This window comes from Dromaius novaehollandiae, chromosome 4 (assembly GCF_036370855.1).
Source record: "Dromaius novaehollandiae isolate bDroNov1 chromosome 4, bDroNov1.hap1, whole genome shotgun sequence".
NCBI classification, from domain to species: domain Eukaryota; kingdom Metazoa; phylum Chordata; class Aves; order Casuariiformes; family Dromaiidae; genus Dromaius; species Dromaius novaehollandiae.
The window spans coordinates 81,084,047-81,348,277 of NC_088101.1; the positions used below are offsets into that span (position 1 = coordinate 81,084,047).

Below are 264,231 nucleotides of genomic sequence, written 5' to 3' on the forward strand. Positions count from 1 at the left end.
CTGGCCAGGCAAAATGTCATGTGGGATTAAAAGCTAGAGACTTTTTCTTAAATTTAAGGGCTAGATCAGGTCTTCTGCTGTAAGCATTAAGAGTTTTTGCACATCTGCTAGGAGAAGGGATGGAGCTTTCTGGAGGTGGGTTGTGTACAGAGAGGGGAGCAGACTTTCTGCACTAGGCAGTGAGATAGGCACTTCAGCTCTGACTTGCTTTTCCCATCTTTAGCTGGAAGAAAACCTGAAACCAAGTTCAGAGTTGGGGGAGACAGCTTTACATGGTGAGCCACTGAACTCGCACACAATGAAGCCTGTTTTGGATGGAAAAGCTTCAGTTCCAGCCTTAGACACATGCTAGCGTCAAGGGACTGACCAAGTTATAATTGAATCTCTTTGTGTTATTGGTCCCTTGGCCTTACTAAACTGAAGCAAGCTACATTTGATTTCTTTGGCATCATCTAGCATATGTACTGCCAATGAGTTGCCCTCACTGCCTTGTGTAAGCTGAACTGGCCACTTCAGTGACCTCTTGTTCCTTCTATACATGGAACATATTTCAATGATTTTATAACGCCTCAAATAAGGTTCCTTTTATTCTAATCTGAATGCCCTGTTAACTTGGTTTTGGATCCTATCCCAGTCTCCAGAATACCTGATGCTTTATAATTTGGATATACTGGGCTGTCTGTTGCTCCAAGCTGGTGACAGAGGGTGTATTTGCCCTTTATATGTCAATTTTTTTTTCCAGTCTCCCTGCCTCAAAAAAAAAGGGATAAAAAGAGCATAAACAGCTTCCTTCTAAATTCTCTCTGCAAAAGCTGTCCGTTAGCTCACTTGTGATTTCTCATCAGCTAGCATAAATAAAAAGTCCCTCTTGATGTTCGTTTTACCTTGTCCAGCCTGCATATATTGCCAGTTTTTGAAACAAGAAAGCTTAGCATGGATTGTTTCAGCATAAGTCTGAGGGCAGTGTCTGAGGTACAGGACTACAGAGATGAGGATCTCCCAAGCAATGCATGAAACTGGCAGTAGAAAAAACATATTTTCTGGAAAACAATTTCTCCAAAGCCAACCTGCTTTGGGGGAGTGAAGAATCTCTAACTAAATATTTGAAAAATACACTTTTTAACTTGTCATATTGTGCTCTCTCACGGTCTCTCTCTCTCTTTTTAATGACAAGTTTCTTTTGATTTTAAAGTACTTTTGGTTTGAAATTGCTATATACTAAATGATTCAAAAGTTTTTCATTAACTTTAGATATCAAAATTGAAGCAAACTGTTCCCACATGCTTCAGATTAAAAATTTCGGTGGAACCAATCTGAAATTGGAGGGGGAGAGTTTGGCTGGCAGAGTTTTGCTTGTTTCATTACAGGAGGGGAAAAAAAGAAGGTTCTGAAAACTCTCAAAAGATGGAGAATAAGTTTCCCACTCACTTGTGGAGGCCAAATTCTCTAGGCAGAGCTGCTTCCACAGAAAACCTGCTCCGGTGAAGGCTCCTTTCCATGAATAGATGGAGAAAAATACTCCCCTCTCAAATATACACTGGTTATGGAGGGTATTGTCACAAATGGAGGTAGATTAGACTAGGTTCTTGAAGACGTCAACCTTTCCCCTCACTTTCAATACAGCTTCCTCCTCTTCTCCCAAATTAACTTGTTTTATACTATGTCTCCTGCTTAGTATTAAGCCTACAAGGTACAGATCCTGCAGTGGTAGGAGACCAGAGTGTATTTTTATTAAATTGTAACAATTGACCCCAAACTTCTCATGCTTTCTACACTCTTGTAGTTGCTTTTGACTCTCTCCCTCTCTATCTGGTCTTGTACATTTGTTCCTTGAACTTCACCCTCAAATGCCTCGCAAATCCTGAAAGTGCCTCATGTGTCTCCCTCATCTGCAGACTTTCTGGCTGAAGCATCCCAGATTATGCCAAACTGAATATCTTTTAGAAAAACCTCCCTGAAAGAAGCTTCAAGTGTTTCCCCCTGCTCTCCCCTCCTTCTCCTCACACCTTTTTTTTACAGTTTGGACTCTGGGTCGTATCATCTCTGCAGCCAGTAAATTATCCAGGAATTTAGTGTAAGTATGTTTGGCAGCATGTGTGTTCCTATCAGTTTTTTCCCTGTACTGTACTGCCTTGCTCCTCAGCAGCAGCACTGCAAAAAACAGTGGTTTCAACAGGAAAAAGCAAGATGAGCAGCTGCAAGCTCCTCACTGGTCCTCTCTTTCCGTGACTTTGGGAAGCGTTGGTAGGAACCCCCTGTTACAACACGAGCCACACTGCTGACACTCCTAGGCACAAGTGAACCCCACAGCTGCGTGGGGCAGAATACGTTAATTCGCCTCAAATCACTAAATGCAGAGACTACATGCACTGAAGTATGGGGAAACTGGAGGTTTCTCCTTTGTGGGAGATTCTTGTCCGGGCAAAAGTTGCAGACTTGGAATGCAAAGGAACAGATATAAAACCTTACCCTAATTTCCCAGATAAGAATGGACAGGACCTGTCCATTCAGAAATAAGAAAAACAGAGAACGATCATCAATCTAGCCACACACCGCACTGAAGCTGAATATAGTAACCTGAAGTCACAAGTGAGGAAACTATTACTAATTACAAACGCAATGCAGAAAATATGTTAAAAAAAAAAATCCCACTTTCTCTTTTCTCACAAATCATTTCCCCGAATTTTGTAAACCTGTTCGCTATTCAGAAGCAGTCATCAAACACTTTGAGCAACAAGTTTCAGGAAGCGGGCTGCCGGCGAATTGCTCTCTTAGATTAGACTATATTATTTTTCAGTAATAGATAGCCACGTTATCGTATGCATTGTCTGAGTAGCCAGCTAACACGTTCTGGTAATATTTCTTTTCTTGCCTGGGTGACCAAATCCTCTTAAGCTATTGAACTGTACTGCAGCATGAGGTGTGCCGCCATCCGAATGAGAAGTTATTCTTGTCAGAAATGAGTGGCTGAGGAAATGCAAACACTCTAAGAAATCCCCAGTGGCTCTAGGAAGTTGCCCTATGTATTTGCGAACTTGTTGTTTAATTATTTGATGGGCTTTGGGTTGCTATGGCAACTTGAGGTACTTGGAGAGCCCTTCCAGTTGTAACCGCAATGTGTTTGGTCCCAGGCACCTCACGATGTACTGTAATTATTTAAATGCTAGCAGAGCAGTGATATCATGCAAAGACATGACAGATCACACTTTTCTCATATTAGGAGAGAGGTCTGGAACATGTGAATATGTGTACAGGAGTCTGGTTGCAATGAAACTGCTGTTATGGGGCCCTTGTATGCTTTGCAGTCTCATTTCATCAAGTTCAGAGTAGTCACTTTTCTTAATGCTTGCTTAATGTGTTTACTTAAATATATTTAATAGCCTAAGGAGTCCATTTCCTTTTGCTGTTGGATATTTTTTAGAGTGTCATATTGGCAATACTGCATAAGATACCAATGAAAAACATTAGTGATGATAGCATATTGAAAGGAGTGCATCTTCAGGGTGCAAGGGGGAAACCTTTAACAAGTGTGCTTCAGTTCTGTGAAGAAAACAAGTAAATGAGGAAAACGGTGGGGATACATTAAAATAGAGGACCAAGCCAGGAGAGTAACAAATTTATGCATCAACAGAGAAAGAGTCAAGAAGGGCAGTTGCTTTTTCAGATGTTTATTGTAGAAGTAATAGATGCCCAGTTTGGAAAAATATTGTAATAATAAGAAAAGATACTGCTCTCTCTTCTCCATCTGACCTCATGACTATTGCATTGCTGGCTGAAAAACAGCTCAGCTTCAAGAAAAAGATTGGAGAGGACTCGAGGTGCCCTGTTGAGCTGGTAGCTGGGGCACTCCTTTAGACTAAAGGAAAGGAAGGTTTGGTGCCCCTTGGACTCATCTGGAGCCTCCTTCTTCATAGATGAACGCAGTAGCATGCTAACAGCCACGACTACCAACAGCTGATAGCGACTGAAGGTAGCCACTGTGCTGACCACGCTCCGGGACCTCCTCTGGGAGGTGGCTGACTGGTTGAAATGGTGGTGGAGTGCTAAGTGGGAGACCATTACCTGTTTTTACCAGAATAGGTTCCTCTTCGCATGTCTGGGGACTAAAGTCAGCATTTAGGGAAATTTTGGGCTGCGATGCTGCAAGTCCTTACACCTCCTTAGGGTTAAGAGCTCCATTCTCTCCCTACTGTCACCCCACTGGGAGTTATGAGCAGTCCTGCCCTACAGTTATTCTCATTTCTAGGTCAGCACACAAGAAACTCCCTGCCTGACGGCATGGGGGAAGGGGTGCAACGGAAGAGGCTGAAAGCCTTGAAGCATCAGCACCGAGTAATTGAGAATCCACCCTTAAATTGTAGGAATGACAAGGAGATTTTGCACTCAACCCTTCTGTGTTTCAATACTGCAAGTCCTGCTGTTTGTGCTAGAGACGTCTATACGTTAGGAAAGCAGGTTCGGGTGGAAATGGACACAATGATCTCTTCAGAAAGGTCCCAGCTGCCTTTTCCTGTTCAGTGTCACTCATACTGCCAGGCCAAGGGAGCCAGTGCTCATGCATGTAAAATCACTCTTTTTAATTTTGTGTTTCTGTAACATGACCTATGTACTATACTACATCTTCATGCGGCAGAGCTGTCTGGAGAACATCTGTTGCAATCCCAGCTGTTCCAGTACTTCCTCCGTCTGATGTTTCATCCCTGATATGTGCAAATCACTGATGGTATTACACCCCCCAGTTCCTCCTACAAATCCTATTTTCTCTGTTCTCACAGGGAGAGAGAGAGAGAGAGAGAGAAAGATGATTGGGATGGGATAAATATGGGCAAAATGCTTTATTCTCACCAAATCGGCACCAGCAGTGTCATTGTGGACTGAGTCATACTAGACAGACAGTAAAAACCATCCCAGTGCTCATTCCCTTTGGAGCCTATATAATTAAAGCTGCCCACCTGCTCCTGAATTTTGCTGTCATTTTTTGATGCTATGGGCAATGCGATACTCAGTTATTATCATAAACTATGTTAAGCTCTACCCACTGTGGGGTTTACGACAACAGTCCTTGAGAAAACTGTAATCCTCTCTGCTCAACTATATCTCCTTGTTATAATGCTTATGATTCTTGGCTAATGATGATGGCAGATGATGGGTCATGAAAGTGCTCCAAATACAGGTCCTGGTAACGTCCTCTCTTCTTTCCATGCCTGCATTAGACGAGGCCATTTTCAGTCCATCTCTTCCATGCAGACAAATGGACTTGGAATGCTTTCAGTGCCCTTGGAGAAATGGGAATTATTGGCTAGCCCTCCTTATATACGGCATAGGCATGTCCAGAAACAAAGACCAAAAAGTGTGTGTAATGCTTAACATTTAAGATGCTGCATTTTTAATAAAATTCTAGCCTCTGAGCGCGAAATACTGTGGAATAACCTGACAACACAAACACATAATATCATAGATACAACCATGTGACAACTCAAATATTAGTCTTGGAAACAGTAAAGCTTGTTTTCCATATCATCCACTATTAGTGACATGTATATTAGAGCAACTGTCATAAATGGCTCACAGTAGCTTTGTGATTGAAAAGAGCGATAATATATATTATCTCTGTCAACATTCTTCAGTGGTATCTGTAAAATTAAAAAGCATCAAGAATAGATCTTTATAATAAAATTTAAAAATAATGCAAGCACTGGAGGCTTTGGAAATGGAACTTTTTTTGGTGACCTTAAATTTCATTCTGAATATCCAAACAACCAGAATTTAATATAAAATGGTTACAAAAAAATACACATCTGATAGAGTTTTTCCTGGTACTAGTGCCTCCAGCTACAATCTCGACAATGAAAAACTATCGAGATTAACAATCCAAACTTATTTCCTGGACATTCTGGTCATCCAATTGTTGGAAGCAGCCACTTGACTTCACTGCCAAAATATTGTCTATCATCTATTGCTTGATACTCCTGGAAGGACTTACCAGTGTTTATTAAACAATTTTAACATGCTTGTAACATTTCCATTTAATGATACCTGAAATGTGAATTATTTATCATGAGCTTTTCCCAGCATTGTAAAGGCTAATCCATGCTCTTTGATGAAAGCTTTCAAATGCTGGAAGTACATGAGCTGGAATCCAGGCACAACTAACTTTCCGTAGTAGCTGTAGGACAAATGTTTGATGTTGACATGACTTGCACACATCCTCCAGACTGGTGCAAAGCAGTTTCCCCTTGTATTTCTCTTGCACATGCTTATCCAGGAGAGAAAAAAGAAAGAAAGAAAAAAGCCATTTTTCACTGCTGATGACAACAGTTGTCAGAAAGCTGCTAACTTCTTAAGACAAATGAGTTATTCTCCAAAGAAGTTCAGCATAAAATTCCCACTGACTTCCATGAGGCCAAGTTCAACCCAAAACCACTCTGACAGCCTCATCCAGAGCCTGGGGAAACAATTCCACCTTCAGCAATGGCTTTTAGACCACCTCTGGGGAGGAACAAGGCTAAATGAAGACCCTGAATAGAATAACAAACTAGCTGTGCTTGCCGTTGAACAAGAATCCGAGCTCAGCACTGGGATACAGCTGGCCCAGTGCAGCCTCCAGTATATTGGCTCTACTGCCAGTTCAGCTTTGGGAAATGCTTGGTCTTGGTCTTGGTCTACCCTCGATGCTCTGGAAGACAGCAGATGCCCTTTGATATCCCAGTGTCAAAGTGCTACTGGTCCAACAAGCAAGACGATGGCTTCAGCCAGCTGCTGCCTTACTGTAGGAGCGCTCCCGGCATCCAGGTTGGAGCTTGTTTCGTCCCTGTGATTTTCTGTCTTTTGGTTTGTGCCTGTTCTGGGTTCAAATACAGCAAAGCCGGTTAGATAACGAAGGGCCTGGCACTTTAAACGCCGGCCGCGTTGCCGTGTTTGCGCAGAGGCCCCTGCCGCACTGTCAAGGAACCAAAAAAGCAAGTGCAAACATAGCTGTGCTGACTTTACGGCCCCTTGGAAATCTCTTCTGGCAGATGGGAGTATTAAACCTTAATGCACCAAAACGGCGGAGCAGTGGTTTAGCGTTTCGCTCTGCTATCAAGTCGTACCTGTTCTTGCAAGTAGCCTCTATTGAGCAAAGAGATTCAGAAGAGGGTTTCAGAGAAACACCACAATGTGTCCCTTCGATGTCAGGCAGAAGTCTTTGCTCTCGTTGGACCTCGCAGAGTGGAGCTGTACCCGTGAGCCATCCCACCGCGCACAGCTTGCCACTCTGATTCCTCGGTTTTGTCTCCCGTTCGGCGGGCAGGAGGATTTGGGGAGAGCAGCAGCCTCGCCGGCGTGGAGGGATGCTGCTCCATGGAGCAGTGCTGCGGCAGTCCCAGGCGTTTGCCCCGATCTCAGCTGGATTTGCCCCAAAGAGGCAGCACAAGACATACGCTGCCTATCCTTAAGTATTAAACCCTAAAGTTACTTGTGAGAAGGAACCCTAACAGGCTTTGTTTAGGTGGAAATTTTGGATGGAGCTGTGAATACTGTTTGTGCTCGGGTCAGTCCCTTACCGTGCGTTTGAGTCATGTTTGCTCTCTTTGAATGGTTCCTCCTTACCAGTTGCGACCCCACTTTTCACATTCACCTCCTGTCTTACGCAGCATTAATGAAGACGTTAATACTGAAATGATGCTGCAAAATGTGACATAAGCACTTACGCTGGTCCTCAGTGCCACTGAGGACCCCAGCTCCCCCTGGTTTCCTCCATCCTTATCCCCTCGATTAAATCCCTAGCTTTAAAAACCTCCACCACTTCCCACCAGATAATGAAACACAGGCAAACGTGGCTGTAAGTTGCACAGATACTTATTTTTTCAACAGCGAAGGAGCACGTTTACCTAACAGCTTTGCTAACTGATTGTCTGCAGAGCGAGGACGTTAGGGCCGTGTTAGTGCAAGCAGCAGTAGTTTATTGTTTTAGGAGACGCTTCTTTTTCCTTCCTTTTGAATAAACACACCGCAGGGGCTGGGAGGCCGTCTGCCAAGAGCATTGCGGAGCGAGGCAACAGCCGAACCCAGCGCGGCAAAAGCACAACTCTAATCATAACAGAGCGAGCAAGTATTGTTACAAATGTTCTCTTTAGTATGGAAATGAGCCAGCGGTAATAAAAACACCATAAAAATGTCAAAATGACTGATCACCATGAAGCACTGGCCTTTTTATAACCAAAACTTGTAATGAACTTTTTTTTTTTAAAAAAAAAGCCCTGCATTAAGAGAAATGCCATTTTTACTTAACTTTATTGTGCGACTTATCCTCACTTCACTGCGCATTTAAATGATTGCAAAAGAGAGTGACTGCAGAAGGGCATCGGGAAAGCTCTGATTGATATTCAGTGGCATTCAAGCATGATGGTGGACTCGGGATGGAAACAGACTGCTAACCACGGCATTAACATTAACACTGCTCCTGCCTCTTGATGAGAATATGGGGCATATTTAGGTACTAATTGTTTGAACAGCAGCAATAAAACATAATGCTTAATGACATACAAATGAAGAACCATGTTAACTCGTGTAATTCCATCAGAAAGTGCTCAGGAACAGCAGCTTGACTCTTTAATTACTCAGATCAAAGAAAAAAAGGCATTTTGAAGCCTGCTCTAGAGTGTTATTTATTACTCCTCTCCTTAAAGCCAAGATCAGCTCAGATGATAGAAATTGTGCTTCAGACTGGACCTGGTTAGCAAAAATGGTGAAACAGCATTTATTCCTTTGCTGGTGTTCTTGTATATTGTGGGATATGTTAAATCCTAATTGTAATTGAGACTGGAAAAAGGGGCAAGGGAAAAAAAAAAAGTAAAAGCTAAAATAAGCAAATAAAGGTGGTTGCACCATATATTGCGCTCACAGAAGTGAAGCAGATAAACAGACATGAGGACACCTGGGCTAAGCACAAAATGCTGAATGGGCATCCTCTTTCCTCCAGACACTGCTGTGTAAAGAAAATACGTACATGCCACTTAATAATCAGTGCAACACTAGCACTTCAAATATGCTTTTTATCAGATAATACTTCCTATTTTCAGCTACACCTTTTTTTTTTAAATTGGCATTAGTAACAAACTTCTAAAAACTGAGACTCGTAGCCCATAAAATGCTTTGCTGGTTAAAAACAGGTTGAGGCGAAGTCTGAAATACCTACAGCCTCGTAATTGCTGGCGGCTTCTGCCAGGTCTGCAGCGTGGTGCCCATGTGGCAAGCAACCTGGGGGCATCTTTGCACATCTGGAGGGCAGTGGGGCTGGCGTGGCCCACAAAGGACTCCTCCTAGGCTCTGCTCTAAACTGTCCTGGTCAGGCCTTACAGACTTGGGGAAAAGGCAGATTGCAGCCTTTCACGCAGCTCACAAGTTTGAGCAACTGAGCAGCCCATGTGTTTATGTTTGAATTCATACATAAATCCTTTACAGCCCTACAGCTCCCGTACAGACTTGTGACACTAACTGCTGCAACTCCAGCAAGACTTTCCAAAATGAGAATGTGAATGGGATGGATATACACACATGGCTACACGGCTGTTTATATGATGAGTTATTTGCAGACCCAGTAAATGTCGATTTACAGCTCCAGCTTATATAAATAATACCATTGCTTTAGTAATAATCTAGAAAGTGCTGAGATTGTGTACTGACAGCCTGGAAGCAGGCAGAGCTGAAATCAGGAGAGCTGGGTGCGCAGCCTAAACGAGGCCTGCGATGTGCCAAATATTGCTGTGAAGTATGTCATGTACATGCGTGGTTTGAGAGCTAGCTGGAGGCAGCAGTGCCTTGTGCCGTGGGACCCACGCTCTCCCTGCTGCATCATCTTTTCTCTGCAGCTTAATTAGATTTCTTTAGGGCCCAAAGGGACCATCAGCTGAGCCTATTTGGCTTAGATGTACTCCTTTATCCCAGCAACTTTCTCAACATCTTGCATCTGACCAAAGCAGCCTGTCCACAAAGCACCCAGCCTTGATTTGAAGACTGGAGGGATGCGACATCTACACCTTCATTTGAGAGTTCCATCCCAAATGAGTGTTTTTCCCATTTAAATGTGTCTGGCTTCATATCCAGAGAATCACAGAATGGTTGAGGTTGGAAGGGACGTCTGGGGAGCATCTAGTCCAGCCCCCCGCTCAAGCAGGGTCACCTAGAGCACGTTGCCCAGGACCCTGTCCAGGAGGCTTTTGAATAACTCCAAGAATGGAGACTTCACAGCTTCTCTGGGCAACCTGTTCCACTGCTGTCCATCAGTTCCTGTCACATCTTTTTGTGCCCATTGGCCAACCAGAGCAAAGATTTAAAGTGTCTGCAGTGACTCCATGTGTCCAATTGATTTCCCAATGGACGTAGTTGAGATTCTTTCTGCCGACATCTCCAAGAGTTGGAACGGATTGGAAATTATATGGCATAGCCATTGACTTCGGGGCATTTGGAGGCTCAGGCACACACAAAGTCCCCTCATGCAGGCAGAGGTGATGCCCAGACAGAAGGCAGCAAAGCCAAGAGAAGTTCCCCGTCAACCTCTGACCACCTCCCAGATTTCACCCACTGCTACGTCTCCGCGGGGGCTCCAAGATGATGCTGTGGGTGAGGGCCAGCGTTTCTGAACTTAGAAGTGTCCCAGCTTGAAAGTTTGGAGAAGTTGTGAGATACCCGCTGGCTTGTAGCCCTGCAGGGCTGGAGGTGCTGGGCTCCACACCAAAATCTCTGCTCTGCTTCGGGCAGCGGGTTTTTGCCGCTGACTTCATCCAAATCTGCGCCACTGCGCTTGTGGTGCAACGCTGGCATTTGCCTCTATAGGTGAAGGGAGCAAAAATAGTCCCAATTCACTAAAAAACAGAAAACTTTTCCAAGCCACTAAAAAAATAATGCCTCTTCTAGATTCAGAGCGCTTGCACAAGGCAGAGCACGATGTGGTGCAAAAGGTGCTTTTGCAGTACTTTGCTTTGGGATGCCAGCAGGTGTTCCTAATGCGCGTGCGTGCACACACACACACACCCCCACAGTGCTATCCTTTCTTTTAAAGTATACTAAGTTTACATAACTCTACCCTCTACTAACCTAATCCCAGGCTTTTATTCCTAATTTTTACCCTGACACAGACAAACACACTGAGCCCAACTGTCTTTTTGATGTGTTTAGTCACCGTAGTTACCACTGATTGAAAACGACATGACACTTTTTATTTGTAAATGGCTGATAAAAGTTTTCAGTTTAAAAGGGCTGACAGTACAAAGATTGTCCATACAAAGTTTAAAAATGCCACACACAAATCGACATATAAGGCCATGTTTGATCTGCAACGCAAATAAAATAAACAAAGATGGTGAGTTTTAAGCCTAAATTTCCTTTGATCCTTGAAGCCACATGTCTTTAAAAGTACAACTGCCTTCTGTAACAGAGTCTGACATATACATATATATGTATATCTGTATATACATATATATATACACATATAAGAAAAAAACCCTTCTGTGTTCAAAATAGGGTCAGTAGTTAATAGCAAGACTATGGTTTTCTTTAAACACCCGGTATTCATGAACAACGATGAGTCCACATCTTGTCCTGCTGAAGAAAAACAGATTGAGACACGGACAGGATCTGGCTGCATTTACTTAGACCAAGGCAGATTCTGCAGGACACACCAGGCACAATCGCCCCTGACATAAATGGCATGCAGTAGGCATGGAGCAGAGGGACCCTTGCGCGAGCACTCAGAAGTGCCCTATGGAGGCAAAATAATTCCTCGAAAGGCAAAACCCACCCATGCACAGCAAGCCAGCACGAGGCCCAGACAATATTCACAGCCCTGTTTAAATAGGCCGTAAGACAGTGCTTTCCTAGGGCTGAATTTCTCCCAAGAATACACCCACTGCTCTGCCTCTAGGACTTCGTCAGCAGTGACAAGGCTGGCTGAGGGTCATCGCTGCCCTTCTCCCACCCCACCTGAGCACACGGGACTGCTAGGAGGGGCCACCACTCCACAGCCCCTGCCCTCAGCCGATCCCAGCCTTGACCAAGAGTTCACAAAGCGACCACCAGTTTGGGTGTCCAGCAAGCGATGCCGAAGAGGCAGCTTCTGCTCCAGGCAGAATGAGCAGCCAGGGCTTTCTGAAAAACAAGACCCTTGTGGCATCTCACACGCAGTGTCCCAGACCCCAGCTGAGTGCTCGATACCTGGGCTGAGACTTGCAGCAGCCCTTAGCCCTAGCACGGTCCATGTGGGGTGACTTACTGGAGAGTTCCCACTTGTATATCTCTTTATTAGCATCACAAAAGATTTGTACTTAAAAACAGGAGCTTCAAAGGGCAGGAAGAAGCCATTTGTTGCACAGGAGCCATCTGGCAATATGTACGAGTTTTTGATTTCCTGACACCACACTAGAGAGCTCCTGGACTAGTGGACAGAAGGCACTGCTGGAGAGCATCACTCTTGGCATGGAAGGCTGCACTATATGGGACAGACAGGATCACTTCTCTTAACGACCCCTTTCATGGAGGGTCAGAGAAATAGCTGCCACCTAAAAAAAGTGCCATAAGACAGTCTTGTATGGTTTGCTTAGAGCTGAACCACACAAAAATGGTGTGCACACCCTCCTTTGAAACTGGTGTCAGCACCGCAGCCCCCTGCTACATGTGCAGCGTCCTCTCGGGATAGCCCCCGGGCATGGGGGGGCCGAGAGGGGCCGTCGGCCTCCCCCAGAGATGAAGCTTGCCCCCTGCCATGCCCCCCACGGCGCTGCAATGTGCCATAGCAAGAATAGCACGATTCCCATAGACAGGAGCTATGAGAAGTAGCTGCAGCTCTCATGGAAACACCAGCTTACTGGCTCCTTAAAATAGAGGTGGTGAACTTAGTGTAGAAAGGCATTTTCTTTTTTTTCATGAAATGACTCGATAAGTTACAGCCATTAAGAACTCCTGCCTAAATCATGCCCTATCTCCAAACAGAGCCTTCAGTGCTCATGTTTAAGCCTCCCTGAAAATGTAGGGATGTGTACAGATACCCATGAGCTGAATTCAGCTTTTACGGACTTGACAAATTTGTGTTAACAAAACCTAACTGAACCCTCTCCTCTCCAAAAAAAACATGAGCAATGATTTGCTGTGTTATAACCTCTGCAGGAAGACCACTGTGAGGGCTATATGGGTTTCCCATTATAGTATCCGGTCAGCAAACTCCACGCAAGAGCAAAGATCTCCTACCTCCTCCTCCTTCCATGCCCAGGTGCCACTGGAGCGCCCCGGCCACTGCCGGCATGGCACGCGGGGACATGGGGAGATGCTGGCGACGGACGGCTCCCTGATGCCGGTGGCCAAGGCAATAAGGGGATTTTGGAGCCAGGCAGGAGGTGGCAAAAGAAAACGGGAGCTTACGTGCTTTGCTGGACCGGGGCTCCATCTCAGCGCTATGGCACAGCAAACAGGGAGCTGCTCGGTTTGCTGGTGATGCACACAAACAAGCCAAAAAATCACCTCCAGGTCAACCGAAAGCAAACACCCTGGGAAACCTTCAGCAAGCTGAAAAAGCCGTTTCAGGTCAAATGAAATGTTTCACTTCAAATCTGAGCAGCTAGTTTGTTTGTGACCTCCCTTTCGCAGAGCAGCATTGAGGAGGAAGCACTTTCAAATTGAAAAACTGGCATGGTTGAAATTTTTCAGCTTTTTTTTTTTTCCTTCCTTCTTCTTCTTCCTCCCCTGAAATGATTCACCTACACGTTACGTTTGGCCCTCCCAAGCCCCCTGAGGCTGCAGCTTGCTTTACAGGCTCACAAATTCTAATGTTTTGAGTTAAGAAACTTTCTTTTTTGCAAGAAAGCCCAACACAGGTTTGTGGTTAGGACCCAAACCCAACCTCTTTTTCCCCCCTCAACGCACAGTGAAACAGATTTCGCTGTGAGCGGAGACCTTTGCTACCGGAGAGGGACAACACGGGATCCGTGAGCCGGGATCCGGCCAGCACAAACCCTCACAACCTGAATATAACCAGCGGAAAAGGCCAGTTTCTAATGGAAAGGGTGGCACCGGCGGGAGCTGCGCTGATGTCAGGGGATTGCACGTGGCTAGCGTGAAAAGGCATACCGATAGCTGACTCCTAGGTTAAGCTAAACAGCTACATGCTACATGGAGCGTATGCTGAGCACGGCATCTATAGAACCTGAAAAAAAAAGAAATCTTTATTTTCTTTGATCAAAAATACGTATAGAAATGCCTGTTTTGAGGAAAATATCATACATTTTTTTCTTGTTTAACAAAATAAATTAAATATACATGACTTCTGTTTAAACTCTATATAGAATTACAAAGGTTTTATATTTGCAATTGGATTCATTTCCAGTCCATTTAGGTATTTAATATGGTCCTTTTTTTAATCTTCTCTTTTTGTTTTTATTGGTGTTTGAACTGAAATGAAATGGTATCATTTTCAAATGTTATCTGAAGGGAGGGGAGGAACCACACACAAGCTTGGTGCATATTTATCAAATTCATTTTTTCCTACAAGATTATTATTTTACTTTCTCATTTTCTCTTTTTCTGTTATCTAACGTTTTCACGTATTTTGCATTGACACAAAAAAAGATCCAGTAGCTTGTCACCATAAGCCATCAGAGAAGGACAGCGTGTTTCACTTTCTTGACCATCAGCAGTTCAATTATTATTATTAATTATTATTATTTCTTAAATATAAATATAAAGGTGTTCTGTACAATGTTCTTCTTCCCATCCTTCCTTTCTCCTGGCAGTGGCACTGAGTCTCAGGCCTGGGGGGGCACAGCACTTGCATTTTGATCTTCAGACCCCTCCATGCCGAAAACACGACACCTTCGACTTGCAGAAATTGGACGAACCGGCTCGGTTATCATTTCAGACGCAACGAACTGCTCTTGCGAAGCACTTGCCATTTCACGTCTTGAATGGAAATTACTTTTTCCAGAACCTCTTGTGCTACTTTTTTTCCCCCGAAGAGGTGAATTGATGGCGTCTCCTGGTGCTTCGGCACTAAACCTCAGGTACTTTAAGGCTTGAGTCACTCTGAAGGAAAAGGCTCCCCTGCGTGCTCCCGAGGGCGAGAGGGCTGGTGACCTCCCACCAAAACGAGTGATGTTCTGGGGGGCTCCTGATGTTCAGCAGGCGCAGGAACTGCAGTGCCCACCTGGAAAAGCGCTCTGCTCTCCTCTTATCTTTCCTATTGCTCTTAGCAACACAAGGAAGGAGGTGATGGCTCACGTCACTGCGTCCTGTCTTACTTGCTGCCACCTGGATTAGAAAATGCAAGAAGGCTGCGCCGTTTGCGGTGGCCGCCTCTCTGCTGAGATTTGGAGCTCCTTCATTATTCGTCGGCTACATCCTGATTGCGATAATTAAAAAAAAAATCTCTTTTCTCTCTCTGTCTCTATTATATATATATTTATATAGATAGATATAGATATATACACATATATATATACACACATACACACACGCATATACAATTATATATATATGTATATATATTTTTAAAATTATATATATATAATCTTTTCTGGCTGCTTTGCCTATTGCTGGCAGTGTGAGCTGACTCGGAGCAGTCTCTTCTGAGGTACCATGAGGAAAAGCCCAAAGCGAGCTACCGTCCGCGGGCGCGCTCTTAACATTGGTACTGAATGTGCTGGTGCTGATGGACTTTGCCTTCCACGTGCGAGTGGGTGTGGGTATGGATGTCCGTGTAAATCTTTGGGTACATTTTGGACGCCATGGCCGGGGCGAGGGCAGGCCCCTGGGACAGCAGATGCTGCTGCTGGGCGACGTACTCCTCGTAGTTGATGGAGGAGATGCAGTCCTTGTCGGGCACCTGGGAGACGCAGATCCGGTCTCGCGGCTGCGGCCGGTGCACGGGGGCAGCGGCCGGCGGGGAGCAGGGCTTCTTCTTGGTCTGGCAAAGCCACAGGAGGATCGTCCCGAAGATGAAGACGGCTCCGGCCGGGATGCCAATGATCACGGGCCAGGGCAGGCTGCTGGCCGAAGACGGGGGCACAGGTGCGCTCGGCGGCTTGGGATCTGCACAGCGAGAGGAGGGGCAGGGGCGAGACAGAAAGAGTCAATTAAACGCAGGCAAAGCGAATGCAAAACAGATGTCACGCTTCGGCTGGCGTTGGTACGGGCTGTCTCACAAGCCCGCCAGACCAAGTGAAAGGGAGAAACCCAGCCAGCGGGTGATGTTTGGTAACTGTGTAGCTTCTCGACGCTCCTGAAAGGGCAAACGACTCATTTTCTCTGGTTTAGGGGCCGGCAGTGAAAATGAAAAGGAGTCTTTGGGGCTTTTTTAAACGTTATTATCTGATTTTTAATGGATGGACTAGAGCCAGCCCAAGAGATGGTTTGCTAAGAGCCTCACTCCACAACGGAGCAGGCTTTGCTGCCCAGGCTGGGGGACACAGAGCAACGGCTTGTCCCGTTTGCCTCCACCAGACATCTCTGTCCACGTGGTGTTTAGACAATCTTCAATATCCCTGTCTAGCGGTACGGCATTTTTCTGGAGCTACTCAGCAGTGCTCAGCTGGGGGGCCACGGCAGGCAGCACGGATGCAGTGCTTTGGAGGGGCTCTCTTGAGTTTCTTGTGCGGTTGGGAGGATGAGGAAGGAAAGGAAGGACGGGAAAGTGCCGGTGACCTGGTATCCCCTCCTCAGTGCTCAAGCACCAGAGAACTGGAATTTCACACAGCACTAACATGTGCAGCAACCTCCCTGTGCCAAATGAGCTACATCCAAATGAGCTACCTCCACCTGCCCCCGCAGAGCTGCCGCTGGCTTTCCAAGGGCAGCGGGCTCCGTTACTGGAGGAGATAAGCTGCTTCCGACCGCGTCTTTCACACCCATCTCCCACCGGCGCTCTGTGCCGTTGGCAGCTTGTACGTCCCCACGCAGCCACTGAGGTTTCTCTGCTGGCCCATCTAGCACAGGGGCTCCCGAAAGGAGGGAAATCAGCGTGCGTCCCCCTGCTTGCAGCCCTGCATCCTTATGCAGGAGTGGCTTTCTCACATCATGTAACACGGTTATGGGCTACAGCTGCTCACAGCCTGCTCTGTCAAGTTATGTACCCCAAAAGAGTCCTGGGGTAGTATCTAGCTATCAAAGCCCCACCTAGACAGCTACCAGCTGTGATTTTCAAATGCCCTGAAAAATACCCAGGTGCATAGCTCGGCTTGCAGGTGGATACTCAGAAATTTGGAAAACCACACGCTATCCAAATGGCACAGTATGTTATTTTCAGACGTATATCACTCAACTTCTAAGCTAGACTTCTTTAAGACACTACTGTCTTTCTCTCTCCTTGACAACTACAGCTAGTTTGAAATATTAAATATGTACCATGTGGTCCTTTTGAAGTCAGAAAGAGTTATGTTGTTGACCTCAATAGACAAAACTTTGATCCACAAAGACTGGAAATCAAGGAAATAATTTAGGCTGGAAGGGGACTCTGGAGGTCATCTGGTCCAGCCCCCTTCTGAAGGGAAGACAGGATGAGGGAACTGACCCATCAGCTGACCATGAAAACAACAGTCTTCATGTTGGTTGGCAGAAATCCTCTGCTGGGCTGAAATGAAAGCCTGACATTTTGATATTCATCCGTGCTGTTTTTCTGAGCTGCCTATGTCAAATCTGGTATACTTACAAGCAAAACCATGTTTTTCTAACTCATGGCCCTGCAACCACATCTTTGCTTCTGAGGGCAAGCTGGGTTCTCCGTCTCCATTACTGCCAATGACAACAGACCTGCAGGCTCTGGTTTTGGTATGAGGCCTCATTATACTCCCATTTAAACCAATGGAAAGTCTCCCACTGATTTCAGTGGGAGCTGGATCAGACTCCTCCACTTTGGAAACTCCCAGTGGCTTTAAATTACATACCACCCATGCAGCCTTATCCTTGGGAGTGACAGGCTTTCTAGCTGGAGTTTAGTCCTGAAATCTAAGTGATGCAGAAGAAGGAACCAAGGCAGCATTCAGATTTTCTTCTCACTTGGGAACCTGCTGATGTTGTCGAAATTCAAGGTAATGGCTCCCAATGACTACTGAGATGCAGAGCTTGGCAGTCAGTGAACAGAAGTAGTAATGCTGCCTTAGTTACAGGAATCAGGAGGATTCTCTGTCTCTCTGACAGAGAACCTGTCCTAAAAGTCTGGGAGAGTTAATGGTCTCTGTCTCTCTTTGGTGTCTGGACTGGAGATACCCCATTAGACCTGACAGCTAAAGTGTTAAGATCCTGGCTCCAGCTCCTGCACTCTCTTGGCTGTGTTGGCCTTGCAGTGGTAAAAGGAAGAAAAAGTGGTAAGATTGATTTTCTTCATAAAGCTGGTGGATCTAATGCTAGATTCACATGGCAAAATGAGGCAGAAGGAGATGCCATTTTTAATAAAAAATATTTATCGGAGCAGAAGTACACTCTCAGGAAGCAAAGGAGTAAATGACAAAGCGAGGATGGCATGCCTGGAGCACACACGATACGGCCTCAGTCGGTCACAGCCACCATCTCTAAGGCCCAGGGGGTGGGAAGCAGCTGTGAATTTGGCACAATGGCTCCCAGTGCATCACTGGGTAAGAATTTAACTAATCAGTCTTTCTCTCTTTTATACCAGTCCTTTTCCTTCCCTTGTGACTAGGACAGTTTTCATTCTTCTTTCATTTTATGGGCCTGTATCATTGTTTTCTTTTACCAGTAAAGCAATACAAATAAAAGCAAGAGAAGGGAGAAATTTAAGGCAAGGGGGCTGCAAACTCTGCGGCTATTCAGTTCCTCTCTCACCTCCTGCACCCTATCACTGAGGCGATGTAGAGCCTGCAATTGCAGTATGATCTCCCAGCTCTTCTTTCCCACAGGAGCAGATCATGCATTTTCAAGCCGATTTTATTTCACCTTGCTGGAATCACTGTTCTCCAGGGAGGAGGAAGAAGAACTACCAGCAAGAGCAAATCAGGAGTAGTGTATGGTCCCTCACTCATTCTTATTAGAACTGGGCTAGCCTAAATCAGCATGGCATCACAGAGGCCCGTGGAGCCCAACAAGGTGAGGACGGGCAACAGCAGTTGCATCAATGCATACCGTGATGCAGACTACTGGTTCCTTGGGGAAAAAGGAACAACTCACCTGGCAGGACTGTGAGAAAAGCACTGCGAAAGCTGTAGCCCATGGTGTTCGCACCCAGGCAAATGTACATTCCTGCGTCCTCTTCCTTGGCTCGAGTAATCATCAGTTTGTTCAGGTAAGAACCATCAGGACGGGACCAGACCTCCCCCGTGGGCAGCACAACAAACTTCTGTCCCCCGACGTCAATGGTGGAGTTGTACTTGCTCTCCGTGCCATACTCTACCCTCTTCAGCCACTGGATGACAGGTTTGACATCGCTGCGGACTTTGCACTGGAAGGACGTGGTCCCGCCGTAGTCTACCGTTGTGTTGACAGGGTGCGTTCCTGTCAGGATGGGCTTGGACCTCGTCCTCTCTGCACAAAAACACAGGGAGCTCAGTGGAAAAAGGTGTTTGCCAGTCTAATTAACTCGTGATTGCAGAAACATAGGAACAAAGCATAGGAGGGATGTGGAAAAACATCTAACCCAGCTCCCTGCCCCAAGGCAGGCTGAGATCTCTCCAAACCATTTCTGATAAAAATTTGCCCAGCCTCTGCCACAGCCTCTAAAGGTAGAGGCTCTACAGTCTCTCCCGACAACTCCTCCACTGGCTTGAGTCTTAGCAAGTCTTTTCTCATGTCTAACCTGAATCTTCCTATCTGTAATACGAACCAATTACCAATTACAGGTTATTTACAAGTGTGTATCTACTGAAAGTTGACATTGGCTGTGGCTACTCATAGTTTGAGGACAGTGAGGGGGAGTAAAAGATGTTCCTTCTCCTTTTGGTCTTCCCAAATGCCCCTAACGACAGACTAAATCAGATGGGGAAAGGCTCCTTCCTTCACGTGCTGTCTGACGGCAGTGAGGGCAGGCTGTGGATGTTGTCTCACCTGTGCTCTGGGAGTCCCTCAGGAGGTATCTGTCACCTTGGCTGCCAGGCCTGGCCGACGCCCATAGGGACCAAATGCTATAGGAGGCCATCCCATGCCATTCACCACTGAGGCGAGCCGAGACCTCAGGCACTACAGATGAGCAAGATGTCCACTTCATCCTCACCTCCCTGCATTTAGTATTCCTTTCCTCATTCTAATGGTCCACACACTAAGTATGGAGCATCCTCTTTGTGGAGGAGGAGCTCAGAAGCCTTTTGCTTCTCTAGCTAATAAGAAAACCCTCACTTTCTCATGAAAATCTTGCTTCAGTTCTCAGCTGGTGAAGGAAACAAGATGGTAGGAGAGGAAACCAAACACAAAGGGTTCTGCAGGTTCACAAGACCATCCTTCCCAGCATGATGGTAAGCCTTAGGTTGTGTCAACACCACGTAAAGTCAAAGGAAAAATAGAAGAATATACCTCTAGGATCTTTCTGAGCATGAGCATCAGAAAAATTAGTGATATGGGAGGTACTGCAAGTAGTATACTACCCTAGGTAGAGAGTGAAATTACGGTATAACAGTGGGTGGCAACTGCTGGCAATCATCAACCTCTTCTGACGGCAAACACTGTAGGACTGAGCACGTAACAACACAGCTGCCACCACCACCGGCTTTGAGGTGAGAGGAAGGAACAAGGGACCTTCTTTCAAACAGTCGGGATGCTATCGATAACGAGGGTTTTTAAGATGTGCTCGGGAAACACTGCTGGAGCAGCAAAAATACCACATTGTTCTCTGCAAACTGTGCCTAAAGACCATGAGCAAGAATCACAGCTGGGGAGACTAAGACTCAGATAAGCAGGTCAGACTTAAGAGTGGAGGCTCAGGGGAAAAAAATGGAAGGGGAGGAAATTGAATAAAACCTGAAATGCTCCACAGAACGATGTTAAAAATAGAAACGCGTCTGAAAACTGCTTAATGCTCTTATCTACTTGATTCTGGTTCCAGCTTTGGTTACTGTTTTCACTCCTAGCCAGCAAAAGCTAATGAAAACAAAGGTTACACACATCTTTAAGTTGATAAAAACCAAGATAAACAGGGACATAGTAAAGGGTTTGTTCCTGGTGCTGTCTGGTTTTGATGAAGTGAAAATGCCACAGCTGCCATTAGGATGGGGCTTGATTCATTTCCCTGTCTCTGCTCCTGGTTTTAGTGTAAACACATGTTTTTACTGTCTCCACACAGCTGCATCTTTATCAATCCCAGATGTCCAGCAGGTTTGTGCATTCAGAGCCCAACAGAGCTCCCCACATGTGCTTTTAATTCCTGTTATTCTAGAGAAAGGACTTATCAGAGAACAGATCTTTACCTTTAAGAACAGTCTTTCACACTGGGATAAACTTTCTCATGCTAAAATGTATGCACAGAGAGAGCAACAACACGCTTTCCATGCGGCTGGTAGCAGCCCTTCATGCCCCTGCTCCTCATTAATGAAGGATATTTGATCTTCCCCCAACTCAGCCCATCTTTTCCTCTTTCTGGAGTTGGCTGCTTCACAGTCATTTCCATGACAACTTACAATGATGTCATAGAGAAAACATTATGATTTAAGAGTAGGCGCTCTTCTCCGGTAGGCTTAGGTAGCTTTCTGAGCATAATTATCTTCAGTAATAATAGAGGAAGCAGGAGATTAGAGTCCCAGAATCAGGAGAGCTAGACACTAAGAAGAGCAATTTATTTCACCCCACCACAAAGCAGGGTAATCCTCCACAGCTCATGTTCTAAGGGCTGGATTTTTAAAGTTATGTAGGCATCTAAAGATACAGACAGGAGTTGAGTGGGATTTTTGTAGTAGCCCATTGGTACCCACCTGAACCTTCAGATGTCTAAATGCCTTTTAAAATCTGGCCCTAAAGCCTTGTCTGGCTAATGACTCCAGTCATTAGATTTCTACTAAGTCCCTTGGGAGACTTCTCTAATGAAGTGGGCCTCTTATGCCTAAATTTTTCATTGATTGGTTTCATCCTATTACTGCTCTGATAGAGTAATCTGGGCCACTCTAAATATTTCCACCACCTTAGAGGATTTCGCAGCTGGTTCTCAGTTTGTCCTTAAAGTGACTCCAACAGGGACAAGAGATTGAACTGGGCAATCATGAATATTTGCCGTGGGTGTGCCCTTACAGATGACCATTTCCCAAGTATCCCTCTTCATTTCAGACTACTAAATTGTATTATTCAGGATGCTATTCTGTCCAGCCCAGGTTTAGCCTAGACCCTCAATAATGTTTTTGCTGTCCTCACTGATGTCTGCAACACTCCCCCACATCTGTGTCCAGCTATTGGTGCTGCACACTCGCTATCATGCTCTCTTTACTCATTTAGCTCCCTTGTCACAGCCCCCTCCCCACCTTCCCACCCCAGAGGCTGCACTTACGGATTACTTCAACTTTGTATGTTGCATTGATTTCTCCGACTCTGTTAAACACTCGGCAAGTGTATTTGCCACTATCCTCCGGCTTTAGGTTCTTCAGGTTCAGCGTCCACTTCTTCTTCTTGTTCTCCCCAATCTCTTGGGGCGTGAGGGGCTTATTGTCCTTTAGCCACGTGATGTCAGGCCGGGGGTTCCCACTGGCCACACACTTCAGGCGGATGGAGCTCCCGACGGGACGGGCGATCACTCTTCGTCTCATCTTGGCAGGCTGCGTGAACCTGGGCCGGGCTGCAGAAGGCGTGAAATATCGAGTGTGGTGAGCAACAGGCACGCAAATGGGAACACTGCTGTCAAGAGTTACGGCCAGATTTGCTTGTGAGGCACCCAGCAGTGCCAGACATGCCAATGTATCACTGTATCTCATACACTGGGCTCACACTGATTTCCTTAGAAAGGAAGAACAATCCAGCCTTACACATTTGAACGTCTGAGTGGACTACTATGACCTGCAACCACCACCTTAGCCTTCTGCAAAATACAAACTTGGAATCCCTCAGTGTTCTTAAGGCAACCAAGTCATATCATCTCACAAAATAATACCAAAATTACACTGCTGCAGCTGAAGGCAAAATGTGGCCCCATAATCACGTTCTAATTATTACCATATTCCATGCCATAAATACAAGCCCTTATCCAAGACCTAAGGAGAAACCTCAGATTCCCACAGGGCTGACTATTTTCTCATTTTTTTTCGGTCACCTGAAGCATCATTTTCTGACGTGTTTTGCTCCCTTAATTCTCATTGGCTTTAATGAGCATTGAAAAGGTCGATAGCTGCTGGTGGTCAGAGTCAGGAATTCTGATTGCACCTTGTCTTACCAAGGAAATCACACATATTTCTGACAGCAGTGACAGGGAACACTAGAAAAATGCAAGTCAGCACCTGGCAAAACCTAGGATTTATACCCTCGACTGCACCTAACTTTAATTCATCCCTGATTATGTCGGAATTCCAGAGGGAGAAGAAGCGGCACGTCTGTACACTGGCAGCTCTACTAACACTGCAGAATACCTTCCTGTAAAATCATGACTAGATCTAATTAATCAATATAGAGAAAAAATTTTGTGAAAGCTTTTAAGACAGTTAAAAGAATAGAACATGATCTGTTGCAAAGCGAAAGCTAGCTTGTCTAATACTATCCTGTAATGAACAACTCAAAAGAAATTACAAATTTCCCACAGTTACTTTAACTATGCAATGCCAGTCCAGGGGCACTTCTGACGGCAGACTCCCGTTGAGATTAATGACATTTCTGACTCCCACTTGGCACTCTCCCACTGCATCCAGCATACTCCTGCCAAATTCACCTCCCTTCTTTTTTATTTTGGCAAAGCCAGTTTCCTCTCGAGTCCATTTAGTGGCTTCACAACACGTTTCTCTCTCTGTTTTTGAATCTTGTTTCTTACCATAATCTTATTCTTTAGCCCCAAAGGCCAGTCACTCTGCATTTTCTCACTCCCTGGTAAACCCTCTCTGCTCGTTTTCTTTGGAAATAAGAGAAATAGGTGAAGAGTGGACTACTCTGTGGCACGTTGGGTTGAGTTAGGCCCACCAGCCACTGGTCTTCATCAATGGGGAGTGGAAAGCCACAGCAGCAGCAGCACACAACACCCCAAAGCAAGCTGAGCAGCTTGTGCTTCAGGACCTGGAAGAGTTTGCTACAGGATTGCATAGCGGGCCCCCCACTACGCAGCCAGCCAGCCCTCTGCCCAGGGCACCAGCTCTGCCAGAGACTGATTCACTACTCGTTCCTTCACTCCTGTTCTTTCATCTACCACGCAGAGATGGAAGAGGCTAGCCTGCAGCTTCCTCTCTCCAAGCACTGGGGAATAGTGGCCATCCCCTCCGAGGTCTGGGAGCATGCCCCTTGCCACTCTCCCCTCATGGCCTTGTCCAACAACCCTCTGTCTCAGAAGAAGACTCTCTATGGCATACCCCTTTCTTTGGAGTCCTTTTCTGCAGGAGAAACTACCTGCCTCTGCAGCCTTCCCTTGCCCCTTTGACATTTTGGGTCCCAGCCATGTCATGTTATTTCAGACTCTTTCTCAGAAGAAATACCCAGCTCTCCATACAGAGGCTTTCATGTGCAATCTAACGAACTGGCGCAACTCTGGCACTGAAAGTACTCGCAGCAACAGCTGAGCAGCAAATGTGACATCCTAACCCACTCCACAGGTCATGGTGAGAAAATGGCTGGGTAGTCCCTTGATGATCTCCTGCAACAGGCCTCCTTCCCAATAAAACAAACATGAATGCTACACGTTCAGAGCACCAAAGAGCCAAAATTTAAGTCTAAGTTGAGAGACACATGTTGATACAGGGCTGTCATTGTGGAAATGGAGTGTGGCATGGCATAAAAAAGAGGTTAAGAACCAACCATGAAATGGGTCTAAACTACCATTCTCTAATACGGCAATAATTTAGTCAGAGACGAGGAACTGCAGCCCCATGTAGGGGTGGATTCTTGCTGGATGGGATTCCTGAGCTAGGATTAACATCCTGGAGCAGGTTGGGAATAGGAAGGTCACTTACATTGCCCATGTGGAGCAAAGAGTCAAGTCACTGAATGACTCTAACCTCAGGCCCTCCCTTACCTCTTCCCTGGTTCCACAGCAATATTTCAGAAGGATCTGGTCTCCCTGCTCAGTAACGGTATTGTGAGACAGAAACTACCTTTCCTCCCAAGAAGCCTGTCTTTAACAGCTCTGCTTTTCCTCCCACTGCGGCTCCCACAAATCCATCTGGGGTTTTGCATTCATCCCTCCTGCGATGTTGCCCAGATACACAACAAGCTGCAGGTAAAGCTAAACTTCTTTGGCTCTTTCTATCTTTCTTTCTTCTGTTTAAAGAAGGTTAAGCAATTATGTGGGCTCAAAAGCTACTCCAGGCTGTGTGCAATACACTGCAACCAGATCCCTTCTAGACAGGCCTGAATGTTTCCTTGACAAAAGCCTGAATTGGACAAGTTTAGAAAGGCCAGTTAACAAAAATGGAGAAACACCCACAAGAGAGAGAAAGAGATCCAGCAAGCACAAAGCAGAAAGAGACAGAAGCAGCACTGTGAGGGAGAGGCAGAAAAAGCCGCTTTTGAATTGGCACTTGTAAATGTCTGTCCCCAAAACTGTACCATTTACAGAAGTTTTGCTTGTTGAAATGCCAGAGAAGCCCATTACAAAGTGCCTCTGTGTTATTTATACCTCCCATGCTTGTTCTCCTCCACATCACTTGGCATTTGCTTTATAAACATGAACCGCACATTTGTACAGTATAAATTATGCCACATACAAGAGCAATGGAAAACACAAGTGGATGGGGACAAAGAGACAGTATGTGTACGAGTTTCTTGCTGAAATGCTGTTTACCATGACAGTTTATTCAGACTAATGAATAAGAAATGAAACAATTCCTGGCTGTTGGCAGGAACACCTGAGAAGGGAGTTCAGCGTCTCCTCTACTGGGGAATAACCTCAAGGTGCATAGATTACTCCCAGAGGCTCCCATCAGATGTTGCCCATAAAATGACTGATAATTTTAGTACTACACACATCTACTATTGCAGTACTATTGTGATATCGATTAATCACCCACCAGCTCTCTGTGAAGCACATCTGCCATGGCATTCAATGTCTGTTCCTATCTCCACTAGGGTAAGGATGGGGAGAAGTCAGCTTTTTTGCTAGCTGCTGAATCCACATTGGGGGACTCCTGACATGGAGCTTATCCAAGCCGCTTTTTCTTTTGCTCTAAAATGTTTTCATCCTTTTCCAGAATGAGTGGAGCTTACTGTCCTCTCCCAGAGCAAGCTCAAGTTCAAATGAATCTGTAATTCAAGGTTACCGTGGCACTGCCTCGCCTTGGTGTGGACTGGACTATGCCACATCACATCAGATTCCCTGTTTGCCAGCTCCTGGACAAAAGTGGTCTCAGCTCAAGTGGTGGGGACTTATCAGGTGAAGCTTAACAAGTTCCACTCTTACGTCTGCTATGAGGCGAATGTAGGAGAAAGCCATCTCTGTATTATAAAATTAAAAGGAGGGATGTACTATGAGAGCAAAATGGAAATGCTATGCCTCATCCCTCAGGGTCATAAACTCACATCGCACTCCTGTCAGTAATGGCCAAAAGCTGTTTGGCATCAACCTGACAACTTATTGTCCTTACAGGAGTGCTTTGGCCAAACTTGGATCTGCAAGTCTTGCAGTGAGTCAGAACCTGTTCCAAAAGAGATTTTAGCAGTTCCCTGAAGCTCTGCAACTGCATCAGAATCCAATGCTTGAACAGCCTGGGGCTTAGAGAAGTTCATGCAGGTGTCTAAAAGAGAGAGTACTTTTCAAAAATACTCAGCTTTGGCCTAATGCTAATTCTCCTGAAGTGAAGTCAGACCTCCCATTTGCCCTCAGTGGGAACAGTGTTATGCTGGCACTGGAGGCTTTTGGAAATATTGCTGTAAAAGTCAATATCCCTTTTACAGAGAGTCTATGAAAGCCATAATAGCTGCACAGGCAAAGGAAAGGGACTGCCCAGAAAAACAAATGCAAGGGAGAACCATGCTGGGATATATGGCAGGGGGCCCCAGAGCCGATCACTAGCTGCATTTCGCAGAAGGACCCTTGGACAGGATCCATTCACACCGACACTTTCAGCTCAGGCTCTGTTTATCATTTGACCATCTGCAGTGAGAACTCACTCCTGCCGCTCTGCCTTTTCCTTCCCTTCAACAACAGAGAAATGTGCCAGATGAACAGCACTGAACCAGGAATTGAGGAAAACTGAAAAACATATGCTGCCCCTTACCCCACTGCTTCCCAGAGTGATCTTCATATTCTCCATTGGCACCTTCAGGTACCTGGCTGTCCTTTCCTGAGCTGGCATCATCTGCAAAGGAGAGGAAAGGGAAGATGTTAGGAAGGTCTCCTACAGTGCAGTGGTACGATGACAGGAGTTTGCATTACCTCTTGGAAGCACCATGCCGCTGAAAGGCACTCAATGTATATTTGGCATCCACATCCTGGCACTTACAGCTTGGCCAGTTTAATGAACAATTTAGTTTGCTGCTTTATGAGCTTTTCAGCAGGCTACCAACGCAATGGGAGATTAATCAATGTTTCCATTAATAGCTGACAAAAGCCTCTTTGTTTATGTTTACATGTTGCTGTTCCCTAGGAGGAGCTGATCGGTTGTACCTTCTATGCAAATAATGGTGTAAATCAAAATTACAGCTAATTAAACCTGGGAGGTGGGGAAGACTTACATGGTCAGTCACACAGAGAACGAGCAGTGGAATTAGGGCAACTAATTTACCTTTCAGCTTCCATACAAGATCAGGGAAGCAAACAGACTTATTGGGGTCAAATTAGCCCTCCAAGAGATGCTGAATGCAAAGCTAGGGGTGGAGAAAGACAGCAATATTGAATAGAAAAGCAATGTTTTTTTTTTTAACTAAGAACAGCCATTCACTAGTACCAATGACACACTTTGTCCCTTGTCACTGTAGTTGTCTATTACTGCTATCACTGAGCAGCCTCAAGGTCTCCACTATGTGCCCCATACTGCTAGTGGAAACAACTGAAAGGTGAGAACCCTGCCCCTCCAGCAGCCCCACCTCAAATTGCTATTGCGATAAGGCAATCTCCAGGGACTCGACAAGGGACAAGGGAGCAGAGGAGCACACTGAGCCTCCTCCCACAGCTAGGGAAGCAGTGGTGACTGTAGTCTCATCTCTTTGTAGCACCAGGGATAGAACGAGAAGACTCTCCTCGCCCAGTAACAGCCCCACATTTATTGTACAAGTGTTCATCTCAGAACATCCTCTTACAGCAAGGTGTTGCACATCACAAGGGGGTCCAACCGAAGGATGGCTGACAGCTAGGTGTGGTGGCCCAGCTAAGAGCATGGCTCTTCCATGCCTTCCTCTGTGGGCTATGGACAGACGTAGACAGCCTCATAAGACAGCTGGATTTGAGATGATCAAGATCTTGATCAAGAGCTACTCAGCTCCTTCCTAAGTGCATTAGTGTCCGAAGTTTGTGAGATGAAGCTCTGAATTGTTATTTCAGTCTTGCAAGAGCAATTTGTCTTTCCAAGATAGGTCAGATGAAGGCAGGGAGATGTCCCACTACAATAACGAAGTGCCTCTCCCATAGCATAAAACACCCCTCAAGAGAAGGCCAGATACACAACCCAAAGAATGAATCCCCCCATACACCCAGTTCCTAAAACCCACACGAAAAAGATCTCAAGAGCAAAAGAGACGAAATCCCTTGATTTAATCTCTGCAACAGAGTGGAAAAACTCACCTCGGCCCATACTTGAGTATGCCCCCCCTCCAAAAATAATGTACAAGTAGTAGAGCTGCTCTTTACAGTGGTTTTTGAAGATGGATGGTGCTTACACAGTGTTTGGTGAGGAACCTGTGTGCAGGCTTCGTGAGAGAAGAATGTGTATCTAGCCCCATCCTCCTCCCAGTTCCTGCTCTTTTGGAAAAACTGTGTCGGCTCTTCAGCATGGGGCACTTTATGCCGACACGTGCTCTGCTCTTGTTTGTTGCTGTCTCTTAAACAGAGAGGCTGAAATGCCATATGGGTCTGTCCCCCCTCGCCCCGACACATTTTTTTCTTCTCCTCGTGGTTGCTTCAGCGAAGTTCCCCCCGGAGGTATGTGCAGCTGTCACTTCGGAGGGAAAAGAAAACTTTCAAGGCAGCAGCCCGCTGTGCTGCTGCTCGAGCCTGCCCCCCCTCCCTTCCCACCTCCCTCTCGCCCTTCTCCGTCCCGGGAAACGCCGAGGCTTTCCCGGGGGCCAAGGCTCGCGGGGAGCCGCGGGGAGCGGAGTCGCGCTCGGGAAACATGGGCTCTCGCTCAGCGCCGCGAGCGCAAACATATCGCTGTACCGGCTCCTCCGAGGCTCGCGGGCGAGTAACCCAGGCGCTGTGTTTTGCAAATATAACTTTACAACCTTGGCAAACTGAATGCAGCGAATACGAATATACGCATTACAGATGATGGCTTGCACATGACAAATTGTTTCCCTGAGGTCAAAATACTGACTTGATTATCTTCTGGCATTTGTACAAGTTTTCACACAAATATCAGTAGTGCTACAGTGAAAATCTTAAACGTTTTCTGACAGAGGCCTTACTAAATTCCTCAGCCCAATTAAAAAAATCATTGAGCAATAGAGAGAAAAAAAGAAAGCCTGTGGTCAAAGATGTAGGATTCCTGCCCATTGTTAAGCTGCTGAATATTTTAAAAGTGGCTAAGACGTTTAAGTGGCGATGTTCTGTCAATTATATCTTAATCCTACTCAGCTTGATGTACAAAGAGCGGTATATCCTCCTTGCCTCCTGCCTCGTGTTACAGTATGTCAGCCCATGTGTGCCCCTCCTGCTTACACACAGCGCCTGCCTGGCATTCCCAACACCTCTTGACACGCTGCCAAGCTTTTGATGTAAGGAAAATTGCTCCGAATCTGTTTGCCTCTTTGAAGATGCCTGTTTGGTTGTTATCCTGCCAAATCCCAAACCTGCGGAGTAACCTAACAAGCCCAGAAAAAAATCATTTTTGGAGCAGAGATCAGCATAACTAATGCCACCGTACTGAGCCTATGGAATAAATATTTTGGCAGGGGAGCAAGTTCTAAATAAATAACTGCATGTATTTATGCAAGTTATTTTAGATCCACTGGAACCAGTTTCATGTTTGTTGGGAATGTAGCAACTTTATTGATAAAACATAGCAGAAGTCTCTGGGGAAAAAAATGTCATGGACATGGAAACTCAACTCACATAGAGCCAGGCTACCCCTTCCCCAAGCCGGAGCTGAACGCTGGCTGCAGGGGTGATACGGCAGCCTCCGCTCCAACTGCAATACGCAGTGACCTGGGTTCCTAGCTTGTATGCTGACTGCGACGGTATCTGGACTAACTTGTATTTGGGAACTCTGTGAAAAAAGCTGATTCATGAAATGCAGCAACTGGATGAAACTCAGCAAAGCTCATCTGGGGAGATTCCCTGAAATCCAGAAATCTCCGGTCAAGTTTAAAAGTGTGAGTAAGCCAGCAGAACAGCCAGTAATATAACAATAAAGCTTTCACCTGGGATGTGAGTGACCCAGGGTCAAGGCCCTCTTCTGCTGCATTCAGAGAAGGGATTTGAACCTCCTCTCTTGTACCTTGGGTGAGTGTCTTAAGTTCAACCGCAGTATCACACAGGCAATAAAGAGCTTATTATTATATAAAGTGGAACCAGCCCAGCAGGAGACAACTATCTCAGGAACACCCATTAGGATGGAAGACCCTAAGGGTGATCCAGGTATCACCTGCCACATCCAAAGATAGGACTGTGCTCACATGGGAAGCATCTGTCTCTCCCTATTTTGAAGAACTTGCTTATTTTTTATATTTTAACATCAGGTGGTTTCCGATGGCAGGGAAACAGGTTTGCACTTTGTTCTGTTCCCTGTGCTAGGAATTCTTTGTTTATGGGTGGATATCTCTCTATATCAAAAAGACTCTGGTCAGCTTGCTCACTTATAGAGAGGGATCCAAGCTGTGACGCTGAAAGCAAAACCAAATTTCCTGTATGTTCAGAGGGGTTCAGCCCAAACTTGAAGGCTGAAGCAAGCTCCGAATTATATCAACGAGCAAAAGCAGCTAGAGCTATAACAACTAGTTAATACTGCCAGGTCAGGAGACTGCTGTTTGCATTTCAACCCCATGCTCTACAAATGGTCTGGTTTCACAGTATTATTAGACAGACAGTGGGCCTAAAGAAATGATCCACATTCAGATAAGTATGACCAGCGTATAAAATGGTGAGTTAGGAGCAAAAGTCACATGAGTCTTAGCTATATTCAAAAATGACCTAATAAGCTGATTGCTCATTCATACTCTTGTCACCTCCCAGAGAGGCAAGCAGGTCAGCGTGATAAGTACAGACAAAAAAAATCAGCCTGCAGCCAAAGGGCAGCGGGGACTAGATACGCAGCATTGCCAGCTTTGCTGCCAGGAGATTACTGCAAGAGGCAGTGCTAAGAAGGATGAGCCGCTGAAGTTTCCTACAAGCTCCCTTTTCTGTGACCTCTGTTGGAAGGTCATCCTGTACTGGACTTCTTGGACAGTATCACAGGCTTAGGAGAGCAGCCAGTTGGAAGACGAAGTGGAAAACCTGCCTTGAAAAATAATCACTGACTAATTTTATGTCACGAGTATCCGGGGCTAGAAAAACACCCACTGTGTACATGATTTAGGTGCCCTCACTGCACAATTTGGTTTCACAGTGCTACAGAGCATGCTGACCTGTCAAAAAACCTGAAGTGGAAGAGTCCCCCATCAAGAAGTGACAGACTTGGGGACAAGTGACAAACACATGTAACCCCTTCCCCTCCAAAGACCACATCTGGCCGTACAAGGTCTGAGACGCCAAATGTCTGTCTGGCAAACAGCTGAGAAGCTGGTGCTCTGCAGGGAAGTGTGAGGTGGGGCTGAAAGGAGGAGTCACAGGCTTTTTTTTCCATGAGACTTGACACATCTGAGTGTATGAGGCTCTTAATTATCAGTGTTGAGCTCACGGCCAAAATTGCCCTTTCACATCCTGGAAAGCATCGTGCTTTATGCGTCTTGCCTGCCATGTATCTTGTTGCTCTCCTTGCTGTCCCAGAGCAGGCTAGATGGCTGGAGCAAAGGGATTTTTGCCCGTAACTCCATCAATTGACAAAGTGCTTTGGGGATCCTATGGGACAAAGAGTGTCATATAAGCAGGCTATAGTTACCATTTATTACCAGAGCAGAATTGTTCCATACCCTCTTAAAAGTTAAAACTCATGGAAAATTCAGTCCTGCTCTGAGAGAAACTGAAGGGAAATACTCACAGACTGTTACTGAGCCAGGATTGAATTTTATTTACCCACAGACTTTCTGTGCAGGCTTCGTATTTTAGCTGAATGGACACGACTTGTCTTCAGGCCAGCCGTAGGTTCTGAGCATCCATTCCCAAGTCCAAACACCGGCCCAATTTATGAAGCAAAAATGGAGCCCTAATGTTACTCTATGATTCACAAAGTTGCTTTAATTTGTTATAATGCAAGGCCAGTCCCTGCTCTGACTTGATGGGGCCGGCTTTGGCGCCTTTGATGTCGGAGGCCTTGAAAGCCCCATTTCACCGATGAGCCAGCTTTGCATAAATAAACAAAGTGACCTCTGAACTGGAGCCGGAGACCTGAGCACACTTCAAAGCAACGGGGGAGGCCATGGGGGGCCATGGGGAATGAAGCGATCAGCATGCATCATTAAGGCAGCGCCCGCTCAACGCTGCCGACGAACAAGGGGTGTAAATAAAAGGAGGGAGGCAAGCGGGGAGGGAGTGAAATGAGGGGGAAAGTGATGTAATCCAGTCAGGCTTGAACAAGTATAATGAGGCCTTCTCCCATGGATGAATGAAGGAGATCTCTCTGAACCTCAGTGCTAAGATCCAACTCCCGTATTTGCCCAGATGCATCTTGTTTGCACATCATATTTGCACCCCAGCATCCCGTGCTGCAGCAGAGGTCCAGTGAGCAACAATCCAGGAGCTGCTCGTGGCAGATGGGTCTTGGGCCTTGCTAGGAGTTAAATTGGAATCTGCTCTCCTGAGCGTAACCAGTAAATGGGTGGGAAACCGCCATAAGCTTGGACCAATTGCTATTTGGACTTACTTTTCGATAGTTCCAATGCTGCAGTAGACAAGATGAACAGGAAAATATGGAGAAGTATGATCTGAAAAAGTAGGTCCCTACAATTTATCTCAGAGAAATTCAGGATCCTCCCAGAATCCTCCTAAGATCTGGAGGGGAACACAGGGAAATGAGACCAATCTGGACAGGCATCTTGTGCTAGCTTGACTGATACACATGATGACCCGAGGAAAGGTCCATGGTATACATAGCCAGGCAGTCACAACTTTATTATTAGGTTTGCAGGGATTGAGGCACTTGCTTTCCCCAGATATCTTTAATGTGGGTTAATGCTCCAGGTTTCACTATGAATTTCAGTTGATATGAACCCCCAGTAGTCAGGGAAATGCATCCCTACCTACTAGCTAATGCATGATTTCCATCTGTAAGCTACCACCACCAGCTGCCATGATTTTGTTGCTAGTCCTGTGATATTTGGGGGTTTTCTGAAGGACCTTCATCTTGACGTGTGGCTATTTGAGAATTTCAATTTTTTGTTATTGAATAACAATTCCTAGGATTTGTGATTGTAAAGAAGAACTCTACGTAAGAATGCTCTAAAGGCTTGGAGAAAGAGGAACAAAACTCATTTATGAGCATCTTGTGATTTTCCTGCCCATTTCATCGTTTTTCAGGGGTCTGAGTTAAATGGCTTAGGACTCTTGGGACGGGCAATCCCTGTATCAAGGGATCCAAACCAAAGCTGGTTTGAAATCAAGAAAAAGATTAAAATGCAAAGTCTGGATTTTGACTAATTCTGAATTTCCTTCCATCACTGAGCTCTAATTTAGCTTTTATCTGCTTTTATCAAGCTTTTTATCTGAACCCTCCTTTCTGTCAGAGGCAGACAGACAGGACAAAACTCCGATGAATTTAGCCCACTAATACAAACCTGGTTTAAATTTTAGATGTCATTTTGAATGTTTTTCATAGTTCCTTCATCAGCCCTTCATCTCATGCTTGCCATTCCTTAACCTGCCTACTGTATTAACAGTGCCGTCTACTGTATTAACAGTGCTGATGTTATGGAAAGGCAGGAAATGTGTTTAGAATTTATTTGGAAGCGCACAGGGAAAGCAAAACGATTAGAAATATTTGAAGGGAAGAAAAAAAATCTCCTGGAGGAAACCCCTTTCCTTGGTCTCAGCCAAACAAAACCCCTCAAGATGAAAAAGAAGAAACCCACTCAGAGGAGGACATAGCCAAGGAACACTCTGCTTTTCTTAAAGAAACAAACTAAAAGGTCCTGGCAAAGAATTTGCCTCTGTAACGGGCACTGAAGACTTCACTGCCTACTGGCTTTGGTTCCAGTTGTGCCAAAAATAACCAGAGGTATTGATACTAGAATTCCCTGAAAATAAAAAAAATGGTGTGTGTTAGTGGCTTTTTTGGTGTTTTCAGTGCTGGCCATTTTCATGAGAATTTCCATGTAAAAAATTTCCACGGATTTCACTTCATCCACAGCACTGGGAGTCTCTCTGTAAGCAAGATGTTTCGCAAAAGAAAACTTTGCAGCCCACCTGTCCCCTAGCACTGCAGGCTGCAGACCAGAGTCCTGGTTGAGGAGTGAGGACTTGTCTTTTGTCCCTAGCTAGATCAGTAACTCACACTTTTAAGGAAGAATAATGAGGTACAGGCCCATCCCATCACCTTTAGATGACAAAACTCTTAACTGGTGGTTACTGCTGCATTCCACATTTCAATGCACAGGTGAACGTGTATCAGGCAGCGAGCGCTTTATGACCAGAGAAGATTTCAGCACCCATCCACAAAATGAAAGAAGAAAGGAATATGGTGTAGCACAGACGTCCCCAAGCCAGCTTACTTTACGGACTGGTAGCAATCTAGCTTGCGAGTGCAATGTAGACATATCCCTGGTCTGTACTCTTTTGCAGACCACTAAAAAATGTTGTGGTTCATCGTTTGGGCTTGATTAAAAAACTTTGGTTTGGACAGGGATTATATGTTTCCTTAGAGAAGTAAATGTATAAAGTGGAGAGATGGAACATCTGAAGAGTGGGCTATTTGAGGCATATAAAGAGATTGAGACACAAACATTGAGATGGAATTTAAGAATATTTAAATTGAGCATATCTGAAAGCATCCCAAGGGACACATCTATTAAACTATGGAACAGAAAGAAGTAGGAGAAGTTGTATTCCCTCAGTCTTTGGAACATTTAAGAAGGATAATGGTCTACCTATGTCTGAACTAGGGATTTCACAAATCAGTTTGCCAAAGGTGGCTCATCCAGTTCTCACAGACAGCAGTAGTGACTCCTCCACTGTTATTATGAGTAGGGCCTAACTGTATGATCAGTAAGAATGAAAAAGTCCAATAGAAAAGGATGCTGATGAAATTGAAGTCCAAAAAATCCTTTCATTTAGTCTATATCTACACAGAGGAATTTTTGATCTCTTCCAAGGATAAGAATCTGGATGAGACCTGAGTGACACCTGGTTATACCATGCTTATTTCTCTCTTCTCCCCTTCCCTCTCCCCCATGACTCCTCTCCGTTTACCTGGTTTGGCTCTGTGCCTACTTTACAACTTTTTCTCTCTCCCCCACCCTTGCCAATCACATTCCATAATGCTGGGAGGAGAAGCCTTCCTGAAATTTGGGGTCTTTCCTTGCTCTCTGTGGTAGTTCCACTGTCGAGAGAAGTGCTCCATGGCTAACCACAGGGCTCACAAAATCATCTGAGATACATTCTCAGTCACGGCACATCTGCATGTAGGGATGCTCCATCTCCTGCAGTAACCACATGAAGAACCACAAGGAGAAATGGCTGCAGCTAATCACTGAACCGCTGCAATTCCCTGAGCTACCATTATAACAATTACATTACAAAGGCAATCACAGGCTTTCCTCCTTCCCCAAGCCATGCTGACTTCTCCAGACACCAAGACCTCCTGCCTGCCTTCAGGTCTCCATTCCACAGGGGCAAGAAAACAATTCTTCTTTCTTTCTGGTTGCTGTTGAGGTTACTTTTTTTATCAGCATGCTGCATCCCACACAGACAGCAGTCCCGAGAGCTCTGTGCCACAGGCACCAGTCTGCGGTTATATTCTTGATCTACTACTGAAGCAGATGAAAGGGAGAAGAAAACAGAATGAGACCAGTGGGTAGGCTTCTGCCCTCTTACCAGCACTGTCTGTGCATGAAATGGTAGCACCAACAAGACAGCCGTTACCGATCAGCTGTCCCAGCCCTCTATCAAAATGAGAGTATTTCCCAGTATTTTTTAATCATTATTTGTATCATGATAGTATCGAGGATTCTTAGATACAGGTTCCCATTATGTTAGACATTGTTCATGCACAGCACAAAAGACGGTCTCTGTATAAATAGTTTATTGCTTGGATAACACAGGCACGGAGCGGATGCCATGTTTATTGAGGTTCCTCAGGAATCACATTTCTTATTGTCCACACATTTCTGCCTGCTTGGGGAATGAGGGGGTCTCTCATCCTTTTACGGAGCTGAGAAGTGACTTTATAACAAGAAATCAGCTGCATATCTGAATTTATAATTTTATTGCATTTATTATTTATAATAATATGTCATTGAGTATTGTTAGCAAGTTTACAAATGTTAGGAAGTCTCACGGGATTGTTACTGTTATCTGGCAAATAAAGACGTTGAGATAGTCCCTGCTTTAGAAACCTCACTCTAGTGCCCAAGTTAGGAGTGAGACTGAAAAGAACGTCAGGTTGACATGTACCTCCCTTCCCTGACTATAAAGGGATGATGGAAGGGGCCTCAGCCGTGGACAGCGAGTGCCAAAAGGGAGGTGGCATGAACACTCCACCCAAGAACATGAGCCAAAATTCCATTTTCAACAATCCTAAATTGCTAGGGTTGGGGGAGGGAGGAATGCCACTGGAAGGACTAATGCAAGGTTAATGATAAGAAGAAGATTACAGCAGAGCCGAGGATAAACTGATAAGACCTGGCTCTCAGCCTTCTATTTTAACTGCTACGTAGCTGCTGTTTCCCACATAATGTTATAACTCTACCACTCCCCTTCCTAGTAGCACTGATCAGTGTTGATTATTTCCTTCACCAAGATGTGTAGGAACACCAATGACACATGTTCAACCTCCCTGAACTTTCACCTAGCCAAAACAGCCAGCACAAAGAAATTTCCAGGAGGACCTGAGGGAGAGAGAGGTCATATATGTTAGTGACTTAGGACAAAAATAATTCTTGGATGGCATTTATAATCAAACAAAAATAATCAATTGTACAATCCTGAGCCTTCCAAACACTGAGAGTTAGTTCCTCAGTGTGGAATTACCCAGTCCATCAGGATGAACTAGGAATTGCAATACTGGACTTTACAGACAGGAATGTGGATCCAGCTGTTTCTTCAACACCACTATGAAAATTATTCAAACATTCTTTATGGACTTACAAATTTCATAGTCTTCTTCTGGTAGGAAGGAAAGGGAAAAAAAATCCTACAAAAGAAAATTAAACATCCTATGCAGTATGCCAATTATCAGATGAAGCTAACTCTCAGAAAGGACTGCTGCTTAACACCTTAAATGGGAATATTGAACCCCACGCGCATTTGCTTGAGGGAAAAATTCACACCTCATCAAAATCCACCAATAGACTACTATGTTTATCTTTGATTTCAAGAATTAACAGCACCTAAAAGTGGTTAAAAATGCTAAGAAATCAATGGAAGATGACAGTTTTCAATTGGGTTTTACAGAATATATAAAAATCAAACTATCCAAGATTTTAATTGCATTCAGTGAGGTACAAAATATTACTAAAGAATCCTTCCTCTCAGATTTCAGATGCAGATGGAACTCCTATTTAAGAAAACAAACCCATGTTTTTAATAAATATGGATTTCAAAAATGATGTCATTTGTAACCACCAGCCGCCCAACAATCAGCAACCTATGACCATATACATAAATAACTTTGGCTAAATGGTCTTCTGAAGGACAGTAAACCACTAAAATAGAAGGCACAGAAAAGGCATTTGAAAGGGTAGAGAGGAAATACAAATTTAGTTTATATTTTTTTTAACTGAGATTTTTCTTTTATTAATGAAGTGATATGCAGTCACGTACTAGTAATATGGCAGTGAGGCAACCTCTGCTTTTCACACAGACTTTTTGACCACTATGCTATATAGCATGACAAGAAGCTAAAGTTAAAGGAATTGGTGTTTTGGGGGTCCAGTCCTGAAAAACACAAAGAAGCCTCAGTGTCTGGTGACGCCAAACAGACAGCCATTCAACATTGCTGCCTGTATGATGTCAAAGATGTAATTTTATTAGTGAAGTGCCACGGACCTTGTATATAATGTTCAATGAACAGTACACATATCTCTGAGTCATTGTCAGACTAATAATAAACTGTTTTAAGTAGTGAAATGTTACCACTTTCACAATTCTGTCCAAGAACAACTCTGGACAAGTGGCAATTTTGTTGGCTCCCAAAACAAACGGAATACTTGGCACCCTACCTAACGTGAGGATTACAGTATGTTACACCGGATAATATGGGTCTCTGTCTCGCCAAAATTAAACCTAACCTAATTACATGGAGTAAATTATAGCTTTCCATGTGGGGTAAAACACAAATTGTAAAAATGGTTGCTCCACAATTAACTATATATTCCCACTGCTGTCATTACAAATTTCTACAACATACTTCAAAACAACGACTAGCGTAGTTCAGTCATGCCTGTGGGACGGAATTAAATTCCCTTGTTTTGTTTTGCTTTTTAAAAAAATCCCTGTCCTCGCACATGACCGCCGGTGTAGGAGAACAACAACCAGAGTAGGACCAGAAGAGCAGAAAGCATCAGAGACAGGAGCAACCTCACAACATATTGAAATCCGACATTTCTTAGATGGGATTGAGAGGCTTGTGCGTGCTCAGTCGCCAAGTGTGTTGCCTTGGAAGGGCTCCTTGGTCGGAGATGAGCGTGCAGCTCTCTCCAGCAGTCAGAGCTCTCTACGGTCTGGGACACGAGGACCCCGGTTTGCACCCTACTCACCTTAACTCACTGTTAAGGGCTTCACTGGGATGAAGACAGAGGAGCGGAGCATCTGCATTAGCGACACTTGTGCAGACAGGGAACAAAGGCGCGAATGCGAACGCGTGGAGGAGGCAGACTAAAATCGCAGCCCGAACTCGGTGCTTCTCAACGACCCAGAGTTTGCTAGCACCCACGGCATTGCTAACACCCATGACACTGAATCCTAGATGATTCATAAGCAACAACAACTTTTCTCCTAGAAGCATTTCACTTTATTTGAAATTTAGATGATAAAGTAGGTGCAGTTTATTACCTTTCCATGGGAGTTGCCCTGTACGGACTGCTCTTGGTGGAAGGGCGGCCACAGCGTGCACTGAGGTGTAAATGAGAACTTTTAGGCCATCTACTCAAAATACAAAGAATATATCTCAGTATTACCTGTGTATGTGGCAGGGGGGGAATATTTTTTCACTATTAAAGACTGCTTTCTCCAAAACCTCTAAATAACGACTCTGATGAGCACTACAGCTACACACCTGATTTTTACTATGCTAATGTACGCTATTACTAATACAATCATATGAACATGACATACTGAATGCATCCCACATGCTGTTGGCTATTTTAAACAACAGATGTGAGAGGGATTTAAATGCCAATTTTAAAACTGTACAGTTGATTGAAATCCTGTGAGCCATTCATAGATTGCCAGATACTCTATTTACATGTATTCCTCCAATGTAAAATACTTCAGGGAATACTCTAGACCCTGGCATATGGTTTAGAATGATGATAACTGATGTCGGAGATGCCACACAGACAACAGGACATATTATCCGGTTACATCTGTGTGTAAAATGCTTTGAGATCTTTTTTTGATGGAAGGAGTTATGAACGTGTAAAGCTGAGATGCTACGTTTATGTCCCCCTTTAAATCATGTGCAGAGATAACAAGCAGCTAAAGCCCCATCAATGAAAAAACTAGCACTCTGACCAATGCATTTCATTGCGTCCATGTGCTGTTACTCCCCAGGGTAATTATGACTTGTGGGTGAACCTTGAAAGATTGCGAAGGATCAGTTTAAAAGGAGCGCTCTGATGCCAAAATGCATCCAAACCTTGAAAAATGGAAATCTTATGAGAATAGGCTGCGTAAAGTCAGATTGTAATTTACTTAGGGCTTATTCTTCACTTCTTCTAACACCGGGGAAACCCCTGTCCATGCCACAAATCTGACTGACTTCAACTTCTGCATCTGCAGCCTCACAAATCCCATGGGCCTGAAACTCCCACGCTCTATAGCACAGGCTCTGCCTGACAGATTACATGCAAATGTTACAAATACATCATAGATTATAGTAAAAGAATGTTCACAGTGCTACGGATACGTCCAGGAAAAAAAAGATTCAGCAAAATCCCTTGGTAAAGCCCCCACGGTAATATGTTCTGAATGAGGAGCTCTAGCATGTGAAAACATTCCTAATAATTCCTTCTGTTTTCATTAATAATATTAAATTTCCTGCTTCTGGGGTATCTTTTTGTTTTAACAAGCATAGCTCCTTGTCTCGTCTTCTGAAAGGCTGCACCACTGCAGTCTATTATTACTATTTACGCTGAAGTCGTTTAAATGGGCCAGGCATCCATATCCAAAATCAGCAATTTGCAAGGCATACTCTCATACCAAGCAGATTAATGTGACACCTGAGATGTGTTTTCTTTCAAGATGTAGGAGTCTGAATGGCTGAAAGTGTCAGAAACGCATGAAAAAAATAGTCCTTTCTGCTTCAGAAACTTATACGCAGTTGATTTTGTAGCACTTACAAGTGACCTTCGGTGACTGTTTCCTTGATAAACAGCCAACTAAATTTGAATCAAATTGTAATAGGCCAATGGTTTGAAATAATTAAAAGAAAAAAAATGAGAGAGTTGTTTTCTTACTATTTGAAATACTTCATTCTGGCTCAGAAATAATTAGGGGTGGATAAATTATCTGGTCCATGATTTTCTCTGGCATATTCTTTTACTCAAGTCTTTCTTCTTCCTCTGCAGGGGTGCTTGTGGTCATATTGTTCTTTTATTTACGACCCGCAGTCTTTTCAGTGGCAGCACGCACACCAAAGCACAGTCACAGCGCGGGAATGCAAATTCCTCGCGAGGTAACCAAGAAAAGAAAAATGTCCCAGCTCATGCCAAATCTTTACAAGAACAGCAGTTAAACACAAAACTATACCCTTAAAAAACAAAACCTGGGAAACAACAGTGCTTAGTTAGAATGTCATGATTCGTATATTTATGAGCTTTAAATATAAGACCCGGTTCCCTATTGAGGCCTAATTGGTTCTTTTGAAACTCCCTTATAAAACGGCACTCATATTATCCAGCTGATGCATTCCCCTGTTTATTTTGCCTGATGGTAACTTGCTTCCACTTTGAATTGGTTGCTCCCAGGACCGTTCTCTGGCTCAGCTTTCAAGCTGATTTCTCTGACAAGCTGGCAGCAATAAAATAATCCATTCCAGAGGCTGAGCGAAGCACCCACAGCCTATACTGCATGTATCGGCTGGCAGCAGTACAGAGGCCGACGCAGTGGGAAGCCTGGGGTAAACCCGGCGCTGGGACACATGAATGCTGCGGGGAGGAGGAAAGGCTTCAGCAATTCGACCACGAATAAAGGCACCGTAATGGCAGCGGGGTGGGAGGAATGCTGGAGAGGGCTTGCTCCAAAGGAGACTCGCTCCAAGCAAGAAGAAGGGACTCAGGGAAGGAATGTTTTGAATAAAACCTTATTTTCCAAGGGAAGAAGCAAGCCCTGCTAACGAACCTTGTGACGGTGGAGGCACCAGGGTGTAGGCTTTCAACCTCTGGCTTGCAGATCCCTGACTGCTTCTGAAGGTGCCCGAGAAGGACAAGCCAGACGGCCCTAGCCACACTTCTGCAATGCTTGTGATACAGGTTTGTCTGTATTGCTGCTGGAAATGCCAGGAGGCCACCACATGGGAAAAGGCAGAAAATCCTCAGGCAAAACAATAGCATGTAGGAAGTCTTACAACTGTGAAACTCTGAAAAAGACACTACAGCAGATCTGTCCCTGCTCAGGAAGAAAGACAAACTCCTCACAGCCTAATGGGAACAAGGGTTTGGGGATCACATCTGTGGCTGGCCTTCTGTAAGAGAAAAAGGATCGAGTTACTACTGAAGTCACCCAGTCTCTGAGTGCTTAAGGCAATCAGGATTTTCCCCAATACCACTATGACTTGTAACAAGCTGCTCCCATATCTCACTGAATAATCACCAGCCTGTTGCAAGGAAGCCTGATTGCATATCCCCGTGTACTTCCAAACCAACCACATCTGGGTAGAGATTAGTCACTGTTTTTACAGCAAGCTCCTGGACTCAGATCTGCTGTCTGATGCACTCTCTAGAGACAGAGACCCTGCTAGTCATCCTGAAAGCGGTATTAGTGACGGCCCAAGCGTGCTCCCTTGGAGTCCCATGTAGAGGGAGGCAAGTCAGGATGATTTAGCAAGTCCCCTTTGAGATAACACAGCAGGGGCATGGGGAACACAAGCGCAGCAAAGTTTAACTGTGCCATCTTTACTCTTAAAGCGCTCAAAAATTACACTGTTTGAAAATGATATCAGCCTCCACATGAATCATCTTTAATCTGACTTCCAGCTTGCGTGACCACAAGTCATCAGAAGTCATGAAAGATATCCACAAGTCATGCGAGGCGCCTCTTCTGCGAGACCTTCTTACGTGTAGAGAAACCTGCCCCTCCTGCACAGAGCACAACCCAGTCTGTCCAGCCACGTGCTCAGTGCGGAGATTTTCATTGCCACCATTCGTACTTGTCCACATTTGTCCCGGCCCAGTATGCAGCGAGGTCACTGATCCCTGAGGACAGCCCAGCCAAGGCCAGAAGCCCGACCTGCAGCCAGGACCGCTCTCCGGAGGAGGCGGTGAGAAGGCGGTGTAACGGCTTGCCCCTTTGCGAGTGAGAACTAAGGTGACCAGCATGCCAGAGACGCAAAACACGCTCCCCACCATGACACAGCCATATCCTACATTCAGTCAAAAGCTCCATGCTGAAAACTTCCTATTGCATTGACAGGCTCAAGCTGGCAGAATTTAGGATTCTGTTTTAAATGAAGCAGAAAATTGCTCCTATTTTATTTCTAAACTACATGTTACTCGAGGGACCAGATATCCCAAATGAAGACTGCATTGGAAACCTCCCAGAGACTGAGGGCAGGCACTAATTCTGCATAAAGCAGAGCAGAAGGCAGCTCTCTCCCTTCTATAACGTGGGCGGTCAGCTGGTGGCCAGCATAGTTTTAAGCCGATTGAATACCACCTTAATTTCAGAAGCTTTCTGTTCTGGCAATAAAAATGCTACAACTACAACAACAATACAACTGATTGTAAAACTTGCATGTTTGGCTTGGACTAATACCACGGCTACTTTATTCCATGGGGAGAGTAGTGCAGTGGGTCTTATATGTTATCTTCTCCAACCCAGAAGGGTTAACTACCCACTATTCATTACAGTACTTGTGTTTTTGCCTGTTCAATGGAAAAAAAACACGAATAGTTTACTGCCTTATAAACAATAGGTTAATCTTATCAAAAGAAAAAAAATTCTCTGAGAGCAGATCATTTCTTTCCATTAGCCTTTTTCTAAAATAGGAAAAGCAAAAAAAGTGTAAAAGCATTCTTTAGCTACTGATCTAAAACAAAAAAATGTTAAAAATCTGATTTGGAAACAGTAAAGCCAGGAAGCACATACACCTCCCCGAGCGGCATACGCCGTATGATTACGGCGACTGTTGCGCTGGAGATGTCTCTCAGAAGAGACTTCCACGGAGCCGTTAGCTCCAAGCCATCAAAGCCCTTTCCCTCTCCTTGCCCTCAAGGAGGACAAGTGGTGCAGACGGCATGGTACAGCCAGACTCCCGGCTCTCCGCTGGCGTGGAGGAGGAGGTGACCTCTCGCTGCCGGTGGCCTGGGACCTCCTCTCTGAGACACGGAGCAACAGGTTCCCACCAACGGGGAGTAACATGAGGATAAATACAACCAAGCTGAGTCTCTCCAGCACAAGCGTAGGCGCAGCCAGACAGGCGTGTTGTTTTAGTCGGTGTGTATAACTCACCTCAATTCACCATGCAGTTTCAGCTTGCAATCCCGTGTTTCCTGCCCTAATCTCATACACAACGTGGGGCTTGTGCTGCTACACGCTTCCTCTGCGGTGGCTCCACAGCGGTGGGCAAATCCATTCCTCTGTGGAAGGCCACCCTCTGCTACAAAATGCATCCCCTGGCCCCACCGGCCTGACACGGGGGCTGCTGGCGGGTTCGAGAAGAACAACAGGGCTAAGGCAAAGGGGAGCTGATCTTTCCTGAGCTCTGTGTCAAAATAAGCAAGTCAGTTAATCCTCTTTCTGCCTCAGTTCTCTGCCCGTGACAGTGTTAATTCTGCCTTATCTGCCAGTATTACGATTACATATTCTTTGCGCAGGGGTTGCTTGACTATCTACAACCAGCTGCACCACAGGCCCCCATTACAAGCAGGTAGTAATAACCAAATCCCAATTTTGGGATCCTTTTAGAGGAAAGGCCAAATACAAGCTCCTTGTAACAACCTATACAGCATGACAGCAACCTTATACAACTATCACAAGCCTGATCAAAGCGCCCTAAAGCCACTTAAAACATTTCATGGGCTTCAAAGTGTAATGGATGAAGGACATTAATGTTTCAGGGATAGATGTGAAAGACATTGAAAGTCCCAAAAACTGTTCTCTAATGGCATCTCTGTAAAAGAATGGAGTGTTTTCCATCATATAATATGGGATTACATGGACAGGACTGAAGCAATGCCACAGAAAGAAAAGAGGCAATGGAAAGCACAAGCTGTAGAAGGCCCTAGTAAAAGGAACAATACAAATTACACAGGAAAAAAGCCTGGATAAAATTACCACCTTCGCCCTTCAAAGCTTCTGCCTGAAACCAAATCTGAATCACACCTCAACTGCGCAGGTCTTACTGGCAGTGAGGCGGCAGTAGTTAGCAGCAACGCACAGAGATGCAGCGAAAGATGCAAAACCATCTGTTTAGTAACACATTGCCTGAGGACAACATATGTTATGTAGGTTATTTGTGTGAGTTCTTTGATAATTGATTTGATCAACACCTTCTTGCTTTGTTTTTGAGCCCAGAAAGTAATAGCCCTCATGCCAAGCCCTGATCTGTATACATAGTCAGTGGCTCCACTGGCAATTTATACCAGCAAGATCTTATTTTTAAGGAACACAGTTATTACAACTTTTGCTTTAAAGTATTAATTCAAAATGTATTTTTGCTTGTCTGCACACAGTAGAGAAGCAGACACTGGTTTCTGCTTGGTGTCATCTAACCAAAGGACAAGCTTCTAACACCATCCATCAAATCAGGCAGGGCACAAGTGAATTCCCATGCACCACCAGCAAACGGTGCAGTACACGAAAAGGGGACTGGATAACCAATGTCAGATTTTCCACAGTAGCCATTTCCCTAGGGCAAAGGATGATTCCAAGGGTTGCTTTTTCCAGCAAAATCGTATTTCACTGTGGGGCTTGGCTCCTGTTTTTTTTTTTTTTTTTCTTTTTAATCATGCATCTTCAAGAGCTGAGAGCAGGAACTGGTTATTAAAACGGCAGCAGCCACGAGTGAACGGATTTGACAAGTGTAGCCTGGGCGGAAGGGGAGAACTGGCTTTTATGTTGTATGTTACTGCTTCTGAACAAGGAGAACATAACTGGCAATCAATTACAATGAGGAGAAACAAGCCAATCAGATACTCAACGCCGAAAAAAATGGTTAAGAGGAAAGTGATTTAACCAGCCACAGTGTGATGCGTAATAACATATTTGAGCTTTGCTCTAAAAGGAAAGAAGATGCTCTTGGAAAATGATCTAAATGCCTCAAAACTTACAGATCATAAAAGCAGACATCACTAGCATAAAGTCATGGTTGAGAACCCATCCAGAAGCAAAACCAGGCTTGCTAACAGCACAGCAGAAAAGAGATGTATTTTTCTTACGTCTGAAGTGCTACACATTCAACGTGAGATGTAGGAACCTCCCTCCTTCCCTCCGGTCCATCCCCGTATTGCAGCGGGACAGCCGGGGTGCTCGGAGAGCAGCGTCACTGCCTGACCTGGGACCTGCACCCCGCTCTGCCCCGTGGCACCGAGGGAGAGCTACTCGGAGTTGCTTTCTGCAGTGTGCAATTGCATCTTCAACGTGGCCTTCAGTAAGGGACATCGGTGGGAAACCAGCTACGTATCGAGTAGCCCATGGGCTTGTCTTAAAGTTGCAGGGAAAATCTAGCAGATTTAAATATCCTGCTCCATGTTTTAAGCAAGGTAAGAGCAGAGTAGTTCCACTGAAGCCGAAAAATAGCAGAAGAAAGCAGAAGAAACCCAAAGCAATTACAGCTGCTCTGGAGGAAAGACTCTTGCACCGGCTGACTGCAGAAGCAGTCCCTTTCTCCAGAAATTGTCTGCAGACAGCTCTAATACCATAGCCAGTATCGGCAACGTGAAGCGCAAGACAACCCCTTCCCCAAGGACTCCTGTCCTCCACTATTACTACTTTATTATCTTTCAAGAAGTTCTGCTCGTATCCACATAAACCTGGAGTCCGGGAAAATTCAAATCTACCTCCAAAGGGGACAAGCAAGACCCAGCCGGCAGACTGCACGGGGCAACCTGTAAACGTCTGTGCCCGCACACCTTCAGCACGCCCAAGGACCTCGCCGCCCTGGCGATTTTTCTTGCCGGCGCGATGCACGCCGCGGCGCTCTCCCGCGCGAGCGCCTATTAGCGCGGCAGGACAAGAGCGCCCGGATTGCTGCACGAAGAGCGCGGCGGCCCTCGAAAGCCTTTGCTGTGCTAACAGCTGGCCAAGTGGCATTTCGGACCACCAGCGGCACCTGGTCCAGCTGCTCGCAGCTCCGCTCCCCGAAGCCTCTGGCTGCTCGGCTCCCAGCCCGGCGCGCCGAGGTGCGGAGGGCTCCTGCCTGCCTACGCAGCCCTCCCATTGATCGCTTAGGCGAGAGGAGAAAGGACACGGGAGTCTCCTTCAGCTTCTTAGGCACATTCTCCTCTACAGCTGCTGAACGTAACTTTAGCAAACATCAAGGAGAACAGGAGGCTTTACCGAATTAAAATATTTAACATACTGGCTACTCATCGTTCCCTTTGAAACCAATACCCAGCTGGGATTTGACTTCATGAAGACTGCTACAGTCTTTCCATACCACGTCCCAAAAAAGTTCAGAAGGGAAGCACATTGTTGTGCACTTCACGCGGGCCCACAGAAAGGCTGGGTTGGAGTGCACATGCACACAAAAGCTTTTTATCTCCGGAGCCCTAACCTTTGATAACTGTCATTGCAAGCATTTTATTTTGCTCACTTAAGTAGCACTATCGCTAACTGCCTTTTGCTTTAGAGACAAACGTGGTCTGCTTTTCCAGGCAAAGGAAAACAAATTAAAGACTTAAAACACCCATCAGTTGTTCACTTTAGCAATTTGATCACTATCTTCTTTTTTTTTTTTTTTTGCGAGAAGACCCTTCAGGCCAGATAATAGTCACTCGCTGCCTGTAACACTGCACTTCAGTCCGCAGCATGTGTATTTTTTGAGAGCTTCAGTGAAATATGAGCGAGAGGCACAGATTAGAATCTGGCCTGGAATTAGGGTCTGAACTCCACAAAAATGGATACAGGAGTTCAAATGCTACTCTCAGTTACACCAGAGTAACATTCCAATGAGGAACAGAAAATCCATGTTTTTAGCTCTCATTTTTTAAGGTTATTTATATAATACAGAATAATGGGGGGGGGGTTAGAAGGATTAAAATCATTTGCAAGAGATCCGTGGCAAGATCCATGTATACAGCTCACTTGCGCATCAGTTGAACACCCAACGGTGGAATAAAAAAGTATGTGGCCCAGTCTCATCTAGGAGAAGGTAGATGGTCTTGGTGTCTTGTAAGTCCTGGTCTGGTTGAGTCTAGAGGAAGCAAGTTAAAGTAACTCTCTCGGTGTCAGAAATTCAGCTGCAGCAACACAGCTCCGTGGGGATGACTTTAGTCAAATACTCTGGATTCCTGAGTTTTTCCGATTTACCGAGCCTAACGGACTATGTTAAGACACGCAGACCTTCACGCTGCCATGGCTAGACAGATGCTGCTACCCATGACATGTAGTTTAATCACATCTGTCATCACCCCATTACACCAAAGACAGTGGTGGAGGCAGACACCAGGACCAGAGGGAGGAACTGGACAGCCAGCTTTAAATGGGCAGCAATTTTGCTGATATCAACATGGTGGCAAAGAACAACAGCCAAAAGGACAAAGGTATCCTGTGCAATGCAGTGGAGGGAGCGCTAGCACGGGAGCAATGCAGGACCTTTCTGATGTGCATGAAATAAAAGCAGTATATGGAGCCTCAAACATGCATGCACATGTGTGGGTGCAAATGTGAGCACACACGCACGTGTGTGTGAGAAGGGGAACGGCTCCCATGCATCTCTGGTGTCATTTCACCAGAGTTATACGAGAAAAACCTTGGCCCTTGTCCTCCGCTTGCTTACAGTGGAGACACATCAGGGATAAATTTCACTCTGCGAGTCTAAGCAGCTGGCCAAAACAATAAAACTGCAATGTGTAAACGTGCTCGGATTTTTTTTTTTCCAAAGGTAATAACTTCCCCTTACACACACACACATGCACATTGTTCAGAAATATTAGCCATTTCTCCTCTACTCCGGCTCTGGTAAGTCAGGTAATTGAAGCTTCAAAGGAGAATCATGGTTTAATGGAGCTCTGCTTGCCAAAGAAGACAAAGGACTTTCATTAGATTTCTTCCAGCTTATTTACATGACTTATCTTTTTATAAATTCGACTTCCTTCCAAAGTTGATAATGAGGTGCCTTAAAAAAAAGAAAGAAATGGAATGGTTTATTTTGTCGCGAGACAAGTGATTATTTTTGTGATAGAGTATGTCTGGTGTAAAGTTCAAAAACAATGGAAGTAATAGTCTTTAGGCAAAACACAAAATTGTTCCTGATAACAGTCTACCAGGAAAAATGGCATTTTCAGAATCCTGCATAATAGCACTGACAAATACCTTCCAGGAGCAGCTGTCATGGCTAATTTCTGCTCTAAAATCTAAAACCAGGGATGGCTTTTCAATTAGACATTATTCATAACTTTTTTTGCATTTTATTTCTTCTGCCTGAGTAGAGAACGGGCATTTCTGAGACAGGAAAAGTACCATTAACATACTAGATTAAAATGTTTCCATGCTTTTCTGCCCTTGTCATTCTCACTTGGACACAAATATATCCAATTTCTCCACTATGGAGCACTCATAAAATCACAGACATGTTGATATTTTCCTAAACTGGCCTCTAAAGCGTGGCATTGAGCCTGGTGGATTGCCAGATTCGAGGGAAGGAAAAACAGAAACGGAGCAATAGGATAGTTCAGAATAATGATGGAAGTTACTTCCGACGCGAGAAGTGATCCAAAAGTAGGCAAGGTGATCTGCACCGGTTTGATATTCAGCAGCACTGATTTGGTATTCAGTGGCTGGGATGCAGCAGGAGATTTCCCCAAAATAGCAGAAGGGCCGAGATGGTGGGAAACTGGACGGAGCACAGCATCTCCCTCCGCAGCGAGCTGGGTTCAACACTGCCTCTGCCACCTGCCTGCAACTCCGACAAGTAAGAATGAACCTCGGGGTCCGTCTACATGGATTTACTCCCAAATAACTGCCACAATTAAATCATGCTTTAGCCTAACCTAAATTCACTTGACAAGCACTCAATTTTGGCCCCAAGTTCTCCTTTCTGAACTCTTTAAGTATATAAACATCAGACAAACAAGCTGCTCAATAGCTCTGAGTACAGTCAACCCCCCCCAACCCCATGCCATGAAATAAAAACATTTAAGCAAAACTACGTGTGCAGTAATTAAAAAAAAAATTAACAAGTGCTAGCATACTTGGGTAGACAACCTAAAAATAGTTTCCAAGGAGAGCTCAACATCTCTAAAATTAAAAGCTGTCATAATAAGAGCATGTAGCAATAGCAAATCTTGCTGTAAAAAGTGCTCAGCCCTTATGTGTGTGAACTAAAAAAAAAAAAAAAAAGCTAAAGCAAGAATTTTTACAAGTCGCTTGACTCAATAATATGGTACATTAACCTTGATTTTTATTACCACCCAGTGTTTTGGCTTTTGGACCAGACCAAAACCCCCTAAACCCAGAAATACTGGCAAACACACAGATAGGGGAGGGAATGGAAGGGTTTTATAATCAACGAAAAAACGCAGTGGGGTTGTGTGCTAAAACCTGAGCAGGTTGTCATTTTATCTAACTGATCCGCTCCGCCCGTACTTCAAAATCAGCTTTTCTCCCTCCAGGCACTGAATCGAAACAGCGGCCCGGGAGCGGCCGGGGACGGGAGGTGGGCTCCGGTCCAGGGCACGGCTCGGCACGCGGCTCCGGGAGCAAAGCAGCTTGCCAGACCATCCGTTTAACTGAACACCTCCAAGTCACCGTGCGCTGTGAGCCACGTGTTTGCAAAAAAAGCTGCTAAAAACACAAGCGGGACCTGCTCTGCCTTTGCGCTGATGGGAAAGGCAGGCGCTGCCCGTGGCTCTGCCACCGCCACCGTTTTCTTCTCGATTTTTGCATCGCCTGGCAATCAGAGACTGGAAATCAGAGCTGGTGATAGCCGGTGTGACCCCTGGGCGGATGTTTTTAGTGTCTTGTACAGGCAGCCTTTGCCGGATGAAGCGGAAAACAGTTTGGAAATGATGGAGAAACATCCTCCAGTCATTCCGGTGGGAACCTATGAGAGCTGTGAATGCGCCGCGGTCAAAAAAAGAAGTGAAAGAGGAAATAAAAAGGGTAAAGAGCCGCATTTCAGGAGAGCGAGCAGCTGCAGGGAGGCCGGGGGACTCCCCTTCATGCGATGTGCCCACTGCAGAGAAGAGAAAAAAAAAAGGGAGGGAAAAAAGTTCTTAGGGAGACGCCGGCCCCCTCCCCTTTTGCAAAGCGCAGCCCTCGACACGGCTAATCCCTCGGCCGCTTAATGAGCTACAAGCTCGCCTTTCAGCCACACAAAAGCATCTTTCCTTTCGCGGGCAAACGCTCCCCCCCAGCGCGATGCCTGGCTAAAACCCCCCTTTTTTCAGAGGTCGAAGCAATGCCAGCGGCACACCGAGGCCCCCGGCGCCAAGCTTCTCCGGCCCCTCCGCGGGAGACAACCCCAGTGGTGAGGACGGAAAAAACACTACTCGCCGGGCGACATCTGTTCTTTCGGGGGATGCAGCCCTGGTTTTGGTGCCGAACGCTCCTGGTGCATCTGTCGGCATCTCTTCCGTGTACGATTGGGAGGAACGCCGCAGCCTGCCCCGCGTTTCACCCCGGCAGCACCTCTTTGCGATCAACACCCATTGCTTGGCCTCCAAAAGGAGGTAACTGCCACGATAGTTGGGATTCCTGCGCTACGCAATGCACGGATGGAGCCTGAACACGGCTGTTTTGACACGGGAAAAGGAGGGAATGTTACCACGTTTCACATAGCCAGATCGAGCATCCAAACTTTTGTCTGGATACATACATAATCGTCCTTATTTCAGCATAAGAAAGAGGCAAAGCACTTGCTGCTTTCCTTCTGCTCAACGGCAGTGAAAATAGGCCAGATATTTTAGTGGACTTCGAAGTACAAGTTGAATATTTTGTCTGAGATGACTTTTTAGATGACCATTCTGAGCTGCTTTTCCCAAGTTCGCTAAAAACACGAATATCAGAGCTGGGAATGCACCAAATCTGCTGAGCCTCCATCCAGCGCTATGTCCTCTGTCTCACACCCACGTTTGACAAGAAGATGTATAGCCTTTAAAGCAAGAAGGGACCATTTAATCATCTAATCTGAACTCCCATCTAGTCCGTGCTGCTGTATTTGGCGAAAACATTTTCCAGGAAAGCTTCCAGAAATAAGTTGAAGACATCAAAAGATGGAAAATCCATCCTTTCCCTTGGCAGTTTGTCCCAGGGGTTTGTCACCTCCACTGCCTGGCTGGTTTCTAACTTGCTTTTGTCGAGATTCACCTTTCAGTTCTCATCTCTGCTTATGCCTTTCTTCGGCTAAGTTAAAGAGCTGTTTAATATCCTGTATTTTCCTCCCATGAAGTACTTGCACTCGGCAATTAAGGCACCTCTCAATCTTCTTCTTGATAAGGTTTACAGCTGGAGTTCTTTAAATCTCCTTCTCTAAGGCCCTGCCTTTGTCCTGCAAATCTTTTTGTGGCTCTTTGATACAGTCCTAGCTCCTGCTCTGACCCTCCACCACTGTATTCCTGCCTGTTGCTCTGGATAGAGCCAACAGATGCGGAGGCAACCCAGGAAACGCCAAAGAGCAGCAATAACTGCTGGAGCTGGGCAACACGACCGAACCGGCAGGCAGGGGAGAGGGAAGCGGGAGCCCACTGGTGCTAATAGCAGCACCGTGGCTTTGGGCCCACCTTGAACCACCACAGTTATCTGGAACAAGGGTGATGACACACGCTTGGACCAATGCGGCTTTAAACAATCACAGCGATGCAGATTCAGGAAAATGCGTTTCTGACAGAAGAGGTCTCTTCTGAGGCCGCTTGCCACCACTCCACCATGGAATTGCTGTCAGGAGAGGCTTTCTCTCCCCGAAGTGGCACAACGCCGATATCAGGGTTGCTGCAGGCTTTCACAAAAGCAGCACGGCGCCTATCATCACCGACTTGCGACAGAGTTCACACCACGGTCTAGGCAAATCTTTGCCAATGTCTGCAAAGCACCTAGGACGTGAGAAGTGACAAGTAATAGTACTTTCAGCTGAGCCTCGCTGACTCGCCAGAGCAGGTTTAGTTTCAAAGGGTCGGATTCAGTTGTTATTTCTCTCAAACTTGTCCACCCATCATTGCTTGCAGGGTCAGGCATGGGAGGAGGGGACTTCTACCCAGCAAATCAAGCAGCTACAAAACAAAAGGAATCCCGTTCAATTATTCCCGGCAAGCGGATTAAGCAATGAAAGCGACATACGAGTCCTTTGTGTGGTATTTTTGCAATTATGTTCATTTTTCCTACATTACTAATACGCTACTAGAAACCAGACACTGTGCCCAATAATGCAAAAACAAGACAAAAGAATGGAGCCAAGAAGGGGAAGAGACAGAGTGGAAAATGCTAAACAGTAAACTATTCCTCTTAGCAAGTGTTTAGCACCAGCAAATGCACATTATGGCCGGGTCCTAGCCTCACTCAGCAGTGAGCTGGGAGCAAAGCAGCAGATGGTGGTGCAGCCGATAAGCAATTGCTACCAACTGCCTGTCTGGAGGGCTTTGCTTGGGATTAATGACTTGAGAGTAGAGCAAAAACCTGCAGCAAGAGACATCAAAATGCAAGGATCCTTGAAACAGGCCCAGGCTTCATGGAGATTTAATCTGCCCGTATAGACTCATGGTTGCTCCCCCGCTAAAAGCCAGTGTCGGAGAAAGCGGAGAGAAAGGGTTTGTGAATGTGTTACTAGAAAAAGTAACTAGATCGTGTTACTGTTGTGAATCGGTGCAGCTGTGCTGGCACCAGCAGCTCTAAGTCAAAATGTGTTAGCTGAGACTCTGACTTCAGAAACCAGGCAAAGACCATAACTATAATCACCTGGCGGTGGTTTTACAAAGGAGCAGGAGTGAGCAAGCAAACGAAAAACACATCATGGTCCCTGTATCTCCTCGAAGGTAACACTAGAAACGGGTGGGTAGGTTGGTTGTTTTTTAAGAGACCAGTACCATAATTTGACTAAGGTAGACTGGAGCAGCTCTGACAGGTCTCACAGTCTCTGCCTGTCCCCTCCCAGAGCCCGGTGTGCAGCACGCTGAACTACCTGCGTCCTTCTCTACTTGGTCCACAAGGATTCAATGTGTTGTCTGAGACGTCTATCGCAGAAACACCCCTGTGGTGGGAGAGTTTCACGTGTACCAGAGTGCTCATACGTTGCCCTTTCTGCAGAGATCACCCACTAATTCACCTTTACCCACCTATCCCCACTGCTGTCCATAGGTATTTGTAGGGTGAGGCACCATCAGCATTTCCCACTAACGTCCCATCACAGAGCAACAGTGTTTTCCTAAAGTGCCAGATCAAAAGTGATCTACAGCATTTGAGGGATCTTTATTGTCAACTGCCTGGAATAGTGACTGCAGGACAGCTACTGAGAGTGGAGTGCACTACACCACTCTTAAGGGTGGAATAAGTGTGTCTACCAGACCATTTCCTTCAGAATAGCTTTTGTGCCATACTTCCCCATCCTTCTACCATTTTGCAGCAGAACCCACTCTCAGTGAAGTCCCACATGCCATCAAAACCTACGTTAACTGAGAACAATTACAGTTTGTTTGTATGTGATTAAGATCACCTTGAAGAAAGGATGGTCTCGGTATGAGGAATGCAGTTGGACAGTGTGTAGGGGGGTTATTTGCTACGTTCATGCTGTTATTAACAAGCCGAGGAATTTGGAAAAGCCAACTCAACACTCAGCCAGAGAGCTTGGTTTAAGCAAGTTTAATGTCCTCGTGACTCACAAGGTCATCCTCATGTGAAACGGTTCTCAATCAAATTCCCTTAACTGGCAGCAGCTACTGATATCTCAGTGCGTCTCCAACTATGAGATGATTAACGGTGCACCTAAGCACAAACTAAAGAGGGCAAATGAACTGACTTTAGGCTTTACTGGGTATAGTCTTTCCCCTCTCTGTGCAGAGATATTTTCCAGAGCAAAAGCTAGATGAAAGCTTGGGAGGAGAGTGACTGTATCGGGATGGGCAAATGTGCATATATTTATCACTGCAGCCCTCCCAAGGACTCAAAGTGCCTTCTGCAAAGGGATACAATTTCCTTACTGGGTGATGTCCAAGCATCAACTTCTGTCGTTGGCCTTAACTAATGAAGCATTCAGACAATAAACGGCATAGAGCCGCATGCCGCATCCATCGTGCTGAACCAGTGTGTGTCTGCACACGCATTTTTGTATGCACACTTTCCTGGATGAGCCTGTAATCTGACTCAGTGGGTTAGCGCAATGTGCACTAAATGGGATGGGAGAGTCCTTCACGGTATCATTCACATGGCCGAAGATCTGAAGCAAAATCTACTAAACACATTATTGTTATTCCAGGTATTTAGCTGTGGAAACAAGATCAGGATCTGGCTCACGATCACAAGAAAAATGTCCCTTTTGACCTTTGTCTTTCAAGAGTGAGGGGGAAAATCTGCCACTTGAACGTATATAAGGTTTACAGATATAGATTTCAACCTGAACAAAAGAGGACCTAGCCAGCAGGCCAAGCGTTAAGTCAGTGTAAATAAGTATTTTACAGCAGTTTGGATTTTGGGCCCCAGTTGTCAGTCCTACCAAACGTTGACCTCATTTTATTCCAGCTTCTTCCAAGCAAAGCAATGCAGTTCTCCTGTTCTCTCTGGGGAGTGCAACGCTCCAAGTAGCCTTGGAGTTTTACTAAAAAATATCTACATATGTATGCTTTACAATTGCACCTATGCCTCAGCATGACTCTAATTAGTTGAAGAAAAAGTGTCCTCATCATAATTTTTTTTAAAAAAGGAGGGAGAAAGGGAGCCTCGGAGGTCTCCCCCACATATCGCCCCTGCACTCAGAAGGAAGCCCGGTCCCTGCTGCAGTAGTTGCCCCGGCACAGAGGCAAGTTGGTACAAACACCAGCCTCGTTCAGCCCTAACTCTCTAAAGCCAGGTCTGACATGTAGTAATACATTTCTCCTTAACACAGGTGCTCAGAAAGCTGGCACTTTCACATGGCATTTCCTGGCCAAATAAGAATTGGCTGGGAAATAAATAAAGCCCACCAGCTGCCCCGCCAAGACATTTCCCAGGAGCAGCGACATAAGCGGCAAGACTTGTCCCCACTCTCTGCTAAGAGCGATGGTCAGGGGCCAGATCCTGTCATCGATGGCACACAGCACACCCACCGAGACACCCAGGGAGCTCTGGGAAGGTTCTGAAAATGCACCGCGACGCCGACCAACTCTGCCCCATAAATCCTGTCTACATGGGACCGCCAACCCCGGGGGTGCGAGAGCACCAGACGCCGGAGAAAACACAGCTGAGCGGCTGTATCCAAAATGTCTCGGCCGAGCTGGCACGTCGCCCACGCTCAGGACCGGCCTCCGGTCTAACCCCCGGGCAGGAGGAAGGGCCACCCCACCGCGCACGCCTCTGCTCCGAGGACGCGGAGGCTTTGCACTCATCGGGCTCATCGAGGCTCATTCCCACTGCGGGAGGAATAAACCCTGCGCGGACCGAGCACCGCAAACGCTGGCCCGTCCCGCTGCCTGCTTCGACGGTCAGCGCCGGCGCGGTGGAGCCGAGAGCTGGCTGTCGCCGCTGAATCCCCGCCAGGCCCGAGCGCAGCCGAGGCTCCGCTCTTCCAGCCCGGAGCCGCATCCATGCCTGGCACGAGCTCGCCACCGGCGATGCCAGGACTTTCGCCTCGCCTGCTCCCATTTGGATGGGAATCCTTCCCAGAGGCAGACAGTCCGACGCCGGACACGGGCTGCCCTGCCGGCTGGATACGACCCCTTGGGCAGTGACCAAAGCCTCCCTTTTTTCTTGCCTCAACGTTGAGGCCGGTCCAGCCCCGAGGCGGAAGAGAGACCAGCCCTCGGCGCTCTGGGGCGCTGCGTCTGCTCCTCGCTGCTCGGCAGGCGGAGGCCAAAAATGAGGTTGCTCCATCAGCCGCGGCGAACTTCAGTCTATAAAATATCAGAGCTGGCAAAGTTTCTTTTAAAGCCAGCGCTCTTTGTGAGGAAGGCAAAAGAAATCTGTTAAACTAAAACCCCAGTTATAATGGTCTTCTTACATCAAAAGGGAATTTAGTAGCTTTGTTGCTTTCACAGCAGTAAAAAAAAAAAAAAATCACTTCTCGGGAGACACAAATTAAATATTTGTCTTCTTTGCTGGCAAAAAAAGGGTGAGGTTTTCTCTCATCTGCTGCACAAGTAATTCGCATGCGCTCCCCTCTTGTAACACTATCCTCCGCCACCATCAAAGCGCTGTGGGTAGAGTGCAATCGCTGCCCCTACTTGCTCTGCTTCCCAGCCTTGCCTTAGAGGACAGGTCCTCCTTCGGAGATGGATTTTACCCTCAAATCCCTCTTTTCAATGCCACACCCACCGCCCAAGATCACAAAGAAAAGGGATTGTTCAGACACAAAACCACAACTGTTTGATCACAGCAGCGTTATCACGTATAAATACTGCAGATTCTTTCAAACCTCCAGGTATTTATATAAGAAATAGTTAATCTCTGCTCCACTTCTTAAAGACACATTATTCCCTCTCCACCACCGAGAGCTGCATTAGACTTGGAAAAGGAGAATGGCATTTATATACGCAACGTATATAAGGAAATTAGACTCCCATTTATATGCATTAGAGCACTACTCAAAGAGTAGCCCAAGCCAAGAAAAGCCCAGGATCTAAACAACCTCGGGCTGTGAAAACACGTGGATCCAGCAGAATTAAGGCCAATCTGTAACAACATTTCAAGAGGACAGAGAAACCAAGGCCCCCTTCCCCATCTGAACTAGACACAAAGCCTAGCAGGGCCATTCCTCCAGGCTAAATGGCTTTCTAGAGCACCAGTGTCCTTTCTGTGCTACTGCTGGTGCAAGCCCTGTGCAAATCTCAAAGTTTATCAAACTAAAAAAAGGAAGATTGGACAATTTAGGAGCATAATATGTAAAGTAACTTGAAATAAATAATTGCATGGGTGCAGCCCAATGACCTCTCAAAGACATATGTTAAAAGTATACAAAAGTGACTAGCACAGAACTGCTGGGGCGAAAAGGCAGAATTTCTGTTCTGTGGAAAATGTGGACATTTCAACATTTGTTTTATATCCTGAATGTGTCTAAAATTTTGAAAACTTACAATATTTTTCTAGTGGCCCAACATGTCAAACAGTTTCATTTTCACATTGTCGATCAAAATGAAACAAGGTAATACTCCCCAAAAATACATACTTTACTCTGATTTATTGAAATAGCCAGAAATGCTTCACTTTCCACTATTTTGACATAGAACTGCATTCTTGGCTCTTGCACATTGCCTTATGGGAGCTGTAGTTCCTGGCTGTATTTCATCTTCTGTTTTGTACGCACAATGACTGATTCTCGGGATGGATCAAACAAGTTTGGACAAGAGACACGTGTATTATATTGCAAAAATAGCTCATGGGAAAGAATGTAAGAATAAGGTATAACTGCTAGAAGGTGATTCCTGCGTTAATAAAAGCAACTTAATACCTTACTGAATTCACTCAGAGTGAGTCGAATCAATTCAATAAAACAAAATATTTTAATTTGAATCATACCTATCCAAACAAAAATATTTCTTCAAGCTTCCTCCCAATAGCAGGACTAATATTTTTGGCATCATCAAAAGTTTTCTCCATTAATGTTTTTTTAATTTTATGGAAACTCCGTTTTCCATTAGAAAATGTCTCAGGGAAAAAGTCCCCAAATAGCTCTCATAAGCGGCAGTAAACATCTCTCTGTTCCCTGCCCACGGGCTAGTACAACAGGGCCCCCATGTGAGGCTCTTAGATGCTACCTTGTTCCCAATATCATTAAATACGAGAAGAAATACACTCTGATTCTTGTTTTTCATAGAATTTTTGGCTTGCTGTGATATGGTTCCTCCAGCTCCAGGCCGTAAGTCAGTCTGACACTCATGAACTCTCTTGCATTGCCATATAAAGAATTCATCCTTGGCTCATGAAAGACGCTGGCAAGGCTTGCTGCCCTTAGCAGAATTTTTCTGAGCATGGCCCAAATGCCATATTTGCCACGCCAGCTCTCAGAAGAGACACTGCACCTCCATTTCTTGCACTTCACTGAGACACCAGCGGACAGGTCTTCTCCGGCGGGGAGCGATCCCTATGTTTCACATTGCACTTCATCCTCCTGGCACACACCTACCTCCCTAGGCAAGATGAGTTATTTTCTGGGCCCGGGGGAAAGTATCTGGCAGTGAGTGATGAGGATGAAGGGTTGCCATGGGCCTCTCCCAGGCGCTGCAACATGGTCTCACGCCACCCCGAATTTCTACTCCCGCAACTTAACATACATGAGGAGACCAGTCCGATGGATAAAACCTCAATGAATGCACGATTGCAGGAGTGGAAACAGCGCATGTGCCACTCGAGCGGCTGTTTGATGTGAAATCGTGTGGAACGGCTTGTCTGGAGAGCGGCCCGGGCGGCCCCCCTGAAACCGAGCCCCCTCGCGCCGCCCTAGCCAACGCCGGAGCGTGAAATCCAGCCGTGCATCTGCGCTGCTGCAAGCGCGTTTTCTGCCCGTTACGTGTCAGCATCTGTTTTTATTTTCTGGCACCTTGAGCAAGTTGTTAGTGACTCTAAATAATAAGTGACATAGAGGCGCTTTGCTGGGAACAAGCACCTGGGCTGGAGCACGGCATCCATTAAACCCCTACACATTCGCCCTCTGCACTCTTTAAAGTACCTTTATTTCTCTCTTTTTAGCACACGATTATTCATGTGCCTACTGGCAACATGAGAAATGGAAAAAATAGCATGCCCCAATGGCCTAACAACTGGACCATGATTCCAGCAAAGCTCTCCTCCTTTACGCTCCCTTTCATCCTTTCTGCCCGGCACATTTAATAAAACCACAGGCACACCTTGGTCAGCTTCCTCATTAGAGAAGATTAGGCATTTATTTTTCTTCACCGCATTAAAACCGGGGATGCCGTACACAGGTGCAGGCAAGCTGAAAGGGTATGTATGTTTTGCTTTAAGTGAGAATTTCAGAGTAAGCTAACTGTACCTCCACAACTTTAAAACATGAGAAAACCCTGAGGTTTTGATGCACATCTTCCATGAAACTGAACTTCACAGAAAATGAAGATTACTGTGTGCACCATGATGGTTTTGAGACCTGTTAGTGTTCTCTTATCCTGCATAAAAACTATCCGCTTACCACCACAGCATGACTAAAGAAGGAAAAGAGAAGAAAAGCGTACTGTTCAAAAAGGCTTATTTTACAAACTTGAGGAGGTACAATTAACTTTGAGATTTGTTTTCTTGTATAAAGCAAAACAAATATACGTGGTCAGCTTGACCGCGTTAGCATATGGCAACCTCAGGTTTTAGTGAAGCACAGAAAAACAAAGGGCTTACTCTTCCTAAATGAAGAACTTCAAGTGGCTTTTACATTCACCTTCAGACCCTGATTTCTACACCCATCTGGGGAGTCAACAAAAGCAACAGAAGAAGATACATGTTGAGGGACTCGTGGGTGAGCGGGAAGGTCCCAGCAGTCATCCTCCCCTGGGGCCTTATTGAACTAAACATTGAACATCCTCAAAAGAGAAAGGGTGATGCAGAATTACCTACATATCCAGACCACGTGAAGGAGGAGGAGGGTTTTATAACTGTTACTTGCAGCAAGCTCATCCCAATGAGCTCAGTTTGGAACAATCATGAGGATCTTACACAGAGCATCCGCCTACATTAGGGGACTATCTGCTTTCATTAGCAAAGCCAAGGATTGCTCCTTAAGCATCTAGTCATAACATGTAAAAAGAAAATCTTTCTAGAGATCATTTGGAGTATTTACCTGGGCATCCCATGCAGACAGTAAGTTTCCCAGAGGTCAAAAAACTGTCTTGACTAAAGTGATCTGTGAAAGTAATACTAAAACATTAGGAAAAGGCAATATACATATATTCCCTGACAAACGGTGAAAAGAGAAGCTTGATGGCAAAGAATGTCCATTAGCCTTTAAAAAAACACAGCCTGTAAAAACCCCCTAAAGCTAATGAGGTAAAACACCAGTGATTCACAGAGCCAAACCCAATAAAGCAGCATTTAAAAATCCATCACCAGATTAGGATAAGCCTGTTGCTGGATGGAGAAGGAAAAACCATCAGTGGTAGCACAGAAAAGACAGAAGAAAAAGAAGACCACAGAGACTGTAAATAGTGCAGAAGAAAGATGACTATTAAAGCATAAACTGCATTATCCGCTTAATTAGTAACAACTCAGCAAATTTTAGATAGATGCAGCATGCAAACCTTAGGACAAGCAATTCAACTTGAACTCTCAGAAAAGTCTGCTGAAAAGGGCTAATGCACGTCTTGGGCTTAAGGAGAGTACTGTATAGAAGTGGGTAGGTCATTTGACCATATACATAATAATATCTGAGCCAGCATTCTTGCTCCAGACCTGATGTCACACCACAAAAATTAAATGGAAATATTGGGGGAAAAAACTTCAAAAGTGGGCCAAAAATCATTTAGAGATCAGGAAAAAACACTTGTGAGTATTCAGGTATTCAACACATCCTATTAGTTAAAAAGTAGGCAGAGAGGGGAGTTGAACACTACTTAAAAGATACTACCATATGAGCAACACATAAACTGGGGCTGCTGCAATCCTGGTGAACAAGACTAAACAGAAGCCAGGGCTGGTGCTGCGAGATATCAAATGGCCACGAATTTGCCACAGTGCAGTTCTCTGTGCTTCACTCAGCAGCATCTCAAGCCCTTGAGTAAGCCCTTTCCTTGGGATATTCCCTACTTCTGCTACGGCTGTTAAGCCACATTTCCCTATATTTAGCCTAAATTTCTCCTTTCTCCACCATTTTCAAAGCTGTGTGTTCTTGCGCTGCTTTAATTAGCTCTTCCTCTTCACTGCTTTCAGCCCTAAAACCCATGAAAGTTACAGGTGTCTTTGCCTAAAGCATACTGCAGGTCGGCATTGCTATCTATGGAATAAGTCTGCTTTCAGCTTTGAGAAAAGCATCCTCACTGTGTACGTTCACCCCAAGCTCACCGCTACCAGCAAACAGGTGGCCCTCGCTGCAGGGCTTCACAACTCCCGGTGACAGTCTAAGCGCTCTGGCTATTTTCTACGCAAAGCAGTCATCAAGTTGACTGCCAGCTGTTTTAAACCCCTATTATAAACACCTACGTCGTAACATTTGCCGTGTGCCAACACACAAACACCTGAATCCCAATAACCACATCGTATGGAGGTGGCCCAATATTAATTTACAGCCTCCTCAGGACTTTTCTTCACTTCAGCACGTTGCCAGCACTTGACTTACAGGCTTGCACTTGCTGTCCTCCACACCAACAGTTTTTCTCCTTTCTCCAGAGGTCTTCTCCTGATGCCTCTCCCTTGCCAAAAGACTTGACTGAACCTGAGTCACAGCCATTTCTTCAAATAGAGGTCTCTCCAGCTTCTGAGTACTTCACATGGTTTTGGGGTCTAAACCATGCTGAGCAACAGCTAAAATATGAACTAAGCAAATGAATTTGCTGACCTCTAACTCTGCACATGCGCTGCACACTTGCTTGGACACATAAAGTCATCCATACGTAGACGTAGAGTTGTAATACGGGACTGAAGAAGACAACTGTTATTTGACAGCAAATCTTTTGTAGATGCCTAAACCTGTCATTTTTCAGCAACTTTAATCCTGTGATTAAACAAGATTACTTTCTTAAAAAAACAACAAAACTCACTGAAATATTTCACCATTTTCCCAAACACAAGCAGCTAGCATAGCATAAGTAGCAATTGTGTGATATTTGAGATTATTTCATAATCCATTTTCAATCTTCCAGCTGGAGAGCAGAGATTGAATAGTCTGAAATCCACAGAGCTATTTGATTTTACAGGCTTAACAGGCAAATAAAAGGCAGCACAGGCCAATGACACCAGGTTTCCTGTATAATTGTATTGTAGTACACTGGATCCAGATTTTATACGTGTCCTCTCTGTTCTTATTCCGATACAAACAGTTGCAGCAAAACAGAAATATGTGCTGTCCGTGCAAGATGGACTGGAATTCTGTCCTTGCTCACATCTGATCTGTTCACACAGAAGTCAGCAGGATCAGCCAAAGAAAGAGAAGTTTTCAGGACAAAAGGTTTTCAGCAACAAAAACAACAACAACAAAAACCCTAAAAAATTTGATCATGAAGGAAGGAAGGTCATGAGGAGCAGAGTGTACATCTTTATATTCTATGCATTGTATTGTAGTGTGTGACTAGCTCTTGTCCTCTAACTTAATCAGGAAGACATATTTTAGAGAGTGACAAGTAAGAATGAACACAGTCAGTCTTGTTTTCACCGCAGGACACAGAGATGGGGTTTGGATGTCTCTGCAACATTCATTTGCCAGGCAGAATGGGAGCCTGAGGGCAGAAGGCTTCAAAAAAGAAAAAAAATATGTATCCCCAAAGTCGTCTGAAATATAGGGCTACACTGTCAGCTAGTGCAAATGAACATAACTCCACTAATGAGAAGGAGCGTCTAGGGTATAAACTAGATGAGGATCTGTCCATGACAAACTGAAATTGTGACCTTGGTCACATCTGATCTATTCACAAAAATATGCGTGCCTTCTGGGGCAGATTTTCCTATCTGCTCAAGTCTGTTTGGGGAGCCCGTGCAGCGATGTCTTATGGGAGAACCAGGAGGGGCAGAGGGAGTGCTCTGGTATAAAAGGGTAGTATAAATGAAGTATAAATGACTACATCATTACGCATCTCGAGGAGCGAATTCCACCCGCGGTGACACAGGGGACAATTAACGCCTGCCGGAGCTCTGCTCCAGACAGTCAATCCAATGCCCAGCTCTTAACCCTGTTGTAGACAATCTCCTGGTAGAGTTTGCTCTCTCTGAGCATAAAATAGGTGCAGTTTTGCTGAAATCACCATGTTAGCCACTCTACCTTACCGCAGAGCTGCTCGGGAGGGGAATGCTCTTAGTATGAAGAGAGAATTTATCTGTCATGAGTGGCAGCATGCTCCAGGTCAGAGCAAATTCCTTGTCATTTACGCATGCAGCTCTATGTAGTTTTAACCTTAGTGCAGTCACTGGTAAGTCAATAGTAACAGAAGGGGGTGGGGGGGATGATTTATTTTTCCTTCTTGCTCCCGCGGAGCAACTGCATATTTTCCTTGTCAACAGCTGTGGTTCATATACACTACAGAGATAGGCAGAAAGAAGAAAAAAAAACCCCAATAAACAAGATGTAGGACTCTAAGGAATTGTTATTACATGCTGAGCATGCCAATATAATGCTATTCACGGTCTCCTCTCTAGGTCACTAGAGATTCCAGCGTCCTTTGTCCAAAACAGTTGCTCTTCCCCAGGAGTCTGTACAAACCCTCGTCTTTCGGCTGTACTGCTAAATCCCAATGAAGGTTTTAACCAAGGAAGGGTTAACAAGTCCCACTTGTGCACCTAGCTGAAACTCCTCTGCTCTTCACACCAAATCACCACATGCCTGTCTAGACTCTTTCTTTGCATCCTTCTTCCATGCTTGTTTCATGCCAGCTTCCACGTGACCACTTGTGTCCATAATCTCTCGCCTGTCCCAGGCCTCTAATGTCTACGATGCTCCCGCTGGGACATTTGCAAACGTTGGTGTCCTCAGTGTCAAGTAACCACTGCACTGACAGGCAGTGACACTTTTATGTGCTTTTCACCTTTTCCATACGTGGCATTTTCCCTATGGCTTAACACACTGGAAGCTCCAAGAAGACGACTCTAGCTATGCTCTCTTTTAGCATAAAGGTTCACAATCAGACAAAGTGGAGCTGCTGTGTCTAAAACCAGCCACCTCTCTGCTATAGAAAATAATAATGTGTAGCCTCAGCAGCAAAGTAAACATGGAAATCTAAACTGCTGTGAGTGTGACGGTATAAGAATGCCCACTTTTGGTTACCATGGCTCAGCTGATGAGCAGTAGTAGCTCATTAAATGGTGATCGCTCCATCACTGTTCATGAAAAGCCTGGAATTTTAGGTCACTTTAATTTAGCTGTAATTTCACTAGCACCTTACTGGCATGAAAATGTAAACAGTAAGTTCAGGCTCAGGCCTCTGCCTCAGCTTTCTTCGGAACAGGAGAACATTTATCAGCAGCTGTCTGCAAACACAAAACACAAGTATTGACCTGAACCTTCACCCATCACCTGAGCCAAACTTAAATTGTATTCACTGTACTTAAAATGTTTACAAAGTGGTAGGAAGTCCTTACCTTACCGTAAAACTGTCTTTAAGGATTTGGGCACTTTCCAAGAGAGCCAATGTCCCAGTTTCATGACATTTCATGTTGAAACATTGATTAAAATTTGTACTGCAATAGTGCCTCAAAGCTGCAGAGAGACCCTAACAGTGATATTTGGGCCACAAAAGTCACCATCCGAATGGCCATTCAGTTCTCCTAAGGCCAAATCCACCTACTGCAATACAAATAGGCCCACCCGCATTCAACAAGGATTTGTTCAGCGTGGCTGAAGTTGGGAAGGGTAGAAGTCAAGACTGAATATTTAGAGCTCCAGTGAAATCCAAGTGAACCTACTTATCCACACATATTGAGTGAATTTTGCCCTTTGAGGAGCTCGGCAGAAATTGAGGTCAGCAGAAAGAACAACACTTGGTTTCCCACTGTCTTGTTTTCACCAGAGGGAACATTTTTAGGGGAAAAATAACACAATATTGAGCTTCTCACAGCAATCACACTGCCCAAGTTTTTCAGTTGGCCATCTGCTTTCATGCATGCAATACTGGCCCCATAAATGGCTATCAGAGAAATCATGTTACAAATACAAATGTGCCAGGAATAGATACAAATGTGCATGCAGTCCTGTGGAAAACGAGTTTTTCTCAGTAGCAAAGGAAGCACACAGAGCACCCAAAACAACTCTAATGTACATCTTCATAAATTAATAATTGAAAAAAGTGATAGTCACAGATGTCCTGCTGCTAGGCTGAAATCTGGTGTCAAGCTAAACACTGTGGAAAAGCGAGTAACACTGCTTGTGTTTCCGCAAAGCAGGTTGGAAGCATGCTCTAACCACTGACTGACACTTGACTCCTTTCAAGTAACCTCCAGGAGTTGCACAAAACCAACATCAATCTGCACCCACTTGCCTTCCACTCCCGCTCCCCAGAGAAGCACATTGGATCCTCCTGGGTGGAATGAAGTTTGATCCTGGCAGCCCCACCAAGGAGAACAAACCAAAAAATCTTGCTCTCCTGGGCTAGGCCTACCTAGCCGTGCCTACGTGTCTGGAGCCAGCCACTTCCCCGCCTGGCTTTCACAATGCCAGCTTCTTCTTTGTTATGCAGCACGTCTCAAACAAGGAACCTGGATCTGCTTTCACTCGCAAAGCAAGATCACCCACGCAGTGAGCCATCCCTGCGCTTGGAAGGCAACCTTTTGCTTTCACTCAGCGGGTTTTAGGAGGGCAATCTTCCAGCTTGCGCAACGAGCGCATAGCCTGATGCAAGGAGCATTCAAGTCTAGAAGGGCTCCTCCTGACCTCTGCGGGCTTCGGCTCTTGCTCCGCTGGTGCGCGAGGACCTGCAGCCTTCACAGTAAGACCCTGTGCCTAAAACAGGGTTGAGCACATGACATGACTCTCACCCCAGCGCTGTTCTCATCCCCCACCTGCTTCTACAGGTCACGGCTTTGTAGCCACAGGAAGATGTTTACACCACGGTCCTATTGACACAGGTCAGAGTTCAAGGAAGCCCAGTAAATCATGAGTCTAAATAGGGTAGGGCCAGAGCCGGGCGGAGGAGAGAGGGGCGGTGGCCTCGCCATCAGGGCACCACCATCTCTTTGAAGAGGAACAAATGGGAATGTTTACAGGCCCCCCCTTGCTGAAAACGTGTTCAGACGCTGGTTGGCTAACCTGCTTTCTGAGAAGCTGTGCTGAATGGCAAGAAGCCCTGTTCACTCACGGAGATCTTGAGCTAAGCTTCAGTTTACCCTGCAAAAATCCCAGTGGCACGGAAGGGAGCCAACACATTAGTCCTGCTTTTTCATATGCACTGGACCAAACAGCCTTGACTATCAGTTGTGTATTCCCAAAAGGCTGGTGAAATCAGACTCAGTCCCAGCATTGACTATCAGTTGTGTATTCCCAAAAGGCTGGTGAAATCAGACTCAGTCCCAGCATTGACTATCAGTTGTGTATTCCCAAAAGGCTGGTGAAATCAGACTCAGTCCCAGCACTCGGTGGGATTCTGCTCAAAAGGGAGAAAGAAAAAAAAATCCAGTGAGCAAACAAGACAGGGCATGGTTCTGCACTAAACCAGAGTAAACAGTCTAACAACCTTCCGGAAATCTTCATTTATCATTAATCTGAAGTGGACTTCTTTCTCCCCAGGTGAGTACATAAGATTCAGCTCCGTTATACTACAACATTTTTGGGTTTCCTGCACCGCTCAGAGGATCTCAAAGATATTCGCACTGCCTATAATTACTGCAAAGGGCATTAGCACTTTGCTCTGTCACTCACTGATTTCCTCTGCCTCGCTGAGGCTCCAGGGTTGTCTGATGACATCATTTAATTAAAAGTGAGTAAAAGTGAGATTATGAGGCCTCACAGTTCTGATCATTTGTCTGTTGATCCAAACTCAAGGGACTGAAGGGGGAAAATCCAGGACAAAACTTGGGTAGAGCAATAGTAAGAAGGGAAGTTAATGTCCAGGTGTGGGACATAAACTCAGCAAAATCAAATCCATGCTGAGATCCATGTGGCAAGGGTGAGTGTTGCATTAGAAATGCTTGACCCTTCTTCCTTTGGAAAAAAGTTCACGTTTGAAAGATGTCTGAGAAGCATTTGCAAGACCGTATGACCCTGTATGCAGGGACAAGCTTCTAAAGAGCAGTGTGATCTGCTCCCTGCGCTCCATCCACGCAGCAAATATAATCCAGAGTGTCTCGGACCAGCCTCTTTACTGATGCCTCATCTACGCTGGAAACACTATACTTGCAGAGCTTTATTGCCAAGCCCCTGCCTGCTTAAGCAGATGCAGCAAATGGACAAAATCCCACTATTGCTAGTAAAATCGATTTACTCCAGCAGAGCGGCTGGTCCTAGGTTTCACTTTCTCTGAAAGAAAGCCCTGGTGGAAATTCACGCACAGGAAGGAGACCGCAAGTAAAAGCAAGCATTCATTTGGCTTCCCAGCCATAGCCTTGGCTGATAGCGCTTTTATCAGATGGCTGTTTCAGTGAAGAACAGAATATTAACCACGTGGGCAGACAGCCTTCATTCTGAATAGCTTTCAGTGAAACCTCCAACTTGATTTCAGCCCTTCTAAGCCACAAATACTGCTCCTGATCAAGCCAAGAAGTTCCTTCATAAATTGCAAAGGCAGCTATTGCAATAGCCAGTGCTGGCCTAACTTTGCAGCTCCACAACCATGCGACTCCTCACCCACAGAAGTGGGCTGGATCATCTCTTGAGGCAACCACAGTAAAGTATGTGGGATCAGATTGGCCTTTCCTCTGTAACCTGGACACTTTGATTTTGTACTTGAAGGTCAAAAGAGATCACCAGAGCATCTATTCTGACTGCCGATGTATCATATAACATGAGATATTGCCTATATTCTTTATTAGAGGCCCAAAGTGTTTAGCTGCACAAAGCATTTCCAATTTTCAAACAACTACGCTGAGCAAAGCAGTGAAGGTCCAAACCCTGACTCATTCCCCAGGCGCAGGTGCAGAAGAGGGTTGCTTGCTTGAGGTAAGCTACAGCAATAGCAATGTCCCTGGCTGTGAACAAAAGCAAAAAATATCTTGAGAGCTCCCTACCAACCCCTCCTGAAGAAAAAATTACTATCTCCTGGTCTGGCAATGAGTGTGGTTCTGGCCACATGAGAGAGAGAGATGTATTATTTTTTATTTATTCTCCATTCGCTGCTCGGGGACTCCACTCAGGTCCAGCGTCGGGCCGCGTTGCACTCCCCAGAAAAGGCAGACGCAAGAGGTGGGTGAGATGCAGAGGCCGGGAGCACAACTCACAAGGTGACATGGACATGCAAACTAGCCTTGTGCCAGGTTTGTAGGCTTTGAGCCACTATTATTATTTTCCTTTTAGGTTACCAAACAGAAGCTGTCAACACTATCAGTCATCTTTCCCAGGCCCTGCCTAGCCACATGAGTGATAAGCGACACAGCCCACGGTGTTGCTCTTAGTATGGGAACATGCCCAGTTCCCACCTCCAGCTACCTGGAACAATATCCTTCAGTCTTATCTGCACTGGAGAAAAGCATCGTGTTAGCAAACATATTTGTTAGCACAATGTTCAACAGCATTTTGCCCTTGTGAACAATCATTATCACATTTAAAAACATATTAAGTGATCTCAGATATTTCACAGAAACCTAAGCTGGTGACCTGCTAATATGTTTAACTCTGTCTTGGCTTTGCCTACACATAAAATCCAGGCTCTCTGCAAAGACGAAGTCAAGGGCAAGCTTATCTCCCTACCTGCAAAGGATTTTATCTTTATTTTAAAAAGCACTGGTTTTAATATCTGATTGCAGACTTCTCTGCTGCTTTGCATTCTGCTTACTCTTGGGCAGGTATTTACGACTCTCCTCAGGGAGAGACGCTCAAGCACAGGTCCGGATAAGCCAGTCTGGCATACGGTCTTCCCCGCTCGTAGGAGATGGAGTCCACCAACATTTCAGCTGCAGCTGTTCAGACAACTTTCCTAACACCATCCCATGATGCAACGTCTCCTGCTCAGAAATTACTCAGAAATCCCCACTTACAAAAACAGGACACAGGAAGAGGGTTTTTAGGACACCCAGGACAGGCTGGCATAACTGCAGCTCTGTCAAAATGTGCATCCCTCTGTGGACATAGTAACGCTCTTGCACGGTTAAGTGATGCAACCTGCCATGTGCACCAGCTGCAATTTTCTCCATATTTTGCAAATCGCATGTGGCTCTCAAGATCCTGGCAAATTGTCAGCCCAGTGCCTGGTGCAATTTAAGTGTCCTCAATCCAAATGGCATAAAAGGAAACAGTTACAGAAAGTCAGAAAATAAAGGATGATGTTGGGTTGACAGGCTTGCTAAATATTTCTTCAAATCGTGGGGGTGCTTTCCAGGCTAAACTTTGAAAGCCTGGGCTGCCATCACTTTCCAGAGGGGCTACCTTAAAGGCTATATTTAGAAGATCTTGTCAAAAATGTTTCCTTTAAATCAGGCTGCCTAGTCCTCCCTAGAAAAGGATGTCGTTTTATACTCATTTGCGTAACTTTTAGCCATTTCCGTACATACGCACACACACTTTTTATAGGAGAGAGACGACTGGGCTACCTCCTGAACTTAAACGAAACCGCCATAAAACTCTTGCAGAGAAAATGCCACCTTTGTCAACAGGGCTTGGGGCTAATTTTTCAATGTTCCTAGTAAAAATTAACGTAGTATTTTCCTGGCACTGTGTAAATGACTGAGCCAGTGGTTGTTATCTTTGCAAAATACTCTAACCAAGAAATTCTTCATTGGCTGGCAATTACTGAAAAATTTTGGGCAGGATCTGGCTTACGTGATTTGGGTGCTACTTAGCGTCTCTCATGAGAAAGACGTAGGAAGAGTTTTCGTCTTTAGAGGGAATGCAATGGGAGGAAAATCTGAAGGTATGAGGAAAAAAACAAGTGAACAGAAGAGCTAAGTTACTACTACTAAAGTGTTCTTCAAGTGTCTTTAACTATCAAACATTAATGGAATCCTGCTTTCTTGCAGATGGATTAGATAATCTGTTTCTGTAAGTCTTTTCCAGCTCTTACATCTATGAGTCATCCCTCTTCTGGGCAAAACATAAAATCAGTGTCCTGATATTCATCATTAAAAATTTCATTGCATTTTTTACGAAAGCAGTGATGTTTGCTCTAGCCAAAATTCCGATTTGCGTAATTACTGTGCATTCTGCCTACCTAAAAATCTCCCTTTGGTTTTAATCATAGAGGCATTACTCTATAACGTCTTCCAGGCAGACGCAACAGCCCTCATTCTTCACTTTCTCAAAGACTGTGCAATCATATACAGTTATCTAAAGTGGATATAAAATGCTGTTTACACACACAGCACTTGAGTCTTACTGGGGTAAATCATCACACAAAATGACATGCAGGGGAGAAATAAGCATTATACGTGAAGCAAGCAATGGGAGTCTAGCCACAAGGATAGAAAAACATCTGACATGCTTTCAGTCTTAACTTTTTTCTCACTGCAAGCTGAAAACCTCCCCTGTAAGTGCAGGGCACAGTCCTCCCAGGACATGTCTCCTTAGATGGTCCCTCACAGACCTCAACTTTTCTGCCCCTGCTTTGAGTTGGTTCTGGTCAGAAAGGCCTGCAGCAATGTTCACTTTGCCCAACACGACATTCTCCACTGAGGTATTTCTGCTACCATTTTTCTTATGAAAATATGAATGCTTTTTAGCACATAATCAATTTTCTCACAGAAAATTCTGATTTCACCAAACTCCTGAAAATTTTTCATACAGAAAATTTCAGGCCTGCTCTCAGAATGACCATAGCTCTAAACTTCACCACAAGCTGAAACACCAAGAGCAACCTCCTCCAAAGTGCAGCAAATCTGAATAAACGATTGCATATTATTTGGAAAGAAATAAAGGTGATGGAAAGACTAGGTTCCAGCACCACCACCTCTGTTTTGGGGGCCATTTCCAGGATTCCCTGCATGGTACCTCTCTCGCTACCATCATGAGTCCATGCATGCCACCGCTGAGGCAAATTTGGAAGCGGGCTGTAAAGGAAAATAAGGAGATGGCACAGAGAGCTGCAAGAGATGCTGAGGGCCCTGAGGAGCAGCCCCAATCTTGCTTGCAGCTCCAGAAAGGAGCAGCCAGCCACTACAGCAATGTCCACCAGGAGAGCAAAGCACTTTGCTGCTCTCAGAGCCAGTGGGTTGCACAACGCAAAATCCACCTACTTCTCCCAAACACTAAATAGGACTGTTTACTCAGTTTTTTATTACGATGGTATTTCCTCAGTCTTGCTGAGAATGAGCCAGCCCAGGTGGGGTCCAGTGCTTTGCACGCTGTATAAAGACATCACTTCTGTTTCAGGGAATTCCCAAGAGCAAATTGTCGGAGTCCGGGCATGTATATCAGGGGAATACCACTCTGTTCCCCCTGTTTTTTAACTTTTCCTTGGGTGTCACTGTTGTTACTTGCAGAATATTGTGCTGGATGTGTCTCTGCTTTGGTCTGACCTGGGCATGTCTATGTGCTGATGTCCCGTTCGTAAGGCTTGCATGCAAAACCCTATTTGAGGAAATGAACTCAGTGACAGTACAGCAGTAACACTGAGACCAGTGATAGTAATTTCATAATTACATAGCGCAGTGTCCAACATAGATTCTAAGCTCAAAGACTACTCAAGAAGGCAAATCCTTAGGGAAGAGAAGTCATACTTCATTATTGTAACAAAGCCCTAAATGCTGTAAAATTCTACGAGCAAACTGCTGCTGCCACGTGCTCAAAAACAAGATTTATGTCACCTCAAATACATTGAGGCACTCTTAACAGACCCTTCTGGGCCATTCATTTAACACTTAATATATGGAAACCCCACTGCATCTAAAATAAATTTGGACAAAGCACCAAAATACACATTAAAGGGGAAAAAATCCACCACAGCCAGGATTTAGGCTGGACAGCACAACCTTCTGGATTGTTAAAAGACTCAATCCTCCACATTTGGGTCAGATACATAAGTGTACTTTCACCCCTGTCTCATGTCTTCTGCCCTTCCTACTAGAACATTACGGCATGCTTTAGTTCCTTTCAAAGGCACGTCTGCCTGGCAAGTTTTGACGTGCAATACCTACCATATGTGTTAGAGAAGTTTCCTGATGCACCAACAAATCTTAAATCTGGAAGCAGGAGCTAACCCAACAGTCATCGTTCTCTACGACACATGAGTTGGCCACAGGAGAATGCCAAAGCCAAGGGAGATCCAATTCTCTGCAGTGTGCCTAGCTCGAACCAACAGGATGAAATTCAAAAAGAAAACATTTAGGTTCCATTTCAGGAATTAAGAAAAAAAACTTCCTGGCAGAGAAATAATATCTATTAATAAGTTCTAGAGAGGAAGGACAGACTTCTGATTATGGCACTGGGACTCATGACATGAGAGCTCGGTTTCCAGTTCCTACACAAACTTCCTTCGTGACTTCAGGCAAGTTCCCTCAGTCGATAAAATGGGAAGAAGCCTGTCAGTCACCGTCTGTCTGGGGAGCTGACTTAGACTGTAAAATCACAGGGGTGAGATTTATTTCTTACTACATGCTAGAAAAATGCCCAGTGCAACCTGGCCTTGCTTTCCACTTGAGCCTCTGAGCACTCTCATATAAACAAGAATCTACATTTAAACATCAAAACTCCAATGCCTTTAAAACTGCTTTGGACAAAGAACTAAAAAATAGGCTGAGGGGAACAAAATTCACCATGGCTGGGGTGCAGGTTAGACAGTCCTTGCATCCAGCTATGTCTTTTCTCTCCATGACTCCATATTCTGTCAGCATAGTGGTTGTATAAAAACATTTTAGAATGCTAATAGCTTGTAACTTTTCAGTTCAAAAGCTTTTTTCCTGCATGCAGTTTAGATGGCAGTGCAGAAGTCCACAAGCCTGAACTTTAAATTGGAACAGGTTATGCTTTTCCGAGAAACTCTAGGCTTTTCCTCCTGACTCCGTGTTTTCCTCACCTCAGCAGTGCAAATGCAACCTGCTTCTTCCACCAAATCTGGCTGTTTCTCTCTCCCTTTCCCTCCAGAACCCACTGGAAGAATAACCTTGCCCAGACACGCGCAGGCCCACTCTTTGCCTTCGGTCTGACCAGGTGAGTTCGTCATCTCCCCTTGTCCTCCATAGCGGCCACCCACGTCCCTCCACCTCTGGAGATGGGTTTATCTTGCCATACAAGCACAGACAAATCTTCTGTACCTGCTCCACTCTCTTGGAAATGGGGTGCCGGCAGTGGGGAGCAGAGACACAGCCTCCACCACGATGGAAGAGAGGAAGGCTGTGCCACAGGCAACCCTGATCCTGACATGAATCCACAAAATGCTATTCGGATATCATGGGTGGTGCAGCAAAGACAACTACGAAAATAAGCCAATGTTTGTGGCGTGGGGCAGCTGCAGAACATTAGCTCTGTCTAATTTATTACCTAACAATAAAAAAACACATTTCTTCCAAAGAACTGGTGTAAACCAGGAAGGTGAACGGCTCTGTCAGAGAAGAAAGGAGAAGCTCTGTGGTGGAACAAGGTGGAGTCCACAGCTGGGAATGGGCACTTGGCTCCCAGGATCTGGCAAATGGACATTGCTGCCTTGACATCGAGGACAGTGGATGGGAGCATCCAGCAGCTCTTTGCCATGCTGTGCATCCTGTTTCCCTGCCTCTCATAGCTACTGCTTTAGCTGAGAGTGCACGGGTTGACCTAGCATCCACCTAATTTTAGTTCAAGTAATTTCCATCCTGCTTCTCTGAGTTCCTGCTGGGTTGTTACTCTTTTCCCATTTCTGCCTTAAGCCGCCCTGAGATGCTGCTGGGGGCTCTGACACCAACTCCCGCTCTGCGCACTAGGATACGGCATCTCGACTGACTCTCATGTAGCAACCACATCTTCTAGCCTTGCTGCTATGCTTTCTTCAACCCTTTGCCAAGGGCCTGTCATACCCCCCGTCCTTTCTCCTGGTGACCACAAAGACGATTATCTGCTGGCAATGCCGCTAGCCACTGCACAAGAGTTAAGAAAAGACATGGAGAAGATAATGCCATGAGCCTTGTTCTCCAGTAGCGTAAATCTGGGATGCTGAAAAATATGTGCAGGATTGTCTCTCACACAGAAAACAGAATCATTGCAAAACTGGAGACTCAAATTCAGTCTTGGCATGTCGTTCTCAAGAAAACAGACAATTCAGCCTAGACTGAAGCCCAAGGAACTGCAAGATGGTATCCTGCTTTTTAAGCAATGCACTGACTTTTGACCGTCACAGAATCACATTGCAAAAAAAGGCCTGTAAAAGCCTCCAATTCATAAATGTCTATCAAGTGTTTCCATGTCATACAAAACTGTGAGTGACAGAGAGGGGGTAAGCAGAGAGGGAAGGAGGAGAACTAATCCATTAAGGAAATCAAATGCTGTATGCACAGCTGACATAAGCACTAAATATTTACCTCTGTTTGAAAACTTGAGGTATATTCCTTTTCAGTCCTATCAAATCACCTTCCTAATCATATGCACTTATTATTTTTCCCCAAGGACAACACAGTAAGGATAATATCGACCTGAGGAAAGGCAAAGAGTTCCCGGTGTGACACGAATTGCTGAAGAACTGAGGGTCTGACTCGAATGAAAGCTTGAGCCCTGGCTTTCCAATGATAATGAAAACAGGAGTCTGAAGATCACCCCTCTCTCTCTTTGCTTCTTCTGATTCCCCCACCCCTTCAGCATTATCAGCACCACATTTCACTTCAGTCCCTAAGCTAGGCTAACTACAACAAAAAACTGAGCTCAGCTGCTTCTGCCTGAGCCTGAGATCTGCCACTTGAAATAAGGGGATACTTTCTCAAATTCCATTAAGTGGTTTTGCAAAGGAAATGGTTTTTGCAGAAGCTACGCAAACTCCGAATCTTTCTGCAAGCTGGGAAGATCCGCAGAAACGGAAGAGCTTTTCTCCCATGGCTCCTGCATTGCTTTACACGAGGAAGGAAGAACAGGAGGTCAAAAGCAAGGCAGACACAGGAGCCTTTGGCCACTCTGCGTGCTGAGGTCTAGGAAGTCCCACCAGGAATTTGCTCTGCGTTATACAGAACAACATGGTCTGCCTTTGCAGTGTCCAAAAAGCCTGCCCCTCCTCCTCAACAGGGGCACAGAGAACCTACAGCGGGCAAAAACGGCTTTATAACAGTTCATCCAGCACCCTGGCTGGCTAAAGCGTTTCACCAGGCCTCCTTCCACCCCTAAAGCTCATCGGAAAAATAGCCCAAACTATTGTAAGGCATTGCGTAATTCCAGATAACCAGAATTCCAGTAACCATAAACAGCCCCTTGAGTGCTCTCATACCCAGAACAGATAGAAGCAGAAACAATTTACGGTGTTCCAAAGCTTGCACATAGGAATTAAAAGAAAAATACTCTAGAATTAGTCTTGTGTAAGTGTGACTCTCCACTAATGATGTTCTGAGGCCTCATTTGAAAACTGCTTAAAGAACTGCAAAGTCTCATTGTTATAGCGCTATTAAATAACAGTGTGAAATGGTTCCAGATGTAATGAGGATGGAAAGAAACCGGGAGCCTCAGACTCCTTCACAATTATATCTTCAGTGGATTCTTTTGCTCGAGCTAAAATTTCCCCCCGTGTGTCACAGCAGCAGAGGTCTGCACTGCCTTACGCACTGGAACTGCTAAGGTAAAGCTCAGGATAAAAAATAGTGATTTTGTTTCAAATGAGCTCCAATTCCCTTGCTTTCTTTTGAGACTTCTCTCCCCCTTCATGGATTCTATATTTTGCTGACTTTTCCTTATATTTAAGCATGAGCCAGCAAAGAATTGGCAACAACTGTGGGACAATTGCCTCTTCACATCTCCCTCTTAAAGGAAAAAAAAAAGGGAATTTAAAGAGACAGCCTGTATGAAGCAGAGAAGCTTAAATTGTAAGCTGTGAATTCTCAGAGAGCACAAAGCTGTAAAGTGGACGGCTCAGGGAGCTGGAGATACTCAGCACACCTCAATATCTAGGTTCTTCATCATGCTGCTTGAAGTGGGATTTAAGAGCAATTGACCCGTATCGTGGAGCTCTCAGCAACTCACACAACCAGACACCACGTGCAGAAGTTCATGCTGTTCCTCCAAGCGCGTGTGCAGAAAGGGCTGGTAGATGAAAGACAGTCAAGGTAGAAGAGCACTGGCTTGGCAACTAGGAGACCTAGAGGCAGCAGTGGAGTGGGACTGCTCTGCTAGCCACCCCCACCAGAGCTTGCATCCTTGATGTCAAACCACTAAACATGGAGAAAACAGTGAGCTGAACAAGGAGCCCTGTTTTCTTCCTGCCATCCTATGCAAGGGGAGGAATGACCCCCTGCTTTTCCACTGGCTTTCTGTGTAGTCCTAGCCTAGTTGCCATAGACACAAGCATCCAGTGAAGGACAGGTAAATTATTTTTAATAAACAGAAGGTGGTCTGAGCCACGTGTCTCCTGCTGACCCTTCAGGAACTTCCAGGAATTTAGTTTTGCTCTGGGTGAACTCAAACAGCAAACAGTTTTTCTTAGTTCAGGAAAACTGATGTTCTCTCTTCTGGCCTGTCCTACAGCGTGCACAAGTTGCTGAACTCAGCTAAACTCCCCAAGGCAAGGTATCTGGGATCTCTAATGCTTCTAGTGCAGGCCTGGGCGCCACAAAATTGCACCTCTTCCTACTCAGGCCAAGCCTTCCCTGCACTCCCTGCGGGCACCTGGAGCTCCCAGCTGGAGCAGAAGAGCGGTTCTGCTCTGGATGGAGGCCACCCTGGTTAGGTGTCCCTCCTGTCTCTGAATAGCTCTGAGGTGAGGCTTTATCCTCCTCCACCGCACAAGGGAATCAGGACTGGGACAACACAGAGCAAGGAGACAGGAGCAGGACGAGTGGACCCAACCCTGTGAGCTCGACTGGCTGGATGCACGGAGATGCACACGAGGCAGGGGAAAAGCTAGCGTAGGAACCCTAGACCATAGACTGTATCGATGTCACTTAGGCCCTCTCTAATCCTTCACACAAGCATCCCTGGGACACACTGCCTGGCTTATTCCCCCTCCCATCTTATTCTCTTCCAACTTCCCCTGCAATCCAAGTGCCGTCAGACCCACTGAAACCTCGAAGCTCCCAAGAAACAGCTTTGCCATTGCTCTGGCACGTATACACTGGCTGCACGCAGGAGCGAGAGCTTAGCCCTTAGACATAAACCCGAGCATACAGCCGTGCACGGTATGCTGGAAACTAACCCAGCACAGAGAGCTGCTTTTATGGGCAGGATTTGTTTTTCCAAATGGGATTTATTCAAAAGAAAATTGAATGGTTATAAAGAGCTCACTCTAACAATAACACAGAAAATGAATCCAGTGCTCGCTGCCTGCTTTGCTGCACAGTACGAGCCACACAGCGCAATCCTGTTTGCAGGGGCCTGGCAGCAAACAGCCTGCCCTGCAGAGCAGCCCGTTGCTCAGGGGGAAACGGCTGCCTGAAAGCAGCTATTCTGCAAACGGCTGAAGTTGAGGCAAGAATTTCACTGGGGGAAGGTGTCGCAGTGCCAGCGTGAGGAAGCAAGGTAACAGCCCTGCTTCAGTATCAGCAGTGCGGCAAAGCTCTGGGGAACGAACGGGACTTCCCTCTCCAGGAAATGGTCAGCGCTCCCCATTCCCCATTTCACCAGTGCCTGGACCCCTTCGGGCCAAAGACTGCTTACGTCCCCTCGAGGCTCCTGTCAGCTGTATAAAGCTGCCTCTGTGCAACCTTGCCTCAAATTTGCAGGCCGTAGGTACCAGCCTAGGGGTACCGCAGAGGAATGCATCAATAGCAATTAGCCCGCTGCAGACAGGACACCTATAGGACCTGTTGTCAAGCTGCTATAGGAGAAGTAGTATCAGTCTGGCTTAGTGAATCTGCGCAAGAGCTTCTCCCAGTCCGAAAGGTCCTTCTCTTCCTGCGTACAGTGTCCTCATACCGTGGCCACACAAGCCTTTCCACATTATTAGCCCATTTACTCCTTTTTAGGTAATTAAACTACAGCTGAAGAGGAGGAAAGTCTCTTGGTAGAAGAGAAGGAGGCCAGGGAGGAAGGAAAGGGATTTCTTTCCTCTCCTCCTGGCCAGTTACCGTCAGCCTCCTACCACTCAGCGTAGGCAGCCCCCGTATTCACTCACCCAGTTATCCCAACGCGGAGTCTGGACATTTGGTAGCCCTCCATATAGGAAGTGCCCAATTACATCTGCATTGACACCAAAAGCTACAGCAGAGCTTCTGCATCAAGCGTCCATAACCTGCCCCACTGAGTTCCTTCAAACAAGGCCTGGGCACTCGGAGCTCTTGAGCGTCACCCTCTACAAAAACTCCTGCCTTTCTGCTTTTTCCAGCGGAGTACAACGAACTGCTGTTTCCTTTGTCCCATTTGTTTCCTTCAGTTTGTGTCCCAACAGGCCAATACGCCCAGTCGCCTAATTGCAGTTTATCTGACTATCTGAACAACAGCAGAATAAAAATAATTAGCCGCTACCATTAATGTTCCCGATACAATTTACTTCAGATACTCCAGATCTACTTTACTGACTAGTTGCAGAGTCTGCTAGATTTCTTTCATCTGAGACACACACACATCAAAGATCTTCCCTCCCAATTAGGCAACGGGCTCCACGGCAGCCCGGGACAGCACGCAACGCACTGCTGCGCAGATGTTTTAAAGCCACGAAGCGGTGTGCGGGAACAGCTTTTCCAGCTCTTACTGGAAACCTATTAAGGACATGGTGTTGAGAAAGAGCACAGTATGGCCTTCATATTTTAAGCTGTGGAAATATCAACCCCAGATTTGTAAGATTATTTATCCTGGAAGCTGGCTGCTAGGCACCAGCCAGGGCAGAGCTAATCAAGGGACTGGCTGGCCTACGAATCCTGATCTTCCGCCTGCCAGAGCCCGGCCGCAGTCTTGCACGGCCGCTCCCCCATGAGCAGGCAGGCCATCACACCCCGGCGAGCTGAGGAAACCTCAGACACGACTGGTTTTGTAAGGCAGACTTGGGCCACACGCACCCGGTGTGCAAACAAGCAGGTTGCCTCTTCAGACGCTTTGCATCAACATGTGAGCCGTGCAGCGGGGAAGAAGCTGGCAGCGAGGCGTGCGTTTTGCTTCTGGGACCTCAGCCACCACGGCCTGTCCAGGACTTCCCACTGAAATCAATGGAAACATGGGACCTACAAAGACCAGGCACAACCTGACTGCTAACACGCTAAGGCCTAGTTCAAAAGAGAGCTGCACAACGTGTGAAAAATGTGGCAGAAAGCAAAAATGCTCCAAATCGACCAGACCCCACTCTGCTTTATCCTAAAAGAATTCAAATTGTTACAGTTCCAAAGGTATATGCCTGCCCCAAGTAGACCTGTCCTGGAAAAATCAGCTGTGAGGATATCTTGAGCTCCGTCTTACCATCAAAAATATGCATCCTTGCTTCCCTCTTGGGTTATTTGAGGATTAATTCACTCAAAATTGTATAGCACCTTACAGAGATGACAGACTTGCGCGAGTGCTAAGTTTTAGTAGGGCACATCAAGGAATAGTGAAAATTAGATAATGTGCATGAATTATGCAACATAAGCAGTATTCTAGGACCTCTTAGATAACTTGCATTTAAATGTTTCTTTTTCCTTTACATTAGTGCATTTACTGAGAAATTCAACGTTACCCAGCACTAAGGAAAACCTGCCAAAACACCACTAGTGTTTATAAAAAGGAATTTCCCTTACTTAACCTTTTGAGGAACAAGAGGTTAACAGAAAAGGTAAATTGTAAATCCTTCCAATTTAGAAAGTGGGACCTTTTCAACAACATTTCCAAGAAAATCTACTCCCCGAGTGTTCCCAGAATTAAAATGGAAAACCTGACACCTTTAACAATTTCCTGCCACTGTATAACTGTCAGTATTGCATGGGTTTTATCAAACGCAAATGTTAAGTTTCAAGGTTAGGCAACCTTTGCCTGAGTATGCTTTTGGGTTGTTTTCACGCAGTTTTCTTCCTTCTGCAACCCCAAGATATCCAGCTGAAGAAGGAAAGGCGGCAACGTGTTTTTTGGAGCTTCCCCCTTCCCTTGTGCGGCACCGTGCAATAAGGATCTGAACGGCAGAGCCTTGGACCGTCCCGCACACTCGAGTCGAAGGGACCCACTTGCATTTTCGTGCATCCCTAACGCTCTTCGCTAAGCCGGGGCGAGGAGCCACCTGCGGAAGAAGCAGCCGATGTCTCAGGTGGGGCTATTGCTCGCGATGCAGCCAAATCCAGGCGCTGTGATGGGAAGCAGAGCCGTGGGGCACGTGCAGGACACAGGTGGGAAAGCAATCCCCAGCGGCACCCGGTAGCTACATGCCAAAACCGGGAATAAAATCCAGGCGTCCTATCGCCTTGCCTAGTGGCACCTCTCTTGGGGTAAAGTGGGAATTTGGCTTATTGGCCTGGGCTGAATGTAATTTGGGGTGGGGGGGGATTGAGGTTAAATTTCGCCCTTGCTGGGTTCATAGCACACACGGATGCACACAACTCTTCCCATCTTTTCAACCTATAAAAACGTTTAAAAATCACACGGACAGTTTTTCTCTCCCTCACATGCACTTCCCAGTCAAATTGGCATCCCCAAAAATCAGAATAAACATATAGAATTAGTAGTGCGGAAAAAGGTCCGGCTATTTTACTGCTCCGTCCTGTTTATTACAGAAAAAGTGCTGACTTTCTTCTTCCAGGGTATCCTGGAGTCTACCCGCTGCTTTAATCACTAGACAGACACTCACGAGCCCGTGGCTCAGCCGGAGGAGCCCACGGTGCTGAGAGAGGTCCACGCTATGACTTGATCAGTTGTAATAATTAAAGAAAGAAAACATTATAAACACAACCCAAAAAGCATCCCCCCCGCCAATGCATAGCACTGCAAGGAGAAAGGCAGAAGGACTAGCGGGGAGGGAGCTCAAGTGGGAGAAGGAGAATATAGCGGTTGCAGAAAAGGTTTCCACGGTGCTATTCATTATTTTAAAGCCGTCATCACCATCTCTCCACAAGACTCTCTTTTTTCTGATTTTTGGGGGTTTTTTTTCACAACAGAAAGAGCATTTGAGACAGGAGAAGTCATTCGGTTCAGCTGTCCACCCTCGGTCCTGAGAAACCACAAGACTCTCTCCGTATTTCCACCTCCGCCGTGCCGGGAATGACATCAGCTCGGCTCGAGGGGGCCGGCGGGCCAACACAAATAACTGTTACTGACCAAGAGCGCTATTGCAAGGAATATTTTTGGAACCGTCCACTGCATTCCTCCGAGTCCCCTGCTTCCTAGTGCAAACATATCCCGGCCTAAAAATTCCTCACATTTTCTATGCAGTGTTTCCTTTGGGCTCGCACAATGGGGCAGTTCTTCGGCTCCGCAGCGCTAGCGTGCTGGAAAGGGAAGGGGGAGAAAAAGCCTTGCTGCGCTAAATAACCCTAAAGGCAACCGCAGGGGCCTCAGTGTTATTTTTAGGTGAGAAAAATGATGAAGAAGGCAATGGAGTCACCTCGGATTTACCTTGCGCTGGCCTTTGCCAAACAAAAGGCTAAAGATCTCGGTCTGCAAGGTGGCAAGGGGGGTTCATCTGTGTTCGTGGCAAGGAGCCGTGCTGGTCCGGGGGGTTTTCCCTGTGGAAGGAAGTGGCCACATCGCGCCGGTCCCTTCGGCTCCCGTGTCTGACACGAGGCCATCCTAGAGGCTTTCTCAAATGAAGATTTTTGGCAAAATGTGTATCCCTAAAAAATATTCCAGGCTAAAGCAAGCAGTGAAAAAAGCTCTTATTCCTTCTTTGCCATGCATTTCTCCCACTGTTTTTCTCTCCTTCATAAAGAGAAAGTAGCTTTCCTTAACACCAATTTAAAAATAATGGCTTGATCTTGCAGGGAGAAGTTGTATGTACCTAAATAGCAACTCCACACTAACTCTGCTCTGTCCCAAGCAGAACTAGCTACCCTTTCTCAGTATGAATTTTTATTTGCATTTCTGGAACAACAGAAGCTACTCAACAACACGTGTTTTACTGGCAAATCCTTTGTTTCTTTGCTCAGCTGCCCAGGTAAGAAAAAGTAATAGAGAGGAGAAATGAATAGCGGGCATAAACTAAGAGGCCACTTGTGCCCCTGATGTTCTGCAGAAGCTTTAAAACTCCCTTTACCTTTCTATCTCTGTTACTCCTCCAACCCTTTATCAACTCCACCGGTTGAGATTGCAAAGTCTGGGACTTGCTTTCTGCACAGTGCCCAGCGCAATGACTTCCCAGCCCTCGCCGGGCCGCAAGCAGATCCTTGTTAGAAATTATTATTCTTTAAAGGCATCTACTCTAGATTCGCTGCACGTTCACAAACCAGCCGGTCGCCGCAAAACTGTTTTCGAACACAGGCAGAGCTAACCAAATTCACCCTTTGGGGTGTTAAAATGGAGGGACGAGGAACAGGCTGGGGAAATCGGTGTTTAGGTGGAACTAATTAGCAACGACTAAAAGCTAAATGACTATGTAACCCCCAGCCCCCTTGTGGGATATTCAAAAATGGCCGTACGTATCTGAAGTGTTTCAAAGACTTCCACTATCTGCTGGGTCTAGTGCTTTCACAGCTCAGATAAATCAGCATTTTCAACCACGGCATTCAGCCTATTGCCCCGTGGAATAATTCCCCAGCTCCTGATGTCCAGAGATACAGAGGCACACAGAATATGATATCTTTTACTAGGCTAATAAAAATCAGAAAGTACGCTGCATAAATTTTATAGACCTCGAGGTCTATCTTCCGTAGGAGGAAATTGGTACTTCAGACTACTGTCGGTAGCACAACAGGGAGAAAGATATTTATCGGCTGCTTTGGAGAACCTGCTAGATAGGAGTCTAGCAAAGCAAAATAACGTCTTTGCAAACATACCTGAATCTTTCGTCTCTGTGGAGCTCCTTCACGTTAGGGTTTCGACTTGCAGCTTAACGCTTGTACAGTCACGAGGGCCAAACGACAGGAAAACAGCTCTACCCGCGCAGGCAACCGCACGCTCTCCGGCTGTGAAACGCACCGGCCGTACGGATATCGCGCGCAGCTCCTCTGCACCGCCGCGCTGCCTGCTCTGCACCCGTCTGCGAGCTCCCTCCAGCTAAGCCGGCCCAGGGGCGTCTGGAGGAGAGAAGGCGCGTGCGCTTTGCGGACGGCCCTGCTGGTTCAGCGGGAGGATCTGGGCAATGCACTGGCCCTTGGGACGCTACTGTGTCACCGAGCGCCCCGATGGGCATCAAGCACAAGGTGTTGCTCGTGCTGAAGCAGGGACGAGAGATCGGTTACCCCAACACCTCCCAAATGCCTTTCGGGAGCAACAGCCAGAGCCAAGAATATCCACACGGATTCAGCTTTCCCACAGACTGGGGGAGGCAGGATGCAAAGGCAGGAGAGGGGGACTGAGGGAGGGAAGGAAAGGAAAAGATTCATGGAGTTTTCCCCAAAGAAACTGGGGCGATAAGCTAATTCTTTACAAAGCTGAATGATCTGCGAAGATGTGGGAAAAAAATGATGTGTTTTGGTGGGGAATGAGGACCTTTCTGACTGCCTGATTGGTGAAAGCAGGAAGAAGCTGAATACCGGAGTCGCAAAGGAGAGACAGCCCGTGGCTTCCAGCAGAAGCCAGGAGCTACAGAAGAGCACCCAACAGAGGTGACCTGGAGGTCCAAAGGGACACCAGCAAGGGTTTCAGATCACCTCCAAGTTGGGAAGATCCTTGCACCAGGAGTCAGTTTAATTCTCTCAGTACAGCTCCTGTGCAGTACCGAGCAGAATGGCTGCTTCAAAGCGCTTTCTGCAAAATCTGTGCCTGTCTGCATCGACCATTCTGCAGTTCACAGAGTTAAACTGCAAACCAGCCCTCTCCCAGGTGCAACTCAGGGAAAAGCCATGCTTGAATTTGTAGGGCCCTTCTCATGAGAAGGACCTTTCTCCTCTGGGACTGTGTGCATCTCGGGTGCCTGCCCACATGGGGACATGTCTCCTCACCTTCATTTGAATGATCCAGTACTGAGCAGCTCCAGATGTGGGGCACAACGGGTGCCTAAATAAAACCACCCAGGGGCCACCCTGTGTCTCAGAGGCCAAGTGGCACAGCACAGCTCATATCCATATCCTTAATCTCTTGCCACCCTTGAAAACAGTCCAAAATGCCTCCTAGGAACAGTACCTGACCCAAGCTATCGCCCAAATCATGCTCAGGCACTATCTGGGAGAGTATTAGCTGGCAGGGGCCAAAACTGTGCCACAGATCATGCTAGCAAGTTTATTTACCTAAGGCCATGACAACAGCCTGCCCATCATTCACAAAATCCTGAGCAAAACAAAATGAACCCATTCATCCAGCTGCGAAAGGAGCTGCTGTCTGTCTTTTGAGATAAGGACCTTCTACAAATCAAAGCAAGAATGGGGAGCTATCAGTCCTGGCTGTATTTCTAATATTATGGAGAAGGTGGCCTGAAAAGTCACTCAGGAGACCAAAACCTACCATCACATCCTTTGCTCCTACAGTGACCAAGGAGGTCAGAGACATAAGGGTAACAGGAGCACTAGTGAAGGCTGAAAGGTGTTTTTCCTTCAGCTATGAGGACAGGTAGGTTGTACTTCACAAAAATCGGACTCTTGACAGGGTAAGCAAGCCATCCTTGACCCTTAGAAGAACCGTTCTCCAGTGCTTTCCATTTCACCCGCTGTGGAGAGCACTGACTACTCTCCACTTCAGTCAAGCCTCCGGGGAGAGATCTGTTGCAACAGAAGACAGACGGATATTTGTTGCAACTGGCTTCCACTTACGTAACTTCGGACTTAGTCCCAATTTCATTAGCTGATTTTCACTGTTTCTAGCAAATGAGCAAACAAAAACCCTCACTGGATTTGGAGAATGGAGTGAGACTGCAGTAACCTTGAAAAGCTTGGGGGAAATAGGGAGAGGAAGAGAGAAACTGTAGGCCAAGTTCCCCAATAGTATGGCAAGGACCTGCATCCTTTGAAGGCTGTGTATAGACAGGACTTTTTTTTTTTTCCCTGGAGACCCCAAGTTGTCTGCCTCAAGGACAGATGCTTCCAGGCTTTACAAATGTTCACAATCCTAAAAAAATAGTAATTCAGTCTTATTCATTCAAAACCTTCTCTGAAGGGCGCAGGTAACTGGAAGCAATTACATGCATACAAAAACAACAGTCATGCGGTATAGTCGGTGCTCTGCTCCTCTTAACCTTTCTAAATTCTTCTTTCTAACTCCCTTACCCTAAAGCAAGCCCAGGCAGACCACCTGTGAAAAAAAGCCTTTCTTCCCACGTCCATTTCTGATAGTTCATTTCAGTGTTTGCTACTTCCAAGGACAATTTCATGAACCTCAGCAATGAGAGGCCTCCTAAACCTCAAAAACACCTACCAGCACAATAACCGAGCACCGAGTGACAGCGAACCTCCACAACTGCTGTTTGCCACCTCATCTCCCACTGGAGTCAATAGAACTTTACCACCGAACACAATTAAGTCTCCTTTGAAAGCACTTTCAAGTGGGGCGATAGCCTGAGGCACACTGTCTACGATAGCTACCATTCCTTTAGTGAGAGTTAAGCACTAAACTGCTGTTTATGCCTTGAAAAGCTGCCCTTTGCTGACAAAGATGAGTCACAGCAACATTTCAGAGGTACAGCTAACTGATCGCCAGAGGCTCCTTAATTTCTGTCTGTAAGTTCACACCCAAGAGGATCAACGTGAAGCAGCTCACTGGGGAGGAACCCTGTGCCTAGGTTTCAGCTCCCTGACAGTCATATTTCCACAGTTGCAGGTGCTTTTGGTACAGTTTGAGCCTCTTATATCAAACCTGTAGCAGTTTTTGGACTGTTAACCCAAAATAAGTGAGAGTGTTCAACTCATGAAAAACTGCTGTATTGTCTAGGAGGGCTTTGCTGGAGGTATCCATGAACACTGACTAGTCTCTCCTAGATCCGCATGGATGGATGGCCATACAACTGATATCTGAATAAAGGCCACAGACTCAAACACCAGTTTTAATGCATTAACATGGAAGACGAGTTTACAACACCATGAAATCTGTGGTACAGCTATAGCTGCAAAGCCTGACCTGTCCAGAAACAAAGGTAATACATGATGGAAGAAATGGGTATATACACATATGGGTATATACACATATACAAAAACAGAGATATACATGGGTATATCAGCAAATATCTTCTTGCTTTCTTGTTGCAAGGGACTCTGGGAGCTAAAACGGTGCCATAAGAGAGAGACGTAGGGTTGAGGGCAGACCAGTAAATATTTTATGCAAAAAAGCAAATATTCTAACACTGTTCAAGTCAAGGGTTTAATTTTCTGGCATTGTGAGACTACCCTCACCTAACTAATCTGAAGTATTCAGGCTAAGGTCTATCTTCCTTCTTTAGTCCAGGGGAGCCCTTCAGACAACAAATTCACCGGGACCAAAGATGAGGTCCTGGTATCAGCCCAATAAATCATCCTTCTTGCTCTCCACAGAAGCGAGAGGCAGCCACGGGACCAGTGTAGCCCGCGTTAGTGAGATGAGAATCCCATCACGACTGTCCAGTGGAAAAAACAGAGGGTGTCTCTTCAGCCCAGCTTTACTTCTGGTTTCAGTGCTAAAAGACAGAGCAAACAGATCTGGCTCATGACTTTGACATTTGCTCTGCTATCATCATCAGCCCTATCTGATAGGATGACACTACTTAAGCTGTGGTAGCCAGAGGAAATCCAATGCTAAGGAAATGGACATTCATTTAATGTTTATCTAGGATCTGCTCCACCAATGAATTCCAGATGTTGGCTTTAATTGTCACATTCTGGTATGCTTAAGCAGCAGGAGTTCGTAAGGCCGATTTGTAAATCAATCTGGCAGACTCAGACTGAATCCCATCTTTGCCAGTTTTTCTAAGTAAGAAGATGCTCTTAAAATATTAAGTACTTAACGTGTCTGCAATACAAAAGGAAGGAAAGATTTTAAAAAAATCCCTTGCTCAATGTTTTTCTCCTTTCACTCTCCTCTCCTCCATTTCCCCCCTGCCAAACTGCAATACTAGTCACACTCCTCAGATGAGTGCAATGAATTTAGTAGTCCTGAGGACAACAAGGCCCCGTTGGCCAGGTATTGGAGATGTAACGTGGGCAGAGCACCCTGCTCCTGATTCCCGGTAGCTGCACACACATTGCTGCTGAGCAGCTCCACTGATTTCCCACCCCAGCCAGCAACTGTGCACGTGGACTACATCCAGCATTAGTGTTCCTGATATTTGAGCCTGGAGTTTTCTTAAAGCAAAAAAAAAAAGAGATTAATTACGGTGACTTTGGGACTGTCACAGGCCCCAGCTTCCACGTTCTTATCAATTTCTATTTCACAATTATGGCAGTTTCAGCCCATATGTAGAGGTGGTACAGAAATGTCTTTCGTTCTCTGAATCCCAAAGCATCCCATAAGTTCTCAGTCAGACACAGGCAAACCTCACAGTCGTTTTATGCTCAATATGAGTTCATGCAACAGCAGAAGGTGTTTGACTGGTGTCACTGGGGACACTTATTGCGACGGCCAAGTAACCTGTCAGGCCTTGCTTAGAAGAGAGAAAAATTTGTTCAGAAATAGCTTCAGCTTCAATATTATGTCCCTACTCACTGGGACAGAGACTCCAGCTCATTAAATCTGCTTCAGAAACCTGTTTTTCCAATTTCCTTTTAAAACACCCTCTCCTGAGAAAGCACCTCTGCATTCAATACCTGTGAACCCTACGTACATTTTCCCAGGAATGTGTGCTTAGTACATACATTTTTCAAAAGGTGTCACTTCATGTTTAGGTTGGGTTTCAAAAGCTTTCAGCATTGGCAATACTCATCCCATGGAATTTAATGGGAATTCTTCAAGAGGGGTTGACTCAGCCTCGGCTGAGTGCTTTTGAAAACCTCCTCTTTATCTTCCATCTTTGCCGGCCCCAGAGATAAAGTGTTGTAAGTTCAGTTTAACATCCTCCTTTAAAATTACAGACCTCTCTGAGGGATCCACTCCTTCCTGCATTAAGAACACTAAAAGCATTTCGCCCATGGTCTGAGTCACGCAGGACTGGAAGAGAGCCTTGAGAAAAGCGGTGCCTAAAGTGCTCCCATTACTTTATACTGAGCGGGGACCAAAGTATTGGCCAGACCACGCCAGCTCAGTGCCGGATTAGCACTTGAGGACGGAGAAGAAATCTCCCTGTCTTGCTATACCAAATCCCAAAAAACAGCCGAGATGCAGTGAGCAGGCTTGGCGCTAAGCAAGGCATAAAAGCAACACCATCCCAATGAGCTAAACTATTATCACCATGCACCCCGCAGAGCTGGGGTGGCAGCCGGGTAGCATGCCGCATCCGAACGATAAAAAGGCGGCTCTGAACTCCACGAGGGAGTAAGCAAACTGCTTATCCCCCCCAGAGCAAGCAGACTCCCTGCGCCAAGTGCCAAAAAAGCTGTTACGGGGCTCCAGGGAGGTCACTGACAATAAGAACAGCAATAATACTGTAAAAATACTATAAAACAGGCTAAAGCAGATATAAGAGGAAGATGTGCAGGCAGCTTGCTGGTTCTTATTCTCGACGGCTGATACTGTTTCTGCAGTTCATAGCACAGGTGCAAAGATGCAATAGATTTGGAGTGCTTTCTCCAAATACCAGTGAATCTTCTCCAGAGTTTGCCCTTCAGGACATGCCAACGGGGCCTTGGAGGAGCAGAGACCACTGTCACAGCAGCTGCAATATTCCCCCCCTCGCTGCAGATGCTGAAGGACATCAAAAATGTCACTTGTGAGCCAGCCGGGGCGCAGCCTATCCTCCTGTTAAACATGGAGCTCTGGACACTAAAAAGGCCACTAATTCCTGAGAAGAGCTAACACGGGTCAAACAAACAACTAGCACCAACCACATACAGGTATAACTTCAGTACTTGTGGTTCACAGTTTAATTTAGAGCTGAACGTGTCCATGACCTGGGTTTTGCCTAGAACAAGGTAAAATGCACCCAAACCATTCCTGGCAAAGGGATGGGGAGAGACACATGAGTGCTGACAGTACTGAGGATGTTGGGTGGCCAAACTCCTTTCTGATGCAATTCCACTGATCTGCGCCTGGAAAACCATCGGCCTTTTGCCTGTTTATTATGGAAAGGTTTCAAGGGGCCATCGTGGAATTCTCTATCACTACCAAGGACAGACTGCCTGGGGAACAATCTCTATTTCTTGAAGACCACATAGACACGTTTTTAAAACAGCCAGGGTTAAAGAGTAACGCTGCTCCTTGGCCACCTCCCAGTATGCTCTGAAAACCGTCCCAGAGGCAAGGGGCTGACGGAGTCCCCGAAGATGAACCTAACTGATCCGCCAACACAAACACGAATACGCACATCTCAGGAGTAAGCCTGCCAGAAGGGATGAAAACACGCCCCGCACGTCACTTGCATTTCAAGCCAGAGGCACAGACCAGCTTCTTAAAATTCACCCTCAGTAGTATTCATTTTGCACAGTAGCCACAGGTGAAGGCTGCTGCATCACCTGAGCCTCTGTGAAGGAAAAGGATTAGCAAAGCACTGTTCAAACCAAGCAGCTCACGAGAGACCTTGGCTGAAACCACCTCTTGACTTTGAATTCCCGTAACTTTCTCTTGGGTTGGTGTGTTTCTCCTGCCAAAGCACAGGGCTACCAGGAGAAGCTGAAGTGGCCTTGCAGTTGTCAGGAGACATTGCAAAGAGAGAACATGGGGCTGTGCTGGGGACTGGGGTGCTGCCATCCCTCTCCTTCATTAAAATTCCTGGGATTTCTCTGGAGAGAGCAACAGGCAGGTCTGGGAGACCCATCCCATCAAGTGGATCCAGCTCCCTTCCCAAATTCCCTGCCAGCGAACCAGGAGAACCACCACAAGCTCGTCTCTCCTGCTGGTTGTGCATTCAAACAGGATGAGATGGAGATCCTTGTTTACTTTGGCAAAAAGGTCATTGTAATTTATTCTAGCTAAAAAAAAAAAGAGAAAAAGAAAAAAAACTCGCCAACCCATATGGCTTCCCTTAAGAGAAGAAATATCTACTACTGGACCAAAAAAACCTCCACCAAGAATTTGTTGGTGGTGCCTTGTCCAAATCAAAATAATTTTGCAATAGAGGCCTGAATCCCAAATATTGCAAAGCCCTCTGTTGCCAATCAGCAGAAAACTGAAGCACATGATCAACTCAATAGTTCTACCGACTTTACAAAATTTTGTAGAGAAACAATGAATTGGAAGTAAAACAAAAATGGCAATAGAAGTCCTATGCATCATTTGGATTGTGTGATCAACTCAAGTTTAGTGGCTTGTTTGCCATGAAGAGATCAGAAGACCATCTATATCCTGCATTTTTCACCCTTTGCAGCCTGTCTATAAGACAAGCAGATACACACAGGAGCACATATATGCATAGCAAGACGAATGGAGAGAAGAAAAGGAGAGAGACATCAGTTGCCTTTGTTGTACTGGATCTATTTCCATGGAAAATAAAACTATTTGCTTCCCTTTAATTTTCATGAAATATTTTCTGCGCAAAGCTGTTAATAATTTAGGCTGCGATTAAACGACAGCATTGTTCTTACTGTTTGTCCCCATATCGTTCTGCCGCTTGCAGTAATTTAAAACAACCAAGAAGAAATCACAGACAGATGCACTGCGCCGAGGACAGATGTGCTGACCCATACAGCGCTTTAACAGCTCGGCTCGCAGGATATGTTTACGTTCCTCGCTTTTACTGCACATTAAAAGAAGGTCCTCTTAGAAAGATTAATTTGAGAGCTGCAAAATACATCATGGGAGCAGAAAGTGAAGGGATAACGTCTGTGTTATCTGACTCCCTTTACTGCTCACAGGGATTTTATTTCTCCTCTCTTTTTACGTGGCTTCAGTGAGAGCAGGGTCCTGCCCGTCAGCGGGACCGGAGTAAAACTGACGTTTTACGGGTGGAAGCGGTCCAAGGACGGTGGCTCACGCTCTTCACACGGTGACATCCCCGCCTCCGCGCGCGGCGGCACTGCTTGCGGTGGCCGCGGAGCACCTTAAAAAGCCGCGCAAGCTGACAGCGAAAATAAACGACGCTTGCAGCACTGCTGGAGTCTGGCAGCCCTTAACAAATACAGCAGCGCCTGGGTGTTAAAATACATAAATCTGTCATCGTTACCGGGCTAAGGGGTCGTCATCCTATTCACAGAATAAAAGAGCTGTGCATAATCAGCAGGGCAGGGAGTTCAGAACAAAGTACGCCTTTTACAAACTCTCAACTGCTGATAGATGGATGTTTGCAAGGGACTTAATGTCTTTAACAGGGTACGTTTAAGAAGGAGTGTAGGTTTCAGAACTCCTGGGATTAATGTTTTTTTTTTCCCCTCTTCTTTTCCAAATTTATTGCCAAGAGTGTATAATGTAAACACACCAGTCTTCTGACTATGAAACCCACGTTATTATAAAGCAAGAAGAATCAAAGCGCTCCTGCACAATGATATTATTCATCAAGTACAACACAGAATATGTTCTTTCTCTCATCAAACAAAAATAAATTGGATTTAAAAATAGGTTTATACACTAATTGCCAGAGGGTTTTTTTTTTTTTTTTCTTCATCTTTTTCTTAATGTGGATGCCAAAGACAGCACAGGAAAGGTAGAAAACCAAACCCTGCAGGAACGCAAAAATACAGCTCCTCAAAACCCGTACATTTTAACAGGCAACGTACTTCCACATACGGACAGAAAAGCAGCACATCAGTGAGCGATGGTGCATGCATGTGTACATGCATTTACACATAGAGTCTCCAAAATCAGCAGTCAACTCTCACCTTATAAACTAGCCCAGCTTGGTGCTGCTCTCTCTATAATAAATATTATGTGCTGTGCTTCAATTTACAAGCATGCCTTTTGTGTATTTCTGAGTTAACTGATATTCCCGTGACTAAAACTGAGCAAAACCCCAGTATCTCTGGTATGAGTGATACACTGAGCATGTACTCGGCCAACCAAGGAGAGAGGTGCTGTATGATGGTACCGGTGAGTCGGGCACACTGCTCTCCAGGAGAGACCTCCTGGAGACACTGTGCCCACGAAGTTCAACCTACCTGTGTTTGTCCATGGGGACCACTGTCGTCAGGGGGGTTATTACTACCACGGATGGCATAAGGAGGCAAAAGCCGTGCTAAGCCCTTCACTCCCAGCCTGTGGCAAGAAGGAAGAGGGATGGAGTACAGCTGGCAGGAGAAGGTGAGGACGGTAGTTGTTGAAGGAAGGTTAACAGAAAGGTCCTGCTGTTGCAGGAGGATGGTTATCTTGGATAGCTGGCAAGACAGCAGGTATCTCAAAAGCACCAATAACCAGGTCTGTGCTTAGCGTGACGGCCTCTCATTGCTTTGGGTGCTAGTCATTAACACACCTTTAACTAAAGGTCTGCAGTCACACTGGACCTGGGCTGGTAATCTAAGGCCTCCTCTTCTGCGTGCCTCCTTTCTGCATACAAACATCTCACCTGCTCGGACCAGGAACTGCACCGGCCTTTAATAGAAATGCAGCTACCCCTAAGCCTTATGGACTAGCAGATGTGCTCAGATCAGCTGCTGTGCACCACAGCATCACTCTGTTAACGTGGGCTCGGATTCTGGCCCAATATCTGTACGGAGGATCACAAAGAAGCCTTTGGTTAATAAAGCAAGAGGCAAAAGACGTTTTCAGCCTCAGATACACTGATCAAAAAAAAGGTGATACGTATGCTGCAAACCAGTTGGATCCGCAGCCAATTCTGTTAATATCATTTAACAGAAGGAAGCCATAAACTGCCCAGATCAAACCCTCTTTTAATGTCAGCCCGCCTGACGTGGCGCATTGCTTTCACACCCAAACAGTGTTCACGCAGCAAACAGGGCTGCAGTTTGCTGTTTGCACGGGTGTAGCAGCAGCTACACACTCCAAAGCATCTGCAAAGGATTGTGGGCTAAACGCATCCATATGTCCTGCATGCCTTCAATTTACACTGGCTGCAGCTCTGGTCTGCCGCAGTCTACCACAGGATGGAGTAGGGGGGGAAATTATATATACATACATATATGTATGAATTTCATGCTTACATCCATGGAAAAAAATCTTTTCATTTCCTTTAAATTGTGAACAGGTGTTGTCACCTTCTTAACTTGGCTTCTATGTTACAGCTTCGTGAAGGGAAAAAGAAATCTCCCCGAAACAGTGGGGCTTTTGTTAGCCAGAACATGATGCATTGATAAGCGTGCTGTAAAGTTTGTTATAAAATCAAATGAAACTAATAAAACCTAACAAAGATCTTGTAAAAACTGTGGACATTATACCGTATTAGCACTGAGCTGTATTATAGGTCTGGCCTTGGAAGAAACGGCAGTGCCAGCCACTTTTGACGTTTTCCAGCCTCTCACACCCCTTCGCTGAGAGCCATCGGTTGAACGGCTTCTCGCTACATTTTTCGATCGGTGTCATTTCTAAGACGGTTACAGTTAAAGCTGGCACTCACACAATCACCTCTTTGTGCAGAAAGAGCTTTCCAAGAAAAAATATCACGGGCCACTGTGACATCAGCCTAGTGTAACGCCCGTCAAAATGACTAAAATTAATGAAATTGGATTTTTTGCAGCAATCAAGAAATATTCACCTTTTCCTTTTGGAGTATTTCTCCTTTCCTCTCCTAGGACAGTGGACATTTTCCAAAATTAAACACGCCGCACATAGGGGTAGGTTGTTTGTCCAGCTTTAACCGGGACTCTCCAAACAAGGAGGAAATGAAGTGCCGTTGAAATCCCAGGCAAGAGAAGACTTAATTTGTTTTAGGTGCCTTAACGTCCAGCCCCGTACGCGGGTGCTGTCCCTGGACGACGCCAAGCTTGTGCAGGGCGTGTATCTTTATGCCTATGCAAACAAACACGGAGAAGGAAGAGCTCTCCCTGGGGATGAGCGCGCTGTTAGTCGATGATGAGTCACTTCCACTGGAAAAGGAGCTTCGTTTCCAACCGAGAACTTGATGTTTTTAGCCACGAGTTTAAACTGAAACATGAAAATACATTTCATGTGCTGAGCCCTTCAGATTCCTCTAGCCAACGGGATCGGTTCCCGCAGGCTGCCACGTCGGACCCCCCGGCGCGGTGGCACGTGTTAGGACCCGCAGCCTGGCAAGTGGAGGTGCCTCTGCGCAGAAGGTGGCGGTGGCCCGGGGACACCACGCAGCCCACCACCGGGCAGTCCTCGCGCAAGGGCCGCGACCGCCAGGCCTCGAGGGGCGAACTGGGGATCCCCTTTTCTGCTCAGCTCCCAGAGGCCAAAAACAATCTGAGCTCTAATTAGCAACATAACCATTACTAAGCATCAGCGACTATGGCCAGATCTTCATCTGGTGTTAATCAGGCTGCACACGCACAGCAGGCCACCAACGTAGATCCAGCTGCCGGATTGGGACCTTTACAAATTAAACATGATAAATTTGTTACTGTTTATTGTCACAAGGAATTCTTCATTTCCATATAACAACTGACTAATCATCATTAGTCATGATTATAGGCTCTGCGACTGTGTTAACGGTCCCACGCCGGATGGGCTGCCTCTCTCACTTCATGCTGAAGCAAATGTGCGGAAGGAGGAGTGCTCACTCCGTACCACGACTAGTACAAGCTAAACCACCTTGTTCTCAAAGACTAATACTGCACCTTTTTTTTTCTTTTCAGGAGTTGACTCATTTCAGTTTCTGCTCGGCGTTAGCGGTCCCTTGGTGCACACATTGCTGACTCAACGTTGATTCACATCTTATTGCTGAGCACATCTCTCGCTGGTCCCCAGAGCTTATTAAGAGGCCAAAACCCAAACATAAATGAATTTGTCATGCTTCTCCAAAATGGCTGGTGGCACCTGACTCCGGACTACAAATGTTTTCTCAGCTTTTGCACTATAAATGAGTTCTGAGACACGGATTGATGACTTCATTGCAAAACTGTAATGCAAACCATATTTTACTGTACTTGACTTTTTTCACACAGTATTTTCTACTACTATGAGCAGAAAAAAAGCACATTAGAATAAATATCCATTCAAACGCTGCCACGATTTTTTTTTTTTAGAATACTTATGCTGACTCTTTAAAAAAAGGTTATTTTAATGCAAATTTTTCACACATGCCTGCTATCAAAGAGAGCTGTCTCTGGACAAGTTGTAAAAAACCCCATAAAATAGCAGCTGGCTCAGCAGGAAAAAGCTACTTTAAAGATAAATCTTCTGATGTCATGAAAGATTCTCAAAGCAATCCATTGCGGCAGACAGACAGCAGACATTTAATAGTAAAATTGATTTGTTTGAAAGTGAGATGCGGTTCAACTTCTGAGCAGCCCAGCAGAGGCTTAGGACAACAAGCTACACTCTTCCCTCCTGCTCCCTGCACCGAGACTTTACTGCTCCGAAGGCCCGAAGGGACCAAGCGCTTTGGCTGCTCAGAGTGGCAGGCAGCAGGGAGGCGGGTATGAGCTCAGAAGTGATGGACTCTTCACCAAAAACTCTCTCCAAATAAACCCAAAGAGGAGAAACAACAAATACAGCAGCCAGTGATACAGGGCAAGAAAGAAAAGCACTGCAGCAGCTGTTTCTTGGACTTAAATGTTGATCTTTTTTGGAAGTTGAGCTGAGATGCACCCTAGCAAGACGTGTCTTTGGCAGCCTACAAACTCCCAGTGAAGCAAGAAACTACCAAGGCAGGGACAACCCTATCCCTTCTCTTGCCACTGCATCCCTTTTTCTTTCCTACAGAAGTAATAAAAACCATGCACACATAAGCAAAAATAAACAGAGAGACAGCCTGAAATTTCATCACTTGGTTGAGCGACGGGTGCAAGCTGACGTGTTTACAGGGTAGCACCTGTAGCAATAGCCCCGCGCGTTGTGACACTGGCACACCTCACAGGGTTTGGCCCATAACATCTCTGCAAGTGAAAAGCCCTCTGTTTTGTGCATTAATGAAAGAGGTCATTATGCCACAGCATAAATATTTACTAATACTCCTTCCTACAGCTGTTCACGGACCATCTCCCCTTCAGAGAATGACCAGACTTCTGGAACAAGTGATAATCTTTATTATTGCAGGAAGAGATGGTAAAGGAGGCTGTGTAGCATTTCCTTATCATTTCAGTTTTCAGTTAATTACACTTCAGGCTAAACTCACCCATTTGGGCTAAGATTTCCCCTGAGGGGCTGATGGCTGGAGCATGCAACGACTCTGCCCGCCCCAAGCACCCACAATTAGTACTTTGGGTGGTAGAGGGAAGGGCCCTGAAACGTCCTGCAGGGTGGTCACCCGTACGGTGAGAAACACACGGGACTGGGAAACTCCTCCTCCAGCAGCTGCCGCACGGTGGGGATCCCTGGGAAGCCCTTTGCACTGGTGCCCAAGGTGGGTGCAGGATAACACGGCTATCAGTGCAGTGGAGGAACTTTATATTCCCAGGTGACCCTATAAAAATCTCAAGGACTCCATAACCAACTGTAAGAGAAAAGGATGAGCACTGAGGCACACAAAAGCTGTGAAATGTGAGAATTACGACTGCCTGTGCAACTTCACAGTTTCTCCAAGCTGGCCATATGCACTCCAATACAGTCTTTAATTACACCATCACATGCTATTTTTTTCCCACTGCACCCGCCTCATTCAACACACGAGGTGGACAGTTTTCATATAATGAGCAGCTATTCAATATTTTGTTTCTTCCTCTTTGGCCTTAGGCCTTTTTTTACAGCACCCTGGCAAAGAAGTTTTATTCTGCAGTAAAGAAACCGCAGGTTTCAAGCAAGCATTTAAAAACAAAACAAAGTTACTATTCATACCTGTAGACTATAAACCAACTCCCCTGAATTGATTCAGCTGGAAAAAACGTTCAGTAGACAATCAAAGATAAGATTTTCATGGGCATCATTATACAAATAACTTTGAAGGGAGGTACAGCACATTTGTTTTGATGGGCTACAGATAATTCTCCACAATAAGGAACCATTGTACTTAATAACTGCAATGCTGATTTAATACTGATTAAAGAGGAGTTCCTCTTCCAGCATTTGTAAATCTGTCTGCAGTGTAATTGGCATCCCAAATCTTGTGGTAAGCCACAAAAACTATTAAGGCTGGCTAGGAGAGGAAATTGTAGTTTTGACTTATATTGGTTATCTGCTTTTACTGGCTTACATTTCATGCAGGGGTGTATTTGAGCAGGATTCCTTGGATCTTTGAGATCCGAGGCCTGCAGTTGGAGAGGACGGGGAAATAAGCAGGGCAGAAACCAATTGCTACCATCTGGGTTGGCAAAACCTTTGTCTGAGGAGGGAGATCAAAACCCCAGAATAAGAGGAGAAGATTCCCTTCCAAAACAGCAGCAGGAGGATGCTGAATTAGGAAGAAAAGACTTTCCCAAGCACTGTGAAGGAGGAATAGTCTTTTAGGGGGAGATTTAAGGGGTTTAGGCTCAACTCTGAGCCACACCTCACATTTTCTGTGGTCTTGGATTAATCACCTGATCTCTCTTTGCCTTAGTTACCATCTGTAAAATCACAGCAACCCATCTCATGTGTGCACGCAGACTGCAGACTCTTCCAGCCAGACAGTGTGTAGGTAGGTATGTCTACCAGATGGGTACGGGCAGATCCAAGCTTGCTCTGCACTGAGCTGCCTGGTTGCGAGCAAGATCTGCTACGAAAGCCCCAAAGGGACAGGAGAACAGGGTCAGACCCGAGGTAGTACAACCCCCTGAGACCAATCTGCAAGGAGGACACAGGAGCTCACACTTGCCGCCTCTGCCGGCATCCACTGATGTAGATGTGTCCACTGGCTCTCTTTACCTGTTTGGATAATGGCACAGATTTTTTTGCTTCTCTACACTCTAATGAAATATAAAGATTAATTAATAAGAGTTAAGATTAAGAAGTAAAACTGCAAAATGTTTCAATAAGCACTATTGAATGGATTCCAGAAACTACTGCTCAAACTCCCAGAACGTTTTCATGCCAAATGGATGTTATTTTCTCAAGACCTGACAATTAATGCATCATTTGACATGACCCTTCTAAATCTGTCTTCTGTTCTATTCTAGATTTAATATCTTAACCACCTTGCTCGTGTCTGACACCTGTGGTTTATGCATGTTTGGTGTTAGTAATAAAGCTGGAATAAGACTTTTTCTCCTTTGAAGGAGTGGGAGCCCAGCAGAGAGCAAAAAGGCCATATGGTTCAAAAGGCTACTCTGCCTAATGAAGTTTGTGCTTTCCAGAGCACAAACAAAACAGCTCCATCAATTTGATCTTCATCTCTGAAATGGACACAGAGTTGGTTTTAAAACACTGCCTCCTTCTCAAAAATCAACAAAGGACCTTTCTCAACCAAAAGCGTTTTCACCAGGATGAACACAAGCATCTGGCCAAAGCATTAAAGGTTTGAAGCCTTTGAAAGAATAAGTCAGTGATACCCGTGTGTTTACTTTCAGACTTTGGCAAGAAAGACCCTAGGGGAATGCTTGATTTCAGGGGAAGACTTTTCTAGTGAAGAGCAATTGGTTTGAAACATTGTGGGAACACGTCTGTGTCGCTGGGGATGAGGGACATAAAGCAATCCATCAGAAATAGTCTGAGCAACACCACCACACAGGGCTACACTGCGTGAGAAGGAAGGAAGGTGAACAGAAGCTAAGAAATACTGTATTTAGCCAACATTAGAATAAGGACACATGGAGATGACTGATTACTCAGCCCATATGTCTGTCACACAGTTAGTGTAAAGCTACCCTTTTCTTGGCACTGGGTAATCAATATTTGTTTTCACAAGGCTCAATCTCATGCCCACAGAGGCTGGTGGGAGTTTGCCATTTCCTTCCACGGCTGCCTGATGAGGCTCCAAATACCCACTGTTTGTGCCCAGAGCTTTCCAGTGCCAAATATAATGAACGCTATTGTTCTTGACACAATTTAACTTGATAATCCAATTTCCCTGAGCAACTGAATCGGAGCTCTTGCCTCAATCCTTCCTGCATGCTAGCCCAGCTTTTACCTTGCGTCCCCTGGCTTTTCCCTTTCATTTGTTTTTGCTGTGCTACCAAGAGCGGTCAGGGCCTCCTTTTACTCACAGATGCCAAGGTGCCTCTGTCCCTTGGAGAAATGGGAGCCACTTGGGCCCTGAGTCTTACAGAGGGCTCTGGAAGAGGACACAGAAGATTAAAGACTTCGGTGACCTCCACATAGGTAGTAGAAGCAGGACTGAAGCAAGCTCCTATAACATTCCCCTCTGCAAACCAGTCAGGTGGACCAAGCCACCTCCAAAAGGGGTTACGTCCATCTTTATAGACTATTTCCACTTTGCCCTTTCTGCACAGGGTAGCAAAGAAGAGGATGAACATGGATAGGAAGGAGATGAGTGAGGAAAACCAAAACCACAAAGTGCATGTCAGCTGTATGCCAGCTTTTACACATCATCCTACTGATGCTACAGGAGTCTTACAGCAAGAGGGTTTCCCTCACCTAAGCATCTCTTTCCTGATAAGACATTTACGTTCTGGTCTCTCTTCTGTAATGGCTCTGCAGTGAAGTGCCTTCTCCTAGAACCACCTTGTTATCGGGTGACAATCCTCCATCAAGCAGTGCCAAGTGTTTGCTACGTGCTCTGAACCCACAGCAGCCCTCCTACTGTGGAGGGGAAGAAAGAGGAAAAAATCAGGCAAGTGCTAAGCAGCAGGCAGCCAGATACTGACCCTAAACTCTGTCCTCACTTTTGCCTGTCCAAGTCCCCTGGCAGGCAGAACAGGGTGGCTTTGGGGGCAGCAGGCTGAAGCACGCTCCCTGCGAGTACCAGCCTGCAGCGGGGAAATGGCCAGGAGTCAGTGGCCAAGGATCTCTGGTGCTACAGCCTCATCGATGAGTGCAATCTTCAGGCCCCCACCTAAAGGACAGCTGTTCTCTTGGCAAGTAACTCATGGTGTCTTTGCTTCCTCTATGCAAAAGGAGGCAAATCCAGCTCTCTGCAATGAGCTAGTCACTGACCTTGAGACGGCCTCTGCCTCCTCACTCCCACACCCAGCACTGCCCAGTGATTCATCCTGCAGCTCTATCCACAGGGAACCCCCTGCTTGCATGTTAATGACCCTCAGGGTCATTAACAAGCCTTTCAGCATTAGTGATTTGCCGGAGCATGTCAATCCATTGCTGAAGCTGCTGTCAGATCAGGCAGCTACACCACAGCATCTTAGATGGCATCTCTGTTCCTCTGCCCTTACGGTCTTGGGCATCTCACATCAAACCACCCCGAGGCTGTATCTACACTGTATCTATACCAGCAGCACCTGAGTACTGCAACATAATCATCTATCATGTAGCCTTTTTTATTTAAAAAAAAAGTTCTCTTATTCAATTTTGGTCAACCAGCACTTTCCCAAGCATGGTTTGGGAGTCAGAAGATGTCAGGAGTCACTCGCAGTAGGCAGTTTGCTCAGAGATGCTATATCTAGAGGCTCTGTAAGTTTGCTAGCATAGACGTGAGCTGTTCAGGGCCAACAGGCACCCAGCAACATTCCCAGGCATGCACAGTTCACTAGAGTGGACACAGGCCAAGGCACACACCAAACAAGACTTGACTTTTCAGAGAACTACAGAAGTCAATACTGCTCCCACCGTCCCTCAGCCAGTGCTTGACAGCTGTTAAAGAATTACTCTGCTCCCAAGAGGTGACAATCTTGTGATGGAAAAAAACCCTGACCATATTGCATTGAGACTCTTCACTTGAGGGAAGAGTTCTCCTGTGGTTAAAGCACATCACCTGTGGCTTTGCCACAGACCTTCTACAACTCCATTCTCCAAGGAAATCAGGGACTGATTTTTCAGAGTTCTCAACTTTCCTTTCCCCACTTTTCTCAGCCGTGGAGTTCCAGATGCCCTCAGCTTTCCTGGTGCTCCTATGACCAAAACCAACCTTGGCCAGATTTGTCCAAAAAACCCGCTCCCAGTGTGAGTGCTGTGTTCCTGTATCCAAGTTACCAACCCTGCCCACAGCTCCACTGCATGCAGCTGGGCCCAGGCACCTGTTTGCAGGCACCTCTGCAAGAGATAGCTCAGAAGATGCCCCTTTTTGACAGGGATGCCAGGCAATGAGTTCCTTCCTCTGTTATCCTGTCTCCTTAGGGAGAGCTAGAAATGCAGAGACTGGCTTGGGCTGAGTCATGAGCTCCTTCCTATGGACAGGAAAAGTTGTCTTTCCCTCCTCAGAGCAACACACAGAGCTGCATGACTAGCTCTTTTCCTCTCCACAGAGACTTTTGGGGGCAAAGAGCCATTTCCTGGCACAAAGGGCACTTGCGGCTGTTGTTGGAGGATGAAGAGGGAACTGGACAGAATTTGAGCAGGGCCCTCATGTCTTACTAGGCAACCCAGATCTCAGCAAGAAGCTTTTAGTTCTTTCAAACCAAAACAAACCTTATGGACCAAGTGCTGGAAGAGTCGATTAAGAAATATGGTGAGCAAGATACCTGATTTCATCCCACTTTGTACCTTTTCCCTTTGCCACGTCAACTTTCTCCACCACTCAGATTTCACCCAGCCTCTTTCGACTCCCCCAGCTAAGGAGCAATGAACACAAGTCCGCAGCAGCAAAAACAGGAGACTCTCTGACTGCCCAGCAGAAGGTTCTTTGGGGGGCCCAGGATCACTCACCCCAACAGGTGACCCCAAAACCCCAAACATGCTTTCTAGGCCAAGCAAACCCTTTGGGGTCAGTCAAAATCACAGCCAAAGAACCCATGTCTCCACAATGACATCTGAAGCTTTCTAAATCCTGCCTCCACCAAGGGGATTTCTCAGGCACTGAGCATCCCTGGGTCATACGCCAGCTCTGAGCCTTGTTTCAACCTAAATATTATTATTCCTGGAGACACCATGCTTTGCAAAAGCTCAGTACATGGATCCCCCAGCTGTGCGTTTTTATATGGATGCCTTAACATTTGTTTTGAGAACTATCGGGTTCCAACAGCAAACATAAAGATCAGTGTGACCTCCCCTTATCACACAGCCTTTCCTGTGTGGAATTCACTGCGATCTGTACCCTAGTGATTATTGCATCATTTCTGTTTATTTGTAACCTTTGGCACTCCGTAATCTTATCTGCCTGCAGCCGGCTGCAACGCAGAAGATGTGCAGCAACACAGCCAGCTCTGGCAGTCCTCGAACACTGGAATGGGCCAGTTAAGAGCGGAGGTCGGCAAATGATTAGCAAAGCAAATCTGCAGTCACTGACAGCTACAAAGAAATCACACTCGCCCTCTCCCCACAAAGCAGGTGAGACCTGGCCTCCCTCCAGCTGTACTCACCAATCACAATGAGGGTGTAGTTGACGTTGGTGCTGCCAAAGCCATTGGTGGCCTTGCAAATGTACGTTCCCGCATCTTCGCTTTCCACCTCCTTGATTTTCAGCCCTTGCTGAAGGATTCGGAACCTCGTCCAGCCGCTGTGGATAGTCCGTCCATCCTTCATCCACATGGTGAGAGGTGGTGGGTCGCCTTCCACTGGACACAGGAGCTTGATGGTCCTGCCTAGCCTCACAGACTGGCGGTGGATCACTTTATCGGCAATCCTCGGTGGGCCTAAGAAAGAGCGGGAAGGGGAAGAGTCGTCATTGCTTTTCTCAGTAGCATGGCACTGATTTAAAGGCCAATCATGAATCAGGCCACTACTACATTAACTGCTATTAACTGCTACAGAGATACTGTAAAAGGTGCTTACCAAAAATCACTTACAACCAAGGCTAAAACTGCAAGTGATTAGAGAGGGATACATCAAAAGAGACACTGGCCTGTGCAAGACCTGAAGCTGCAGCCTTGACCTCATTAGCAGCTCATGCAAACCAGCAGCTCTAATGCACCGGGGAAGCCGGGCTCCAATTCTGTCTGCCTTTTCCAAAGTACCCCATTTCCCTCGTGCAAGGAGGAGCCGATACCCAAACTGTTGGGTTGTAGTTGGTGAAACAACTGTAGCCGTTTTAAACTTAACACCAATCCTGACGGCAAAATTAGGAGCAGCACTGATACTTAAAACAAAACACTCCCTTCCCCTCCATCCCCCAAAGAAAAAAGTTATAATCTTTTCATGTTATGTGTACAGCAATTCCTTTTAATAGTGACCAGGTGGGCTTTATCTGAGACATATATGCCTGCAGTGGAACAGTTGTTGGACATTCATTGGGTATCCTTCCCTGAAGGATACAGCACAGCCTGACAGGTTAACACTGCAGGTATCGAAAAACAGGGTATTTTCATAAATTGTCTTGGCAATCCTGCTGGTTTAACCTGATGGACAAACATTTGCGCTTTGTAAAAGGTCGCGATTTCATGCAAAACAGTGTGTCCCTGGAATGCCACAGAGTCAACACACTGTTTGCCACATGGTAACAGTACACACTTGGACAGGCCAACACTCAAGAAAAAGAAGTAATAAGGACACCAACAGTGGGAGCAGTCCCTTAGCTGATTCAGCCTGAAACTTCTTCCCAAAGCTCTGAAGTGTTGAAGCACAGTTTCTTTTTCCTGCCTCTTTCTGCCTTTTCATTAGTCTATTGCACAAGTCCCCCACTAAAATTGCAATAGTAATGCTCTTCGCAGAATAGTCTATTAACGGGTGTGGTAATAAGTGCCCTGCTCTTCCATAAGGACAAAACTTTTTGGTAAGCAGTGATGATGCTAAGTTGCACCCAAGCCCCACAAGAAGTCTGTGGGATTTGAAACTGCTTCTTCGTATCATATTTCTGTTCCTAGTGTTTTAGAGGATTGAACTCACATGGGATAAGCTACGGAGCTCATTCATATTTGCACTTCCTCATGACTAATTCCTGTTATTTCAATATCTGCCTGAATATTCCCCAACATGACTAAGGCAGTACATACAGTCCAGCTCATGAATGACTATGGAGCTGCTGTCTCCATGACTCATGTTGAATAGCATCTATGAGTTTCACAGCTTTGCTGCTGAACAGAAGTGTTTCTCAAGCTGAGAAAAGGGTCAGCAGCTAGCTCGAAAGTCATGGATTAGTTTAACTAAGAGCCTGGTTAAACCAACGACAGACTCAGATTCTGACGAATTGCTCAAGTCCCAGAGTAGGGGTCTCAAGAACACTTATTCTGAAAAAGTCAGTCCTAGACAAAGATAACTACCGCACATTCCTGGCACACCTTCTGCAGACACCTGCAGGAGAGGGAGTCTCGCAGGCAATAGTGCCTTCCCATGCTCCAAGGGAACTGGCAAAACCCCATGAGAAATGTCTGCCTAGGACTTTCTAAGTCCTGCAATCCATACTATTGATGTTCTCCACCTTGGGAGATCTCCAGCCAGCTCTGTGGATGGAAAGATTTGGACAATGATCCCAAGATGCTCTGAATGCTCATCTGACGCAAGCCCCATTCCTGAATTTTTTAAAGAGAAGATCCACCCACCCAAGGAGATTGTGTGCGTACGCTTTGATGAAGCAGAATTCACTGACATCAGGTGAGGATCCAGCCCCAGATTCTGCTACTTTTACATACTTGGCATAGTGCCTTACTCAGACAAGTTCAGAGCCTGGTTGAAATCCTAGGTCAGCCCTTGTAGAAGTCCCTTCTGACTTGGAGCCCCACCAAACCAAGTCGAACTTTAAGAGTAGTTTCACTGCAATCTATCTGAGAGCCAGGATACTACTCAATACATATTCAGATGGCAAAAACAGACCTATAATTAGTGCTGGGGAAAAATGTTTGGTGCAGGGCAAGCAGGGACAGTGGAGAGAGAGCACCCTCCTCCCAACTTGAAAACCCTGCTGTAGCTCCTTCGAACCCCTTTTCCTTCCGACATTCAGGTTGACTCCTGACAAATTTTTAGACCTGGAGGAATCAGATAGTTTCCCAGTCACGTCATGTGCCTCGCTGGGGCAGGCTGCACAAGCAGCTCTCCTGATGGCACTGGAGTTGCCTCTGGATCTGTCACATGGTTGGGTCAGTAATCAGCTTGGTCCTCCTAAATGCCATTTTCCTTTGATTGACCTTTCATTCTGAGGAATTGTTGGATCGCTTTCTGTCACAGGATCTATTTGCAGACCTTTTTGGCATTTAGAAAAGGGAGCGTTTCTCAGAACCTTTCTGCTTGAAAAGACAAATGCCACCATGGCCCTTCGCCGTCCCCTCCCTGTTTGCTAGTCTTTCCAGTGCCTTTCTCAGGATGAAGAATAAAAAATTCCCCCCTCTTTTTTTCCTGCTGTAAATGTTGTTGGGTAGAGCTGCACACGCTCCTCAGTAAGGTGGAGTCCCAGGGCACAGATGCTAAAAGCCTGCTTCTGTTCATTCGGTGCTGTAAATGTTCCCATTTTATTACCCATCATCTTTATATTAATAACTTTCTGCGTAAGCAGTACTCTCTCTCTGGAATCAGTCGCTCTGCATACACCAGAGGCTTCAGAGGCCCTGGCAAGCCAACGAGAGCTGGACCTCCTGTAGATGCTTATGGCAGAATCTAATGTTGATATCATCACGGATCTCTATCTCTTTCTAACGTGAAGGCATCTCCTGGGTCTTATTTCACTACATATTTGCTGAATCCCTGCCTTGGGAGTGCAATAGTGATGGATGCTTGCTTTTCAAGTCAAGATACACTTTGGCACATCTTGCTGCTCTGTGCTGTCAGTAATCTGGGGGGAGGCGGTGGAGAGGGGGAAGCATGTTGTGCAAAAAGAGCCCTTCAGGAACACCCCTGTGCTCTGCGTGCAGCAACATATCCCCACTCTGAATCTGTGCACTGAAAATGCCCAGAACTGCTCATGTCCTGCTTAATTTCCAGGGCTGCTTTATGACAGCTCCATCCTCTGTTAAACGAACAAGCTGTGACTCCCCTCTGACTCAGGCAGATCCCAAAGTCTGCCCCCGGCCTCCACCGCCGCAGCACTTTGGCACTTCAGCCGGGGCAGGCTGACACCACAGTAATATTTCACCGTGCTCGGGAACTACCGACTGGCAACCAGCCCTGCAAGGGACGGCGGGCTGCAGCAAAAAGATGCTGAGCACCCCCATTTTTCAGCAGCACCGGTGGCACTGAGGGGAGCTCAGCCCTCGGCAGCTCCTTCAGGTGATGCTGCCTTCTAGCATCGCTCTGTCGCGCCGGCTCGCTGAGCTCCCGTCCTTTCTCATCTCACTTGACAAGCTGCTTGCAAGCCGATTATGCATGCCTATATATTACACACGCGTCCAGCCATGCACCTTCCTCCTCCAGCATGTTCCCCCTTTTCTTATCCTTTTGCCCTGTGTTAGATTGTGCAAGATACTCTTTCCTCCAAACTCTTCTTCTCTCAGCTCTCCCCGTTCCCGCGGGCTTCCCGAGGCGAAGGGTTGCGGGGGTCCCTCCTCGGCTCCCGGGCTGGGGCACGTGCGCGCGCACAGCTGAGCGTGCCGGCGCGGGAGCAGAGCCGGGCACTCAGCCCGCATCTCTGGCGGCAGGATCCATTTCTCCAGCTGCTCCGAGCGGGAAACTCCCAGGAAACCACCTGCCGCTTCACCTACAGCTGCGAGCGAGGAGGTGAAAAGGGGCTGAACCCTGGGCGCTGCCGACGGCCCAGCGCTCGCTGCCTCCGGCTGCTGCCTTGTGCGCGAACGCAGCCTTGGAAAGCAGATGCAACTGCTGTCCAAGCAGTATATTTGCAGCCAGTGCCTCAGCCCTGTCACTCCTAGCCTCTAAGAGCAGGTCCGAGCTCATATCTAGTGTATTTTGAGAGCAATACCCTACAGTTGCTTGCTGCAGCGCTGCTCTTGCCTTGCTTGTGGGTTGTGTGTTAGGGCAACGCAAGAGCTAGGTAGCAAACCTATAAGGGACTGCTTCAAAACCTCAAATCCGACAAAGATTCATACTGGTAAAATCCTGAATGCGCGTATCTACCAACACAGATTTTTTAATGCCAATAAGTATCATCTTCCTGACCCAATCCTGCAATCATTACTCCCAGCTATTGGAGGGACCCCAAAAATTGCCCCAAGCCTGCACCCGAGGGCCCAGGCTGCAGACTGGGTCCTCTGAAGACAGAGCAGGACAGAGCGATGCTCTCAGGGCCCGGGTGGAAATCCTTGGGGAGGGATCCCTCTTCCATATTCCCTGTTGTTTCTTTGCCATTAGGCAGTACTTCTTGAAAAATCAGTCTTTCAAAGTGCGGAGAATCTGCAAGCACGGATGGTGCTAGAGACAGAGCGAGCGTCCCCGCAGCGCATTGCATTGGGAGAAGCGGCTGAACCCAAGGCCCCAGCTAGATATTCCACCAAAACTGCTGATACAGATTTTTACACATTTTTATAGCTGGAGGGAAGAGGGGAAGAGAAAATAACAACCGCTTTTGCTCCCATTCTTGCAATCTTCCACTGCGCAAAGCCTGATCTCTAGCTACAGGGTGCCGCTGAGAAACACCCCTTCAAACCACCCCGCGCTGGAGACGACGGGGCGGCTGGCTTCCCAGTCCGGGCGACCAGAAGCGAAGGTTACGATAAATGAAGCCCCACCTCGGCACAAAGGCAGCAGGAGCTGGTCTCCTTCGGTTCCTCTTCTCCTCAGCCCAATAATTCGAGAGGGTCACTTCTTAATATTTGGGCCTCGGATGAAGGGTGGGGTAGGACAGCCGCAGATGGGGCTCGCGAAGAAGTGATGAGAACGCAGCTGCCTCCCCCACGCCTGGTTGTTATTCTTTCTCCAAATACAAACTAAATATAACTTTGCCCCGTAACATTCAAATCATTTTAGTTGCTAGAAGGGATCATGCCTGGAGTTCCAAGGGCCGGGGTGCAATCAGGCTTAAAATATAATTTAAACAAGCCAGACCCTACATTTTCCACCGGGTTATTTTCCTGCTCACCGTTTCCCCGTCTCCAAACACATATAAATACACCCAGAAAGAAACGAACAGACGCAGGGAGATGCCAAGTTTTCTGCTCAAGATCATATAAGCCCAGTCAAACATTAACAAGGAAACGCTGTGATCACTTCATTTGTTTTAAATATTTCTGCTCCTATACATGCAGACAAGTGTGCAGATTTATTTGCCTCATTTACGAATTCAAGCAACTGGAATCTCCATTCTGTCCCATTATATAAAAGACAGATCCTACACCTGTCTTACTGAACAGCTGGGCAGTTTTCAATTTATATCCTGCGATACTGCTCTCTACCATCCTATACCATGCTGCTGACACCGCTTTGCAAGCATTCCTTTCCTTTGCCCCCAAGGGCCTGGAAACTGCTGGTGGTTGCCCCTTCTTGGCAAAAGGAGTAAAACCTGACAAAGCCTCTTTGCTTTAATAAATGGCTATTTCCAGGAAGCTGCGAAAACAGTTTCTAGAAGCGTATTTAAGACACAACGGTGGAACGGACTAGAGCTTCCTGTCCACATTTCTCACAGTCAAAACCACGCACACATGTAATTATATTTTCCTGGACTGCATTGCAAAGTTCATGCACTCGTTCAACTCATACCTGTAGTAAACATGATTTATGGCTCTGTGTGAAAACCCTCTAGATATATGGGGTTTTGATAGTGACTCGAAGCTAGTGCTATAATTTAGTAACACCTAGCAGTGAAAGCTAAATGATTTCCCACTCCACATTCCTGACTTTCCATGAACCCCTTTTACTGCTAACCTGGGGAGGAGATACTGCTTCTACAATTGTTTGGACTTAGCCTTGTTATTCCTCGAACTAAACTGCATGCTAGCTTCAAGCTTCACATATGGTGAACACACCAGCACTGACCCATGTCCTGTGAGACCATTTGCCACGATACAGTTCAAAGTGAACTTTATTAACACATTAAACATAATTACAAAGAGGAAATTCCAAGGAAGGTCAACCAGCCCGGACAGTTTCTTGGAATGGAAAGTAATTTATAATATCCACATACTGTATTGTAAAGTTTATATAGAAGTTAAATAAGTTTTAAGAGTCCCATGGGTTATGTATATTTTATTATTTAATACCAAACACATTCACTTTCCATGAAGATAAGATTTCTTTTGAAGCGCTGTGTTAGCAAATTAGCAAAGCCATTTACCATGAAGCACCCAAGCAGCCCATCAACGCATGCAAGGAATCAACATCAGGGACCATGGTACCCACACACCTTAGGTGCCCATGTCCACGACGAGATACAGCAAAACACAGACCAATTTCTTTATTGCAGTGACACAAAGGAGTAAGACGATAGCCATTAACCAAAACACTTGCTCAGTGGGAACACAGTCTTTCGGGCCAGCACTGGGCAGCTTCATTTGGTTCTTTACTTTCACCCTATCCATCACTGTAAACCCTGATCTTCAAACACCCTTGTACTAAGGGTGGCCCACACTAAAGTTGATTTTCCTCAGTTCTCCCACACTTCAGAATTAATGTGGAAGGCTGGAAACAGCCATCTAAAAGCCGTGTTTTACACTCGCTTCCTGAGTTGGCTGACTTTGGGACCCATTGCCAGAAAGCGGGGCTGGACAATTCCTATGCACAATAGGATGAAGTTTAATCCTCTCCGCCAGACCCACATGAGGTTTACACATTTCTTACACTCTGCACATCGTCAGAACCACTATTTGTATTGGCATTTGAGGCCCTGCTATTTTGAGGGCTGGACGAACACCTACCCAAACGCAATTCCCCCACCAAAGAGTGTACGATGCAACCATGGCAAGAGCTTCAATGGACGTGAGTAGGTGCTCTTCAAAGCCTAGTGTTGGCTCTCTGCACCACGGGTAGCCATTACATGGAGAACAGAGTTGATAACAATGATTTTTTTGACAGAGAGAGAAAGATGAATGCTGTGCCCATGCATACAATTAACTATTGGAATAAGCACTTTGAAGGATTAGTGTGTTCAACAGCTTCTCATATTTTCAGAACAAGACAAGCTTTTCTGAAAGGTATGCATTAGCCAAATAAAACAGGAGTCAGGGTAGAGGCAACTGGGCCAAACGCTTTGGTATGTGACAGAAAGAGATCAGATTAGATGAGCTAATGGGTCCTTCTTGGCTTGGCAACCGGGCAACCCACAGACCAAAACAGTGCTTACCGAAAACAATCAAAAGATTAAAGAAAAAAACCAAAACAACAGCATCTCTGCCGAGCAAAGAGAACATGCTGAAGACCTTCAGAGAGGAACACAAAAACACCACAAGTATTTGCAGACCAGCCCCCATGGATGGCCAAACTCAGCTTTGGGAATAGAGGACAATCTGCAAGAGCAAGTTCTAGGTTAGGGCTACACAGCTGAGCCCAGCAAAGCTTTGCAGATTCATTTTACAGCAAGTACAGTGAAATATTTTCTCTCTTCCCTAGCCCTGTGGTAGGAGCTGCTTTCCTGACAAAATGGATTTTTATTGATAGCACAAGAAGTGCTTGCCATATTTTTACACAAGCAATAACTAGCCCCTTGGGTGAAGGCTACCAGTAAATTTTCTACTCTGGAAGTTCCAAAAATAAAAAAAAAAATAGATTATTTGGGAACATGTTCCATTTAATTAAGTGCCCTGCATATGCATTTCACTGCAATTTAATAAAACAGTTATTGTATGTTAAACAATTGGCACTTGGTTATTGCACAGATTTATTACAGTTCAACAACAGTAGATGAGATACATATCTCTTACATGGTTTTTAAATCCTTTGAGCATATGCTTTCAATAATCGGTTGGTATTTATTTAACATGAAATTACCGTCTTATTAAATTAAATGTGCATGGGTGACATTCAGTTTTAAGTGTTGCTGAATATTTTTTCAGCAGCAAAAAATAGTAACTTTATCCCTTAGGTCTCGAGGTAGCAAACACAAAGGAGAGTTAGGATTATTTCCAATAACTTCTGAAGAAATAGACTTCTTATTCTAGAATGTTTCACTTCTAATATGGAAGAAAAAGGTATTATTTATTGTTTCTAAAGTGCTGCCAGCGGGCTGAGCATGGTCCCAAAGAGAAGACTAACATTTTTACTCAGAGGCTAAAACTATGTTGACAGGGAGCTTCAGATACAGCGGATGACGAGAAAGCTTTCTTTAGAGAAGAGATAAACATGACACGGGTGCCTAGGCACAGCTGCCCCCCAAATCTACCCTTTTCTTTCCTGTTCGAGAAGGCAAACTGACCTGAAAAATGACAATCTTAATTTGCTTTTCCTAAAAAAATACCTCTTCAAGGTTCTGAAATTAAAGGCTTTTTTAGCCTCCTGTCTCCAGGCAGGACAAACTGCCTGACACTGGAAGAAAGCTAGAAACCCTCTGGCTTGAGGGAGGCAGGAGGATCCATAATCCGTGTGGAAATCCTGCCGGAGAGCTCAAACGTGCGCTCGGCAAACCCATCCCAAAGCCCCAGCGTCCCCACCACGGGTCACCTCTGCCAACGCGAGGAGTTTGTTTGCTTCCCATCATCTCCGGGAAACAATCCAGGCAGGCAGGCCTGAATTAGCTGCTGGGGTTAATCTACCCCAAATTTAACATAAATGCGATTGCGCTCTGCCCTTCCAACTGCTTCCCGAGCCCAGTGGATTTCCCGGCCAAATCTCCCACCAACTCCAAGACTTGTAGCAAAACAAACCAGACACTCTGCAAATCTCAGTTTAATTCACTTATTTTGTAACAAAATTCCCCTGCGAGCCACCAGTTGCAATCGTATCCCAAAACCCGAGGCTTCAAAGGAAGGCATTGACTTCTGAGCCTTTACAATACCCCCCGCTCCCTGGCTCATGCCCCTGCGTATGTGCAGCTCCCCGTCACCTAATCCTTTTATTTGAATTGCTCCTGCAAAATAGGATGCTCAGGCTCACACTTGGTGACAAGGATTCCCATTGAACTCTGCTCGTCGGTGTTTAACCCAGTCTAAGCACAGTACAAGGTTTAATAGGTAATTAGCCATTTCCCTTATAGACAGACATTTCTGCGCGAGCCATACAAGCAGGAAATTGTACGTGTCACTGTCTATGTCTGCAGGGAAACAGAAACCACGAGGGTTGACTCCGTGCCATACTCAGGAATGGTGGGAGGGAAGATCAGAGAACAGCTGGTTCGCCTTCCTGATGGCCCTCGGTGGCGAGTCCTCTGCTGTACACCATCACGGGGTCCTTTGCGTTTGTATCCGTATCATGTATTGGTTTTCCAATATCGATATTTCCAATATCCAGTGTTGTATATCGGTTTTCCTAAAAATCTCTTCTTTAAGGGATGAAGTTGGAGAAGACTGGACGCTTCCATCCAGCGCTGGTACCCACCGGCCTTTCCCAACACCCAAGGTGGAAAAGGTGTACTTAGGGCACTAAGGACTCGCAGCAAACAGGCTTGAGCAATCAGTATCTCAAAGTGGAGACGCTGCCAAAATATCCGCAAGCCTTTTGCTGCTGGGAAATCCATGGCGGCTCCCTACATGGAGCGGCTGCTCGCAGCCCTCCGTTCCCTGGGCCCCCGTGAGAAGGGGCTTCTAAGTTTGGTCACCGCAAAAACGCAGGAACAACTGTTTGTTGGTGACCACAAAGAGATAAACACCACGGTATTTAGGAACTGAAGATATTTTCGGAGGCTGCTCTAAAACAGAAGGCACTTCTAGCTGAATCGCTGCAGAGCCGGCTTGGGAGGGAGTCTTTGCAGAAAGGTTTCTCTATCAGGAAATGGCATTTTTGTCAAGAACCAAGATTTGTCAAGATTTCTGTTTCAAGCTTCCTGTTTTTCAATTTGAGACGTCTTTGGTTTCAGAATTTTAAGCTAATTACAATGAAACACATACAAGCAAAAAAGTCGGTATCTTGAAAGTGCACCGATTAAGCAACAGTGATTTTTTTAAACAGATTGCTGTGTCACAAAAACACAAAAGCAGCTTTGATTTGGGTCAGGAATTAATTAAAATACTGAAAAATTTCACCAGATCAGAAATAAATAAAAAAAAATGCTTGTCTTGCTCCACAAGAAAAAACGCAAACCAAACCTGACCTTCTGGCTCCTTCGAAGACAGCAGCATTTTGAAAACCTGCCTGCAATCCGTTCATACTTTACCCTACCAAAACCTCCCTCCCATGCTAGATTTGATGGAACTGCTCAGAGCAATGTGACCCTCTCCAAATTAAGCCCTCATTATAAGGGCCTACCTCAAGTGTGCCTCCATCAGGGCTTTAGTTTGGATCGGGGGTGTGCTTTTAAAGTGAAACCTTCTATCATCCCCACCCCATGAGCTCATGCAGAATAAACTCCCCAAATGCACATAACGTGAACATCGGCATCAAATATTTCTCTTTAAAGATCCGTTTCTGTGGTGCCACTCTACTAGTTAACGTAGACATGCCTGTACATCTCTTTCAAGAGGGGAGAATATTTAAATACCATTTAAAAGAAAGTGTTCGCATAGGTTCATCCAGTGAAGACATACATTTAAACTCAAGAGACGCCAAATCTACAGCATATAAAAAAAGGGAAACCATCAATGCGTTCTTACAGCATTCACATCTGGTTCCCTGCTCCCCAGGTGCTGCAGCACACGCTGCTGAAGCACGACATCGGCAGGAGCCAGGACTTTGTAACACATGAAGCCGTCACGTCTCAAGTCTATTTTTCCATCAGTTCTCATACAGGAAACTGTCTCAGGTCCAGTCAATACCCAAAGGAAAGCAGGTAACGTTTTCTTCACATGGGTCACTGCTAGTCCAGTACCAGAACACACTGTTAAAACATGCAGCTTTTCCCAATTCCCAACTCTGGTTGCTAAAACTTGGGCTATCTTTGGGACAGTCTGAATTAGCGAAGACTCGTTGCTCTGTTAGGCTTGCTAGATCTGATCATCCCCCCTTGTCCTGTGCCCAGGACGGCTTAGCTTTAATATGAGAGAAAATCAGCGCATTTGCTCTGGCAGGGCTGGGGCTGCACGGCACCTCTTGCTGCGGTTGCACTTCGTCTGCAGGAAGATGCTTTTCCTGCACCTCTATTACACAGCAGAGTGGAACATCTCCAGCTGACAAAACAGCCCGTAACAGCGGCTATATTCCGCCTAAGTTTAAATATTCCGTAGCCGCCAGGTAGATAGGGCTGAGCTGGAATCCCAATTAACGCCCGCTCCTATTACCTCACAGTCTAGCAATGCACCTTCGGCAGGGGCTGCGGGGGAGAAGCCTGGGGAGCGGAACAGCTATCCCGGGAAAACTGAGCAGCCAGCAACCCCAGCGCGCTGCGCGGTTGCATAGCTGGTTTATCTCACGTGGCACGCGTGGGGGTACGGACGCACGGACATCTCATCAGCTGTCATCATCCCGGCTGCAGCTTCAAGCATTTTTGCAGCCCAGCTGCTCAGCCTGCCCTGCTCTATAGACATAAACGCAAAGCACCCGTTGAAGATTTCTCTGTTTTTACCATTCAGGTGACCTGAACTTGTTCTTGAACCACCTCAGCAATCGCTTCTGTGCTGCATGCTGGTGTTTCCAAGTGAGACGTCAAGAGGTCAAGCCCCAAGGTCGCAAAAGGCAGGCACGAGACCCCTGCCATACCTGTGGCTGGAGAAAATCAGCACTTTTCCAATCGGTTGCTAATCCCCTAATCTTTATTGCACGTAAATTCCAGTCCCAACGGCTGGGAACGGTTAATCTCCAATCTGATTACGGTGAAACCTTCTTGGAAGCCCCATTGATAAAAGGTGGAAATGTGTAAAATCAATTTGCTATATATCACAAACGGTGCTGCACACCCCGCCGCCGATCAAAGGGCTGCCATAAAACACAGACAAATGAAAGGCTGTTTAAAAAATGTTTTTATCGAATAATGGCTTTTACTGCTTGATAAATGACAAAACTACCTTATAAAGGGTGCAAATGCATGCTGTAGCTCTTGCACTGCAAGGAAATAGAAGAGCAAGAGAAACAACTCCCTGACATTTTAGTCCATGCCTGTGGGTAATCTCTGTTAAATGACAAATTACGGCTCTTGCCTCAGTTTCCTCTGGCCTGAGGTAGCTGGACAATGTATTTGCCATTTGGTATTTATTTTGCTAAGAAAGGATAATTATTGGCAGGGCTGAGCAAAGTGTTCCCACTTTAGGTCCTGAGCTCAGTGGAGCTTTGGGCTGAAGCGCCCTTGCAGCAGTCTCCATCTTGCCCAGGCCCTGCGGTGTGCGGTTGTGGGTATATTGCGAAAGAAGGACGCTTCTGACTACTTCAGAAACAGAAGGCCCTGAAATATCAGTTTCTCAGCCCACCCAGAGGATTTCCAAGACCACCATCCTCCTGGAAACCCGGCTTCACTGAGCTATGGCCCCAAAAAGCAGCTGTTCTCTCCCCTCCATCCTCCTCTTCCATCTCCCAACAGATCTGGTTCTCAGCTGAGAAAACCAACCAGGCACTGAACTTCTTAAAAAGCACCAGGTCCCCCTGCAACCCCATCGCTATCAACGGCGGGTGATGACAGGAGCGGACACACCTGGGGCGCAGGGCAGAGGAAGGGGGATCTCAATTTGCTGCAACACGGCAAAGGTCCCTGGGAACGCGGGGAGGACGACAGCCCCGGCCCACCGGGGACAGCCCGGGCTCCACGGTCGCTCAGCACAGTGGTTGTTAGTTATGAAAACACTGGAAAATTGATAACACTTATAAAAATAAAATATCTTGGCAAGATCTCACTCCCGTATCATTTTTCTACAGCGGGGGGAAGCGAAGCCAAAGCCTCTTTCACGAAACCCACTGAAAGACAGACAAAAACATTAAACAAAAAGCAAGCAGAGTCCAGCCTAACTCCCGTGTTACATCCATCGCGAGGAATTTGCCAGCGCTCATAACTTTATTTTTTAAGTCTCGTGATATTAGGTGCTTGTTTCCTAATGTCTGTTTCTGCGGGCATAAGCCTGAAGGAACATCTCCTGTTGATTTGAACAAGAAAGGAAATCTGTGACCTTTGAGATTGTGGGGAATCACTAAATACTCTAAAAACAGGAAGCAAACAAATAAAATCCAACTTATTGCAGCTTGCATGATACTGAAGCCAGAGTACTGTTTTTTGGGTGTTTGACCCAGGAGGGTTGAACACGCACAGTTAATAACGTACGCGTGTCCCACACGATCAAGCTGCAGGAGCTGTGGGACCTAACAGCTGTAGGATCTACTAGAACTTAGGCTCCATTCCCCATATAGGAGATCACAAGCAGGTGCCTCTCCTAGGGTAACCAGTAAGCCACGATCAACAGGAAGCTGGCTCATATCTCCAGATGTTCGTCATTATAGTGGTGGGGAGGAAGAGGGACATTCGGGTCAGTAAAGCCATGCTGCTACTCTTGCAGCACCTACAGTCCGCGAGGGACTTCAGTAGCCATGTTGTGCCACTGATAAAACTTTTACAAGACCTCTGCTCCAAACAGCCCTGAAATCAAAGGTCTGTTTACTTAGCCTTTGCTCGCTGGGCTTTAGGATAGTGCAGGGAAGATCAAAGTGGAGACCTCGCTGAACACGTCCAAGTACACAACCAGCAAATCTGTTTATGTTGGATTCCTGCGCACTGAGTGTGCTGCTGTCTGTCAACACTTCAGGCTCATTTTCGGCAATATTGGGTGAGGAGAGAAATATTCAGAAGGGCCCCACAGATTTCCGTCCTGCTGAAGCAAACGTGAAAGCTGGAACAGGGAGCTCTGCTTTTTGCTGTGGCTGCGGAGGTCAAAAACGAGCTCTTTGCAGGAAAAAAAAAGCAGACCTATGGGTCTCTACTGAAGTGTGACACTCCTAAAACGCAGCTACAGGCTGTATGAAGAACTACAAGAGATGACAGCTTTGGTGTTATTGGGGTCCCCTCTGCTTTTATTCCTAATGCACAACAGGACTAAGGTGCCTGGTTTGGCAGGTTGAAGGGATGATGCCCTGTGGACCTTCTGCACAAGGAGAGGCTCAACGTCAACATCGGCACCACACATTTTCCTGCAATCTCCCACCACTGCCTCTCTTACTATCTCCCACACTGCTCCTTCTCAAAGAACGGTGGCTGAAGTTGGCTAATAGTAGGCTTGAAAGCTATGAGAAGGGATGGAGATGGATCAAGCGCCCCTTTCCCACACATCCCCGCACAGGTCTCATCTCCTTTGGAAACCAGGCTGAAGAACGACTGGACATGGAGAGGTATAGAAAAAGCACTCAGGAGAGGAGCTAGGCAGCTATTTAGCTTGGGAAATAGGGTGCTCTGAAAGTTTTCCACCGAAATGTTTACGGCCAAAAAAATTTTTAAAAAAAGTTTTTTTTCCCCACAGACAGTTTCTTTTGCTTCTAAAAGTTGACTTTCTCTCAAACAGTAAGTAAATGAACAAAACATTATATATACCCTAGTTAAACGTGCTCCGTATGGAGGGGAATTCATGTGTTTCGGGCGCACAGAAATCTCCCTGAAGAGGCTTGCAGGGGGACAACTGGGGAAATACAGCTGATTTTGCTCCCCCTGACTCGGCTGCCTTTGGCTAAAATCCTCTTCCACGCTCCTAAAGCGGTCCCCTCCTCCTGGTTCGGGTATCAGTCCCTCCGTACGCTTGCAGACAGTTATTGTCCCCTCAGGTGTCACTTAGCCAAGCTATACATATATTTACAAGCAGCTCCTTTAATCTCGCCCCATAAATCAGCCGCCGCAGTTGTCCGATCAGATCATCCCGGCCTGTCCCTCGCGGCCCAGCGAAGCCCTCGCGGACGTCGAGCTGTCAGCTCCAGCTCGCAGCTCTTCATCTTCATCTTCCTCCTCCCCCTCCCCACCTCCTCCTCCCACGGCTGCAGACACTGCCAGCCCGAGTGCTGCTCCGGCCCGTGTGTTACAAACGCATCGCTAATGAATAGCCTCATTTTTGCAGGCACCGCAATGGTAATTGCGTTATAACAGGCTTGCTTTAGTGCACGGCTGCAGCCGAGCTAAGCACAGCCCGGCACCCACGGAAACCTCGCGGTGCTCCTTTCCTGCTCAACATAATTTTCCAGGCTTCTGTAACCTGATTTGTTAGGAGCAGCCTCAGGGCTGCAAAGCTTTTCTTCTGCCATCCAGCAATTAAGGAATAATTTGTCACGGAGCAAGCTGGGCTGCAGGGCAGGAAAACCCTCTGTGTGACAAAGCAGCCGTGGAAACCGTACCCCTCCGAGCAGGAACGCACCGAGCATCTCCCCCCTCCTCCTCCTCCTCCTCCTCCAGCCGGGAGTCCCGGCAGCGGCCGAGCAGCTTCCCTGCTTCCCTGCAGATGCCGTACAGGCTCCTGAGCAACGCGACTCCTTGGCCCGCAGGCAGCGGGATGCCAGCGCGCGCCCGGCCCGCCCGCGCGAACCGGGGCTCTGCCCCTCGCACACTTCTTGTGCGGAAAGGTAAACACCAAGTTGACAAAACATAACCCTGGCACGTGCTAGATGATGAAAACGGATGAAAAAAATAGGCTGCACGGCTCTTTTCAGCAAGATTTGTGAAGACCCAAAGGACAACGGAGACCCCATCTTTTTTTTTAAACCGCCCAGAGACGAGAAAGGTTGGTTTCTTAAGAATAAGAAAGAATGAGTTAAGCTAGGTAAGAAGTTTACAATGCTTTAGATGCCCCGAGCTGGCTTAATTTGTGTTCACTGCTACATAAAATCATATAGTGAAATGTCCTATAACAACGATAAGCATGAGGTCTGGTACCCCAGCGGGAAAAGGGCATCCTGTGCTGCAGACACCAGCGGATCAGGACGTGTCCACGGGCAGCTGCTACCAAGCAAGGATGTGCCGTACGTTGAAACCATCATTTATGGCCCAGAAATCGTTCGTGTAGCCACGGACAGATACACAGCCACACGCAGAGGAGAAAAGTCTCACGTTAGAGAGATGGAAGAAAAAGCAGGTCTTATATCTGTGGGATTCAAGGAGTATTTTTCAGTCCTATCAAACCGTTGTTAGCTTTAAAATCGTTCAAAACTTTCTCCAGTTATGTCAGTGATATAAAAGCCAAAACTTTCCCAAGCATTCCTGGAAAGATGCTTCCTGTTTTGGTGAGGGAGAGAGGGTATTTTTAAATAAAAACCGATCTGACAATGCTCAGGGCGGCTCAAGCCCAGTCACAAAACCAGAAATAGTTTTGCAGATGGAGGCTGTTACCTGCCTTTTTTTTTCTTTTCTTCCCTTAACATCCACGCGAGCCAGATTAAGGAGCCGCTAGCAAAATTCAGTCACTGTTTCCAAAACCGTACGTAGGAACGGTGTGGCAGGAATAGAAAGCTATGGAGTATCAAGTGCTACAGAGCCCCAAACAGCTGTCTCGCGACAGCAGAAAGCGTGGAGTTAACAGTCCTTTTATGTTTGCAGCCTCGGACTTGGTAGGCAACTGGGGGCTGGCACAAAAATCACTGATCGCTGCTGCAAATCCTGCTTGCAAAGAGGCAGTCGGAGCCCGCAAGGGCTGGCAACACTCAACTCCCATCAACTCAAAGGGAGATCAAAGATGCCCAGCATTATTTTAGGAAATTTTAAATTTATGGGCAGGAGGGCTCCCATCTCACCCTATCAAGGGTTTTCCTCCAGCAACCCCCTCTCACGTCCCTGTTCATCGCAAAGAAGAGAAAAACAGGGCCACCGACTAGCTGATGATACAATAGCACGTTCTTCAGCACGATGCAGTTTTTACATCTTCCTACCATTATTTTAACATCCAGAGGTAGAGGAAAAACTTCACCCATCCCCACCTTCCTCCCCCTTAGCCAGACAAATAAGGCATTCAGTGCGTCTGAATTTAAATTTTTATTGGAGCGGCTCCAGCAACCAAAGCGAGCTGCTCTGGGCCAAGGTTCCGCTTCCTTCAATACACCTCCTTCATTCGCACTCCCCTGCTTTCGTACCGCTTTGGTAATCTCAATCTGTGGTCAGGGACAGGATAAAATTTCAGCTATTTCCCCCCTCAACTGCATGGAACAGGGCTTGCTCTTAAATCACGAATCCCTGCACCCTAAACCTCTGGTTAAGTACTTAGCTACAGGCAAGTTTTTTAATGCATTATAGGCTTTTTTTTTCTCTCTCTTTTTTTAAGATACAGCTCTGAAAACCACAGAAGTAAAGCAAGCTCTCAAGAATACCAAAGGTATTCAGGGGAGACTGCGGGATGCGAGGGGAGCCCTTGGGGTGGCTCCACAGTGCTTTTTTGGCCTGATCCTCTGAAATAGATGGCATTACCAGTCCTCATTACAAATCTGAAATTTCCTCCCTTATCCCCTAGGGCATGAAAGAAATATTCTGAAATTTTCTGGAAGCATTAGGAGCAGACAGCAACTGGAACACAAGCAGAAGTCCCATTTCTGTCGCAGTCGTGGTAAGTGACCTCCACCTTCTTGTGCAGGACGGTGTGGGCTCCCACATATATTCTACAAATGTTTATATATTTTTTTTCTCTCTCTGTTTTTCTTTCTTTCCCCCACTCCCTCTCCTCTACACAAATAGTAATTCAAGAACCATGATCACCCTGTTGCTTGGCTTCGAGTCTCTCGCATGGGCTAAAGTTACCTCCAATTCTCCAGCATGGTTTGGGGAATTTATTTATATTCACTGTTCTGGAGATAGACCTCATGTCTTGCCAAGGGCTCGCTTGGGTCTTACAAAAGGAACACTGACAAATATTTATGGAACCTAAAGTGAAACTCAAGACACTGTTAAAATAAAGTTTGCCTTAGTTTTTTTATTTTCCTGAAGAATTGACCTGGCTTTCTTGGCAGAAAGACTAATCCAAATGCTATTGGTATCTTAACAGCTCATAAGAACCACATGCTTCAAATAAAGCCATTACTATCAGACACGCTGAGTGGTTCAATTAAACAAATATGAAAATAGACACTTCATCCTGCTTTAACTAAGTGGGATCATTTCACCCCTGAATCCAGACTGACAATGAAAACGATATAGTATTTATAGAGTAGTTTTTTATCCAGAAAGATCCCACAGGATTATGCAGACTCTGCTTCACACACTACCGAGATGCTGCCGCTCCTAGGGAGGAACACGAGCTGTCTCGCAGCCCGGAGAAAACGCACATGGCGATTCAGACGGAGGAGCGGCAAAGAATTTCACGTTCAGCTGAAAGTACAGAGGGAATTCGGGAAAGCAGAATGGACTTTTGTTTAGGCTGGAACACTTCCAGCACACAGGAGGTAGCACTTCAGTGTTTTAAATAATAAAAGTTGAGGCAAAACAATATAAAGTTCTAGTTTAAACCATCTCAAAGCCATAATTTAGAGCAGAAAGTCACATGCCATCTTGGAGATGAACCGTTCATTCTGTCCCACCGTTTCACTTGTGCATGGGAGGTTCTCCAGAAGATGCTCTCGTGTGCTATTCCTCCCAGGATTACAATAATTAATACTAATAATACTTTGCATAGTTGCCTGTGAACATAAGGCTCCTAAAGGATAAAGGCTCATAAATGCTTTGACTGGTAGTCATACACGTTTCAGAGAAGAAAATCCTAGGTATATCTACCTGACACAAAGGTTTGGGTGTAAGGCACCCAAACTCAACTCCTGAACTGGAACAACATGACTCCAGCACGTGGACCAGTTCCTCGGCTAAATGAGCCCTGCGGGGACGGGTGAGTATCATGCTGGCACAGCTGAACCGCTGCCAGGCTCCCAGCTGGCATCTCTGCCCTGTTTCATGCCAGCTGTGTTGCACAGACAGTGCAGACCTGTAGGTACAGGTACAGCAACTTGCCCAAGGCTGCCCCGGGAGTCTGCGGCAGCCCCAAGAACCAAGTGTGGACCCCCAGTGCCCCACTGGGATGCTCAGGTGATGCTTCCCCTCTCCAGGACACAATCCCTGCTGTGAGACCTTGCCCAGGTATGAGGAGCTCAGCAAGCCCCAGGGTTTCCCGAGGTACAGAAAGATGCAGTGAGAACTTTCTGTGGAAGAAGGAAAAGGAAACTGCTGATTTGTGGAGCAGCAGCATGGCAGTTGGCAGTGAAATAAGGAAAATTCATCATTTTAAGAAGCTAGGGACACAGCAACGTGAAACAAAGTCACGAGGAGATGCACCAAACATCAGCTGCAACTCCAGGGGTTACAGCAAGGGGAAGGTGCAGAGCTTAGCAAGCGTCCTCACATGAAAATTTAGCGACTCGTACTGGACAGCTATGACTGGAGCTATTACTGACTCGCACAAAACACAGAGATGGGGTGAGCAGACCAGAAGTGACAGCAGTGGGAAAGCAGGGACCTGCGGGAGGCAGCTGGCTCTGCTGTCCCGATCCTGTCTCACTCCAGAAATCACTGCCCATCAGCAGTGGGTCATGTCCCCGTTCGGGGCTGCAGGGACTGAGACTATTGCAGCATGGAGGGTTCTGCCTATGTGTACGTCCTTACACGTGCAGACACGTACGTAAGTCCCAGCAGTGTGAAATGCCGCACTTCACCCGTTCCTTTCTCTCACAAGTTTTACACCTGCTCTCTGCTAAAAATGTCAGCGGTATTTCTTCTGATTCGCAAAGACACATTTCACAGGAGGAGCAACAGGTCACTGTTACTGCAAACATCCATCCAGTACATAAGCGTGAAAGAAATACAGCTGCGCAGCAAGAGCTTCCTACCTGCACAAAGGCTCAACGCGCTTGCAAAAGCCTCTCTGCAGAACAATTAGCTGAGAACACCGATCTTAACATGCTGCTTTCTTTTTTTTCAGCTTATTTAGCCCGAGCAGAACAATCAAGGCTCTTCTGGCAGGATATTACATTCTCAATATGCAACCACTTAAAGAAAGAGGACAGCTATTGCAGAGAGACATCTCAGGAGATGAAATCATTATACAAGGCAAAGAGATTTCTTTGGAGCGATTGTTTTAAAATAATGTGAAGCTGCTTTTTTTTCTTTTTTTTTTTCCCCCTAGGACTGAACTATGAACCTTTCTTTCACCAGCGAGCAGTTCCTCACACACCTAATCCTCTGTGGTTTAAACAAAACCCCTCAGGCACAAAACTGCTTACCAGGGAGGAAGGGGCTGACGCTGCGGCGCTACTGACTCCAGGTACAGCCCTGCTTTGGCCTTGGAGAGGAAGGGAATGGGAAAGAGCAAAAGGAAAATAGCCTGAAGAGATCAGCAAGCGGGAAGGAAGAAGTTGCATGTTGCATGAAAGCAAAAACTTGCAGCAGTTCAATGAACTGCCAAGAGCTAAACCTGCTCTTTTACCTGCATGGATTTTAGTAGGTTCTTGGTACTCGCAGAGCTCGTATGATGGACAGCAGGGAGGAAAGCCCACCTCTACAGAGAGCACGTACTGCCCCGCCGTGATGGACCAGAGCATCCCCGGGTACGGCCTGGCAGGAGCACCAGATACACGCGCACATCTTGCACAGCTATACAGGGGTACGTCTTCTCCCTGCGCCCAGTTCCCCACCTCCAGCCCGACCGCACCTACGCCAGAGCACGGCCAAACGCGGCACGGACGCACGGCTGGGCAGGTTGCCTGCACTGCCTGCACTGGGCACCGACAAACCTTCGCGGTTGCTGCTGCAGCTTGTTCACCCGTGCTGCAACACCACTGCTGCTGTCTGCACAGCCCGGCCGGGCGCTGCGGCTAATCCCCCGCTAGAAAGGCTAAACGCCTCTAACGCTGAAAATGCCTCGCGAGCCGCGGCTGCTAGGGCACTGAACGGTGACTCTTACTGGGGACAGCAGGGAAGCGGAAAGGGCAGGGGGGGAAAGGAAGCATTTAAATAATGCATTAAATGACTGAGGATATTTCAAATGTTTACAAATCTACTTTGCTGGATAAAATACAAAGAGTTTTGTAAAACATAGCAACCTCATGGGTTCCCCTGTGTGCACGTGTACATACACCCATGAAGGGCACACATAAGCACATGTATACATACACAACCTGCACGCAAAAACACATTATCATTTATCTATCACATTTATTTATTATTTTTTGCACACATTTTATCCCATGGCTCTGCAGATCAGGGTGCGACGTTACCCCACATACATAAAAAGCCCACGTGTGCAATGTTGCATGTTCGATGAAAGTGGGATCGAGACAGCATTATACTCACAAAACATGCCACCCCACAACCGCTGCATCTCCAAATCCACAGCTTTTTTACCACGTGCAGAGCCTGCTTTGCTGGTGGCAAGCAAAGCGAGGGGGGAAACAGCTTTCCAGTCCCTGGAGAGTTTGCCGAAATTTCAGAAGGAAAGTTCTGCTCCAAAGAACTTTTTGGTAATAGTAGCCTAAGTTTCAGATCACAAGCAAATCATTTCAAATCAAAAAATGACGCTTTTCATTTGAAGAAAGTCAACTGCAACCACAAACTCCCTGGGTGAGAGACGATTTTGTTCCTACCATTCTTTATTTGTACAGCAATTAGCCTGTCCTGATCCAAGACGAAGACCTTCAGGCACAGCTGTGAAACGGACGATAATCGTATTTTTTTTTTTAATGGACCTGATGAATGACTGAAGTCAATCCTTTCCTCAAAGTTTCGGTTATGATGAAGCAGGGTTTTTCACTCCCCAAATTGCTACCCCTAAAATTTTTCGGCTAGACCCAGCGGTGCTGTAGAAGCATCCTAAATTTCCATGCCTCGCCACAGTTTATGGGACTTAGGTTTTTCCACGCAGCTGTATATTGGCACAGCCACTAGCTACTTTGTCCTTAAGCACGTCCTTAAGCATCCTTAAGAATATGTAGGTATTCATGCACATTGGACTTGAAGAGGCAGATGTAACTTCTCCTCCTATGTGGCGATGTCAATGAAAGATTAAGTGAATCAAATTCTTCCATGCCCGGAGCCAATGCACCGTACCGTGGAGCAGCAGCCTAGCTCCCCCCATCAGCGAGCATGGAGGGAAGGCGCCGAGACCTCGTGCCAGGTGCCCCTTACCGTTTCACAGGCACCATGTTAAGGGCGGCCTTTCACTCCGGCATGTGCCTGTCACAACTCCGCTGCCGGAGTTGCAAAATGCCCTATGGCACGCAAGCGTCTGCCGCTCTTGTGGCACTTAGCCTGTGTCAGCTGCCTGCTGAGCCACCCGCTTCCAGCCCTGATAGCGCTCAACAGGCAATTCGGTAATTCCCCCGCACGACCCGGCTTCTCACGAGAGCCCAATGATGGGCACGCCCCGCGCTTTCACCTCGCGCACCTCCCTCCCCGGCCAAGCCACGCTCCCCGCTGCTCAACCCAAGAACTTCACCAGGGAGGAGGATAACGACCAGTGCCCTCTAAATCCTTAAAATATATATACATATATTCTGCAATCAAAGCTTGTGTGTTTTATTGTTGATGAGGCACGAGAAGATGAGAATCCACCTCCCGCTCCCTCGGCTGTGCTGACTCTATAGGATTCCTGGAAAAAACCAACCAAGCAAGAAGGTGCCACTTCTACCTCATCTTTCTCAGAGCAGAGCTCAGCCTGTAAAAGTCATGTTTGGGTAAAACTCACCAGGCTGCCAATTGTAGTCCTTTCACTCTGAGTTTAATTACATCATGTTTTCATGAAGCCCCAGCTTCTGGAGTCATGGAGTATATAAACTTTAATTTTTTAGCCTTTGTGGTGACAAGCTTTGTGGAAAGCTTGAAAATTTGAACCCTCAGCCAGAAAAACAGTAATAAGAGCCCAAATGGTAATTTTAAAATACCTTAAAATACTCTCATGCGTGTTGAAGTCACAGTCATGGTTCTGGGAGGAACAACGTTGCATTTTTTCATTGTGCAACACAAAAAATTGCATCTTCTGCTGTGGGACTTCCCTAGGACAAAATCAGAGATCTACTGCAACAATTTTGGGCGTCTGTCTCTTGAGCGAAGGGAATGACTCTCTTAGGTAGTAGCAGGAGACACCTACTTGTTAAACCAGCATTGGAATTAATAGGAATTACAAGTGCTTAACAACCTCTGAGGATCTGGACCAGGCAACATATTTAGGTGCCTAAGCATGGATTTAAGCATCTATCACTAAGGAAGCAAGTTTGAAGGCCTGGGCCTTCACTTCTCAGTGTTCTCTCTTCCCTGTGAAGTACATCTAAATCTTTATCTCACCTTGGCATCGCGCAGTTATACTAGCACCTGCAGAGGAACCTGAGATTAAATGAGATGTGCGATATAAGTGTAGTTACCAATATTTGGTCCGTAAAGGCAAGCTCTGGAAGGAGTGTTTTGCACTAGGAATACAACTCTAACTCAAGAAGAGACAGGGAGGCTATATTTTTTACTGTCCCCTGTCCCTCCCATCCCTACCCTCTCCTCTGCTCCCAAAACACAAGCTTGAGCTGGCACTTATGGAGATACCCACAGCGATTTCCTGACGGCCACAAAATGAAGCACAACAGGACCCCACCTCGCTCTCTGAGCTTTTCACACAACATATTGGAGCTCCGGGGCTCCGAATGATGTGTACGCTTAGAGGAGGCAGCTAGGCAAGCCCCATGCCCCTTAGCTTTTAACCAGGGCCCTGATACATTTTGTTATGCCCCTGTATCACCACGTCACGCCAAAGCTGCCCTTCTCCTTAAACAGAGCCCAGGATGCTGCTGCTACACACTCAGCCTGGTCATATCCTGATCCCCCCATGCAATATTCACGTATGCCTTGTCACTTTTTAACAAAAAGCCTTATATTTTTCGTCAACTACATCGCTCCTTCATACAGAACGTGGGGCCCTTCAGCTCCTCGCCAAGTAGACCCTTCAAATACATAGTGCGAAAGCTAAAAAGGGCCCTGGTAATTGTGCAGAGAAATGTTTCTTCCACGCTGCATACCTGTGCACCCCTGGGGAAAGCAGCCAAGGTCCAAGCGGTGAGAGGGAGCAGGGTGGGAGCACAAGCCTGCTCCCGAGAGGACAACCTGAAGGGTCTGAGCGCGGCAGGTCTGAGCTCATCCAGACACGACACAACAGGGATTCAGGCCTGGTTGCGCCATGCTCCACAGAGCCAGCCTTCAAGTCATGAGTTTTCTGCAAGCCCTCACACGACACCAATTCGGTCCACGAAAGAAGGCACTACTTTCCCTTAAAAGCACCCACTAACAAACCCCAGACCAAAAAGCCACAGGGACCTTACGCAGCTACGGCCCTCAGAGGGACCAGCCGGGCTGGTTTCTTTGTTCAGGCAAGGGCAAGAGCCAAACAGCGCTTTGATTATCAGTCATCTTAACTACGTTTGCAATTAGGAACAGTGAGTGGGATTTTCAGAAGCACCTGAGACTGGCAAGCACAGCCAATACTGAAAGATGAAGGGATTTTTGCTCCTTGGCCGGCCAGGAACTTCAAAGGCTTCATCCTTCATTCATCTGCTGTTACCGAGGTGCACGCGTCCAACTGCTGCTACGGTATCACAAACCTCAGCGGAGGTCAAAGCCAGCCGAGTCGCAGCACAAGCGCAGAATGCGAACACAAAATAGATAGCTCCCGAAAAGATTTGATAGCTCTGTAAAATGTGTGTTGTGTCCAGCAGAAACGAGGCGGAAATTACCCCGGGAGGCTTTGTGAGCCATGCTGTGCGGGAGGGAAAAGGAGATCATGGCACGCAGGTCCTGCGCTTCAGTCAGAAAACGGCAGTCTGCTGACAGTGCAAATTTTAGGTGGAAGTACACCAAAATTGTCTTTTTTAAAGTCTTTTTAGCTCCAGGAGGGAAAATCATGTTGCAAACAGAGACAGAGAGACCCCAGGAGAGCCACTACAAAAATCTCGCTTCAGTCCCTGTTAAAATCAACCAGAGCCAAACTTCTACATTTTCTCACAACTCAGGTGCACGCGCAGACCCCACACCACAGCTCGCCTCTCTCTCTGGCCTGAGCAGCACCGACGCTCTCGCACGGGAGCTCCCTCAGCTAATGCAAGACGCGATGGGTGAGTGCAAATCCGCGAAGGGGAAAGGGTGAGCCAAGAAGAGCACTGGTATAACTTTGCAGCATAAAACAAACAGAATAAATGAAGCAAAACGTATTAAAACTCTTCCTAGGTTGACTTTCTTTCTTTCTTTTTTTTTTTTTTTTTTTTGGACAAACCGTTCACAAGAAGAGAAATGAGGATGCTTCGCCCTGAGGTCTAAGCCTTCCTAAGGGTCAGTCTCTGCTCTGCAGTATGTTTTTATCGAGCAGTCGGAGGCCGCTGTTTGCAGAGCCAGGACTCGAGCTGGTTAAGTGTTACACCTCTGCGTCGCCTTTGCTTTCAGCACAAAACAGCGAAAGGTTTTCAGGAAGGAGCCTCAGGGCTGCAACAGATGTCAGGAGCCACTTCCTACAAATTAGAAAAGGAAAGTAACCCCCTCGGGTTAATCATGGGGAGAGGCCACACACGGAGCTGCGCGACCAGCCCGCGGGACCGGGAGAAAGCAACTGCTTCGGATTGGATTTCATGAGACGGAGCATGAAATCTCTCTTGCTGACTACATGCTTTTACCCCGCAAAAGAAATGCCTTCGCCTCCGCGGAGGCTGCAGCCGTACCGCGCAGGGGCGGGCAGGCGAGGGAAGGAAGGCTGCGCTTTTATCGCTTGACCACGCTCCAGCGCCGTCTCTTTGCGCAGACGTCCGCCCCGCTGATGGCTACTGCAGCGGGCCGCCCTCCCTCGGCTCCGCGAGCCCCGGCTTTGCACCTGCCCCACTATTTACACAGGTGCAGAGCAGCTCTAAAGCCGTGGCCTAAGGACTAAAGCATAAAGACCGGGGACTTGGCTGACCTGGATGTTGTTATTTTCCTGGCGGGATGAATAGGCAAAAGTCCTTTCATCTTTCTCTGCCTCATTTCCCCATCTGTATAATAGAGACAATGATATTTATCTTTTTTTTTTTTTTTTTTAAGCGGTTGGATGCTCAGTGAGGGAAAGCACCAGAACAGTAGCATTACGACCGGCGAGCCCGGGAAGCGAGAGTCGGCGACGCGGAGGGCTCTGGGGCTCTGCACCTAGAGGGGACGGCAGAAATCCCGTCCTGCTGCAAGCCCAGGCGTCTCGCCGCAGCGGGATTCCAGCCGAGCCGCTTCCCGCGTCCCCAGGGCAGAGCCAGCAAAGGGGAGAGATTTCCCCAAATCCATGTTTAGGAGGCCATACATCATGGAACTGCATCCGTAGGGGTCAGGTCGCTTTAGAAAGAGATAGATGCTCACCTAAAGTAATTTGGAGTACCCAAGCAAGGGCAACCCAGCTATGAACCTTCGCTGAAGAATCAGCCCCGTGTTTCTTTCAACTAAAATATATGTCTGTGGTCAGGTTAGCATGACCTGACAACAAACCCAGCGTGGATGAAAACAGCCACCCAGAATCAGTCGGCCAGCCCGCCTGCAAGATTTATTCTAGAGGGAAAAATAGCTTGGTGTTTACTTTAAGTATGATCTGCAGTTTGGGGGTTTAAGCGACCATGGATGGATTAATCTGCAAAGGAGGAGAATCCTGGCAAAGGCAGGGCTACAGCTTCGCCCTGGAAGTCATCGCAGCCCTCAGAGGGGAATTGGCTGGGATTTAAGCAGTGCTGCACAGCCAATGTCGCACGGTGCCAGTACGGCTGCGCTTACTTGCTCATGAAGAAATGGGGACTAATAATTGTATGTTTTGGTGAACTCGTATAGTGGTCAGGAGGCATGGAAAAGCTCAAGATTTTCAATCCAAAGGGGACATTTTGTTGACATTCCGCTTTGTGAAAAAAATGTGAAACATTTTGGGCTTGTTCCAGTGCAGAACAATTTTTTTTTTTTTTTTTTAATCTCAAAAAATGACTTAAGCTAGAACCACCATCCTTTGGACAGCTGTAATCCCAACCTCCTCCTGTAACATCTTTCCAATGGGCCTGCATCACTTCTAACACGTTCATCAATGCTGTGCTCAGCAGAAAGGCCAAGTATTTATTTACCAGCAGAAAGGTCTGAATGATTTGAAACTTCTCATAAAGCGTCACTTGTGCAGTAAAAATACACAGTGCCCTCACTGACAAAAGCACCAAACAGCACTTGTGGCAGTGGACTTTCATCAACACCCATCACTTCCAAGGACGCAGAAGAGTATTCACAAATGCACTGAAATGACCAGGGGTCACAAAATACCTAATGAATATTAAATATCTTTCAATTTTTTTCCCCACTCCCAAAGACCAACAAGCAACCTCCAGGCTTGAACCACCAGTTTGCACTTCATCTTCCTTCTCACTTCTTCCAAAAAAGCCTACCAAAGCCATCCTAGTTTCAGTAGGTAGATTAGCAGCTAGGTAAAACTGGTTTTCCCAAGCAGGATTAGCTTGAGGTGGTTCTCAGATAATGTCTCTGCCCTCCAGCCACGATGTAAATATTTAGAGGCACCCACTGGTCATCACCGTTGTGTTCTCCTTACAAAAGACATCCCCCTTGCCCGATGGAGCCACCTAATGCCTGTCACTCTGTGTCTGTCTCTGTTGGGAAATTAAAGTCCGTGGCCTCCGTATTTCCAGCTGAACACCAAGGCTGCTCAGAAATCCCTGGGGGAGACACACTGCTGAACTCCCCTCCTCCTGCTCCAACAGCGAAGGCTGGTGCCCAGTGGAGCTGTGGGAACAAGGCATGGTAGGTCTCCGAGAAAAGGGCTTTGTGCAGGGGCAAACGATTCCCGTGGTAGATATGGGTGGCACACACAGTACAGCTGGGAAATTATCAATGTCCTGCTACGTGCAATGGTATCCTGGAAAATTAACAAAAACTAGCAAGTCTTATTCATCCTTGTATCCAATTTTCCTGGTTTCAAAAGGCTTCTTTAGGATTTAAACAAACAACAGGATCAGAAAGGTTTCAGAAGCTCTCAGCTATCGCGGTTTACACCAGCGGCAGACCTGTCACCCCGACGTTCCCGGGGACACGCTCAGGCTGCTCGCCAGCACGCTTGGCTTCGCCGCGGCAGCAGTGACGGTCAGGTATGCGTGACCACTCGCCATCAGCTTTCTTTACGATGACAAGCTTTGAAGTCGGAGCGCTTTGCCCTCCTTCCACAAACCATTTTCGCTCGAAACAATAAGTATTTAAACGGGAACCTCACCAAAGTCCCTGGAGATTTTCTTTACCCTCCTGTCAACGATAAAATATAGTCAGATCACAAAAGCAGAGACCTGCCTGCTCCACGGCTCCTCTGGGTGCTGCACAGCCGGGATCTCCAAGCACTGAACTGGCCCCAACATTTTCCAGTGCTGCGAGAAAACGCGCCGGCGGCTTCCCCCAACCCTAAGCTGCAAAGCTAGAAAGAACAAAATCCAACAAATGCCTCTTTTTTTTTTTTTCCTGAAAACCCTGTTAAGCCGCTCACTAAGACGAGCGCTACGAGCTGTCCGCTCGCAGCCGGCGGGGCTGCTACAGGCTGTAATGCGATGTGGGGACCTCATCCCGCCTATTCACAGCAAAAGATAACACCTGCGGGAAGCAGGCGAAAGGTTAAAACCTGGCACCTCCGTGTTTTCCTAAGCGCAGAGCCTGGCACCAGAACAGAGGCGCCGAACAATGGCAGGGGCAGAGCGAGTGTTTTCTTTTCCCTTAAAGTAACATTTTTGCTGCAGTGTCATCTTTCTGCTCAGCCAAGCAGGCGCTCTGGGTCAAATCAGCTGCGTGAGCCGTCAGCAGATTTTTTTTCTGGCCCTTTCGAAAGGCCTTCAGGCGGCGGAGGAAGAAGCCAAACCGGCGGAAAAAAAACAGAAAAGCGGACAGCCTGCCCACACGTTTTACCGGTCAGGCGCTCGCATGACTGTGAAATAATCAGCATTCTTTTGGCGAAATGTAGCAGCTCTGAATCGGCAGGCTGGCTTCGCTCGCTGGAAACCAGGGTGCTTTCTCGAAAAGGCTAAAGCCCGGCTGTTACAGCCTGACAGCTCCAAAACTCCTCCGACCTCCCCTAGAAATCTCCTGCAAAAGAACGGGCTATTCCCCCGGGCTCGGCGTCGGGGAAAGGGACCCGCTGATGGAGAACCCTAAGGGAAGGCAGACCTCCGTTTATACCAGCTTTTAGGTTTTGGCTAAGCTGTATCTGTTGGATTGGGACGGCAGAGACTTCACCTCTCCTCTCAGTCCCTGTAACACGGCAAAAACAAGACTTGGGGCCTGTTGGATCACTTCCCAAATGAAGGAGAGGAGCCTGATTTTGAGTGTAATTTATACATATTTACACAGAGGTGAGCATCCTCCAGCAGACGTGGTCACAAATAGCAAGGAGCACAGGCCCTACTCCAGAGCCTCTGGCCCAAACCATGCCCAGCTCCTAGCACCCACCACCCACAAGCACATCAAAAAGAGAAAAGGCACTGAAGAAGCCTCCTTATTATTTGCCAAGGTCCCATAAAAGAAACAGCATTAAAAAAACCACAGCCTTACAGAGCTAGGTTTCCTCAAGGGCTGTGGCTACCCCAAACAAAAGAATTTGTAGAGTTATATATGGGATCCATGTAATATCTACCAGGAATCTCCATAGCCACAGTGAAAATCAACAAGTTGTTAAAACTGATGAAGACAAGATTTTAGCTGCTCATAATTTTGCCAAACGTAATTGTTTAGGCTAAGACTTTCCCATGCTGGGGACACGTAATTACATTTTTATGAGAGAGAAAAATAGTATAAGAACGTCTAATTAGAAATTGTATCATTTGGCATATGCACACAGAAGCTGAACTAAGGCAGAAAACAAAATGTTTTTTTCAGTCCTTTTGCAACCTAAATAATTTGTTTAGCACCGTTTTATGTGTTTGTAAATGATTAGATGGCTAAATCAATGCCGATTCCTCAATGCTAATTCCTAGTGCAAGTGAAGAAAGGAGTTGAACTAATCATTGCCACACATTAAGTAACAGAAGATGGCCTTATTTTCTGTTTGTGAGATCCTAAAGCAGTGGGCTTCAAGTTTACATCTTCCCTGCCGACTGTTCAAATGTTAACTGCCTCCAAGTTTGCATTGCAGTGAAAGACAGATAAAATCATCCCTAAAACGAGAGGGAGGCCTGAAATGCAAATCGGAGGAGGAAGAAGTCAGAAGGGGTCTTCATACAAATTCGGCAGGTTATCAGGACTTTGCCCGCCTGGTAATCAATCCTGGTGCCTGATCAGCTTCAGAGGATGGACCCAGCAGGAGGACAAAGGCTCTTTATTCCTTCTGCTCGCGCTGTGACTCTACTATAAAGCCTAATTCGCTGGGAAGGGCAAGGTGGAGCTGGACATAGGGCCTATCAGGTATCGTTAATGTTCAGCCAAGATATGGACCTTGTGTTTGAACGAGACAGACAGTCTTTGAAGAACATAATCTGTGTTGCCAACAATGGCTGGAGTGAAAGGAACTCGCTCTGGTTACCTTATAGGATGGACCGGTAAAGCGTAGTCGGATTCTTATCACAATGTTGGGTTCGGGGATTTTTTTAATCATTGATTCATATGGTAATGGCTGAGACTACAAAATGCAATGGCTTCAAAGGGAGGAAACACGAGAAGGGTGTAGATTTACCCGGTTCACGCTGAGGTTGCACACTTTTGTTCCGTGCAATTTTTCCTTACAAACCAACCTTCCTCCCCTCAGAGCGACTAATCACAGCCATGTCTTTTCAGATTCCCCGCAGTGCTGGCTGGATGCAGGCTCACCAGCAGCAGCTCTCCTGGGGTGCTGGGTTTCTCGGATTGACCTTAGTTCTGTTTACCCTTGCTTCGAAAGTTTGCTCCAACGTCTGCTAAATAAACTGGAGCGCTGGGAGCAAAAAACAAAGGAGATTGTTCCAAAATGAGAGATTAGCTAGGGGAGCTCTACGGAGATTGTGGAGGATTGAATATGGACGCAATTCCCTTTGAAATCAGTGGAAAGGCTTCCTCTGGCATCTCAGATCCAGTTTTGAGGTATGCAGAATATACCTGTCCAAAGCTATCTTGAACCTGCAGTTATTTGTTCCTGAACAAAAGCGTTTCCAATTCAGACCGCAACTTTCTCCAAAATATTCAGCCAAGCCACACTGCTGTTCCTTCTCCTTCCTCTTCATTCGCAGCACACTGAAAACATCCATACACGTCACCCATTCATCCAGTTGTGCCTTTGCTTGTACGGTACGTTGAGGAAGGGCAGCAGCTTGTGTTTAAGATAGCAGCATCTGTTTCCCTTGCTAGCTGAACTCAGGTTAATCCAGTTGCAAACACAGGGGCTAGGGAGGTCAGCGATTTCAAAGCCGACGGTGTGGTCATTCCACGCAGCCTGGTTTAGCCCCTCACTACCAGCAACTGCAGTTTCACGAGCAGGCACGGTTCCTCCCTGATGGAAGAGGTGGCCGACTATGTCGTGTTTTGAGCTTTAGGGCTGGTGCCCAGACCACTGGCCTACACAGCATCACTATACTGGGACCATGCCCCCCCTCTCCAGATGTTCCCCACGGGCATCAAACCTGCAGCTTCATTAGTTTTCATGGGGTGCTGTGCGGCCAAAGCACAGCTTTGCTGTAACAGCTATGTAGTGAGGAAGCTGCTGACTGCATGGCATACCAGTATACACCGGTAAAGCACTCCCTAAATAACCGTATCCTCAGTATTCGGCACATGCCTTTAAAGCATCAGGATTAGCATCCCTTAAAAAAGAAAAACGGGGTAATATGAGAGCAGATATTCCCATTATCAACATATCTACATATTTTTTAATCCCAACCAGCACTTGGCCCTGGTGATATCTCATGGCAGCATGTTCCAGAGCTTATCTAGAATGGCTTTGCTTTTCATCGCCTTTGAAGTTCAGTGAATATTTCCTTGTTCTTCTGTCAGGCTGCCTTTGGCTTACTGGACAGCTCTGTTCATGCTCAAGGCATCCGAGAAAGAAACAGATTGCAGCTGACTCAAAGACACTGTCTAGAAAAAAGGGCAAACTAGGCCTTCCTTGCGAGTGAGCTGTCTGCCGCTCTTCTCCATGCACAGCAATCCTGAGAGCAGCACGGTGCCATCTGAGGTGAGTACAAGCCCAGGAACACGGTCTCAGCAGTATATCGGGATTTATAGCAAAGCTTGAGGCCTGGATCAAAGCTCTGTAAGGGGCCAAGAAAATGCAGCAAATACAACACTGCTTTATCGCAGATGGCCATCTAGCCCTGAATCTGCCTCTGATGTGAAAACTGATTTTCTAGACATAAAAAGGTCACACTGAGGTGGAACAAAGGTCCATTCGGCTCACATGAAGCACACACAGAAGTGAAGTGGAAGTTGTCTACTCCAAAAGCATCTCTCCGAGACACATTGGAAATGGTGACTGAGCCTGGAGGAGACAGGGACGGGAAGGTGGGTCAGTCGGCACGAAACAGCCGTGCCCGGCGCTGGGAGGATCAACCTGCAGGAGCTTTCCTAGCGGAGTCCTTCAAAAAGGGAGCGCAGGGCAAGTCTCGCTAAATAATATCCCCAACAATTTTGGCACCAGAGCAGACCACGGTGGTTAGGGGCCGCAAGGATCCACCTCAGGTCTCCAGCACGTCCACCGCTGCAGCGGCAGAGCTCAACGCCACGTCCCTCCAGGGAAGCCGGTGACGGGCAGCCTGGCGCTTCCGAGCACAGTTATTTCTGTGAAGCAACTTCATCCTTCTTTTCTATATGGGAAACTAATGCATACGCTGGTGATGGCAAGGACAAGTGGGACTTCTCTTGGGTCAACCAGGAAGCCTGCTGATGAGTAAAGATTTAAAACATAGTTTGTTAAGTTCCAGGCAAGAAAGGTAACCACTAAACCAGACTTTCTCCTCTCTGCATTAAAAGTCCTTGAATTTTTCTCCTGGAACAGACCTTAGGTATATCAATCTAGCTCCAGTTTGGGATATTCAGGGGTTAAGCAGTGCTGACAGAGTATTTTCTCTGCTGATGGTAAAGAGCTGGAAATACATTACAAATAAAACCAATAATAATTGCAAAGGAAATTCTAATGATAACTGTAGCAGCGGGAAACCCTCAAACTCTACTTGTAGTCAAACCCATCAAAATAGTAAAGGTAAACTGAATGAGTTTATGTTAACAGAAGAAAATTGGAAGAAGCGGGGAGTTGAAATCTGTGTCACTTGAAAGCTTCTGGCAAACTCTTCTTGGCTTTACGGTTATACTTCTAAATCCTCTTTATTTAATGGTGTAGGTTTTCCTATTCTTAGATCACAACTTAAGGCAGCTCTGATATTTTTCCCCCCATTATTTTTTAACTAGACCGCAGTCATTACATTTAGCAGCAAAGAAGCAGGAGGATTCTTTAAAATAAATAAATAAATAAATAGATATACGTATATGCACACACTAACTACAGGGCTGGAAAAGGGAAAGCGAGGGGCTGGCAGAGCTCGAGGTCCCACTTTGCTGGCCCACGCGGCAGGTCTGGTGCAGGAAAGGATGGAGCCCACGGCACGAGCCTCGCGTGGGTCGCCAGCAGGTCCGCGGCCAGCTTCGGTCCGCACCGAGCAGCTGGATTATAGTCAAATAACCCTGGGCGTAACGCAATAATAAGGGCGAATATGGCACCCGGCTGCTTCCTCTCTGCTCGGCCGCAGACGGCTCGGGGGGGCTCTGCGCCGGGAGGGCACGCCGTCCTCCAGATTGTTTTGAAACAACAAGAAAAAAGCTTATCGTAATCCTCCTGGCAATTAGAGCCCTGGCTGGCTGTAAAGTGCAGTGCATTTATCAAAACCTCCTTTGAAGGCGCTGAGGGAAGTGAATTTGAAGCCGTTTGGGACGGCAGGAGTAAGAGAACCCAGCTGCTCCCGAGGAGCCTGAACCGCGGCGAGGGGGCAGAGGGAGGAGGGAGAAGTCCCTGGTCTGGGACACACACATTTTCCATCAGCCTGTTTGTGCAAGGATAAATAAAACGTTATCTTTCGGAGCGTATCTCTCGAAAGCTCGGCAGATTACAGCTGGCATGCTCCGGGGGCTCTTCCTGCAAGGTTCGCCAGAAGTTAGCCACCCCTGAAGCCATAAATCATCCCAAACCAGCCTTATTCTCCCCTCCTCCCCATCAACATGAGAAAAACCCAAGCTGTTAAAAAAAAAAAAAGAAAAAGAAAAAGAAAAAAAAGAGAGAGAGAGAGAGAGAGAGACAGAGAAAGCGAGAAAGTTGCCAGTTTTGTGAAATGTCGGGAAGACAAAACTGGCAGCTTTCGCCTTTTTTACAACTTGCATCCGCAGCAGTTTCCCAGAGGCAGTTCATACACAGCAGCACGTTAAAGAGGGATCATCTCCCCTTCACAATGAGTCCCCAGTCCAGGGGCATGAGGTGGGATTACAACAACGCAGTCTTGTACAAAACATCTAGGTGAACGTTAACAGGCTGGAGATGTGTTCCCAGACCTCTATCACCACAGACTGGTATTGGCATCTGATTAAATTTTCTAGACCCCTTTCATTTCCCACCTAGGTCTTGCTGCTTTCCCCCCTCCAGACAGACCTCTGGACATCATCTTCCCTCTCCCCTCAAAGCTGCAACTTGTTTTCTTAGAGCGCAGGGGAAGAAAGTTGCTGATGATGTTCTCTCTTCTCTTCTGCTTCCCCCTGCCCAGCATGGGCATCCAAGCACTTTGGCCCCGTGACGCTCTCCTGCCCTTTCAGCAAAGACCATGTCCCTGGATTTTTAGGCTGCAGTGGTAAAGGACCTGCCCAGGACAACCAAGGAGGTCGATCACAACACCACAGCTCTGCTACCTTAGCGAAAGGAGCAGAGTCTGGCCCATGGTGCAGCCATACAAGATCATCGGGGCTCTTTACAAAAGCACATGGGCCTTGCACGGAGGAAGAGGTTGTGGTTGGAGGGACATTGCAAGCCCAAAGCTTCAATTTAACAAAAGTCAGGAACAGTCGCCAAGCCCAAATTTCAGCTCCTGTCATCGCCCCAGACTCTGCTGCCTTCTGAAGGACCACTCCCCACAACCCACAAATGACAAATCACAGCTAGACTATCAAACAGCCCCATCAGGTCAACCCCTCTGCTGCCAAAAAAAGTACACATGCACACCCCCAGCAGAGCAAAGGACATCAGGATAGGGAGCAGAAACACAGCAAGGGTCAGAAGCAGCAGCTGGGAAAGTAAAGATGAATTAAATTGTCCTGAACAAACTATCTGCAGAGAGTGGGACCCCCGGGCCATTCCCCCACAGGATGGGATTTCTCTTTGCTCCATTTAAACGCACAGTCCCATGTCCCCTTCCAAGTCAGCTTCTCTCCTCTGCAGTTGTATTAATCCAAAACCACTGAACAAACACTGCCTTCAGTAATTTTTTAATCACTCCCAAATCCCTTTCCTTTTCGGAATTCATGCTGAGATCCCAGGCCGAGTTCTCCGCTGGAGCAAATCAGCGTAGCTACGCTAACTGTGCTGCTAATTTACACCTACTGGAGATCTACCCCCATGAGCCAGCTTCACTCCCTGCCCTCATCCACGCTCGAGCCCTGTCTAAAAATCTCCTGGAGAAACCTTGCAGTGCATCCTCCCCTGCACGGGGCTATTCTTGGGATTTAAGGAATGTGGGCATTATACTGCTATGAAAAGGGGCACTGTGCTGAATTTATACAAGGGGACGCGGCAGGGATGAGAGCCAGGGTGTAGTAGCCTTACATCTGTGACAATGTTACAGGGGTGACAACAGCAAAAAAAACTTTGATCAATCCCAGAGTACAAATGCAGGTTTATATTCTTGCCATCTGGCAGAGTATCATGTTAAGAGCTGTGCAGACAACAGTGGCCGCTACTGCACAGTGTACTATATACCAATAAAAGCTGAATGGATCTACAATAAAGCAGACTTTTGAAATAGCTGTGAAAGGAAAAACTAGGCCACTAAGTGCTGCTAGAAACAATGTCCTTATATTTTTTCCCTTCCCTTCCTATTCTCCTCTGTCTTGCTTCTGCTCTTGGGATTCTTCTCCCCTCCCTTTTCCCAGCCCCGGTGGCTGCACAGAGAGCTATCAAGTGAAATGCTGAACCTCAACTAAAGGTTGTGTTCGTTTAACAAGCATTAAATAACAGTCAGGAGGGGCAGACCAGCAGCTGCCTTCACAGCTGAGGCCAATCCCCCTCCATAGATGGTGAGGCATAGCATCCCCACGAGTGGAGGAGGTGACTACAGTCTCCTCTTTTCTGCTTCTCCCTCCCCGACTCAGCACAAAGGCACACGAGACCCAAGCTGAGCCAGAGACCCAAAGAGAAAATCCTAGACTAGCGCAATCGTCGTCTTCCACGTTACTCTAGAGCCTCTGGTGCAAGGAGCTCCAACCGTTCTGCAGACCCTTGTTCACAGCAGCTGCAAACTCCCAAATATGATTGAGCCACCACTGCTTAGTGAGCAACTGTGTTCTGTATCCACCTCAAATGCAACTGCCTTAGCTGAAGCATATTTCACTACGAGCTAAGCGGACCTGTTCTACGTTGCACCTTCCACATTTTCCATTTTCTGTGTTTCTGTGTTCTGACGCAGGCAGTAGTGCGTTACACTGCGCTCTTTGGGCTGCAAAGAGCCACAACATCATTCCGACGGGGGTCAGGAGGAGGGACAAACCCTCATTTCACTCAGGAGGACACTGTAGCTTAAAGATGGTAAGCTGTTTTCCCGAACTAGTAGCAAAGTCAGGAACAGACTCTGCCCATCTTGGTTCCCAGAACCTGCTTTCAGCAGCAGGACCACCCCCCTTCTGCATTATTCAACCTCACAAGCCTCAGATCTTAACGCAAAACCTGCTAGGTACCATTTTTTGCAAAAAGTCCCAGAAGCTGTCTGAGCCACCAAAGCATCATAGCCGCTGGATACGGACAGACACAAAACATCTTCAGTGCCAAGCTGCACTCTCCAGTGGCACACTGGTAAAACCAGCGTGAACAAAGCACACTGTCTCAGGGACCCATGGGATCCCTTCTCTCTATTTTGAGTATGTATCTCCCATTTAGATGAATATTAGCCAACAATTAGAGGGAAGAAAAATTTAGCCTGGCAGTTAGATCTCATTGTTATTAAGTTTTCCTATCAGGAAATACCATGGTCTCAAAAGGGAAGCAATGGAAATCATCACTGAAAACAAATGAACAGGTTGTTAGACTAGACGCTATAGGGAACAGTCCTGACCTGGCAGGAACACCCAGTAGCCCTACTTTTCCTCTTTGGCATCTGTGATTCTACAATTGCTCAGCCATTTCAATAAATCCTTCAGCTCCTCTATCAAATTTCACTTTTTACGGGCTTAATTCTCAAAAGAACTCACTGCCCAGTGTTCAGGCCAGCTTTTCATCTTCCCCTGCAGCTCCGAGCTTTCCAAACACGCTCATCACCCAAGAGGCTATCTTCAGAAAGTCCCACATGAGGTGGTATTAATTTGCCAAGACTGTCAAGTACTAGGACTATGTTTAATGGCTGTATGACTCTCCAATCGGAGGAAATGTTTGTGTGATGTTCTTATGGATGTTCACACTGTCAGAAGAGCCAGATATTATTTTCCCAAAGTAACACGACCCATTTAAAGAACTCCTCCGGGAAAGCCAGTGGAGTATCTCCGACATCTGCATTGCCACAGACACTCTGGTGTTAACCATCCCCTTTATCTCACTATATTTTTGTTGATAGCTGAACTATGCAATGCAGTGGTTCTGGCATCCCAGCAATGGCTAGTTATCAGGAGCAAGAAAGCACGAGGTCTGGGAACTCACTGAAAACATTCAGAGGCGATACGTGAGGGACTGGGAGAGATTAGACAGGGTTTGCTGGGGCTCCAGGAATTCCAGCAATTCAGGAGTTACATGGTAGGTTTCTTTTTTGTATGTGACAGCAGCGAGCAGGAAGATGGAGCTTCCATTTCTCTTCAAAGCTGTCTTCCCAACTCCTTCAAGCATATACAGCTTCTCCGGCTTTTCCTCCACTCTTTCAACCAACTGGGGTACCCTGGGCAAGTCCTTGGAGTAACAGCCCTTGTGTAACCTGGAAAGGCTCAACTGGTTTCTCATTTCGCCAGGAACTAGACTTCAGTCTGACTCACAACATCCAGTTACTTCCCCAAACAATTCAACACTTAGAAAGGGCTAATTAGTATGAGCTAATTAGTTTTAGGAAAAGAATGCTTGAAAAATAATCTGAGTGCGTAAGGTCAGCTATTCTGTTTTGCTCAACATACTTTTTTTTCTGCTGCTGAAACAGATCCCGGAAAGGTGATGTAAAACAACTAAACTAGGCAGATGCTGGCGATACACAGAGTCAATGTTTAAACGTATGAAAATGCTTAAAGATGCAAGCTCAACCTTCAATGTCTCTGATGCAACAGGCATACAAAATGCAGCAGTTTCATGGATGATACTAGTCATGCAAATTGTTCATCTCCTTTTCCCATACACCCCCAAACCTGAGTTCTTGGTTTGCCCCAGGAAACAAAAACTGCAACACAAAAAGCGATAGATGTGCCAACAGCGAGGTTTTGCAAGAGTCGCGGCTACATTCATTTGCCTTTGGGCTTCTGCCTGATTGTGGGGCAGCTGTGAAAACAAGGCCACTGGGAAAGCACCAAGCGAAGTGCAAATGGAAATGCCGACACAACCTCAGAAATTAAGAGCAGCCAACTCAGCTGCGGCTGCTGCAGTGGGAGCTTTCTCGCATTGTTGTTGTTTTTCCCTAAAATAGCCTGTTAGATAAAGAGAGCCTGTGATTAGCTAAGTGCCATCTCCCCTGATACGCGTTTGCCCATTATCTGCTCCTGACACCTAATATCTAATTGCACTGAAACGTCCCAGCAGGACAGCCTGTTCTGAGAGGGACTGAATAAACTGACTGTGGGAAAAAAAAGCAGCCTGCCGGCACATCCAAGAAATGAGAAGGTCACACTCCAGCAGGGTTAGGGTGTCGGCATGGGGACTGCAACAGCATGGGTGGAAAAGGTTAGTTCTATTGGCGACCTCTCAGGAGCACATCTAGGTCCAGACTACCGGGGTCTGGCAAGGTTCCCTGCCCACAAAAACGGTCGCACGCTCACTGCCGATGAGGCCTGGGCTCTTCCCTCTGTCCTCCCCGTTTACGACACCTCACTTCAAGGACGCCAACGAGAGCAGAGGCTCACTGTGCTCCAGAGAGACAGACCCTGCCTCGCCAGGCTGAAAATTTACACAGAAAAAGCACCAAGAGAGAGGAAACATTATCAACTCTGAAGGGTACTTTTTGTTGCTGTCTTGTGTTGGCTTTTGTTGTTTTAACTTGGATCATGTCGCTGATCCTGTTCACCAAGCAAACCCATGAGTAGGCAGATGAGCACAGCTGGCAGAGCAGCACATCATGGCACAGGAACAGAAGACTGGAGATGGGGGAGGTGGGAGGAGGGACCCTTTTTACACCCACCTTCCCTCTAAGGCCAATGTAACTTGAAAAACCAGCCTGAAGTACAGCGTCATCAGTTGACACCTCCCAAAGCACCGCAGGGAACCTGTGGCAGAGCCCAGGCCCCCCAAGCTTCCACCCATCTGAACCAGGAGATCCACTTGCTTTTCTGTCCTCGGGTAGCCAAGCAGTCAGCAGCTCTGGTGGGAAGGCCACGTACCGATTTCGCCAAGTGACTGGTAAAGCCAAGAAGGAAGAAATCAGCCCTGTGGACTCTGGGATTGGCCCAAGTCATCTTGCCACTGAATGCAGGACTGAGCTCACCAGAAACACTACATCATTTCAGTGTTTGTATTCGGTCCCACTGAAGTCAAGAATATGAGTCTCACCACCTTCGGGGGATCAAGTTTTTACTTGCTTTGTTTCAAACTAAACAGCAAGGTATGGAATATTTCTGAATCTCACGCTATCCATGCTGGAGAGAGAAAATTTTTCAATCCATAAGAAGCAGTAAAGAAAGATTCTGGAGTCCAGCTCTGCTGACAATTCTTGGCAATAAGGTCTGTCTTCTAAGCTTCCTCCTCTCACAACAAAGTGCTTCTGGGCTATGACCTGCAGATGCATGGGAAACGCCTAATGACCAGAAACAAGGTAGAGGTTTGTGGATTAGGTTGCTTCATCGACGTGCAAGCAACACCACACTGCAGCAGCCATGATGCACACATGCATTCTAGTAGTCATGACACAGCACAAGATACTCACTGACCCCAAAAATCATGTGTGCCACACCTCTCCATCCTCTGACAGGCATGCCACATGCCCCTGAATGCTATGTTACCCAATGCAAAGTGTTGTAATGCACAGCTCTCAGGGATGTTGCTTTACTTGGCTTTGAAATCACTCTGGAAGCATCTCAGTTATCCAAAGTTGGAAGTGTTCATGATGCATTAGATTGCTATTCTGCCAAAGGTCTGTGCAAGCATCTTACAGCCCTAAAATCACTCCAGGTCCTCTAATCTAAGCAAAGGCAGTAGTGTTCAAGTCTGGCTGCAGACTAGGCTTGCCTAGGTTTTAAGATTTGAGATCTAATCATAATTAGGCTACAAAACATCATTTCCAGGAGGCTAGAATGTTTTAAACTGTCCTTATTAGATTTGTGCCATCTGGTGAAGGATAAAAAAGCTTTCAAACCCCCAAACATACTATTTTAACATCATTTCTATTCTCCTGATCCCCATGCAACTGGCATCAAACTCAGAACATGAGCTTCTCTGGTCATACTATCCAAATCCAGAAACAAAACCCATAAGCATGGATTTGGGTTTTTACAAAAGAAAGCCTTTTCTCCACATAAAAATTAGGATGTTGATATAACAGATAAAGACTTCAACTGATGCCTATTCCTTGTGAAATAATATGTCATAAATAGCAGTCTTCAGCTAGTTCAACTTTGCAGAAAAGGACCTGGTGGTCCGGATGGAAAACAAGCTGACCATGAGCCACCAATGTGCCCTTGCAGCAAAGAAGGTCAACAGCATCCTGGGCTGCACTGGGAGTAGTGTTGCCACCAGGTCAAGGGAGATGAATCTTCCTGTCTGCTCAGTACTGGTGAGACCCTTTCTGGAGTGCTGCGTCCAGTTCTGGGCTCTCCAGTACAAGAGAGATATGGACTTACTGGAGCAAGTCCTGCCAAGAGTCATGAAGATGATTAAGAGCTTGGAGCATCTGACATATGAGGAGAGTCTGAGGGACCTGGGGTCGTTTAGCCTCGAGAAGAGAAGGCTCAAGGGAATCTTAGCAATGTGTATAAGCATGTGATGGGAGGGAGTAAAAGAGGAGAGCCAGGCTCTTCACAATGGTGCCCAGTGAAGGGACAAGAGCCAATGGGCACAAATTGAAATACCAAAAAAAATCCATTTAAACTTAAGAATTTTTTTTTTTTTTTACTCTGAGGGTGATCAAACATTCAGACAGGCTGCCCAGAGAGGTTGTGGAGTCTTCGACCTTGGAGATATTCAAAATCTGACTGGACATGGTCCTGGGTAGCCTGCTGTACCTGACCTTGCTCTGAGCAGGGGGGTTGGACTAGACGATCTCCAGAGGTCCCTTCCAGCCTCAACCATTCTGTGATTCTCTGAAGTCCTCATGGAGCATTCTCTCAAGTTACGTACAAATACTCTGGTTTTACAAATAAACACATATTAAATACAAAGACTGCTTAATAGCAGTTGTGCCCTAAAATAAAAGGTGACTGTGATCTGTTAATCACAGTGATGGGAGCAGTGAGAGCTGTCACAACGAACACAGGAGAGGAGGCTGCGTACCTCCACAGACACAACGGGCAACTCATGAATATGTACTGCATTGACCAGCGCCAAAGATGAAGCCCCCTTCATCTTTCCCTTCTTTTCGCCTCACTCTTCCTTTAATTCTTATTCAGAAAAGAGGTTAGAGCCTTGACTGGGGATGTCAGCATCAAGTGTCTGCTGTCCCTCATTCAAAGGCACATTTCATCCCAGATCAGCGATCTGAACCTGTACCATATCCCAAGCCAGCAACCTAAGCACAAGACTCAGAGCACTACTTGTCTTGCCTCCTGCTTGGCCTCCCTCTTGTGATCTTCCTGATTACATTTTTATCAAAACTTCTACCTCTTCCCAAGTATGTGGGTTTCAACAAAAGTACAAAAACAATTTCGGGGGAGCTTCATTTCACAAAAACTTTCCCATCACCTCTAACGGTGACTTAACTTCTTCTAAGTGTACATAACATGAGACCAGCTGCGATCTATGTTTTGTGTAAACCTGGTGTGACTCTGCTGAAGTCAGCAGATGTGATCCAGATTTGCACTGCTTTCTTGGAAAGAAGAATTTTGCCTTCTATTTATAACATACTTCCTTGCTAAAGAAATCTCCTTAAAATGGAACTCATTTTTCAGTAAATGCTTTAGAAAAAGAAACAAAAGGTCCATCAATTACTGAAAAACTTTCCTATGCAACAGCAAGAAGCAGCATGCAGGCCAAGTTTTGCTCTCATGCTGACACAAAGCTGGAGTCAACCTAATCTTGTCATTAACATGATTGCATATTCACTCTGATTTAAACAGTGTGGAACACTGTTCTAGTGCAAATAATACACAAATCTGCCAAGGGTCTGTGAGACTTAGCTCAATTCCATACCCACGTACAGCATCAGACAGATGATAAATAATGATAAAGAATGAGAAACGTGTGTTTAGCAACCTAAGTAATTAACAAGTAGAGAAAGACAGGCGGACAGACATATAAATCTGTCAGCACATGGAAAGGATCCACTAATTGCTTTGCATGGAAGCTGCTGAAGTGGACAATTTTTTTTTCTTTATGGTCTCCAGGAAGACAAACTAGTAAGAAAGTTTGAAACGATGCCCACCCCTGGCTGCAGCTCCCCACCTGAGAAGTGTCCTTCAGCTCCTGACCCTTACCTAGGAGAAAGACAAGGTCATATCCAGCAGGCACATTTCAGGTGTCCTACCTTGCTCTGCAGGGAAACCGCAATGCCAGCAGCACCCCACACACACCCCTAGACTTTCCTCCCATTAGTCAGGCGACTTTCCTGTTGACTTAACTTCCTTTTCTTTAATGTCCCCAGGGTTGATCTTTCCGACATAAGTCCCATTCATATTTAATCTCTGCCTCTATTTAACTTGTCAAGGCCCTAACAAATGAGGAGAGCACTCTTGGCTGAAAGTTTTCCTCTGATCTACTTGCTCCCAAGAGGTAGGCGGAAGCGGATAGACTTCACATGACACCCACTGCCCCTGTCCCACATGAGGCAAACAGGACGGCAGCGAGCCGCAGGGCTCCCGAGGCCAGTCACACCCCAAATTTGCCCCCAGGCGCCTTTGCGCTGAGGGAGAGGACGGCTTGGCTCCCGCCGGACCCTTGTCTACATGTCCCAGATAATCTGCACGCTGGGTTGAAAACAGGGGAGGGAGCCCTCAAAGGGTTAAAGAGACTACTAAGTAGGATAGTTACAGCTAAGATCAAGGACTGTTGGGATGCAGAGCTTGCCGGGGTCTCCTCCAGCACTGACTAGGACAACATCCAGGGGTCCCACCACCGGCCGGGACTGAAGTGCTCCCCAGTCAGCCACGAGGGCACCAAATGACAGAAAGCAAGGTCCCCATGGCCCCGTTTCACAAACCTGACTTCCATTTGGTGCCAGCAGCCCCCCCGTGAGGACCCGTCCCCACCTCGAGCACCCGCCGGACCGGCCTCCTCAGCTGCCCCTCGCTCCAGTGGGGCCCGACCTTCTCCTGCCCGGCTGCCCAATTTTTCCTCCCCCTTACCTCCACTAAAGCAGGGATTTATCTCCCCGATTGAAAAAAACGTCACCTTTAAAGCCAAAAGCCCAGCTCCTGATAAAGCCCGGATGGTCGGAAGCGGGGGAGCCACGGTTCCCGAAAGCTTTTCAGTCGGGGCCATCCAGACGCTGCGGCAACCGGGATTATCTCAAACTTGGCTCCCTTCCCGAGGCCCTGGACAAACCTGGCTTCTCCCTCGACTTGCTATTTAAAAACCGGCTGGAAGATCAGCATACGGCATTTCAGATTAACAGGTTGGAGCCACCAGCGCCGGGGTGGGCGGTTTCCCCGGCTCTGTCAACATCTGCACCCAAGCACCAAGCTCCTCCTTACGAAGGAGCTTGCGCGTCCATGACTGCACTGGTTTATTTACTTACAGGCAGCATTTAGTTGTTAATTTAAAAGGAGGATCATTTCCTAAAGCAGGTTAAAAACTTCTATTCTGAGTGAAAGGAGGCTAAAGTAACGCATATATATGTTTTATATAAATTTGGGGGTTTATTGCATTAACACATCTCCTCCGAGCTCACTAATACAAGAATAGCTCTTTATCTGCAGAAACCGAGCCTCGCAGAGGTCCTCTGACCCGGGCTGAGCGTGAAGCCTGCAGCACAGCTGACAAGGCAACGCGATTTTTGGACTCCCCGCTGAACACACTCCCTCCGAGGCACACGCACGGTCCAGCCGGCGGGGCACGGACACCGGCGCATCGGAAGCCTCGTCCCGTCTGGAGGCAGACAGGAGACAGATACTCTGTTTCGCAAAGGGTTTTAGAGATTTTGAAACCTGGCTTGATGTCAAGCACGAACAAAACCTGAAACGGGGAAATGCTCTTAAAAGGAAACACTTCTTTTTAAGAGGCTTGCTTAGGTCTAAAGTTCAGCAGAGCTGACACCAACCTGCAAGGCGTTCTGCTTTCAACGGGACTGCGCTTTCTGATGAAAAATGTTTCTTTCGCCAGACTGTTTTCTTTCTATACTGGATCTAATGTAACTGCGTACGTGGAAATAGAGAGCGCATATACATGGAAATAAAGAGCGCATATCTGCGATTCCGCTACATCCAGTGTAATCATTTAGTGGTGCAAAATGAGCTAAAACTCTGTCACATCAATACAGTAGGGTTTTATATCACAATTATTACTGCAGTTCCCCCGAGGTCCCAATCAAGATCAGAGCCCAAATCAAACGAGGTACAGTGCAAGCACACGCAAGAACGCATCCAAATAGAGCAACTGGACCAAAAAAGCCTGAGGAAGAGCAGAGCTAGGAAACAAGTCAACCGAGGTCCCGCAGCAGCTTGACCGCAAAGGCAGGGATACAACCCCCAAGAGCACCACCCTTTACATGGATTTGCACAACCGTAAGCAACCACACCCTTGAAAACCAGCCTCATTGCATACTCTGACCAAGCCCCTCGGCTTTGGGGCACACGGATCCGGACTTGTGTGCCGCAGCCTCCCGTTTACTGCTTGCAGCAGTGCTCTCGCGTCCTGTGGCGAACGGGGACCAAAACAGCGCTGTTGGTAGATGGGGACATCATTTAATATCTTTGCTTGCTTAGTGCACCTGGACAAGAAAAATCACAGGTATTTTGTGCCGATTCGTGCTGCAAGGGAAGAGCCCAGCCCCCGCCGGGTCCAGCTGTACCACAGGGTGAGAAGCCTGGGGAGGCCGATGCAGGGAAGGAAACATCCAGAGAGAGGAGGAAAAATAAGCAATCGCAAGAGGATTGACAGCGGGGGAGCCCGGGTGATAAAACCCAGGCACGAAACGCAAAACTGGCTTTAACGTCTGGAAGCAGCTCGCAGAAACTGCAGAAACACAGGCAGACATTCATGTCATTGCGCGAGCACGAGCCAGCTCCTTGCAGGCGGACCCGCCGCTCGGGCTGCAACCCCGACGGCTGCGCGAGGGCAAGCCTTGGAGGCGGCAACCCCCAAAGGCAGCGGATCAAAGAGCCTTACTTACAGTGGATTCAGCCCCTCCTCGATTTGTGGGACCAGATGGGTATCCTACATGGCTGTGCTATACCCTACGAGCTATGGAGCGTCACGCTCCTTTGGAGACGACCAGCAACGACAGCGCAGCAATGAGAGGACACCACTTCTTGGGCAACAACAGCAAGTCACGACATGCAAACAGAGCAGCTGGACACCGGAGGGCAACTTGTGGGGATCCACTAACTCTGTTACCCTCAAATTCCTAAAGTTGTTGGTGAATGCTAAAAGAAAAGTGGTGGCTACAGAAGACACCTGATTAAAATAAGAACAACATTTATTACATTTTGATCTGGAAAGGTGCAAGGCTGAAGTCCATGAAATATCTGGCCTAGGACCCCTTTAGGACAAGCCACGCTGTCAGCTCAAAAGCTTTCTAGAAGAGTCTTTTCGGGACAACATCTTGTTGCCAGTCGAGCACCCACCCTTTTAAAACACCATCACTCCCGGACAAAGCACTCCGATTCTCCTCCATCAAACCGCAACCTTGTCCACAGCATCCTCCAAAGGTGTCTCCGGAGCAGCCCCACGCACAGCACCCTCCAGCCACCAGCAGCAGAGGGAAAGCCTGGCTTGGAGGCCACCCTGCCCCGGCCGCGCAGGCACGCCGATTCCCGGGCGCGTGTCTCTGCTCTGCTCACTCCGTAATTACAAGCAAGCAGCTTCCAGGGGCCACCGTTAGAAGGGAAGCGCAAAATCACAGCGGGCTGGTGGCCAGCACCAGGAGGGCCCACCAGAGCTGGAAGCGCGGGCGCCCCGAACAGCAGGCGGAAATTCCCGGGGAACCTCAAGCCCATCGCCAGGCGCTGGCTCCTTTGTGGTGCTTCGGATTCAGACGGGGAGAACAGGCATTAAATCCGCAGCAGATCTGTGGTTTAGGACTCCTGTTAACACGGGAAGTTTCTCCTGGCTGATTTTTGCATTCCAGTTGTACATAAACAAAGAATATAATCTGCTTGTGAGGATTTAAAGTCTGACGATCTTGTTGTCAACATTAAGTTGCTCAGCCAGTGCCATCAGCCCCTGCTCACCGGGTCTGATGTGCTGAGTTGATTTTTTTTTTTTTTTTCCTAATGTTTTACAAAGGGAGGGAGCATTAGAGGAGGGAAAATTGAGGTTGCTTTTGAAGAACTGCTTGATATTTGGGAAGGCAGGGAAAAACGTCCCTGGTTCAGATTAGCAGGGTTGGGTTTTGAGAGAAGAGCCCTTTTGCACTGAGCACACAAACTCTCCACCGATGCACCACCCGGCCCAGTCTGAACGTTAAAACGACGGCATTTCCAGCATCGCTTCCCTCGGCAGGCCATCCTGGAAGCTCATATGTTTGGAGCTATCTACCCTCCTGTACAGCTAATGGATAGAGTAGACACAACTCAGAGTCCTTAGCTGGGTACCTAAGTTAGATGCCTACAATTAGATAATACGACACCCCCACACTGCCTTTCACACGCTTTTTACACTCTGTCGGGTTGCTGCTAACACACCCGAGCAAAAGGAGTAAAAGGAGCAAACACTGTAAAAGGAGGGAGGCGGCCCCGGGCATCCTGCAAAAGCTACCTGGCAGGAATTGAAAAGAAACACCCTCCGGGGTCTTCGCAGAGGCTGCAAACCCAAGCGATGGTTTGGCCAGGTGCTACGCTGCAGCGCGCTGCTCGAGCCGCTCTTTGCTGGCGCGTCGCCCGTCTCCCCCTCCCACCGCCCCGAGCCGGGCGAGTCCTCAGCAAGGGCCACGGCGGCGAGGGCCTTTGAGCAGCTGAATGAAGCGCTGTCACTTCCCAGCTGGGAGCGGGAAGGAGCACGGCGCCGCTTCCTGACGCTGTTATTTTATTTTGCATCGGCTTCCCCTTCCCGCTGTCGGAGTGTCACAGATCGCTCGGCGCGGGAGGGGGAGCCGAGGGGGAAGCGCGGGCTGGCCGGCGCTGCAGGCAGCCCCGATTTCACGCTCCGCCGCGGGACGGAAACCCGAGCCTGGGAGCGGGCTGCTCCCGGGAAAGCCAGCCCGCGGGAGCCAGGTTGTTCACCCACCGCCCCGGCTTGCAAACGCCCGAGCAGCCCACTCCCTGCCCTCTGGCTTCCCCCTCCACCCCATGCTCACGGCGTGCTGGCTTGGGGCGAGCGAGCGCCGGGCTCCCTTTCGGAGCCGGTCAGCAGCGCTCCTTGGGCGAGCGGAGGCCTTCTTGCCAAGGCGCTGGCTCTCCGTCCCAGGACGGCGAGGAGCCATCCACCCTCCGAGCGCTGCTGCGGACACAGCGGCTCCCCCAAGGCCACGCGCGGCCGCTCGGATGAACGGAGACCAACGGTGCAGGACACCCCGACCCTGCGGCTGCGGGACTGCACCCGAAGGCAATATGGGCCGGTTTCTGACCCTTTTTCAACCTGTCTGGCTTCAAACTAGAGGCAGCCCGAAAAGCAACAGGTCCATTCGGTCAAGCCGGGACATAATCTCCTACGCCCTCCTCGGCAGAGAGCTCCTTCCCGCAGCAGCGGCAAGGCGGCCGGTCAACGCTGACCCAGGCACTCGCAGCATAAGCAACGAGAACAGGAAACGTAGGAGTCGGGACATGATTTCCTCGATGATGCTAGAGCCTCAACAGCGGCAGCAGCGAGAATATCAAACTTTCCAGTTCCCTTTCACCACAGCATCCTTGTTTTCACTTATTTGTGAGCTTTCTTTTCGCCACGGCCCTGTTCTCAGGAGTTGGCTCCTCGTCTGCAAGTATACACACCTAGATTTGCGCCCTCTAACCTGTCTGCACAAAAAACCCCACTAGATCAGACTCAGTTCTCCCTCCATATCCTTCTAAGTAGCAGCTTAACCCATGAGTGAAGGGCAACAGGGGAGGGAAGGAGCTGGGGTGGTCTCACTCCTACCCACTGGCCGTATGGAATAAGACCAGGTGGGTCATGTTCTCTCTTTCTTATGGCTTAGTTGGGTGACATCTCTACCCCGTGCCTTGGATCTGTAAAGCAGGGAGAAGGGTGCCAGCCTCCTTGGTAAGGCATTTTGAGCCCTATCCACCGAAAGGTGCAATACAGGGCTTATCACCGAGCGATTGCAGCAGGGCTGTTCCCAGAGTAAGGTAGCCCTCAGTACAAGGACGATCAACACAACAATATCGTTGCAGACGCGAGCCAAGAAGTGAGTGAGAAGTGAGCCACAAGCTGAGAGAGTAGGCTGAGCTGTTAAAATCAGCCTTTGTTCCAAGGCAAAAAGCAGAGGATGCCAATAAGAACATTCTGCATGATCTGTTCATTTTGCAAGGGATGCAAAAGGCTTTCTTCAGCATGCAAGCGCATGAAGGAGAATTAAACAGCATTGACTGCGGCAGCATGATGTTTCTCCCCACATAATTGTCAGATCAGCAACATCTAACAAAAGTTGCTGTGTGTTGTCAGGAGTGATGAAATTTATAACACTTTCAACTTTTAAGTGTACAAGAGCACTAAGTGTATTAAAAGTATATGAGTGTATTAAAATCACAACATAAAATGCAGAAGGGTCAGGCTTGAGGGCAAAATTCGTGTCCTCAGGAAATACTCCTTGGCTTGGGAAGAGAAGACCTGAATCACGTTCTCCTCTATGTGATATTCCCTCTTCCTTCCGCAGTCTCAAAGACAATTCATTTTAACAGATAAAAACCATTAGAAGATCCCATGGCTCATGTGCACCACAGTGTCAAGACAGGCCTCAGTTGTCACTCATGAATGTATTGCAGACTCTTAAGGGCTGCTGGGGTCTAAAGTTTTGAGCCTGAAGACTCAGTTTCCCCTCCCAGCTCTGCAGTGCCCCTACCTTGTGAGCTTCAGCAAACGGCTGCATCTTCTGCAGCCCCTCACTTGACCCCTTTCCTCATCTGTAAATCGGGACTAAAAGCATCCTTTCCTACCTTCTTAAGAGACTTTGAAAATGTGTGCCACATGGATTACCCTCGTGTACTCGCTATGTTCACCTCCCCTCTGCAGCCAACCCTGAGAGCTGAACTGGCAGCAGCTGCAGCCCCACCAGATACAGCCATCTTTCCATCAAGGACCACAGCTGCAACTTGGAGCTTGCTCTCTCTCTGTGTAAAGCTTCTGGCCATCTATCCAAGAGGCTCTACAGGACAGGCAGTAAAACCTCAACCTGCATGAACTTGTTGGTGAATTCCCCCTGAGCCAGTCAAAGCAGGATGCATTAATATTCCAGTGCTTTGTAGGAAAGAAAGGAGCTCCCAGTCCCCTTTTAACTCATCTAGCCTCGTCCTGCACCCACGAGACACAATCACAAGAGAAAAGCAGGGCTGTAGCTGCACAGCTTCAGCTGGCACAAATTGTCACCACAGCTGAAGTTAGCTATAATTTAAATCAGTTTATTATAACTGCTTAAAGCAGCACACAGGCAGGGAGAGAGCAGGGCCAGTAGATGGTCAGGGGTAGGAGGCAGCTCAGACCACTGTTTTTAGCAGTGGTACCAACTTGTGAAGGCTAAAGGTACCAGTGTTAGACACGTTCACTGCTATCATGCTGCCAGGTCTGGGCTGAAGGACAGAAGCGATTTGGCAGCACATAGCACATAAAAGAAAGTCTTATTTCTCGCCTCCTTTTCTCCCCTCTCCGAGCGACGGCATTCCACACCCGCGGCAATCAGCACGCACGCTCTCCCCAAGTGCCATTTAATACCTGCACGCAGCACTGCGGCGTGACTCACTTTGGGTTACGCACAGTAATCGCAAGACACAGCGGCCCTGGTCTGCCGGGCTCCAAGAGGCTTTCTGCAAGGACACTGACTCAATCCCTCCCCTTCCCGCGGACGCTCAGCTACATGCCGAAGAGATGGACGGCACTTCCCTCCATCCCATCCACCCCCACCTCCACTTAATTTCATGCTTGGACTGTGACTGCACTAACAGGGCATATCTAGTTTCTCCCTCGTACGCTGATTAAACCGACATGGTGCTTTGCGCAGTCTTTCACGGACTCCTTATCTCAGTAACAAGAGGGAGGAAAAAGCACAAGGACAACTCTGAGCAAAGCAATACCGTCTCCTTCCCCGGCACTGGCAGAAGTCTCCCTGGGAAATGGTGTGCACTTTCCATCAGGAAGATGGGGGAGAAAAGTTACTATGGCTCAAGGGGCATGTCAGGACAGGTGGTCCTGCAAAATGGAAAATGAGGTATTTAGCCCCATTCCTTGCCATAAGCCCTGCACAGTTTTACTCCAAGCTGTGTCTGCAAGCTCTTCTCCATGGAGGCAAAATGAGTGTTGCTTTCCACTGCAGATACACGCCAAAGAGTTCGACGCTCACAGCATCGAGGAGGACGTGAATACCTCGGCATGCCACAACGCACTTGCGAGAGGTGGGTAGAGGCTCAGAGGAGCTGTGGACTAAGGTTTTCAGAAGTGGCCTCTGCTTCTAAGATCTCAATGAGAGATGCCCTAGACTGAGTGTCAGAGGATGGGAGTGCCTTGCTCTGCCACAGCTGCCATTCTGCATGCCCAGGAAAATCAGGATCATTTTCCTAATTGCAGGGCACCGGAACTACGACTGAGTGCTGCTACCTTACATCACTCCAAAACTCATTAGATACATTTTAACAGCATGATTTTTCCTAGGACTGCCTTTTTGTCTGCCAGGCTTTAAGGCTGTTGAATGTACTCTAGCAACCTTATGAAGCTGGAATTTCAAGCTTTAAGTTTCTGGAGAAGCCTTTTTCTGGTAGGACTAAAAAAAAAAAGTTACTCAAAAAATTAAATCAGGGATTTTCACCTAATCCCATTTCCTTGGCCATTTAAATGGTCAGAAAAGCAGGAAGATTTTAAGACCCACAAAATGAATTGCCATCATACCAGAATAAATCAGTGACAGAGCAACTGATTAGATTCAGGGATGGGAAACAGCTCACCTGCTTTTAGGTGCCTGGGACACTCTAAACACAGGATGTCTGGTGCAGCTGAAGATGCCCTATGGCCATCCATATGGGGCTGGCAGATAGGACACTGAACCTACGGGAGCCTGTATTCTTCTGAAGTAACAGCTTTGGGTAAGATCCCCCATGTACAGGTTATTTGTATTTGAGAAACTAAATCATTGCCTAGATTTCTACAAGGCAGCTGCCTACATCCAGGCTAGTCCCTTTCAGCTCCCTGTACAACTAGTATAGAGAGGCTCAATTCATCCCATGATAATGCAGGCACTTAGAAGAGGTCAGATGATTCCCACACCAGGTCTGCCAGCCCAACATGGTCTCCACCAAGACTCACTTTGACAGGCTCTATAGTCAGCAGTAGAGAAATGTGTGCAGGACCTGTGAAACTGCCTGGGGAAATAAGGATGGCCCAAGCCAAAGTCTTCATCAGTCCTGTGACCTTGAGCTCCAAGAGACTTTTGGAAAATACAAACACAAGAATATGCTGTTCTCTTCTGCCTCTTTCTCAGGCTGTGGCCAGAAACAAAACTGCTTTGGTACCACAAGAGAGGCTTTTCACTCCTAATGGGCTTGCGAAGCACTCACAGCTCCTTTCAGCTCATACTAAAGTCATTCAACACCTTTGCACGTTCCTTGGTTTCTCAGAGGAGCCAGCCCAGCATCTCCAAAGCAGGTTGTACAAGAGCACAATGCACATATAAAAGAGCAGGCTCTGTGATTAGAGGTTCAGCTTAGAGAACCTCAAAATCCATCACAGGCCTGTTTGCCATCTCCAAATTCCCACATTGCAACCCTTGCAAGGACCGCAGCGCCGGGGGGAGGAAGGAGAGGAGCCGATTTCAGAACAGGATTGCTTACCTGGGACACACCTCACTGATGCAAACGGACCATCTCAGACATCAGCTTCCTCAGCAGCTCATTCACACAAAACTTAGTTTGAGGTGAGAGACAGAATTGTTCTACTCGCACACAGGGGATATGTGTGCAGTTTAAAACGAGCTATTTCAGAAGGAAATGTCTTTGTTTGGCTTTGCTTTTTTTTTTTTTTTTTGATGGGACCAGAGAATCACAGCTGGTATCGCTATTGAATGGAGCTAGGCCAGGTGGGTTATCGCTCCAGATAGCTGTTCTGCTGGAGAGTGCTTTCACACACGCTGTTTGGCTGGGCTGGCTAATACACTGCAGCACTTACTGCTCCTTGAGGCCTATGAGTTCACTTCTAGGCTCCAGGCCAGCTTGGAAATCACATAACCCACATGAGTAGCAAGGTTGTAAGGAGACATTTGTCAAGAAAAGAGATAGTTCCTGAGTGCCGTTCCCTGCAGGGCATATCTCAGCAACCCTGAAACTAAGATAGTAACTAGTCAACACTTTGGGGACTAGCCTTGGGGAAGGCAGCTAAGAAGTGACTGCCCACCATGAGTAAGTGAGAGGGTTACCACGCCAGCGGGGTGGGGGGAAGGAGGACGCACCTCCTAAGCCTGTCTCTTTCCTGCAGAGAAACACAGAAATTTGAACCCATACGCTAGTGCTTTTATGTCAAGAAGAAGGGCCGAAGAGGCACAAAAGGGCTCCTAACCGCTTGCTCTGTCTCGGGAAGACAGCTGAGCATGGGGAGCTCTCTTCCAAGGAGCTCCTTGCAGACACCAGCACAAGGGGCACGAGGATGATGCCAGGTAATAACAGCACGGCATGCTGCAAGAGGCACAGGGCAACGGTAGACGGCATTGTGTAGCCCACACGACACCCCATTTAAAGACATGCTTCTGAAGGAGACTGAAAACTGCCAAGGGTCTTTCTCCCACCAGAGCAACACCTGACCGGGCGGGCACCAAAGCGGAGAAACACCTTGGAGAGCTCAGTGCTGATCTTCCCACACAAGGTCCTTTCCCCCAAACCCCTACTTTGACCCGGCAGGGATAGCTGCCCAAATGCCCTTTGCTCATGTCCTCCCTCTGAAGCACCTGGCACATTGGCTTCAGCTAGTTCTGCACTTGGGAGATCAACGGAGACTATGCAATCTTGCCAGGCTAAGTTCTGACTCCTCACAAGCACATGCCACCACTGGAGAAGCCAGTGAATTTTTGGCCCATTCATATGAGGATGAAAATTGTGCTAAAAACAGGCAAACTGAAAAGCAGACTCCTACTGTATCATGATGGAACAGCCTGCATGAAAACATAGCCATTGGTGTCCCCAGGTTTCCCATACCCTGATAGTCATCTCTAACTCTTTTTGCTTTAATTATTGCTGTTTATAGGTAGCTTGCTACTTGGGGCGGGGGGAGACTTGTTTTGCTACATTTCTCAAACTACATTGTGGCAATGGTGTGCAGAGCAGCACAGCACTTCCCCTCTCTCCCCGGGCAAGCTGCAACATAAAGGTTTGGGGGCTGATCTCACATCCTCTTAGACAATTAAAAGTCAAGGCCAGCAGCACAGCCAAAACTTGACACGCTCTTTAGAGAACAAAGGTCACGAGATTGAAGTCTTCACTCCCCGCTTTGGCTGAAGCGGCATGAAACATCCTCTTCAAAACCTGAGGCAGTTGAATCTTTATCAGGTGATAATGCCTTTTTGGAGAATAAAGACAACTGACCTCAGCATCTTCCCCCCTAGTGCTCCACAAGAAACCTTCAAGCCATCTAATTAGTATAAGTTATTCCCCAGTAAGTGCTCCTGCCCCATGACAGCAGCCTCAGCAGATACCAGGTCCAGCGATAACGTTCCCAGTGCTTGTGATAAAAGCTGGGCCAACGCTTGGTATGATGGTTAAAGCAAGCCAGAAGCTGGAAGTCACAGGCTAAGGTTGGCCCCGGCTCCCTGAGGAGCAGGGCAGGCTGAGGTGGCCGTTGCAGAGGTGCCGAGGTGACCTCTGCCCAGCCGCAGGCCATGCCACCGACCGGCCGGGGAGCCAGGGGCTGGAGAGGACAACAGCTGGGCAGGAAACAAGCCAAAGAAATGCCGCATGACCAATCTGGCCCTCCTCATGCTTTTGCATAAATAGCATTTTTGCATAAATAGCATTTATATATTAAATAAAACAAAAAGTCATTACATGGTTAAATAGCTAATTTCACGGCCACACTCACAAAGCTGACAGAAGCCTTCAGGGTAGCCACAGGATGGCTGTGCCCAAGCCCGACAGCACCAGCTCCCCCGACAAGGAAATGAGGCTTCACTAAATAATTTGGTTTTGGCTAATTTAAAATTAATCCTCAAAGCACATTGCTTGGTCAGCCCAAGAGTCTCCCTCTTGAGAGTCCCAGAAGTCAGACTCCTACGACAGAAGTCGACCCTCATCCTGCCTGTCGCACAAGGTCTCCTCTCCATGCTGGGACTAACTTCCACCCCAGAGAGCTCAGAGGCCTTTCCTGCATCCATGCTGCCCATTCCCAACACTCCCTGCTCCATCTAGCGCACTGAAATCCTCATCTGAGAGCCCACCCAGGTCAAAGGTAGTCTCCAACTCGAGGAAACTATTTGGGGGTATTTAACAAGGCCCAACACAGTCCTAGCTCCCACTTCGTCTACTCTAGGCACAAATGACCCATTGGGAGAATCGACAGTGGTGAATTGAAATTATCTTTGTGTTTGCAGTGTTCACCCTGCTCCCTCCTCCCCATCGCCTCGGACACGCTCTGGCAGCAGAGTGCAGACTGACTGCACTGCATTTCCCCCCACGCTTTGGTTTTTTTCTAGCATAGCCCTTTTCCCAGCATAGAGCCTTCTTGATGGTCAGCCAGAGAAATCCCTTACAAAATGGATATTCTCAGAAGCTGTTTCTTCCCACCCACTTAAAGAGCAAGGGGCGTTTTCCTATTGCTAGCTCTACAAAAATATAAAGCTTGAGGTACCGCATCTCATCTCCCTAAAGAACTCGGAGACTTAAATCTGAGTTCTTCCAAACTTTGGCTCAAATTGCAAAGACAAAATCAAGCAACTCCCTTACCCCTGCCAGCAGGGCAATTGCATTCAGCTATGAACTCACGCAGATCTCAGCCCAAACCAGACTCAAGGTTTGCACTTTGCTCAAATGCACTTTCAGTTGGTGACATCTGTGGGCACATGAACTCCTGTGAGAGGAGCCACAGGACAGGAGAGCAGATAAAGGGGACAAGAGAAGGGAACGGATTCTGGAAGGCCAAGCAGGGTGATATTCAGATGTAAAACAGCTGCATTTGCCCCTGTCTCCCCTCCCTATCATACCCACAAGCTGCAGGTGTTCGAGGGGCTGGTGTGCCCCGTAGCACACCCGAGGATCCTGGATGCCCAAACATGCAGCCGGAGTGCACCGCAACACCCTTCTGACCCACACGTCTGGATTGCTTTCCTCCAGAAACCAAGGCATCCAAGGGAGGGGGAAAGGAAGGCCTGAGGCACATCCCGATCCCACCCCGGTGGGAGCAGGACTGGGTGCACACTCAGAGAGGGGCGCCTGGTCCCGACAGGCCAGAGATGGCCCATCACCACCTCCAGGTTTGAGTTGTGTGTGGAACGTGATGGCCTTGCAACTCCAAACAAAGCTAAAGCAAAACTCCAACTCCCTCAGCGTGGTCACTCCCTAGGTCCTCAGGTGTCAAGAAGGAAGATCCAACTCATTAATCCAGCAGAAAATGTTTCGTTGCATTAGTTTTTGGTCACATTAGTGGGTCCAACTGGCCCGGTGCAGTCAGAGGGGCACATGAAGCAGCCCAGCGTGAGAAGGCAGCAGGCAGCCAAGAGCAGGAAAGGACATAGGGGGAGAAGGTTAGGAGACCACCTCCTCCGGGTTGGCCACAAGCTCCGAATGAGACTCGCCCCAAAATATGAGTTTTTACATAAACATCCTCCGCTGACAAATAGTTCTTTGTCCCAACACAAGCAGAGAGCACACTTCAGGCAGGAGCTGCTAAGGCAGAATTTCCTTCATGCAATTCTCGGCGAAACAGAGCAAGATACACTGCAAAAGCTAGTGCCACCTCCACGTGCTCTACCTGGTCTGTGATCAGAGGACAAAACATTTCCATGTCCTCAAATAAATAAATACTCCATTTCATGTATTGATCTACTGTACTTTTGCTGAGCCCAAAGCAAATTCTACATCCTTTACCACTGAAGTCAGTGGTATAAAAAAAGTAAGAGGGGAAAAAAATCCCAAATTTTCTTCAGCTTTCTTTCATGAGATGCTGAAGAAATTCCAAAAGAGGGATGAATGGTGTAGAACAGACAAACTGCATTTCAGCTCTGCAGTTTCTTAATACTCCTAAGATTCTCCATCAAGGTTTATCCCTAGAAAACTCAGGTTTATCAGACGTTAATTACCTATTAAAAAAAAAAAATCCCACCTCTTGCAAAAGCTAATAATTAAAAAAATGAAATTGATAAAGAAGTCATAATGGATGAACACACACATACATTCACCACGCTACTTACTAACCACAGCCCCTAATGGGAGATAATGGCAGCTGCTTTCAAATGAAACGTCTAAATGGGGCTAGGGCTTGTTTTCTCCAAACCCAGCCAGGCATTACCGCTGCCACAGCCACTTTCAATCAAGCTTTTACTGGCAAAGCAAAACAAAGGAAGAAGTTAAATCCATGGGAGATTTCCAATGAATACCTAAAAATCTTTTCATGGGATGGAGCGAGGGGACTCTGTACCAGCAGTGACCTCAGCAACCTGGTGAGTTCACTGCGTTTGCAGACTGCTCCCTCACTCTGCGCAGTTTTAATTAGCTAATTCAAGGTCTCGTATGGAGGAGGGAAGAGTCTTGCCCGAGCAGCAGAAAGTTCAGCTAAATGTGCTGTGCGCTTGGAATTTAATACATCGTTCTCCTGACGCGAGGCGAGAAAATACACGTGCTCGGATCCTACGCGGTGCAGGGAGCCGTCCTGCCGCTCGGGACGTGTGCGTGCGTGGACTTGCGATGTGGGGTACACACAACACACACACAACACACACACCCCAGAGGCTTTTTCATTTCTGCCGCTTTTTCCTCCGTAAGCCCTTCTCACTTGTCCGAGCAACAAAGCCAGGGGTTGAGAGATGCAGCAAAAGTGCCTTGTTGCGCAGAAGAAAGGGATACTTTAACCCTGCTATCAATAAGTTTTGCCCATTTACATGTGTGCGGAGCGCTTTGAATAAATTACGTTCCCAGGATTTAGCTCCACGACACCAGCCCAACAAAAGAGGGCTTACAGGCCCGGCCGGGGGGAGGAGGGGGGCAGAGGGGGACACACATTTTGCACAAGATAAAATCCCTTCCAGGACCAAGAGGGCAAAACCAGGTTGGTGTTTTGCTTCGAAAACTGTGGCTATAACATCACTTTGCATTTATTTTCAGATGCATTTCTAGCTTTTTAGCTGGGTTTGCATCAGCTCTGGAAAGTCAGCTCCACACATGGTCTCTGCAGGGGGGAGGAAGGGATGGTTTTGCTTTTTTAATTACCAGATCCAAGGAAAGTAAAAACGATGGGGAGCGGTGGGGCACTCCTGATGCCAGGTAGAGGTTCGCCCTGCCGGGGCCAGGTTTCACTCGGGGGGTGATGCGGCTTTTAGCAGCGAACAGAAGCGCTTGCAAGGTACCAGCTAGCTTTTATACCTTACTTTAAACGTGTGCACATGTGCCGCTACAAGCGACTACTGTGATACGTCTGCAGAAAGATCACCCGCAAGGGCGAGATGGGGAAGAGGCAGCCTGCCCCATCACAGCGCGGCAGGGAAAGGATTTGTCAAGACACACACCGGGCAACCGAAGCATTTTTCTGTTTGCTAGCAATACCTCATTTCCCAAATCCACCACTGTTTTTCCCCATTATTGAAAGGGGATTTTCCCAGCTGGCAGGTACCTGCCTTGATCCTTCACTTGCCTGCGGGGAATTAGTCACAGAGAGAGACGCTCGAAAGGGTTTAGTCGGACACAAGCTTGTGCCCTCCCAAGGGAGCAAGCAGATGAACCCCCAGCCCCGCGGGGCGGACGAGGCAGCCCGACGGTACGCGCTCCTCTCCCCATCCTTGAAACCGTAACACCACGAAGCAAGCGCTGGCTGTGCTCCAGGCGCGCGCTCGTCAGCGACTTCAATAAAAATAAGGGAAGAAAAATAGATCCACGGGTCTGACAGCTCAAGCGGGTTCCCCACGAAAACGGCAACTGGAAATATCCCCAACTGACAGGCTGTCCAGCACGTCTGTGACGGCAGTTTGGGACACGCAGCCAAGAAGAGCTCAAGAATACACGATTGCTTCCTCCTTTAAACACAGTGAATGCAAACATGAATTCCTGACCTCCCCGATACAAAACCTGAATACCCTGAAAGCGCGAGAAAAGGAAACCACCAACATCACAGCTTCATGTTTAATATCGAGGGGAACACGCAGAACCTTTCTTCACCGCTTCAAACAAACGAGTGACTCATTCCCTTCACAGCAGCAATCCTTATCCTCACTGCCAGCAAAACAAACAAAGCAAGAAAAATCCATCTCAATTAGGTGAGTTCTCTGCCCCCAGCACCCACCAGTGAAAGGCTCTTGACAAATGATATGGGAAAACTTTTGAGAAATTTCTCATCATCATCCAAAACAGCCTCGCTGCAATTATCGCGCTCAAGCCATTCAAAACCACGGGCACAAGTGTGCTCTTTTCAGTGCTCTTAATCTTATCTGGGGAAGAGGATCCAGGGCATCAGCTTCACTGGTGTTTCCAGGAAGAGGAACTCTAATCAAGCTTTTCTCCCCATGAATAACAGACAAGGAATGTCTACGCTTGGCCAGTAGCAGCCTGTGAAAAATTAACAAAAGATTATAAAATCCCCTGTGGAAGCAGGGCAGAGCTAGCAGAGGATGCAAGTGTTGTCCCGTCTCCCCCACTACACATCACTAAGGCAAAGATGACCCACGGATGGCCTGTCACTCAAATGTGGCCTAACAAAATCCACCAGGTCAAACGCAGTCCTAGAGAACAGGTCTGCTACGCTGGACGGCAGTCCCTCAAAATGCAGTTCTCAGCCCAGGAGACCCTTATTTTGTTTTTATTAGGAGCCTTGCAATAATTATTGATTTTCTTATAACCTCTACTGCTAGAGCTTGCAGTAACACGAAAGTTGCAGTCAAAAAAAAAAAAAAGGAGGGGGATGTAAGGAACGATTCTGAATGTGCAGCAGAAACGGTCCAAGAAAAGAACAACAAGATACTTCAGTTATGAATCTGAGAGCAACCAGCCCTGGCCTGGGGACCCGACCCATCGCTCCGGAAGGCACGGAGCAGGCCACGTTGACTTTTTGCTAGAGGGCATCCCTGAGAAAGAAAAGCAAACATTTACAAACCTTGCTTTTCCTACCAGCTAGACCCGGTCGTTCCAAACCAAACCCCAATATCCAGGACGTTTAGCAGCCTACTGCATTTGCTAGGAGCAGCTGCTAGTAGTGGGATGGCTGCTCCTAAGCGAGTAAAAGCACTTTCAAGTATGCGCGTGCATGCGGATTTGCCATTGCACTTCTTCGAGATCTGACAACACGCAGCGAAGGGTCAACAGTTCTCTCTGAAAGGCTGTGTTGATATCTGCTGCGAGATAACGCGCCCTACAGTAAAGGAGACTTACTTATTTTCTAGACTCGTTATCAGTTGTTATTGTAAGGAAAGCAGTGCTATGTCAAATGCCCCTTCACTCTGACCTTACCATGGGCAGGGCCCACTAAGACCTCCTGGAATGTGAAATAATCATTAATACGTTCTCTGTGGCAGCGCTAATAAATCATAGAGCTCAACGTCTTTTAACAAAGCAATAAAACTCCTCCGAAAGACACGCCAATGAACTGCACGCGCAGGACCTCCGCCACCCCCGGCCTCTTCCCGCGCATTCCAAGACGCGGAAGAGCGGCGACGGCGTTGGCTCCCTTTCTCTCACGCCTAATCCCCAAATCCCCAATTACACCGACGTAGCTGCAGATAAAGCAGATTTAGGACCCGGAAGGAGGCTTTTTCCAGAGGTAGAAGAAAGGTGTTAAATCAACAGTGCTGGATGATGGGTTTATTTACCATGATGTTTCTCCATCTGCAGATAGAGACAGTGTAAAGCCTGTGAACCTCTGGCCTCCCGTGTAAGCCCTTAAAAAAAGGGGCTTGGTGGTAGAAGAGCCTTCTGCAAAGAGATGGATTTCGCACCGTAAGGAAAAGTTTCGCCCTTCTAAGGAAACGGACTGATTCACACATCAATTCGTCCAGCACTCATGGAAGACTGAGCATGAATTCAGGTTTATTGGCTTTAAATTAGCCTTTCCCCTTCCTTTTCCAAGGAGCCATTCCTGAGTGCAGGCACCTGAGCCAGGTTCCTCCCTCCCTCCACAGCCCCAGGGGAGGAAAAGGCACTTTTGGGGTGCGACACCTCCATCCTAAAGCAGAAAAACACAGGGGTGCTCTGCCCAGGGCACTTCGTTGGTCCCTTATTCCAACTGCAGCCGTGATTCGAGGTTGCCTTTCACCAGGCAGCTCCGGCGGTGCTGAGGAAACCATCGCGCCCACCTTCTCCGGTTCACGTAAAGCACGAGCTGCTGTATGGACCCTTTTTCTAGCCACGACGAAGGCCACTGAGTCCCTTGCGCCTGCCACCAGTCTTGTCAACAAGGGCAGGATTTGCAGCAGTAACTCAGAGAGGGAAGCTTTGCTCCTGACCCGCCACCCACAACTCCTCCTCCCCGATCCAGCAAAAATCCCTGTTAGGAGGCCTTTTTTTTTTTTTTTAAATGTTTTCAGGGTCACTGTGAAACGCTGTTGTTTTCGGCAAACAGAACTGCCTGAACCTGATTTACTGTACATCCTGCCTGTGCTTTGCAAAGAAAACACCGTGCAGGCTTTCGGTCAGACCTTGGAGCCCCTCCTGCTTCGGACACCGATTCCCCGGGTGGCAACAAACGAGCCCCGGGGGGCAATTAATCCCCCTGCCCCGGGGTATGAATGGACCACTAGCAGGGGTCAGGAGGAAGCCCACCCCTTCCCCCAAGCAGGGATGGGATTGCACACTCAGGAGCACTTTTCCTTCACATGAAGCACCCAGCCGCAGCTATTTGTTCAGAGCTGCCAAAACGTACGATGGGTCCGTCCGAGGATGGTCGTCACCCGCTCGCTGGTGCCACATCACCTTCCGTCTTTGAGAGCAGACAAAAGAGGACGATGGCTTAGCTGCACAGCCAACGAAGCGCAGATCAGGCCCATGCACCTCAATTTGCTCCTGAGCTTCCTCCATGAGCATCGGACACCTGCAAGCAACGTCGCAGCCAGGACGAGGTGAGGACACTCGTCTCCCTGCAACCTTGTCCCCTGCCAGGCCGGTGCAGTGGGCAGCCGGTGCCCGCTGCCGGCCCCGCAGAGCAGCCCGGGAGACGAGCCCCGTGCCAGGGGCCGCCTCGCTCAACGCCCACCTGGCTGGGCCCAAATTTGGGCACGTTTGGAGGCTTGTCAGACTCCGTCAGCCCGCGCCATGAGTGCGGGCACCGTCAGCGGGACTAACCCCCCGCGTGGGGGAACAAGCTGCAGGACATCCTCCGGTGAGGACGTGGGGCTGGATCCTGGCTCAAACGCACAAAAAAAACCCAGTGCGGACATGCCTGTGAACTACCCGGAGGCTTTAATTACTGGCACTGCATGCAGATAGACAAGCGGTAACCATATATAGCATTGCCATAACTATCTCAGGAACCTAAATATGGCCAGGACTTGGCTCTCAGATTCGCCTAAATTTAGGTGGCTAAGTCTCCGTATGGCCAGCAGAGAGCTAGTCAATACTAAGTCAACACCCCACTTACTAGCTACACCCGAGGGGAGCTCAGACACCCTGTTCACCTATAGACACCGACACGTAGACGTCTTGATCTGGGAGCCAAACCTCGCGGTTCCTCCGCTTTGGGCCACACGCCAGCATTTCCGTGTGCCGCAGGGCGAGCCGGCAGCTCCTGGAAAGGACCGGGAGGCGTAGAGGAAAGCTGGGCGAGGGGCGCGCTGCAGGCGGGCACCAGCTTCCAAAACGCTTTTTCCAGCCCACCTAATCAGTCCTCAGTCCCAACCTTTCCCTCTTGCTCCACGTCTTTGCAAACACTAGCAAAACCTTTCCCGTTAATCTTTCTTCATCTCACTAAAACAACACAGACTGTCTGTCTCCGGGGAAGGCTGTCACAGGATATGGGGGAGGAATCTATCATCTGTAATGCACGGAAATATAACTTACATGTATCAAAGGCATTTTCTGTAAAAACAAATAGGCAGAAAGATGGGAGGCCAAACCCCCATTGCCTTCCAGCTACTGTGCTTAGCAATCGTACGACCAATAGCCTGAGAAAACCCAATTAATGTGATTTGTAGATCGGGCAGATTAGCAATTGTGTTCCAACAGACAATCCCGCAAGGAGCCCCCGTTGCTTTTATTTCTGTAGGGCTAGTCATTTGTTGCCATAATACTTAAGGGCACCTCCTAAACTCTGTACATTTATGTACCGCCAGGTACACATCCCTGACCTTCAGCAGCACCTTCCAACCAAGACCAGCAGAGATTTTTTTTTTATTATTTTTTTTTTATTTTGCAAATCTTACTTCTGAAAACTCTGCAGTGTCTCCGTCAGATACATAAGCAAAATCCCTCCTTGACGCACAGGCGAACTGAGGCATCGAGAGATGAGAAAAGCGGTGCAGCTGTTAACACAAAGTCCGCAACAGAAATCAAAACCGTAGGACACGACAGCCCCAAACTCCACCACCGGCCACGCAGGGGCTCCTGCGCCCACCAACACGCCTTGCTTGCCCCACGCTTCCCTCCCCATCTGCTCACGTCCAAACATGAGACTCTGCATGGGAACGACCCCAACCGAGGGGCATCTATGCAAAAGAAATATTTATTCTGAAAACGGAAAGGAAGGGAAATTGCTCCTCCAGCTTTGCGGACTGTTATTTCTCAAGTTAAAGAAATGCCTGACATAGCAGCACACAGTCCAAGTTGCACAGCATTTTGGTAATGCTTGCTCTAAACCCAGAGATACCTCCCTGAAATAAAGGGATTCGTGAAGCTACAAAGCACCAAAAAAAAGATATACGGAGGGATATGGAAAACTTTTTTGCGGGGGCAGGAGAACTGCATCAACAAGAGAAACATATTCTGCTGGTTAGAATGAAAAAAAAAAAGCAAGACGCATGATGAATAGTTCTACTGATATCGACTGGATTTCCATATTTCTGAAAACATGAGCACTTCATAAATACACTGAAATATTCTGTCATCGCCAGAGAGAACGCGCCAATTCCCTACGAATACAGACATCTGGCGGCGGTTTCTCCACGGCTGCGGAACGGCGGTGCGGGGAACGCTGCTCCGCCGGCCGGACGCGCGCCCAAAACGCGTTTCAGGGGCCGCAGGGCGTTAAAGGCTCCCGGCCTCGCCGACCCGCTCTGGACAGCTCTTGGGGCATGTCAAATACTCGTTAAAATACCCAACGAGAGACAAAAACATAACATAGGGGTAAAAAAACACGCAGGCGGCTTTGGGTGGAAGCTGGTCATTAGGAAACTGGGCAGCCGAAGTTGCTGGAAGCTGGTGCAGAAGGAGCAGGTGAGCCACAGCCTTCGCTCGTGCGCCATTTAATTATTTCTCCTAATTTTAATTGCTCTCCATCATTTCCCTCCCGCGACGCACCTCAGCAGCGGGTGGAGGATCAGGTCCGACACCGGTGTGATGCAGCATCACGGAGAAAAGGTTTTTTCCCTCCTCCAACCTCCATTTATAACAATTTTTGCATGCACGCTCCCCAGAAGGATTTGAACGTTAAGGGGATATTTTGGAAGGGGGGGGAAAGAAAATTTTCCCCTCTCTATTCCCCAGATTTTAGGGCTGCTTTTCTTTGCGCCTTCCCCCCTGCCAGCCCCCATCTCCTTGGCCCACCCCAGGGAGGGTCACGGGGCAGCAACAGGCTGCTTCAAGGCTGCGATCTCACCTGTCCCAGGTTCACACCTTCCCCGGGGAAAATAAAACCCGGCCGCTGCTTGGGTGTGGTTTTGGAGGCAGCCTGCGCCGTAGTAAAGCACGCTAGACTCCCCGTCGTCTGTGCAAACAGCCGAAAATAACTTGCAGGTAAGATTGCCAGCTGGCTGGGGCCAGCGCCGCTCGCGCTCCGGGTTTGCACAGCCCTTTGCACAGCTTTTGTGCACTGTTCGGGCTTCTAGGCACTAACCCCAATAGCCTACAATAATAGGAGAAATATAACAACAACAGCTTTGCCTTATGCCGCGTCCATTGTATAAAGTGAAACTTTTGCTTCTTTGCCGACCGGCTTTCTGAGAGCCGTATGAAATATTGTGGATGTGGCCCTACCCCTCCTGCTCTGCCTTAGCATCTCCGTCCGACAGCGAAATACCATCCGATGCCGAGCGACACAGAAAGGCGGCTCTGCTCCAGTTTCAAGGCTGGAAATCTTATAGCACAAAGCTCATTCCATTACTCTGTTGCATTTTCATCTTTCTCAGGCAAATTATTAGGTTTTTTCTTTTGCATTTAGCATAGTGTCTGCAAAACTCTTGCAAAGGCAAGACAGAAGGCACTGGTCAGTCATCCCCCCCCGCCCCCCAAAAAAAGGAGATCCCCATCAAGAGGCTATTAAAATTCATCCAGGCCTGTTCCTCTCTGCTGTTATTTCAATTAAAGTATGAAAACTAAGTTGTTCCTGTCTAATTCTGCATGAATAGTTCTTTTTTTTTTTTTTTTTTTTTCTTTCAAACATTTTTCTCAGTGGAAGTTATACACTGTTTTCCTTTCTAGACAAAGAAATCCCCAAGAAGTATTTTCAATGTCCCAGCCTAGTGTTTCCCAGATATTTTGAATCGGGGATTGCTGCCAAAACTCACATTTTTTCCACAGATCTTCACACACCCTCATGCTCTCAGCGGACCGCGATCACGGCAATACAGATGCAGGGATCGACCCTGGAAGCGGCTCCTCCTGCCCCGCTCGGTACCTGCGGGGCTGCTGGCCAGCGCGGGAACCAGCGCTCCCGTGGCTTGCACTGCCTGTGCCTGCAAAGCCCGAGCAGATTTTAAAGGATATTTTAAAAAGAAACGCATCCCTGCCACCTGGGGCTAATCATAATTATTTAGTGCCAAATTCTAGCCTTCCTACACGTACGTCACCGCAGAGCAGCTCGAGCAGCCTTCATGGGGGTACGGGGGACGTACATCAACATCACCCCTCTCTTTATAAACAACTGGGCAAGCGAAAGCCGCATTTTTCTGCGGGTCATGATTTTTCCCGTTAGACAGGCACCCGTAACCCAGGGCCAGAGCTCACCCACGGCACCTCGCGGGCCAACATAAACGCCGCTCCTCCAGAAAACCCCGAAAAGCATCGTCAACGCGGGCCCGCCGCTCTACCTTTTTAGCCCGCTGGCTCTGTTCCTCTGGAAAAAACACTTTCTCCCACAGTGGAGTATTTTGCCCGAGCTGTTTTCTCTGCCTTATTTCTGCAGCCCCCCAAGGTGGTGCCAGTAGTCAGAGGTCCGCACGGAAACCAGGCGGAGGGGAAAGAAGGGAAGGATTAAATTTGTGAGAAAGCAGGAATAGAGAGCGCCGGCTTTTGGGAACACGCACTTCGTTCCTTCGTGCTCTTGGCACTCTCCAGGGCTCCTTGCTCCTACGATGAGTCAAATACACGGGGCCCATGATTCAAAAGCCAGTGGAGACAAGATCAAGGCAACCACGCAGAGGGACAGGACACACATTTGAGAAGGTCACTGACAGCAAGGGAAAGCCCGGCAGCGGGTGGCACAGCACAGGCTGCAACAGGACGGGTATGAGCCAGGCAACGTTGAGAAAAACATGAAAAATTACCCTGACATGGACTCCAAAAGTTGGAATTTCCCAATACAGAAAACACTCAGAGATGCGCTACTCTCCAACTGAATTGATGAAAGAGCAAAAAAATGCTACTGTCTGTCCAAATGGCCCAAACGTCTTCTGAAATGAGAAGTGTCTGTCAGTGTAATAAACACTTTTTCCAATGGGATCCACCGAGGCAGAACCCAGGATCCAGCCATGACTCTTCCAGTCCTCACGTTAACCCCTGACTCTTCCAGGCCTCACGTTAACCCCTCTGGGCAGTGCTACCTTTCGCCTGCAGACCTTGCTGCATTTTAGGCCCCCCCAAGGGTCACTTTATAAATGTTCATATAAATATCTGGTCCTCCAAAGTCCTGTGACTCCCTGCCACGGATGGGAATTGAAGGGACTTGCTGCCTGTGGTCACACTGCGATATCCCATGAGCTCAGGCCATGCTCCTATGACAATTTAACCCACTCTGTTTCTTTTCCAGGTTAGCTCCCCGAAACACCTTACGGCGAGGCCAGAAGAGCTCACGCCAGCACAAGGCTGGGTGCAGAGCAGGACAAGGGCAGAACAGCGGTGGGGCTGACTTCAATCTTCTTCAGCTGTCATGAAGTCACACCTGAGAAGCGTTTACTGCCAGGACTGGAGTGGCTGCAGCCTGGCAGGGGAAAGGGGTTCTCATCTGGGTGCTACTGACTCCACTCAGCAGGACAGAAATCAAGCGCTTGACCTTTCCCAACATCACGTGAAGCAAATGCTCCATAGGACAGGGCTCCAGCATTATCTACCAGGCACAGGTGCACGACCGCAATTAGAAGTGACCGGCCATAGAAGTGACCAGCCATACATAGCAGCACCTTTTAACCCAGCTCAGCCCATCAGAAAACACTCGGAGGTTTGGTTACCGCCTTCTTCCCACCCAAGCTCCCAAGCACCTCACCAGCTTGGGAAGCATCAGATAATTCCCCCCGAGATCTCACAGTTTACTTTCACTTGGAAATTAGACTAGAAATCACAGCACCGCTCTGCACTGTGGTAGATCCTCAACTTGACACTTGGGTTGTCCCGAGACCATTTTTCGCCCCCACTCCTAAACCAACTTCCGCTGAGAACAACGCTCGGAGTTTGTGTCTACTGCAGATTTTTTTTCCCCTTTCTAACTTCTCACGCCACCCGTACCTTCAAGGGGCAGTGGCTACGCGAGGCGAACGGTTCCTCCTCGTTTCCGCGAATAAGGGCTGCCCTCCATAATCGGGGTATTGTTCTCCCTAAATGGACCCAGACTCTGTAAACACGCTCCTCTGCGCAGCACCAGCACGGTGACCGGGGGGGTGTGTACATGCCGGGAATGTGTCTTGCTCTAAAAACAGTAAATTATGTTAATTCATTTCCTCTGCCCAAGCAGTGGTAATAAACTCGGGGAAAGGAGGAGGAAAAAAGTAAACAAGAGACAATTACAAAAAGGTGAGGGGGAGACGGTGACCGAATAACTCCACCAAACGGCTCCTTCGGAAAAGGACAGTCGCTTTACGGCTCGGCTGCGTTGTGTGCAGCCCTCCCTCAGTCCCCACCGTGGTTTAAGTGCGATCGCAACCATTTCTTTCTTTTTTGATACGGTTTCAGAGCCAGCCTGTTTGCGGGAGCTGGGCAGTCGGCGCGTACATCCCCGGGGGCTTCGCTCTGCACGTGATGCGCGCGCTCCGGCGACCGAAGCCAGCACGAATAGTCAGAGCCTACTTGTAATTTTCTAACGGGAAAATAATTTCGCTAAGCAAACTACCATGCTTTGGCTCAAACCCCTGATTAGCACAGTTTGAAAACAGGGCAGCATACTGTTCTGGGAATTAACTTGCTTGACCCCTGGTCTGTAATGGCACTCAAATAATCTGTGAGTCAGACGAAGTTGAAAAACTCCTGGAAGACCACACTGAAAGAATTTACTGGATTTATTGGATTTTCTAGGATAAAAGAAAAATAAGCCTCAAACTCCACTTAGCTAGTCTGTGGTCTTCAGAGAGACAAGCTTTCTCTCCTGACATTCTCTGCAAGGGGAACGCTGCCTACACCGAGCATTGGGCTTTATTTTTTTCTTTCCCAGGAAACTCTCGATAAATAGTAATAAGTATAGTAAATACACAGGTCTAATTCTGCAACTACTTTTAAGTAATGCCTTGCTGTTTTCTTCCTGTAGTGGTAAAACATGGAACAGGGGGACAGATTCCTACCTCTGCTCAAATTAAGGATCCTGAAGGCTACTTTACTAAATGCAAAGCAGGAGTACTCTGGTGTTTCAAATACACTTCCAACACCACGAATAATCCTGCATACATCACTGTCACAAACTACTCCTTGAAATGCTCCAAGTCATCTGATCTACCCTGGGTTTGAGGAAGCCAGAATTAGGACAAAGCATTTGGCCTCAGTGATATGAGCAGGATCTTGCTCCGCTCAAGATGAATCCCTGCTCCATTCCTACATTATGGTTTCTCCAGCCCCTGAGCAAAGTGCTCCGACTTGCCTCCACCACTTTTTGTGTCTCTTTGTGTCAAGGAAACAATAGATATGTACCTAGAAGAGTGGCAAACATTTTCAGATAAGAAATCCAGCAATCAGAAGTCGACTGTCCCAAGCCAGTTGCCTTGCACATGCAAATGTCTCCATAATAGGTTTATGATGCCTTGTCAACCAAAACTGACAAGGAAAAGTAAACACCTGTCCTGGCCATGATTAACTTGAAAGCTCCACTATAATTAGGCCTTAACGAAATTAACCCCGAGTAACACTGCATTTCTGATTGGTTGTGAGTACCAGGAGGAGTAAAGATACTCATCAGCTCTGATCCATTAATCTAGTTTCACATTAACTATTGCAAATCATGATGAAACTTCCCCGAGCTTGAAGCCACACAACAGTGAAATGCAACCTGGTCTTACAAGGCCCCCATTTCTGCCCTCTGATTCATAACTTCAGTCCTACTCACAGCTCACTGAACCTAAATGGAGTATCACCTTTATAGCTGAGAGCAATATTTGACCCAGAATGTTAAAAGATGGAAAGACTTCTCAGAGTACAGTACCCAATCTCTAGACCTTGGTGGTTTGTAGAGCATGTGCCAGCTCTTCAGAGACCACCAGCATAGGATGCTAACTCTCCTCCCAGTCTCTAGACTTAAATTGCCCTAAAATACATTAAATACTTCCTAATATTACTTGTCAGGCTAAACAGAGACTGTGATTGCCACCAAGATGTTGTGTGAACTTGGAGAAAAATGTGAAAGACCTATCTATCCAGGAACAGAGCGAGATGGCTCATAATGTGCTCTATTGCAAGGCTATCTAACCTACGACAGCATTCTAGCCACCAGTTTTATGACAGCTGGTACATGCCAAACAAGCATTCTTTCTTCCACAGAGAGTCTACAGTCCGCAGAGATATTCCACAAGTTATTCATTAACCTTTCCCATCCTTGACATGCAGCTCATACATCTGTAACTTGTGTCCAACATTTGTCATTTCTTAACCAGTGTTAACAGGTTGGTTTATGCGAGAACAACAATCAACCAAAATAGCTTCCCCAGTTATTTCAATTCACACAAACCTATTAGTCATGGCCCAAAAAGAAAAAGGAGGAAAAGAAAGCAATTCACAGTGCTTCAGGGTCTGCACCAGCCTAACTCCCGCAGTTTGACTGGTCAGCTCTGGGGGCTGGTGGGGCTGAGGCACTGCCCCTTCTCCCCCTTCGGGGTTGATTTGCCTCATCCCATCTGCTCCTATCTAGAAAGGGGATGATTTAAAACCATATGGGACAGTACTAAAGTAACAGCTACCATGACAAAAGAACTCCTTTTACAATAGGATGCCTCTACTCAAAGCCGCTGGGCCATCCAAAACCAATTAAGCATCACGCATACATTCAGTAATGTGGGGTAAGCTGGGAAGACACGGATGAAAAGGGAAAAACAGGCCAGATTTGGAATAGTCACATGCCAACATCCTCTTCAGAGCATGCACGCTGCCCACGTGATTCCCTCTAAGGCCTAGCTTCACTCAAGAAGTGGGACTCAAGAACAGTGGTATGTTAATCCAGCCTGAGTTTTCTCCCAAAGCTTGGCTAATGCTTACATTTCCCTCCAGGACCTCCTCCAGCTTGTTCCTCTCCCAGCTATCTTGTTTTGGGCAGAATTAGCAAGGCCACACCTGCCACAGAGTCAGCACCACTCCAGCACCAAATTCTTGCAGTAGTCAATTCACCGGGCACATGAAATATGAACAGCTCAAGCAAGGAGAATACAAATTAACTTGCACAATAGGCAATTTCTTTCTCAAGTATGCATTTCTGCATCTGTTCGCTGTCCCTGTGCTTTTATTTAACATGCATAAATACTGACGGCTCCAAAAATACCCACCAAAGTCAACACAACCCAAGCGGCATCTAGTTGATGACACCTCTTGCATTACTCACTTCTCAATCACTTGACAGGATACCCAAGACTCTGTAAATCTTTCATGAAACAAATTTACCAGGCACAAGGAGAAATGATTTTGTTTCCCGTCCATCGGGACGGGGACACAAACCGTGTCCATCCCATACACAGTAGAGGCTGGGAGTAGAGGTACAGCAGTCCTGAGAAACATTAACCTTCTCCGAGAAGCCTCTGTTCCCAATTTACATTTTTCCTTTAGTGAAGCTCAAAATTAAGTTCGAACACTTAATGGAAGAAGTAGCCTGGAGTTATTGGCTGCAGTTCTTCCTGAAAATTGGAGTGGTTATGATGAAATAAAAACGCTAGGTTATTCGCAGCACTGCTGGATACTGTGTTTCTGTTGCGATACAATGGGGAGACTGTGTAATCAGGGCAACCAACCAAATTCCATGCAGCCCATGTTTATTTGACTCGGAAGAGGGGGGGGGGGAAAAATCAGTGATGTGAATGGATTCAGTGGCAGACGGCATATATTAACTCGTTAAATAACACTTCTGAAGAGTCTTCAGTGCCTCCACACCTAGCAACACTGCCTCCAGAATGACACCCATTCTTCTGGGATAAAACCCCTCCGGGCTGACCCCAAGTTAAAGCAATGAATTTCCCAGTTGCTTTCAGTCCCACTCAGCTGCCAGCCAACGCTAGCAGCGGGCAAAAACAATGCGTCTTCTAGATGGAGAAATCCAGCTCGAGCTGTCCCTTCCAACAGAAAAATTACAGGATCCAAACACCACGCTCAGTCCACGTCCGTCCTGCTGTCACACATGAAGGGATCTGCACAGAGGTCGATATTACACATAACCTGTAAATTAGTTCCTTACGGGATGGATCCAAAGCCCATGAGTAGGAGTCACTGCACCAACACTCCCAGGCTCTGAATCAGGTCCTGACACGTTAAAACCGGCATGGGCTGTATCTGCTTATCTAATATGACATTGAGGCAACAGGATCAGATTATTCAAGCTTTCTTCGGCAAGTTTTTTCTTTTGTCTTAGTACTGTGGCTGCACCAGACTCAACAGGCTTGCAATGGACAATGGTCTTTGCAATGTCCACATTGACACTGGGCTTTACACTTAAAAAATAATAATAATCATCATCCCTTAAATGACCAAAAGTGTTCAACCTTTGTGCAAAAGATTCGGACAGGTTGGCACAGCTAAATAGCTAAGGAGGAACGTTTATTACACAAAGTGGCAAGCAAAGACTGATTAAAGAGAACAAGAAAAGGAATACAAACCCACATTAAAAATATTCCGAACAAGATCAAATGCATTTCAGCTTGAGCAGCCCACCAGAAAACACAGGAAGAGGTCAGATGAAAGACAGATTCTTCGAAACCAGACAAAATGAGCAGGTTAATGGACGAGAAGGGAGAAGGGAGCATTTGCATTGACTGCTGTAATACCAGGACACATTTGAACACAGACCCTTTGAACAGCAGGATTTCACAAGTTGCTGCAGACACAAGTAGGAGTTTCATGTCTCGGGAAGAACAGAGCGCTGCACTGATTCTACTGCTACTGAACAAATAAAGCCATGACCAAGGTATACATTTTTTTCCCCCTTTCAGTGAAATTCTTCTCTCTTCCTGCAAATGAATGCAAAACACTTGGCCAGAGATTGACCATCTCTGCCCCCGTCACCCTGTTCCCCGCTGAGCATGCCACCCCCCGACGTACCGGTGTCGATCCCAGCCTACCGGCTGCGAGACGCCTGCTTGGAAAGGGATTATCACCTGGCAGAGAGGTCGCTGGAGCAGATCAGCCCGACCAGCCACTGCGCACCAGATGACAAGCCTCATCGTTAGGTAATAAATTAGTAACAACAGTCTCCTGCTTTGAGAAGCGGGTCCCTCGTTGTTTAGCAAATGTCACTTCACAAATGGTTTTTGCTCCCCAAAGAACCATTTTATTGTTAAAAAAAAAAAAAAAAAAAAATCCCATGGCACAGGAAAATTTCTTCTTTGGATAACAGTCCAACTTCAGAGCTTCACTAAGTTCATTACAAAAAAGACGTCTTTTAATTTGCTGCTTGCATCTTTTAATGAAGGCCGAGGAAGCATATGCACTTCGAAAACAAAGTTATAAAAACTTTAAGGAAAATCTAAATGCATTTGAGCAATCTGCTGAATTTTGTAATATTCCTAATAAAAAAAACCCTAATTTTCCAGTATGACGCACACTGTATGTTATGTTTAAACTTATTAAACTTAGCTACAACTTATAGTGACCGACAGCCTCAGAGGAGGGGAGGAAACAGGGTTAAAAAAAAAAGAGGATTTTCTTCATGTCACGTTGACTTTTGGTACAAGTGGTGCTGCCAGATTTTTCATGAACAAGTTCACTAACAGCATGATCCAAAAAAAAAAAAACAAAAAACAAAAAAAAAAAAAAGGCACCAAATTTAAACAGATCTCCAGCGACTTCCCGTGAAATTTGAATCAGACCGTAGATCTGAATAGCTCTCTCTTCCACAAGCGAGAAATTACCTAATCATTATATCTGATAATAATCATCGAACAGGAATAAAGGAATTCTTAAACAGAAGCCAAAGTCTCTCTCTTTTATATTATCATTATTTATCTTTTCCATGTTAACTACTATTCACTCTCATAAACCACGAGTTACAGAACGGTAAATACCGTCATCAGAATCGAGAACTCATCTCCCAAGAAATGAAAAACTTTGTGTCCCACCCCCTTTTTCTCCAATATTTAGACAAACAAAAATGGCAAATAACACTAGTTCTGCACCAAACGCTTGAATTTTGTGGTAGATAACAACGGATAACAACAAATTTATTGCAAAGCCGTCATCGACCAGATTTTAAGCCACGCGTTGCGCAGAAAAGCGGCATAGCAGAAGGCAATTACAGTCCTGTTCTTTCCCTCCCTACACACACCGAAAACAAAATCAGCATCCAAACTAATTAGTTTCCAGCAGAATATCAGTTTACTAGCTAGCGGGAAGGTTGTCGCCACTCTTACCAAAAACTTCTCAACATACCGTACGAAAGCTCGTTCAGGCCACGGGACCAAGCCAAGAACATCCCGGCGTTACCATATACGGTAACCAACGCGAATACGATGGCAACTTGACAGATTCGGAACAAATATCGCGTTGTGTGCCACGGGGATAACACAAGCAGGAAAACAGCAGATTGTATTACCTGTATCCGACCGGAGGTGTGGAGCAGTAGGAGCTACATTGCGACGGGACATAGTCACTAGAGGTTAGTGACCCAAGATGGCATTCGTCCCCGCGGAGGAGGGCCAGGGCCGGACTCCGAGGACTTTTGTTGCCCAGTATGGGGCTGTGCGGAGAGACGAAGAGCGGGACATGGGACAGGAGCTCCAGCACCCACGTTGCCCCTGCTTCAGGGTTGGCAAGACCCAGAGCAGCAGGTAAAAGGTCTGAAGCTGCTACCCTGGGCCCTGGCTCTTGGCCAAGGGGCATATTCCCCTTCAGAGAACCACAGCGTACAGATTTTGCGCTGAGATTTTGTGCACGCAGAAGTTTTCCTACTGGTGTTCGACCTCCAAGGGAAAGAGGACGCTTGGATATTTACCAAAATAGCTCCTGAGAAATACTTTTTTTGCAGAGGTTCCATCTAGAAGGTGTTTAGCCTGGAAGAAGATGGGTCACGGTGCAAGTTTTTCCACATTAACCATTTTGGAAGAGTGATCCCCGTACGTTTTCAGGTGTAGACGAGCCCCTAGCCAAAGGCTAAGTTTCGGCCCCCAAAAGCGTAAGTTCAAACCGAGCCAGAGCTACCTGCTCCTTCATTCCTTCAGACGTGCCAAGTCCTGCACCAGAACTTCTAAAAAACAGACCTGCTCTTCACTTTTCATGGCTACTTAAAATGTAAGGCTTCTTTCTTAAGGGTTTCTCTTGGTTTCCTAAGCTATCCCCATTCTCGCAGTGCTTTGTGCATCAGTGACGTGACACACGGAGCCACGAGCGTGGGCGAAGGGACAGAGGCAGCAGGCACAGCTTCTAACCTCACAGAAGTCCCCCGTTCCCCGGGGCAAAACAGGTTGCAGCGTCAGCCCGGTCGGTCAGTCCTGCGAGGCCCTTCACCTTAAAAGGCGTCACGCAAATAAAGATGTGAAAATAACACAACGAACCACCGAAGGCAAGACCGCAGCTGAGCCCTCAAGCGTCAGGAAATACCAAGGTCGGGGCGCGAGGGCAACTTAACTCTGCCCCCTCGTACGAACGCGCTACGATACAGCCCTTCCGCCAGCACGGAGCTCGCCGTCGGCCCGCTCCAAGTCAACACGCGCCTCCAGCAAAAGCGGCTTCTACCCAACGCGGCTGAAAGCCAGGGACCGGCTTTTCCAAAGCGGGACTCTTCCGTGCGGGATTTCAAGCCAGCAAGCACCTACCTAACGCCTGGCCCCTCGGATCGGGAGGTGTTGGCATACTTTGAGCCACCCGCGTGCGATTTGCAACCAGGACGCAAATATTAAACACTGTTTGGCCGAAAAAGCGCCCTTCTCCCTGCACCCAAAAGCCCCGCGACCCCGGGCTGAGGCTTGGCCGATGGGCTGCCTATAAAACTCGAGCGAGGGAAACAGGTAACTTTTATATCCCTCCAGCGGCCTATCCCACCGCATGAGACATTAGGAAAAAATCCACAGGCATGTTAACAGCTGGGCACATTTTTGAGAGAATCTAAAATTATCCGAATGTAAACACGGAATCGGAGGCGATATTCTGCAGCACAAAGCGGGGCTGCGACGCGCTGGGCAGCGTCTCGCTTCTGCTCGCTTGCAGGTTCGAGCCGTCACCCTATCAGCAAATGACCTGTACTTCTCGTGGGTTTGGCCCCATGTTTTAAACTTTGTTTCCATGCCCTTTTAAATAACCAGGAACGTCTCCCCATCACTTGCAGGTCCAATTTCTCTGGTTCTGAAGAGTTTTATCGGATTACCAATGCAATCCTCTCAAAGTTACACCAAAAACAGCTTTTCCACAGGAAAAGCTATGATGTTCTGAAGTTACTGCTGCTAATTTTCTGCCGCTTCGTCTTATAACTACACTCCACAGTCAACTGCCCCGTATTTTCCAGGGGCAACAAAAGCACACGAGCCCAACAAGTGCGAACAACCTTTAAGCAGGCTCTGCCGGTAAAGCACCAAACCCTCTGCCCAGAACCCAGCCGGACACGGACAAAAATCTTTTTGTCTCCTGCTGCCCGCTTTGGATTTTTTGGGAACTCCGCCGAGTTCCCAGGTCCATTAGAATAATATACCTCCATGAGGTCATCGGCGTTCCCCCGCCGCTGCCCATCGCCTGCGACTTAAAACTGAGTCTCCTTTGTAAACCTCGCCTGGAATTCAGCCTTGCAGACCTTAAAGGCTATATATACTGTTTTCTTTTTCATTCAGCTTCCAGCAGAATCATTTTATAGTGCTTCTGCCTCCATAAAATATTTGCTCGGGAGCCAATGCCAAGAAGGAAAAAAAAAAAAAGAAAAAAAGAAAAAAGCAACGCACTAACCCAACTTTGGGCTTTTAGAGTAACGCTCCCCCCCTCCACTCCCCCCACATTTATTTAAATTTTTTAATTGGGAACTACACGGCCCAGTCCTGCACTGGGGGGTTTAAAGGTCTTTCACCAATTCCTGCAACCCCGGTACTGTTGGGAATTGGTGGCCAGAGCGATCTGCATCCCGAGGACGTGCACCCGTCCTCCCGCAACGACGCAGCCCTCTCCTTCGTGGCTGGAGATACCCGGTTCCACTGAAAAAATGCTTTCGCCGAGGCTACAGCAGAGGAAAAGCCAGCAGTTTTGCGGCTCAGAGCCCGTAACTCGGGTTAAAGCACCTTCCTGTAAAGAAAGCTCTTTTTTTCTCCAGCCGCCACTCCCGGGTCAACGTGTTTCAATGTGCCCCTGGTAGGGTAACCTGTTTATTGAAATCTGATCGACTGCGAGAGACCCAGCGTGAAAATACGGGCTAGCTGTCGGGAAGTGTCATTTGTCTGTCACTGAGGAGCTAATGGACGTGTTTGTTTAGTTTGCTAGCGGGGACGGAGGGACGGAGCAGGGCAGAGGTACTGCTGAGCCACGGAGGAATGCGGGTTGTCTTTAAAATCGCCTGCGCGTTTCTACACCCACGCACGAGCCGGGATCCTGGAAGTTCACCTGCGCTTAGGAAACCTCACCAAGCCGAGAGCGACCGTACGGCATCCGGAGCCATCGCCCCGAGCCGCACACGTGCGCGCGAGCAAACGTCGCACGGCCGAAGAGCCCGCGCCGACCGCGACGCCCGTGCAGGGGCTCTCCGAGGGCGCCGAGCGCGTCCGCACCACCCAGGCTCGGCCGGAGCGGGAGGAAGGCTGCAAGCCACGAGCCGCTCGCGAGGCTGCGGGAAGCGCGCACGCTCTCCTTACCTCTTGCCGAGTCAGAAAACGCAATTATCCCGGCGAAAAGGAGCGCGAGCTGCAATTCCATTTTGAAAACCAGATCCCTCCTTGTTGCACAGGCTGCCGTCCTTCCAGACCTGGCGGGAGGAAAAAGGAGGGCAAAGTAGTTACCAAAAGAAACGAACGAGCCCAAACTTTGCCGACTTTTGGAGTCCGTTGCAGAGGTACAAGATCAGAAACGGCAAATAAAACAGCCGCATATTCGTAACTCATTCCTTGGCGTCCAGCAAGTAAAACTTTGCCCTCCCTCCCTGCTCTAGCGCGATATAAATCAGGAACCCACTGACGCCGGCGAGCTCCTCCGAGTCTGCAGTTAACGCACAGTTCCTCGGTATCCCGTACGGAGCCGGGCTGCCAGGCAAACAAAACGGCAGCGAGCGGCCGCAGGGCAGGCGGCAGGTTAGCGGCGTGCGGAGCGGCTCGGGGACGGGAGGAGGAGGAGGAGGAGGAGGAGGAGGAAGAGGAGGAGGGAGGCTGCCGCGGCCCCGGGCAGCGCGCAGGGGGCTTCGCGCTGCCGCTCGGAGCAGAAGCGGCCCGAAAGGAGCCAGCTCGGCGAAGATGCCGCCGCTTCCCCCGCGCCCGACCGGGGCGCAGCGGGTTTACGGTCACCGCAGGCTGCTCCGAAACTCCCTCCCGACGCGGGCTGCAGCCGCTGCCGCCGAGCCGTGCCCGCACCCAGCGGCGTCGGGCCGTGCCCGGGGCGGCTCGCCAGTGCCCGCGCTCCGGGGCGACGCTTACCTCGGCCGCTGCTCTAGCACCGTGCGCTGGCGCCCATCGCCGCCGCCCGCCGCCTCATGCCCTCCGCGGCCCGGCGCGCAGCCAGCGAGCCCCGCGGCCCCGGCGCCCGGCGCGGCGCTCCGCCGCCGGCCTCTGCCTCATCCCCCGCCGGGGGCGGCTCGGCGCTGCGGGCGGGCGGGCGCCCGGGCTCCGCTCCGCTCCGCTCTGCCCCGCCGCCTCGCCGGGAGCGACTCGCCCCTAGGGAGCCGCCGGCGGGGCGCAGGGGAAGGCGCGGGGGGGCCGCGGTTCTCCCCGCTTTCCGGGTCGGGCTCGGCGTGCGCGCGGGGTGGGACAGCGGCTCTGACAGCGGCGCCGCGGGATGCCCGCCGGTGCCGTGCCGGGCTGGGCTCGCCGAGCCGGAACCGCGCTTAAGGAGCGAGGGGAGGAGGGGAAAGGGGCTGGGGACGGGGGGACCGGGGCGGGGTGGGGGTGAGGGTCGGGGGGGGGGGGCGGCCGGGGCGAGCGAGCCCAGCGCTGCAGCGACTTTCCCTGCAGGGCTTTGTGGCTGCGGGGGCAGAGCCGCGCAGGAGGGCGGCGCCGCGCCGCCCCGCTCCAAACTTCGCACCAATCCCCGCGCGCCGCCGCTTAACCCTTTGCGCCCCCGCGGAGCCGCCGCCGCCCGCCCCCCCCCGCGCCCGACCCACCCGGGACCGCCCCCCCCCCCCCCCGCCCGGCTCCCACGCGGGGCCCGTCCGCGCAGCGCCGCTTCGGGCAGCGCCCCGGGAGAGGCTAGACCGGAGCCAAGCCGGGACTAAGCTGCCGGGCGCCTGTCGCGCAGATGAGCTGCGACCATTATGGATCATCTACTTGCAAACGCGGCCCGGCTGCTGCACCCCCCGGTCCCCGCAAGCCGCTCTCCCCCGCGGGGGGACAGCCGAGCCGCGGGACCCACCGCACAGACCAAACAAAGGCCAAAAAAACGCTCCCCGAATAGCTACACTTTCACATCCAGAAAGAAACAGTGTGGCTATTGATGTTATTTTTTAGCTATCTTATTATATATGGTTATTATTTATTTATCTTAGATGTCCCAGCGTGCAACACGTACCAGGAGAACCCCTAAACTGGAGCCACAAAGCATCCTGAGCTTATCTATTTTGCTAGGATTATGAAATCACACCCTCTCTTCTTATTAGCGAGTGCCTAAATGTTTTTCCTCAGCGGTTCTTGGCAGCGTTATGTCTCCATATGCAAAATCAGTGTGAAAACCTTGAAGACTAAACACATGAAACCCCCAAACCAGAAACGACGTGGCTGGCAGTACTGTTTTTATATTTTACATATTTTTATCATCATTTTTATTATTGAACTTGGTTCATTTGAGACATCTCAGTTGGACTACTCCTCTTAACAGGCAATAACTTCAGCCTCTTTGACTTCAAAGATGGTGTTGACTGAGTCAAACCTTCAGGACTTGACCTACACGAACACAATTTGCTTTTTCATCCAGGCTGTATTTGTGCCATGGATTCTGATAAAACTGCTTCAATTTACCCCAGTATGAGAGACCAACCGCACACTACACCCCTAAGGGTCATGTATAAAACACATCTTTGTAACACTTGCCTAGCCACTTCACCATGAAGAAGGCAAAGTCCTTTTCCCAAAGACACCACTGTCTAATATCTGCCCCCAAAATCATGTCTATTAACATGACCCTCTGTTCTCATGCCAAATCCCACACTGCAGTCAAAAACAGCTTCACTTTTGACAGAAATGGGAGAGAAACAAAGTTATGGGGGGCCACCAGCCTGTCCCAGGAGGGTTTCCCACAGGTTAGCCGGACCCCACGCAACAGTTCCTGCTAATTCACCTCGGTTTTCTCAGCTGGGCACTCCGAGTGGAGGGCAAGGACTAATTCCCAGCTCTGCCACAGCTTTCCTGTCACAGCCTGCCTACAGAGACGGCTCCACTGAGCTGAGCTGCCTGGGCATGAATCAACTCCCGTTTGGACGATGGGACCCTCTTCTGACCCACGCTGTGTCCGCACAAACGTGGCATGCCCAGCAGCCAGCTCAGGTTTGACACAGCACAAAAAAATCCTGGGACAGATCTCATCCTTCCATGCTCACTCACTACCGAAAAATCACACGTGTCCCTGAGGACTTTGTGGGCTCCCAACAGCTCCTGGTCTATGATCACCTCACACAACACCTGTGAAGCAAGCAAAATGCTAACACCTGCACCCCTTCACTAGTGGGAATTTTAGAGAGTTGGAGGGTTACAGAGGTGGCATGTAGGATTTTCAAAGGCGTCCAGGTGCCTAAATGCCTACAGAGTCCCATTAGGCCTCTTTAGGCATCCAGAAGCTTTTTAAGAATCTGCCTCCAAGTGATGCTGCACAGGGATGATGCAGAGTGTCAGGGAATGAAAGCCACAACTTCCACACCCCAGGCTAAAATAACCAGAGAACAACCCCTACCGACTCCAAAACATCTGCACAATTATTCTCTTTGTTCAGGAGTTTGGGAGTCTCTGAAAGACACTCAGAAAGCCAGCTGAAGACTTCATCCATCTCATTCACCATACAGCAGTGGAGGAATAAATGTAGAATGTTGATACAACAAAATAATTAATATTCCTGAAACAGCTCCTAGTTTATCAGAAACAAAATCTCATGCTATTTTCCTGACACTTTTACCTAAATAAGGAAACACGCAGAGCTGTGTTTCTCTGGGCTGACTGTAATTTGCAGGATGATTGAGTAGTCTGAAACTCAGCAGCTCCAGTTTGCTCCTGCACCCCACAGTCCAGAGACAAGTCTGTGGGAAAACCACTTTCCCAAGCTGACAAACAGAAATAAAGGCTAAGTGATGCAGTACATGCTTCCGCATGGCTTGAGGAGCAGACTAACAGTCAATTTGTATCCTAGTTGTCCCCTAAGCCCTGTTTTCAGACCACGGGTTTCCAGATTTTCTTTAGCTATGATGGTCTAGTGAATCTGCATCCCCACAGCAATGTTCCTCATGGCTCTGAAATACGTCTTTTTTCCAGTCTGCTTACCTCTTTTCTCCCAGGAGCTGCTCACCTCCATCCATGGAGTCAGAACTCCATTTTACCTGCTTTTCTTGCCTCTGTCTTGGCTGTTTCACCTCTTCTTTTCCTCTCCTGTGCTCGCGCTAGCATTGCAAATCATTTGGGAGATGCCACCTCCATGCTGTGATTCCTACCCAACTTCAGCAACATGGATCCTCTTAAGCTGCAGGAGAGGCATCTATATAACAGGCCCAAACAAGGGTTGCTCTGGGAGCTGGGGACATCAGAGGCCTTATCATGTGCCACCATGGGCACAGGTCCCCAGGGACATGCCACAGGAGCAGAGGTTGTGGGGGAATGTCCTGCTTGTCATGGCCGCAGGAGCACGGGAAGGGGAAGGAAGGGCAGCTCCAGGACTGCACGCCTTCCCTCCATCTACCACCCATCTGCGCAGCCCTCCTCGGGCTACTCGTGAGACCCACATGCAGGGTCGGACCAAGGTACCACCTCATCTAGGCAACAGACTGCCACAGATACATAGCAGCAGATGCTGGAGTTCACCCCAAAATGCTAAGCCTTCTGTGCAGCAGCTCTTGCTGGGGAAGCAAAGGCACAGCCAGAGCCTCACTCAGCTCGGGAAGATGCACCAGGCTCACGGGCATGGAAAGGGGTTTTGTCAGAGCCAGGTGCTGATCTATGTGGGTCTATAGCTGAGGCTAAAACAGTGTTTTTCTGAGAAAGTATCTTATGAGAGCTAAAACACCATCTCACCTATCTGTGAGTAATTTAGACCTACCTACAACTTAGCTAGTAATCAGAGGTATGTGTAGATGAAGAGATGGACCAGAATGATATGGTCCTGAAATCTATGTTTTTTCTTAACAAAAAATGACACTTTTCCGCACACACACTCTTATTCCTGCAGACTACGCTTTATCCTCAGTAGTGTTGCAAAGAAATGAAACAGTCCATCACATGCATAAGATTAACTTTTATCATTGAAGCATGAACACCATTGTTAGGGTGGAGGGGAAAAGTGGCCCGAACAGCGGTACAAGCTCATGACCACAGATGTCCTGTCCCAGGATGACTCACACTTCTGCCCCAATGAGTCTGAAGTCAGTGAGTGCTGGCATAGCCCAGTGCCTTTGAAAGGAGGCTGCTTGCTGAGATATTCCCAGGCCAAATCCTGGGAATTTAGATAGCCATCTGGAAGCATCCCCACATGGAAAAGATGGCCTCATTCATTCAGGCAACTCTCCCAGCCCTTGCCTGAATTGTCTTGCCAACCAAACCTCTGATCCTGTGCGAGATGCTTGGAGAACAAGTGCTGGGGACGTTCTGTCCCCTCCTGCACCTTTTCCCTGGCATCTGGGTTTTCAGGGTTTTTTGCAGGAGTGGGGATCTGCTTTGTCCCTTCAGTATGGATGTTGCTGCAGGCTCCAGGTGATACTGAAAGGTCTGGCTCAAAGATAGGAAAATCTGAACAGAACAGAGTCAAATTTTGTGCAGACATTCAGACACTTCACAAGGGTGAGAAGTGTCTGGGGGTCAGAAGAAGCCTGAAGAAGTGTCTGAATGTTTGTGCAAGTCAACACAAAGTAAGGGGAGGAAAGAGCCAGCCAGTACCCTCTGTTATCCCAAATATTTCCTTGTGGTCTTTCTGTTTTGGCCTGAAGTCTCACTTAAGAGAGGGTTCCCACCCTTTCCCTTGAGGACCTGTTACACACACTAGCTAGTCTCACTGTGCCTGAAGAATATGTTGGATTCCTCCTAGATGCTAAAGTTGCACATGACAACATCTGCAGGACATGCTTTCCACCATCTCCAGTAGCCTGGGAGATCTCGTCTCCCTTGGCCAGGTTAGACGCGCTGTGTCACCTCTTCTGGCACTACGGAAATGTGACAAACCTGAGTGCAAAGTCGACAGCTCTTGGGGAACACCAACTATCCCAGAGCAGGAGACCCCATCTGCTGGGGTGGGGGCATGCAGGAGAATCCCTCACACTGGCTTTCTAGGGGTGGCCAAATGATATTCGAGGTCACAGTGGCTAGGACACAATGCTCAAGGGCCTTAGAAGGTCTCCAAGAGCGGTTACAGCTTCAAGGTGAAAACAGCAGAAGACAACTCCTCTCTCCAGGTTAAGCTGAACTTGCCTCTTGGAGGTAAAGCTCACGTGTGCAGGGGAGCCAGCGTGTCCTGGGGGCAGGCCAAGGAAATACAGACCGTTATTCCCTGGGTCACAACTTCAAATGGCCTTCCCTGCTCCAAGCACACAGCAGCAGCACGTGCATATGGAAGAGTCCTAGCAAAATCAAACACTACAATCCATGCACAATTCTCCTTCCTCGCAGGTAAAATACAACAAGGATGCACTAAGCACAGATTCTAGATCAAGCAATACAGATGGGGGAACACAGAGAGGGTTTTGGGCACACAAGCCCGAAATCTGAAAACCTCTGCTTTTTCTCTGACTTACATCAGTGGGTCTAACAAAAGATATTACGTCTCCCTACAAACTTTGCTTCCCTGACGCTTGATGACTACACCACCACCACCGCTAGAGCAAGAAAAAAAACACATCTGACAGACTCAGCACACCACTTCCACATTCCCAGAAGGTGGGCTCATATATTAGGATGAAGAATATGGTATGAAAAGCTCATGGCAGATCAGGTTGCAATTTTTTCCGGAAGAGCTGTACTCCTGCTTTCTTTAAATGGATCTCATTCTTCTTTCTTACATCCCTTTGCATCACCTTATGCAATTCACTCATCCTCTGTACTTTTTCTACCTTCAAATGTTTGCAGGCAGTTTCCTTAGTCGGCGTTTGGTCAAACTACAAGTAGTTAAACTTTCCGAGTGTTCTCCATAAACACATCTTTCCTCAGGCCCCTTATCCTTTACATCACTCAACACTAGCTTCTTGGAGTCAGTCTGACACTGATGTATGAAGGATTTGATTTTGCTTTCTTTTTGCATCCGGCTAATACAAGAGTAATCCCGCTGGAGCCATCCGAATTGTTGCAAGTGAGAAAAAAACCTGATCAAGCCAATGAGCTTATCTGCGAGATGGCTGCTCCGTCAAGGTAGCCTGAGCTGAAGGCTCTGCATGGGCATCCCCAAGTCTCAATATCTCATTTGGGGAGGCGGCTGCAGTCTCCAAGACCTAAATCACCGCTCACCACTCGCTCGCACCCTCCTTTCGTGCAAGGAAGCTTGTCTGTGCACAGCGATGCCGGGTTTGGGTCTTCCAGATGTAACAAACGTGAAAGGAGGGAAGGGAAAAACACCCGCTAAACAAAGAAAGCCCAAGATGAACAGACAGGGTGGAAAACAGAAATGTCAAGTATTAATTGCTGCACGGACGTGAGGAATGTTAAGGGAAACTGTTTGGGGATTTATGTTCAAGAAAATAGGACAACTTCCCAAACTATTTCCTTTCAAATCTCTCAGCATTTTCCATAAATTCCATGTGCATGTGTGGCGCTCTCTGATAACATACAAATTGGAGCGCGTAAACTGTTTTGAAGTGTTTGTACAATTTCATCCAAAAATATGACTATATGTTTGGGTTTCAATTGTCAGCGATAGGATATTAGGCAACAGCCACATGCATCGTGTCCGGGGCACTGGATAAGTTTAGGTGGCACTAGCACAGCTCCCCTTTTTCTGGCTGGGTCTCCGTAACGAAGAGGAACTTCAGATTATCCGGAGGAATAACCTGTGGCAAAGCAGGCTGTGAACAGCAAGGCGGCCTTGGGTCTCGGTTGCAGAAGTGCCAATCCACATAAACCCACCCAGATCAATAAAGCGATTCCAGGTTCCTATGGGTGTAACCAGCATCCGAGATCTGCTGATTTCCAGGTCAGGCACTATAATTTTTGCAGCTCTTTGCAAAAAAACAAAGCTTTTGGCGGGGAGGGAAACTGCGCTTCAATCAGTGTTGTTTGAAATATCTTTCATTTATTAACATTCTTGCTGAAGCTGAACGTTAGTTCTCCTTTATCGGGAATATAATGCAGCTGCATTTTCTGGATGGGAACCCCACCAAAAATATGTTAACCATATAGTCAACAGCTATGCCTTGTTTACTCTTATGCACAAAACCATACGGAAGCAATCCTCTTAGGAAATATATATATATTATTTCTGCATGTGTACGCAAATGGAAATAATAGGAAAGGCCGGAAAGGGGCAGGGAAAAGGGCTCGGAGGACGTTGCGACCCTCTCCCCAGCGAGGGCGGCGTGCCGGCAGTGCGGAGCCACAGCCGGGAGAGGGAGCAGCCGGGAAACTCCTGGACACGGTCGAGGTGCTCCGGTGCGGATTTGCCGGGAAGACGGAGCGCTCCGGGCAATTCCTGCCGCAGAAAAATCGCCCCGAGGGAACAAACCGCGCCGGGTTGCAGGAGCCCACGGAGGGGACTGGAAAACCCAGCGGGCTCAGATGCCCCGAGGGCAGCGTGCGGGGGCCTCCGTCCCACCCCAGCAGACCCAGCCAGGGTTAAATATTAACCGTGCGGGGCCTGCTGAGCCTGCGGCACGGGGAGACCAGCCCTTCGCCGGGCAGCCGCCCCCACGGCGAGCGCCGCGCCGCCGGGAAAGCAGAGCCCGCCTTCGACAGCCCTGGAAATATGCGCGGATCTGCCAGCGTTTTCTGCCAAGCGCTTTCATCGTTAGACGGAGATAAATCTGCTGCTTGCTTCACCCAGCCTTTACGAAACTCGCAGCTCCGGGTTTCCAAAATAACAGGAGCAGAGCGTAGCTGGCGGGCAGCCCATGGAGCAGCACGTAGGGACGGGGCGGCTGGAAAGGGACAGCGTATCTCGCTGCAAAAGGGGCTGGGGAATAAATCACATATTGTAGAAATAAACAGGAGCTTAGCCTCCACGGGCCAGGGAAACTTATCTTCTCGTGTTTCTGCAAAGCGCAGGTGTCTGTTTACTTAAGAAAGCAATTAAGATATAACGTTAATAATGCAAAATGAAAAGAAAAACCTGCTCCTTGCTGCGTGTGGCACGAGGCAAACGCAATGCAAGAGCGAAACGGGGTAAATGTGCCGTAAAAGGGTGTCCTCCGCTGTCAGCGATTTGCAGCACCGGGGCGCACGAACCGGCGGATGCCCGAGGTAGGAGGAGGACGCGCCGCGGCGTCCCCAGGGCTCAGGGTCCTGGCCCCACTCGGCAAGACGCTTTCATCCATGTTACACGTGGCAAAACCATTGCAAATAGGGATTGGGAATAGCAGCTCCCATTCACTGCTCCCTCTTAAGCTACAAAACTCAGCAGTCCCAGGAAATTCTTTGACTATTTTTTTTAATACTGATTATCTGACAAGAATATCGGCCCTTCCTCTGCCGCCCGTGACCCAGGCTGAACCTGTTTGGCCTGTGTTATTGTGCTCGTGTAATTCACTGGAAAAGAGATTGGATTAAACAGGCAGCCCTGGGGGAGTAAATAAAAGGAACGTGCTTTAAAGAGTAAATAGACAAGTCGGGGGATAATAGAATAACTCTCAGCAGCGCTTAATCAGAGAGAAAATAATGCCCGTGCTGAAATCGGAGCACGGATTTTTGTCTCTGCAAGGAAGAGCCCAACAAACCCCCCAGGGGAGCCGAGGACGGCAACGCTGCTCTCTGGGGGGGCCTACAAAGGTGAACTGGAAGTGAGAGAAGAAAGCATTAGAAAAACGAGGCAGAGCTCCAGAATAGTCCCATCCATGCCGGGGAGGAAGCCTGTTTTCTGAATGTTCTGCACATGTGGAGACCTTCTCCTACGATGACTGCAGAAACCAGCCGGGTTAGCTCCTGTTAATTCCCTCACTGACTCCAGACCAAATCTGCTTAGCAGCAGAAATATGTTTTTTCCCTCGCTGCCAGCCCTGCAGTTCAACCTGGACTGCCACGTCGAGTCCTCGGCTTCACCTCCCCGTTTCCTTTCATGCTGCTCCAGCGAAGTCCGGAGCGTGTCTGAAGGCATAACGGGATTTCCCGAGCGCGGGGGATCCTACGGAAGTAGCCAGCAGCTCCTGCCCGGGCCGGTAGCAGGATGTCCCAGGGCAGGAGAGGGCCAGGAGCATTCGGCGCTTGCTGGCAGCCGCTGCCGGGAGGACATCGCCGCGGGAGCTGCTGGCTGCAAAGGGGGTTGCTCGGTCTCGCTCCCCAGGCTCTTTCGCCCCTAGCAAACAGCAGGGACACAGGCGATATGAAAGAGAGGAGAATTACTCCCCATCCTATACATCCATCCTCCTGTACGGCCCTACTGTCCTAGCTGGACAATAAAGATACATACCTTTACTTTGAAGGTATGTACCGCCGTGACGGTATAACTGGTTGTCTCTGCACCAGAAACACAGGTAGCAACGCTGCTGCTGAAGCCCCGGTTGGATCCACGCCTGTCTCCATCCCCTCGCTGTGCTGGCTTGCAGAGTTAGTGGGAAAAGAAGGGTTTAAAAAAACAACTCTCACCTGAATACGTGAGGAGGAGTTCTCCAAGTGGGGTGAAGCGTAGGTCGAGTCGCTTTTCAGAGCTGACACCCTCCTTCGCATGCAGCGGCATCGGCCAAGTGCGCTGTGAGTGACTTGGGGACATTAGCTTGCCATCAGCTGCAGAGGGGCTTTGCTGCGCTCGCAAGGTGTGAGAGGAAATCTGAGAGACGAAAATCAAGCTCTCTTCTCTCATTTCTACAGTCATCAACATTGTAGAGTCAGAGCTTAAACGGAGAGTCTTGGCAATGCGTAACATAACGCAGCTCACCCTTTATGGATGTGTTACCTCTTCTTCACTAATAAGGGGACAGAGATCATCACTGCAGTTGAAGACGGAAATACAAGTACATAAAGACTGAATGTATGCAATTTTATACAGTCATTTTCCTAACCACAACCCAGATGTCTTCGCCATAAGCCATTTGCAAGGATAAGAACACGGACGCATTTTTGGGTCCATTAGCTGAGAGAAACAGATTACGGACACAGCCACCCCTACTTGAGCAAAGCACTTGATGCAAATAAATGGAGAGAAGGAACTGTATGTGTTGTAAAGTTATACAGCGCAAAAGAATTCTTCAGGGACTACCACATCCTGAGTCTTAGACAAGGAAATCCAGATCAGACATCGTGGAAAAAAATTAATACCTTTTAAGGCCAGGCAGAATTATGCGGATGATCAACCCGAATAATCTATGATGCATAAACCCACCATTCCCCCAAAAATGGGGTATGAGTGAGTCTATCGCATAATCCATCATTGAGGTGCAGGACTCAGGTTACAGGCACTGAAGTCATTTGCAAGGAAGGATCAGTGGGGGCTTCCTTGCAGAAGAGATTCAAAAGTGAAGGGAGGATTAAAACCACAGGTCAGGTCTTCCAAATCCCTGACTGTGACTCCCAGCAGGGAGAGCAGGGATGGTTAGGGTGCTCTGGCAGGGTGCACAGCTCTTCAAAACCTAGCGAATGGCGCAAATGCGCATTAGAGAAGGTAGTGGCCCAAGTGGCCTCTCTGCTTTCACCAGCTAAGTGTTCATGCCCAGCCTTCCAGCCCCCGCAAAAGGAACCAGCCTCAGAGGCGCTCTGTTTATATCTGGGTAACAGGGCAGGATTTACCTCCAAAGAGTGTTTTCTCAGCCAGGCTGCAGGGCACACTCACATTGACAAAATCCCCAAGCAAAAGGGCAAACCATCTTTTAAAAGAAGTCCTCCAGGAGGTGGTCCGAGATGAGCTGGTAGAAATCTGGGCACAGGAAGCAGGTCTACATGGTTTGAAAACTATGAGGTCAGGAAACAGCAGCATCCTTCAGCACAAACACAGACATCTGGCCGTGAAAAATGCCTTGTCAAGAGAATGGGGAACAGGAGGACATTTGAATAAGAGGATCTCTCTTTTTTAGTAGAAAAGCATGGTTACTAGCATCTATCTGCTTGCATCACTACTTTCACTAAACATACGTCCATGCTCGGCTGACGATATGTCCCCAAAGGGCTAAGATGGCACATGTGAGGACATCTGAATCATCAGGAGTTACTGTTTGCATATCTCTCAGAACCGTGCTGGGGGCTAAGTGGTTAAAACATGTTTGCTGGATCTGCAGAAAGCCTTGTGGATCACTCAAAAGGGACACAAAACTCAAAGTAGAGTGGAAGTTAGCATAGTGCTAAGATATTTCTGATGAGTTCATTCAAAGGCAGAGTTGTACGATGTTATACTAATGAACTCTGACAGAGCATTCCTCCAACAGGCCTAGAAATGTGTATTTCATTCTTAGGCTAAGTTCTTTGCCGTCTAATAAGGGCTTTTGAGCTTTTCTCTTGATCTTCCCCACCTGGGGATGAGAATGTGCAAATTGACCTTGTCTCTTTTCATCCATCTGATGCTGGCACTCACAGAAACTGATACCTTCCTATATTCGACTCTTGGCAGGTTACTTTGCTTCTTTGTCTTTGCGTTTCCTTCAAGAAGAAGGATAAAAGTGTAAATCACATTTAGCACGGGTACGATCCATTTGGAAAGCAAGTGCAGTTTCTTGGAGGAGGTGCTGCGTTGCTCCCGTCACCTGGAGGTGCCTTTGGTGCCAATCTTCACATTTATGTTCTGGATTTAATCTGAAGCCCCATTCCGTGGTGCAGAAAGGCACTGTGAGGCTGCGCTGGAGAGCAGTTCCCAGGCGGGATCCTGCAGGAATCTTTTCATTACACAGCCAAGTCTCAGACTCGTTTCCTAACTGGGGCCAGGGGGATCCCGTGCATCAAAACCGTGTACCCTGTACTTGGATAAGTTGGACAACATAATGTTATAGCCCTGACAAAGCAAGGCTGTAATGCCAAGGGTGCAGAACTAGATGCCAAGCAGCTTCAGAATTATATACAAACTTGAATGAGTGATACACAAACTTGATGCAAACATCTGCTTTCCCAATCAAGATGTTCTTAAAACAATTTCAGGTGAGCAAAAGGCATGAAGGTCAACAACTCCTTATTCTGGGAAAACTCATGGTAAAGATGCAAGGAAACTGAGATGCATGAAACCGCAAGCTGAAATACCAAGTATGTACTGTCCCCAGACTTGTTTTCAGCGTAAAGCTAGGGTCGTATTTGGATGTACCAGTATAGCCAATACCGCTGGTCATCAGTTCTTAGGCTTGTGATTTGTAAACAAGCTGTTTGGCTGCCACATATATATATACTAGTCTGCTCACTCATGCATCTGAAAGGATTTTACTACCATTCATAAATAAAGTCTCGTAGCCTCCCGCTTCGCTAGTCTATCAGTATTTCCATTTTATGGGGATGCAAGATGCACTGAGAAGTTTAGTCACTTGGCTGAGATCTCCCAGTCAGCTGCAGCTCTGGAGGCCAGACTCCAGATCCTTCCTACTGGACGTTAGTGCCTCGATATGGGCACTTCCCACTTCAGAAAAGAGTGATGTAAGGTTTGAGGCCAAGTCTGCCTGCAACACACAGGCTGCAGGAGGGATCTCACAGTCCCAGAGCCACATATCTGCAGGGCTTTCACTGGAACAAGGTTCGTCATGAAGGACATTCCCAAGCTTTGGCACGGAGAACACATAAGCCAGATGTCAGCTCTTTTTCTCTCGCTGGCAGTTCAAATGTCAATCAATCACATGCAGGCCCCTGATTTATAGCCAGTCATGCCACCACTCTTGCGAGCTGAAAGTGAGAATGCCCATGTGAAGCCCTGGATGCCACCACTGAGTGCGGGACGCATGGTGTGAAAGTGTCTCTTCACAATGCGGCCCCCGGAGGTGTAGGGCAGGCAAGCGACACCGGCACCCTCTAACAAGGGGAGAGTTTGCACAAGACAACGAGCAAACGTGAAGCACGTGGGCTGACAGAATGCTGGACAGAGATGAGCTGAGACACAGAATTTGGCTCTGAATCCTAAGTTTTCTGAAGCTCAGGAGCATTTGTGCCTAGAGCTGTAGCTCAGCTTCTTGGATACAGAAGCTCTCACAAAGACATTCTGAGACCACAAATCTACTGCCAAAATCTACTTTGACTTCTTTTCTTTTCTGTGCCTCCCACTTAGCTGGGAGGTGCCATACAAACTCTGTCTTGCCATGTACCGCAATAGTGTCCAAATAATAAATAACAATGATATGGTTTCAACCAGAAAATAAACCCCATATGTGTCCTCATGTCTCTCTTTTCTGCTGAAGAATTCATGCAAACATTGGTTCCAGAGACTGTTATAATCCTGTTTACTTGTCAATGCTTGAAGTGAGCATGTAATTACAGTTCCACTATAAGATATTTAACATATAATTCAATGGTAAACAGCTACCGTGTTATTATAGTCTTCCAAGGTTGGATTTCTGCCCTGAAACCTAAATTAGTCCCAATAAATTCCGTTCAGGGGAGGATAATTTAAAACAAACATCATCAAGCACACCAAAGACAGCTAATTTCACCAAGACAAGAGACAGCACAAGCAATTTTTTTCTTGAGCTGTCTTTGCCGGCACAGTTTTCTTGGACTTGTATCTTCCTAGGTGGGCAAAAGCTTTGTTTTTGAGTAAGGTGCAAAAGTGAAATTAAAAATATCAGTCATAACCACAGAAATCTTAGGAGTCAATTCTATCCTTGCGGACAGACACAAAACCTCTGGGGCACATCTCTTATGGTGACAACCGGTGGCACATCTTTGATGTCAGTATGAGCTAAAAGATGAAAAAAGTTATAGGAGTGATAGTACCTGGCCTTTGCTCATTTGTTCACCCCGGTGCAGCTGTACCTCTAGGACCTGTTGTTGGGCTACTGCCTGTCAGACCCTCATCATTAACAACACTAATTGGGCCCGTCCTTAAAATAATTCATCCTCAGCACCAAGATGCTTAGCACGCCTACGGGCCCCTTCATACAAGACTCTCGAAGGGCTTTGCAAGTCCTGACCGTTTAAGCCATGCAATGTGCCCAAGAATTTCATCAGAGGCACAACAGGGGTAACTGTGTTTGCCATATAAAATGATGCACTTGCCTATGGCCGCAGCCAATGCTGCTCCAGGAACAAAAATCAAGGAATCTGGCTCTTTGCTAGATTCATCTTCTGCATGCCCAATTCCTTATTTTGTCATGTGCACCAGTTTTCTGTTTGTGAAAGGAGGATTGGACTTTCAGTCTTCCCAAGGGCAGGGTGACACCAGCGTACTCAGTCCCACTGGCCACAGCACCCCTGTACAGCAGGCGAATAACCTACGGCCGCAAGGTGCCTGGTCTGATTCACCGCCTTCCAGCGCCGTTGCCCATCTGGAGCCCTTCCCCGACGTGTAAAGATCCCGGCCAGCTCTCTCGATACAAACGCAACCAAGATGGCTTCGTTGCATGGCGTAGAGTCTGCATCCAGGCTAAGAGTCCAGAGAAGTCACGCGAGCCGCGGCTCCCCAAAGCTCGCAGGAAGGGAGGCAGAGAAATGCCGGCGCACCTGGGGCTCCCACGCCGCCAGCGAGTGCAGGTGTGCGTCACGCAGGCGGGGGGCCGCCACCGCCGGCCGGCGATGACAGCTCCGGCTCCCTAATACATTCGTTCCTGGGCTCTCACGTGCATCTGTTGGAGGGTTAGAGATTTGCCGGCGTGGGGATAATTAAGCAGGTGGGCTGCTGGCCGCGCAGCGCGCCTGCCAAAGCCGGGCCTGCTGGAAGCGGGTGTAGCCCGATGGATGTCATGCAGCATGTGAACGTATGTACAATATCCTCACCCAGGCATGCACACGGCCGTACGGCGGAGAGAGGAGGAGGGACGCGTGCACACACTTGGACATATTTGCAGAGGTATAAAAAGACCCAAGAAGAGAGATGCATGATCTACAACGCACTGCCATTCACCTGGGAGCCACCAACCACCTCTTAGAAAACATCCAGTAGTTTAGCTCTCTTCTTAGCAACTTTCTGTTCTTTTATTTAGGGGGAGCTCTCCGGTAGTCTGCCAGTTCAACACGCGGAAATAATAGCCAGGCTCATAGCACGGTTGCGTTGTGCCACCTTCTGGTTAAAGGCTGTGGACTCCCTGTCTAGGAGTCCGCTTAACTTGCAGAACAGAAAGAGAGCTCTTTTTTATGGATTTGAGAAGGGAATTCTGGAGATGTCCTGGCAGCTGGGGTGTTATGCCGTAACAACGTTGCCTGCAGAAACAAACCACGAGCAGAAGGCAGGGTCTGCAAGGGTCACAGGGAAATAGGAACTGCCACAGAGACCACCGGCCTGCCGAGCCTGCTGTTCTTGCCTTCAGCAGAAATGATGCTTCAGCATCTCTCTTCAACCAAGTATTGAGACATTACTATATGCACTTAGGCAGCTGTGCAGCTATGAACGACCCGAAGGTGATGAGCAAAGCCGCAGGAAAGTGGAAAAAAAAGCAGACTCAAAAAGGTCCACAGAGACAAAACATGTTCATCTCTCTAGTAAAGAAGGTCATAAATATCCATAAATGCATAAGGACACATGCTCAGGACAGCTGCCAATTACTCATCTGGATCATGAATATGGAGGACTGGATGCTCCCAAACCACCCTTCGCTGCAGAAAAATGAAGATATGCAACAGCAAATGGATATGCAATCTTGAAAGATCTTTTTGTGGAACAGTAACTGGGCTGAATGTGCAAGCCTAGGCTTGATGCAAAAAATTAACTGACAGATTCTCATATTTTTCATCAGCACAGTTTATAATCCACATTTTAAAAGATGGCTCCTGGAAGCAGAGCAACTTCCAGCACTGCCATGTCATGCCCAACTCTGAGCTTGCCGGTGCCAATGTAGTGCCCTTGATTTCAACAGCAACATTTCTCCACCTACCAGGATCATTTCACAGAAGTAGGTGTGCAGGATGATGGGTTCAAAAGGAGCTAATTACAGACAGATTAGACACAACTAATTCACTAAATATTGGTTAAAAAAACACAGCTTCAGGGAAGATTCATGCTATGGATTGTCATCAGCAGTACTCATGCGAGTTGGATGAATTAGGTGCCTAACATTCCCCACCAAAAAGCTGGCATATAGTGATGTTGCTGCAGGAAACAGTATGAAAGGATGAAATCATCTCCTGTTCCACGGAAGGGGAAATAGCTGCTGCATTTCAGACACCGCAGAATGGGACCTGACAGGCTGCAAGCAAGGGTTGCCATTCTAAGAAGATTTAATTATTTGGCTGTAATGAGTTCTGCAAATACGTTTAGCCCCAAAATGTCTTTTTATAGTGCTCTGAAATTTCAAGTAAATCAGGATCATTATGGAAAGAGCCTAGTGTTACGCACGGATATCAGCCAGCACTGAGTACTGTTTCATTCCTAGCTTACCTAAAAGGGGAGAAGCAGAGAAAGTGTGTTTTACAAGACTTAGATGACTTGGCTCTATTCTGATCACTTTATAATCTGCATACATTTTCTAACTTAATGGATATCTCCTTGCACAAACCTGTTGTCAGGAGCAGGTATGGGCACATGTCCATATTTGGAAGTAATTCAGTAGGTCTGTACCCTCACTGATCTGGCAAACGAGGAATCAGGAGCTCTGATTCTGCCATGACGCGTTGCAGTGGTGCGTGATGTCTCCGTGCATTATTTGGAAAGTAGTAATGCGTTTATCGAGAGATTGCATCAGGATCACCAACAGCGGAAGAAGGATTTTGGCATGAAGTTGGAGACTCAGTGGGCTGAACCGAGAACTAAGGCGTGTAACCATGTAAAGGCGAGGCATAAGCTTTGCCTGCATGTGACCACTGCTGTTATCTAGTCATCTTCCAAGAATGAATAGTTCCCTCCCTATGTTTGCATCATTGCTCGAGCATGTTAGTAATAAAATGTGTTTCTTCCACCTACAAACATACTAAGTATCAGTCCTCCCTATATACCTAACCTTGCACCATTTTTATTTTCATCATTTCTATGTCTACAGCTCTTAACTTGCATGGGCCAAGACTGATAAAAAAAATCAGCATGGGGTCCTTCAGGGCTTGTAGGGTTGTGGGCTTCCGAGAACGGCAATCTGAACTTGCATTTATTTTGTTATTTACTGTACTTTCAGATCCTCTTTGGACTCATTCTTTCCCCTCGACCTGCTCCCCAGTCACTGTTCACTCATCCCTAGCGTAGATTTCCTCCTCTCCGCTCTGATTTGGCTCTGTCCTCCTCCACTTTTGGCATCACAATCCAATGGTTAAATTAAGGGTTTCTGCCAGGTCATGAGCACTGATGAGGCAGCCGCCCTCAGCGTATTTTGCAGGATTTCCCAGCCCACGTCCTCACTTTCCGTTCTGAGAGTACGATCCCACTTTGCCCCTTGTCTCAGAGGATCCACCCTCCTTTCCCTGCTCCAACTGCGGCGGGAGTTTCTGAGCCCACCATGCACAGCCCCTTCCCTCCCTTCGCCCTCCCCACCAGTCCTCACCTGCAACACACCCGCCTTCGCCATCGGGAGGTCCCCGCCGCGAGCCCCCTCTTTCCCATCCCTGCTGGTGCCGCCTGGCCCTCGGCATTTCGCACGTCCGGAGGGGCAGGCAGCTGGCGCTCGCTGCAAACGGGCCGGACGGCACCCGCTGCCCGCAGACCACAAACGCTCTCCGTTGCTCTAAGGAACCAGGGGAAGGAGCTAGTCCCTCGATGACCGCAAGCTGGACTGGTTTTGCAGGCATGAAATAAGAGTCACCTCCACTACTGGCCTCTTTGGCACCCTGCTATACCCTGGGGAGCTCACCAATAGCAACCGCGATCTGCTCCCGGATAATATATAGTCTGTGCAAGTGTATTTTTAACTAGTTAGTATTTTTATCCAGTTTCTAGCACAGCACAATATCAAATACCCTGCTGAATCCCAAATACGCTATAGCCATGCTGGATTCTCTGCATCTACTAAATCAGGAAGGCAATTATACATTTGTTTGGCATGATCTATTTTTAATACGCCCATGTTGTTTGCTGGCTATTGGACACTTTTCTGCCAAACGTTGTTACACAAACTCCTTTAACACACTGTGAAGTCTGGATACTTCCCCAGAACATACAACAACCTAATAACACGGAAGCTGCCAAGAACTGATTTCATGGTCCTCATAAGGACAGGTACCATATTTGCTTTCTGCCAGCCACCAGATGCCTGAGCCCTGGAGATTTATTGACCTAATTTTCACTGGAGGTTTTTTTTCTCAGTAGATGCCTGATCCAGCAGCTCGCATGTTGTCAGATTCCCATTGACTGCACAGAGAATTTGGACTGATCAAGGCCTGAGGACGTGGCCTTGGCTTTTTCCAGCTCCCTTGGGTGCATTTCATCTGTTGATTTATGTGAGAAATCGTTAGTTTGCCTTGGTGGAGAAACAAAAACACACGAGCAAAAAAAAGGCGACTGAAGACACAATGGTCGTGCCGTTATTGAAATGTGCTTCTCACTTCAGAAACAACAGTCTGCACTCAAATGAAGTGATAAGTAGGGACAGAGATTAAGCCAAAATAAACCTCCTTATCTTAAAAAAATTCAGCTTCCTAAAGCCAACCTGGACCTGGTCTGTGTGAACAAGGGGAGAAAGTGCAAGAATGCTGAGATATTTCTTAAAATAATATTACTGTAGGACCCAGCAAAAAGTAAACTCTGCTCATGGGACAAAAGTTATTTACAATGAGCCCTGACATTATGCCCATGAGAGGTCAGATGGAGAGCAGAACACTGACCTTCCTGTGTCTTGCACATTTAATTTACAAACATCGGCAATGATCCTGCAGAGAGATACTTTGGCCTGACATCAAACACTAAGAGGTTCGCATTGTCCACGGACTTCCCTTCAAAAGCAGTAGGACTCCTCTCAGTGTGCAAAGTTAGAGGCCCTTGGTTAAAAACTACATGTTGAACCTACAAGGGGGATTTTCACCAACTATGCTGAGGCGGGAAGGATGATCCATGGTATGGCTAAGCAAGGACAGAGGCAACTTCACTTCAAGTCCTTGCCCTGCTGGAGACTTCCTGGGTGACCTTTCCCCATTGAATTTACCTTCCTCTTTTAATTCTATTCTTTAAGATGAGAGATAAATAAAACATACACCAAACAGGGGGAGATGTCCCCTGCCCTGCCTTGAACTCATTCCTGCTGTCACTCCTTAGTTCCCTCATCTACCCCAAGAAAGGTCTACCAGAGGGTTAAGCGGCCTGTAACTTCCCTACACCCCTCTCCTGGCACCATGCAAACACGTCCATCAAGCATGATGCATCTGCCCCAACCCCTCCGCGCCAGCTATGGCATGGATCAGCCCTGGCTTTGTGTATATCTCTCACCTCGCTGGAAATTGTGGCTCAGGATTTGCTTTGCTTTCCTGTTTTGTAGAGGACTTTCATTTATACACAAAATATGAATATACAGACACACAAACACACACACACACATTTATATGGCTGAACACAAGCTTGTGTATGTAGGCTCAATCTTTCTCTTTTAGTTAACATAACCAATGAGGAAAAAAAAAAAAGAAGAAGAAGAAGAGATAAGCCATTTCATCAACCCTTCAGGACCTCTGTGATTTGTGCATGCAAGAAGCTGTCCAGTTGTCACCTTGGGCAGCCGCCCTTCAGCCAGCCTTTCTTTTCTTCATCAGGTTAGCAACAAACTGGTCCATTCCGGGGGTTTTGCCTAACAAACACACTGTAATTCAAAATCTCCAGCCAGTGGCTTACACAGACTCCAAAGGACTTGTTGGGGAGCCAGGATTGCACACAGTACCAGGGAAGGGCTGCACCAGATGTGAGCCCCTACATCAGCTAAGCATGCTGGGAACAACTGCTCCAGAGCCTGAGCGACCCACACATCTGTGCCCCAAGGCCCTGGAGATGTCAGCCCCTCAGCGGGATCTGCCCAGGGAAGCCTTCATCCAGCTGTGATGCCTGCTGCAGATGAGCTTGGTCTGAGGCGCAGCTTCAAGCAGGCAATGAAGGAAGACAGTGAGCTCAAACTTGAGCTCTTCTGCTCTGGATGTAGAGCAGTATTGTCTCCAAAGGAGAGATGCTACAGTCACACTACAATCAACCTGGTGAACTGTTGGACTGTTCACATAAAGAGCTGTTACTACCTGTACGGCATCATGAACAGGCAAATTGTCATCTCCACAGCCTGCATGTAGGGCTATGGACATGCCGTGAACTCCACAGACGCATGCTCTTGGTCTGACTGCAGCCCAAACGGCTGATTGTCAAATGTGAGCCCAGGAGAGCTGAGTCCATCACTCAGCTCAGGCCAAGAAGAGCCCATGGTTTGATCAGGTGTTTTGGAGTCCACTCTAAGAGTGTTTCCCCATGAAAGCCCACGTCAAACCAGCATGGGAACTGGAAGAAGTCCAGCTCTGTTTGCAAGCTGCTTCACTTAGACTGAGTAGCACAAAGATACAAGGAGTCCCTGATGCTCTGCCAGGCTGGCCCACATCTACCTTCTCTCTTCTGTGCTTTCTCCACCTAGCCTCTTGCCTTTGAAGAGCTCCTGCATATATCTCAAAGCTCTTTCCCCTTCCAGAGCACTGACACCTTCTAAACCTCACCCAAGTTTTCTTGTGTCACCTCGCTTTAATCTTGCTGTGCTTACAGCACCTACTGCTCGTCCTTCATTTGCACCCTCCTTCCCCATTCATCTCGCTGCACGGTGCCCGGTACGCAAACGGCAGCCTGGAGATGCCTCTGAGGCCCAAACAGTACAGCCAGCCTGTGAAGGGGAAGGTGCTAGCAAAGCAGAGCATCTGCTGGGAAAGGCTGGTTCTCCTTTCCTAACTTGGTGAGAGTCCCTCAGCACCGTTTCAATCATATGACAAATTCAGCAGCAATGTGGCCAGAATTGTTACTCCTAAGGAGTCTGTCTGCCAAGAAAACTTGGGAATGACTCACGTCGTGGCATTCAGAGCGAGGGGAGGGCAGGCCTAGAGGTGACTAATGATTCCAAAGCACAGCAATTTACTTCCAAGAGAGGACGGGCCAGTCCCATGCGCAACTCAGGAAAAGGGCCTCACTGCACCACAGGAAAATGGAGTGAGGCAGCTGGTAGGTGAAAGGCAGAAAAACACAGCTCTGCTAAGGCAGACACAGCATTTCCAAGAAGAGTCGAGTGTACACACCCGACCTGCCACAGCCTGGGCAACTTGGAGGATATGGACAATTTGAAGCTGAACCAGATCATTAGAAACTAGACGAGGGCTGTTCAGTGGCAACCTGAAATGGGCTTGCAGGTTTCTGCTGAGTTTCCTTCCTAAATCGCAGGTGGGGACATCCAAGAAAAGGGCCAAAATAGCCCTTCTTCAGCCAGAGAAAGCAAAATTGTTAGTCCTGTATTGCATTCTCTCCCCATGGACATGCACCATGGTCTATATTATATCTGTCTTTGAGAGACTCAGATCTGCCATCGTGATTTTTTTTGTAGATGCACCAGACCATTTGGGAAGGGGCTGTAGAGGGGGGAGAATAATTCCCCTTTACTTCCCCAGATAATTGCTTTACATCTATGACTTTAAACATAACAAAGCACCCATTTATGGAGCCCAAACAGCCAGCGTTTTGCACTTCTTGCTGCCTAACAAATCACACGGAAGAAAGTTCTGCCCCTGTTCCAGTCCCCCTGCCTGCAGACAAGAGATTCAAGCAAGAAGAAATGGAAAACTGCTACAAAGCTGGTGGTTCCCTGTTACATCGCTACAAGTTCAGCATGTCCTCTGCTTTCACGCATATCTTTGTCCAGAGAGGGTCCCACCCTGCTGCGTATATCAGCCTCCTGCAAACCAGGCTGAGCATCTCGCGGGAAGCACGTGACACCTTGGGAGCCAGGAGAGCCCTATGGGATTTATGAGAAAAGCTGGAGAGAGCACACCCAGAGAGATCGTTTTGCCTTGAAACGAATTTAGAAATGCATGCCTGTGGTTGTGTGACGCTCAACACCACCGAAAGAAGCGGTAAAATAAAACCCCCAGCCCACCTCTGGCTGCCAGCACCGAGCGTGGCCACCTTCTAAAAGGGAGACAGTTCATGAGCTTTGGGGCAATGGGTCAGGCTTTACCTTTGACTGCCCTTGCTGCTGGCAGGCGTTGGGAAAAGCAAGAGATTCCTGCGGCACGACCGCCCCAGGGACGAGTGGCAGCTGAGCACACGGAGCTGCGGGTGCAGGGCTGAGGTGCGGAGGTGGAGGCCAGGTCCCGACGTAACCAAAGCACGGGTTCTGCGTTTGGCTGGGGGGGTCGCTCCGCCATAGCGGCAGGGCCAGCTGCTAAGACAGCGTCTGGACCCAGACACTGATTAGATGTTATCCCAGACGGAGCAGAGTGAGGTGGAGAAGTGAGTGATGGATTAACCCATTTCTGGTCACGCTCTGCCTATAAAGAGGGGGTTACTTTCTGCTCTGACGTCAAGGTACGCGAATAGGCATTGCTGAGACAGGGCCCGGGCGAGATTTATTTATCTTGCAACCCTTTAAACATTTCAACACCCTGTGGCTGTGCAGTCAGTGAGCCTGTGAAACCACATGCCTTGCGATTCCTCTCCTCGCCCCACTCTTCCCCCCAGTTGTTTCACTCCCTCCTTGCTGCAAGCCAGATCGCTTGTCAAAATTAAAGAATAAGCCATAGGAGGCATGCACTCGGCTTTCCCCTCTGCCCATCTGGCCTGGCCCTGATCCTGCCTGGGGACCTGGGGACTTCTCATAAGCACATAATCAGCACTGAAAGACTCCATGGCCTCCTTTGTTCTTTAAGGCACAAAGCAGTATGGATGCCGGAGAGCGGTACAGCGTGGGTTGAACTCGTATTAACGGTGGGGTGCCCCACACTGCATCCAGGGTGAGTCACTGCATATCCTGGGAGGATCTCCTACATCTGCAATCCATCACTCTCAGACCCGGTCAAGGAGCTGACGTGATACGGCCCATTTGTTACCTTCTCCATCCTGCTAACTAACAAAACATGACAAAGATGGTTTATGGGCTAGCCCTGAGCTGCACAGGAGTCCCAACACCTTTGCATCCATCCAACCCCCTTGTTTGGAGGATGCACTAAAAACAAGAGCACGCTGGTGCTCTTTGCAGGAGTGCGCAGCAGGGGAAGAAGTTGGCCTTGACAGGGCTAAGAGGCGGCTCTTTTTGACACGGGGGGTTTCCTAGCACTAGGGAAGAGAATGGCAGGAAGTCTAGCTGTTCATTGCATGCAGGCTGCTTCACTGACTTCAGGAGGCTTGCGACAATGGAAACAGGAGATTAGTTTATCCCAAAGACTTCCTTGCAACAGGAATAAGCCTGGACAAAGCAGACAGATTTGTCCTATTATTGCCATGCTGGCTGCACTTTTCTTGCTTCCATCTGTTGAACACAGCAGCACCACAACCCACACAACCACCTGAGCTGAAGGGCTTGCATCCTAGCTTTCCATTTCTAAGCTGCCCTGTATTCAAAGACGATTTCCCCCTCTGCCTCCAAAAACATAACATTCATCATCAGTCAGGGCAATAAATTCATGGTGAGACAAGTGGACATTTCCAGCTCCTTCCTCCCAAGCATCCTCAGGAACTTCACTGCATGTCAGACCCTCGTCGCTACACTGCCTGGTAAATGCTGTGCTTCGGTCTGATGCTGCTTTCAGCATGACAATATTCAGCACTACTGAGAACAACGTTGTTCACAGATCTCAAAGTACTACACAAGTTTTAGTTAATTAAGCCACTGAAATATTATTACATCTCTGTTATGGAACAGAAAGTCAAGCAAAGATGTTAAATGACTTGCCAAAAGTAATATGAGTCAGTAGCTAAGTTGGGAAAAGAACCCAGGAGTCCTGACTCTTAACCCGCTGCTGTAAACCATTTTTCTCTATAATAAGAAAACAAGCAAGCAGAAGGATGGCAGCACAGCTATTGCTTTTACTGAAGCTGCATTGTTATTTGGACAGCAAGGAGAATTTTTGCTCTTAATCTTAGAATTTGGTATACTTGTTTGAAATGAGTTTTTGGTGGGCTCTCTATCCTTTGAAATTCTCATATCAAGGTCATATTTAAAGAAACTATTGTGCTAGCAAGGGTTATGGGCTTCATGTAGAAATGAGCTGCAAGTTACTTAGGAAGTCAGAGCAGATGATCAAAACAGTCCCTTCAAAACTGTCTGACAAATCTCTGACATATTCCTGAACACTAAAGTCATTAAACGACCAGAACAAGTTACTGTTTATTCTCTGTATTATCAAAGATCCAAAAAAGTGAACATTAAGGTGATTTCTGATGCAGAAAATGACTCCTCTTCCTCCAACGCAGCCCTGGATCTGCAAGTGGAACTGCTCCAAGTCTGAAGATAAATAAAGCGATAGCAGGGGCATTTCCACAAAGAGGCCAAGGAATTTGAAAGAGGAAGGAGTAACCGGGACCCCAGTGAGCCATTTGCGTGTATCCTGCTGTCCATAAGTTTTATAAATTAGGGGGGGAAAATGGTGTGCATAACTGAAAGCTGCCCCTAGGCACCAATAATTTGTCTGACCTGCGCTGAGACAACCAATCCGCTCAGCACTAACTAGCTTTGGCAGCCTTGCACGGGTCGTATTTTTACATGGATGAACTGTTCTTCAACAATTTCTCCCAGTGTGTTAGCAGCACAAACAGGCTTTTCTTTGCAAGCAGGTATGTGTGCCTTCTTTTTCCAGTTATTTCTTTCCTGACACACAGAGTTCATGTGGCCCTGCGCAAAGGCAAAACGCCCAGCCCCCTCGCTCCTTCTCAATAGCCGGATTGCCGAGAGACCGGTTACACTTTAATAGAGCGGGAATGGAGCACAGAGGTCTGCTTAGGTTTGGACTGCCCCGTGTTAGGCAGCAATAGCATCACCTTTTCCTTCCTTTTTTTCCAAATCCTGTTTCTAGCTTTCCTTAGCGTTTACCTGCAGTGTTGTGTTTGATTACTCAAGAAGTGGGCTTATGTTCATATTGACAGGCCAGAACTTATAATCGCAGATTTCCCGTTGCTTCCCAGGATAATTCCAAGGCTGAGTTACGCATCCAGTAGAAATCACTGCAAAGAAGGGGAGAAAGCTGAAAAAGCTATACCACCATCTCCCCCAAACCTCTAGTACTCTCATATAATGAGAGTTCCCTTGCCATGGCCAAAGCTCCATAGTCCTTTGGGTCTTAGGACTGAAGATAGGGTAGGAACAGCATTAAGAAAAGAAAGCAGGGGACCAGGGCACCGTCAGATATACATATATATATATATATGTATATATATATGTATATATACACACACACATATACATACACACACATATATATATATTTACCCTTTCTGGGAAGGGATTCATCCTATGCACCAAAAGCCATAGATGACCTCCAAGTACAGTGCAGGATGTAAGGCTGTGTCAGAATTTGCCCTCACTCTTTATTTAATGCCAAGTATGTTTATGCCTTCATGAACCGAACACATCCACTGGTTGCCCTCAGACATTTGGGTGATGGATTGCTGGCATCACTTGTTTTCTTTTGAAGGAAATTCATTTATCAGAGACAATAACCCAACTGATAAGTTCAGTGTGTTCAGCTGTTCATGGCAACACAGCAGCTACAGGCCAATAAATATGAGCCGCAATTAGCCTGATTAATGATTTCAGATCACTAAACAGCAGCTTTGTTTAAGATAAGGCTCTAATAAGTTTTTTCTATGGACTCTGGCAAGTTTTGTGGCGATGGTGACACTACCTTCATTGTCAGGGCCGCAGACGCAGCAGGCGTTTCGGGCTGACTTTATGACAAAGTGCTTCACAACCTTCAGGCTCTCTGAAGAGTTCAGCAGGTGTTTGGCGGGCAGCGGACAGTGATGTGGAACCGGCTTCCATCTGCTACATAGCAAAGTGCTAAGGAAATTGTTTCCAAATGTTCCTTAATTTAGAAGTTTACTTCCCCCTTGGCCTCCCATTTTACTCCTCGGGCTGTTGACCGTCACCTTTGGTGCCATCCTTCAGCTGCAGAGCAAATCCTGACAACTAACCAGCCACGGGTGTCTCGGCGCCTAGAGATGAGCTAAGGCAGGAGAAACTAGTAAGAGCACAAAGAAGGCCAGACTTGTAAGTAACCAAGAGCAGGTTTTGGGAGGATGGTCTTTGGTTTAATGAGTTAACAGGCACTCAGGTATTGCTGTGGTGAGACTTGTGGAGTACAGAGTTGAAAGGGGGTGAATTTGGCTATACATTTTGGCCACTTTGAGTTTTGGCAGCTCTGCGATCTCTCCAGACTTTAAGGTGACAAACGGACACTCGTAGGAATCCCTTCAAACAGGACAGCAGTCACAATTCATTCATGTTCTGGTTGTGATGAATACAAGCAGGAAGCATGTGTGCGTGTGTGTGAGTCTGCATGCACCTGCATGCCCTTCCCTGCTGCCCTCTGCTAGAAAGAGTCGACGTCACTGATTTCTGTGCCACAGGCCCAGGCTGGTAAGGAGTGTGCTGGTGGAGCAGCATTTTAACCCTACTAAGCTTCTTTCTTAGCCCTGCTAAGCTCCAAGCACTGGCCTGAACCGGCCACGAAATGAGCAGGGTTTCGCCACACAAAATCTAGGGTACTTCGTGCAGACCCGGACCCACCTGCTGCTCCTCCCAGCAAAGGCTTTTCCAGGCTAAGGAAGAATTTCTGATCATTGCAGACCTGAGGAGATCCAATTTCAGTGATGTCTGGAATGATACACTTGGCGTTTTGCTGCAGAGGGATGTTGGATGAAATTCAGACCATTGGTTTGAACACACACCCCTGCCTCAACCAGGCAGTCTCCAGGTGGGTGCCTGGCCTCCCTGCGCTCAAGGAGAGAAACAAGTGGCTCACTGTTAGCAGGAATCTGTTGGTTTCTGGGCTCGAGGCATCACCACGCACGACGATATGGCTGGATTCCCAGCCCTCTCTTGAGTTTAGATGCTAAATTAGCATTGCACATAAATTGTACCGAGGGGGTGCCCCAGATCTCCTTCCAGGGAAGAAATGATGGGACAAGGTGTCCACCTCCTGAATAGAGGTCCCAGGGCTGCAGCATTTGCTTGTGCACTGCAAGACCTTCGGTTCAATTCCCTCATCAGCATGGGGGAACCCAGCACAGAGCCCACAAGGCTGCATTGAACCTCCGCATCTTGCCTCGGGACCTCATGCAGCCTCAGCACTACGTGGCCACAAGGAGTAGGTGGGAGAGAGCCAGAGTAGCTGGCGTGAGCAGCCGCAGCCAGGAGGAAGTCCTGGTTACCAGCCCCACTCCCAGGGCCCTTCATGCATTTTACATTACACTTCAGAGGAAAATACACTGCAGCTGTTAATTTTATGCCCCCTCGTTGCTCAAGTTTACCCTAAGAATCCATTTAAACCATCATGTAACATTTGGAAATCAATATGTTTTTCCTGGGAGGTTTCCTCACAAACGACAGGTAACAAGCATATTTTATTAGCTTAATTGGAGTTTCTCTCTCAGACCAGCAATTGAGTAATCTGTTTGTCAGCTGCAGCCAAACACTGAACTGCTTACCCAGATATCTCCAGGGGCTCAATAAACGAAAAAACAAAACCAAACCGCCCCAAACTGGAGGCATGCAGGGCTGTGTACTCAGGGACCTGGATGTGCTAATTTTGCAAACAAGCCTCAGGCCAGGAAGACCATAACAAACCGTGCTGGAGGAACCTTCCAGTGGCCTGAGGGCCATCCAGTTACGTGCTGGTCTAAACAGCTGAAAAAGGAAAACAGGAAAGGAGGAAAACAGGAAAGGAGGAATTGTTGATCCTGAGATTTGATACAGACTAGACGGTCTTGTTGTCAGCTGAGAGCAGCCAGTTCAATCATTTAGTCTTTGTTTTAGAGAGAGGGGAGATTTTGATGCTATTTTGGCAGTCTGTGGCTGCTTCCTTACATTATGAACTGGAAATAAGCCCATCAAAAACTTCACCTATGACTTTGGGAGTAGTTCAGATGAAATCTCAGGGTTGCTGAGACGGGAACCTCTGGGTCTGCCTCGCTGGAGAGAGTTCGTCTACTGAATCCAAACTGGAGATCAGCTGTCTTCCAGTAAGCACCCGCTGTTGTGATTAAGACTACAGAATATTATGAGAATGCCCCAGAAGTAAGAGATGAGAAATCCTGGAAAGTTTTGAGGCTCAGAAAGCCTTAATACAGCATTTCATCCCCCTCTGAAGGTGTCATATCTAATTATTTAAAATTTCCCAGGCTGCCACAAGAACACCTTTTCTTCAGGTGATGCTGGAATGTTGAGACCCTGAGAACCCAGAAGCTTGCTAAGAGGTGGAAAAAGGTATTTTGCTTTCTACAGACCTCAAAAAGAAAGCCTGTGTCTATCTCTGGGCTCCCATGGATACCTGAGCCTTGGAGCTGACTTGCTAGAAACTCATATTCTGTTTCTACGGAAAACCATCACCTAAACTCCTCAGAGCAGGTCAAATTTTAAAGGGAGCTACCAACAGAAAACCGGATAGTTTTAGACCCCACAGAAAGTGTGACAGTGATATTCTGTGGTAAACAGAGACAATATCCAAAGCTACTATTATATCGCAGGGAAAAGTAGCAAAGGAACCTACATCAAAGGCCATAACAATTCTCTCATAAGCAGCATTAAACGGCTAGAAGAAAGGATGAACAGACTGAGGGCAATCTTAGCGTGACCTCGGTTTTACAGAGTCCTACACTAGTGACTTTGGGGGAATTATTTCTGACTTACACTGGGACAAATGTGCTCAGAATCTGGCCACGAGGTGAATGAAGCCAAATCAATGCACAGTGATAGACAGTCAAATCCTGGTCTTGACTGTACCGGAGAAATTCCAGCTGAGCAGCTTTGTTCTCCTGGAGCTACACTGCCTTCAGGCCTGTGAAAAGGTGGTGCTTGGCCAGCACGCTGAGAACAACTGAAGCAACAGCAAGCTGAACCAAGTGGGAGGATGAGATAAAAAGAGGAGGAAGACTTTGCTGAGATGAAAGACAGGAGCAGTGGCAATCTGGAGAAGACAATTTCTGGACCAGTTTCCATAGCCTGGCTTCCAGAAAAACACATTTTTTGGCACGTGTGCTGTACTCCATCCCTTGCTAGCCCAATGGTATTTTTAGCAGACATGATGGCAGTAATCCCCTGTGAGAAAAGAGTTATGCTGAGAAATATCTCATCAGCTGCAGCATGAGCAGGGGAAACAGTGAAGGTGACGTAATGAGGTACTAAATGATGTAGGTCAAGAGGTCACTTCTTCCAGTCAATGAAGGGTGAGGGTACAGCCGAAGTCAGGCTGTTCTCCCAACTCAGCCAGTGCCAAGCCCACCAGCTCTCATGGTAGAGAGGAAGGGACGTTTGGGCCCAGCATGGGCCACCAGGGAGGAAGAAATGGTGTGAACAAGAGCAGGTTGTCCATGGCATGCACCCTGCCCAAGTGGAGAGAAAGTCGGCAGCCCAGACAGGGAAATGGAAAATCTACCCCTATGAAAAGCCTTGTAGGACGCTTTGCCTGAGTACGGCTCCCCTGAAGGAAAGGCTGGCAGGTTGTTAAGGGGATGATGGGGCTTTCGTTATTTTGACCTGGGCTTGGGACCATCCGGGCCCATAGCAACCCTGAAGGTGTGTGATGGTGTGTGATAGCCTCAGCCCAGCACTTGGAGGATTCATTACCTAAACCATAAGCTAAGAAGAAAGTTTTACTGACTGTCAACAAAAAATGAAAACTCCTTCCCAGTCAACTCACTCCATCAAAAACATCCCCAGGCCGCAAAGCTGAAATCGTTTCTTTTCAGCAGTTTGTGTTCTGTTAAAGATGGAAATGAGAGTCTTTAATTGACTAGTTACATTTAGTCAAGACCCTCTTTCCCTCTGTTAAAAAAAGTAGTCTGAAAAACTTTTGATAAATCTTAGCATCAATCTTGTGACCAAGGAGTGAATAGAACAATAAGGCGTAATCATACTGCACATTTCTGCATTTCTTTTCTGGTCAGTGTTGGGCAGGATGGAAAAACTAATGGTGAAGGGTCTCCCTTTCCATTGCTGCTTCTGTCACCGTTATTCAAATAAGATCCCTTTCCAAGTGCATGGTCTTTCGACTTTCCCAGGCACTTCATTCACACCAGGTTAAAATAATAACATAAGCCCTGTGATTATCCTGGTAATAACCCCTGGGTACAGGAGGCTGTGGAAGCAGCACTGAAAACTTCTGAGTTTGAAAATGTCAAAGTCTCCCAGAATACTTGGGAGGGTGAAGCGAAGAGGTTAAAGAAGCAAAATTGCCCGGTTCCCAGGCGGACGAGCCGGTCTTGGCCATGGGGCTGCTGGAGCACGAGCGCTGCCGAACGCTGCCCTGGGTCAAGTGGACCAGGAACGTGGATGGTCCTAATTAGAGCCAACGCTGAGCAAACATGCAACAGTGGGATGACAAATGGCCAAAAATATGTTGTCCCGAGAGAGCACGAGGGGGAGGCGGGAGGCGCCCAGCCCCTATGCCGGGCAGGGGATGTTTATTCAATCTCCGCGACCCCCCTCCAGCGACCTCCCCCCGCTGACCCCGTATCGTTCCCTCTGCCGACAGCTGCAGCCGTGGGGGGACAGAGGAGCGCTGGAGATGTCCAGCTGTCCCCCGCTGGGCACCTCGCACCCGTTCCCCGCGCTTTCAGCACCCTGCCCCAAGGCAACCTGGCTCGAGCGCCGAGACGCCCCAGCCCCGGTGGGCCAGGCTCAGCAGTTATCTTAGCCTCGCAAATACTTTGGAACAGTTTGTAAGACCCTTTTTTTATCCTCCCTCAACCGTGTCAGTTCAGAGAATAAAAGACACCCCTTGACTTATACCCCTAATACATGAACAGAGACAATACTGACTTTTTGCAAAATCCAACTACAGTGAAGCTCTTAGAGCAGTCTGCTGAATCTCCTTTCGAAGGATTGCAGTGCTGCTTGAGGCAAAGGGATGGACAGGTTTTTGTGTCCATTTTTAGTGTTTTGGAGAAAAAGGGTTCTTTTTGCTGGTCAGCTGAGGGGGATTTCTGAACTGGAGGACTCTCACGGTGGTGAATGTCGCTTCTCCCAGGGAGGCCTTTTTCCATGGCGAGGTTTGCACAGTTGGAATCTGGGCAGAATAAACCTGCAGGCAGGGAGAGCCTGACCAAACACAAACGGGCCTTTTAAAAGGTCTGAGTCAGATTTGTTAATGCTGGTCCACAAAGACCTATGTACAGTAATGAGGATAAAAGGCTTAAAAGAAGATGCATTCCCAAACTGGGCTGGATTCCCCAGCACAAAGGGAACCAGAACAAGAGGACTGACTGCATTTCTCTCTTTCTCTCTCTCTCTTTTTTTTTTTTTTTTTTTGTTTTTTTTTTTTTGTCCTATTTAGTTTGACCCTACACACAGCACAGAGTTTCCTGGCCTGTCTCTGTATAAATGACAACTTTATAAAGCTGAACTGCTCTTTCTTTTCTAACCTGGATTTTTTTGGACACAAAAAGTTTAGTATTAGACATAATCACTTTTTGGCATGCTATATAAATACGTATTTTGTTAGATTGATTGGCTCTGTGGAAAGACCTAAAAGGAATAAAGTTCTACTATTCACCATTGTCAAAGCAATACCCCAGACTCCTAATCAAATCTGCTCCTGCAAAGGTAGGAAAAAAAAAAACCCTGCTATAATTAACTTGGCTGGAGCCACTGCTCTGACTGCATGAAACTGAGTTTTTCTATGCTGTGTAGAGACTTCTCTCATGCTTTTTTTTTTTTTCCCCCCTAAGTCATAAAGTCATTTTCTAGATGGCACAGCAGTTTCTCCCAAGGGGCATCATAAGGTACCTGGACTTGAGAGGATTAGATCTCATTGTTGTTAGAGAAAGAGCACTACCATTTCCATGTACATAGGCTAAAGGTGCAGGAATGTAGAAATTAAAGAACCACAAATTGCCCTAAATTGCATCCATGTCACATATCAACACTGAGGGCCTTCGTAGCAAATTTAAACCCACTTAGATTGACTACAACTGAATTTAGGAAGAAGTAATTACTGTTGCTATTCAGTTACTTTGTACTCGATGGCAGTAGCAGATCCCTTCCACAGCCAGTTTGGTCCTAATGTATTTGAACCTGGGCTCTGGGCAGGAGGTTGGACTAGATGATCTTTGCAGCTCTCTCCCAACTCCTGTTTCTCCATGACGGCATGTGGGTCCGTTCTTTCCCTTTCCACCTATAGGACCTCATCATTTCATTAACGAATGAAAAATCTGACTCAAACTTCACATGCAAAGAGATCAGATTCACAAGAGACAGAGAAGAACAATTTCACACTACTATTTACCTGTCTTGGAGTATAAAATCATGTTAAAACTACTCTTTGGTATAATCGCATTGGCTCTAAATTTATACAGAAGGCTTTTTGTTCAAGATGGAAGTATTTCTAAGATCTCATGAGGACCACATATTACCAATGCAAACAGGCCAGTGTATTTTAAGGAAAAACAAGCATTAAGGAATGAGATTTTTTCAGACTGATCAGTGATTCGGATGCTTCTATTTGCCTGTTTGTATAGGAACCTGCACGAGGAACTTCTGAAGGACCTCATCCCAGAGGACAGGTACACAGTCCTGGCTTAACACCAGAGTACAGCACACAGCACTCTTCTCCGCTACCACAAAGGAAGCTTTAAACACACAGCAGAGGAGCTCATCCAGCCCTCATCCCTAAGCTGAAACGTGTCACCTCGGGGACCAAAGCATGCCAAATGCAAAAGGCAATGCAGTCATACAGATCTTGATCTGCTGGGAAATTAAACCAAAACCCTACAGAGAGGTCCCAGCAGCAATGAACTGCAGGGCAGCTGGCTCAGATATTTATACCTGAGGTACTTGCAATTTTTTTATTCTGTTTTCCAATCCAGACACAGGTTGTGCTGCTAAGCACAAAGGAAATACTGCAGTCAATGAATGCCTGGATCTCTTTGGAATTTCTCTTTCTGAAGAGTGTGGCAATAAAAAGATGCCCAAAATGACACATTGCTTTGTTATTTCCTAGTTTTCCAAGCAACATTTTTCCAAGCCTTCTTTGCTTCAGTCTTTACTGCTAAGGCCAGCCCTCAGGAATCCCAGATCCTAAAGATAAGAGAGAAAGTCTGGAGACAGGAAGAATTTCCCTTGGTTGAGGAGGATCGGGTTGGAGATCATTTAGGCAAACCTGACACCCACAGATCCATGGGCACTGATAGGATGCACCCACGAGCGCTGAGGGAGCTGGCGGATGTTATTGCTAGGCCACTCTCCATCATCTTTGAAAGGTCATGGAGAACAGGAGAGGTGCCTGAGGACTGGAAGAAAGCCAGCATCACTCTCGTCTTCAAAAAGGGCAAGAAGGAGGACCCCGGAAACTACAGGCCAGTCAGCCTCACCTCCATCCCTGGAAAGGTCATGGAATGATTCATCCTGGATGTCATCTCTAAGCATGTGGAGGAAAAGAAGGTGATCAGGAGTAGTCAGCATGGATTCACCAAGAGGAAATCATGCTTAACCAATCTGATAGCCTTCTATGATGGAGTGACTGCCTGGGTAGATGAGGGGAGAGCAGTGGATGTTGTCTACCTTGACTTCAGCAAGGCTTTCAACACTGTCTCCCTTAACATCCTCATAGGTAAGCTCAGAAAGTGTGGGCTAGATGAGTGGACAGTGAGGTGGACTGAGAACTAGCTGAAGGGCACAGCTCAGAAGGTTGTGATCAGCAGTGCAAAGTCTATTTGGAGGCCTGTAGCTAGCGATGTCCCCAAGGGTCAATACTGAGTCCAGTCTTGTTCAACTTATTCATCAGTGACCTGGATGAAGGGACAGAGGGCACCCTCAGCAAGTTTGCTGATGATACAAAATTGAGAGGAGTGGCTGATGCCCCAGAGGGCTGTGCTGCCACTCAGAGGGACCTTGACAGGCTGGAGAGATGGGCAGAGAGGAACCTCATGAAGTTCCACAAATGGAATTGCAAAGTCCGGCACCTAGGGAGGAATAACCCCAGGCACCAGCACAGGCTGGGGGCTGACCTGCTGGACAGCAGCTCTGGGGTCCTGGTGGACAACAAGGTGACCATGAGCCACCAACGTGCCCTTGCGGCCAAGAAGGCCAATGGTATCCCGGGCTGCATCAGGAAGAGCATTGCCAGCAGGTGGAGGGAGGTGATCCTCCCTCTCTACTCAGCCCTGGTGAGGCCACACCTGGAGTACTGTGTCCAGTGCTGGACACCCCAGGACAAGAAGGACATGGAACTGCTGGACAGAGTCCAGCAAAGGACTATTAAGATGATTAAGGGACTGGAGTATCTCTCCTATGAGGAGAGGCTGAGAAAGCCAGGCCTGTTTAGCCTGGAGAGGAGAAGGCTGAGGGGGGATCTTATCAATGCATATAAATATCTTAAGGGAGGGTGTCAAGAGGATGAGGCCAGACTCTTTTCAGTGGTGCCCAGCAACAGGCACCAGACAAGAGGCAATGGGCACAAACTGAAACACGAGCAGTTCCATCTGAATATGAGGAAAAACTTCTTTGCTGTGAGGGTGACAGAGCACTGGAACAGGTTACCCAGAGAGGCTGTGGAGTCTCCTTCTCTGGAGGTATTCAAAACCCACCTGGACGCGATGCTGTGCAATGCGCTCTAGGTGACCCTGCTTGAGCAGTGGGGTTGGACTAGATGATCTCCAGAGGTCCCTTCCAACCTCAACCATTCTGTGATTCTGTGAAATGTTTGTAAATTAGATTATTAATTACCAAGCTACTGGACCAGCCTCACAGCTACTGCATAAAACAGCTTTACTGAGTGCACCAATAGCAATGTCACCTACAGAAAGAGAAAACAGACTTTGCATATGACTTTGCTGACTAGCAGCCTGCTGTCTTCATCTCACATCTCCAGCTTCTGTTAGCTGGAGACCCTCCTTTTGGTATTCACTCCTGGCATGTGCCCTGTTCTTTATTTCTGATCAACATCATACATATCATCATCATCATTTTATAGATAACAAGAGGCTGCCCAGCTATACTAATTGCCATAGTCTGACCGTGCAGGGTCTGATTTTATCCCTGTGCTTAAGATGGCATTTAAGGTCAAGAGAACAATGGAGAGGCACAGCAGTAGTGCCCAAGAGGCATTCGTCCTCAGGGCTTGAGTTCCCATCCCTGCAGCAGCTGTGAACAGTACAGCAGACCTGCAGGAGGGATGGGTAGGAAGTTGCTTGTGTCCCACAAGCAGGAATAAGGGCCTGAGCTACTCTGTACAGTGCCAAAAGGGAAGGTGCAGGTCTAGAGTCCCCATCATAGCATGCCAGGAGCCCATATTCAGCAGCACAGGTGAGGAAGCAGCTGTATCGCTGACAGCCCCTTGGCCCCAGGTACCACTGAGCACATAGCCAGAACATCAGGCACCTTCAGCAAGTGCTCACGTTTAGCTTCATGAGTCTTGCTGAACAACCTGTCCAAAAGCCAGACTGTGATGAGCAAAAGATATTTTGGAAGGGTCTCCAGGAGGTATGTCTCTAAAAAAAAAAAAAATCCCCTTTCCCTAAAGCCCCTCCTTGTTCTATAGGACACAGGAGCAGCAGAACAATGTAAAGATAGGCATTAGTGCTGTTGGACAGCTTCCCTAAACTGTCCAGCCTGGTGTTACCAACACAGGATATGCTTTCCATAATGCTGCTATCCCCTAGTGTGGGGGATGAGGGGGTAAGACCAGCTTTGATTTAGAATCTCAGCCTAATATTATTGTAGCTTTTTCCAGCAGGAAAAGTCTCTAGCAAATTGACCAAAGCCACAGCTTATCTTTACTGCTAACATGGGGGGGGGGGGGGGGGGTGCGCACACAGAGGGAAAGAAGACCCACATTTTTCTGGTGCAAGAGATGTGCTGCTGGCTTGAATATTTGCAGTGAAGCTGAAAATGTTCTTATGGGTCCTGGAACTACTCCGCTGTTGTGACTGGGAGGAGAAGAAAAGGCATTTGGATGAATGACCGTGAAACTTAACATGCAAACAAAACTCCATGTTCTAGCCCATTTCCAAAGGGGAGACAGGAGCCAGAAGGTAAACGGAGCAAGACCTAAAAAACATACAAACCAAATTTGATGAACTGAAGAGGCAGAGAAATAACAAGTTAGTCTCACTGTGAGGGTTTTATATCAAAGCACAAAAACATTGTATTTAGACTTCCAATCTTAAAGTAGTTGTGGAAAGGAAGAGGAAGATTGTTTTCATTACAAATATCTATTGAAATTTATTGGTGCTCTTCAAAACACAGTTTTGACAGTGTGGTCTCCAGGTGGAGAGGAGATCACGTCTTACAGGCATGATGGTGATGGAGGGAGAGAAAGCACTGAATCTACCTAGGACTCTAAGGTCATATTTGCAGAGGGGAGAGTCTGGAGTGCACCTGGACAAACTGTTCCCATGTCTTGGCACCAGAGGAAGATGAATCCCTGCGCACCATGCAGTGAAGAGCCATGAAGTCAACTCTGCCAGTTTCCAAGTTGCTTAGGTGTCCTTGGTCACTGGTAACTGAGTGCCAGATTTGAGCACGATTCCTTGGGTGATCCTGACAGTCTCTGGGGTGAGCAAGATTGGTAAGTCCATGCTGTCTCTTTTACCACTATCTTCAATTCTGCTTGCCATGCATCTTTGTTGGAGTGACTCGAGCTGGGCTGAATGTGGTTTCATTCAACTGGTTCCACCCTTGTTGTTTTGTATGTCAGGGTGGGAAAAAAAATCCAACCCCACAAGCATTTTTCTGCACTAGGAATTCTATGATCTCTGTCACTACGCAGTCAGGCACCCCAGACATGACTGAAAATGGCCTTTTTTCATCTAGGAAGCAGCACGTGTTCCACCCCAGAGTGATCTGCAGGCTTTGTGAAAAGTCACATTGCAATTCCCATAGTTGCTGCATGTGGACTATGGTTTCACAAGCTGTGTCCTAGGCAAAATGCATACCGGGCTAGCCCCATGACCTCTCCATACAGTATCCAGACCACTGTACCAGCAGCAGGCCTGACCTTCGGATGAGAAGGCGAGGGTCCCGCTCGTACCACACTTTTCAAAGAGCACATTAACCCTGATTGTCTTGGCTAACTCTCTGGAATTTCCTTCCTTGCCCTGGAGACAGAGCATTCTGTGGAAATGAAAATTAATACTTCTAGATGGCTTGAGTTTGGGTGTGTTTTCAATTATTTTATTTTTTATTTTTGGAAAAGCAAGAGTGAAAATTCAGTGGCTTCTACAAATAAGCCAATTTTAATTGTAAACCTATTTAGCAGGAGGCAGAATTAAACACCTCAAGAAGAGCAGGGGGAGAGCCTTGAAGTCGCACACAAAACAAGGAGAGCGCGAATCACAGTTGGCACGAGATCCCATTTCATTTTCGCTAAGTGCAGGGGTTTTAAGTCACTGAATATCTCACTGTTCTTTTCCCCCTGTTCTCCAGAGGGAAAACAAATGCAAACGGTGTCATGTTAGAAAGGGCTAAAAGGGCACCCTGTAATAATCCCGTGCACAAAGCCCCACGGATTCATCAATGAAGGAAGGTGTAAGAGCCATCAGGAAGCCTGCAATAGCCTCCGTGTACACATAACACCTCCGGAGGAATTTGCAGCAGCTATTCAAGAACAGAGCCTGGTCTATTCACCCCGGCTTCACCCCATCGCTCACTCACACATGCCTATGACGCGCTCCAGGGAGCGAAACCGAGCTAAGTGCCGAACCAAAATAACCCCAACCAGATGAAAAATAGGCTCCGTTGTTTCTCCCGTCTGCATGGGTGTTGGAGTTTGACAAGCTGGGTCCAACAGGCACAAGGAAGGATATTCTCCTCGCAACACGTCCAAGTCCCAGGTTAGCAAGGGTGGGAACCAGCCCCCGACAGCAGCAGGTCACATTATACCTCTCGTCTGCTCCCCACTATGCAAACCCTTTTTCCTCCCAGGGTAGGGACAGGAAAGCTCAAGGAAGGCCTTGGCATACCCGACACGCTGCTGTGGCCAACGCAGAGGCTGCCTTGGTGTCCTGCTGACACTGCCATGTCCTACCAGACGTGGCCACAGCACAACGCGCAGCTCCGGAGCTGCCAGAGGGCGGCCAGGCTGGGTGGGAGATCCTGTTTTGTGGAGTGCCAGCCGAGCGGTGGATCAACTCCAGCCGTCTTTCTAAATACACTTTCCCTTGAAGGCAGCAAATGAATTCAGCTTGCTCAAACTCACATTAATTTTGTGCCCCTGCTCCACAAACACTCAGGCTTTAGCTGTACAAACACTTCCAGAAAATGTATTCCACTTTTCCGCCTGTGCGTTTCACCTTGCACGTCAATGAAGACCTTTACTGAACTTTACTGTCAATGAATCTGTCCAGCTCCTTCTTGGACCTGCTGACACTGTCTCACCAGCCTCCTGGGGCAGCATGAAGAGGCCCTTCTAAACTGCTCTCCCACTAGTTTTGCCCCCTAGTTGTAGTATTACGGGATTTGGTGAAAAGTAGTACCACATTCATCTTAATTACTGCCATCAAGCTTATTAAATCCTGAATTATATTCCCCCATCAGCACCCTTCTCCTCTCCAAATGTTGCTTATGCTATTGCCTCCCTTTGATGCCATAGCTGCAATCATCAGATTGAGATAATCTGGCCCAAAGGAGAGCAGTCATTAAGCCACTTAGTTACCCCTAGTATGCAGTTGGCATATAATCCTTAATTCCCTAGTTGCAAGCTAGCCAGAATTTTATGTTTATATCTGCAGTAGACAAGAGATGGAAAGTCACATAAGTTAAAAAACACGGGGGCTAGATTTTATTTTAAAGCTGCCTTCTCTTTGTAAAAATGTTATTTTTTTTGCAAACTGGCTCTGTATAATATACAGAGAACAGTAGGTTACACAAGAACTTGTGGGAACAAAGTTGTTGAAATTGCTACATGCAAGAACACAGACCAGCTGCGGCCGTGAAAAACACCCTGAGTCTCATCCAATTGAGCACAGCTCACACATAGAATATTTGTGATCAGTCCATTTGACTTTGGAAAAACACACATCTCTGCTCCATGGCTTATTTTATAGGAAAAAAGAAAAATCTGTTTTCAGTGCTATCAGGCTGAGAAACTGAAGTTCATTTTGGTTTGATATGGGTTTAAGAAAAATTTTTCTCTAGTTTTCCTTAGACATAAGAGAGATGTCACTGCCCAAAATAAGGGATGGAAAGCCTTGCACGAAAGCACTTAGTTTTCAGAACTGCAAAGCTGTGCTTCTAAACCACTTCAGAGAAAACAGCCTGTGAACCTTGAAGCATTTCTCAAAACCCATCAGCTGAGCAGAGGTTTCGCGATACCCAGAGAGCGGTCCTGCTGCACTCTCCCATCCCCAGCAACCTTGGGCACTTCTGTACTTTCCGTTACCTCATGGGCCTTTAATGATTATTCTTCTGACACCCTCAGCAGCAGGAAAATGGTCTTTTCTGCCTCCAAAAGTGGAGAAATGAGGTGGAAAGAGGCCAAGGGACAGGCCTTAGACCCCAAAGGGCGCCCGCAGCTGAACAAGGTCTCCAGCGTGCAACTCCTTAGCCCACCATTGGGCTTGTCCTCCCCCAGCGTGGGAGAGGGAAGACAAGGAAGGGCACTAGCTAGCAAAGGCTACAGTTACAGTTAAATCGTGCAGCAGCTGGAAAGACCAGAGGACAGAAAACCAAGCTCAGTGCCCTCCCCAAGCCTCCCAGCTCCAGCAGTCAGATGCCTTCACTACAGACTCACTTCTCAGCTGGCATAAAGCAAGCTTTCAAGAAAGTTTTGATCTATACTATATATACACCTGCATAAAGATCGTAGAGCAGGTTGATTGATAGCCATCATATTGATGGACAGATCTAGATTGATACAAGTAATCTATAAAGCTTGAATGTTGAAATTTGACTTACACGTGACATCCGAGAAAAAAAAAATATTCATGATTTTTGATGGAAGGGCAAATGCAATTTCTGAAAGCGGGATCTGGCAATGCTTCCTGGTAAAGCATGGGGGCTCTCATCTCTTCCATTTAGTCTTTTATTACTGCACAAGCAGTTCAATTTTTTCCAGGGAACGTAGCAGCCAGCTCTGCAGGCTGTTTGCAAGCAGAGGATAACTGGCTCCCAAAAAGCATAAGAAGCTCCAGAGCCAGCTAAGAGCATTTGTAGCGTTGTCCTCCAAGTGCTCCATTTCTCATAGATGATTTATTGCAAGTAACGCAATTATTCCCGCAGTGTTAGCTGTGACCCCTGTGCTGGCAACACACCCATAATGAGCCTGCTGTGCATTAGGGATCCTCGTACAGCTTCTCCCCACCCTCCTTTATCTGTTTATCCTCCCCATACATCTCCAGCTCAAGCCCGACATAGCTCCAAACAAGCTCTTTATCTCAACCTACTGTCAATGATGCAACCGTGAGCACCTTCGCCCAACCCAGCCAAACCAGGTAGACATTATTCCTTCCCAATTCACTGCAGACTCTGACAGACCAGAAACAGCGTTGCAACAGTGCTCCATGTCACCATTAGCTGGGCATGAGCATCCCCTATCCTGCATCTCCACGACAGAAATTCAGGGGTCTGAGGGCAGGAAGTTGGTTTGGTGCAGTTGTCTATTCTTAAGCACCACAGCTCAAGGAAAAGCAGAAAAAGTCATTTCAGGGCAAATATGATTCCCACACAGTTTGTTTTCTCAGAAAACTTTACCTTCTTTGGACCAGCAGGCTGAAACTCCAAGCTCCGTTTCTCCCACTGGTGGGCATCATTGTCAAGCCCCAGAACAAACAGGCAGCAAAGTGCTTAAAGAGAGAGAAAAGTATTAGTTTATTAAATTGCATGTAAATAAAAGTCACTGACGTTCTCCAAACAGAGATATGTAGGTGCATGACGTTACCAAACCCAAGTAATCAGATGTTAAAGCAAAGATGTGCCTTGAGCAGAGCCCATTACAGCTTTGCACAATGTTCTGAGCATGGAAAGCCCAGTGACCTGCTGGTCACGCCTTCCTCCCTTGTGCAATCGCGCTGAAGAAATACTTGCTCTTTTCCAGTTTTTCCAAAAAGATGCAGATGAAGAGTAAAAGGGGTGTTATAGATCACCTGTCATATCTGGGAAAAAAATGCACAATAAAAGCAAGGCATGATAAATCCTTTGCTTGAAAAGGAGCATGCTTCACCTATGAGGAATTCCTTGGTGCTATTTTTCTGAGCCCTAAGAAGGGCTTTCGCCAGAGATGTATATGCAAGTGTTATTACAACAAGCTGTTTTGCAGGTAGGTATTGCTAAAATAAGGTCTGCAATGGGAAGACATTTAAGAGGCGAGGAGAACTGGCACACATGAGTCCTGAAGTGAAAACGCCCCGTGACCCCACCACTTGCAACACTGATATCAATACGTGGGAACCAAATCCGTTTGGCAAGTCAACATTACGCAGCCGGAAACTTGTGAAACAAGTTCCACGGGTCGGCAAATGCTGTGGCGGAGATGCAGTTGGAGAGCTCCGCGCAGGGGAAGAGACGCCGGGGAAGAGCGAGGTTATGGACAGGGCACCAGCAAATTAAGTCAGGAAGAAATTAAATAGAGAGGAAGCAGAACTAAGCAGTCACAAATGACATCAGGCTGGCTGCTGCTGAGAGCTTCGAGTTTCAGCCGTCGCAGCCGCATCCTTTCTTGGGTCTCTGTCCCATCAGGAAAGCAGCCACCCCAAGCAGACTCCTCCTCACCGGAGGAGAGGCTTAGAGAGGTTCTCCCCTGCATGAATCAAATCAACCCAGGATGCCCCAAGATCTGACCAGGCTGCCTAATATCACAGATTCCTAAAGAGAGAGGAAAGGGAGTTTTCCCCATCTGCACATTGCCTGTGCTCTGACATGGGGAAAAGCATCTCCAGGAGTCCTCACTCCTCCTTTGGGCCTGGCCTTGTCTCCCCCGCATCTCCCCAGGACCTGCTGTCCTGCAGCTGGAGCCCACCAGCAAGGTCACACGACTGCAAACAGTGCACGCCCGCAGCACCCACTTCACTTCAAATCCAGAATTAGCACCATTTCCCCAGACAGCAGGAAAGAGAGACAGCTTGGAGACTCCCATTAGATGAGGAGATTTCCTTCCACTCTTTGTTGATTTACCAACCTAAAATCTGACGCTGCTGCTTTGGGGAGGGCAGGGAAACAACAGGGACTCGCTCTTCTCCTCATGTATCGTTATAGGGATGCAAGATCCTCCTTGGTGCTCGAAAGACAAAGCCCACTGGGCTTTGCAGGCAGCTTTTTAGCTCGACCGGCTCGTAACAGGAAGGAAAACATCAGTCCAGTTTCTCAGCCATGCACCATATGGATGCCTTTATTTTAGGGTATACCTGGATCCTTATGGTAACTTAGTGCATTGTGCCATCCCTTGGCCAAGTTAGGAGGAGCTTTGTCGTGCCCACCAGGACTCTCTTGCAGCTGCCAGCGGCTTGCTGGTGGAGGCCCCTTGTGCTGCCTTCGCAATCACGCCGATCGGAGAGGTTTGCCCCATATGCGAGGGTGGCAGGAGCATTGCATGATGACGGACGGCCCAAAAGAGCAACGTTGTCCCAGAGCTGCAGCTCGTTCCCAAGAGCAGCCGCTGCTGGTGCTCAGCCCGGCTGGGCTCTGCCGGTCCTTTCACTTCGCCCCACAAAGCGCCTGATCTTCCTGCTCTCGAAACGCCTTTTCTCTCCCTCTTCTGGGGCCCACGACCTTCAGCTCTATAAACCGTGCCAGCCTCAAAGCAAAAACCCTCCCAACCGGCCCGCTGCAGATGGGGGTGGCTTTTCTTAAGGGTACAGACTGGGGAAGAGCTCAAAGGGCGCCGGAGGAAAGCGGTGTCGGCAGTCGATAAGGGCCGTGTTTGCTCAGACGTACAGAACATAAGTTCATGGTTAACTAAGCAAGAGAAAAATTAATCACGCTTACACAGGCAAGGCTATAAACAGCCCCGACACGCAGAGCGCACTGCTGGCAATCGCCTCGTGAACGTGAGAGGCGCTTAAACAACGTCTCGCTCCACATTGCAGCGTGGTATTTTCACAGACGGCTCCCCCAGAGCTTCCCGACAGGACCCCTATTCCAGGTAGGGGCTCAGAGACCCTCCAGGATTTCGGCACGCTGCCAGAGCACGGGAGAGGCAGCCGTCTCCCACGCCGTTCCAGCGCTGCCAGCAGCGGTTTGCCCAGGTTTGCAATGGCACATTAGCTCTGAACCCCACAGTGTTTTCCCCAGTGGGGAACGTTAGCAGGACCCACACGGAGCCAAGGGAGATGCTGTGCGGATGAGGGGGGTCCGCCCAGCAGTCCCCAAAACGCGTTGGGCTCCTTGCAGGGAGCACTGCGAGTTCCCCATGCCGGGGAGCCCTGGGCACAAGGCAGCCCACTCGCAGCCACCCCGACCATACATTTGAGCCATTGCAGGTATCAGAGGGACTAAATTCACAGGAAAAAACCCTCAAGAGTCTACAGCATTTCCGGGTGGGATAAGAGCATGTTGCAATGTTTGGACAGACAAAGCCCTGCGGGCACATCTCCTTCTACCACTGCCAGCAGCACCCAGGCCTACGGAGCTCATCATCCACCTCCTGCCAGGAAAATGCACATCAGATTAGGAAATCTACCCTTCAGCTAGGCCCTGCTGCGTCCTCGGATGCATTACAGCCATTGCATTTTTCACAGCTGTGAGGGAGTTGCACTGCTCAGTTAGAAAGCATCTTAATAAAAGCGATAATTGCAAACGCATGCTGTCAGCGTGGCCTCACTGGAAGATGCCAGCCCATCCTTTTCATTAGGGAAGGAAGAAAAGATCATGTTTGATCCTCAGTGTAAAGGAAAATAATAGGAATGCACTCATTCACCCGGCGCCCTTGCAATTAGCAGGGGCTCCAGCTTAACTGCAATACATTAAGGGTGCAAAGCTTTCAAAAGCCCGTGCCAAAGGGGATAGAGCTGGATGGGTTTCCAAAGGAGCAGGAGACTCTTCACCCTAGAACAGCTTAACAGTACCATCTGGTGGAGAAAGCCAGACTTGCTCTTGCTGCTCCAGATGAGCTTTACAGAGGGATACAGGAAATACAGCCCTAGAAGTTAGAAGGTGTAACACAGCTGAGCAGGATTAATTTCCCATAGACGACCAAGTTTTCAGCTGCTTTTCAGTAGGTGCTCAGTGAGGACAAAACCCACACCGAGGTGGAGCTGCTTGGTTCTGGCTGTAAAGCCAGGGCCACGGGCAGCAAACAGGATGGCAGCATCGTGTAATCGATGGCTTTGGCGGAAATATTTCCCTGGCTAAAATACTGCCCAGGCAGGGACAAGTCAGACCAATAACCAAGGTCACACGAGGACTAGGTTTCACATGCTGGAGAAAAGGGACTCAAGTGCCTGTCAGCAATAACCATCTCCAATTAAAGCAACTTCATAGCTGCGCATTTTAAAAATTAAGTTCCCCAATATCTGTATTAAAGAAGGAATTGTTTAGAAAAGCCCTGGATGAGGGTGAAGGAGATATTTAGTGCAGTGCTGTAAATTCCTAAGTCTGCACACATCCATTTTCAACAGGTTGAGTGTTTAATTAGCAATCTTTCTAGACTCTGCAGCCAAAACATTAGTTTTAAACAACGTGCTGGTTTCATTGCACTTAAGCAGCGTAATTACACAACTCCATCCTGGCGCTGAATCAATTAAGCATGCCCGCAACAAAGAAAAGTGGAACTAAAACCAGTGTTCGAGCAGGAGCTAAATCACGGGGATTATTCAGAATGAAAGGCTGCTTAAAGAGACCGAGGCAAAGTTTATTTACGTTCGTGAACATCGCTGCACTGTGTAACCTGCTCAAGGAGATCCTGACCTCCTGCTGTACCGTGCCGAGAAGCAGCAAATTAAATCCCTAAATCACAAGAGGCGCCTGCGCTCCTGGAGCTCACGCCGTCCCCGGCCCCAAGCCGCTTGCGTAGATAAAACAAACAGCAAGTTCTATCAGAATTAGGGCTTGAAAGGAAGGCCTTGTTCAAAATCAGCAATTTCTTGAACAGAGACAGAATAAATAGCATCTACTATTTATAAAGCTGCCCAAATTATGAGCCAGAGCCTTGGCTACTGCAAACCAGGCACCGTTGACTCCTGCTCAGCTGTGATGACTTGCAGACTCCTCCACAATTTGCCATGGCCACTAATTAGTTTATTAAAGTCTCCCTGCCAGTTGTGCACTCCTGAGATGATGGAAGTTGAAGTGTTTTATTTTTTAATATGCAATTAATTTTTCCATCTGTGATTTCACTCCTTCACGCTTGGCTCGGCCCTGACTGCGGGAGCGCGCTGGCTTGCTCCGTCTGTGGATTGAACCGCCCTCGATCACGCACCAAGCGTGTTGCTGCAGCTACACGCAGCCAGGGGATTTTTCACCAGGTGTTAATTGTGTTTATTTATTAACAGAAGTAATTGTTGAACATGACTGTTCTGAATTCAAGCCTAAATGCACTTTCAGAGGCTCTGAAAGCACTTTTTTTTTTAGCATTGCTCAGGCTTCTTGGCTCTGCAGCAAAACCAACTCTGGGACACTTTAAGCAGAAAACTGTTGCTGTTTGGAAACTCTGCGGGGTGTCCATGGGGAGGTACACTTTGGCCAGGAGCTCTTGGTCTCAGCAAAGGGGAAGCAGGATGTCACACGGGAGCCCTCAGCCCAGGGATCCCAGCCCAGGAGAGGAGAAAAAAGGGTAGGAAACAACCAAACATGATCTTTGAGCTGTTATTGTGATGTCTTGCTGAAGTGAAAGCATGCTGCTTTTCCACCACTCTTTGGCACTAGAGAGGCAACTTTTGCACAGAGCCACATGCTCTGAAAATTTCAGTCAAAAGCTTAGTGCTTCCCCTCAAAAGACAATTTCGTCAAAATAGTTTCCTCAATTAAGTTATTTTAATATGCCTCCAGATGCCATTTAAATACCATTTCCCTGGAAACAGAGCAGCTTGCAGTAGGAAACTGAGAAGTCTCCATCCAACATCTCCCCAGCCATCCCATTAAGACAGGAACAATAAAAAACCCAACTCTGGTAAATTTCCCAAAATTAAGCAGAAAGTTACTCCTGCATTGGGGCCAAGATGATCAAGTCAGGGAGCCACAAGTCACTGCACAATTCCTCCTTCGGAGGAAGGCCAGCGGGAACATCACCATGGGGCAGGGGGGGCCTGTCCAGGTACCCCAACATGGGTCAAGAGTTAAAAATCACAGCAGCTCACTCCCTGCTGCAAGGCTGTGGTAGCACTTGGTAGTGGAAGAAGCCCAGCTCTCCAGTGTCCTGCCAAACAAGGCTGCGAGGAGCCAAGGAAGAAAGAGCCCGACTTCTCCCACAGCACCCCAGCAGCCCGTACAGCCCTGCAGAGCATTCCCATTGTAGCAAGTTGGCATTTCCCCATGGAAAAAGCACAGGCCGCAAAGCCTCCAGGCAGCTTTTTTTTTTTTTTTAGGAAGCGCTGCCAGCACCCACCAGAGTTGGCAGTGTTTTGGAGAAGTTGCTCACTTTCTTAGGTGTCTGAAACAAAATGTAGGAGCCCACCAGGTGCTCCCTTTCTCACCCACCTCTGCTGCATAGCACATTCCCATCCAACAGATCAGTGACAAATTTCACAGCATGTCAGAAGCCCAGGGGGTCCCATGCCACCCTTGCTGCCAGCCTACATTGAGGTAGGGTCACTCCAGGGCTGGCATCCTCCATCCACCTCCTTCTGGATTGGGGCAGATGCAGGACACCTAGAGCCTCCTGCTTGAGATCCTTATTCTTTTTTTTTTTTTTTTTTTTTCTTTTTTTTCCTTCTTTCCTGCTCCTGAAGAATACTTTTGCCCTTTTTGTTGTTGCTGCTGCTCAGACCTCACCAAAATAAATAAGATTTGATTGCTTAGTGTGGACAAGCAAAGCCTGGGTCATCTTTAAGGACACTGGAGAGGTAGAGACTGGCTATTCTTGCCCAAACAAGAAGACCTGGAAAAGCCTCATTTGGCCTTGCCAGGGTTGCTGCTTCAGGACTTTCAATGGTGCAAAGTCTTCTGATGATGCCTTCTCCCAGAAGATGACCCACACCAGGTGGGGAGGGGGCAGGGCAGCTGCCCCCAAGGCAACTGCCCCCCACCCCCCCCACCCCACCCATACCCAGGGCCAGGCAGGGATCAGGGCCCAGCATGAACAAGACAATCCAGCCAGCCAGGAGAGGAACCATTCCAGCTGGCAGGCCTTTCCCAATGCTACTTCCACATGGCTCTGCAGGTCTCCAGAAGCCTATGAGAATGTGCAGGCCTTTCCACAAGCCTCCCCAAGCTCTCCTGGCCCCTGCAGCAAGCCACACAGCTTCCAGCTGAAGCTAGGATCTTGTGATCCTCCCTAGCTGCTTTTCTTCCAGGGAAAGTTTTGAAGGAAACAATCTCTCCCCAGATGTAGCATCCCATGCCCTTCTCAGCTGCCTGTTCTCAAAGCAGCAGGGAAGCTCCAGTTTCTTTCTCTGTGTCACAGGCATATCTGCAGCATCCCTCCTCCACTGCCACCCAGCCCCATCCCTCACCCTCCAGTCAACGTTCTCCCTCCTGCTCCAGGGCAGGACTGGCAACCTCTCACCCTGCTGCCAAGGACACCAACGTGGTTACTGAAGGAGAAGAAACCCCATACCCAGCCCACAGGTCTGTGCCAGTGCCAAACCCAATGGGGACACATCACAGCCTGCTCCCCTAGCCTCATGTTTCCATGTGTTTAGACAAGTAAGGGAAGAACAGGAGACAACACATCTTACACAAGCAGGATTTTGACCTGCACAGAACGGGACACACCCAGGTTTGGACTTTCCCCCAAACTGCAAGACTTACCAGCACTCAGCAGCAAGCATCATTTTCACTCCAGACAGCTAGGCAGTATCTTCCTCTCTTCCCTGACTTGTCATTCAAATTTAACCATGAACAACCCCAAATCTTTTTTTCCTGTCTGGATCACAACTATCAGGCAAGGTCTTAGTCCAGCCCTGTGGCTTTCCATCTTCTGCCTTGCCCCTCACTTTTCATTATTGCTACAAACAAGACTTGCCAGGTCTTCTACCTGCAAACTAACAGTTCCTCTTCAATCACACTCAAAATCTTTTAGCTCTAAATAACCTGGCTTTAAGCACTACGACCTCAAGACCTGCCTCCCTTCACCTGGGGCAATGAGTCACACCTGACTCACGTGAAGCTGAATCAAGCCTTCTTGTTGGGTTTAATCAGTCCGTGAGGAACACCCAGCAGTAATGGCCACAATGAAGGCTTTCTTTCAGAAATCCTGTTCCTGGTAAACGCTATCTGCTTCACCAGTGTCCTCAGTGATGAAAATGTGGGCACAGGAATAAAATACAATGATGATAAAGGAAACACACCTGTTTTTTCAGGGCATGGTGGTTCTAAAAGCCCCTGTTTCATCTACTTTTACCAAAGACCCTGAGCACTGAGGTTGGAAATCTCTGTAACGAAATGCATGAAATGCACTTTTGGTTGAGGTAAAGGGCAACCTATGGCCAAGGGGCAGTAGGAGACTTACAGGCCCCTGTGGGGAACCTTTCTAGGAGAACACACACATCACACCTTCCTGACTTGCTGTTGTACTGTTGTCCTTTGGAAACGAAAGAAATACTGTTCTTGGTGGGAGAGATGATCCTGAAGCAGAAGGCCTGTTGCTTGGCACAGATTAGTTATTGAGGACTCTCAGACTCTGAGTGAGGTTACTGCAGCATGGCTCTGGTGGGGACCAGCAAAAGGAGAGCAGAGCACAAGGGGTTAATGGGAGTGGAGTGAGAAACGAAGGAATGGGCTGAGAAATGAAGGAGCGGATTGTGACAAATCTGCACTAAGAACTGGCTGCTTTGGGAGGGATGGAGGGAGAGATTATGAAGTCTTGGACTGTGATGGATGTAGAAGAAAATTACACTGCCAGCATGATGTGCCCCTACACTTTTCTTCTCCACTCTGCCCTAGCCAGCCTCCATCCTGGCTCTTTGTGAAAGAGAAAAATTAGCCCCTTGTTGCTGCAAGGCATGTGTTATCTGCAGAGCTGCCAAGGGAGACAAATGCCCAACAAAGATCCAAATTTGCATGAACATACAAGAAAAGTCAAAACCAAAGAGGGATACTGAAGCTGGTAGCAGAGATTCTGTCTTGTAAGGGAACAGAGGCTCCGGACATAGCAGAAACAGGGTGCACGCACAGACCTTGAGCTGTAACGTGTCTTGGAGACCTGGCCTTTACCTGTCAGGGCCATCGGAACGAGTTGGGAGAGACCTGGCCACAGCTAGGAGAGGTGGGACTTTATTTCCCTCTCTCCTCTGTCCAATCCTAGGTTAACTGAATGGCCAGTGGAAGAAATCCTGAACCCTAGCCATGCATTGGCACATGCACATAGCAGAGAGAGATCTTCAAATAACTTGAGATTAGGCAGCTCTGTGAAGTCCAAATTATACTTCCAGAACTGCAAACTAGACCTTGAGCTGCACACACCCTCTCCCTTCATACAAAGAGATCCTGGAACTTTAATGCCTAAAACTGAATCTACCAAATGCAGTTTTCCCTTGCAATCAGCTATTGCCTGTACTGCTGCATTAATCGTGCCAAGACGGCTCCCTGGCGTTGAGGCCTATTGGCACGTCACTGCCTGGGTTCACGCTGCTGCCCTCCAGAGCAGGGTGGCCACTTCCAGGCTGCCCGTAGGGAACTGACCCCGGCCCCTGCTAACTCCCAAACGCTCTGCACTAGCTGGCCAAGGACTAACGGTTTAACAGCACAATTGAGTTGCGGTGCCTGAGGACATTCCTTGGCTCTGCTTAGTTCGCTGGTGTAGCTGTAGTTCCTCAGACCACTCCCTTCCTGCCTTTCTTAGCCAATGCCTCTTTGATGTGTTTCCAGTGTAGGTTAGATTATAAAACTGCTGTAACAGAGAGACCCTCGTATGATCACTGCTCAAGGAGAACTTCCCGCACCCACCTCTGGCATGATTACTTTTCACTGGTTTTGTGCATATGAACAGAGTATTTGCTTTCATCCCTCCTGCAAAAGAGCATATGGCAACTCACCCAGACATGGCCTGACCTGCTTGCAGACTGATGCAGCACGGGGGAAGGAGAAGCCAGGGTAGGAGACAAGGGCACTGCAGTATTGCTACCCAAAAGACAGTGCTATATAAGATCGCAAACCCAGTCACTGACAGCTATGTTATTTGCAAGTTCACTCTTCTGAGCTATCATGGGAATGTCTATATGAGCTGCATTTGCATAACAAGCTGCAGCGTAGGCATATTCTACATGGAGAACCCCTCGAGGAAAAAAAAAGAAATGTATTCTCAAAAAGATGGTTACGTTTGACCTAAGAGCACTGTGGGAAAAAACATCAGTAGTACCGAATATAGGTGTCAGTGCAAATTATCTTCCTAAACAAGAAATCTTTTGGTATTTAAAAAAACCCTCTTGTTCTCAAGAACATTCCATCCCTGAATTCTCTGCACAAAGCTTGGATCGGATGTCTACTATTCATATATTTTTCCCCCTTGGTTTCAATATTAGCTGAGGAGCATTATCGGCAGGAGTTAGAGCCGGAAATAGGAAATGAGATGGAAATTGTTAACAAGAGGGGAAAATAGTTCAAGGAGGTTGGTCCTTCTAAGAACTGCTACTTTTTACAGCCTATGATTTTGTGACACTAGTATACTGAGAACAGGATGATTTTAACCAAAGGTGACTTCAAGATAACTTGTTATTTGTTATTTCTAGTGTGCTGTACAAACGCAGAACACACATGCGGTCCCTGTCCAATAAGCTGACAGTCTAAGTAAATATGCCCTGTATTGGAGGAGAGAGTGCGTATACAGCTATCGCCAGGTTAGAAGGCTAATGGGACAGAGGCATGATGTGAAAGATGGGCACCCCAAGCCCAGCTCTATTGGGTGCTGTCCTGGTGGGGCCGTAATTCCGGCATGAGCAAGACCGAGAAAGGTAAGTGGTCCACACTGCAAGATGGAGAAAGGTCATGGCCCATGCTCTGCTTTTCTAAAGCTCTGTCCTACCTTGAACATCATCATCTCACTGTCACACGCCAGTTCCAACTGACATCGCTGGGAAGTGAGACATCCCAGCACGAGGAATGAGCTGTCTCCCCAGACCAGGCATTTGATCACCACGCTGGGCTGAGCAAATTGCTGGATGTAAATTACACACTTATTAAGTGTGTCTACATCTTCTTGCCAGGCCTGCTCTCGCTAATCCTGCTAGCAGAAAAGGGAATAGGTTGTGCCTTAAAACCCTGGGTTTATTTCCAAACTTCAGCAAAGACTCTACCCTTCTTCGAATATCATCCTCACTTTTACTGCTGAAGTGTGCCCCTGCCAAAGGGGACGTGCCCAAAAACATCTGCATGGACCAAGATGTCACCACTTACGGCTTTCTTATCTGTATGAATAGTTTTCCAGGATGAGATGACAGGGAGGTGCCACTGGTGCCACTGCTCTCCAGCGTTAAACCTTGTGTTCCCTGCACTCTGTGCTTGCTGTTAATAATCAATAAATAGAAAACATGGGAGGAGAAACCTGGGTTTCAGCTTAATGTAAGTTACTGCAGGCGCCCATTAAACAGATACCTCTGGTACCACAAGTCAGAAGGATGCTAAAGAAGAGATCAATGTGGCAGGCAGTTTTCAGTGCCTCTCTCCAATTCTTTTCCCATTTGTGTTGTTACTGGAGTCCATTTCTTATCCTGTTCCAAATGATTTCTCCTTCCCGAAGATCAGCCCTACAGGGTGTCTGTACTTGAACGTAGCAATGTTACTAGAAAACCTGGCCATATGGTAGACCATACGAACATGCCGCTGGCTGTAGGGCAGGCTCTCGAGGAGCACAGCAGGTGTTTTTTGCTGGTAGCCATTTACAACTGGAGTAGACAAACCCACTAGTCCTGTTCATACGTTAGCTACAGATAGTCATAAGCAATTGGGTTGGACTTGAAAGGTAACTTCCCTTCTCTCAGACACTCAGACATGAAAACTCCTCAACTGCAGCAACTGCTAAGTGAAATGAGCTACCTTAAATATCATCAATGTGCCCTGTCTGACTTTACACTCCCAGGAGCCCAGAGTAAACATAATTACAGCTTGCTCAAACTATGGGAGGGTAAATTCTTTTGATATGACAACCCAATGATTTGCTGTCTGATCCTACCCTAACCTTAGAGACAGGATTCATCAGTGCATGGATCTCTTCGGTTCCCCAAGGAGGTGCTTGAAAATATTATGCATATGATAAAATCTAGTCCATATTTTTGCCATTGAAATTATGACCACTTTGCTGGTACCACCAATTCAGACTCAATTAATACACTCGCTGGAATCCCTAAGCAGGGTGACTTGGCACCTCCAGGAGAGGTGGGGATGCTCCTCATCATGTTTCTCAAAAATGAAGGTACCTCTGGTAAATGGCGCAATAAATGATAACATAAATGTATAGTTTGGGAGCTTAAGACGAGTATTGGTTCACTAAATCTTTAGCAACCGCAGGTTTTAACCATGAATATGATCAAAATGGGGAGTGTAAACCTGAGAACAGAGTATTTAAGTGATCCTGCTGTCAAGAGCTCTCTGCGCAGCTCTGACAGGCCAAGAGTCTGCGGCTTTGGTACAGAGAGAACTCAGCTAATCTTGTCTTTCCTGATTTTGGTTTGAGTAGTTTTGGGCTCCCTGCAATTTGCTTCAATTTTCAGGCTAAATTGAAATCCAGCAAAAACACTTTGTTTGCTTTCAGGTTAAAAACATTCTCAGTCATGCAGGAGCTGTTATGTTTTCCACCTCAAAATAAAACAAAGCTCTGTACTGCCCATTGAAAGGGAACATTTTCACCTAAAATTGAATCTTATTCTCTTCTCAAAGATTCGTTTTGGCTTGATGCTCCTTAACCCACCTCCTCCATTGCTCCTGAGCTACGTATGCAGGGACTTCTCCATTCTTTAATGTTGAGTAGATCATGCAGCAAAGACAACTTCATAGGCATTCCCCAAAAGCCATCTCATATTAACCATCCACCCTGCAACACCTGAGATATGGCTGTGGTCTGTAGTATGCATATTTTTGGTACCCGGTACCCCTGTTTTGGCTCCCACCTTAGGGCACATTTCTTTGATGCCTCTTCCATCGCAGCAAGGCTGTAAGCCCAGCGGGACAGTTTCTGAACAAGGAAAACCTTCCCTTTGCCCAGGAAGATGTGGGCTGGTGTTCAACAGCAGCAGCCATCAGGACAGCACAGGAGTGTGTGTGTAGCTCCGTGCATTTCACTCCCAGAGGGAATGCTTGGCTATGTTGACCCACAGGCTGGCTGCAAGTCGTAGGATGCCAGGCTGGAATTAGATAGCCCTGAGCTGGGTTGCCAGCATGCAGCTGGCAGCTGGACTGTCGAGGGACAGGGACTGTGTTTGTACCAACCCTTCTGCTTAGCAGAGCGCTGGTGCCACCGTTGCAAGGATGAGGTGCGAGATGTTTTTCCAGATCATTACCTGCATTCCCAAGGTTTGTAGATGACACACACTGCTGGAAATGAAACAAGTGCAAGCAAAGGATGGAAAGGCCCTTCTTTTACACTCATAGAAAAAAAAACAGAAACGGGTGTTCCACATGGGATGATGAATCATCGCAAGCAAGATAAAAGCATTTATGAAAGCACTGGAAAGGTGCTTTCAGCCTGACTGATCTCATTTTCTTTGAGCCATACAGTACCCAGAGAGCATTTCAGCGCTAGCTTGCAGGGAGTGGTAGGGCACCGTCTTGACCTGGATTCAGGCTCACAGCCCCCTAAAGCAGCATATGCAAAAGGAGCATTGGCCTCTGAAATGAGCCTCGTCAGCACCTCAGAAAAGGGGATGCACAACTATTTTTTTAATCTACGCAAAGATTTAGTAGCTGAGGTCCTGCACAGAGTGTTAACAGTAACCTCACATGGTCTGGGACTTGCAGGCTGAAGCATTGCTATGTACTCTCTGTGCAGCTTTCTACCAGGATCTCTAACAGCATCTTCATTTCTGTCGTCTTTTCCTTCATTCACATCTTTTCTGCCACAACCAGAGTGGACATCTCCTAAGAAGACATAAATTTCAAACCTTTCTTGTCCAGTTACATTTGGTCATTTGTCGCCTCGCTGTATGGGGTGGTCAGTGTACCTAGAAGCTTTTATTAATCTAGCTTTCCCACACTATTGTTGCTGCCCTGCTTTTCCTATCTAATTAGAAACTCATTTCCTGAGGGATACACATCTCCCAGAGGGGAAACAATAAGAAACATTTGGTAATCACTAGCCTGTGCTATAAGTTTATTTTAAGGCTATAATTGCTGGGAGTTGCAAGAGGATTTGGGGGTTGTTTATTGTTACAGCAGAGAGAGTCAAAGGACTGGCACTAGGATAGAAAGCCTTTCATCTCTAGGTCACCGGTTCAAACCCAGCACAGGTCAGTAGTGGCTATAAGTTGTCTTTATCCAATGAGTCCTCAAAGGTGCATGTGATATTAGCTTGGTGGCCTTCATAATTTCCTAGCAGGCAGATGCCAGGCTCCACAAATCTGCTGCCACTGGGTGACCCTGACAGCAACCGCAGTAACTGCCCAGGCCAGCATGAAAGGTGCTGTGCAAAATGCTCATGTTGGGAAAATGAGCTATGTTCGCATACTCCTGGAGAGGTCCTAAAACCAAGACAGATGCATTTTCCTGCAGAACTGTTCTTGCTACTATTGGTTTTGTACTTGCCTCAAGAGCAACTGAGACTTCCCTCTTGCTTGAGAAAAGCAGCAAGGAATTGAGGAGAGGTTCTGCCAGGAACCGGAGCACACACAGCACTGCTGCCAGCAGGATGCTTGCTCCTAAATCCCTTATAGTGATTTTGAAAGCCATGACTGTTCGCTTTTGAGTGTCTACCCCGAGAAAGTCAACACCATGGGATGCCGGGGGACACCCCAGCTCTGTGGCCCCTCGATTTCTGCATCCAGCCTGCACAGGTGAGCACCCCGGGGGCTGCACCAAGGCCCTGGGTACAGCAGGCAGGAGGCAGGTGCAACCGGCAGAGCCCACCACCCTTGGTGGTGCGAAGGAGGCACACGCTCTTGGAGCTGGAGCCGGTGCGTAACGCTTATGCCGCTCAGGTACCAGTAGCCTTGCATGTAAGTGGCAGCTGCAAGAGATGCACATCATAGCTAGCTCCTATTCTCTCTTTCCCCAATATTTATTTCTTTCCTGTCTCACTAGGAGAGAGGTTGCTCTGAGCTTCAGATTTAGCAAGGAGATCTGTGACTTTTATTATGTTAGAAGGAGAAACAGGCAACCACTGGCCTGGCAGAAAGTGATACATGTACTCATCAACCGGAGGGAGTAACATATCCCAGCTCCACCTCTCTTCTCCTCTGTACCCCATTCCTTGCCATTTTTCTCCTCTGATTTTGAACAAAAAGCTCTGTCCACCAGTGCCAAAAGTTGCCATGCAGATTCTCAGTTGGACAACTGTGGGCTCCCAATATAAGCACATTTTATGCAGCTGAAGAAAAAAAAAAAAGCTGTTAAATGGGTATAAAATCTGTGTTTGCTTGATAAGATCCAGGTAGATCTGCCCTGAGCTTGGGTCTTAATGGTGGAAGGCTTTTGCAAAAGACTGAGAGGCGTGCATCTGAGACCTGGTCCAGCCTTGTGCTGAAATCCCCCATTAGCTGACCCAGCCTGCCAGTCATTCAGGGTGACAAATCCCATCACACCCTCCCGATCTGCTGGCTATAGAGACTGGCATATCTTCCCCATGCTCAGAGAGCTCCTGAGCTCCCAGGCTTTTGACACTTTCCATTGCAGCTTTGCACCTTGGTCCTTGTCCCTTGCAACACTTATTTCCATGTAGTTGATGATGTTTCTGCGCGGCCACAGTGCGAGACAACTGTGCTTCCAGGGTAAGCGGTGGTGTCTGGCCAGCTCTAACGACATCTGAGACCGCGGCGTGGCTGGCCCAGCTCCCGCGTGTACGTAAGGGAGGGCTGGAGTCTGGGAACTGCTTTCCAGCCTTAACTGTGTGCAATTGACTCCCACGTATCTCCACCAAATTCAGTGGCACAATTGTGCATTTAGCTCCCGCGCAGTTGAGATAGGAATCTGGTCCCACATTTGTAAACACTGTTACTGCAAATTCTGGCTCAAGGGCAAGTGCTGACATCGGCTCTGCCATCTGGCAGGCTGAACATATGCACCTGCCTTTTGGGGAACATATTTTCCATTTATGAATGGAAGGCTTCTTCTCAGACCTGGTGACAGCTCTTGGTTTGGCTGGGCTCAGCTCGGTTTCTTGGGAATGCCTGAGGGCAGAGCTGAGCTTTGAAGCATTTAAACCTAAAAGACCCAAGGTTTAAGAACAAGAAAAGCATGAAGTGTGCTTGGTCTTGACACCTTCTGCATGACTGTGTATTTTCTCGAACAAGTCCCACCTAAGCCTTTCAGGGGGCTCAGCATGGGCTTGTAAAACCAGGACATTTTTGATGAACAGAGCTAAATGACACAGCTTTTCTCACATCTGTTATTTAATTGACTGAGACATTTGAAATTAGACCTAATTCTTTTTCTCACACCATTAAAACCCAGTGATTGTTGATTTCCATTTTGCATGAAGCATTGGAGCTTTTGCTGAGTTAATAAACTACAACCCTGTTGTTTAAGATCTTAGCAAGTTACATCAATAATAACCATAGTCAGTTTATGTTGAAATGCCATATGCACACAACCTGCTTTTTATCCAAATCGTTTGGCTGTATTTAAACCTCCTGGGATCGTGTGTTCACTCAAGTTGCGGAGAACTTGTTCTTGTCGGCCTGCTGTGGATGCGCTCCCATGACTCTCGCTTCCGTCAAATGCTCGATTGCTATCCCACACTGCTGTGTTTGGCACCCACTTTTGCACTTGGGTGTTCCTCCTTGCCCCAGGTTATCTTGGCAGGGTATCTCTTCCTCATTTAAATTCTTGTGGGCAATGAGAACTTCAGGATTCTGAGATCAGCTAGCAATGAGGTCATGCAAGCTTTCCAGCTGCCCTCTCCCTCTGTGCTCCTGCTGCATGTGAGCCGCTTGAGCTTGCCCTGCTTGAAGCGTCTTCTCTACAGAGGTGAGTGTCTGCAGAAAGAGATTTGAAAAGCTTCTTAACATCTCAGAGCGATAAGGAAAAGATGGGAATGGCTTTTGTAACTGGAGAAGATGAAACTTTCCATCACGCTTGGCCTGAAGACTAGGGTTGGGAATAGAAGCAGTTGTGCACTTTCTGACTCTCCTCAGCATCTTCTGCACCTCGGCCGACACAAACAGGGGAGCCACCACCTGCAGAGAGGCTGACTTCAGTCTCTGGGTGACATTGAGAAGTCAGGAGAGGGTCTGTTCCAGGGAAAACCACAGCCTTTCCAAGAAACGGCCTTCAAGATAGAGTTTTCTGGAGCATTTTCAGGGAATCGAAAAGGAGCACGTAACTTTGGAAACGGACAATTAATACAATTCAGGGGCAAACCATAGCAGTGAAGCTGTTGCTGTTAGGCAGACTATTTTCTGATGCTCTAGTCTCCTGGAAAATACTGAGAACACTCTCTGAGGGCACCAACATTTCTGGTCAAAATAATTAGAGGATCTTCCCTAAGATTCGCCTCTCCTGGACATGGAAAAGGAGAACATTTCTGCTCATGGCTTCTGTGATGTGATTATGCTACAATGGCTGCGTTCCATGGGTCATATCCATAACAACCTGGCTGATGTGCTTTTGAAAAAATGTATTTTAAGATCTGGTACATTTTCTCTCCTTTTTATGAATACATGAATTTTGTACAACTCAGCTGGAAAAAGTATCATCGAAGTACACTTCAACAATAATATAATGTTACATCCTCCCAGACTATCGGTTCCTAGTAAATCAGAAATACATCTTTTTGCTTTCAGCATATTCCAGAACAGAGGGCATTTCCATATGCTCCTGACCTTCCTCTCATCACATGGAGCATTTTCAGGGTTTTTTTTTCGCTTGTCCACCATGTGTCTGCTCCAAGCCATGCTCCAGCAACTCCGTTGCTACTACAGTCATATTTGCACCTCAGAAAAACATCGTTTCTGTTGAAACAGCCATTATTACCTGGGCTGGGGTGCATTCTCCCACAATAGCTTCTTCTAGCCTCTCTGAGCAATCCCAGAGGATCTTCCCAGAGGAAGAACTGCCACCACCACCCTATTGGCTGTTGGGCCTTGGAGTGGCAGTCCAGCAAAGCTGATAAAGCCCTACCAGGCCTGGGGACTTTCTTGGTGCATCCCAGGAACGATGGGGTTTGAAGGTTGAGAGTGACCATGCACTTTCCTATGCTGCGGGGAGCGACCGAGGGGAAAAAGCAGTTGACAGAGAGATGACAAGTAGGTTTTGCATGCTAACACCTTTTCGTGTGAACTTCTCCTCTGGGGCAAACTGTCCTGAGGGGGTGTGACAGAGCTCTGGTTTGGCAGATGAACACCCCATGGTTTCCTAAGTCTGTACGATATCTCTCACGTTTCAGCATGGTCTTGTCTCCAGGGGCAGGATGGCTAATGAAAGTCTGAGTGGTTTCCTGGCCTTCCCATTTGCAGTGACAAAACTGTCGCTGTACTGACTACAACCCATCCCCACGAGTCACTGGTAGAGCAGCCAGAAACAGCCCTCCACTGGGCAAAACAGTGCCTGATAAATAATCCGGAGAAGAAACAGCTTTTTCTCCTCCTCTTCCTCCTCTTCCTCCTCCTTGATTTCTTTCTCCTCCACCTGCTCCTCCTTTAGCCCTTGTGCCACATCAGAAAAAGTTTCAGGAAATACCAGCTCTTAATCCACCCACCTGCACAGCAGGAAACATGTGTGTGTTGCTGAGTTCCTGTGAAAGACCGTTGTGATTACACCGCTCAGCATGATTCCTGGTAGCACTGCAAAAATGACACTATCTGAATTAATGAACGCCAGCAGAAGAAACATCAAAATGTGCCTGTTTGATCTCTCCTAGCCCCAGAATTCTTGTATTTTGCAAACAACATCACTTCAGAGTTGCAAAGAAAATCACAGAGCACAGAGCTGTGGGATAGGACTTTGTTCCACGTGCTGCTTTCTGAGGATGGTGGACCATTCCTCAGTGCACACCCTGGTTTGTGCGTGCACCCTGATGAATGTGTTCTCACAGACGGTGAGATCGGTGCAATCCCCATCATTTTGAATCTTTGCCTCAAGTAAGGACATCCTCCTAGCAGAAACACTAGAATTGATCCAGGTATCACCAACTGAAATACTGGGGACAGGTCAGATAAGATGGTTATTAGATTTCTTTTTGGCCTTAATAACCTATAAAAGAAATACCTAGTATCTCATTTCAAACCAGTCACTGCACCATTAGCAGCGTCAGAACCAGTGAGCACAGGGACACGGGACTGGGAGGACCTCCTGCATCACTGACACCTGTTAGCCTAAGCAACAACAGCAGAAAAATCCTATAAATCAACCACGCTCCATCTTATACCTACACCTGTTTTCTTCCCTCCCGCTTAGGAGGGAACTCGTTACTCCAGTCGTTAACAGCACTCTCCTGATGGCTAACCTAAATTTATTCATAGCTGCTTCATGCCCATTTGTTCTTGTGCCAACATTGTCCTTAGGCTGAAATAGTTCTTTTCTCTCCTTACTATATTTATAGACAGCCGTCACATCCTCCCTTGAGCTTTTGTTTTGCTAAACCAAACAAGCTAAACACAGCAGTCCCTTCTCATGTGACATGTTCTCCAATCCTTTTTTGTGCTTGCTCCAGCTTCACGTCATCTTTCCAGTGCCATGAGGTCTGCCCTGCCCCAAGGGCCTCCAGATGCCCCTCCTAGAGGTCCAAGCCATTGCAAGCCCTACACGTACTGCCCGGATGAAGGAAAACCAGCAGTATATTTGCAGGCACTCTTTCCTGGCAATGGTCATTTCCCCGTTTGGACTGAACCCCCCAGTATGGCTTGTCATTATGGGTGCTTGGCTGTTTCCAGAAGTGTTTGTGGAGAACGTGAGAGAGCAAATACCCACAAGAATGTGTGAATCGTAGCAATTGCCTTGAGCTACCCATCCACAAACACAGATAAATACTTCAAGCACTCTTGGGGGAGAGAGAAGAGATGCAATAGCTGGGTTTTGACCCAGATAGACATGCCAGTAACTCCAAGATACTACCACAATACACATTTCAGACCATCCGTGTGATCTGGCAGACCGGTTAAGCTGTGCAAGCAGCACAGGCAATAGGCACAGGGGACAAAGCACATATGTGGTGAACGCCAGCTGGGTGCTTCATCCCCCTGTGATTTCTTCACCAACTAGGAAGATTTCTTCTTGCATATCCTGGTGTTTGTTACCCTGATGAGCCTTGTCTTATGACCAGATTTTGCACAATGACTAAAACGAAATACTGAATGGCAGCACAGAGAATTCCATTAAATGAGAAGCAGCTCACAGAAGAAGAAATAACGTGTGGGCATCAAAGAAAGGCTGCTGCATCTGGACCCAGCTGCTGATAGGATGGAGAGCTGGGAAGAGAAGAAGTAATGCCATGATGCAATCATGGAGTACAGATTGCCCTGTGTGGTGCTAAGTCCTTTGATTTGTCCGTCCCAGTAAGTCTGTCCCTGCATAGAAGCATACAAGCTGCACAGGGAGCCTTTATGAATTAAGGCTCCTAATTAAGCTCCTGATTGAGCACCTAATTCGAGTGCTTATTTTTAGAACTTTGATATTCCTTGAACATGTATTTTTCCCTCTATTTAACCTTTTTAAAGGTTATGTTTCAAGCAAGCCCTGTCTTGCTAAGTCTGAAAGTAATGTGTCACCATCGAGATGTACGTTACTGAAGACAAGCTGTCTGACCATAAACAGGGACGTTATTATAACCCCTTTGGTCATGAAGAATCAGTCTTTGCGTCAGCTTTTAGAAGCAAGAAACAGAGGGATGATGCTGAGCTTTCCTGTAAGTGTGAGTTTATTTTGATTTTACTGATGGATGGATGTTTGGGCTGATTCACCTAGGCTGGGATTTTCCTATTCATCATGCTTGGAGAGTGTTATAATAACTTCTTAGAAAATTTTGGACATGTAACTGAAATAAGACCATGGAAAATTACTCCAAAGCAGCCTCATGTCCCTGCATATTGTGTTTCATTGTTTGTTTGTTTATTTACTGGGAGGAAAGGCCAACCAGTAATTTCTGCTATGCAAAATGCTAAATGTTTGAAAAATTCTTGGCCTGGCAAGGCCTTTTCCTACTAGTGTTGACCACTAATGACCTGATTCAGATCTGACTGAACCAAGCTTCGTGGCTCCAGGGTTCTTGATATGCCCCAAAACTTCATCAACATATGCTGCATAGCAGAAAAAGTAGAAATCACAGATCTCCAGGAGCCCATGTTAAGAAGTTCCACCTTCAAGCCAAGACGCCTGAAGCAAGACTTGTGCTCCAGACACGTCTCACTAGAGTTGTACTGTGTCCAAGGAAGGCCTAATGGTGAGGAGCTCTCTGCCAGCAAAGAATTGCCATCACCACCATCAATCTCTTGCTTGTCAGCAGCTCCTGACACACCACTGTGAGAGCAGGAAGAGCAGAGAAGGCAGTAAAAGAAGAAATGCTTGTGAAGGTTTCAGTGTTTTCAGCACCCTATTGCCAATGTTTCTATTTTTTCTGTCCAAATCACCCTTTGATTCCATTTATCCTTAGGTTGTCAGAAAGTGGCTGTGAGCGTGAGGGGATGGGAGCACTCACAAAGCTACCACAAGAGAAGGTCAGATGGAAAAATCCTCCAGGTCAAACAGCTCCCGATAAAGTGAACGAAGGCACTCAGTGAAGCATGTTCTGTGTTTAGAAGCCCCCAAACTTTGAGCTGTCACTGAAATCCCCATAAATAAAGGTTCTGAACCACCTGTCACACAGTGTTCCACCAAAGTCGGTATTGCAACAGCTCCGCTGGGAGAAATGGCAGGGGAAGAACCAAAGTCTAAGGAAAAGGCTCTTAACTTGTGGTTCAGACATGGGATATTTAAGCTACTTAATCAGATTTTTTTTTGAATGGTTTTGATTCAGAGTGGTAAAATTTCCATCCAGCAATTTACAATTGCCTGCCTTCTTAGACTCCCTCTTACCATTTATAAAAGAATTCACTACATTTTTAGTACAACCGATGATTCAGCTTCAGTCCTGTACTGAAACTGCCTTGGCCTGGTCAGTTCATTTGATAGTTCAAGTATTCTATTGTTGGGTTAGTTCAGTATTTTATTAATAAAAAACTCAGCTTTAGTGATGTTTTCTTGGTTTTAGGTTAGTTTATTTAACAGTTCTAATAAAATATATAAATCTGAAACTGATACTGAACACATCTCTCTGGAGCAACACTGCTCCAAAACCTTTGAGGGCCTAGAGCGGATACCAGACGGTCAGTTAAAAGGCAATTTCCCTCACAGTAAATCTGTGCTCTCACACACTGGGAAGCTATTAACAGTGAGAGTGGGGAATTCTGCTCGAAGGGCGTCTGGCGGTAGAGAAGAGGACCACACAAAGCGCAAGGCAGAAGAGAACTGGGCCATAAATTATCACATGATTATGTTACTGTTTAAATAGCATTTGGGGTGGAGGTCACCACCCCCTACCCTGCATTTTGCTGTCTTCTGCCTCCAGCACATCCCTACCCTGCCTCACTCCTCCCCAGCCTGACTGGTGAAGGAGAGATACTCAACACATGAACATCAGCGTCTTCTCCATGGACTCTCCACCTCTCCTCATTCCCAGCATAGTCCACTCATCTGACTGAAAAGCAACACTGCTCTGCCTCTGTGTTTTCCTTCTCCTGCACAACAAATGAACAGGCAGGAAAAATCAGGTTCATAAAAAAAATCAGCCTAGAGCTGAATTTTCTAGGCTTCTTTGGGATCAACATTTTTAGAAAAGAGGAAATCAGAAGCTTGTTTAAAAGTATCTGGATACTTAGGTGCTTGCTTTGTCATCACAAATGGCCACGTGCTGGAAGGCAGAGATCGGAGGCGAGGGGTACAGAAGGGAGCTGGGATTTTGGATTCCTCTGTTTGGAGAGCAAGTAGCACTGCAGTCTGCAAACTACAGCTCTGCCAGCCTATGCACATATTCCAGGTAACATATGCACATGTAACATGCAATGAAGACACATGTACATTGCTCCTGAAGATGCCATGACAGGGTGACTGTTCTTTCAGAGTGGCGTTTTTTTCTTCCCAGCCTGTGTGCACATGCAATATTATCCCTTTTCCCAAATATCTACAAGAATATAAACTCTATCTTGCTAAAAAAATCAGTCAAAAAACCCAAAATATCCAGTACTGTATCTGTGCAAAATACCATTTGAAACAAGGATACTCACACACCACACTGGAAGCTGGTAGATGGATTCACCAGTGAGGCAAAATGAAAATACATCTCACTCTGATAGCTAAAGTCCTTTCTCCCAGGGCTCTCTGCTAACATAAAGAAGAGCAAAGCCACACATAAACACTTAGTGAATACCAAAGTCCTTAACAGCCTCTGACAAGACGAGAGAGGACCTGTATAGCCTTGTCTCTTTTGTAATTGCACTCTGTGATATCCATGTGATAGAGACCGCTGCAATTTGTCCCCTCCTTGAAGGAACCTCCACACCTTCCCACCAGCGACAATTCTCATGAGTTCATATTGATCCTGGGGCAGAAGTTGATTCCACCAGCCTCTGAGAAGACCCCTAAGTCATGTCAAGCAGCAGACACTCAGAAATGGTGTAAATGGCAGAGAACAGCACCCAGCATTTTATTAAAACCATCATCAGGGTATCTATAATAAGCAAAGAAACCAACTGCAGGATGTGGATGTTCATCTGGCCATGAGTTCACTCTGCTCTCGCAGTGAGACAGGCAGCCAGCAGAGAGGGCAGGGTGAATCGACCCAAATCCCCAGAGCGGGGCTGATATTTACGGACAACGCTGAAAATTATGGCACAAGGAAATCAACAAGATGGAAAGCCATGCTGGCTGGGGCTTCATAGGAAACAGAGGGGCGGAAAAGCAAAGTTTGCCAAATGGATGTGGAAAAGTCTGGTAAGGACACTTCTTTTTTTTTATTATTTTTCAAATCAAGTTTCCAAGGATGTTTTATAAACAATGGAGCACAGAAGAAAATGTAGAATATTGCTTTTAAAAATAGTGCGTGGTGAGGGACTGCAGCTGCAGTTCAAATGAAGTTGAACTTGCTGTGGCCGTTGGCTCCAGGTCCTTGATCCTAGCAGACCTTGATCTATCCACCTCCAGAGCAACCCAAATATCAGAGTCCTCCCTCCATTTACCTGGCCAAACTTTTCACCTGCCCTTGCTCACTGCAATAAATGAAGTTAACAGGAGTGTCAGGGGCTCAGTTCCTCTGTATCTGCCCAACAGCTCTTCCTTCTCCTCTCTCCATCCCAGATGCAACAAGACACTTAAGGACCTGCTTGCCTTTGAGCCTTGTGCTTTGATCCTGCTTGCTTCAGTAGGATTGAAGCACGTGCCCATTTGCTGGACTGAATCAGGACTCCTATCTGGAGTCATTGCAATGCACTTCAGTGAGCAGCCCCACAAAAACTTCTTTAAGCTAAACATCAACATTAAATTATTCATTTCAATTATTTATCTTGAAATATCCTTGGAAATAGCTGGGACTTTTTTTTTCATTATATGTCTGAATATAGCAAACATTGGAATCCAGATAAACTAGAGAATTGGCACTTTAAAACAAAACCAGACAAAAAAAAGCCCTGTTTATATACAGGCCACCATTTTAAAGCTTTCTTGCTTAAATTTAGCCTCTGAGCTGGTATTTTTTGTGGGATTTTCTAAGATACCTGACTTTTCCCCAAGAAACTTTGCATTGCCAAGCAATTCGCAGGCTCAGAGTGGGTGCTGGAGCAGTCCAGGACCCAACCCCAGCAGGCAGGCTGGACGTGGCCACCCTGGCTGGGAGGCAAAGACCATCTGCTGGGGTAGCTGGAGGTAGGCACGTGCCAGTTGGCCTCGATGGTGGGAAATGTTCCCGGGCACATTTCATTTCCTAGTACAGCTATAGCTAGAGGGATCACCAAAGCCCTGTGCGTAGTTCCAGTTAAACAAGCAAATGAACAGGGAAACAAATCACTTCCATAGGAAAATAAGAAAAAAAATCTTAATTTCTGTTAAAAAATTATCGTCACTTTTGACTCATTTTATTCAACGGTCTCAGATTTTAAGAACCTTCACATAGAAGCTCATCCTGTGAATAGAAGAGTTTTGTTTTCACCTCCTTTGCTGTGCAGGTTTCGCTAGTTGTTGCTGTTAGGATGAAATCTGATTCTAGCTTTAGTTTTAATGATCTGATAGAGGCCCATAGGGTAGGGCCTCTCTCTCATTTCTTGCAAATAAAAATAATTAAATAAGATTGCAATATAGACTCTGGGGGATATTTCCTTAAAGGCTTGCATGAAGTAGGGTTACAAGCCACAGTACATCCAGGTCTTTGTAGTCGTTTTTCAGAACCGGGGCTTTGGAGTTACTTGCTACAAATATGAACTAGGAAGTTCATGTCCAAATGGGCAGTTTTTGAGCAGGATTATCTGACTCAGAGCTTGGGGTCCGAGGACCCACTGGGTCCTTTCTGGAGCCACTTCTGGGAATCTCCACTAGACTCTCTTTCCCAGCGTTTGTGGAGGACGTTGCTTTGGCTAGCGGATCCACTGCTATAACAAACGTCACGTCACATTCACACTGCGCCTTCCATCCTAAGGCATCCTGAAACAACTGCACGAGAGCTTTTTCGCCCATCGGTGTAATGCAATTACTTCCCATGTGGAAAGTGCCATGGGTTTAACACCCCACAACATAATACAAACCTTTAGAAGAACAACTTGAATAAAGACAGAGTCTGATTGAAACCTCACAGAAATGCCCTCTTTGCTTTGCAAATATACACCGGAGGCAAAGCTTTAGGGTATTAGTTCAGTTTCCTACTCTGGAGAAAGCTGCTGTACTGAGAAGAACCATCCCTGTTCATAACCTCGTACAACCCAACCAAAATCAAATGTCAAATCCCCAGAAGCATCTGTCCCTTAGCCAGAGGTTGTTTTTCTTCATGGATGAATCAAACACACTGAGTAAATCACATGAATCACCAGTGGAAACATCATCCTTACAGCATCATCTCACATTTATGAATAAGGAGCTTATTTTGCAGGTCCCTGGAGAAGAAATAAAGCACGGGGAGCTCAGGGAGGGGCCCGAGACTCTCACAAACATTTTGCTTTAATAGATTGCTAACAATGAAGTATTTCCGTCTCCCCCCCCAAAAAAGAAAATTATAGGCAATTGCTTTACAAACCAGCTCTCAATTTACCAGTCCTTTTATTAATAAGAAAATGCTTACACTGATGACATAGCTCAATAACCAGTTATAAATCGTATAAATCTGTTGCAACGGTTACAAATGAGCAGCCTGATTTATGACTGGGGCCACTGGCTCCTACACCTGACATAAAACTTTGTAGGCAAGGAGCCACATGTTTCATTTTAGCTTTACATTTGACGTATAAATCAGGTAGTGAAAGGGACTCTCTCTCCACCCCCACTCCTCCCCTGGAAACACATGGAGCAAATCCTTTACAAGCAACACGTAACTCACTGCGGCGAGGACACAATACGAGGCATGGAAAATATTACGCCGTGATTTCATTAGTTTCTTGCGAAGCAGGACGAGGTGCAGTGACCTGCCCTGCAGAGCAGGCAGACGCGGGCAGGTTTAGAGGGGAACAACCATGTGGGTCACCGTGGAAAGCCGCTTTGCACAACAAGCTGTTTTATTGCACTAGGGGCCCCATTTATTCCCAGATTTTGCAGACCTGTGGAAGGAAGGTCCCCACCTTTCCCTCCTGAGGCTGAGCAGGGTTTGGCCCTGCCTTTGAGGTCAAGATGTACAACATAATCCCAAGGGTAAGAGGATGGGGCCATGGGCAGAAAAGGAAACTACGCAGTCACTAATGGGCCTTTTAGGGGTTACTTTTCAGAGGGGTTAATAGAATAACCCACTGTGCAGCATGTGTTGGAGGATCCCTCCGCTGTCCAGACTCCACAGATGTCCCTTACAGCTCGGGGCTTGCAGATGTCCATTGAGCTCAGATGGAAAAGGCTGGTTGTGAATCAGTTAACCTCTCCGGGTACCTGAGCAGAGTTCAGATCCACTGGCCCATCCCAAAGGCTTGCGAAGAGGAGCTTTGCACTTAGAGCTTAAACTCTCCCCTCTCCCCTTCCCCTGGGCAAGCAGCTGATCACGGGGCTTTCAAATCCAAGCCGCAGCTTGACGATGAACCACCATCTTTGATTTAAAAACATGCATTTGGAGCACATTTCAGTCATTTTAGGGCATTCTGGGAAAACTTACAAGTTTTTCCTGCATCTGTGTGTGTGACCCAGGTCCAAAGTCTGTCAAAACCAGCAAGACTCCTTCATTTGCCTGGACCTTCCAAATGTTGGCAAGATGGGCCAGGTCTTTGTGCAAAGTGCTGCCTGTACTTAAGTAGCTAAATATTTGCCTTAGAAATCCAAATGCTGCTCCAATTATCCGGGTGCCAGTTTAAACGGCTGATTTTCAGCAAGTTAATAATTAGATCCACAAATACGAGAAATTTTCTGTAGGTAATATATACAGAAGTGAGATGAAATGCAAAATACCACATAAAACCCTAAAGCTGTGGAAGAAGCAACCTAAAGCTGTCCCCCCTTTTCAAACAACGGGTATAAATCTGTGGTACATCCATACAATCCCACAAGTTAGCTTATCTCAGCTGGATAAAGTCCTGTTGAAGGTTTTGTGTCCCCTCTTCCAGGGATGTGAATTTTTCCATAACAGAGGTGTTGGCCATTTCTGGAAAGCCCTTGCTATGAGTCAAGTGTGTACTACTTTTCCATTTTCTCAGAAGAGCTCTTTCAAGGCAATTTTTGCCTCTTTGGAGGCAAAGGAAAGTCATCTGGAGGCAGAGTTTGAAGGATGGGTTATGACTGCGTCATTCAGTGATGTGTCACTCTGAAGACAGAAGGTCCGGTATAAGAGGAAGACTTTTGCAGGAATTAACTCAATTATGTCTTTACTTTTAATCTTCAGCTGGTTTGTGTGATATTTTTTATGAAGGGAGGCCTCCTGGAAACTTCAGTTAAGCTCTGATCAACCATTCAGGTTACACCATCACTCAGTTTTTTAGTGCAGATGAAGCACTTGCATAGCTTCAAATAATAACATCTTTACATCTTTACCAACACAGATATCTGCAGTCCTGCTAAGACTGTTAGTGTCCTGCCTACCTTAAGAAATACATTTATGCTCTAATTTAATCAGGCACCATCTATGATTGGGTTTCTCTAGTGTGCATTCAAAGTGGAAAACAGATGATCTGTTTACTACAACATGAGCTGCTTCGACCATATCTGAGGTCTCGTTATTTACTAAAAATACTGTTGTTAAAAATCAGAAGCAAGCAAGAATGAAGGGGCAGATACTCATCCAGCCAAAGTTGCACCATCTGAAAATCCACCTCTAAGGTTTTCAGCTGCTCACAGTCTTACATTTTCCACTCCATTGACAGGTCATGGAAGTCATTTTCCCATATACAGAGAGGACCCTGGATACATGAAAGTCTCCACCACAATTTGCCTGATATAAATTTATTGAATGAGTCTTGAAAGAATGGTAATTAAGATGTGCTTGCCTGCACCCAAATTGACAGCTGGTGTGAAGGGGACTAAAGTGAACACTACAGTGAAATCATTTAAGGTCACTGCGAGACTAAGCAGCCAATTTAGAGGCTGGATTTTAAGCCATGCCTGGATTTGACAGCAAAGGACCCCACATTTCTTGCTTTGTCGAGATTGGTGTCACCTGCAAAGTTTGGTCAGGGACCAGATTGCAAACAGATTCATTCACTGAGATGACACTCTGAGACCAGGCTGTAACCTAGGTCTGTCTCTAGCTAGACCAACTCTGGCCTCTTCTTAGTATGTAACTACACACTATATATGTACCTTAGCACATAACTATACATCACAGCCCAGTAAGGCTCACCAAATGCTCTACAGCAGGGCTCAGCTGCAGTTACATACAAGTGTTTCAGGAGCCAAACTATGACTGGGAGAGCAGCCCACCAGCATCTGAGGTCCTTCTTATGGCAAGGAACGCGTGAGGTTAAACACACACAGATGAACCTGCAGTCAGACCGCTCTTATTCAGCAGCCAATGCTCTGTTCTTCGCAATTTGATGTCTGTTAATTAGCACCAGCTTTTTCAGCTGTAAAATGCTCCAGTTTTCCTACTCTATAAGTCTTTGCTTAAGCAACAAGATGTCTTTCGGCATTAGCTCATTGTAGTATTGGGACTTCGTGTGATGCTGTTCGGTGGCCCATTTGTATCACGTGGCTTGTATCATCCGTCTTTCCCACTGTCACAGCATTTACCTAAAGCTACGAATGAAGGTTTACATGCTAGCAGGTCTTCCAGAGGAGCTCCTGCTCTTCTTTATGTCTCCGAACATCAACTTCAAATCTTGGCTCTTGTAATGAAGCAGAACAGCCCCAGTGATCTTCTTTGAGGGCTGGGAATATGAATGTTCATTAGCAGGTTAGCTGCTCGTTAGCATACTGCTCATTAGCATATTAAAGTATGTAACCCTTCAGGCTGTGTTTTCCAGAGCCAGCAACTTGACACGCTATAATACAGTAATTCATAATTGGAAACGAAGCAATATTGGATCCAAGAAGTGCTTTGGCTGAAGACTTCTGAATCTGCAGGAAGTTCCAGCGCAGATCTGCACCTCGCACCTGGTTCCTGTCTGAGTAATGGGCAGAACCAGCATTTCTTATCTGAACAGCCACCTGCTATTCCCAGAAAACCCAAACCCCACAGCTTTGGAGGCATTCTTATTTAGAATCAGCATCAAATTTCACAGATAAGGTCAAGGCTGTAGCTGCAAAATTTTCTACCTGCTCAACTCCATCCTGCACCTCTAAGTGTAAGAAAAACTGTTGTTGTTAATATAAATTTTAAAAGAAAGGGAGACATATAATTAGAACTGAACAAGACAAGAAAAAAAGAGTTTTAAATGAATTTTTTGGCAAGTTTTTCAAATAACTCTTGGTGAAAGATATTCCTGAAATTGAGCCAGAAAAAAACCTGTTTACAACAAATAGTTTTTCAGTAAATGAAAATCCAATGATCATTTCCATTTGAGGGAAAAGTTTTTTAAATCAACTTTTAAAGGATTTTTTCAAACCTGGGACTATTCTTTCAAATGACTTCAGCAACTTCAGTCTGCAAAGGAGAGCCCCCCCCAAAGCCGACAGCCCTTCTTTATCTGAAGAGCCACACAAAAGAAGGGAATTCCGAAGTCCCAGATCCTAGAATTATTCCATTATACAGGGAAGGTCTAACCTCACAAGCTGAGAATGTGTTTGCTTGGCACCTTTTCAAACAAGTGCAGGCTCCATTACATAAAAATGTGTATTATTAGAAATAACATGCCCTGATGGAACATAAACTCCAACTGCAATTTTTCTCATTTTGTTTTCTGTTGGGGAATTCTGGTGACAATTTTTTTTTCTGCAACTGCCTGAATTCCTCATATCACCAGAGTTCTCTTAAATCACAGCTAGCATGGACCAAACTCCTGAGTCAGATTTTAACAAGATGCCTCCAAAAGAAGAAAGCAAGCGATATTGGTCCGAGAGCATTATATTTCTTCTTACTCAACAATATTCAGCGGAGAGTCCTTTGCCAGTAAAGCTCAGAGCACATGCATGTGAAATTAAGATCCAAATTTCCTTAACAACTGATCAGATGGGTCTCAGACCAATTTTTTTCCAAATAAAGCAAATTGCTGCTGCTGTCTAACACAACAGGCCTCAGTTGCAACTCTACTGCCCAACAGTGAGCTTGGGTAGGAAAGCTTAGTTATCCGCTGTGCAGTCTCTTCTGCTTCCCTATGAAGCAGCAGATGCCGGCTGAGGGTTCGGCTATGGTTGGCCCCTGTCCTGCTTTGGTGCTCTGCCCGCAGGGACTGAAGCCTGAGCCCTCCAAAGTGGTGCCCTCCTGCTTCGGCTCCCAACCGCAGGTGTACTGAGCAGAGCACTGACCCAGCATGCCATTTCACCACTAACCTCGGGACTTGCCATCTGCTTGCCCACAAAAAGGCACTGTCACACCGCAACGCATCCAGCCAGAGAGCCAGCGGGTCACCTTGTCTTTGAGGTTAGCCTCCAAAATCAGCTGAGCTCTGCCAGAGGTTAGCTAGACAGCTGAGTTTAACCCAAATATGTCTCCAGACAGTCTAAGGCTCACATCTCTGTGCTTATTCACCAGGTATAATTCCTCTTCACCTGCAATATCTTTTTTCATCCATAGAGCCCCTCCTTCACCCACTTTGAGCACCATCTTTTAGGAGCACAGTATTAGCGTCAAAATCCAGACAAATCTGAGAGCAGCTCTTAGCACGCAATCATTCCAGAATAACAACTTAAGAGAAATATCCGCTTGGTCATTTCAATCCTACAGGCCAGCCCTGGTGTCTATGCAACCAAGCATCAGCCTATGTCTCTAGAAACAAGAACTGCCTTCTATTTAACCTCCTGGAGGGCAATTTTTCAGTGCAGTATCTGAAACTAGGCTCCTTTATTAATATGTATGGTTCTAAATCCTCAGCAAAATGTCAAAAATGGTTAGTCATTTCAGTTTGAAAAACTAAGGTTTTGCTAAACATCAGGCAATATGAAAACCTAATCATTTGGGGCTATCATCTACAGGTAAGTACATTCTTGTGCCCTTAGTTTAGACCACCAGACCTACCATCTAGTACACTGTTCAGTCATGTAGTCCTCTTCTCTGACTGCTTCCCAATCAGTGTGTTTTCAAGCAGTTTGTCCCATCTATTTTAGAAGGTAACATGTGCTTGGCCTTCTACCATTTCTCCTTCAGGGCTGTGCGTGCCTATGCAAATAATTTTGGCTCCTTACATGCTGCTTAGATTTATTAAGCAGAGACTCCTTGCACTCTTTTCTGCTTTTTACAAAATACTGCTCTTTGTCCTCCTGTAATCCTTGGCTTAAGCACAATTTGTGCAACAGGCTGCTGCATCTGTCTTGGAGCTTGGTTTTCTTTGGAGCTGAAATTTCATGAAGCCTTAATAGCTTTCACCTCATTTCCACCCAAAACTTCACTGCTCTTGACCCTGAGAAAATGCGTATATGAACAAAAGTTTGAGAAATTAATACAGATGAGTTGAACTAGTTTATTGATCAAGACTATAATGGATTGATATGTAAAGCATGCAGCTTCTGAGTCTTTTGCTTTGACTTATTTGTTATGACACAGAAGAAATAAAGACCAGCTCAATATGTGAAGTCAGCAGACAAGATAGACCTAGCATTGACTGTTGCTGACTACACATTTGTTACAGCAAGGAGTCTCCGGGAAGAAAACCCGTCATCCTACAAGAGTCACGAGAATCATTACCGCCATCCCCATATTAACTGCTTTCTAGCGTTCTGAGAAGAAGGTATTGGGAAAATATTGTACCACGGAAATTACATGTATTTGTTAAAAGCACTTCCTCTGTTGGAGTTTGGCAAGTCCTGAATTTGGCAAGTCCCCATTTACTAGCAAATGGGACACCTTCTGCTGGGGATGAATCTGATCAATCCAGGAGAGTCCTGAGGAAAAAAAGAATGATGAAAGAGGTATTTAGGGAGGAAGTGATAATGCTCTGGGGAAAGGGAGGACATATTCTAAGTGCTTCTGGGAAATTCAGGCACAGACTCAGAATTCTAAATTTATGCATCTATTCTGATTTTCTGAAATGATTGAATGCATAGTTTAATAGTATGGATTCCTGCTTTCAAAGCCCAGCTAGCATAAATAGCAGACTTGCATTGTCGGCAATATATATGCCATGTTTTATTGCTTAACTTCGTAGCTGACCCCGAGCTCAATTTAATGCTTTCCCTTTCGTGTAATATATTCTAAGATATGCATCACATCACTGTTCAGCACTACAGTGCTCAAAACTGCCTATGGAATTGATCTAAATGATGATTAAACCTCATCACTTTTTTTAAAAAGCTGGGTTTTCAAAGCACTAGATGGTGCTAGAGAATGCTCCTAGCTGCTCCGGAGGCCGGCTCCCTGCAAACTCTCCCAATGTACCACTTATTTTTGTAGGATATAACAATATAATCTGGATCAAGCATCTATATTCTCGGCAGTGTTTCAGATCAGCTGCTTACGCTGCTGATCATTCTTTCTTCTCGTGTGATGAGAAGCTGTTTGTTATTGCCAAAAGCAAGCTGTCAAACCCATGAGTCAGGCTCCCCAAATCATGAGACTGCCTTCAAAAACAGTGGATTTTTTTTTATGTGTACTTTTTATTTGCCTTCAGTTCCTAAGCTTTAGGACTGTTATGATGCTATTTATGTGCTCCCTAGGAAGATGTGGAAGTGCTGGGCACAAAAAACGTCTAACATTTGGGCCAGGACCACGTTTAAGCCACAAAGTTCAAAACAATGTGCAGACCTCAACCTGAGGAACCCAGGTTTGGAACCAGGATTTTGACCCACCCAAAGTGAAAAAAACACCCTATGAAACCACCAGATGAAAAAGAATTAGAAAGCAGAGTAGGGAGTTGCACGGTTTTGAGCCCACTGACAACTACAGCAATGCTTTGGCTGGAGCACTTGCTGGGACAACGGGGTTTGCAGCAGCTCATTGAGGGAGACCATAGCTGCCCGCACCCTACAAGAAGCTTTCTTCATGTAGTCAAGGACAGAGGGCCACAGCCGCAGCTGGTACCAAACAGTGCAAACTCATGACCATCCTTAGGGTAAGGCTAGTTAAGTGCCCATAATGTCCAGAACGGGCAAGGAAGGCCCTTGTGTCTTCATCAAGGTAGCTGCCATGCTCAGACCACTGTCGGCTGCACCTTTCCACCTCGGAGGTGGCCCTGGCATAAGTGACAACTGGCCACTTTGTCATTGGGAGCAGACGCAGGCGAGGACAGGGGAGGAGAGAGGCCATCTGCTCCAGGCTCGGGTAGAAAAACCTTGCTTTGGGTCCTTCTGCTGGGTGTCCTATGGACGTGACGCCTCTCAGGGAACCAAGGTGTGCCGATGCCGTCCATGTAACAGGGACGATATGGGGCATTTTTCCCTGCATCACAGCTCAGCTAAATGTACTAAAAGTTGAGACTCAGGTGCTTATAGGGAGGCCAGGTATAGGCAGAACGCAATTTTGTGGTGCTCCCCCGTTGTGCCTACCCAGGAGGCAAGCAAAGCGCGATGCGGGCAGGCGGGAGGACACTCAGGCAGAGACAGAGCTGGAGACACCAATCGGTCCCTGCAGCTGGATGGGACTGCAGTTAGCGGGTCAGGGCTACGTTTCGACTAGCCCTGGAGCTAGCACAGTTGACGAGGAGCCTTCCCTCCCTCCCCTGCCCCGGGGGGGAGCTGCCGAACCAAGTGCACCTGGCTCCCGGCCTTGGCCTCATCCTCAACGGCTGGTGGCATGGCTGGAAGTAGTGGTTCTGCCATTCGCCATGCTGGGCTTCACGCCAAGGCGGGCCATAAGAGCAGCATAAAACAAGAACTGTGGCTGCAACAACCCGCCGTACCCCAAGAAACTTTGTGGAGGAAGAGTGGGAAGGGGGAAGGGCCACCTGCTCTGCTCAGGACACCCGGTCCTGGACCCAGAGGGACATCATGGGCCCTGCACGCACCTCTGATGCTCTGCGCAACAGAAGACCCAAAGCAATCAGTCCTCATAGCTTATTTAATCTCAGTTTTGCTGGTGATATGAGTCCATCCTACTCTGACTTAATGCTGTTCACTCCAGATGGAAACTGTTTGAAGAATTCAGGCATGACATCATGGCATTACGACATCATCACTAAAACAACCAATCAGATAGCAGCTAAATAATGACATTTTCCGTGAGCTGGTATTTATTTCTGTTACACTTTTAGTGCAATTAAGACTTTAAAGGGACACAGTCAGGTCAAGTTAGGCCCATAGCTAAAGATATTTCAAAACAGAGATCAATGGAAATGTTCCCATGCTTTTTCTTTTAGCTGAAATTGAATCAATTGTTTGTACAAACTTAAATGTATCCCTGAAGCGTTCACAGAGGGCCGGAAAGTGAAACCGTAACCCAAAAGGGAAGCAGATCCCCTGTGCTGGCTGTCCCAGCTAAGCGACGCGCTCGGAGTCAGCGCTACCAGGGAAAATTGCAGCGGTGCCTCATCACGGTCTCACTTGATATCGCCTACGTTCTTCTAACCATAACACAGGGCTGTAAATTTGCTTCTAATTGATTGTTAACCTCCCAGCCTCCCTCCTGTGTGCCTTTTATTTATATTAGCTGTCTGAAAGAGCAAAGTATTCCCCTTCAAATTTCTTTCAGCCAGAGAAACGTTCGACGTATGCATCTCGAGTTCCCCGGCTTGCTGTCATCACTTCTCATAACCGCTGTCTGAGACTCCCTTTTCCAAAATCTCTGCCTTCCACCGTTTGTCTGAACTACCTCCTAGCTGTCAACTTTTCATTTAGCTGCTGCTATGAAATGAGAACAGGTTCATTTTGGCCATCAGTAAAAAAAGCCCTAAAAGGCCCACGAGGAGGGGAGGAGACAATTATTGGGTTTTGAACGGGAAACTTCCTTGGGATGGTATCCCCAACTGAAGGTTTCCAATCTCAGAGTGAAAGCCACCGTTAATTAGTACCCAAGAATAAATTCAGCACAGTTAGAAGTGATCATTTATTCCTGTGTCACCAAAGTTCTCAATTCCTGCTGCCAAAAGGAAAACTTCTCCCTTCTGAGATAATTTGCCATTTGGAGAAGCTCTAAAGCAGCTCTCAATTCTCCTATTGCAATAGCCATATTAAATGAAGATTGAGAATGCTCTAAGACTCTCTTCTTCAACACAGTTTTCCTTAGAGAAGTTATTTCACCCATGTTGTCTCATTTTCCTCATCTGTAAAATGGACATAGCAGTTTTCCTAGAGCAAGGGATGGTCCAAGAGGAACAGTATTTTCTATGAGTTAGTTGGTTTTCTTTCCCCAGCTGAGCCGCTATTCGAACATAGAAAGAAAATCATACGAGAAGAATATCCAAGAACCTGGGAGAAGCAAATAGCCCAGATTACTAAGGAGCCCTCTTTGGACCACGCCATGATAAAACGAAAAGATATTTTCAGGTCTTTTCTGTTCCGGTGATAAATGTTGTAATGAACACGCAGAGAAAAATATTTATGTCCCCCAAAGAAAAACCCGGGTGCTGCTGCCCGCAGGCAGCAGGGAGCGGGTGCCGGCGGCGGCCGGAGCGGTGCCCTTTCGGGGGAGACCCCCCCGTCGGCCCCCATCGCGCCGTCTGGCCGGGCAGCGGCCCTAACCTGGGTCTGTCCATCAGGCCGGGCCAGCGCGGAGCCAGGCTGTCCCCTCTCGCCGCCCCCTCGCCGGCAGCGAGGACTTTGTGTCCTAAACGCTCATTCTTTCCATAGCGTAAAAAATAAACCAGCATGTGCTCCGCTCCAACGCCGCCCGTCTCCGCCGCGCTCGGGACAGCCCGGGCTTGGCTTGTTGTTATCGTGCGACTCGGTGGCTCCTTAAATAACAGAATTACAGCGGGCCTCATCCTGCAAAGCGCTGAGTAACGTCTCGCCCCCAAGAAATGCAGGCGGCACTCAGCGCTGCAGCCCGGTACTCGCGTCCGTGTCCTCCCCAGATTATCGGTCTGCTCCTCCCGGTCTCGCGCCCCTCGGGGAGTCATTATCTGTGAATGAGAACAGAGCAACTCTTTTAGCAGAAGGTTTCCACACTCGCGCCCGGGGAGCGTTCTCAATGGATTTATCATGCTCGCTAAAACGGGAGGCGGAAAAAAAAAATACCCCCCCCACTTCTTTTTTTTTTTTAAGGAGAAATCCCTGAAGCGGCAGCCGCTCCCCCGCGGCTCCGTGCACCAGAAAGGGAAGGGGAAAAAAAATGGATATAGTAAAACTTTTTAAGGGAAGCATGAATCGGTTCTTCAGAAAAACAAGGCAGCGGTGCCAACTGGAAATGTTTGCTTTGGGGGTGAGCGAGATGGCTGGCGTCAGGCAGGGCTCGAGCCATGCCAGCGGAATGCAATATTGGGGAAGCAGCAGGTCACTCAATCACTGGCAATTTGCCCAGGAGCAACTGGATGCCTTCGGATTTTTTTCTTTTCGGTGCGTGTTGCTTTTTTTTTTTTCTTTTTTTCTTTTTTTTTTTTTTTTTTTCCGAGCAAACAGAACCCTCGCAGTTTTGGGGCCGGGGAACGGTATTTCGGAAAGGCACGCTCCGGCAGGAATACCCCGCGGTCCGCTCGGCCGCGCGGCAAGGACATCTGGCAGCAGGAGCCGCGTTTATGCAGACGGGGCTAAATCCTGCCGGCTGCTCCCTCCGCCTGAGCGCAGCAGGCTGGAGAGCCAGGCGCGCCGGGGGGGCAGGCATGGGGCAGAGGGAAGGGGACGTGCCTGTGAAATCACCTCCAGGGAACAGGAGGAGTTTCTCCTCCAGCAACAGCAAATATCAAACCCTAGAGATGAGACTTCTGTTTATATCTTCAGGAGAAAATGGGATTTTTTTTCCATGTTTATTTGCTTGCAGAAGTGCAGAAAGTGGATAATGTGCAAAAAGCAGAATTTGCCCTGATGGAGAAAGCCCACTAACTCCCCACAGCACATGGGGTGGGGACAAAGACCTGATGGGCATTTTTGCCTGCACATCTGTACTTTTTTCACAATTATTGTGTTTGTGCAGCGTGCCAGGCTGCACACAGAGCCCAGAAAAGCCGTCCCGGCAGGCACAGCTCCCAGCAAGCCTGACCCAGAGCCACCACCAGCATTAGGGATTTGCCCATTTTGCTAACAAGGGAAATCAGTATTCATTCGGTCAGTGACTGAGCACTGCAGCACAGCAGCCAGCACCTGATGTGCTGGTATTGATCGTGGCGTTTCTTCAGCACTAAAAAGGACCACCTGTCTCTCACCTCGGCCATCTGTAAGGGTAAAGGCCCAACAGGTGGGATGGGAGCTCACGTGGAGGCTAAGGTGGGCGATGGGCCGTATCTGCTGCCCTGAACCCAGCAAGGTTCAACGCCACGCAGAGCTGGTTGCCCAGGTTGACGCAACCCGGTGACACCCAGGACCAGCACCTGTCGGTCTTCGCCCTGCGGTGTTGTTGCTTCCCCAAGGATAGCGTGGGCAGAGGTGGAGCAGAGGTGAGCTCCCACGTGGCAAGACCTGATCAATCTGTGAAGAGCTTGGAGAGAAACTACAGCTTTTGTCAGTAAATACGGATGCCCAAAGGATCTCCTAAGCTGTGTTGCACATGCGTGCAGAGAAATTCAGAAGACTGAAGGCCTTCTGCAGCATGCACAGAGAAAAGCCACAGGCAGCTTTAAAATGATGACCTTCAAAAATTCTTGACTGCCTCTCGATTCAGGGTCTTTGGGCTGAGAAGCATTAGGCCAAACTGTGTGCTGTTGGTACCCCCATCCTGTAGCAGGGGGTTTGGATGACTGTACTCTACCCCTGCCCTCTGACCCTCACGCTGCCCATGTGGGTGCCTGGGGAGAGACCCCATCAGCCCACCACACCTGGAGACCGTCAGGCTTCAAACAGCAACCTCAGATCTCCCTCCCCACCTGAAATTCAGCTTTTTTCACCTCCTGGCTTTCAGAACAGCTGTTTTGGCACAGATGATTTCAGCATAATCGCTCATCATTCCACTGACTCCCTCCTTTTCCTATTTTCCTCCTACTGTTGGATCTTGATGCAGCTCTTGGGAGGAACTGACCAAAATGCACGCTGAGTCCCAGCTCTCCATCCTCCTCCTTTTCTGCATCCATTTTCAGCTTGGAAGAATCGTATTTGGAACAAGAGGATGGGTTTGCCATTAAATCGCTGGACAAGGACTTTAATCAAAATGGACTGCATTTCCAGGTCAAATACTAGTTTCTTGTGACATCTTGAGAAAAATCCCCCTGCCTCAGATTCTTGTACTGTAAGATGGATATAGCAACCTTTTCTTTTCCTTGCTATGTCTTTTTTATTCTCAAGGGCAGAAAGAGTCTCTCTCTTACAATGTGCACGCACAGCAAACCAGTGCAAATTATTTGTTTTTACTGTAAGGCATCTTGAGCAATTATTTAATAAAATACCTAAGCTCCTGACAGAAAGCCCTGCAGGAAAGAACATTTCCCAAACCTCATTTTTAGATGAATAAACAAACTTTTGCCTTGTAAAAAGGATCAGATCAGAGCATCCAGCCCACTAAAAGCATGGGAGATGCCACAATTGCCCATTTACACCTGACTTCTCATCATCTGCCTCTTTCTTCCTGGGAACGGCTTCAGTGTGAAGCGCTGATGGGCGGTGAGGAACGATAGTGCAGACACGCTCAATAACCCCACAAGATAAATGTCACGGTGAACGTTCCTGTATGATCCCATGCTCCAGCACTGACAGCAGCGCACCAAAAGAGGCTGCAGTACAAGGCAGGGTGGCCACTAGAGACCAGGTAGGACTGGGCTCTTCCCTGGCCCTACCTCGGTGCTGCTTTGCAGCTTGGGGAAATCGGTTTTGCTTCCCATACCTCAGTTTCCCCCAGCCGTAATGGGGAAATAATGATCTTTGCTTCTTTTTAAAGCTCTTTGAGATCTGTAGATGAACAGCCCTTTTAAAGAGGTAAGTAGTATTATAAGCAACGGACTCTCGTCTGCCAAGAACCAGAAGTGATATGAGGGTGATGAAATTCAGGCCACCTCATCAGCAAAGCATGTTGTCCTGGCCTTCAAGACAAGGTTAGGGCCCTTGGAGAGAGCCTATTCCTTTTTGGGACAGAAAGGAGTGGACATAGACCCAGCACACACTTTCCTATTATTAGTCATTTGTATCCATATATTGCCGCAAACGTATATGGCCCTTCGCCTCAAAAACCCACCCAAAGCAAGCACACAGCATAAAGCCATCTAACCTGGGAGCTCAACCACGCAACAGGGACTGATTTTAAGATACCAGGCAATTTTCACGCGACGGTTTGTACTGGGTGGATGTGATGAGCACTCGACGGGCCAACGTCTCAGCGTTGGCATGAGCCCAACTGCTTCCCTGGGGGACAGACCGGAGAGGGCAGAGGGAGCTGGCTTTGAGGCTGAAGCTGGAGAGCACTCAGGTGTCTCCGGAGGACCACTCGGCCGGGAGGCAGGCAGACAGCAGGGTGACGCGAGGCTTGGCCTGCCCGCCCGCGGCCGGGGGAAGGAAGTTGGAAGGAGGCGAGAAGCAGGCACGGGCTGGGTGGTAGAGGACCTCGCAAAAGTGGCCGGAGGCACGATCTGGAGCTGCCTCGCACGACGGGGCCAAATCCGTCCCTGGCAGAGCTCCACCGCCGTCGCCGCCGTGCATTTGCGCCCAGCTCCCCGCTCTGCGGCGAGGCGCCGGCTGTGCGGAGCTGGGTGCCAGCCTGGAGGTGCAGACACGAGGAGAGCACCAGATGCCGGGCATATTTTCTCAGCTGCGCAGGCTGCGGGGAGTCACACGGGGCCCGGCGTGCACCTGTGCGACCTCGAGCCGCCCGGCTATTAACAGCCGGCGATGGAGCTCTGATGGCGTATCGCTGACTGCTCCATTACTGGGCAGGGTGATAAATTAGCCGCCCCGCTGTCGGCCCAGGGCTCTTCTGCAGCCCAGCTTGTTGCAAACACGAATGCACCTAATACTTGTTCCCAGACAGGAGCCGGCCAGTTCCCCTCAGGTCCCCACGGTGATTCACCTCTGCTGAACGGCGCTGGGGCCATTGCTGCCACCCAGCCCACAGCATTGCCGTGCTGCAGCAACCCCCTCTCTTGGGATGCCCGGGACTGAGATGTCTCCTGGCTCTCTAGGGCCGTCTTCTTCAGCTGAGGTGGCTCTGAGGGTCTCCTAAGGCAGCTAATGAATGTTCGGGATCTTCCATGCAGAGACAATGCTTGAAACCAGCACAGCTTTCTGGGAAAGAAGCTAAACCGGGGGTGGTTAAAGGGCAATGTGAAGCCGCTGCGGTGTATCTGAGGCAGTAAAAAGCATTCAGACCTAAAAGCTCTAGCAAACATTGAGTATCAGGGGGCTAAAACCTTCTCAAATTTGGGGGGAAAGAGCTGAAGAGGTCATGGAAGGAGGTACTGATGGAGCAAGTGGTATTTACCCCTTTCCTTACTCCATCTGCAGCAACATAAGCACCAGCCCTGCACAATACTTGCATGCCCAGAGGAAAAGTCCTACCATGTCCAGCCCCATTGCAAGAAATGAGATGGGCAGGGTGATGGCCTTTACACTGTCTCTTTTCTTGCACTGCTGACCCAAAATAAGCACAGTCTGACTAATTGACAGAGCTAGTTTGCATCACGATGAAATGTCCAACATGAACTGCAGAGCCTTGGGAATTAGATTTTGATGCTTTTGCAACTCAGAAAAATGATTTCCCAGGCATCATGTGAACAGCACAGCCAGCTCTGTGAGTTTTCCTCTTTTTCCTCATCAGTTCTTGGTTCTAACACAAAGATGATTTTTAATGCCAAATCATTGTGCTTCTTCCCTCTTTATTTCAGGCCACAGGCTCACCACATTCTGGATCGGTTGCAACCCATCTGGTTTCACTAATACTTTTAATATAATATTTATAACCAGCTAAGGGCTGATCATATGATGGGTGTAATCAATAAGTCATATGCCAATTGTGGTTGTTCTATACCTCAAGCCATTTTTCTGTATTGTAGTGTCCAGAGCCTATTGGGGTATCTGCACGTTTGGTTGCTGCTTTGCTGCCTTCATAGCCTGGTATTAAGGAAGGTTTTCCTGAGTCTCAGTAACTGTGAAAAAAAAAAAAATCACTTTGCTTCCATCCAAAAAAGGAAATGAGATGAGAGAATCATCCAAAGGCTCTGCTTGCCAGATACCCCTTGCCACCATCTCTGGCTTTGCTGAAGGAACTTGGGCTTAAGAAAGTTTTTCAATCTAAACATAACTCTCTTCTCAACAAGTTTGGCCTTAGCACTGCCAGAAGCACCACCCAACTGAAACGAAAGCCAGGTCTGACAGCTTTAGCTCATCCATATCCAGCTCTG

At 47.2% G+C, this 264,231-nt stretch overlaps 1 protein-coding gene across 4 annotated transcripts; it reads right to left on the reverse strand.

Moving 5' to 3' along the window:
* Positions 1-11,176: 11,176 nt before the first annotated feature.
* Positions 11,177-224,694, reverse strand: FGFRL1 (fibroblast growth factor receptor like 1). Of its 4 annotated transcripts, none has more exons than XM_064511581.1 (8): positions 224,332-224,694; positions 222,683-222,774; positions 181,215-181,324; positions 103,382-103,654; positions 27,285-27,365; positions 22,433-22,717; positions 19,141-19,494; positions 11,177-16,053 (listed from the first exon to the last, which is right to left on the reverse strand). In XM_064511581.1, the coding sequence occupies exons 2-8, from the start codon at positions 222,739-222,741 to the stop codon at positions 15,644-15,646; spliced, it is 1,572 nt and encodes a 523-aa protein (XP_064367651.1). In that variant the 5' UTR covers positions 222,742-222,774; positions 224,332-224,694; the 3' UTR covers positions 11,177-15,643. The 4 variants fall into 4 exon arrangements, with proteins under 4 accessions (XP_064367651.1, XP_025968575.1, XP_025968576.1 ...); XM_026112790.2 differs by having other exon boundaries at positions 224,106-224,694; XM_026112791.2 differs by lacking the exons at positions 222,683-222,774; positions 224,332-224,694 and adding an exon at positions 181,986-182,426.
* Positions 224,695-264,231: the final 39,537 nt, after the last annotated feature.

Bases quoted from the DNA above. Each gene is read 5' to 3' on its own strand.
- FGFRL1 (XM_064511581.1), bottom strand. From the start codon at position 222,741: ATGATGCCCACCAGTGGGAGAAACGGAGCTTGGAGTTTCAGCCTGCTG. The intron at 27,366-103,381 runs GTGAGTACAGCT...TCTCCTTTGCAG, and splicing joins CTACACCCTCATTGTGATTG to ATGATGCCAGCTCAGGAAAG. The intron at 16,054-19,140 runs GTGAGTTGTTCC...CTCGCTGTGCAG, and splicing joins TTTTCTCACAGTCCTGCCAG to ATCCCAAGCCGCCGAGCGCA.